Below are 280,921 nucleotides of genomic sequence, written 5' to 3' on the forward strand. Positions count from 1 at the left end.
ACAGATTGGATCGTGCAGGAATCATGTTTGTGGTGGATCTCCTTAGAGATGCAATTACTTCACCAACTCGACGCCACAACACTATTACACCGGAGACGAAAGTAATCACAACCCTGAGGTATTTGGCAACCGGGAAAATGCAACAATGCAGCAGTGATGACTTGGGTCTGCAATCACAGACATTGCTAAAAGCTGAGCCATGTTACCCTCGTTAAGACCACACTGGACTTGTAACGTTGTGATTTCTACTTCATTAAGGACAGCCTCTTGAGATAGGCCATCTTGTTTTCAACGGGGTCCATATGGGAGTGAAAGTACAAAATATGTCAGCTAGGATATTAATATGAGCAAATAAGACACAAATCATTATTTGAACAGGGTGTAATGAGTTTAAGTTTTCACATATTTTAGATTCTAATGTTAGGCTATAACCCCTACAGCTTACTATTCATTTTCCAGATATTTTCTTGAATGTGAAATATTATTTACAATTACAGTCAGCATAAGATTAGAGTGTATAATTATGTTTATTGATTTGAGGGTACATCCTTTGCTCATTATCACCAAAAGCTCATTTCCATCAAACTTGTAGGATCAACCAATCACGGCTTTTGAAATGATGACTCATACCTAGCAACGGGGTCAACCACACCTCCTCACTAAGATAGGATTTTCCATCCATTCCTTGCTCAGAGTTCACTGAAAATGTTCTGGAATCACTTCTAAGCTAAAACTCCTGGCAAGGAATTTTTAGGTTAAGTTAGGAGCTCTCTGAGAGGATTCTCAGAATCTTTAGGGATACGGGCCCTGATCTATAGTGACATAATAACATCACACAGTTGCTGAAAATTTGTCAGCTGCATATGCATGATGTGACTTTCTACCGCATATCAAAGGTGCTCAATAGAACTGAGCTCTGGTGAATTGGAGGCCATGTGCGTACACTGAACTCATTGATCCTCATTTAGAAATATGTGCGTGGAAGCATTGTTGTGCTGCACAAAAAAACATTCACATAGGCCATGACTGTGTATATGTCTTTAAATCAGAGTCATTCTAAATCAGTTGCCTCGTGCTCACAGTTTTGTCAGTGCATTTTAAATATTTGATAGTCCTCATATAACATAAAGCAAGCGTTTCATTATATCATGTACAACAATATTTTCATCTTGACAGGGGGATAAAGAAAATGTTTTGACTCACTGGAGGATGGACCCTCATCAAGCTAAGATGTGCTTTGCTCAGACCGTCGACAGGAGCTTAATTCCAGGTAAGTGCTCTTAGTTCCCAAGTTGTTTTGTTTTTTTTGGAAGTAGGGCTGCAACGATTCATTGAGTAACTAGAATAATTAGATTCTGCTTCAATGATTCATTTAGCACACGGCTCTGTAGGCTGCTGTTGTAATAAACGATGTAAACCTGAACATTTCACCCACATTTGTGACTAAAAACAGACCTGCAAATAGAAACTTATTTCGGAGCAGCGTGTGAATAAAAAGTGACAACATTAAGTTCACACAGTCCCTAGTTTGAAACAGAAACACTGATAACACAGCAGCAGTGATGACGGGCCACCACAGTTTAATGTGGCGCCGGAGTCTGTTTACGGTATACACCGTGAAGAGCAAAGAGGCAGAGCTGTTACCAAGGTGGTGACGCTCAGGTGGGGAGAAAGAAAACGTGTTTCTAGTATCCAAAACAGCAGCACTGTTCCCGTGAACACCATTAAAAACCTTTACTGGGAAAAAGCGAGCAGGAGTACTTCATCAACCTCATCAATAAACTCAGACGTGAAGAAAAGCAAACTTTGCTCCATCCACTGCCGTTTGTTTCACAGAGAGAAATCCATGGTTATATAAGCAAAATGTTGAATCTAATGCTGATTTAAGAAGTGATGATTTTAGGAGCTGTTTTTGTGTCTTTGCAGGTGTAAGGAAGATGGTGGTGGTGGATAACCTTTTGTACATCCTCGACACTGAGGTGAGATCCTGCTTTGTAAAACAGTTCGAACTTTTAGAGGAATCAGAATTTGAGTTTGAAATCTATCCTTGTGTCTCAGGATGTTCTGAGTCTTTGGGATCTGCACTTTCTTGTCATGATTCACTGTTGGCCAGAACTCGCCGTTCACGACTTTCAGCTCACTGCAGAATGTGGCTCTGCCTCCATGGTGGCGTACGTATCACTGTTTTACAACATACTGTAACTGTGAACATGTACTGTTTGTTAAAACAGTTTTGAAAATGTTCATTCACGTGTGTATTACAGCCAAGATAAAGGCAGCATGAAGATGATCATGCTGACAAAGCAAGACAACAGTCAGGTAGAAGTACAAATCAGTTTTAAGAAGCTTTAACGGATGATTTCCCAGAGATCTGCTCTGAACTCGTTATGTTGGGTTTGAATTTTTCAGATCAGCTCACTGCAAATACGATTCCTGCCCTCTATGACTGTTTGCTACTCTCTGGATGTTTCCTTTGTCTCCTGTCTCGTCCACACAAAAATAAACATGGTAAACAGTCAACACAAAGTAAAGCGTTACATTAATTTTGCTGCTGCAATTTCTGTCTGTTGAGATTTCTTCATGTTAAAGTTGGTTGCCTTTTTTTTCTGTAATTCCAGGATGCATTTTATTTAGTCGAGGGGATTTGTGAGAACCCAGAGAGGTAGGCTATGTCTGAGTGAGTTTTATTGTGATGATCGGCCTTTGCTTACCGTTCAAACATTAAACTTTTTTCTTGCTCTTCAAATAGTCGAAGCGAGCCAGTCGCTTCTGTGGTTGTTCGATCCTTCACAGAGGCTTTACCTGAAAACAGGTACCTAATTTAATTCAAGTTTATGACATTATAGTCTATATGATGTTGATGTAATTTGACTTAATGTGACTACTCTTCATTTCTAGGCTGAGCAGGCTTCTTCACAAACACATGTTTGAAGAGGCTGAAAAGTTTGCCATCACATTTGAGCTGGATTTAGAGGTAATTGAGTTTGTGTAACTACAAGCTTAGATTTGTGATTTATAGATCATTATGAATTAAAAACAGATGTAATATTTTATGATGAAGGTGGGAAGCGTTGCATGGCTCTGACAAATGATCTGACAGGTGCTCTTCAATGCAGACCCTGATTAAGACTGAGAGCCGATACACATAAGTCTGTTGTCTGTGTGCTGGAGTTTTTCGTGTTTGTTTGTTTTGCCAGTGTGTGCAGAGACTAAATTTAAACTACCACTTCAGCAGCAGGCATAATTGAAGATTGGCTTTGTCATTTTTAAGTGGTTATACTTGCACCACACAATATATTTAGCTGGATTTCTGAGGTTTTGGTTTTCAGTATCTATTGTTGTCGCTTTAGATGAGCGGTGCTTCTTATAGTATTTTGTCATCCTAATCAGTGCTGAATACAACAAGCACTCCTGTTTTTGTTCAGCTTGTCTATAAGGTGAAGCTTGACTTTGTGCTGGAGCAGCTGGCCTCTGCATCAGTGGGCGGTTATGGAGAGGATGTGTGGTCTGAACTGGTCGAAGAAGCCAAGACAAACCTGATGAAGATCACAGTGAGTATTATAACAGTACTGTCATCACCCTGCCAGGTGATTGGGCAAGTTGCGTGGACACCCAAGTTTGTGAATGCAAGATCCCCAGAATGAGGTGACGTAGGACTTTGAAAATGGAGGCTGAGGTGTAGCACTGGCAGCCGCCAGCATTTTATTTATTTATTCTTTTTAATCTGGTGTCAATTTACTGTTACAGAATATTCATATAACTACAGTGGGGGAAATAATTAGTATTTGATCCTAGTGCTGTTCGATATAACGATATATATCGGATGACGATATAAAAACGTCTATCGTTTCAATTTACGCTATCGTTTGTTTCGTGGTGTCGCAAAATAAATTGTTTACGGCAATATTTTTTTATCGTCTTGATGGTCACTGTAGTGGCTGTATTAATTTCTTAAAGTTCTCTCTTTCTCTTATATTTTATATAACCACACTACGGAAGGACAAGCGCCTGTTTTTATGCGTTGTGGTTAGCAACAACGACGGTAACACCATCGCATGTCCGCTTGTTTATGTTCCACATAAGCCTTTCACAATAAAGCTCAAGATCCTGTTGAGACTTTTCAAAATAAACTGAATCACGTGAAAGAGCAGATTATTTACGGATGAGAAGTAAAAAAGAGCCGCCAGGTGCTAAAAAATAAACCTTAGACTCAAACGTTAGAACAGGCTTTTCCCCGCAGCACGCCGTGTAATAAATACTCACAAAGAAAACTGCGGCCGTTACAACTTATGTCTAAAAATGTATAGTTTCATGCATCGGTTAAAACACTCGACTCCAGCTACATGACGAGCAGCTGGAAACACTTCCCGCAAGACGAGCTGCCCAAGATTCACAGAATTTACAGAAAATGTTACATTTTTATGATTTATATCGTTATCGGACGATAGAATTCTTATATCGGGATATGAGATTTTGGTCATATCGCCCTGTTTGATCCCCTGCTGAGTTTGTAAGTTTGAAAAAAAGACATTACATAAACATTATACATTGATTTTCATGTCATAGAGTGAAATAAGGATTTGATTCCCTACAGCCCAGCCAGAGTTCTGATTTCTTGTGTCAGTCAATTGATTTCAAAAACACTTGTTGTAAATGGAGAAAAAAATATAAAGCTGTATATAAGCTCCATGGAAGGTTTTATCTCATGATGTGAGGATAATCGCGAGAAAGGTGATCAGTCTGGCCAGAACTACATGGGAGCAGCAGGAAGTGGTGTAATCAGATGAAACCAAACTAAAGCTCTTGGGCATGAACTTGATCCACCTTGTTTGAACAGAAATGGTGAGTGTGACCCAAAGAATACCATCTCCACAGTCAAGCACAGAGGTGGAAACAAAACACACCACCATTGCAGCAATTGAGTGGCTAAAGAAGAAGCACATTAAGGTCATTCAGTGGCCTAGCTAAATCTGCTGAAACAAGAAACCTAAAGGATTTAGAGAGTTTCTGTAAAGAGGAGCCAAAATCCCTAATTTTTGTGTGGAAGGCCTGGTGACCAACAACAAGAAACATCTTAACTGCTGTGCTTCCTAACAAGGGCTTATTTCGGTTAGAGATTAAATACATATTTCACTCAGTAACATGCAAATTAAAGTAAATTTTTATGTAATGTGTTCATCCCGGATGTTTGGTTGATATTTGTCTCTATCTATTAAATGAAACTATGATAAAAATGAAAGAATGTTCATTTCTTGAGTAGTTATTGAGTAGCAACTGTTTATTTATATATATGTATTTTTTCACGTGGTCTAGGATGAGCAGTATGTGGTGGAATACTGCCTCAAGGCCCCATGGCCGACCTTTGAGACAGCAGAGAAGATGCTAAACCACGCTGCCACGCGATACTCCTCTTTACAGATCCAGGAGGCCTTGGCCAGACTGGCCACCTTCTGCAGCCTCCACAGTGTGGAAAAATTCAAGTAAAATCAATGTCTTAGTGTCCAATTCTGAATTATTTTGTTATACAGAGTTTGTTTGTTTGAGTACAATTTTGAGTGGTTTTAGTTGGTTACTTTACCATCCACAGTGGAATCGCCTGGATTGAGTTTCTGAACAGCACTGATGATCTCGGAGACATCCTGTGCCATCTAAGAGAAGGAGACATGAAGGGTGCACAGCTTCTTTGGCTCAGATATGAGGTCATTATTATATCACCACATTTATATGTGTAGAAACTTTTCGTACATCATTAAATCAAAAACAGTGGTTATTGTTTCGGCAATGGCGTTAAGGTGTGTTGCGATGTTTTGTGACAGGGCCAGATTGCAACCAAGTTCGGTGAGAGCAGCCTTGAAGCCATCCTCAGTGCCATCCCAGAGGACCTGCCCTCACAGGATCTCTGCCTGTGGTTCAAGACAGTTTTTGTTCCCTTTGTGAGGAGAGTGTTACCACAAGGACAGGTAGGATACAGTCCTGCATTCCTAAATACTATTGTCTCTAACGTATAGTGGTATGCTTAATAAAGACACTGCCGCCATATCCCTGCAGAGAATCCTGGCAAAGTGGCTCGAGCAGAAAGCAAGAAATCTGGAGCTAACAGAAAAGGTAAAGACAAAAGGATATTGATCTGAAATGATTAAATAAAACCAGGCTTCTGAAGTCATCCACAACTTTAGAGACCTCTAATTTAAATGAGTTCTTATATGGACTTATTTATATAAACTGGGAAACGTATTTCAGCTTTATCTTATTATGTTGTTAAGTGGACACAGATATTTCCCTGTCTCAGAATAGGCCTTTGAGAAGTCTTGCACTAAATGCACATTATTTGTTTTCAGCGTGCTTGGCCTCAGAATGGGTTGGACCTGGCTGTGCTTGGACTGCCCTCTTTATGGACATGGATGAAATCTGTAGGTTTTTGTTTTGTTTTTAGGCTCTACCGGTTTCAATAAAATGCAGCTTAATTAATATGATGTTGTGTTTAATTTCCTGATAATTTTTTGATTGATTGTTTTTTGTTTGTTTCTTTTGTTTTTTAAGGATAACAGTAATTGTGTAGAAGAGGTGGAAAACCTCAAATCCCTGGTGTCCAACCTACGTCAGCTGCTGGACCTACATCAGAAATACAACTGCTCACTTTCCCTTTCGGTCTTTGAAAAGGTTTGTCTTTTTTTAATATCTACCCTGCTGTAGGGGGTCGGTTGCTGTGTCTGGGTCAGCGGCAAGGAGTGGGGGCCCTGGTGGTCTGATCCCCAGCTTCTGAAGCTGGCTACTGCAGCATTATTTTTTGTAGAGGATGTGTTTTCTTGATGTTTACTGCGTTATCTTCTTTCACAATTTAAAAGAAGACTGTGTGGAGTGTGGCATTTTTCATGCTGGACAAAGTGCCGGCTCCGGAGCTAATCGCCGCCACAGTGGAAAACAGCATCAGGCCGTACACTGAAGAACACAAGATTCCTTTTGATGAGCTACTTCTGCAATACATCAAGGTAAAATTCCATTGCAACCTCATGCACATGAGGAACTAGTTTATCAAATACTCAATGGTGTTTGTGTTTCTCCCCCTAATCTTCACTAGGATTTGCTGGATCGCTGCAGTTCTCAGACCACGACACTTTTCACTGAATGGGAAGCTAAAGCAGTGGCCGTGCTCGGCTGCATGACTGACACTGATGTAGGTGACTGTTACTGTTACATGCTACACGACGAGACAATTAATGTGCACAAATATTTGAGTGAAAAATCAGCCTAGCAGCCAGTGGGAGCTGTAAAATCTCACATCATGGCGTTCTCTTCCAGCTGATGGTTGATGCTGTGCTGGAGATCATGCAGAAGGCTGTGGTACCGTGGAGTAATGTGGTGGAAAAACTGGTCCAGCAGTACCTAGAGATGGATGGACCAAAGTATGATTATATCATTGTCTCCTTCAAGTACCTTTAACCTCCTAAGACCTGAACTCTTTCATGGCATGCATTTTTAACTTTTCATTGCTGTTTGTGCTGATTAGGACCTGATGAATATAAAAACAAAGAATTATCTTTTTACCTGATTTTGCTCTACAAGGGCCTGATATCCACATATGAGGACATTGGTTTTAAATTTCAATACAACAGCGGCAGTATAATGTCCTCGTAAGTGGATATCTGGGCCTTGTAGAGCAAAATTTAGTATTGTGGTCTAGACAACCTAAAATGTGATGTCCACATATGTAGATACCAGGTCCTAGGAGGTTAATGTGAGACACTGAATAAAATCCCTTTTCTTTTTTTTAAAGACAGGAGCTGTTAAAGGAGAGCTACCGTCTGATGGAGATTAGGAAACTTCTCAGGGGATACGGCATCCGCAACTTCAACCTGTCTAACAGCACCCAAATTATGGTATGTACGGACTGCTCTATGTAATATGCAACTTATTATCTGTAAAATAACCTCAGTTTTTCCCCAGACGCTGATTAGATACATCCTCAAGCAAGACTTGCCAATGTCCTTGGAAGACTCGTTGACGTTAGCTGAGGCGTACAAACTGCCAACATCCCAGATAAATTACCTGTATGTCATCCACCTCATAGGCCAAAGCAAGGTATGTAAATCCTCACAGGAGTTTTTAACCGCATGTTACTGACTAATTTTGCTTTTCTGTGTTCCTGATATTTTTGTATGGGACTTTTTGTACTGTGTTTTTTTGCAGACTGAGGAAATCTTGACTCTCCTGAAGAAGCTGCCCTCTGCAGAGGCAGAGTGTGTGATTGAGCGTCTCACATCGTGGGCCAGGATGCAGCTGGAGGACAAAGAACACATATCTGATGAGGTACAGAAGGGAAGACGTCACCTTTGTGGAAGTGCATTTTATGCTTATTTATTTTTAAGGTTCAATTAAAGTGTTGCATTTTAAAAGAATTGAAGTCATTCTAGCTAAACTTTCCTTTGCAAACATTAAATTTCTTTTGCGTCTGCATAACCTTATAATCGAAAGCTTAAGATGGCAGCAGGAAACATTGGAGGTTGTTATGGTAACCATATGATCATTTGGTTTGAATTGAATTTCCTCTTTGATAGCACAAGAAACATCAGATGGTGATAGCTCAGGTGATGGTGGAGACTCTGAAATACCTGCATATAATCCAAAAACGTAAGTAATATTTATGACTCGTTCCTCCTGCTCTTTGGCTGACTGAAGGAAGTTTCAGAAAAGTCTCTGTGAGCTAAAATTGTTTAAAACGATGTGACACTGGTTTTCTATCCGAGGCTTTTTGAAAAGATACGCAATAAATGTGCACCTGATTATTCAAGAGTGAATCCGGGCCTCGTGTTTCATTGCAGATGATGCTCTAAAAAGCGTCGAGTGTGAGAACAACCTCATCATGTTCAAGGCGATCGCCCACCTGCAGGTGAGCTTCATTTAACAAATGTTTTTCAGCATTACTAAATCTGTTATTTGATTTTGTTTTAAACTCCAGACTTATTATCTTTCTCTTCTTAAGGAGGACTTTGATATTTTTTTCACTCCCTCCAACTATGAGGATCCAAACATTCGAAAACAGATCCAGGAACATCACATCACAGCGTACGAAAACACCCGTGGCCGCTGTTCATGTAAGGGGAAGGCCATGACAACTCCAGTTGTAGCAAACGATCCAGATGGCAAGACCAAGACGATCTCCACAGAAGCTGGTTTGCGCCGTCTGGGGAGGCAGCTGCAGCGCACCGAGCAGGAGCTGTGGTCCGACTTGGCCTTGAGAGCTCTGAAAGTTGGCAAAGTTGACAAGGCGCTCAAGATCCTGAGGTTTGCATGTAGAAACTGACAGAGCCAGCTTTTTTGTTTGGTTTTTAAAAAAACCTGGTGCATTATTTAAACATTTAAAACTTGCTTGTAGTCATATTTGCACTTTCTCTCTATGTTTTCAGTGAGCTGTATGAGCACCACTATAACAGCAGCACAGGGAAGGTTTTGTTTACTGCTGCCAAGATGTTATGCCATATGCTGGAGGCGGATGTCCCCATGGTGCTTCCTGATGACATGGATTTGCCAGCAGTGATTCATGATCTGGCCTGTCAGGCTATCACCGTGTGTCATTCAGGTAAAGAACACATGAAAGCATCACAAACGTTCAACAGTATTTCACACAGGTGAAAGTTGCACTAAAGTGACTCAGCCCTGGATCTATAGTTTTACTGTAAAATATATTTTGCTGTAAAAAGTGAATACATGCGTGATATCAAAGTTTGACAGGATTTTTTTTACCCTAACTATCTTAAAACAAATTTAAAAAAAAAATACAGTTATCACTTATCTTTGTCTGGTCTTTTTAAAGCAGCTGCCTTTCCTCAGCCCAACAGAGTGAAAATATAGTTGGTTGAGATGTTTTTGTTTTTTTACCCTCAGCCAACAAAGGCTGGTGGGGTTTTGTGGTTACTCTGCTAGATGAGTAGGTGAGCAAGTGACAAAGACACTTACATTTTTAAATGTGATAAACCAGAATGAAGCAAAGTAGCAGGTCCAACATGATATCATATGTGTATCTACTCGAGGCTGAGGGATACCACTACCAGTAGTCTTTTGTGTTTATGACTGGTACAGAGGTGGTGTTCATATTTAAAATCAAAGTGTTAAATTACGTGTGAATGCTCTTAAAGCCAAAACCTCAGGCTTCAGCCTGCTCTGAATGCTAAATGACTCTGTAGGACGTCATTGAGAGATGCACTTTTTAATATCTTCTGTTTGTGAGGGGCATCCAATCACAAAATCAACTTAAAGGGAGAGTCAAGATGTAAAAAAACATCTAGAAGAAGGAATTTTTTCAACTGGTCTAAGTGAGCATAACGTGTCTTATTCCCCTTACCTTTTCATATAATTTGCAAGTTTGCAAATTCTGAGGTTTATCTTGTATTAACTGTTACAGATCTTCTCCTGGATTGTTTGGAGCTTTGCAAATGCACACGGTTTGCTATGGATGTCTATCATCAGTGTCAGTTATCAGACAACTATGGCTTTATCGTCAAGGTCAGTATCTTCCTACCTCTCATCCAGTGTAAATCACATAAACCAGTAGAACAAAGAAAACATTTCAGATGTTTAAACTGAAACTTTTCACGACTTGATGAAAAACAATATTAGTTTGTTTTGAATTTGATGACAGCAACATGTCTCAAAAAGAGGAGGATGTAGCAAAAGGCTTAACAGCAACAGGCCAGTAACAAGATTTTCTGTAAAAAGAGTTTCAGAGATTGAGGTGCTATGGAATTGGCAGCTTGCATATCTGAAAAGGCACCATCAATGCTGGAAGGTATATACAGATTTTCAAATAACGTGCTCCCATATGTAAGCGGGACTTACATATTTCAGTGAAACAATGCTAAGCTGCATATTGGAGCTTTTACAACAGCATGGCTTGAAGGTGAAGTTGCAGGTGCAGAACTGGCTTCCCTGTAGTCCAGACATTTGAGCAGCTGAAAACATTTGGCATATCATGAAATAAAAAAATACAACAAACCAGACTGCTGAGCAGCTAGAATCCTATATGAGACAAGAATGGGACAACATTCCTCCACAAGAAGTCCAGCAGCTGGTCTCTTGAGATCGCCGATGCTTATAGACTGTTTGGGGTGCTACACTGTGGTAAACGTGGCCTTGTACCAAGTTGTTTTGTATTACTGCCATCAAATTCAAAACAAGCTCATATTTTCCATGAAATTGTACTTTTTCTCAGTTTAAATATTTCATATGTTTTCTATGTGATTTGAATGACATCTGGGTTCGTGAGATTTGAAGATCATTGCCTTTGGGTTTTACTTTTATTTTACACAAACTTTTTGGACATAGAATTGTATATTCTAGCCTCTTCATTTTTTTTAAATGATTTATTTGTTGGTAGACATCTAAATTATTATCATTACAAAATTCTAACTGTGAATCTCTTAAGCGGATGGTAAGAAATAATCCATGATTTTGATAAACGTGCATTTATTTAATGCTTCTCTCTCACAAAGCTGCGGAGTGAAGCAAATGTTTTCATACTTTTTAAACTGTGCACCGTTCCAGGATTTGACACCGGAGGCAGAAAAAGACCCGCAGTCTCAGTGGAGTTTTCAAGATGTCTTTAATGAAGATTGCATTGTTCTGGACCCAGTGTCAGTGCTGCCTGTCCAGTATGAGATTACCAACTGCTTGCTGCCTATTTCTCAAGGTAAGAAATTCTCAGATTTATTTTCTCTTAAATGTTTTTTTGTTTTTTGGGGTTTTTTTTTTTAAGCTTGGCAACTTTTAGTGGTCTATGCCATTGATTTTAACTACTGATATTTATTTAATTTTGCAAACTGATTTGATCGTATTACTTTTATGTTGCATATTTCTCATGCTGCCTGTCATATAATGTCTATAGCCCTTTGGCCACCTTTGACGTTATCAAAAAATGCTTAAATATACTTGACTTGTGTTATTTTTACCAGAAGTCTTATTATAACTTATGACCTTTTTTCCAGATACCAGATTGTACTCCCTGGACTGTTCCTGTCTGTCACACTGCTCATTTGAAGATGGTAGATTTGAAATTAAAAAACGTCCTCTGCTTTCTATGTTTTGTTTTTTTATCAAATTGCAGTTTTGTATGTTGACCTGATGTCTCATCATGCATGCAGGTTCAAACTACCTGCGGCCGCTCTTCGGTCCCCTGGCCAACATGCTACAGATGTTACAGGAGTGCAGTCAGCTGGAATTGGCCCTCAGAGTGCTGGTCAACGCGTACGGCAGCTGCCTGCAGCACGTCACCTCAAACGTCATGGATATAAAGCTGAGCCTACAGGTACAACTGCGATATTCACAGCGGTGCTTGTTGTGTTTCTCAAGACGTTATACTGAAAATGATTGTTATCTCCTCTCAGCTTTATGACGCACAAGAGCTTAAGAAGTACAACCTGTGCCTGAACGATCACAGGAAGACAACTACGTCTACTCTGAATGCTGTGGCTGTGCCACTGTTGAACAAGGTGAGTCAGCCAAGTCCACAAAACCACAAAAATTCTGTAGTAGATAAACAGCATTTTTGGTATATTTTAAATAGCCATCTATGTTTCTGTCTATTGGCTACAGGTGTTAAACTGGAGGGTGGTGGATTGTGATTTGGCTATTGGTCTCTGTACACTCCTCTCCAAAGCAGAAGTCTTCAAAATACTGTGGAAAGTTATTGACAACACCTGGCAAAACTATGACAAGATTTTGGTAAGCAATAAAATCTCTTCTTTTTAAAAAAAAATGTAATTAAAAAAAAATGTTTTATTGTTTTTAGTAAGTGAAATTTAAGAGAAACAAATGGGCAAAAACGGACTTTATTATTTCTGTGTATCAGTTAGTGAGTCCATAAATATCAGACTTTGTCATATCGTTTTGTTTTTTCCCTTTGACTACAGAAAAGATTCAGCTGAAGTTTGTCTAAAGAACCTGAGATTAAACACTTGGGAATCAGTTATATCAAGCAGTTATCAATTTTGTAGAAAAATCGATGTTATATTCCAGAAATCCCTTACGGTGTTTTATTCTTCCAGGCTGTGGCGAGGATTGGAGCAAATCTCTGTAGTTTATATAATGAGGCAGAAGAACAGAGGAGGTTTCTCTCTGTCATCACTGATGCTGAGTGGGGAATCAAGCTTGGCAAATTGGAGGTAATGAAGTATTTAAATCAGGTGGTCAAAGGTACTCTGGTCTGAATAAATGCAATGCTCACATTAAAGGAATACTTAGAAAACACATCAGGTCTCAATGGGAAAATCATGCTGATATCTACAGTGATATGGACTAGATAATGTGTTACATATGAATGGATGCCGCTATGTTTGATCAATATTAATTCAAAGACAGCCCCAAAATCAAAGTCCATTTTGCAAAAATGTCAGTGCAGCAACTCTGAGTTGCTGACTCAGCAGTTTGTATGGCCCCCACATGCTTGTGCCTCACCACATGAGGCTGAGCATTGTCATGCACCAGGAGGAACCCAGGACCCACTGCACCACGGGGACATGGATTTTATCCTGATACCTAATGACAATCAGGATACCACTGCCTAGCCTGTAGAGGTCTCTGCCTCCCTCCATTGATTTTCCTCCGCAGGCATATCACTGACTCACCACCAAACTGGTCATGCTGAACGATGTTACAGGCAGCTTAACGCTCTCCTTACCCTCTCCAGACCCTTTCACTTCTCTCACATGTTCTGAGGGTGAACCCGTCTTTCATTTGTGAAAAGTGGTGGACCTGAATTCTGGTATTCATAGCTAATACCAATCAGGCTCTATGGTGCCAGGCAGTGAGCACAGCGCCCAGTAGAGAACATTGTGCACTCAGGCGAATCAAAGTCATTCACACCAGTGGCCTACTGGATGTAATTTTATAGCTCTGGCAGTGCTCAAACCTGCTTTTGGGTTAAAGACCTTCTATGGTCCTGTCCAGCTCTACTAGAGTAACTGTCTGTCTCCTGGAATCTCCTCCATGCTACTAAAACTGTTCTTGGAGACAGCAAACCTTCTGGCACTGGCACATATGCATGCGCCATCCACGAGGAGTTGGACTACCTGTGCACCCTCTGCAGAGTGCAGGTATTACCTCATGTTACCAGCAGTGACACTGACGCTAGCCAAATGCAAAACTAGCAACAAAAGAAAAACAGTCAGAAAAGACGAGGAGAGGGAAAATGTGGGGGTTGTTGCCCTACTAGTGCACCTGCTGTTAATTTTAATAACACCAAAGCAGCTGAAACTACTTAACAACTCCCCCCCTACTAAACTGACCTAATGTACTCTGATTTAAAAGTGTTCCTTTAATTTTTTGAGCAGTGTAGGTCTATAAAGATTTGTTTAATTTTTTGTGTATTTCATTCTCTCTCCCTGTTTTGTGTCACTTCATATCTGTTATTGTGCGTCTCTCTCCCAGATATCAATCCAGCCAGTGTTCCGTCAGCGGTCTGAGATGAAGAGCACTCTGATCCCTGTTTTAGTGAAAAACAAGAGAATCACCCCAGACATTATCCTCCAGTACTGCAGGTCAGCTCCTCCTGTTGTCGCTTTTGACCATCTAACATGTTGGACAAATGTGTCTGGACTGTGTTTAAATGTCCACCCTGTCTTGGAGTGCATGTATGTGTCACGCTCAGCTATGCTAAAAGTTGTTTTTTTCCTTTCTGCAGCACCTACAATCTGGACCATGATAGTGTAATCAACCAGTACATTACCACCTTACTGCTGCTCCAGGAGGATGAGGAAGGTGCAGGTGATCCAGCTGTCGGTCAGGAGGAGGCGCAACCTCTGTCTCACACTGACACGCTGGATCGAGTCCTGCAGATCATCCCAATGTTACACAACACCAGCAAGCTCACAGACAACCTCTGTGCTGCCATATTCAAGGTCTTTGTATTTAAAATGTAGTATACGCTAAAATTATCTGTTTTTAAGACTTTTAAACATTAAAAAAATAAAATTCCAACCTACAAGAATCTGTTGAGCTGATCTGTAAAACGTTTCCTCTCATACAGCTCAGCCCATACAACTACGAGAGAATAGAAGTGGTGCTGAAGATCATACAGGCTGCAGATGAGAACGTGACCAGCCTCTCTGTGGGTCAGGTAAAAACCAAACACACTGGCATATTCAAGCCTATGTAGTTCACTGTGTTCAAAATGAAATGTTGGGACTTGAAACATTTGACTTTAAACCCACAGGCGATGGGTCTCCTGCAGCATCTGAAGTCCTACACGCGAGTCTCTCCTCCCACAGACGTGGAGAACACGCATCTTCTCGAAACCGGTCTGCTGCCAAACCCCCTTTCCAGCAGCAGACTTCCCTTCCACCTACTTATGCAGACCAAGCATTACTGGAAGATTATCTGTAAGTTAACCACTGTTACCTTTTCACACCTCAGTATTAATGCTCATAAACTTATCTTCATCACATCTGCAGTGGTAGAAAGTTGTTATAATGTAGGTGTTGTCTAAAAGGAAGTAATTTCAGCACTTCTCCTGAACTGTGAACATGTTTGCACACTGGCATCTATTACTTTTAAAATAATAATTATCATAGACCAGAAGCAAAAAGCTCCATTTGTGGTCAGTATTTACTTTTAAGGGTATTGTATTGTAAGTGGACATCAATAACTTAAGCTTATTATATAATATTACAATACAGTATATTTCTAACTAACTAGGTAGCTCATTCTCTTTAATCATAGTTTTAAAGACATTTTATTAAGGTTTGGCCTGTTCTTCCAGGTCAAATAAGGTCAGAGGTCAAAAGTGAAACACACCAAAAATTTAAGAATTATAGTTCAAAGGCTTTGGTTGACTTAAGCCAATTTTTAATGGATTGTTAACATGACCCCACTCTACACTCCAACAAAGTTTTTATCATTTTTCATTAAAAGCCTTTTGAGTTACAGACAGAAGTATACTGGTAGAGTTGATGAGATGGTTTAAAACTGATGAAGTTAAAATATTCTTCTTTGTTTAGGTCCTGAGCTCAGCGAGGAGACCTTCCCCACACTTCTGCTGATTAGCAAACTCATGAAGGTAAAGCCACGCTAATCTAAACCACGGCCTTAGTCTGTTTAATCACAGAAAATATTCTTTTATTCATAAAATGAGGTAATTTAGGCTGTTAAAACCATCCTGTTGCTCCACAGGTGAGCCTTGACAAGCTCTACATGTCAGCAGCAAACCATGTCTTTGAGAAGAAAATGAAGCCGTTAATCTTAGAGCAAAGGAAAATGGGTCAGGGGCATTGTCAAAACAAGGAGACTTTCAAGGTGGCGAAGACTATGATGAAGTACATCAAATGTATCCAAAGCCCGGAGTGGGCTGCTGCCACGGCCCACAAGATAACCCAGGAGCTTCCGCCAGGTTTGAGCTGCACGTTTGACTCTACGCTGGACTGTGAGGGGTGTTTGTATAGATGCACTTAGCTGTTTCCTCTTCTCTACAGGCTATGAGAAGACACAGTCACTCAGGTTCTGTTTGGCACTTGGAGACACTTGGTTAAAGGATCCACACCTTGATGTCAGTCTTTGAATTGTTCACATTCTGAAATGTCTCAAATGCCCATCTAAAAAGTTTTTTACACATTAGTTGATGATTTTTTTTTTTTCCTCTCCTTCTCCTCCTCTGACCTCACACAGGAGGTAGCACGGGCCAGAGGAGACACCTTTCTGTCCAAGCTGAAGCTACAGTTTCAGCGCTCAGCCACTGAGAATACTTTAATATCCAGTCAGCTGAACAGCCCAGAGCTGATGAAGCTGTCTGGGCTGCCAGGCAGGCTCATAATGGCCCTGTACGAGCACAGCAGTGTGGAACAGCGTTACAAAGAGTCAGGAGGTCAGACGTATCCAGGTGAGCACACTTATCAACGCAGTAGGTAAATGAATGCTCGCTTTTTCCCTAAATATATAACCAGGTCTCTCTATTTCTCAGATATACATGGTGCAGTTAAAGAAATAGCCACAGTCAATAATGTGGATCTTCTAAAAATCCGTACCATGTTGTTAGAAAAATGGATCTGCAAGACGGGCCCGGCTGTGGTCAAGGTTTGTCAGTCGTAGCTTTATCTTATCTCTCTGCCTTTTTATTGTTTTGTGTGTTATCAGATTTGCTGCTGTGTGTTTAGTGCAACTAAACTTTTTTCTTTCTTCTTATTTAATTAGGATATTGGGTATAGTGACTGTGTCAGCAACATTGAGGAGGACCCAGACTTGATGAGGTAGCGCAGTCACTTTTTCCATTCTTACTACTTTTCTTTTTTCTTAATTATAATTCGTTAAAACGGGATAGTTTACCTTTGAGTTACAAAGGATGTTAGCAGTGACACTGCAGTGTGTCTTCTGCTCAGCTGTCAACTCTGCCCTCATAGGCAACCACAGATCGAGACCTCAAAGCTCACATGTACGACAGAGCAGCCGCAGACATGCAAGTGCAACCCTAAGATATCAGTTACTGTTTACAGAGTGCTTTCTTTCTTTCTTTCTTTCTTTCTTACAAAAGCCTTTAGCAGCGCCCACAGATGTTGCATGCATCTGCAGTATGAATGAAATAAAGATTTCTTGGTTGCTCTAAATTCTCTCTGGCTCTGTGTTGAGAACCCACTGGCGTAGTCATTCTACTCACTGTGTTTTTAATGCTTACAGGGTGGTGTACATGCTGGAGTCCTGCTCGATGCAAGATGCCGTCCGTCATCTGAGCCCTATCTTAACTGCAGAAACTTGGGTGCGTTTAAAGGGAAAAAAACAAAACAAAAGCAATAATGGGGGGAAAATCCAACTAAATCTGTGTTTGATTTCCCTTCTCTAGCCGCTTAGCACATCTGGGCCTCGTCTGACCTTCTGCCATCGGACTCGAGCGCTACTCTGTCTCGTCCGCCTCGCTGATGCACCCATTCTGGAGGCTCAGCTGCAAATCCCCATCACCAAAATCCCGTAAGAATCCATTAAAAGTTAAACGGTACCTGTATGGCCTGTAGGTCTATAGTAACTAATGTTTCTCTGGTTTCTATTCATATGCAGATATTACCTGAAGTGTTACATCTTTGTCTCACAACTGGAAGCATTAAACATCCCGTACACAGTTCAGTCCTTCCTCAGTAGTCCCAAAGAGGGTTTAGTTAAAGGGCTTTGGAAGAACCACAGTCATGAGCCTCAGGTACTTTCTCACAGACAACATTCAAATTATCCCAGCTTGTTTCCTCACTTTTACTTCATTGGGTTAGAAATGTCAGACACAAAACCGGAAGCACCTTTTATCCTTTCAGGCTGTGCGGTTGGTGGCAGACCTGTGCCTGGAGTACCAGATTTACGACCCTCAGCTGTGGAACAACCTGCTTCAGAAGCTGCTCGGCTTCAACCTGGTGAGAACGTGCATCACGCTTTTATTCAAAGACCCAAAAAACAAGTAGCGTAAAATGAGAGGGGTTTTTTTCTCCAGTACTTGGAAATATTTTCAAGCTGAAGATCCATAAATACATTATTCCTAAATAGAAGCTGGGTTGTGTTTCGGAAGTAACACCTGAATGTAAATATTTCTCTTCCTCAGATCAGCCACCTCCAGAAGGTATTGGAGGCAATAGTGGCTGTTCCAGCTTTGTGGGAGGTAATTCATCACTTTTATTTCACGAATTGAAAAAAGGCATTTTTTTCACTTGTAAAACCATTTTCTCTAAAGTGTCATAAACCATAAATGCCTAATGTCTTTACAGTAATGCAGCACTGGAGTTGATGCTCAGACATTTGTGCAGAGCATCGGCTTTGGTTGTTTATGTGTGTGTTTATGTGTTTGTTGGAACGAAAGCAGTGGCATTGCATTTGGTAGAGCACGGTTTAACCACTGCACCACAGGATGTCCGGTGCCAGAAATAACTTTCCAGTTTGACAACGAGTAATTATTTTATTTGTGCTCCACAGATTTCAAGTTTCTCACGGACCTGGAGGAGCATGATACTGGCACCTTTTGTCTCAGGTACGACGCAAATGACTGAAATTTGCTTGTCTTGGTGCTCGTTGATGTTCAGATATCCACTTTCTTCATATTGGAAGCTTTAGCCCCAAACTTGTTCACCCTGCAGGCTTAAGACTTGTACAAACAAGTTACATGTGTCTTGTTCCTCTTTCATTGGCAAGTAAAAGATGAAAAATTACTTTATGTTGAAATGTTTTGGCAAGAGTGGTGCAACTTTAGGCTTTGTGTATAGTTACAGCAATGCAACCCAATAACAGAAAGGCATGTATGAGGTAGGACTGCCCATCATGAGCTGTGGTCAGTAAAAGACTGGGTTAATAACTCTACCTTATGAGCCACAGCTTCCCCTTGAAAAGTCAGAATAATGAGACTCGTGAGTAAGGGCTTTAATGCAGGTTCATAAAAATAAAAAAAACCGAAGAAGAAAAGTAGGAGCTGAAGTTTATTTTGCTGCTTTAAACGTTTTCGAGAAGTCTTTCTCTTAAGCCTTTCAGCATCAGAATTTCGAAACCACCCATAAGCAATTCCCCAAAACCAAGACAGGCTTGATCAGATCTAACAACAAATAATGCTGTGTACGCCACTTCATACAAGTGAGCTGTTTCTGAGGCAAAGCTGATAATGGGGTGTACTAAAATAAGTATAAGGGCAAAAGAAATTATATATGCAACAGTGATTTTTTTTTTTTTTTAAAGAAAGGAAAAAAAACTTGGATTAACTTAAAGAAGAGAAACATGTCAGCTCTCTAAGAGAGTAGTGCAAATTACATTGAGAAATAACAGGTTTAGGCAAATCTGAGAAACAGCTGCAAGAATAATACAGACTTATGTGAGTTAAATCTGACAGATGTGCTCATCTGTACAGTACTACTGTTTTATAGAGGATGGTAGGGATGATTACCTGAAGCAGGGTCAGTGCAGATCATTAATGTGGACATGACGGTATGCTGTCACTGAGTATAAGTTCCCTGATAGTAACTTCACTAGCTAACTGCTTCCTATGAAGCCTTTTAAAGTTGATGATGCATGTGTGCTCTTCTCTGTTCAGCTCTTCTTTTAAATGCAGTTGTTTGTTTGTTTGTTCTTATTTTTTGGCACCAGCTTCTGTTCCTCTGAGTCCAGATCAGCAGGCGATGCTCTACAGGACATTTGTTCTCCTCCTCAAGTATGCCTCACTCACATTCAGCTATAACCACCAAACTGATTCTTTCATGGACTTCTTGTGTTTGAATAGGGCAGCATACTGTGCGTACACTCTTTATTAATTTAAAAGCAAAAATAAATCTTGATACAACTTTTTCAATCAGGACTTGAAAACTCTGGCTGTGCTACAAAAACAAAAGAGGCCTTGCACGTAGATAAAGATGCAAATACTCGATAAGACTATATAAAGTGTTCACACTTAAAATATACTGGTCAGCAAGTGTTTTTAAATAGGCATTATACATCAACTATAATAGAAGCTCAAACAAGAGATCTAAAATGAGGTATGACCTCCTGTGGACACGATGCATGCTGTTGTGCATCTGTGCATTGATGGTACAAGTGTTGAAGAATTGCTCTTCCATACTGGTTGAGTACAGTCAATGAATAGTCACCGGTTGTGCCTGCCTTGAAAAAATTGTATGTTCAGTAGGTGGCATATTAGAAATAAGTAAGCTAGGGATATGTCAGGATATGCTCCTGATCCACAAAGACCTGTCCTGTGTGGACAGGTATTGTCTTGCTAAAACAGGATGTGGTGCTGCTGCAAGAATGGTACAAGTACTGGTTGGAGCACCTCATCCCGGTGCCTCAGTGCAGTCAGATTTCTTCTGAGAACGATCAGGAAATGCAAGGCTGCTGCAGCAGATGCATGCAGGCATCCAGGGTGCCAGTAACTCAGTCAGCTTCAGTCAGCTGTAGCACCAATGATCTTATACATGCTTAGGGTTTTGTTTGTTTGTTTGTTTTAGCTTTTTTGGTGTTCTGAGACAAGTGGCTTAAAAATGCAGTAAACTGAACCCGTGTGTAGTTCATTTGTGTTCAATAAATAGATTTCCAATGCCATCACTGACTAAAACCAGTCAGAACCAGGAATTGGGGCACATCTGTATGCTGTGTTTTCACATCAGCAGCCATGATTTGATTCAGAAGAACAACAGTTTCATGACACATGACATCATCACAGTGAATGAGTGTAAAAGGCTGTGTTTTGTTCTTAATGCAGTGATGTAGGTCTAAACTGCAATATCATGTACTTGTATATATGTTTTTCTCAGTTTAGATAAGATATTAATAATGAAAGTTGATATTGAATGTAGGTGGATTGTTTTGAGTCAGCAGTTAATGAGGTCACTGCCTGTTCTGCCCTTTGTGTGGTCTTTTGCCCTTTGAGGGCATCCACACACAATAACAACAGGTGCACTACAGGGTCCGACAATGAGACAGCCTCCAAAAGGGAATGGTTTTATAGGTGGAGTCCACTGACATTTTTCCCTTATTTTTTCTGACTGGTTTTTCATTTGGTGTCAGCGTCACTACTGGAAACATGAGGTGATACCTGGTCCTTGCAGAGAGAGTGCACAGGTAGTCCAACAACAGTCTCAAGAGCATGGAGATTCTAAGAGAGAGATAGTTAATCTAGAAGAGCTGGACAGAATACCAGAACTGGCAGGTCCACCACTAGTGCACTGTGCTTTTCAAAGATGAGACCAGCTTCACCCTGTGGACATGAGACGCATGTGAAAATGTCAGGAGCAGCGGTGGAGAACGTTATGCTGCGCATTATGATATTTTCAGGCATGCATTCAGGCTTGTGGGGGCCATACAAACTACTGAGTGCCATTCTGAGTTGCTGCAGTGAAATCTTTGAAAACTGGACTAACTTGCTGCATCTTTTTTTTATTGATTTTTTTTACTTTGATTTTCAGGGTCTCTTTGAATGTGGCATTCTGCCTATTCTAACATATTACCTAGTCCATTTCAGACAGATAGATGGATGGATGTCCAGCATAATTCCTTCCCCATTGTGTTTTCTAAGTGTTCGTTTAATATTTTGGACAGTTTATAAACACACTACTTCCGTCTGATTCATTTCTGAATTAGTATTAGACCTGAGTAATGCTTCATCTAATCTTCACCTTAACTCCTAATGTCTCGCCATTGCTTTTCCCTCCCGAGGTGCCCATTTCTGTTGAATCTGGATTTGATCGGAATTGCCAATCGCTTTGCACAGTTCAATCTGCCAGCCTTCGCCCTGGGAACGCTCCTTCTAATTCCCTGTGCTAGTAAGAAGGAGCAGCAGGTCCAGGTCAGTGCATCCATTTAAATACATGTGAGAAGTAAACGTGTAGTTTAGGCTCTGACTCTTTTTTTTGTTGTTGTTTGCAGGGTTTCCTGTCTGTCTGCAACCCGCTCGCCGTGCTGGAGCAGGTGGACGAGCTTATGAACACCGGGGAACTCGCTGGTATTCCTTCACAGGTTAGATGTGACGTCTTTCCACTGCTTACAGATTTAACTGCCTTTAACACTTGTTACCACATTTTACTTTCATTTAGAAATGTCCACTTCAGCTACATTGTCATTTCATTTAATCTTTCTTTGGTTCTAAATATATTTTAAAAATAGAATTCTTTTTATTTTTTAGACATTAATATTTCTGAGTATCAGCACACTCCTTAAAACTGTTAAACAGGAAGTCTGATCAGCTGATAAGATGGTGTGAAATTATGAAAGATATTTTTTTGTTTGTCGGAAAAACAGTGTTGCTAACCAAACACAGAAATAAACCCAATCTTCACGTGAGCAGATTTGCTGTTTTGTAACATCTGATGAAATGAAATTCATCTGCATTCTTCATTGTGATTCTCATATAAACAAAATTATAGAGTATATTATGTTATATATATTTAATGTCTTATACTACATGACTTAATTTTCTTAATGATCCATCAGGTCAGGGAGACTGTGTTAACTTTCATCAGCCAGAATGGACAGCATCAGAAACTGCTGAAGACGAAACACTTCAGCCATCTGAAGCAGCTCATAGTATCAAGTGGGCAGCCTAACCAAGTGAAAGATTTGGTGGACTATCTGATCAGCCAGAACTGGTGAGATTCACACCGCTCAACCTTTCATAGGAAAGCAACAAAAACTTTTCTATAGAGATGGTTTAAAAACATCAACAATAAACTGATGCATAGTGCTGTGATCTAAAAAGTCTAAAACCTGATGTAATCATCCATACAAGGATATAAAGAGCGGGTACCTGTCCTTCCAACCCTCATATAAATGGAAGGAGACTAACAATGATCTACATGTGCCTATGATATCTATGAGCTGTGATCTAAAGCTTTCATTATTATACACATAAAAATCCAGTCTATAACCACGCACTGAGACGCCTCCTCTGCATTGATCTGTAATGGCCAGATCCCCAATCTGCAATTTCACCATGGGCCTCAGACTTGCACAGGAAAAAAAACATCAGCTTTTTAAAACAGGAAGTTATTGGGATACAGTACCACACAGTCGTGTGAAAAACGAGCACACCACCTTCTTTCAAGTCTAAGAGTTTACGCATCAGTGCACAATTTTTAAATTATCTGGTCGTTCCCAGGTTCTAAAATTATTTAGATACAATGTTAGATGAACAACAACACAACATAATTACGCTAGTTCATCATTTATTGAGAAAAAAGAAAACACAGACGCTGCATGTGAAAACTAACTACACCCCGTGATTCTGTTTGCTTGTACCTTTATCCGAACATTGAGTTTGGTTTTAGATAAGAAGATAAGATAAGATAAAACTTTATTAATCCCTCGGGTGGGTTTCTCTGGGAAATTCGGTTTCCAAAAGCACAGCACCAACAGAAGTTAGAGTTACAGAATATTATATATATACACACACACACACACACACACACACACACACACACACACACACACACACACATATATATATATATATAAATACAGAGACATATAAATAAAATATACGAAGGGGATGAATAGAATAAATAGGAATAAAAATAAAAATACAAGTGAATTGCACATTTTTTAATTCAGTTTATTGAGGTTTGCAGATGTTCTGTCTTAAGATCTGACCACAGCATTTAAATCAGGATGAGGTCTGCTCTTTAACCGGATCAGTGCAAAATCTTGGTGTTTTTCTATTTCAACCATTCAGCATAGATTTGTTGCAGTGCTTGGGATCATTGGGCCTCATTTACTCATTCACAGTGCATATGCACAAATCTGTGATTTATCAATATTTTTGTATTTTAGGAACAAATTTAGTTTAGGTCAGTTCCTCTGACCAAACATACGTACAACAAACACCTGGCTGCCTTATGAATTTGAACACAAATCTGTAAAATGAGTAAGGCTGCTACTACTACTACTACTACTACTACTACTACTACTAACAATCATTAGCAATTATCATTGAATTTTGGTTTTTATTCATAGCTTTCTAAAACGCATTAAGCCACAAAATGCTCAGGACTACAAAAAAGGCACGTGAAGAAAACAAAATACTATCGCCAAGGGGAAGCACAGCCACCCTTTGGTGGAAGCTTATTTGTGCATCCGATTCTTTCAGTCACTACCCGAAGCTCGCGAGGTTCTCGTGTGGGGCTGATGGATCACATGGTTCCTCAGCCTCCACCTGTTTTAATCTTTTTATTCCTTGTGGTATTTTGTTTTTATGTCAACTTTGATTCCAAACTTTGGTGGGAATCTCTCAGGAGAAATTATATTCTGTTATTTCAGGCCTGCGTGCTTATTTTATTTATTATTTTTGAAACTTCTTTGGTCTCTTCTGGCTTCCTCTTTCAGCATCCAGACACTGTTATTTAATTTTATATGGTCAGACTTTCTTCTTGTTTCTTGCCTCAGAGGTGCAGGATTCTGTCTTATAACATCGTCACCACTTTCTCTTCACTTGGAGCTAAGTGTGTTCACTTATGTTGAGAAGCCATGGCGGGGAAGTGCGCAGATAATAGGCAAATTATATGGGGCTCCCACAAGGCTGCTGGTTTTGAACTATTCTGATTTACTAACATACCCACAGTGGTGAGAATAAAATAGGCCAGTTTGCAGGTTTCTGAATCTGACTGTAATTTTGCATGCAAACTAATTTGTTGCGCATGATAAAAACATTTCCACCCAAATATTAGTAAATGAGGCCCATTATTCTGGCTTCAGCTGTTGTGACTCTAGAATACTTTGATATACTAAGTTAATGGTGAATCCTGAATACTCCTGACCTGCAAACTGCCAAAACATCTGCTTTCATAGAGGTGCTGATATCTGCTGATGGTCATTTAATCAAATGCTTTTGATTAGCAGCACCTGGCTGCTACTTAGCCTCTCAATTGAAATGAAAGCAGGTTTTCACACACTGCATTTTGGCTCAGTTTGTTCATTTTTTTTATTTTTTTTTTTATTTTGTCTTCATATCTCAAACCTTTTAACTGGAAGAGGTTGTCATAGACTGGCTGTTATTTAAAAACGCTAGCTCTTACTGTTACTCTTACTTACTCTTAATGTTATCCTACAGTCTCAGGTTGTAGCTCGAAATTCAGATTTTTGCTTCCAGTTTAGTTTAAATGCTCGCACTTAGAACTGTGTTAGAAACAGATGTCTTAAACCGGTTAAAGTTGCATGACTTTAGTTGTCTGTGCTCTTCAATCTTCCCTGCAGCCATGATGATGCTGAATCACTCGCTCGTGAGTACATGAAACACAGAGAGCGTCAGCGAGGGAAAACCCTGACAAATGGCTCGTTGTCATCCAGCTGCCTGAAGGTAACTGAAGTCGATATCTTGGGCCGAGTTTAGTGGAACGTAAAGGCTACACATGTTTGATGTGAAGTAGAAGTTTCTTTTTATTAGCTAAAAGCACTTCACCTGTGTGCATTAATGATTTCATTTGTTTTTCAGGACTTTCTTAACATGCAACACGGAGTATTGAGATGAACCAGCACTGTTGCTTCAGCCGTGTTTATATAATCCTCCTTGGTCTGCTTTAGGCTGAGATGCAGTATTTGCACTTCACATTTATCTTTCAGCTGTAATATTTGAATAAACTATTCATTTATGAAAACTGTGGAGATGAGCTATTTAGAAGCAGCAGATCACATGTCAACTTTTATTTTCCACTGTAACTCCAAGTTTGTTTCCTAGGATGTGTATTGAGTTTAACTGTTGATTTTCATTGCACAGCCACACTTTGTACAATATTTTGAAGCTAAAGTACTGTCGCACATCGGTTCTAAAAGAAAGAGGAGCAGTAATCCTAATAAATGATGTACACTGTGTTGCCAAAAGTATCAGCTCATCTGCCGTCACACACATTAAGGAACAAACCAATCTTACTTCATGGAATTTTATACGATGTTGGCCGAACCTTTGCAGCTATAACTTCAACTCTTCTGAAAAGGCTTTGTAAAAGATTTAGAGGTGTTTATGGGATTTATGGGAGTCAAGTTCTTCCACACCAAACTCGGTCATCCAGCTCCCACAGGGCGAGAGGCAGGGTTCACCCTGAACAGGTCACCAATCTGACGCAGGGCTAAGACAACCATTTGCACCGATGGGCAGTTTAGAATCTAACCCCACTAACTGCATGTCTTTGGACTGTGGGAGGAAGCCGGAGTACTCAGAGAGAAAATATGAACTCCACCCAGAAAGGTCCCGACCAGATGGTGGTTTCGAACGCGGGACCTACTTGCTGTGCTCACATTTTCCTAAAGTTATTTCTGTTTTCTTTTTAAATACTTGTTACTTTCACATTTATATGAAACAGCTTCCTTATCTCAGTCGTACTTCTTTGGTTCATCAACTTTTTTTTTTTTAAACACTGGTCTTGTTTCTGATGGACTACTTCCCGTCACTCGCTGTTAGAAGTGACTGTGTGATATTTGAGAGGAAGTGTGCACTCACAGTGAGACCGATCCGAGCTGAACTTTATCCATTCTGAATTTTTCAAAAGATTTATACATTTTGGTCCTCCAGTTTTTTCTTCTCCTTTGCAGCTGTCACTCATTCAAGTGTGCAGAGATTATGTATCACGTTTGCCCATCAAGAACGCTCAGCAAGTTTACTTGTTAGTGGTTTAGCCACACATGGTGTGCCCTTAAATGGACTTATAAAGCTCATCTGTTCCCAGAGAGGAGCGCATTAAATTAACGTCACGAGACTTCCTTTTCAAACTCACTTGCCTCATGGGAAACGGAAGACTTTGTATTCTCTGCGTGGCTTTGTGTTAAAATGACGGTTTCATTTTCATCTAAAATGGCCATTATGTGAAACTGGTGTCCAGATTTAGTCCGGTCCTTGTTCAAGGAACCTAACTCAAGGTATGAATCAGTGTTGCCCTAGCATTATAGACAACTTGCCAAAGAACCATGTTTAAATTGTATCTTTTGGGACTTTGTTACTAGAAGCAAAAACTAAGAATTTGTTCCTATTTTTTCAGTTTAATCAAAGAAAGGTCAATATACTAACACAGTTTGACAGACTCCCTTGTCTAAGAAAGACCAGACTCTGCTTCAATAAATCGGTGGATGCATTTTTCTGCAAAAGATTTTTTTTAAATTGAGGGGTGGATCAAGACTTTTGCATAGTGTTCTACAGATTGTGTTCATGTATGCAAAAAGGTCTGAGAAATATGAGATTAAATATGTGTTTATACACTCAAACTGTTGCCCCTCAGAAAACATTATATAAAGATATATAAACCAATGCATGTTTTTAAATGCAATTTGTATCATTTATGTGTTTTCAATGATTCAAGGACTTGTTTAAGCTGCACAAGAACCATAATTTTAGCTGCGTGTGAATTAAATGAGAAGAAATGGCTTGTTTCTCAGAATGGACAGATCAAGTGTCATAAAGTTATATTTATAAACTCGATTCACAGAAACCAAAGTGTCTGAATCATCTTTGCTGAACTAGGCCATCAGATATTGTACTTCCCCAACTTTAGCTGCAGTTGTGAAACTGCAGTTGTGAGTTGGTTAAAATAGTTTCATGTAAGAAAAACAAGACCCAATAGAGTGCCGAATACCAGGAAAACAAATTAATGCACCAAACAGATTTGATAATATACATGTGAAAGATTTTTCTCTAAGGGTTGTGCTCATTGCTTAAAATCTCTTAAGGAACAATCAGGCTTTCATTAAATCCATTGTTTCCTAATTCAAGAGATGATACAGAACCTCAGTGTGTCTCTATCTGGGAGAGCGCATGGAGATTTAGAAAAACGGTGTAGGTGGAGCACACATCTGTCTTCTCCTTCGTATCAAGTATTTGTGTGATAGGTCTGGATTTTATATATCATCTGCCATATCTGCATGTCCTGAAAGATTATTCCTAAAGAAGTTATCATTACATCATACTGATATTGCTGTTGCAGCTGCACACTGATATGTTGTTTAGCACTGTTACCTGACGACAAGGAGGTCCTGGGTTCAAACCCACCACTTGCGTGGTGTTTGCATTTTCTCTCGGTATACACCATCTTTGTGCAACAGTCCAAACATCGTTTTTTGATTGATAAACTTACTTTAGTGGGTTTAGGTCAACTCTAAATTACAAAGGGGTGTCAATGTGAGTGTGAACAGCTGACTCTCTTTGTTAGCCCTGTGACAGACTGGCAAGCAGTCCAGGGTGTACCCTCCTTCTACCCCAGCCACCTAAAAGCAGCTATAAACTCCAGTGCCTGTTGTTTTACAGGGAGATATTTTTGAGCCATCTTAACCAGGAGGAGTGTGCTTCATATTGTACTGCTGCAATGCCAGCAGTTTCATTATGATTCCTTCATCGCCCACTTCTGAAAGATTCCAAGAAAACAGGCAACATCTCAGTGTTGACAATAAACTTATATTTATTATCATACGTTCATACAGCATTGGCAAAAGACAAAGAATACATATTCATACAGTTTTGTTGTTTTTATTCAAAGTTGCCTTAATATATATCCATATTTTTAACTCATGCATAAAAGCTTTTATACATTATGTATATATGCAGTATGTTTCTCATTATTATAGTTTTCACATGACAAAAGAAAGAAATCTTATTCAGATGAGGTTATAAATGTCCTTATTTCACATAATCTTTGTTTAATTCACACGTCTTAACGTGTACATGTTTTGGAAGACAAATACATTTAGAAAAGTGCAGTCAGCATTGGTGTGATAGCTTCTAAGCAAGTGATGTGCTGGGGGAAAAAAAAGAAAAAAGCTTTTCACTGATGAAAAGTTTAATCACTCAGTTCGGAGGATTTCTGTGCCAGTGTGTAGCTTATTATTTCAAAGTGTGAGTGAGACTGCTTTAGCTAGAAACGGCTCTATAGAAGACACAGCTGCATCGTTTTTTGACTTTTAGAGGTTTTTACTCCATAATTGCCATGTTTTGAAAATGCAATTAATAGTAAATATGAAATAGCTTTAGCACTTACAGCTTAATGATGGAATCGATAAACTTACTTTAAATTGAACCTTTAGCTATGAAGCTGCTTGTTATACCTCCTCAGTTTAGTGATCACAGCTGGCTGATCGACTGGGAGCCCGTTTCCCGGGTTTTCTTCTCTGTACTCTCAGCATTTTCTGTTTCAGGCAGATGAAGAGCCTTCCTGCAGATGCTCTTAAAGACGGGGCTGGAGAAGTAGTAGACCACAGGATCCAAAACGCTGTTGAGGTAGGTCAGGCTAATGGTGATGTAAAATACAATGGTAAGGTTTTCCATTTCAGAACACATGTTAGAGGAACCGGCTAATTTATAGGACTTGATCCAGATCACCAGCTGTGTGAAGTTGCTTGGGAGGAAGCAAATGATGAAGAGCACTACCACGACTATGATGAAGTACAAGGCCTTCTTGATCTTGGCATGCTGGGCCAACTGCCTCCCTTTCAGGTTGCGAACGATGCAGAATGTGCAGTAGAGGATGACCAGCAGAGGCATGTAGAAGGAAAACAGAAATGCAAACTTATGCCAGGAAAGATTACCCTTGGTCTTGGTGTCAATCATGAAGCTCTCACAGTACGTTGTGTTGATGTGTGACAAAGAGAAGACATGAGCAGTCATTGAAGTGGTGATCAACCACAGCCCGAGTGCTCCGATTATGGCTTTAGAGACGCTCAGAGAGTTGATGGGATGGTGGGGATGCACCACACGCATGTACCTGTCCACAGCGATGGCCATCAGGAAGAAGGTGCTTCCGCTGCGATTCAGGGCCAGCATGAAGAGGCAGATGTTACAGAGGGCGTTTCCAAACTTCCATTTGATCCCGGCGAAATAGTAGCTGGCACGGAGAGGTAAAACAATATTGAGCAGAAAATCAGCCATTGCCAGGTTAAAGAGCAACACTGTGCTGCTTTTCCAGGGCTTCAGGTGGAAGCAGAAGATCCACAGAGCCAAACCATTACCAAGAACTCCCAGGACAAACTCTGTCATCAGCAGAGGAGGGAGGACATTGATCAGCAGAGTGCCATTGAAGCTGCAACGCATCGTGAGCTACGTGCCTCTTTGATGTCTTCACAAAAAGAAACGACTCCTTTGGAGCTGCCCGTACTCTTTAAAGGGAAATGCAAATGCAAAAAAAGTGTGATTACGTGGTTCAGCCTTTACCCGGAAGCCTGATGCTTCTGCTTTTTTTTTTTTTTTTTTTTAGGTGTTAACAAGCAATTAGTTGTCTGTCTTGGTGGTGTTAAATTTCTGTAGAAATAAAGAAATAAAAATAAAGGTGATAACAAAAAAATCACTTTTACACATCTCTGCATGCAGAAATATTTTCAGCTGTTTATCCTTGGAGTTTTATAAACCTTATGTTGTCACACTGCATGGCTGCACAGTTAAAACTGTCCTACAAATCTCTGAGCACATAAGCAGGAACTCATGCCTGTGATGAAGCACTCCTCACATCTTTACCTCAGTCCACACAGGGCCTTTCATGGAGAACTGAAGAATCTCTCTTTCATAGATAACTATTTCACACTCCACTAAGAAGCTTTTCTCATGAATCACAAAGACTAGATAATGATCTGTGTTGGTTTTTATTGTGCACTCTCTATGTACAGGAAGTTTAGCATTTATTTTATTATCCTAATAATATAATAATAAGCAAGTTCTTATTCTGGGACAATCACCCACTGCTGTGCAGCTAGCGTGAGAAAGTTCAGCAATTATAAAAAGCCACATTGTACCGCATTGGTTTTATTTACCACGTGCCAAAAAAATTTTACACAAAGGCTTCACTTTGTTGCATGCATTGTGGAGAAGTGTTTAACCTGCATCTGCTGCATCACCTTTTTCATGAAGCTACCTAACACCAGGTAGTACGTGCCAAATAAGATTAGACCAGAAAAAAAAACAAAGGCGATCTGCAAAGTCAAATATGAGAAAAACTGTCTGCATCCAGCTGCGACGCATTAAACTGACCGCTAACAGCGTCCACCTGTACACGCAGAAAGATACTTGTTTTTAATTGGCTATCATCCATTCTCTGATGCTTTGTTGTAAATGAATTCAGTACTTACGTCTTGTACATATTGTATAATAATATTTAAGTCCTTAATGAAACAGAATCTGAGAAATGTCCGAAAGGTTTCAGATCTTTTTATTTTCACAGAGGTTCAGTACTGGAATGAGCCACGGTGGCGTAGTGAAGTACTGAAGCCCACGTTTATTGATTCATGAAGCGAAACTATATAAATATCATCTGAGGGGACAACGTGTCAGATGATGTTCTGCACATCCTGGACAGAGTTGGGGTTTTTTGTGTTTTTTTTTCAAAAGGCGGAGGTGTATCTGTCTCTTCCTCACTATGAATACTTAAACAAATTGTGTCATTTAGCACCTTTCAGATAAAACTTTACTGCTGGACACATTTTGCATAATGAAGCTGCATCACTGAGGAGGGTAACTGTGCAAAAGGTCACAGAGTGGAGCATTTTATTTCATATATAAGTTTTGAGCCGTGTCTCATGTCCTTTATAGTTTGCTCCGAAAACTGGAAAATGGGTCAGTGACTGGCTGAGACATGCCCACACATAGACGGAAATACAGCACATAAGTCAAAAATAGAGTTTGTTGGTTTGACCATTTTTATTCTTCAATAAAAAGAACTCTCTTAGGTAAGCTTTCTCGTCATTTCTTGAAATAGTCTTCAGGAATAGTTCTCCGGGCTCCGAGAAGTGGAAATACAAATATGGGAGAAACTGAGCTGTAACAACTTCCAGCTGTACACACAGAGAAAAAATGGCCTTTGTCTTCCGATCATTCATTTTCTGATGCTTTCTTGTCAGTGAATTATGAGCCATTTGTTTCTTTGTGTGCGTTTCTTTTTTACTCGCTACATGATTACACACCTCTCTACATTTAATCATTAGTTATTATTAATCTCTTGCTCTCTTCCACAGTGTGTCTTTATCCTGTCTTCCTCCCCTCATCCCAACCAGTCGCAGCAGATGGCCAAGAGACAGCAGGCGGTTTAACACCTGGAGGCGTCTTAAAAATGCATCCACCTTTGTGCTTAACGACAATAAATGTCCATTCCCCAAAAAGTGCTATAAAAACTTTATATATTCATATTTTTTTTCACTTTAAATTGGTCAGTCTTTTAAAACTATTTCTCCCTGAAATATTTATATAAAGTTTTAATTATATTTTCGTTGTTTTAACCCTTTAAATACCAGTTTCATTACATGAGCACCCTGTTTTTTTAGCCCCAAAAAACAAAAAAACTAAATATTTTCAAAAAAAACCATTTGAAGTAATATTTGATTGTTATTATAATTAGGCCTTCAGATGGACAAAAGATTGGCACCAAAATGAATTTTGACCTGCCATTATTTTTTTGCAGGAGCACATTAAAAAAATCCATGAAAAATGCAAATTCCCCAAAAGTGCAATAAAAATATTAAATATTAAATTTTTTTTTTCACTTTAAATTGGTCAGTCTTTTAAAACTACTTCTCCCTGAAATATTCATATAAAGTTTTAATTATATTTTCGTTGTTTTAACCCTTTAAATCCCAGTTGTATTACAAAAAAACTAAAAAAAAACCTAAAAAACTAAATATTTTCCAAAAAAAACATTTGAAGTAATATTTGATAGTTAATATAATTAGGCCTTTAGATGGTCCAAAGATCGGCACCAAAATTAATTTCGATCTACTTTAAAAAAAAATTTCCGGAACCGAAAATAGTCTCCAGGCGGTCAATGCTGGTCCTCTAGGCCGAAATTAGTGCCTCTTCCCGGGGTAAGTTGCGACGAAGAACCGGGGCATGTTGCGTGGGACTCCTTTCTCCAGCAGACACATCCATACCACGTGACAACAAATACGTCATTTCCTGTTGATTGAAAAAAAAAAATCCACCCTCTCACGTCGGTGAGAGGGTGGATTGGTCTCGCCCGATCAGCGGGCATAGCCGGTGATGCAAGCCGGAAATCAGACTTCCTTTCCCGCAGTTCAGTTCTGCAGCCCGCTGTTTTCGAGCAGAGGTCAAATGTGAAGCAAGGGCGCCACTCGGTGGACAAATAAAAAAATTACAACTCCAAGGTCTCTAGTTAAAAACAAAACCTAAGCCATTTCGTTCGCGAACGACCCATCACTACCAGCTACCACACTTTGGACAGGTCCCCAGTCTGTCGCAAAGCTAACACGCAAAGACCGACAACCCACATTTCCACCTATGGGTTCTTTAAAAAAAAAAAACAACTATATATATATATATATATATATATATATATGTGTGTGTGTGTGTGTGTGTGTGTGTGTGTGTGTGTGTGTATGAACAGCCATTGATACCAGACAACTATAAAATATATATGGCTTTGTAATTAAGAAAAATTTAGTAGACACAATTACCACAGCATCTGCAAAGCAGGTAGTGTAGATAAACACAGCTTAGCTTGCTATATCCATCTTGGCTATTAACTCTTGCAGCACTGGGTGTTCTGAATTTTGGTTCCAACGAATTGCTAAACCTTTTGAAGCCAATTGGCTCACATAGTTGTGTAGATATCCCAGTCCCAATAAACATATTCGTCAATGCTTCCTCTCGCTTGTGATGTTCCTGTGAATTGACCAACCAGTAGCCATGGGGTCGCCGCTGGAAGCACTGCATTAATGTTTTTTGTGGCGTTGTCTCGGGATGCATCACGCTGCCTTGCCTGGGGTTAGCTTCTGTTTCTGGGGATGAGGGTTGGGCGTGCTCCCTTACCTTCTCAAGGTGCAAGCTTTTCAAGTGCACTTTAAGGTTTGTGGGATTTTTTTCCCTTTAGAAATATCCCCCAGATTTTGTCTCTTTCCACTACAAGACACTTGCTTTTATCTAAAACACAGTCATATTCAAAGTAATCCCAAATTGGAGCAACGTACTTGCCACCTGCTGGCATAATGAGACACAGCAAGAAAAAACCTGGAAACTAAACTTCATTTTCACCCTAGACTATTTTCGTTATAAATTTAGTTAATTTTAGTTAGTTTTGTGAACATTCATTACGGTTTTAGTTAGTTTTCCTTTTTTCACAAAGTCTCCTTTTTATTTTTATTTCCGTTAATGAAAATGTTTTTTCACTTCTAGTTTTCGTTATTTCGTTAACGGTAATAACCTTGGTACCAGGCACGTGCAGAGGGGGGGCTAGAGGGGCTTGAGCACCCGCCCCTTTCCTGATGGGTGCCCAAAGTGCCCTTTTGTTGAGTGCCCCTCAACAATAATATTTAACTATTAATCACAGTTTTGCTAAATAAAAGGATCTGGCTTGCATCAGTCACATGATCACATTTAACCAATGATCGCCCTTGACGGCAGAACGCGCTGGTTACGAGCCGGGAACGAGCTCACAAAGAGCACGCGCATTTTTTGCGGTCCGGAGCTGTAGGAGAAACACAAGTTAACTCAGAGACACAGACTGATGCCACAAAACCAGTAAGTAGGTGTACAGCGTACACTGTAGTGTATAGCACCCAGGAGTATTAGCTTATTACGTACACGTTGGTAAGCTGTCTTGTTGCAACTGACGAACTGAAACAAACGAGCGTGCTGTGCAACAGCGCGACAAACATTACCTGTCCTTTTATTAACTGCACAAGTAGTGCTGGTCACAGCTGCTGGCTACCTGGCTGTCATGGGTCTGTAGCTCTGTCACCGTTTTAGGGAACATATTTAGTTTTAAAGTATTTAGAACATATTTAGTTTTAAAGTAAGTTTCCGGGCTTTTCCTGCCTTTCTGGAGGGATTATATTTCACTAAAAAACGATCTAATATGCATGTCCACATAATAATTATTATAATTATAATATATTAAAAAACACACGCTGTATTTTAAAGAACATACATTAAGAAGCAGATTATATTAGATTTATATTTTAAATAAGACAAAAGTTGGATTTTACAGCAGTAAAATGATTGTATCTCTACAGTTTAAAAATGTAATAAGCTTTGCCCCTGCACAGAGTGGATAGTGAAACAAATGGAATCATCATAATGACATTATTTCATATTTATTACTTCCCCCTCCTCATTGCTTTATTATTGTAGCTCTAGTAATAAATAATAATGTAAGGATTCTGGATCAGCACCATGATGCCCATAGTATATACAGTATTCTGAAGAAGGTCTAAAATGTCACTGTGTGTGCGTGCGTGTGTGTGTTTTATGTATATGGATTATTTTAAATTATTACTCATGATATAACATTGTCCAGACATGGCTGGTAAGGACATGAGGAGGAAACAGTAGGAGCTGTGTGAGGCTACTAAAGGCAGTGCTATAACATTTTTCTCTCATCATTTTATTATAGATTAAGTGCAAGAGTTGTTAGGTGTGGATAATTAAATTATAGTTTATTGCAATAGCAAGTTGTGCCTTGTTCTCAGATAGACAGCAAGTGGAGAGTGATATATGAAAAGATGGGATGGAAGGAAGAAGAGAAGCAAAGAGTGATTCACAGGCAGAGCCTAAGCGCTGTCACCAATCTTTGCATTTAGTTATTATCTCATGACACTTGTTTAATCAGCTACCATCTCTCCTATGGACTTTTTAATGTCTACAGTCTCAGATCAACACAGCCCTGCCCTCCAGCACTATCCACAGCAACCCCTCAACAGCAACATTGTACCCATCAGGTAAAACATCGGCTACGTTTGCTTTGCCTTGTTGCCCATATTAGATTCTTGATGAATGTGTGTTGTTGTTATTCAGCCTGGCTCAATGTGCCCCTTTTTAGCTTTAAGCACCCGCCCCTTTAAACCTCTCTGCACGGCCCTGCTTGGTACCGACAATGTAAATCTTCACCTGTAGAATAAGTCTTTAAACTTGTGTGTCATCTTTTAGGGTCTTCTGTCAGAGAAAATACAGGAGACAAGACCCCTTTATGAACCCTCACACACAGCAAAGTAAGGACCACTACTCAATTTTAACATTATTTAAAATGGAAGAAGAAGATTCTGTTATCAAACTGTAAACTCACCTGTGGTTCTCTCTTTGCAGACAAAACAAGATTTTTAAAGCACATCATCACTTTCTTGATGCTGCCTATTCTGACTTTTGGTGAGTGACTCAGAACCTTCTGATTCTATACTGTCAGACAGTCCTTTCTAACACACAAGTAAAACTGGCCCATTTGTACTCACATCCACCCCTAACCTCTCTACTTTGTGTCTCCCAGGAATTGTGAGCTACACAATTTTCACCAAAAGCAAACAATTAGTAACGTACGTCTCTGAGGCAACAGATGACAGAGGTTCATCCTGTGGCAGACACTCTGCCAAATTTCACCTCAGAATCTCAAGGTAAGGATCTTCATCTGTTTCATCATTTATACATGAATGTACACAAAGAACACAAATAATTTGTCTGTGATTTGTGTGAATTCAGGAGTCATGATCCTAAGCGACGTCTCCTCGTGGACATACTTGCCTAGAGAGAACTCTGCAAAGTGGTGGTTGTGCAAATTTATGCACTGGGTGGACCCCACCAGGGCCAAGAGGAGAGTAATCCAAGTAAGAATGACATAGTTTGCACAGCAAGATTTAAAGTGATATAACATGGAGAAAAAGTTTACATTTATGAACTGTATACACACATGGCCGCCACAGCCACCAGGTCCAACTCCAGGAGGATGTCCTGGAACAGGAGATTCACATCATGGATGTTCAGCCGACAAATCTGCAGGAGCTTTGTGTGATCAAAATCTCAGAGGAAGGTACCCAGCTCCTTGTTGAATCTGTGCCACAAAGATTAAGCTGGCTCTGGAGGCAACAGTAGGCCCAACCCAGTACTAGTAAGGTGTACTTAATAAAATGCCCGGTGAGTATAAAACTGCAGTATAGTATTAGTCAAGCTTTATTTATTTATTTATTTATTTTATTAAGCTGGTTTTTTTTTTATTTTGTGCATTTTTTTAAGATGCGGTCGGGAAAAAGTTGCGGGTGACAGGTGATGTGAAAAAATGACGAATTATAGCAACTCTGCTGACAGTGTTTACACGTGCTTCCATGGCAACTGCGTCAGACAGAATGTTATTGGATTTGAAAAAAAATAAATTTATTAGTAAACCTTCGTGTTTGCAGCATTCAGCATACTCAGCATACTCAGATACCTGTGATTGCAGCGAGAGAGAGAAAAAACGACAAGCATACACTGATCCACTAAAGATCAGCCAGAGACAGGTGAACACCTGATCCCTAAAGGTATGAGCTTGGTGCACATTGCTTTAAAGACTTATTGCAGCAGAGATGCAAAGATTTGTTTTACCTCCTAAGACCTGAACTCTTTCATGGCATGCCTTTTTAATTTCTCTTTGTTATTTGGGCTGTAAAAACAAAGAATTACTTTTTTTTGTTTGTTTCGACCTGATTTTTGTTTCTGAGAAAAATGAGATCCACATATGAGGACATTCACTTTAAATCTCAATGGCAGTATAATGTCCTCATAAGTGGATATCAGCCCCTTGTAGAGCAAAATTTTGCATTTTGGTCTAGACAACCCAAAATGTGTTGTGTGCACATATGTGGAGGCCAGGTCTTAGGATGTTAAATATATTGAATGATTCTAAGTAGAGAAAGTAAACAGCTTTTAATAATAAGTTTTGATTTTACATAGTGATGAATGCATCTTGTGTTTAAAGAGTGAATCACTGATCATTTTCTGTCTTTCTGCCATTTTACAGTGATGGCACGAAGAAGCCTCCGCCTGCAGGAGTCAGGCTATTATAGGGAAGACGGAGCTCCAAATATTTCATATAAAGAGACCTCATACAAGTATGTGTGTGGATGCTTTTGGGACTGCACGCTACATTCTGGATAAAACATCCTCAGGCGTACCGACGGTGTAAATCTTCACCTGTAGAATAAGTCTTTAAACTTGTGTGTCATCTTTTAGGGTCTTCCGTCGGAGAAAACATAGGAGACGAGGTCCCTTTATGAACCCTCGCATACAGCAAAGTAAGGACCACTACTCAATTTTAACATCATTTAGAATGAGAGAAGAAGATTCTGTTATCAGACTGTAAACTCCCCTGTGGTTCTCTCTTTGCAGACAAAACAAGACTTTTAAAGCACATCATCACTTTCTTGATGCTGCCCCTTCTGACTTTTGGTGAGTGAGTCAGAACTTTCTGTCAGACAATCCTTCCTAACACACAAGTAAAACCTGGACCATTTGTCCCCACATCCACCCCTAACCTCTCTACTTCGTGTCTCTTAGGAATTGTGAGCTGCACAATTTCCATAAACAGCAAGAAAGAAGCAGAAACAGCAGACACTCAGCCAATTTTTGAATCTCAAGGTAAAGATCGCCATCTTCATCTGTCTCATCATCATTTATACATGAATGTACACAAAGAAAACAAATAATTTGTCTGTGATTTGTGTGAATTCAGGAGCCATGATCCAAAGCGGGGTTTCCTCATGGACAGAGAACTCTGTGCGCAAATGTATGCAGTGGGTGGACCCCTCCAGGGCCAGTAGAAGAGTAATCCAAGTAAGAATGACATAGTTTGCACAGCAAGATTTAAAGTGATATAACATGGAGAAAAAGTTTACATTTATGAACTCTGGGCAGCGTAATAATTAATTTTCTTTCCTCAGGAATATTTACCTGGGCCTCCAGGGAACTGCTGGCCCCTGCAGGACAATTCCTGTAAATTGTCCTGCACAGAGATGAGTGGGGAGGAGTAAATGTGTTTCAAATGTTCTTTTGTACTTTTTAATGTGTTTCAAATAAATAAATTTTGTGTCTTAAAAAAGTTTTAGAACACGTCGCAGCATTTCCTTTTATGTGATATGGTTGGATCATAACGTGGTGGTGTAAAAATAATGTTTACACCACCAAGGTGATTCCCAAAGAACCTTTAGCCATGAACCTGGCATATCTCAGGATAGTGTGCATTGTATCAATAAAATAAATCAGAAGAAACTGGACAAGTGGAGGACCTAAAAACCCCAAAACTAGCCCACAGCAGATAAACAGTACCTGAAAATCAGTGACAACAGGTCTGATGGAGAGATGAATCCATATTTTACATTTTTGGTTCAAATCATCGTCACGATATACAGACAAGTTCAGAAGAGAGGTACAACTGTATCTTCTGCTACTGTGTGTAAAACATGGTGGAGGCTCTGTCATAGAGCTGCATTTCAGCCAGTGGTGCCAGAGATTTAATCAAAACTGATTGAACTGTGAACCCAGAAAAGTACAGTCAGATTTTGATCCACCAGTCAATACCACCTGGAAATATCTGATGGTCAGAGGTTTTATTTTTTTAGCATAACAGTGACCCCAAGCACACTGTCAATGCAGCAAAAACATACCTAGACAGTAAAAACACAATGAAACACCAATAAAGGTGGTCACAACCAGATACTGACTTTAAGCTTGTTTGGATCTCAGCCACTGTTCTTTCTATATTAGATAGTGTGTTTTGATCAATCTCCACCCATATCTCTTTTCCTAGCAAAAGTAAGAAATGAGAATCTGGAGATTTTTTCAGGGTACTGTGTAACAAATGTTTTTGCTAATACTGAACCTTACCCAACCTAAGAGGAGTCATATGTATAGTAATGTACACACACGCACAAAATAAACCTTTATTTGAATATAAAACGTTGTTCCATTGAAAAACAGGTCTTATGTTGACACTTTTACCTGCATATAAGACTGGAGTACAACACATGAGCTACGCCAGTGATGAGGTTGTGGTTGGCAAACTCGAGGATGAGGAGCAGGATTGGGTATTCGCTGCGTCTCTTTTCAAGGCTGAAGTCCTCACTTAAGCCCATCCAGTGAAGCAGCAGCGTCCGCATCGCTTCAGGGAACAGCTCTGTGGCTAGTTCCTCAGCAGGTGGCAGGTCGCTGATGCGCTCAATGTGCTGAAGTTTAAAGCCCTCCACCTTCTGGCTGATGCTGCTGTTGGCTGCATGAAACTGCTGGCCAAGCCAACGTCCTATACAAGTGAGCAGGCTGCTTGAATACACTGGGCCCCAGTCTTTGGCCTTTAGCAGAGCCAGCACAATCTCCGTCGCATCTTTTTCTTCAAGTCTCCCATTTATGTAGCGATCAATGTTCTCCAAAAGCAGCAAGACCGTCTCCAGCTGCTCTGAGCAGCTTCGAGGCTCCGAGGAGAACTGTTCATCCAAGCGGTGCAATTTTTGTCTCACTGTGGATATTACTACTTCTCTTTGCTCAGATTGTAAGCTCTGCTTGGGAAGAGAACAATAATCATGATCTGCTGATGTGTCAGCAGTGTCCATGCTACTAACATCTACCACGTCCTTGTCAGCCTGGAAATAAGGAGGCTGTGATATTACACCCTTTGATTGTGAGTCACGCTGGCTGAGCGACCCTGAAGGGTCCAGCTGCACGCTGAGGCTGTAACTCACTTCCAGAGGGCTGTCACTGATCTGTGCTTTCCAGACATCCTAGGGGACAGATGTGATTAAAACATGCATTGTGACAGAAAAATAAAATTATCACGTATACATGATGTTTACCTGGAAATTCTCCAGCACAGCAAGCTGATCTTGCTTACTGTACAACTCAAAGGCTACTCGAAAAAGTCCCTGAATGCTGTAGAACCACAGGCTGTTATTTGCAGAGGGTACCTTCAAGCCGTGAAACCTGAAAGCTTGAACACAATCAGGGGGATCAGTGTGACAATGTGTCTGTCCTGGTGGGTGACTTTTACCTAAAAATAAGGTGCATATCAATGCGATAGCATGAGCTTGTCTATGTTTATTTCCCCCTAGTCATATTTATTTCATTTGATTGTCTACACCCACCCCGTGGTTTTAGAGGCACAGGTGTAGTTAATGTTTAACTTCCACTGGTATGTCTGTATTTTACCTGAGGAAAAAGTTATTTTTGTTGCAAGGCCTTTCTTGGCAAACTTGGCATGGTGTCTTGGATGGTTTTCTGTACGCACATCAGTCTTTGAGAGGAGATCGGCTCCCAAATAGAGCGGAATCGTTGAACCCTGAAACAGAGAGGATGAATATAAGCCACCGCCGTATAAAGCCTGACAATAACGTACACTGCCTGACCATGTTAATGGTATACATGCTCAACTGCTCATTAATGTGAGTCTATAATAAGCCAATGACATGCCAGCACCCCAGTGCATTTGTGCATGTAGACATGACCAAGACAACCCGCTGAAGTTCAACGCGAGCATCAGAATGGAGAAAAAACATGATTTAAGTGACTTTGAATGTGACATGGTTGTTGGGACTTTAGCCACACAAACATGCTTTTACAGAGAATTTCTCTGGGTGAAAATGTCTTGATGCCAGAGGTCAAAGTAGTCTGGCCAGACTTTTGAGTTTTCAGCTGACAGGAAGGCAAGAACCACTCAAACAACCACTCATCCCACCTAAATTATGCAGAAGAGCATCTGCGAATGGACAACATGTTGAAGCTTTTAGCAGATGGACTACAGCAGAAGAAATCCACACTGGGTGTCACTCCTGTCAGCTAAGAAAAGAAACTGACGCTACATTTTGCGGGTTTGGGTGGAGCAAAGTTTAATTTGGGACTCTTAGTGCCAACTGAACAGAATTTCAACAGGCTACTTGAGTATTGTTGCTCACCATGTCCAGCTTTTATGACCACAGTGTACCCATCTTCTGCTTCCAGGAGGATAACATAGCATGTCACAAAGCTCAAATAATCTCAAACTGGCAGCGAAAATGAGTTCACTGTACACACATGGCCGCCACAGCCACCAGGTCCAACTCCAGGAGGATGTCCTGGAACAGGAGATTCACATCATGGATGTTCAGCCGACAAATCTGCAGGAGCTGTGTGTGATCAAAATCTCAGAGGAAGGTACCCAGCTCCTTGTTGAATCTGTGCCACAAAGATTTAAGCTGGCTCTGGAGGCAACAGTAGGCCCAACCCAGTACTAGTAAGGTGTACTTAATAAAATGCCCGGTGAGTGTAAAACTGCAGTATAGTATTAGTCAAGCTTTATTTATTTATTTATTTATTTTATTAAGCTGTTTTTTTTTATTTTGTGCATTTTTTTAAGATGCGGTCGGGAAAAAGTTGCGGGTGACAGGTGATGTGAAAAAATGACGAATTATAGCAACTCTGCTGACAGTGTTTACACGTGCTTCCATGGCAACTGCGTCAGACAGAATGTTATTGGATTTGAAAAAAAATAAATTTATTAGTAAACCTTCGTGTTTGCAGCATTCAGCATACTCAGCATACTCAGATACCTGTGATTGCAGCGAGAGAGAGAAAAAACGACAAGCATACACTGATCCACTAAAGATCAGCCAGAGACAGGTGAACACCTGATCCCTAAAGGTATGAGCTTGGTGCACATTGCTTTAAAGACTTATTGCAGCAGAGATGCAAAGATTTGTTTTACCTCCTAAGACCTGAACTCTTTCATGGCATGCCTTTTTAATTTCTCTTTGTTATTTGGGCTGTAAAAACAAAGAATTACTTTTTTTTGTTTGTTTCGACCTGATTTTTGTTTCTGAGAAAAATGAGATCCACATATGAGGACATTCACTTTAAATCTCAATGGCAGTATAATGTCCTCATAAGTGGATATCAGCCCCTTGTAGAGCAAAATTTTGCATTTTGGTCTAGACAACCCAAAATGTGTTGTGTGCACATATGTGGAGGCCAGGTCTTAGGATGTTAAATATATTGAATGATTCTAAGTAGAGAAAGTAAACAGCTTTTAATAATAAGTTTTGATTTTACATAGTGATGAATGCATCTTGTGTTTAAAGAGTGAATCACTGATCATTTTCTGTCTTTCTGCCATTTTACAGTGATGGCACGAAGAAGCCTCCGCCTGCAGGAGTCAGGCTATTATAGGGAAGACGGAGCTCCAAATATTTCATATAAAGAGACCTCATACAAGTATGTGTGTGGATGCTTTTGGGACTGCACGCTACATTCTGGATAAAACATCCTCAGGCGTACCGACGGTGTAAATCTTCACCTGTAGAATAAGTCTTTAAACTTGTGTGTCATCTTTTAGGGTCTTCCGTCGGAGAAAACATAGGAGACGAGGTCCCTTTATGAACCCTCGCATACAGCAAAGTAAGGACCACTACTCAATTTTAACATCATTTAGAATGAGAGAAGAAGATTCTGTTATCAGACTGTAAACTCCCCTGTGGTTCTCTCTTTGCAGACAAAACAAGACTTTTAAAGCACATCATCACTTTCTTGATGCTGCCCCTTCTGACTTTTGGTGAGTGAGTCAGAACTTTCTGTCAGACAATCCTTCCTAACACACAAGTAAAACCTGGACCATTTGTCCCCACATCCACCCCTAACCTCTCTACTTCGTGTCTCTTAGGAATTGTGAGCTGCACAATTTCCATAAACAGCAAAAAAGAAGCAGAAACAGCAGACACTCAGCCAATTTTTGAATCTCAAGGTAAAGATCGCCATCTTCATCTGTCTCATCATCATTTATACATGAATGTACACAAAGAAAACAAATAATTTGTCTGTGATTTGTGTGAATTCAGGAGCCATGATCCAAAGCGGGGTTTCCTCATGGACAGAGAACTCTGTGCGCAAATGTATGCAGTGGGTGGACCCCTCCAGGGCCAGTAGAAGAGTAATCCAAGTAAGAATGACATAGTTTGCACAGCAAGATTTAAAGTGATATAACATGGAGAAAAAGTTTACATTTATGAACTCTGGGCAGCGTAATAATTAATTTTCTTTCCTCAGGAATATTTACCTGGGCCTCCAGGGAACTGCTGGCCCCTGCAGGACAATTCCTGTAAATTGTCCTGCACAGAGATGAGTGGGGAGGAGTAAATGTGTTTCAAATGTTCTTTTGTACTTTTTAATGTGTTTCAAATAAATAAATTTTGTGTCTTAAAAAAGTTTTAGAACACGTCGCAGCATTTCCTTTTATGTGATATGGTTGGATCATAACGTGTTTCAAAAATAATGTTTACACCACCAAGGTGATTCCCAAAGAACCTTTAGCCATGAACCTGGCATATCTCAGGATAGTGTGCATTGTATCAATAAAATAAATCAGAAGAAACTGGACAAGTGGAGGACCTAAAAACCCAAAAACTAGCCCACAGCAGATAAACAGTACCTGAAAATCAGTGACAACGGGTCTGATGGAGAGATGAATCCATATTTTACATTTTTGGTTCAAATCATCGTCACGATATACAGACAAGTTCAGAAGAGAGGTACAACTGTATCTTCTGCTACTGTGTGTAAAACATGGTGGAGGCTCTGTCATAGAGCTGCATTTCAGCCAGTGGTGCCAGAGATTTAATCAAAACTGATTGAACTGTGAACCCAGAAAAGTACAGTCAGATTTTGATCCACCAGTCAATACCACCTGGAAATATCTGATGGTCAGAGGTTTTATTTTTTTAGCATAACAGTGACCCCAAGCACACTGTCAATGCAGCAAAAACATACCTAGACAGTAAAAACACAATGAAACACTAATAAAGGTGGTCACAACCAGATACTGACTTTAAGCTTGTTTGGATCTCAGCCACTGTTCTTTCTATATTAGATAGTGTGTTTTGATCAATCTCCACCCATATCTCTTTTCCTAGCAAAAGTAAGAAATGAGAATCTGGAGATTTTTTCAGGGTACTGTGTAACAAATGTTTTTGCTAATACTGAACCTTACCCAACCTAAGAGGAGTCATATGTATAGTAATGTACACACACGCACAAAATAAACCTTTATTTGAATATAAAACGTTGTTCCATTGAAAAACAGGTCTTATGTTGACACTTTTACCTGCATATAAGACTGGAGTACAACACATGAGCTACGCCAGTGATGAGGTTGTGGTTGGCAAACTCGAGGATGAGGAGCAGGATTGGGTATTCGCTGCGTCTCTTTTCAAGGCTGAAGTCCTCACTTAAGCCCATCCAGTGAAGCAGCAGCGTCCGCATCGCTTCAGGGAACAGCTCTGTGGCTAGTTCCTCAGCAGGTGGCAGGTCGCTGATGCGCTCAATGTGCTGAAGTTTAAAGCCCTCCACCTTCTGGCTGATGCTGCTGTTGGCTGCATGAAACTGCTGGCCAAGCCAACGTCCTATACAAGTGAGCAGGCTGCTTGAATACACTGGGCCCCAGTCTTTGGCCTTTAGCAGAGCCAGCACAATCTCCGTCGCATCTTTTTCTTCAAGTCTCCCATTTATGTAGCGATCAATGTTCTCCAAAAGCAGCAAGACCGTCTCCAGCTGCTCTGAGCAGCTTCGAGGCTCCGAGGAGAACTGTTCATCCAAGCGGTGCAATTTTTGTCTCACTGTGGATATTACTACTTCTCTTTGCTCAGATTGTAAGCTCTGCTTGGGAAGAGAACAATAATCATGATCTGCTGATGTGTCAGCAGTGTCCATGCTACTAACATCTACCACGTCCTTGTCAGCCTGGAAATAAGGAGGCTGTGATATTACACCCTTTGATTGTGAGTCACGCTGGCTGAGCGACCCTGAAGGGTCCAGCTGCACGCTGAGGCTGTAACTCACTTCCAGAGGGCTGTCACTGATCTGTGCTTTCCAGACATCCTAGGGGACAGATGTGATTAAAACATGCATTGTGACAGAAAAATAAAATTATCACGTATACATGATGTTTACCTGGAAATTCTCCAGCACAGCAAGCTGATCTTGCTTACTGTACAACTCAAAGGCTACTCGAAAAAGTCCCTGAATGCTGTAGAACCACAGGCTGTTATTTGCAGAGGGTACCTTCAAGCCGTGAAACCTGAAAGCTTGAACACAATCAGGGGGATCAGTGTGACAATGTGTCTGTCCTGGTGGGTGACTTTTACCTAAAAATAAGGTGCATATCAATGCGATAGCATGAGCTTGTCTATGTTTATTTCCCCCTAGTCATATTTATTTCATTTGATTGTCTACACCCACCCCGTGGTTTTAGAGGCACAGGTGTAGTTAATGTTTAACTTCCACTGGTATGTCTGTATTTTACCTGAGGAAAAAGTTATTTTTGTTGCAAGGCCTTTCTTGGCAAACTTGGCATGGTGTCTTGGATGGTTTTCTGTACGCACATCAGTCTTTGAGAGGAGATCGGCTCCCAAATAGAGCGGAATCGTTGAACCCTGAAACAGAGAGGATGAATATAAGCCACCGCCGTATAAAGCCTGACAATAACGTACACTGCCTGACCATGTTAATGGTATACATGCTCAACTGCTCATTAATGTGAGTCTATAATAAGCCAATGACATGCCAGCACCCCAGTGCATTTGTGCATGTAGACATGACCAAGACAACCCGCTGAAGTTCAACGCGAGCATCAGAATGGAGAAAAAACATGATTTAAGTGACTTTGAATGTGACATGGTTGTTGGGACTTTAGCCACACAAACATGCTTTTACAGAGAATTTCTCTGGGTGAAAATGTCTTGATGCCAGAGGTCAAAGTAGTCTGGCCAGACTTTTGAGTTTTCAGCTGACAGGAAGGCAAGAACCACTCAAACAACCACTCATCCCACCTAAATTATGCAGAAGAGCATCTGCGAATGGACAACATGTTGAAGCTTTTAGCAGATGGACTACAGCAGAAGAAATCCACACTGGGTGTCACTCCTGTCAGCTAAGAAAAGAAACTGACGCTACATTTTGCGGGTTTGGGTGGAGCAAAGTTTAATTTGGGACTCTTAGTGCCAACTGAACAGAATTTCAACAGGCTACTTGAGTATTGTTGCTCACCATGTCCAGCTTTTATGACCACAGTTTACCCATCTTCTGCTTCCAGGAGGATAACATAGCATGTCACAAAGCTCAAATAATCTCAAACTGGCAGCGAAAATGAGTTCACTGTACACACATGGCCGCCACAGCCACCAGGTCCAACTCCAGGAGGATGTCCTGGAACAGGAGATTCACATCATGGATGTTCAGCCGACAAATCTGCAGGAGCTGTGTGTGATCAAAATCTCAGAGGAAGGTACCCAGCTCCTTGTTGAATCTGTGCCAAAGATTTAAGCTGGCTCTGGAGGCAACAGTAGGCCCAACCCAGTACTAGTAAGGTGTACTTAATAAAATGCCCGATGAGTGTAAAACTGCAGTATAGTATTAGTCAAGCTTTATTTATTTATTTATTTATTTTACTAAGCTGTTTTTTGTTTTTAGTTAGCTACAGTACTTATTTGTTAAACATTACTTATCACTATCCAATTAGAAAGTCTGCGACCGTCCTGCAAGTAAGGAGATGTGTTTATTATGCTGGTGGTAATACATCACCCTCTTGGACTACCTGTGAACCATTAACTCACCTGTTTGGTGCTCTCTGTCAGTCTGAACGATGTCAGACCCACCAGGTGAATGAAACGAATCCTCCTCGCGCCCCCGTCCCGCTGCGGTAACGTCAGAGGGATAACCGAGCAACCTGACATTACTGGAAGTCTCAATTAAGTGCTGTCCCATAGAAATGTTCCTGCGGGAAGAGTCACTGCAAATCAAAGTAATAAAAAGATCAACACAAATGACTGCACACGAAACAGAAACAAAAACATTTGCTTTAAACCCTCAGCGATGACTCGCAGGGTAAGGTTTGCTTTACACATGCGCGAACTTTTACGTACTTCCTGTCATCGCTACAGATTAGAAAGAGCCGTTTCCTGGCTGGTGTCGCTTTTAACTTTATCTAATTCTTCTTTAAAATACTTTCCTGCAAAACAAATTGGAAAAATACACAGTACAACTGCATTAATGAGAAAAAATATATAAAAGAAAATGAATATGAATTCCACAAGAAGTCTTTTTTTTTTCTTTTGGCGACAGTGTTTTAAAATATAAACCACTATCTTTTTTCTTCTTTTCTTTTTTTAAAAGCAGAATAAAAGGGTGAGAATTTTATGTTTGATAAATAATCAACAAATGAATGCTGTACATTAATGGAGAAACTGGGACAGGTAAAAAAAAAACAACAATAACTTATGGTCTTTAGTTTTGGTTTTTTTTATGTTGTTAGGTCTAACTTTAAATTATTATAAGACAAATCCTTACATGGTTCTGTTCCAACCATATAAGGATTTGTCTTTGATGTTTGTGGCATAATTACTAATAACAGAGTTGGTAATATGTATTCATTGTTTAATAGCTAATAATCAAATGCAGAGAGATGTATAAACACATAGTGAGTGAGAAAGGTGACTGAAGAGGAAACACTCAATGCATCCCCTAGAAGCCAACACCTATTGCAGTGTAACTAAGGGAGGATTCAGGGTCACCGGATCCAGTCCTAAGTATACACTTTATTAAAGTTTTAAATCTAATCTTAACAGCAGAGACGGCGTCTGTGTCCTGAATCCAAACTGAGAGCTGGTTCTACAGAAGAGGGGTCTGAAAGCTGAAGAAGGCTGTGCCTCCCATTCTACTTTTAAATGCTCTATGAACCACAAGTAAAACAGCAGTCTGAGAATGAAGAGCTTGTCAGCGGTGATACAGTACAATAGGGTCATTAAGATGGGGAATGATTATTCAACACCTTGTATGTGAGGAACAGGATTTTAAATTTGATTACAGATTAAACAGAGAAAGGAGAGTGCAATATAGAAATATGCTCTCTCTTTCTAGTTCCTGTCAGTACTCTTGCTGCAGCATTTTCGATCAACTGAAGGCTCTTCAGAGAGTTTAGTCATCCAGGTCTTTATGTCTTTAAGACATTCCTGCAGTTTTAACTAGTTGGTGTGTTGAATGAAAAGACTGCATAAAAATGTGAGGAGCTAAAGCATTTTTAACACAATCCCTTAATTTCAGGGGATTCAAAGTAATTGACAAATTAAATAACAGAAAAATAAATGTCCATTTCTAATACTTGATTAAAAAAAACCCTTTACTTACAATGACAGCCTAGTTCTTGAACTCATGGACATCACCAGATGCTGGGCTTCCTCCTTTTTAATGCCCTGTCAGGCCTTTACTGCAGCGGCTTTCAGTTGCTGTTTGTTTGTGGGCCTTTCTGTTCAAAGTTTGTCTTCAACAAGTGAAATGTATGCTCAACTGGGATAAGATCAGGTGACTGACTTAGGCATTTAAGAATATTCCAATTCTGACAAATTGCAAACTCCCCTAACAGAGGCAAAGTAAAGGAAGGATCTGTGCAATGAAAGCTGGAAAGTCACCAGGAATAGATGGCCTCCCAGCAGAGTTTTATCACAAATTTAGAGATTTGCTACGTCCATTTTTAACTGAGTATTACATGAAGCCTTTGAATATGGACGGCCCCCTGCAAGTTTTAATCCGGCCATAATATCAGTAGTTCCAAAGGCGACAAAGATTTAACGGATCCAGGCAATTACAGACTGATAAATTTAATCAATGTGGATTACAAAATTCTATCCAAAGTACTAACAATGAGGCTGGAGGTTGTACTACCACAAATTATTCATAAAGATCAAGTAGGGTTTATCAAGAATAGACACAAATCCTGCACTGGCTCCATATTTAAATGCACAGAAGGACTTGATACGGTGGAGTGGAAATATCTGTTTAGGACCCTGGAAAAATTTGAATTAGGCGACAACTTTTGCAGATGGATTAGAACCATATATTTGAGGCCAGAAGAAGCTGTATTTACGAATGGGGTACTCTCTCCTTTTTTGAGTATTTCTAGATCAACACGTCAAGGATGTAATTTAGGTCCATTTCTATTTACCATCTTTTCAGAGCCATTAGCTATTCAGAGAAAATGCAGAGATTAAAGGTGTATTTGGGGGAGGTAGAGAACACAAATTGTTCCTGTACACAGATGATGTTCTGGTATTAAGCCAAGACCCTGCTAATTATATCACAACACTATTAGAGGTGACTGATAATTATTCACTGTTTTTGGAGTACAAAGTTAATTGGCATAAATCAGAGGCGATGCCAGTTTCCCAAACTTGTAGTCATAACCTAATATTGGGCTTTAACTTTAAGTGGGTGGACAAAGGAATGAAGTGTCTTGGAAATGAATTGAACCCAAATATTGAGGATATTATGGCTAACAGTGTGGGAAAATTAATAAGCAAAATCAATAAAAATTTGGATAAATTGAGTAAACTAGTTTGACATTGTGGGGAAAAGTAAACAGTAAAAATGGTTATATCAACAGTCATCAGCTATTATACAGGAATGTTGCCCATGTGTATCCCGCGACAGATGTTCCAAAGCTATAATAATATGATAAAAGATTTTCTTTGGAAGGGTTCGAACCCCTTATTAACATTAATCGACTTTCCCAACCAAAAAAAAGAAGAGGGAATAGACCTAGGCAATATAGAGTATTAAAGCATCTCTTTTAAAAATGGCTAGATTAGGCAAACATTGCGCAATGAAAACCGATATAGATTGGATTTTAATAGAACAAGAGCTTGCATCTCCATCCACACCAATTTATATTTTATCACAAAAAGTAAATAAAGAGGGTAAGATGCAAAATCCTATTTTGAAATTTCAAAAATGGTGTGGTTGGACGTGCATAAAAATATAAACTTGTGCCTTAAAAGTATGCCACCTTGTGGGATAATCTTAAAATAAAAATTGGTAAGCAGACTGTTTACTGGGCACAATGGCTAAGAAGAGGTATCAGAACTGTTGTGACTTATTTGAGGGAGATTTTTTCATGTCATATGAGAATATTACAAATAAGTTTTGTTTGGAGCGCTATTGTCATTTTTGGAAGTATTTACAAATAAGAAACTGTTTAAAAGGAAGAGTTACAATAACACACGAAAGTAACCCGATAGATAAGGAGGGATTTATGCAGCACAAAATTCTTAATATATATTATTATACTCCTTCAGCGCTGTATTGAATGGGTGTTGGTAGAGAGGACTTGTGTTGGAAATGTCGACAAGTAAAGGTACTGATACACGCCCTCTGGGAATGCCGGCTGTTTTTTCCAGTTTGGAACAGTGTATTGAATTATATGCAGGGATGGATACCTTGTAATTTGTCCAGATCACCTAAATCATGTCTACTGGGAGACAAAGGAGAGATGCCACAGTTAAATAAACACCAGTTTAGAGTGTTAAGCACTGCATTGGTAACGTGCATTTTTTTTAAGAGGGAAAAAGTTGCGGTGATGTGAAAAAATGACGAATTATAGCAACTCTGCTGACAGTGTTTACACGTGCTTCCATGGCAACTGTGTCAGACAGAATGTTTTTGGATTTGAAAAAAAATAAATTTATTAGTAAACCTTCGTGTTTGCAGCATTCAGCATACTCAGCATACTCAGATACCTGTGATTGCAGCGAGAGAGAGAAAAAACGACAAGCATACACTGATCCACTAAAGATCAGCCAGAGACAGGTGAACACCTGATCCCTAAAGGTATGAGCTTGGTGCACATTGCTTTAAAGACTTATTGCAGCAGAGATGCAAAGATTTGTTTTACCTCCTAAGACCTGAACTCTTTCATGGCATGCCTTTTTAATTTCTCTTTGTTATTTGGGCTGTAAAAACAAAGAATTACTTTTTTTTGTTTGTTTCGACCTGATTTTTGTTTCTGAGAAAAATGAGATCCACATATGAGGACATTCACTTTAAATCTCAATGGCAGTATAATGTCCTCATAAGTGGATATCAGCCCCTTGTAGAGCAAAATTTTGCATTTTGGTCTAGACAACCCAAAATGTGTTGTGTGCACATATGTGGAGGCCAGGTCTTAGGATGTTAAATATATTGAATGATTCTAAGTAGAGAAAGTAAACAGCTTTTAATAATAAGTTTTGATTTTACATAGTGATGAATGCATCTTGTGTTTAAAGAGTGAATCACTGATCATTTTCTGTCTTTCTGCCATTTTACAGTGATGGCACGAAGAAGCCTCCGCCTGCAGGAGTCAGGCTATTATAGGGAAGACGGAGCTCCAAATATTTCATATAAAGAGACCTCATACAAGTATGTGTGTGGATGCTTTTGGGACTGCACGCTACATTCTGGATAAAACATCCTCAGGCGTGCCGACGGTGTAAATCTTCACCTGTAGAATAAGTCTTTAAACTTGTGTGTCATCTTTTAGGGTCTTCCGTCGGAGAAAACATAGGAGACGAGGTCCCTTTATGAACCCTCGCATACAGCAAAGTAAGGACCACTACTCAATTTTAACATCATTTAGAATGAGAGAAGAAGATTCTGTTATCAGACTGTAAACTCCCCTGTGGTTCTCTCTTTGCAGACAAAACAAGACTTTTAAAGCACATCATCACTTTCTTGATGCTGCCCCTTCTGACTTTTGGTGAGTGAGTCAGAACTTTCTGTCAGACAATCCTTCCTAACACACAAGTAAAACCTGGACCATTTGTCCCCACATCCACCCCTAACCTCTCTACTTCGTGTCTCTTAGGAATTGTGAGCTGCACAATTTCCATAAACAGCAAAAAAGAAGCAGAAACAGCAGACACTCAGCCAATTTTTGAATCTCAAGGTAAAGATCGCCATCTTCATCTGTCTCATCATCATTTATACATGAATGTACACAAAGAAAACAAATAATTTGTCTGTGATTTGTGTGAATTCAGGAGCCATGATCCAAAGCGGGGTTTCCTCATGGACAGAGAACTCTGTGCGCAAATGTATGCAGTGGGTGGACCCCTCCAGGGCCAGTAGAAGAGTAATCCAAGTAAGAATGACATAGTTTGCACAGCAAGATTTAAAGTGATATAACATGGAGAAAAAGTTTACATTTATGAACTCTGGGCAGTGTAATAATTAATTTTCTTTCCTCAGGAATATTTACCTGGGCCTCCAGGGAACTGCTGGCCCCTGCAGGACAATTCCTGTAAATTGTCCTGCACAGAGATGAGTGGGGAGGAGTAAATGTGTTTCAAATGTTCTTTTGTACTTTTTAATGTGTTTCAAATAAATAAATTTTGTGTCTTAAAAAAGTTTTAGAACACGTCGCAGCATTTCCTTTTATGTGATATGGTTGGATCATAACGTGGTGGTGTAAAAATAATGTTTACACCACCAAGGTGATTCCCAAAGAACCTTTAGCCATGAACCTGGCATATCTCAGGATAGTGTGCATTGTATCAATAAAATAAATCAGAAGAAACTGGACAAGTGGAGGACCTAAAAACCCCAAAACTAGCCCACAGCAGATAAACAGTACCTGAAAATCAGTGACAACGGGTCTGATGGAGAGATGAATCCATATTTTACATTTTTGGTTCAAATCATCGTCACGATATACAGACAAGTTCAGAAGAGAGGTACAACTGTATCTTCTGCTACTGTGTGTAAAACATGGTGGAGGCTCTGTCATAGAGCTGCATTTCAGCCAGTGGTGCCAGAGATTTAATCAAAACTGATTGAACTGTGAACCCAGAAAAGTACAGTCAGATTTTGATCCACCAGTCAATACCACCTGGAAATATCTGATGGTCAGAGGTTTTATTTTTTTAGCATAACAGTGACCCCAAGCACACTGTCAATGCAGCAAAAACATACCTAGACAGTAAAAACACAATGAAACACTAATAAAGGTGGTCACAACCAGATACTGACTTTAAGCTTGTTTGGATCTCAGCCACTGTTCTTTCTATATTAGATAGTGTGTTTTGATCAATCTCCACCCATATCTCTTTTCCTAGCAAAAGTAAGAAATGAGAATCTGGAGATTTTTTCAGGGTACTGTGTAACAAATGTTTTTGCTAATACTGAACCTTACCCAACCTAAGAGGAGTCATATGTATAGTAATGTACACACACGCACAAAATAAACCTTTATTTGAATATAAAACGTTGTTCCATTGAAAAACAGGTCTTATGTTGACACTTTTACCTGCATATAAGACTGGAGTACAACACATGAGCTACGCCAGTGATGAGGTTGTGGTTGGCAAACTCGAGGATGAGGAGCAGGATTGGGTATTCGCTGCGTCTCTTTTCAAGGCTGAAGTCCTCACTTAAGCCCATCCAGTGAAGCAGCAGCGTCCGCATCGCTTCAGGGAACAGCTCTGTGGCTAGTTCCTCAGCAGGTGGCAGGTCGCTGATGCGCTCAATGTGCTGAAGTTTAAAGCCCTCCACCTTCTGGCTGATGCTGCTGTTGGCTGCATGAAACTGCTGGCCAAGCCAACGTCCTATACAAGTGAGCAGGCTGCTTGAATACACTGGGCCCCAGTCTTTGGCCTTTAGCAGAGCCAGCACAATCTCCGTCGCATCTTTTTCTTCAAGTCTCCCATTTATGTAGCGATCAATGTTCTCCAAAAGCAGCAAGACCGTCTCCAGCTGCTCTGAGCAGCTTCGAGGCTCCGAGGAGAACTGTTCATCCAAGCGGTGCAATTTTTGTCTCACTGTGGATATTACTACTTCTCTTTGCTCAGATTGTAAGCTCTGCTTGGGAAGAGAACAATAATCATGATCTGCTGATGTGTCAGCAGTGTCCATGCTACTAACATCTACCACGTCCTTGTCAGCCTGGAAATAAGGAGGCTGTGATATTACACCCTTTGATTGTGAGTCACGCTGGCTGAGCGACCCTGAAGGGTCCAGCTGCACGCTGAGGCTGTAACTCACTTCCAGAGGGCTGTCACTGATCTGTGCTTTCCAGACATCCTAGGGGACAGATGTGATTAAAACATGCATTGTGACAGAAAAATAAAATTATCACGTATACATGATGTTTACCTGGAAATTCTCCAGCACAGCAAGCTGATCTTGCTTACTGTACAACTCAAAGGCTACTCGAAAAAGTCCCTGAATGCTGTAGAACCACAGGCTGTTATTTGCAGAGGGTACCTTCAAGCCGTGAAACCTGAAAGCTTGAACACAATCAGGGGGATCAGTGTGACAATGTGTCTGTCCTGGTGGGTGACTTTTACCTAAAAATAAGGTGCATATCAATGCGATAGCATGAGCTTGTCTATGTTTATTTCCCCCTAGTCATATTTATTTCATTTGATTGTCTACACCCACCCCGTGGTTTTAGAGGCACAGGTGTAGTTAATGTTTAACTTCCACTGGTATGTCTGTATTTTACCTGAGGAAAAAGTTATTTTTGTTGCAAGGCCTTTCTTGGCAAACTTGGCATGGTGTCTTGGATGGTTTTCTGTACGCACATCAGTCTTTGAGAGGAGATCGGCTCCCAAATAGAGCGGAATCGTTGAACCCTGAAACAGAGAGGATGAATATAAGCCACCGCCGTATAAAGCCTGACAATAACGTACACTGCCTGACCATGTTAATGGTATACATGCTCAACTGCTCATTAATGTGAGTCTATAATAAGCCAATGACATGCCAGCACCCCAGTGCATTTGTGCATGTAGACATGACCAAGACAACCCGCTGAAGTTCAACGCGAGCATCAGAATGGAGAAAAAACATGATTTAAGTGACTTTGAATGTGACATGGTTGTTGGGACTTTAGCCACACAAACATGCTTTTACAGAGAATTTCTCTGGGTGAAAATGTCTTGATGCCAGAGGTCAAAGTAGTCTGGCCAGACTTTTGAGTTTTCAGCTGACAGGAAGGCAAGAACCACTCAAACAACCACTCATCCCACCTAAATTATGCAGAAGAGCATCTGCGAATGGACAACATGTTGAAGCTTTTAGCAGATGGACTACAGCAGAAGAAATCCACACTGGGTGTCACTCCTGTCAGCTAAGAAAAGAAACTGACGCTACATTTTGCGGGTTTGGGTGGAGCAAAGTTTAATTTGGGACTCTTAGTGCCAACTGAACAGAATTTCAACAGGCTACTTGAGTATTGTTGCTCACCATGTCCAGCTTTTATGACCACAGTTTACCCATCTTCTGCTTCCAGGAGGATAACATAGCATGTCACAAAGCTCAAATAATCTCAAACTGGCAGCGAAAATGAGTTCACTGTACACACATGGCCGCCACAGCCACCAGGTCCAACTCCAGGAGGATGTCCTGGAACAGGAGATTCACATCATGGATGTTCAGCCGACAAATCTGCAGGAGCTGTGTGTGATCAAAATCTCAGAGGAAGGTACCCAGCTCCTTGTTGAATCTGTGCCACAAAGATTTAAGCTGGCTCTGGAGGCAACAGTAGGCCCAACCCAGTACTAGTAAGGTGTACTTAATAAAATGCCCGATGAGTGTAAAACTGCAGTATAGTATTAGTCAAGCTTTATTTATTTATTTATTTATTTTACTAAGCTGTTTTTTGTTTTTAGTTAGCTACAGTACTTATTTGTTAAACATTACTTATCACTATCCAATTAGAAAGTCTGCGACCGTCCTGCAAGTAAGGAGATGTGTTTATTATGCTGGTGGTAATACATCACCCTCTTGGACTACCTGTGAAGCATTAACTCACCTGTTTGGTGCTCTCTGTCAGTCTGAACGATGTCAGACCCACCAGGTGAATGAAACGAATCCTCCTCGCGCCCCCGTCCCGCTGCGGTAACGTCAGAGGGATAACCGAGCAACCTGACATTACTGGAAGTCTCAATTAAGTGCTGTCCCATAGAAATGTTCCTGCGGGAAGAGTCACTGCAAATCAAAGTAATAAAAAGATCAACACAAATGACTGCACACGAAACAGAAACAAAAACATATGCTTTAAACCCTCAGCGATGACTCGCAGGGTAAGGTTTGCTTTACACATGCGCGAACTTTTACGTACTTCCTGTCATCGCTACAGATTAGAAAGAGCCGTTTCCTGGCTGGTGTCGCTTTTAACTTTATCTAATTCTTCTTTAAAATACTTTCCTGCAAAACAAATTGGAAAAATACACAGTACAACTGCATTAATGAGAAAAAAATATATAAAAGAAAATGAATATGAATTCCACAAGAAGTCTTTTTTTCTTTTGGCGACAGTGTTTTAAAATATAAACCACTATCTTTTTTCTTCTTTTCTTTTTTTAAAAGCAGAATAAAAGGGTGAGAATTTTATGTTTGATAAATAATCAACAAATGAATGCTGTACATTAATGGAGAAACTGGGACAGGTAAAAAAAAAAACAATAACTTATGGTCTTTAGTTTTGGTTTTTTTATGTTGTTAGGTCTAACTTTAAATTATTATAAGACAAATCCTTACATGGTTCTGTTCCAACCATATAAGGATTTGTCTTTGATGTTTGTGGCATAATTACTAATAACAGAGTTGGTAATATGTATTCATTGTTTAATAGCTAATAATCAAATGCAGAGAGATGTATAAACACATAGTGAGTGAGAAAGGTGACTGAAGAGGAAACACTCAATGCATCCCCTAGAAGCCAACACCTATTGCAGTGTAACTAAGGGAGGATTCAGGGTCACCGGATCCAGTCCTAAGTATACACTTTATTAAAGTTTTAAATCTAATCTTAACAGCAGAGACGGCGTCTGTGTCCTGAATCCAAACTGAGAGCTGGTTCTACAGAAGAGGGGTCTGAAAGCTGAAGAAGGCTGTGCCTCCCATTCTACTTTTAAATGCTATATGAACCACAAGTAAAACAGCAGTCTGAGAATGAAGAGCTTGTCAGCGGTGATACAGTACAATAGGGTCATTAAGATGGGGAATGATTATTCAACACCTTGTATGTGAGGAACAGGATTTTAAATTTGATTACAGATTAAACAGAGAAAGGAGAGTGCAATATAGAAATATGCTCTCTCTTTCTAGTTCCTGTCAGTACTCTTGCTGCAGCATTTTGGATCAACTGAAGGCTCTTCAGAGAGTTTAGTCATCCAGGTCTTTATGTCTTTAAGACATTCCTGCAGTTTTAACTAGTTGGTGTGTTGAATGAAAAGACTGCATAAAAATGTGAGGAGCTAAAGCATTTTTAACACAATCCCTTAATTTCAGGGGATTCAAAGTAATTGACAAATTAAATAACAGAAAAATAAATGTCCATTTCTAATACTTGATTAAAAAAAACCCTTTACTTACAATGACAGCCTAGTTCTTGAACTCATGGACATCACCAGATGCTGGGCTTCCTCCTTTTTAATGCCCTGTCAGGCCTTTACTGCAGCGGCTTTCAGTTGCTGTTTGTTTGTGGGCCTTTCTGTTCAAAGTTTGTCTTCAACAAGTGAAATGTATGCTCAACTGGGATAAGATCAGGTGACTGACTTAGGCATTTAAGAATATTCCAATTCTGACAAATTGCAAACTCCCCTAACAGAGGCAAAGTAAAGGAAGGATCTGTGCAATGAAAGCTGGAAAGTCACCAGGAATAGATGGCCTCCCAGCAGAGTTTTATCACAAATTTAGAGATTTGCTACGTCCATTTTTAATTAAGTATTACATGAAGCCTTTGAATATGGACGGCCCCCTGCAAGTTTTAATCTGGCCATAATATCAGTAGTTCCAAAGGCGACAAAGATTTAACGCATCCAGGCAATTACAGACTGATAAATTTAATCAATGTGGATTACAAAATTCTATCCAAAGTACTAACAATGAGGCTGGAGGTTGTACTACCACAAATTATTCATAAAGATCAAGTAGGGTTTATCAAGAATAGACACAAATCCTGCACTGGCTCCATATTTAAATGCACAGAAGGACTTGATACGGTGGAGTGGAAATATCTGTTTAGGACCCTGGAAAAATTTGAATTAGGCGACAACTTTTGCAGATGGATTAGAACCATATATTTGAGGCCAGAAGAAGCTGTATTTACGAATGGGGTACTCTCTCCTTTTTTGAGTATTTCTAGATCAACACGTCAAGGATGTAATTTAGGTCCACTTCTATTTACCATCTTTTCAGAGCCATTAGCTATTCAGAGAAAATGCAGAGATTAAAGGTGTATTTGGGGGAGGTAGAGAACACAAATTGTTCCTGTACACAGATGATGTTCTGGTATTAAGCCAAGACCCTGCTAATTATATCACAACACTATTAGAGGTGACTGATAATTATTCACTGTTTTTGGAGTACAAAGTTAATTGGCATAAATCAGAGGTGATGCCAGTTTCCCAAACTTGTAGTCATAACCTAATATTGGGCTTTAACTTTAAGTGGGTGGACAAAGGAATGAAGTGTGTTGTAATTGAATTGAACCCAAATATTGAGGATATTATGGCTAACAGTGTGGGAAAATTAATAAGCAAAATCAATAAAAATTTGGATAAATTGAGTAAACTAGTTTGACATTGTGGGGAAAAGTAAACAGTAAAAATGGTTATATCAACAGTCATCAGCTATTATACAGGAATGTTGCCCATGTGTATCCCGCGACAGATGTTCCAAAGCTATAATAATATGATAAAAGATTTTCTTTGGAAGGGTTCGAACCCCTTATTAACATTAATCGACTTTCCCAACCAAAAAAAAGAAGAGGGAATAGACCTAGGCAATATAGAGTATTAAAGCATCTCTTTTAAAAATGGCTAGATTAGGCAAACATTGCGCAATGAAAACCGATATAGATTGGATTTTAATAGAACAAGAGCTTGCATCTCCATCCACACCAATTTATATTTTATCACAAAAAGTAAATAAAGAGGGTAAGATGCAAAATCCTATTTTGAAATTTCAAAAATGGTGTGGTTGGACGTGCATAAAAATATAAACTTGTGCCTTAAAAGTATGCCACCTTGTGGGATAATCTTAAAATAAAAATTGGTAAGCAGACTGTTTACTGGGCACAATGGCTAAGAAGAGGTATCAGAACTGTTGTGACTTATTTGAGGGAGATTTTTTCATGTCATATGAGAATATTACAAATAAGTTTTGTTTGGAGCGCTATTGTCATTTTTGGAAGTATTTACAAATAAGAAACTGTTTAAAAGGAAGAGTTACAATAACACACGAAAGTAACCCGATAGATAAGGAGGGATTTATGCAGCACAAAATTCTTAATATATATTATTATACTCCTTCAGCGCTGTATTGAATGGGTGTTGGTAGAGAGGACTTGTGTTGGAAATGTCGACAAGTAAAGGTACTGATACACGCCCTCTGGGAATGCCGGCTGTTTTTTCCAGTTTGGAACAGTGTATTGAATTATATGCAGGGATGGATACCTTGTAATTTGTCCAGATCACCTAAATCATGTCTACTGGGAGACAAAGGAGAGATGCCACAGTTAAATAAACACCAGTTTAGAGTGTTAAGCACTGCATTGGTAACGTGCATTTTTTTTAAGAGGGAAAAAGTTGCGGTGATGTGAAAAAATGACGAATTATAGCAACTCTGCTGACAGTGTTTACACGTGCTTCCATGGCAACTGCGTCAGACAGAATGTTATTGGATTTGAAAAAAAATAAATTTATTAGTAAACCTTCGTGTTTGCAGCATTCAGCATACTCAGCATACTCAGATACCTGTGATTGCAGCGAGAGAGAGAAAAAACGACAAGCATACACTGATCCACTAAAGATCAGCCAGAGACAGGTGAACACCTGATCCCTAAAGGTATGAGCTTGGTGCACATTGCTTTAAAGACTTATTGCAGCAGAGATGCAAAGCTTTGTTTTACCTCCTAAGACCTGAACTCTTTCATGGCATGCCTTTTTAATTTCTCTTTGTTATTTGGGCTGTAAAAACAAAGAATTACTTTTTTTTGTTTGTTTCGACCTGATTTTTGTTTCTGAGAAAAATGAGATCCACATATGAGGACATTCACTTTAAATCTCAATGGCAGTATAATGTCCTCATAAGTGGATATCAGCCCCTTGTAGAGCAAAATTTTGCATTTTGGTCTAGACAACCCAAAATGTGTTGTGTGCACATATGTGGAGGCCAGGTCTTAGGATGTTAAATATATTGAATGATTCTAAGTAGAGAAAGTAAACAGCTTTTAATAATAAGTTTTGATTTTACATAGTGATGAATGCATCTTGTGTTTAAAGAGTGAATCACTGATCATTTTCTGTCTTTCTGCCATTTTACAGTGATGGCACGAAGAAGCCTCCGCCTGCAGGAGTCAGGCTATTATAGGGAAGACGGAGCTCCAAATATTTCATATAAAGAGACCTCATACAAGTATGTGTGTGGATGCTTTTGGGACTGCACGCTACATTCTGGATAAAACATCCTCAGGCGTGCCGACGGTGTAAATCTTCACCTGTAGAATAAGTCTTTAAACTTGTGTGTCATCTTTTAGGGTCTTCCGTCGGAGAAAACATAGGAGACGAGGTCCCTTTATGAACCCTCGCATACAGCAAAGTAAGGACCACTACTCAATTTTAACATCATTTAGAATGAGAGAAGAAGATTCTGTTATCAGACTGTAAACTCCCCTGTGGTTCTCTCTTTGCAGACAAAACAAGACTTTTAAAGCACATCATCACTTTCTTGATGCTGCCCCTTCTGACTTTTGGTGAGTGAGTCAGAACTTTCTGTCAGACAATCCTTCCTAACACACAAGTAAAACCTGGACCATTTGTCCCCACATCCACCCCTAACCTCTCTACTTCGTGTCTCTTAGGAATTGTGAGCTGCACAATTTCCATAAACAGCAAAAAAGAAGCAGAAACAGCAGACACTCAGCCAATTTTTGAATCTCAAGGTAAAGATCGCCATCTTCATCTGTCTCATCATCATTTATACATGAATGTACACAAAGAAAACAAATAATTTGTCTGTGATTTGTGTGAATTCAGGAGCCATGATCCAAAGCGGGGTTTCCTCATGGACAGAGAACTCTGTGCGCAAATGTATGCAGTGGGTGGACCCCTCCAGGGCCAGTAGAAGAGTAATCCAAGTAAGAATGACATAGTTTGCACAGCAAGATTCAAAGTGATATAACATGGAGAAAAAGTTTACATTTATGAACTCTGGGCAGCGTAATAATTAATTTTCTTTCCTCAGGAATATTTGCCTGTGCCTCCAGGGAACTGCTGGCCCCTGGCAGGTCAGAGTGTAATCATCTCACTGTTCCACCCAGTCTCCATCACTGCCCTGACACTGGGACATCTCCGAAAACACCAGTCGCCCGATGGAACCAAAAAAAGCGCCCCAAGAGTGTTTTCTGCCTATGTGAGTGACATGATTTTGTTGATAGTCTAAAGATTTCACGTTTTTTTGTATTATAATTCTCACCAAAACCTCTCTTCTTCTTCAAGGGAATGTTGACCATAGGGGCAGAAGGGACCTTTTTGGGAACTTTCCTATATGACAGCCAAGGAAGAGAATTTCAGACCTTCAACCTACCAGTGAGTACAACACAAAAACATATTAGAGCTCTTTCAGTCATGCTGTTTTTAATGGGCTCAATTTGTAACCAAATAAGAAAAAACTGATGACAAAATTTACTGGGATGCACTGACAGCTGGTCTGGGAGGGGCTACTACCGCACAATGTTATATAGCATTTACTTTTCAACCTGGTTGGTTCTTTTCATTACCACCTCTCTCTCATTTGTCAACAGTATACAAACAACAGCATCTTCAGATATGTGAAGCTTAGGATTGAGTGGAACTCTGGAGATCAAGACTTCCCCTGCCTGTATAATTTTAGGGTCCATGGCAAACTCTTTACCTAATAAATGATTTGAATGACTGTGTTACCTGGGTAGTAAGTGAGTGACCAATTCTTGGGCTCTGGGGGCTCACAGCTGCCCAGGTACAGGCAGGGGTCTGAGGAGACCTGCAGGAGGAGTGGGGACCATCTTATTTTGAGTGATGGTGCAGGATCCAATATATTCCCCAACATATTTTTTCAGATTAGATCACCGAAATTTCCTTTGCTATGAACTTATAAGCAGTTAATTTAACTACTGAGTTAAATTTTGCTGTGTGTTCTCAATGCAATACCTTAGACTGAGCTGAAGTAGGAACATACAGATAGTTGGGCAGACCTCCAGGATCAGATCCATTCAGTAGACTGACTTTTACACAATGAGCCTATAATCCAGGTGTCTGTGGAGAATTTGCCAGACGTGGCTCTGTTGCTCATTGAGGGTTCTAGAAAAAAATCAAGATGTCGTCAAGGCAGACAATAACAAGAAAAATAAAATAAAATTCCTGAGGACATCATTAACAAGAGCTAGGAAAAAAGCTGGGACATTTGTGAGGACGAACAGCATCGCCAGGCACCTTAAATACCCAAGGTGGGTGTTGAAGGCTGTTTTCCATTTGTTGCCCTCACGAATCCTAACCAGATGGTAAGCATTTCCAGTTTGGAAAAGATGGACGTACCCTGCAGGAGTTCAAAGGTGGAAAAAAGGAAGAGGTAGTGGAACTTGTTTTTAACTGTAATCTGGTTAAGGGTGCAGTAGTCAATACGGGGATGGAGTGTTTTGTCTCTTTTCTCAATAAAGAAAAAAACAGCAGCTAAGAGTGAAAAAGATGGGCAAATGATACCTGCTCCTGTGTTAATCTCCCAAACATGAACAGAACAGTCTAAACAGATTTAATTCCCAGTAATTTGTACAGTTCCTTTAATGTGTGAGACATGAATAATGTGCCCTGGTTAGTCATTGTCTCTTTCGGGATGCTGACTCATGAGATGATCTGAAACTGGGCCTGCACCACACTCTTTGCCAAAATGGTGCACAGCGGCAGTGCTTCGGGATATCATGTTGCATAATCCACCAGATTACACATCCGCCACTAATACAAAGCGTTGAAATGGCTCGATGAGATCCATGCCAATCCACTCAAACAAGACCTGCAGTGGCACTATGGGATGTCGCCATTCACAAACCTAACCTCCACCCTCTCTGCCTCCAGAAAAGCCACAGGTCAAACCAGGGTTTGGTTGGACCAGGGTCTGCCGTGCTGCCAAGTGATCCTCAGCAAGCGTCACAGCCAGCTCGAGGTTCACTGGCCGATAACAGCAGACCCTCTCTGCTTTTCCTGTTGGGAGCCCCTCCATCAACTGCTGCAGTGTCAGCATGTTCAGCAGCTTAACTTCCCCCTCCATTGGGCTGGGTTGCAGCCACTTGGCTGCAGCATTGTGGAGCCTCCTGATGTAGGCAAATGGACGATCCCTCAGATGAGAAGGATACAAGACACTACATCCTTCAACCAAAGACACCCAGTGAGAGCTTTGAGCCCAGTCACACCATGACAGCAAGTGTGCGTCAAGACACAAAGACTTCAGGCAAGGTGATGTTCCCTCATTTCACCCCACATTCATATTTCCTAGATAGTCCTTCAGGCACCATCAGGAGGGACAGAGAACATCTCCTTCTACTATCTGATCCCACACAGAGACAGTCAGCTCAGTCACTCAACTCACTTATTAACAGATGTATTACTCATTCACAGATTAAGCAGGAACTCCTTGGCTGGACCTGTAAAAGAGTAATACATTTAATAGATAAACTGAGAAAAGATGCAAATGTTATTTTGTTTTGTTTTTCATCTTGATCACAGTGTTGTTGTCTAGGCAAAAAATAAAAAAATTGCAGTGAGTTTGCTCAGTCAAACTAGGTCTGCTAATCAGCATCTGCTTCAGTGCTGAATCCATAACACACAATACAACAACACAAGAACTGCTCTAAAATCAGTGCCAACATGTCCAACCAGGAAAGAGGTACATATGTGCCTACCTCTCTAAAACACAAACATCCGTAAAACACGTGTAAATTCTGAGACACTGTCATGGCTTGGAGCTCTAGGTGATTTCTAAATAAAAATACTGACATACATACTGACAAATACTGACATCTCAGCCAGTTCTATTGGGAGTCTTGTCAAAACTGACATCAGAAAGGTTTATAACAATGGGATAATCCTTTCCCAAAGGTCGAGCAACTGGTCTCCTCAGTTCAAAAAATGACATCCATTTAAATCATAGGTGTCAAACTCTGGCCCGTGGGCCAAATTTGAAGCTATATATATATATATTAGCTACAGCTAATATATATATATATTGTTTAGTATTAAGCTTTGCTTGTTCCATATTCAGTTTTTCAGCAAAACTTATTTGAGTCCATAAGAAAAGAAAAGAAAAACTTTTTAATTCAAATTTATTCCTGGAGTTTTTTTTCATTTGTATTTATCTTCAGAGATATGTAGTAATCCAATTTATTTATATTTTTATTTAGGGTTACTTTACGCTGTGAATGCAAGTTAAAAACAAATAAAATTAGTGGTTTTACGTACATCAGTTACGTGACGGTTCAGTAGTTTTATTGTGAAAGTATCAGGAGCAATCACATTTTGCGCATGCGCACGATATGTCGTGTTTCCGCATACGGATCGGGTAGCGCCAGGTATGGCTGAAGTTGATTTTGGGGACAGTGAGCTCTTTCAGCAGCTCGATGAGCCTGCTCCCCCGGTCACGACGCACATTCGGTTCACAGATGATGATGAAGAGCAGGACGAGAGGAGCGAGCTCCGGAGCAGGCTGGAGGAGTGCGACGATTACATCCAGAGACTCACTGAGGAGAATATCCTTGTGGCAGTTTGTTAGCACTAGCTTAAATTTGCTAGCATAGGATGCAACCAAAACACAGCCAAGAAATGACTTCTAACGGTCCTTTTTCTGCAGAATTTGTCATTTTTCTTTAATTCCCAGACCACATAAAATATTACGAAGGAAAATGAGCCTCCTGACGCGACCAAGGTAACTAGTAGACACCCAATAATGATCATTTCAAATGAAACGAAACTGTTCGCCAACCGTGATCCTGCGATGTTTTCCCTCCTCCAACACTACAGCGGCGTCACTGTTGAAGATGTTAACACCGACGGGCCTCTTCTTCAGGTCCTTTATACAAACAACATCATATCAAAGTAAGTCAGAATTCTTTATATTTTAAGTAAGTTTTTATGTATGAACGTATTTGTTGGTGAAATTATTACATCTATGGTAATGTTTAGTTTAGATCCATTCACAACATATGAATGACAATTTTTAATCACCCTGCTAGGACGTGTCGCCAGGAAATTGAAGACTGCATCTGCAGTGTGATTTTGAGGCACCATAAACCAGACGTTGAAAAGAGGTCCTCCTTTAACATCAAACCTCAGGTGTGTACCTAGAATATACAGAGCCGTGAAGAAGTTTTTTTTGTGTCTATTTGTTAGAGGTGAAAATCACCAGACTCAACATGATAGAATATTACCACAATACCTCACTCAAAATATGACATTGTTCAGATTTTTTAACATTACAATAGCACATATTGTAATTTATCACTTTTTAACATAAAAGCTGTAAAAGGCTGATGGGGTAATATTGTAAAAAAAAAAAAAAAAAACCCCAACAAAAAACATTTTGTTGCTGGTATGCTAACCCTGTCATTACAACCTACCATTAATGTTGCCATAAGACTAAGTTGGTATGCTGTCAGTCTGTCATTAAATGGGGTCAAGCTGGCAATAACATCCAGTCTGTTACTGATAATACGGCAAATACCTGTAATAAATCATTGAAAATTAAATACATGTGTCTGTCTACAAAGACAGAAAGGCACGATTAATTTTACATTTGCAAGGGGTGAGGGCGTTTTAGTTTTCTACACAGGTAAGTTTAGAAATTCTTTTTGACTTCATTATCAGAAACATAACTTTAACAATAGCATTTTGCATTTACTCAGGTTTTCATTGTCTTATAAAGTCGTTCATGATCTGAAACATGTAAATGTGACAGACAAATCTGCAAAAAAAAAAAAAAAAAAACAAGTCACGAAGGGAGAAAATTCTTTTTCACAGCACTGTATATTACTATTGTAAATATTTTCAATATCACAATTAAGTTTCTGTTTAAAAATACATATTTCTCCCTCTATAAAGAATTCCGCTTTTGCTTTGGACGAAGATCCACAGATGATGTCTTCCAGTAGTGTGAGAACAACAACAGAAGCCTTTAAAGTGAGCACATGCTGTTATTTCTCATTCAAACACACTGAAAACGAGATGTGTAGGCTCACAAGTAGTAACTTATTGTGTTATGTTTTTGTTTTAGGTTGTTGGGAGTGTCTTATATTTCACTACTTTCAGTGTTGATAAACTTGGACAGCCTCTGGTAAATGAAAACCCCCAGCTGACCGATGGATGGGATGTCCCAACGTATCTTTAACTTGAATAAATTAAACATTTATTGCCTATGAAGTGCTGTAGTCAGATTTATTAAGGTTTAAAAATTCACAGCTGTGTAGACAAATGCATTATAGCTTCCTGAATTGCTGCAAAGTTATCAGCAAGTCTTCAACCAAGTCATTGGAACTGATGGCCAGGAAATAGAAATGAAAGACAAAAGGTAAGACTACAAAAATTCCATAGCTTTTCCTGTTTACAACTCTTCTTTGTTTGTGTGCTGGGTGGAATTTATAATGTATAATGATTCTGTTTCTGCTCTGTTCACTGTAGACCCAAGTCTATGTGTTTCAACTGTGGTTCAAGCAGTCACCAGCTGAGAGATTGTCCCAAGGTACCATTAATGATCTGTTAATCCAGGATGAACACAAGGACAGAACATAATTTAATATAGTAATGTATTTTTTTTCTCCTAGCCTAAAGACATGGCTGCAATTAATGAGAGAAGAAAGGAGTTCAATCAGAGCAACAACCAAGCCATGCAGAGTAACCAGAGATACCATGCTGATGAAGTGGAGGAGCGGTTTGCCAAATACAAGCCTGGAGTCATGAGGCAGGACTTTTTTTTTTTTACTCTCCACACATCTTTATTTACTCAAAATTTTAATTTAATTACATAATGTTGCAAAAGTGCATATTTTACAGGGTTATATATAGGGATGGGTATTGATAAGATTTTAACGATTCCGATTCCATTTTCGATTCTGTTTAACGATTCGATTCCTTATCGATTCTCTTATCGATTCTTTTTTTTTTAAAAAGGAGAACACTAAAGTCGATTAGCTTAGAACTGTGTTTTATATCTTCTCTTTGAACAAGATAGAAATTTAGGAGTAACATGGCCTTACAAACCCAACAGTGAGATCTTAAGAGATCCACAGCCTACGGCTCTTCAATGGGGTGTCACAGGGTCCCCAGGAAAAAAAATGTATATGTAAAATAATAAAATAAATATTCTCCTGTAGCAATAACAAAGTTTAACATAAATTATTCTGTAGCAATTACACAAGAATATCCAGTAATGTCCCTGCCTACAATTAAACACATTCACTTACCAAAGTGAAATCGGGGGCATCTGCTGTGGCAAATGGGTGCAAGCCTTTGACCACAAACTTAGACACTGCTGGGTGACATTCGTCTATCCTGGCCTGAAAGGAGACGCTACCGGTAGACTGCAGCGAGAACTGCCAGCATCTGAGCCAGCCTCTGTCTCTCTCATCATGGTTATCTAAATGCAACGCACAGTAATAGCAGGTTTTGTAATAAGGTAAATCGCGCTAACATAATATGCAATGCTAATTGATTAGTTACCTGCAGTATTAACGGGAGAGGACGTGGAAACGCTACCGCTGCTGCTGGGTTGAGCTTCGCTAGTCCGGAGCGGATCAAAAACACGACATTCGTTGAAAGCAATCGCGTGTTTTTTGAGCAAAATGCTTTTACATGTTCGTAGTGTTTCCTCCCTTTGATGAAATCTCTACTTTGCAAGTATTGCACGTTGCCCTGTTGTCATCCTTTCTCATAAAGTGTAACCAAACTTTTGAGCGTTTGTGCCGCTCAGGCGCCGTGTTTCCTACTGGGTAAAAGACGCTACTCAACGTGATGACGTCATTCGGGTCGACTGGAATCGATAAGGGAATCGTTTTTAAAAGTGGCAAACGATTCCAAGGAATTGAAACAGTGGGAACCGGTTCTCAACAAGAACCGGTTTTCGATACCCATCCCTAGTTATATATACGTACCTCATTTCATAAAATGAAAAAAAAAGTGTTATCTGGGGACTCAATTTAAAATAAATAAAGGCTCAAAATTTGGGAATCATTAATGGGAAAAAAAATCATAAAAATGAAAAATGGTGAAGGCACAGTCTCCCTGCAAACTGACAACTGTGGGAGAGAGAAACAAAATAAGATATAAGAGGGGAAAGAATGACCCCTGTTACATTTTATTATGATTATGAATTCCCTTGGAAATGACCACTAAGTGATCTTTTTTCATCATATGGGTGAAAATTGCCCAACGTTATTGTCCTAAGGTTTATGTTTGCAACAGTACCTTTTTCAGTACTCATGTTGAAATAAGTCTGTACTTCTCAATTGAATTTTAAAAATGTATTGTATTTACAACATTTTACAACCACAGCAGCTTCCAGGTTCTTTGTCTGACAGTGTAATATTTGTTCTGTTTACATCTGTTTTTCTACCAAATTAATTACATGAAGAAGAAGCTGTCAGTGTCTCACTCAGAGTTTCTAAATCATAATCCTTGGCTTCAGCTTCTTTCATGCTGGTGGTAGACTTGCTGCAGTTAGCTGCATGTCCTTTAATACATTTGGGTTTCTGAAAGCGTAACCACACCCAAGACTGCTTTTGGCTCGCTGCTACTGCCGCCCTGTGAGCCTGTTGTTCTTGAGAGGTTGCAGTTTCAGCAACATTGGCAGTAAATGGACTTTTTCTTTTAAAGCGCTTTTCTACACTCTCTGAGCACTGAAAGCGCAACTTGCTTTATTCACCCATTCACACAAGTACTTTTTTCTAAGCTTTTCCTCGGTAAGTGCTTTCTATCTCACATTCGTACTCCAAAGGCTTCATCCGTTAGTTAGTTTATACCAAAGATATTTGGCATGTAGATCACATGGTTTTGGTCTCTATGTCACCTTAGACAAGTGTAATTTTTAGTCTTTTAATTTTTCATTTGATTTATTTACTGTGTTGTGCTGTTAAACAGTGAGGAGCTGCTGACAGCTCTGGGCATTGATGAGAACACCCTACCTCCTCTGATCTATCGCATGAGGCAGCTAGGTTACCCACCAGGTTGGCTCAAAGAGGCAGAGATGGAAAACTCTGGCTTATCACTGTATGACGGAAATGGTAAGTTTGAAAAAGAACTAAACAGCTTCACAATTTGTTTTCTTTGTTGAACAGAGTAAGTAGAAAAATAAAAGCTTCTGCAGTCTGCACAGATTATAGAGGATGTTGTTTTTTTCTCTCTTACAGCATCAAGTGATGGCACTGTAACTGACAACACTAATTCACAAAACCTCTCTTATGATGTTTCCAAACTGGTGGATTTCCCAGGTTTCAATGTAGCCGCACCACACAAAATGAAAGATGTAAGTGTTGCAGTCTGCCTTTTCAAATGTTTGACCTCCAGTACCGCCTGGTATCCAGTAAAAAGTAAATATGTGATGTACTGTTTCAAAACCATCAACATTAAATGTTGATTTGATGTCATAAAAATAAGAAAGGGGCAATGAAAGACTAGAAATATCTTGTTGAATAATTTCAACACAACACATTTTTAGGTAAATTGCAACAGATCAGTACTTGTGAAGCTAAATTTACATTCTCTAGTCTGGTTAAATCAAACTCTGCTTTGTTTCCCCCTTTGTTGCGATTTGTTTGTGTAGCCAGACATGCTTTGCATTCTGGCACACAGCAGAGTACACAAACATTTTTGATTTGATTGGGGTTTTCACTGTGTGAATATAAACCAAAACATGGGAAAAATAATAATAAATGTAAGGTTCTTTCTCAGTGTGAAATTGGAAGGAATTTGAGGTGTTTGTCATCTAAAAAAGATGATTTCAAAAAATAATTTGGTGAATCTAGAAAAAAATCGCTGCACATAGATATATGACTGAGATCCTCAGGCCAACAGACGGTTCTGCAATATCCACAGCTTTATAGTGGAGATCACTGACTGACTGAAAATGTAAACAGGACACAGAAATGACACGACTGCCACCTGTCATGTCATCTGACAACTAAAAAGGTTAAATTCTGATGAGGAGAGGGACCATCTGAGTAGTTATCAGAAAAAAAACAGCGTCCATGTTTGTATGGGTGTCAGCCCTGTGAATGCTGAAACACACACACAGGGTCAGGAGCAACATTTTTCAGCCATCTAGACAGTTGTGGAGTAAATAAAAGTCCAGGTACTAAATTGCGTTAAAACACAACTAAAAAGACCCTGAGCTGAAAGAATGGGAAAATATTTTATTTCCTCATGAATTTGTACAGTGTTTTTTTTTTTTTTTGTTTGTTTTTTAATTTTTAAAAAGAGCTAATTTATATTGGGGTGTATATGAGCTTCTTATGACTTTTTGACAAATGTTGCTGGCATCAACAATGATTACATATTTTTAGTTTCCAAACTTGCTATGTTGTCTTTGTGTTATTTTCAATTAAATGTGGAGTTTAAATGGTTTACAACCCATTAAAGTATGCTGGGACCTTTTTTTTGCTGTCTTTTTTATTAAGTTAAATAACACTTTTTCTTTATTTCTGTTGTATCTTCAGGAGTTCCTGCATTATGGTTCAATTCCAATGCAGAGCAGCCACATGAAGCAAAACTATGCAGCCTACCTGTCCAGCTTCTTTCCCACGGTCTGTATCCCAGCTCCCTACTGACTTCTTGCAACGGCAGCTTCTCAACTTCAACCAAATTTTTATCGGCCATCACCTTGAGCAAAATTTAGCAGATTAGTGCTCATTCTTAGAAATAAGATATAGATTAGATATTTAAGCCATTACTGTTCTCATCGAGGACAAAATCTACTGTCTTGAGGTTACTTTGCTCTGTGCAACAGTTTATGGTGTTCACATGACCCATCCTTTAAAATCTCCTTTACGCATTTTACAGCATGAATCAACACTGATCCAACTGCACAGACCTCCATTTAATCCACAGGATTTCAATATTTCTACTTAAATATGTTGCTAATGTAACCCGTTCATGCGTTACGCCTGTTGTTCTGCGTTGTGTTCTGGCGTGAAAGTAAGAGGCAGGAGACAGTACTGAGTCTTTGGCTCTTTACTGCACATCTGCAACACAGAAATATGCGTTCGATCTGTGTGTGTCATGCGACTGCCAGTACACCTCTCCTCCGGCCATGCTGAAAGGAGCTGTGACCGGGGCACACATGCACGCGCCTACGTCACCACGCAGCGCACACATGCACATGAACGCACACAGACTCGGATCACACAGGTAGGAGAGTGAGATGCAAAAATGACATATTTAATCCAAAAAAAGAAAGTGTTTTGGGTGAAATTCACAAGTATTTAACACATATGTACACTAAGAAAGGAAAAACAAAAGTCGTGCTTTTTGGTCTTATTGCATGTTGCTCTTGCCAACAGCCTGGTGCCGCCTCCAGCAAGAGAAGACATGAATTTGACTCATCTCCACAGTTGAGGAAGAGGAGTAAATTTAGCCCGGACCGGACCCCAGACAGGAGCTCGGACATGGATATTGAATCAGGTAACCGTACATCTGGGTGTCACAGCCTGCATTCATGTTCTCCTTGAATGGTTAGATTTCCAGAGTTGGGATCCCATCCATCCAACTTCACTTTGTGTTTTTAAGTTGGAATGTAAAAACTATGGATCTTCTAAAGATGAGTAGTTCTCATTTTACTGTTGTTGAACCAACATGTTGACCTGGCTGCTGCCAGTATATCAATGCTCTATGTAAATTGTTACCAGGATTATTGCTAATTAATAACTTTTTTAACAAGAGTAGATCACGCTGAGTTCACAGAAACAATGTTTTGGTTTGGTATTTGTAGCTCAGTTGCACAAAAATACACAGTCAGCACTCTGTGGATGATTTTATTTTATTTCTTCTCATAGATCCAGGAACACCTCATCAAATTCACAGCTCTGATGATTTCCAGTTCCAGCCACCACTGCCTCCTGGCTCTCCTTGCTTTAGTTCTCCTCCGCCTTTACCACAGGGCACTCCTCCTGCTACACCCACCCCCCCACCTCTCCCTAAAGGTACACCTCCACTTACTCCCACCAACGGCTCTCCAGCTGTGCGAGGGCGTGACTGGGTGGTGGTTGATGAGACTGGGGAGGGAACAGAGGATGACCTGACACTGGAGGAACTGGAGGAGCAGCAGAGACTGATCTGGGCAGCTCTAGAAAATGCTGACATGGCCTCTAACAGTGACTGTGAGACACCTGCCGCACAAACTCCTGTACCAAGTTCACCAAGTGTATCCACATCTGCACACGCGGACACAGAAACTGAAGACACGGATGAAGGAATGGACTCAATAAAACCTGAAGAACCTTCCCTAAGCAAAGAAAATCAACCGGAAGTTCAAGAGGGTTTGTCATTAAGCCCGGGACCAGTCAAAGTTAAGGACGATAGCCCTCAGAGTCCCGAACCAGCCGAAATCCAGGAAAGCACCCCTCAGAGTCCCGAGCCAGTGAAAACCCAAGACAGCATCCCTCAGAGTCCCGAGCCAGTTAAAACTCAGGACAGCACCCCTCAGAGTCCCGAGCCAGTGAAAACCCAAGACAGCATCCCTCAGAGTCCCGAGCCAGTTAAAACTCAGGACAGCACCCCTCAGAGTCCCATTTCACTGTTAGTCGAGGACGGCACATTTCAGAGTCCTGAGCCAGTGAAAGCCGAAGTAGACAACCCACAGAGCCCTGAGTCAGATTTGCCTCATCCGGTGAGTGGAGACTGTACGACTCCAGGGCATCTCGACAAGATAACTGCTGTTCCGCATCGTAGCAAGTTTGCAGCTGGCATCGTTCCATTTGAAGATACACCAGAGTTCACTGAAGTTGCTGAAGCCACAGGAACATACCTTAGGATCAGAGACTTGCTTAAAAGTTCCCCACGAAGTCTGGCGAAGAAGAAGTGACAGTTTATTGCCTTGATTCAAAACACAGTATATTTTAATGGAAAGTCTTCATTTCATCTCCATTCAGCATGGTTTTTTCTATTCTGTGTAAATGCAGTCGATATGTAAAATTCAGTTAGGGAAAGCCTTTTAAAGATGCTTCAACAACTGATTTTGACCAACTAGTCTGAGATTCTTTTTCAGCACAAGTGAACTGTTTACTTCACTGTAAAATGTGTACAATGGTAATCTCTTGACCTGCATTATTTTTCATCTTGTGGTGTTTTTGTGTTATTTGTTCCACTCGAATTTCTCTAAAGTAATGGAGTAAACAATATTGTTTCTGCTCAAGTTGCTATGTCTGATTGCAGATTTCACCCCCATGGCCAAATGAAATATGCAAATTAGCCCTTTTATTGACCAAGATTTATGGACATACTTTGTCATTTTTGCTGTAAAATTGAAGAAAAAAAGTTATTCTCATGTTTCAGGAATCATTTTAATGTGCTCTTAAGCCCCAAATGTTGGAGGAATACGGTAACGTGACGCACACATGGTAACGAATAGGAGCTGATTTTCTTTTTCTGTCCATATTCAGAAAGCAGTACCTTATAAATGCCATATGCTACCATGTTACACCAAATATCCCCGTAAAGCTTGCCTTCTCTTCTCTCCCAAACTATTTGAATTTGGTCTCTAGCAAAAACGGTAATGCAGTTTCAGGAATTTAAATAGTTCTTGTAATATATGCCTGCCGGCAGCCCCATGATAGACAATGATTATATTCTTCAATGTCTGTGAAGGTTCTCAGTCGTCCTGGTCTTCAGTTCTGAAGAAGCCTTTTGGATGAGAAGTGAAATGTCTTCAAGCAGCTTAAAGAAGTCGTGATGCTCTTCTTTCAAAGCTCCTTAGACTATATTCTTCAATATTAGCCATTTTAGCAGCGCTCAGTGAAGATTCCTGTGGCACTCTGAATAGCTGATCTAATCATGTCTTTGAACCACCTTGAAAGTGAAATTTCAGCAAGTTGAAATTCAGTTAAAGTAAAATTTACTTTACCGCAAAATATGTGGCGATGCATCAGGAGTATAACAGACTGTAAACACAGTAACCAACAGGTTAGCTGTGATCCAACTCTCCCTGACACCTTGAACAGTTTCTTTGCACTCTTTGACTCATCCAGCAGCAGAGAGACTGTATCTCCCTCAGCTGGAGGAGCAGAATTATCCTCTCATCCACAGTGGTGCTTAGATAACAACCTTATCCTGAACACCAGCAAGATTAAGGAGTTCATTATGGACTGCAGGATATCCAGGAAGACAGAACAAACGCCTCTCCTTGTATACGGGGAGGGAGTAGAGCGTGTGGACAACGTCAAGTTCCTGGGTCTTCACTTAACGTGACCTGATCTGGTAGCTGAACACATCACACCTGGTGATTAAAGTCCAACTAAGGGTCTTCTTCCTCTTGAAGCTAAAATGGACCGGACTCTCTTCTTGCTGCTTGTGAACATCTACAGAGCCACAATAGAAGGCATCTGCTGTCTTAGCATGACAGTGTGGTACAACAGCTGCCCAGCACAAGATGGAAAAACTTGACCCGGGTGAAAACACTCCGCGTCCACACTAGCGTTTTCAGAGTTGTGCGTCCACATTGAAATGGCCCAAAACGCTTACGTTCCAGTCCTGCGCATACGCAAAAGCGAGTGAGAATTAAAGAATTTGAAGAAAAGCTATCTGGAGCATGTACAAACTGATATCGATCTTTTTTAGGGCTGTGGAAATTGAGAGCAATCAAAACAACTGCTGTATAATGCACTCCGCTGTCTTTGTTTAATTGGTCACATGACTACAATGCAGCATCGTTTTAGAAAGTCTGTGTTTTCGAGTGTCCACACTGCGACAGGACAGCTCAGTTTTGAAATGTATGCGTTTTCGAGAGCGTTTCCAAAACGCTGCGTTTTTCCTTGGGGAAAACGCCGTCTTAGTGTGGACCGAAGGCCAAAACGGAGAGAAGACGATGCGCTTTCAAACGAAAACGCATTAGTGTGAACGTAGCCTTAATTGTTTTATAGTGTTGGTTGTGTGTGTATGTATGTAAATGAATGCATAAGGTGTGAGTTAAGTCCCTCTTCTAATGAAATTTAATTAGGTGTGAACACATAATTACAAGCAATGAAAGTGTTGCACATAACTACATTTACACAGATTCAACAAGGAGCTAGAAACATTCCTCAGAAATTTTGACTCATGTTGACATCATAGCGTCACACAGTTACTGCAGATTTGTTGCACATCCGTGATGTGAATCTGCTGTTCCATCACATTCCAAAGGTGCTGTATTCGATTGAGATCTGGTGACAGTGAAGGTCATTTGAGTATAGTAAACTCAGTTTTATGTTCAAGAAAACAGTTTAAGATGATCTGAGCTTTTTCACACAGTCTGTCAACCTGCTGGAAGCAGCCATCAGAAAATGGGGACAATTTAATTACAGAGGGTTGGATATTGTCAGCAACAATACTCAGGTAGTCTTTGGATTTTAAATTAGTATTAATATCTACGACACCACAAGCAGTCTGAATCACTGATACAAGGTAAGATGACTTATAGTAGCCTCGTTGTTTTGTTGCTCACAGGAATGGCATCCAGTGTGGTCTTCTGCCACTGTTCTTCTGCTTCTACTTTCACAAACACTACTGGTCAAAAGTTTTAGAACACCCCAATTTTTCAATTTTTTAAATTGAAAAATATGCAGTTCAATGTCTCATTGCACTCTGAAATGAAAGCAGAGTACAAATAAGCAATTGGAGTTAAAAAGAAATAATCATGGAATCAATTTGTACACAATAATGTATTCTAAAATTATGAGTCGTCAAAGTAGCCAGATTTGGCAAATATAACAGCTGAACACACCCGAGGCTTTCTTTTTACAATAGAAATCAAATATTCTTCAGAAAGTTCTTCCAATATCTGTTGTAGAGGTTCCCATGAATGTGTGTGGCACCAGCTAAATGGGGTTTAAGTCTGGAGACTGCACAAGATAAAAGTCCATTCGGGAAAGAAGGATTATGACTTGGAAAACGTATTTTAAATTCACTGAGACTTATGCAGTCAGGAAAATGTTTAAACTACAATTCTAAATAGTCACAAATCAAAAGTTAAATCATATTAAAACATGACTGACACTGCAATATTAACACAACTCAAAAACATAAGAACCCTGGGTCACCAGACCCAGTATCATGACAGTTTGTCTACTAGGAAGCTGAAGGGTAGCTCTGTATTTTTGAAGAATTACAAACAAGACTTAGTTGATGCTTAAAGCTGGTTTATTTAATTAATTTGTATCCAATTTATCAGTGTTAACATTGTGTTTGAGGTCTGATTGAAGGATTGATGTGATGGTAAGGTGTCCGCTGCTCCACTTTGAATATTGGTATGAACTTGAAACAGTGATTACTTAATGGATTTTCACCAAAATTGTGCCCACGTTCAAGACCATATTTGCTGGTTGTTGTTATTGTTTTTAAGGATTTTTCTTTTAAATTTTCACAAGAATTGCTAGTTCCCCTAGAGCAAGAGTCTCTATAACTCCAGTCCTCGAGAGCTACTCTAACATACAGACTCCTGCCCTACAGTATTTGGCCACTCCAACAATCAGAGGACTCCCTGTGAGCAAGCATTTAGCGACAGTGGGGAGAAAAAACTCCCTTCAATAGGAAGAAATCTCCGGCAGAACCAGGCTCAGGAAGGGACAGCCATCTGCCGCGACTGGTTGGGGTGGGGGGAGTGAAAAAAAAAAAAAAGCCAAAGTGATAAATATTGGAGCAACTTAATTATTTTTTTGTTAAAATCTTAAGCTGTTGTTATCAGTTTTAAAGGAGTATTGGGTTTGAATTGTAGATAAGCATTTGCAGTGGATTTCTGCTGTGGATTGCCTTTTCCAACCCCTGCTTGTGGTTTTGTCACTTTTGTCTGGGGTCAAAGAAGCAATGCTGGAGACTTTTGTCTCCCTCTGCTTCTCATTTTAATGCAGGGGGAACTCTCAGGCCAGGGTCAAAAAAGGGATGCTTGAGAACCTCCGAGGGTTTGATGCGCTGGTCTGCATCCAAGGCCAACATCCGTTTACTAAAAAACTAGCTAAAATACTATGACCACCATTTTTAACGAGTTACCAATATGCGAGATGAATCAGTGAAGTCTAATTTTATTTCCTCCCCAGTTTATTGTTATCTATGGAAACTTGGAACAAAGAAGAAAAACTTTTTGGGGATTCCTAAGTCAAAATTCCAATTAATTATTTTAAAGTGTCTACTTAAAAACTAAAAAATTTAAGTTATCTTATTATTTTTTAAACAATTCCATAGTACGTCACTTTTTTACACATGGATGGCAAAAAAGACTATTTTCAGTGCTTCTTTAATCTATCGTTCAGTCTTCGAAGCAATGGAGTGCTCCATCTTTCTGCACATATCATCTTTGGTCAGCTCCCGCCCCTGACGTTTCCCTCAGCCGTTGGACAGACTGCACGCACGCTGGGCTGTGCCTGCCTCCCCGTGTGTGAGTCGAACGTAGTTCTAAAAGTCATCGAGGTTCTGTACTTAGCTTGCTAGCTGTGTTATTTTTTTCCCCTCGGACGACGAAGTCTGTACATAAACACATCAGGTCAGTACTTCCTCATCCCGTTTCCGCATATTTTCTGGTCCAACAGCGGCTGATAAACACGCGTGAAAGTTGTTCAGGTGTTGTTCAGACGTTACTTGAGGTGAGGTGTTAGTTTAGCTCACTAGCTAACCAGCCCATATTGCTTGTGGTCTTAACCACCGGCTCGCTGAACCGCTTTGGGCCTCGCTGCTAGCGTTACTTAGCAACTGATCACATCCCCCCCCCCGACCGGGATCCATTTAAGCCGAAGAGGTGACCAGGCACCTGAGCGCCACAACACTATACGAACATTCATTCGATACAGATGATTTTAGCTAACAATTACGTGTGCTGAGTGAATTTGTAGCAGCAGTGTGCCCTGCTGGAGCGCCGGTGACATTGCGGAGACTTTTGGACTTGTGGAATTTGCCTTTCAGTTTCTTAGCTTATGACACCTTTTTCTTTTGGGGGGCTATGTGGGAGGTTTGGACGTGGACGTGATGAACCTGTGTAGCGCTAATGTCTCCCATTCTTAGCGGAGAAGAGCTACCATTCAGCTAGCTGGTAAGGTGAGTTAGCTGACAGGACATTTTTAGAGCAGCGTTACCAGATGTGCCACCTCATCGACAGCTCCTCGGTCCGCTAGCCACTGGTAGGCAGAGGTGACAAGTCGAGTGTCCCTTACAGGCAAATTCGCTGACCTGACACAAAGATAACTGGGTTTACAGCTCAGCCACAGTGTGCAGTGTGTCAGTGAAGCTGCATTGAGAGGCAAGGGGCTCGTGAATGCTATCTTTTTAACTGTAATGTTTGCAGTGCTGTAAGAACACATTAAAGAGGTAGGAAGTCTGTTTTTGGTCATTCCAGGCCTTATTTATGTCTATTCACATTGGTATGAGCCAGAATCTTTGTAGGACAGGGGTGTGTCTGTAAAATGGCAGCAAGGTGAGGGTTGTTAAATTCAAAACAAGTGAAGTTCGAGGACACAGGATGCTTTTGGCTCTTATTCTGTACCTTTGAGGCTTTTTTTGCCTACGTTTGTCAGTGCTAACAGGGGCCTGAATAATCCTCCCTGCAGATGTTTCCTCAAATAGGAAGAGCCAGAGCTTGACTTGGCCTTGAGATGACCAAAGCAGGAGAGAGAATGTGCAAGTCATGTCAGATAATGCACACATCTGAAGATGTAAAGGTGTTAGTTTATTGCTTATGGATGCAACGAAATGCACCCTACTTGGTCTTTGTTTGGGGCAGGAGTTTAAAAGGATACCTTGGCAGCTCAAATAGTGGAAATGGGCCTGATTTAGTAGTGAAGTCTCTGGCTAATATTAATCTTGTGGAAGACCATGTGGACTTGTGTAACCATTAACTCCTTCCAACTAGTAGTGAATATACTGAAGAATTTTAAGAACTTCTGTCTGGACGTTAATTTGTTTTCATCCTGTTTTGTGTGGTGGGGGACAGTTAAATCATTTGTCAGAGCCATAACACTCATATCCAATACTTTAATGGACACTGAGCATGCAAATGTATGCAGTTGTGAAAATGGAAGTCATCTATGTTAATGGAGGTCTCTGAGAAGTCTCACTTCTGCTTTACAAGCTACTGTCTACCTGTTTCTGTTTGTTTATTTACACCAGGGGAGAGAAAATCATACTACATGTGATATAATGTGAATCTAGTTAAGAATTATACTTTTTTTTGCATGCATCAGTGTATTAAATCTCTTTAACTTTTGCAAAGCTTGAGTATTTGGTGTTTTCCCCAAGCTACAGATTAGACTGAGTCAGTGGCAAAAGATTAACATTACTGCTGTGGGAAATTCTTCACCGTGAGAGGATCATGTTCAGCTCACAGCCTCAGCTCACCAATCAGAGCTGTAACATCCTCTGGTCAAGCTCATGTGATATTTGTACTAGAGCTTTGTGGTTTTTCTGATAGAACTAACCTTTTGCTTTTAAAACTCTCTGCACAATGAATGTAACCTCTGCGTATTGTACCACGCGTTCATGGGTCAATCAGACTAGAAAGTGCAGTCTTGCATAGACGTCTTCAGCTATAATGGCTATGGCTTCCCTGTTTTGCCTATTTTTGACCTGAGGGCTTGAGTCAGTCGTCACTCAAAGACACAGCGGGATAAAACTGGAGCACTGCTTTCAAACTGGGTCATGTCTGCTGATGGCCACCTTTCACTCTCTGCTGAGAAATATCTTGGAGGCTGCGTGAGAGCTTCCTTTCTTAAGTTGTTTAGGTAAACCTGTGTAGTGCAGCTCTTAGGCCCTTTCAGGAATGAAAGTAATGTTTGTGTGCTGCTGTTGAACATTTAATTTCTTTACTTTGAAGACGAGCGTCTTGCCTGACTCAGAAGAGATTCACGTCATAGTTTGTTTTGAAGTGAAAAACCTTTAACGCTCTCAGGAATTCGATACATGCACAGCTTGTTTCATTGTCCTGGGACGTTTCAGACGTTTGCAGTCAATGATTACAGGAATAGCTACATATAATAAAATCATTTTCTTGACATTGTTCAAGTCCTTGAGCTCCTTGTTTTCACTCATAACGTGACAAGGTAAAGCCCAAGTACAGAATTAAGTGTCAGTACACTAAATGAAAACCCTTGTTTGTATACTGGTAGAATTTCATTATAAGCACATTTCTTTGCAGATTACATACAAAAATTGTTGTGATAATTCCATACTTGTACAAACAGTGTCTCGGCTTGATGGGGACATATGCAGGGTCTTTCCCTGCCTAAGTGCATGTTAAAGGTCAGCAGATGTATAAAACATTATGATTATGATTCCACAGTCTTTGCTTCAAGTAAGTGACAGACAATTTCTGTTAAAATGGAGCGTTCAACCATTCGGCTTGTGTGCTTAGGTAATCTGACAAACAGGATAATCTGCTGCCTGTGGTCGTGTTTCTGCAGTAATCCAGTTTTATAAAAAGCTGCCAGCCAAGCCTTACATGTTGTTTGATGTCAGAATGATAGATTGAGAGAGACCCTCTGTGACACAGTCTGTGCTCTGTGGTCAAGGTCACACATTATCAGACGTTCAGATGGCACTACCACAGACTGCACGTTGGTCAGGCTGTGAAGGGGTATTTTTAGATCTGTGATGTCGTGTATGCCGAGGAACTTGTTGTCATAACAAAATACCTCCATTAACACAGCACTAAAAACAAAGTCTACAGATCATGGCTTGCAACAGGTGCACTGTTGTTTATTAGTTTAGTTAAATAAATTAAATCAATTATTTAAATAAATTATTTTTGTCAAAGACAATAAGAGTTAAAGGCAGAGGATATTGGCAGAAGGGTTATTGACCAATGAGTAAAAATACTTTAGTAAAGGTTCACAAAATCAAGTAATGTTACTTGTTTTGTTTTTCCCTCTCTCTATCAACAGGGTCCTTTTTGCAAGAAGCGCTTTTTCTCCCTTCTCCCTTTTCCTCATTTTTTTTTCTTTTTTTTTTCCTTTTTTTGTTTATTAAATTTTGGTGCGGAGAGAGAAAAAGCATTGCAATCACAGAGCAGCAGGCAGTGGTTTTGATGGTCTGGGGTCAGTCTGTATCCAGGGACGAACACAAGCCTTGTGGTTCAGATCACAGGAGGAAACATGAGCACAGCCAAGCCCAGTGGCATAAAAGTGCCTAGCAAGATAGCTCGGCCACCTGGAACAGGAGCCCCCAAGACCAACCCCAGCACAGGTAGGAATACATGTCGAAACTCATCAGCTGAGTAGCATTTGAATGCAGGTATAGCCTTATTTAAAACAATGTACATGTTTGGTGTTTTGTTTTTTTTGTGTGTGTGTGTGTGTTTTGTTTTTAAACTTACAATAAACATGAAAATTGATTCTTGAATAAATAATTAGTATATTCTTAATGCAAGATTTCCCTTTGATACCCCGTTAAGCAGCAAGACTTAAACAGATGACAGTACATTTATAGTGTTATATAAATATAAAAATTTGTTAACGCCATAACCGCATGAACGCAGCAATCTCTGTTAGCGAGTTAACGCGGATTGCGGAGCTGCAAGACTTCAACGCCGTTAGCGCAGGTAGCTTGTTAATGCGTGCAGCCCCATGCATGAGGCGATCCGCGCTAACTCGCTAACGGAGATTTGCTGCGTTAATGCGGTTATGGCGTTAACGTCATTTTAACGAGACTAACGCTGACAGCACTAATAAAAAAAAAAATATATATATATATATACAAGGGGTGTGCTGTGTTTGCTCTGCATTTGTGACGTGGCTCTGTGATTCAAATTAATAACTTACTACTCTCCCTCTCACCAAAATGCAGCTAAAACTGCTGTTGCAGACAAATCGGCTGCAAGTGCCAGCTCTGGAGAGTCAGGGAATGTGGAGGAGAGCTTCCAGATTGGGGATCGAGTTTGGGTGAATGGAAATAAGCCGGGCTACATACAGTTTTTGGGAGAAACGCAGTTTGCCCCAGGACAGTGGGCGGGAATTGTTCTAGATGAGCCAATTGGGAAGAACGATGGGTCAGTAGCAGGCGTTCGATACTTTCAGTGTGAAGCCCTGCGAGGGATTTTTACCCGCCCCTCCAAGTTGTCTCGCACAGAAGAAGAGGCTAATGGAACTCAGACGGCACCGACGTCCCGCGCAGCATCACCCACTCCCTCAGTCGGAAGCGTAGCCACAAAAACAGCACTGCCTTCAAGTACCGCGACAGCCAAGAAGGCCTCAACGGCAACAACACCAGCTACCCCATCTTCCAACCTTGCAAGGACAAACAGTGAATCTGTCTCCAACCTCTCAGAGACTGGATCGGTCAAGAAGGGGGAACGGGAACTGAAGATTGGTGACCGTGTGTTGGTAAAGTTTCTATAAGTAGAAAAAAAAAGTTGCCTACAGTTTTCTTCCCTGAACATTTCAGCAAAGCTACAAATATCTGAAGGTTCTCCCTTTTGTGTTTTAGCAATGTCAGCAGGGCCTTGAGAATCACATGACTCACGAAGCCCTCCTCCAGTTTTTAGGAAGCTAACAAATGAAATATGGTTGTTTTCACTTGTACTTTGAACCATTCACTTCTGAGTCAGTGAAGTAGTTTTAGTAACGTAGTACAGTCACTCAGGTCTGCTTATAGATGTTGAGTGCATTGCTTCCTCCTTATGAATTCCTTTTTCCCCCGCACAATCACGAGGATGTGTAGCACATTAAGTAAAGAGGAAGTGTTACTCATGCCTGTTGGGCAGCAGAGGAAATATGCTCACCATTACCACATTTAGTAAACTTCCAAACTATGCTTTTAAAATAATTTAGAAATTATTTTATAAATAATTTATTATTATTAAACATTATTTTATAAATGATAAAAAATAAAATGTAATAAACACACACATACCCCACAATTCTGGCATGTTTGCATCTGTGGCTTTTATGGAATTATTTCCCTTGGGATTTATTACCAGGCAAAGCTGATTACTTTTTAGTCCCCTCTCATCTGTTAAGAGAATTAAATGTTGGCTAATCTTTGGTGTATTTCCTCTTAGGTTGGTGGTACAAAGGCAGGAGTGGTACGCTTCCTTGGAGAAACAGACTTTGCCAAAGGCGAGTGGTGTGGCGTGGAATTGGACGAGCCCCTAGGAAAGAATGATGGGGCAGTGGCAGGCACAAGGTACAGAAGCCACAAGATCTATAAACAAGTTGTGTGTAAACTCAACCACACTCCTCCTTTTATTGAACACTTTTATTATTGTGGTTGTATTCAGATATTTTCAGTGCCAACCCAAGTATGGCTTATTTGCTCCAGTGCACAAAGTCACACGCATTGGCTTTCCTTCCACTACGCCTGCCAAAGCAAAAACAACCGTTCGGAAAGTGGTGGCCACACCGGCAGGGCTGAAGAGGAGCCCCAGTGCCTCATCCATCAGTACCATGAGCTCTGTGGCATCTTCTGTTAGTGCTAAGCCGAGCCGCACAGGCCTGGTGAGACACACTTATAAAAAAAACAAAGAACAACAACAGTGTATTACCTGTGGCATTATGGTGAGAGACACACAGCAGTATGAACATGGTACCTGTCTCTCTTTCTACAGCTGACAGAGACATCCTCAAGGTATAATCGAAAGATTTCAGGCACCACAGCCCTGCAAGAGGCACTGAAGGAAAAGCAACAGCATATTGAGCAGCTCATGGCTGAGAGGGACATGGAGAGGGCAGAAGTTGCCAAGGCCACAAGCCATGTTGGAGAAATGGAGCAAGAAATTACCCTGCTAAGGGATGAGCATGAGCAGGTCAGCTCAGTCACTGAGCCTGAACCACAGTTAGTTTAGTATGTATTAATTTTATCTCTTTTAAATGTTTGTCTGTGATTTTGACAGATGGAGGCAAAGATGGATCAGTTGCGTGCCTTGGTAGAAGCTGCAGACAAAGACAAGGTGGAGCTGCTGAATCAGCTTGAGGAGGAGCGTAGGTGAGTGTGGGACTAGTTAAAGATGCTCATGAGAGTAAATTAGGTCCTCTAGTTTCAATGTTGTGAGACACTGAAAGTGGGGTGAGAGCTTTGCTCCCAGTACTGTTGTTTTACAGTCATAAGGTAATAAATTTGTTGTTGGCATCGCTCTTGATCACTGCAGTTTAGAGGTGGCTTGTGCCTCAGAGGAGTAAATATGTTTCTGTTAAATAGGAAGGTGGAGGATCTTCAGTTTCGTGTTGAGGAAGTTTCCATTACCAAAGGAGACCTGGAGGTAAATACACAGCACGGATACACACCGCTGACTTCATATCTAAATTTACACTTCAGACGCAGTGGGCTGCCCCATTCACCGTGCCCGAAATTCCAGTTTACATAAACCCACATAATAAAGGGATTTAAAATGTTGGTAAAGCTAGCAAAATTGGAGTAGCTACTCCAAGGTCCAGTTTGGTAAATTTTGAATTTCAAATAAAACAAATCTTCTCAACTAGAGTCCTATAATAGAATATGGAGCATAATATATCTACTTTAATCTTACATGAGATTCACACAAGTACAGTCAAGTCAATACAATGTTTGCATTTAAACCTGCCCCCATTTCCATTAAATCACCAAATCTGACATCTCGATTTTGAAAGTGTTAGTTTTATGTAACCCCCATTTTAATGCAGACAGATAAATTATGTCATGATCTGTTTACCATTTGTTACTGGGTTGTTGTTTTTTTTTTTTTAGCAACTTGCATCCCAAGTTGCAATATTGAGAGTGCAGTAGCTCAGTAGTATGTGTTTCTTTTCTAATTAAAGAATTTATTTATTCCACAGTGTTGCACAGGAAACCACCTCTGTTACTCTGAAGGCATCCTAGCTCAAAATAGATGTTTTAAACTGTGGGCTACAGGGTTAGAAACTCAATTTTCCTTCTCTTTAAATGTGTGTACTAACAGTTAAAGCAGCAGATATTCATAAATAATTTTGTGTAGTTAAAAAAAAAATATGACCACCAAACTAAAAAATAATGTGTTAACTTCAAGCTGTTGAAGGTGTACTAATGTTGAGCTGTAACCCTCAGTAACCCTCCTTGTTCAGTGACGCGGTCTTATTGCTTCTTCTTCCTTCCCATGTTCGTCTTTCATGTTGGTCCAGTGCTCAGCATGGAACCACTGGAAATTCCCCCTTGTCTTTTCACTACCCAGTCACAGTCCTAATTTCTGAGCCTGCCCACTGCAACCAGGGAGGAATAACACCTATGATAAGAGTTAAAATGTAATTTAATATATGTGTTTTCAGTTTTCTAATAAAACCGGTCCAACATCCATACCACTGACTGGATATGGTGTATCAGATTGTTAAATATTAGTTTATTTTATCCATTGTATTCAATGAAGACCTGGGATAAACCATGGTCTACATACATTTAAAACTGGTGCTATTCCAATTTTCCAAACAGACCCTGTTTTTAACTTTTATTGTGTTTACATAAGATTAGAAGCAGAGCGTTTTTCTAAGTAATGCTTTATTAAGCTTCCATAAAAATCTGTACTTGTAGCACCAAAATACAGAGAAAGCCAGTGAGATCCTTTCTATTTCTTGAGCCTAAAATGTTTCTGTTACTGATTGATATCTGTTAAGTTGGTCACAAGTCTTGCACACGGTGGTCTGATAACGGCTGGTTTCTCACAACACTAAATATTTAAAGTGTGGACAGTGGCCTCATCACCAAAGAGAGAAAGCAGTGTAGGTATTGACAACACTAATTGCTGTATATAGAAAACCACAATAATAAATGTCTTTATATTGACTTCGTCTGGTAAAATCTGACATCTTCTGTATATTAACATGCACCAACTTTGTGTTAGTGACACACAGGGATCAGGAAACTCCCAGTACTGCCTTCTCTCCACACCGTGGTGAAGTCATGTTAACTTGATTTTACTTGCTGGCTTGGCACACAGTATCAAATTTTCTGTGTATCATAACAGTCTGTGTGATTTGTTTACCAGGTGACTTTTTTTTTTTGCATGGTTACTTCTAAACTGCTTCCATCAACATACTCATCCTGCACATCCATACTACATGCCCCCGTCGTCCGCTGCTTGTTGTTTTTTTTTTCTTTTCCCCCCACTGTTTCTTTGAAAAAAATCCCTATTTGCAGCTGTTTATGGCACAGCCTGAAAGTTCTGCATGGGGGTGTTTTCTCATTTCCACTCATCCATCACTATCCACACCCACCCAGTGTCCTTGCCTCAACCCTTCAAATACTCACTTGCACACACACACACACACACACACACACACACACACACACACACACACACACACACACACACACTTTCACTGTCATCCCTATCCAACCCCTCCTTCCTTTCTCCTGTCTCCCTCCCTCTCTGTCTGCGTTGGGCTGGCATGTGATGGTGGCACTGGTGTGTTTTCTTCCTCTCCCCCTTGTTTACTAACAGACGCAGACCAGACTGGAGCATGCCCACATTAAGGAGCTTGAACAGAGCCTGCTCTTTGAAAAGACCAAAGCTGAGAAACTCCAAAGAGAGTTAGAAGACACTAGGGTAATGAATTCTGCTCTGCAGCGTGTTGCGTTGGGAAAAAGGCCCGTAGCCAAAAAATGTGCAGCAGTAACTGGACTCTTGCTGTATATGGGCTTGTGGTAAATGTACCCTACAGATGCATTTTTTCAGCTTTACATAAAACTAATAACCCTGATCTTAAAAACCAGATTAAATCATATACTAAAATATTAAACATCTTTGGTATGTTTAAAATCCTAAATTAGTCTGCCCTGCTTACAGTTTGCAAATTAAATGTCAAAAGTATTAGTTTCTTTTGTCACACTTTATCAGATATTAAATTATCTCAAATTCACACTGGTCCACTCAAAATCTTTTTATATTGAAAATATGGAGGTTTTGACCTCCAAAACAATAACCATGTGGATCTGACAGAGAGACACATGTTTACCTATATTTCCAGCAGATGGTTTTGTGATATCACTGCTTAACCAGACAGACAAACTCCTCCCCAGCTTGTACCAAGCTAATCATTTTCCCAGTTATCCTATACTCTCCTTTCCCGGTCCTTCCTGACATCCATTTGTCCCGCTTATTTGGTGTCCCTGCGTTTTGCTAGTTTAAAACCGTATCCACCTCCCAGACCAGTCCACCTACAGTGTTACAGTCACAGTAAATGTATAGTTTTGAGGAGGATTAGGCCTGTAGGTTTAAAACTGCACTATGTTAACACAAAAAAAAAAAAAAAAATTTGTACCAGAGCTTGAATGGTGTAAAAGCACTATAAAATATCAGGACTACCTGAGATGTTTTTAGTTTGTGTGTCTGATAAATCACGACGTCAGTGAGGACACTTTCTAGTCTAATACTTGGTGGAAAATCTCTTGCACACTGCTGTAGCTCCATACATGCTTTCAGTGTTCACTTCCATTATTTGGATCATACCGTTTATAACCACAAGAGGTCAGTATAATGATTTATTTTCAACATCAAATGTTTTGTATCCTTCTCATTTTAAAAAAAAGCAAATTGAGGAAAAAATCTCACCCAGTAATCACTTTAAATTTCTTTAACAATTAGTTTTTCATATATTTAGCAAAAGTTAGTTATTAAATAATCTTATTAATCCTTTGTTTGTTTTTTTTAAATGTACTAAGATATTTAGTAGGCTAGTTTGAGATACATTTTTAAATAAAGATTTCCCGCTTTTAAAGGTTGCTACTGTGTCAGAAAGATCCCGTATTATGGAACTTGAGAGGGACCTTGCACTTCGAACAAGAGAGGTGGCTGACCTGCAGCTGCGTCTTGGGGTCCAGCAGGGCTCTGAGGACTCAAACTCCACTCTTTCTCCCCTCCTGGAAGAAATAAACTCTCTGAGGGATCAGTTGGCTTCTCAGGAAACTAGTCATCAAGAAGAGCTAGGTAAATACAAGGAGAAGCTAGAAGCTCAAGAAAAAATCCACAGTGATGCAGTTGCTCAGCTTCAGGCTACATCTGTGAGGCTCTCTTGTGACAAAGAGCAGCTGCAGATGCGCTTAAGTCAGGCAGAGAAGGAGAATGCTGACGCTGTTGAACTGTGGCGTTCAAAGTTGGAGGCTGCCGTTGCCTCTCACCAGCAAGCCATGGAAGAGCTGAAGGTGTCCTTCAGCAAAGGTGCAGGTGCTCAGACAGAAGAACTTGTAGAAACCAAAAGTGCACTTGAGAAGCTGAAGTTGGAGCACAAGTCAGCTCTGGAGGAGGCCGACGCCAAACACAAAGCTGAAGCCACGGCATGGACTCAGGAGTTGAAGGCGCTGAAGGCACAGGTGCTGTCTCTGACTGAGGACAAAGAGCGACTGGAGGAGTCACTTCGGTCCAGTGTTGAAAAAACAGAAGAACAGCACCTGGTGGAGATGGAAGATGTTCTTGGAAAGCTTCATGCTGCTGAACTTAGGGTAAAGGAGCTTGAGGAGAAGGAAGTGACGCTAGCACAACAGGCTCAAGACAAGGATGGAGAAACCAAAGAACAGATGGCGGAAATGGTGGCTCTGCGGAGCAAAGTAGCACAAAGTAACCAGGAGCTTGTAGCTCTGAAAGCTCAGCTAGAGGAGGTACAGAGCCAAGGAGACAAGCAGGGTGCCAAGGTGGGTTCTTGGTAACTTCATGATCAATAAATGCTCCCTTTTTGTTATGTGCCATATTTTTCTCCTGGTGATGTGATTATCCTTGACTTGGTGTACCATTTTCATAAAATCATTGCTTTTTGTTTGTTATGCATTTCATTGCATTTTATATGTTAAAGGTTGCTGAATTAAACTCTCAGTTGGAGGGCAAACAGCAGGAAGTCCTTTCTTTACAGCAGAGTCTGAATACTGTAAAGCAGGAGAAGGATACCCTGGAACAAGAACTTGGAGGCCTGGTGAGAACTGTGACTTAATTTTTGGGTTTGGAGATATTCTCCCCAAATTGTACCTCCCTTTTCCCCACAGTTTACCTTTATCTTATTTCTCTGCTGGAGTTTTTTTTTTTTTTTTTTTATATATTTATTATTGTCACACAACAAATCTGCATATATATCTGCAGTAAGCTAGTGTCAGCTAATATTTACTGATCCAGTGGGTTGATCTCAGTATTGAACGCAGTTAAAACATTACATATTGGCAGTTTGTCTACCGTAGAAGTGTCATATAAAAAAACGTTTCCTAAACTTTGCTGACAGAAACAAAAGGTGGCTGAAAGCACAGAGGAGCAGACTACATCATCAAAAACTATGCAAGGTAATCTGAGTCACTCTGTGTTGAGTTACCGAAATGTTTTCACATCCCATTTTCCTGTCATCTGCTGTCATTCTACGTTTTTAATGTGCAAAATCTTCTAGTATCAGTATAATTCTTTTGTTTGCATGATTTTTGTTTTGTTTTTGTAGAAACACTTGAGAAACTGAGTAAGAAAGAAGAGGAGTACACATCCTTGGCCCAAGAATCAGAGTCATTAAAAAGTCAGCTTGCTGGTAAGATCATTATCATTTCATTGATCGGTCTTTAAATATTGTGTGTGTGTGTGTGTGTGTGTGTGTGTGTGTGTGTGTGTGTGTGTGTGTACATTTTTTGTTTTAACAAAGTCATCTTTTTTTTATGTTTTTACAGGGCTGGAGAGGAAGTTAAAGGCTTCAGATGAAAAGAACGAGCAGCTTTCAAAAGACAAAAACAAGCTGGAAAATGATATCTCTGATATGATGAAGGCATCAGGTGATAGTTCTGTACAGCTGACCAAAATGAATGAAGAACTCATACAGAAAGAAAGGTACCACACTTTAATTTTCCATCATTAAATATGACCTGATTACAATGTTTACTCAGAAAGAGTCGGATACTTGTTTTTCTTTTGTTTTAGTCCATGTAATTTGTAATTTATCCGACTGCTCACTACACATCCTCCTTTTCTTTTGTCATCACACAGGAGGCTAGAGGAGTTACAAAATCATCTAGCAGAGGAGAAGGAGAAGGTGGCACGCTTAAATGAACAACTCCAACAAGAAGCGTCCCACAAAGAGCACGAGCTCAAAGAGACTAGAGAGGCACATCAGACTGAAATAAATACCCTTCAGGAGAACATCACTACTTTGGTTAGTCACAAAAAATATGTTTTGATGTATATTTTGAGTACATATGTTGAGCTAGCATTTTCAATGCACACATCTATTTTTAGAAATGCTCACAGCATCTTTATTTCACTAACCACAAAACACTTCATTTAACGTCAGAGCGGTTAACTTATGGCAGGAATTAATCAGCCTGTTCACTGGTGAACTCCTAACTGCAAAAAAATCTTGCTCTACAAACCTTTTTCTTTTCTTTTCTTTTTTTTTTAAACTGACCCTGAGCCTTTGGTTAACTTGAATCCTTTTATAAAGTAACATACTACTTATTACTCGATGTAAATTATTCCGTTAAAAACATATTCTTTTGACATGAGCTGCATCAAAACAAGGCAACAAAAATTTTATTGTTGTGTCCCTTTCTTGTTCCCTGTTCTTTAGGAGAAGACTGTTAAACAGGGTGAGACCTTGGTTGAGGAGCTCAAGGCCTCACAGAAGAAATCCCTCTCTCAGGTGTCTGAGCTCCATGCAAAGGAATTTGAAACACTGCAGAGTCAGGTTGATAAGTTTAAGCAGGAACTCTCCTCCTCCAAGGACAAAACCCAAGAGCTAGAGAAGATGGTGTCTGAACTGCAGCCATACAAAGAGCAGGCCCAGGTAAGTGCAAACACCTATTGGTGCATTTTTATTTTTGGCAATTTGGTAGCCTCAAACATTAAAATGGTTGAAACGGAAACGATGAGGAAGATGTATTTAACTGTTTTGGGTTTTTCGTTGTTGTTGTTTATTTACGTTTTGCCATACACATTATTTGTTTTGAGTTGCTAATTTTCCCCTCACATTACAGTTAATAACAAGCCCTACAATCAAAGGCACCATGGGTTGCATGCTTGCAGGGGTAGAGCTTATAAAATTCTGTCTGTATTTATAGATGGTTTATACTTATTAGTGGAAAAACATTCACATAAAGAGAAACGATTAGTTTTAAATGCTGTGCACATGGATCGCATGTTCACCTTCAGATGAATCTGGATTGCCATGGATTTAGAAAAGTTTTAAGAACTTCAGATCAGGATGACATGGATACAATTACAGACATAAACCCAAAATGACGAAGTTATTGTCTAAATTTATGAAGTCATAGTAAAAATCTGCTTGTTTTTTTCTTTTTTTTAAAAATTTGAACATTTCCACTTTTCAAAAAATTGATTTGTTTGTGTCAGTGCTCACTTAAAAAGTTTATTTTACATTAATTAGTCGTGAGATGGATGGTTACAATTTTTTTTGTTTATTTCTTTTGAGTTGCAATTTAAACTTAGTGTACGCACAAATAAGGCAATCAAGATGTGATTCAAGACTTTGAAATCCAACAGTTGAACCAAAGTTAAGTATTCATGTGTTCTAACATGTGTTTGTGAATTCTTCAGTTATGTTGCAAGTCAAGTTACTATATATCATTCTACACTCAGTAAAAGGTTAATAAATTTAAATTTTAAGGATAATTTTTGATACTTTGATACAAATACAACCACACGCTTCAGAATCAAGTCGGCAGTAGAGCAGGGCGATATGGCCAAAAATATTTATCACGATATGTATTTGAAAATTTGCGATAACGATATAACTGACGATATAATTGATGCAAGACAAAATACAACTCCACAACATTACTAGCGCAAAAATAAAAACCCCATCCATTTATTTTCAATTAAACAAGCAGCTGTTTTTTTTATATGCATTAAAGCTATATAAACATTTAACAGTGCAAATGCAAATTCCTTGCTGAAAGTTTAACCAAAAGGCATTTCCAGTAGAAATGGGCTGACATATCCTGAGCATAACCATGTATAATATCCACTGAAGTTAAAAAGAGGTGCTTTGCAACATTAAACTGCAGTGTGCCAAATAAAAAAGTCAAATATGTATTTTTCGGACCATAAGGTGCACGGGATTATAAGGCACATTAAGCGAAACAAAGCAGTCAGATAAATCAAACTTTATTCAACTCATTCTTCTTGCTTCCTCCACTTCTGTACCATTGATTCATTAATGCTGTATTCTATCACAGCTGCTCTACCATGTTGTTGCAGTATATTAATGACTAACCTCGTATTGTGGGAGGATTATCTCAGTTGTTCTCCTGACTGAAGTTTGGCCTGTTTACAGCATCCTGCCATGCGATTGCATTTGTCCCTAACCACCAGGAACCCTCACGTTAACTTTTATCGAGGGGAAAAGTGTTAGCGTTCTGTTTATGTTACGCTAACATAGCTGTGTCACTAGTGATCACGTAGCACATCATTATATACCAGCTAGCCCAACTTCAGTAACCCTACAAACGTCACTGCTGTTTAGTTTCCTGTCTTCATTTATGTTGGAAGTGATAGCAGAGCAGTACGTTTGATTATTTTTCAGAAATCTCTCAGTCAGAACATGCTATATCATGCTTAGGTAACTAGCGAGCTAACTTCTGCTAGCTTCCTGGTAACTTCTAACTCCGTTAAATGTAATAAATTCTGTGTCATCAATCATATCTTGATTGCTTCATCTTAGATGCACTGTTCAAGTCGTATTCAAAGAAAGCAGAAGTGAAAATGTTCTGCCTCTTATTTATATATGCATATCTTTTGAAAATCATTGTGGTGTAAGCTCTGGTTTGATCTTTTGCCATTTTTGATGCTTCTGCAGCTTAACCTTTCCATTTGCACATGACTGATATCCATATCTGCTTGGTTTATTTTGTATTCATTCATTCCTTGCTTTGGGTATTCCCCTCCCTTTTTTTCTGTCATCTTTTGTTTTCCCAGTGTTTTTCTGCTGAGCTTGACTCCTACAAGCATGACGTTGAACAGTTGTCGAAAAAACTGGAAAAGCAAAACCTAGATCTGGAAAATATGTATAAGGAAAGTGAGGATTTTAAGGCTGAGAAAGGCAAACTGGAGAAGCAGCTTTCAGATGTTCAGGCTAAGCTTTCTGCCCTTGAGATTATTCACCAGGAACTTTCAGTCCAAAATAAAGAACTACTTACAACCAGAGAAAAGCTAACAAAACGCCAAGAGGAACTGCTCGCCACTAAGAAGCATTCAGATGTTTCAATGAATGAGGAACTCGACAAGCTCAAAAGTCGTCTTCTAGAAGCACAGACTGAAATCAAAGATCTGAAGCAAAGTAAAAGTGAATATCTGGCTCAAATTGAGGAGCTTCAAAGACAAAATGCAGAGAAGAATGATTCTATCCGAAAGCATCAACAGGACATTGAGCAAATACAAGCGAAAAAGAAGCAGCTACTTGAGGATTATGAAAAAGTCTGCAAGGAGAGAAACCGGCTTGAAGAGGACCTTAATGAAAGCAAGTCAAGGCTGACGTGTGAGAAGGACAATCTGATTTTGGAGAGAGATTCTGCTAGAAATGCTAAAAAGTCTCTTGATGCTAAGAATGCTGAGTTGCAGGCAAAACTGAAATCCTTGAACTTAGAAAAAGAAGGTCTCACAATCAAGAACACCCAGCTCCAAGCCCTAGCAGAAACGCTGACAAAAGAGAAGGCAGAGATGTCCTCTGAAATCAGCGCAGTTGTGGAGGACAAAAAGAGCCTTCAGACTGTGAAGGAGGAGCTCCAGAATAAGCTTAGTATTACAAAGAAAAACATGGAGAGCTATATCCGTGAATGTGAAGAACTTAAAATCTCAAAAATGAGCTTGGCCCAGATGCTTGAAGAATTCAAGACAAGCAGTCAAGTGACTGATTCTGAAAGGATTCACTTGCTACAGGAGAAGGAAGACCTTCTTGCAATCCAAAGACAAACCTCTAACAAGAAAGAAGAGCTTCTCAGAGAGATACAAGAATTAAAGGAAAAGCTTCAAGTATCAACAGAACAGCTGACCCAGACCAGAGAGAAATTTGAAGAAACGTTAGCATCTGTTGAGCAAGAGAAGCAAGCGCTTCGTCTTCAGAATTCTGAAACGGAGATGGCTCTCCATGCTTTACGAAAAGAGAAGATGAGCCTGGATTCAGCGCTGGAGCAGCAGAACATGGACTATGAGCGTTTGGCTGGGGAGAAGGAAGAGTTAGAAGAGAAGCACACAAAGGCCGTATCTGACAAAAGTGCTCTTTCTCTCGAACGTGATAAGCTAGCTAATGATATCCGAACAATCAGTGACCAACTGGATAGTTGCTCCAGAACTAATGTTAACCTTATTCAGGAGAAGAATCACTTATCAACAGTGCTGGAGGAAACCGAACTGCAAAAAAAAGAGTTTGAAGCCAAGTTGACTTCTTTGAAACTGGAAAAGACTAACCTGCAAAATGAACTGAAGAAAAAGTCCTCTGATAATGAAATGCTTAAAAAGAGCAAAGCTGAACTCAGTGAAGAGCACAGTAAACTAAAACTGAATTTTGAGAAGGCTAACTCTGAGCTTGTTAATCAGGTAGAGAAACTGACAGAAGAACACAAACATCTTCAGTCCTTACAGACTGAAGCAGAGAGAAAAGTGCTGTCCTTGCAGAAGGAGAACCAGGAGCTAGTTCAGGAGATCCAGGAGTTGAAAAGTCAGATTAATTCAGTCTCCGATGCCAAGCGCGTACTTGAGACCCAGCTGCAGACTGAATCTAATGAGCGCAGTAAAACGGTGTCTGACCACGATCTTCTTTCCAAGCAAATTGAAGAACTACAGAGAGCTTTGTCCAAAGTTGCTCAGGAAAAAGAAGAGCTTTCATACAACTTCAGCAATGCTGAGGAGCAAAAGAAGGCCTTCATGGTGGATGTGGAGGCTTTGAAGGCACAACTGAAGCGCCAAGAGCAAGAAAATTCACAGTTAACAGAAGATAAAGACCAGTTACTATCGAAGCTGGAGGAGCTGGGCAGACAGATGATCTCACTGACCACAGAGAAGGATGAGCTGTTAGCCAGCCAGTGTAAACTAGAGCAGGGGATTTCTTCCCTCCAGACGGACCAGGAGAACTGGCTTGCAGAGCAATCAAAACTTCTTGAAGAGTTGAAGTGTTTGCAGGTTAGTCAGGAAAAACTACAGGTTGATGTTAAGGTCCTACAGACAGACAAAGAAACTTTGGAAAAGCAATATCAAGATGCTGTAGCCGAGGTATCTGCTTCCACTGCTGTAAAAGAAAAAATTTCCTCCAGCATCGCACATTTAACAGCTCAGAAGGATGCCCTCCAGGTGGAGAGGGATGAAGCCACCCAGCAAGTCAGGAAACTGGAATCACAGCTAAAAAATGCCATTTCTAAGCAACTTGAGGTATTTGTCCTCCTGTAGAAATCACTGATTAACACATGTTAGAACGGCTGGGGCTATGTCACCCTCTCACTGCATGCCTGCTGGTTTGTCGCACTGTCCCTCTGCTCTTTATGTCTTAACACTTTCCATTTACTAACCAGTGTTTACCTCTTTTAGCTCCCAGCCTTAGCCTGTGGGTTTATAACGTGATCTGATGTTGGGCAAAAATTCCTGTTGATCATATGGTTATGTAGGTGTCAGGTGATCTGGGTCCTGCTCAATGATAAGTGAGAAATGCCATAATTTAAATAGTTGACTGTCTCTTCCACAAGACAATCAGCTGTCAGTGTCCGTTCTGAGGCCACAGGATTTAAGTCTTTATGTAGTAATTATGTTTCCTCATTGTGAAATCTTCATGTTGTTCATTTTTAGGCACAGTTGGATTGCAAAAACCTGAGGTCTGATAATTGTCGAGCTATTTGAGGAAATAAATTTAACATGTAGTTAATTACATTTTTTTTAAAAATTGCTGTCAAAACAAATCATGCATTACAAGTAGTTAAATCTGATCTGCACATTTCTAATTCTATTGTTTTGGTTGAAGTAATTTGGTGTCCTAACCAACAATGTGCTGCTTTTAATTTCAATCTGCGCTGATCATTTGCCATTTAGGCTGCAGAGGCCTCTGGCAAGACAGCCGAGGCTCTCGAACAGCTGACAAAACAGAAGGCCGTGTTGATGCAGCAGAAGAATGAAGTCCAGTCTTTGCTGGACGAGCTGCAGACGTCCAAGCAGGAGTTGGAAACACAGGTAAAAGATGGGATTTTGAAGAGAAACTTCTAATAATGTGGCTTTTTGTATAAAGTGATGGTGTGAAGTAAAAAATCTTCTGATTGTATTTATCTCCACCTTTTGTTGTTTGTTTTTTTAAAGCTGGAAAGGCTGAAGAAAGAGAACTCCAAGTATCAAGAGGACCTTAATGTATCCAAAGAACAGCTTTGCACTGAAACTCAGAGGAGCAAAGGTTTATGCCAGGAAATGTGAGTACATCCTCATCCTCAACTGTTTTCTGTTACAGAAACATATCATATTCATATTTTCAATCAACTAAATAGCATATTATTGTAAAGATATGAAAAGCCAGTGTATGGTCTGTTTGAGTTGAAAAATTACTTGGATGAGTTGAACAACAATATTTTTCTCCAGTGAGGAGCTTAAAGAAGCGATCTCTGTGAAGTCGCAGTCCCTGCAGACGCTCCAAGATGAGAAAAACAGACTGACTGAGGAGCTCGATGATAAACACAGAGACCAGAGTGATGTTGTGAAGGTTTAAACTTTATTCTTTGGATACAGAGACCCACATGATTCTGATTTTTAAATTCAACTGACAGTGACTGAATATTAACTGTTTTGTGTGTTTTTTTTTTCCCCCTTTGCCAGCTTAAGGATGAGCACTCAAAGCTCAAAAAACAGTTGGAAGAATTGAAGCAAAGGTAAAATTATTCACACCTGCATTACGTGATTCACGCAAAGTGGACCTCATATGTTTTTTATAATCAGACCACTTACAAATATGTAGTAAACATCACTTGATGATTCTTGCTTTTGCAGGAAAAGTTTAAAAAAATCTTCTACTTAATTTGATATTTCTTTACACTTCCCTCATATACACCTTTTACCAGAAATGTATATAGACTCTGGTTTGTACAGCTTGTGATTGACTAAATCCGCACTAATATTAATAATAGTATCATTTGAATATTCAGAGAAACAACATTGCTATAATCTTGCTGCATAACCTTTTAATATCCACCCTCATACTACTGATATGACAGATGCATTTGAGAGGTGGCGCCCAGCCACCAGGTTCAAAACAAGCCTAGATGCAGCCAGTGACAGAAAGTAAAATATTAAAATTCAAAAAGTAGCCAAATTAGCTTCTTTTTTTTTTTCTTTTTTTTTTGTCAGACAGACAACTGAGGAAATCTATTGTTTCACAGTGGCAGATAATGATTGATCATTTGAAGTGTTGGTCATTGAAAGCTCCTTTAGTAGAGTGCAAGATAAAAATGTCGTGCTGGGAATGAGGAGGTCCACTTTAAAGCCTTTTATAAACAGCATAAGCACGAATGACTTCAGCTACTAAACATCTGAACTGATGAATAAGTGAATATGCTCTTCCTTTCCTTTAAAGCCTGCCAAATAATGCCTTCAGGTACTTAATGCTTTTTAATATTACTCCATGTCAGTCATGTCACAGCGTAAATATACATTCACTGGCCAATTCATTAGTTACAAACTGAGCATCAGAATGAGGAAGAAAGGTGTTTTAAGTGACTTTGAACATGGTATGGTTGTTGGTCTGAGTATTTAAAAAAACAAAAAAAACCTGCTGTTCTGCTGTGATTTTCTCACCCAGCCATCTCTATAAGATTGATTGATTGATTTATTTTTTTTAAACAAAAAGGGAAAATATCCAATTAGCAGCAATTCTCCGATGAAAATTCCTTGTTTCTTCCAGAGGAGAAAGACCACACAGCTTTAAGATGATGGAAGGGTAACAGTAATTCAAATAACTATTTGCTACAAGCAAGGTATGCAGAAGAGTGCCTCTGAACACGTCGAACCTTGAAGCTGATGGTCTACAGCAGCACAATAATAATAATGGATTGCATTTATATAGCGCTTTTCGGGACCCCTCAAAGCGCTTTACAATACCACTATTCAGTCACTTTCACATTCATACACTGGTGAAGGCAAACTACAGTTGTAGCCACAGCTGCCCTGGGGCAGACTGACAGAAGCGAGGCTGCCATATTGCGCCCCTCTGGCCATCACCAGTAGGCGATAGGTGAAGTGTCTTGCCCAAGGACACAACGACCAAAACTGTCCGAGCCGGGGCTCGAACCGGCAACCTTCCGATTACAAGTGAATGACACTAGGTGTCACTCTGGTCAGCTAAGAACGGGAAACTGAGAAAACTTGCACGGACTCAACAAAATTAGACAATAGAACAGGGGTGTCAAACTCAAATACACAGTGGGCCAAAATTCAAAACTGGAACAAAGTCGCGGGCTAGCATTAATATTTATTAAAAAAAAAATCTTCCTCCAGATATAGGAATGAATCTTTTCTTATGGACTCAAATAAGTTTTGCTGGAAAACTGAATATGGAACAAGCAAAGCTTAATATTAAACAATATATATATTAGCTATATAATACCAGTAGGCCAGCTCTAATAGTAATTTGGCCCGCGGGCCAGAGTTTGACACATATGCAATAGAAGGTGGGAAAAACACTGCTTGGTCTGAGTCTGAATTTCTGCTGGAAAAATTCAGAATGTAGGATCAGAATTTGGTGCAAAAATCATAAAAACATGGATCCATCCTGCCTTGCATCAGCAGTTCAGTTTGGTGACTGTGGCGTAATGGTGTGGAGGATATTTTCTCGGCACACTTTGGGCCCCTTGCTACCAAGTGGGCATCGTTTAAACACCACAGCCTGTCTGAGTGTTGTTGCTGACCATGTGCATCACTTTATGACCACAGTGTACCAGTTTACTGATGGCTGCTTTCAGTGTGACAGCACCATGTCACAATACTCAAATAATCTCCAACTGCTTTCTTGAACATGACAGTGAGCTGCTTTTGGATGTGGTGGGAAAGAGATTAGCATCATAGATGTGCAGCCACACATATTCCAGCCACATTTTGAATATGTACCACTAAGAATTAACACAGCTTTGAAGACCCAAGGGAGTCCAACCTGGTACTAGCAAGGTGTGCCTAATGAACTGGCTTGTGAGTGTATATTGACCACATTTCTATAAACCTGTACAAGACACTAATGCTTGTAATTTATCCTACAGCTCCATCCCACCTGCATGACATGTTGTTTGTACTGGATCTCAGTTTTAGCGTTGTCTTCAGTACATTTGCTGTCTTACAATTTGAAAATTTTGTCCATAGAAATAAACTTTTTCCATTTGTCTCCTGAAATAGTGAGAGCGCCTTGAAGGAACAGCTGGATAAGGAGAAGGCTGCCCTCCAACAGTCCATCCATAAAAACGGTGCCTTAATCTCAGAAAAGGACCAGCAGGTGGAAAACCTCAAGAGCGAGGTAATTTATTTTAAGTTGTTATAGCAAATCACAGCCAGGGGAAGGATGTTGTTACATAATTCTGAAGCACAAACTTTTTCATCTGATTGTTGCTGCAATTCCAAGTGTTTGCTCCAAGGAACATTTTTATGTCAGCTGGCTGTTAAATGCCATGTGTGGGTTTCAGTGTCATTGTCACAGTTGGTATAGCTTTTAATTGGAGGTTCGAGGCACATTTCTTCAAATTCAGAGGCTAGAAACAAGAAGTTACTTCTAGGTCATAAAGTGTGGCCACGCTTTCTGCTTAAAAATGAAACTTGAAAGTGCATCTGTGAAATGCAAGAAACATCTGGAGGTGGTAACACATTTCTGTTATGCTTTCGTCTTCTTATTTTGAATATACTCTCAAATCTTGGCTTGAAGATTGGCTGAGATTGTATTTGTACAATGTTTGTTTATTGTGTACTATAATGCTGAAAAGAAACGTTTCAGTAATTTAATATCACGGGTTGTTTTGTTTTGTGTTTTTCATCATAGCTGGCTGTAGTACGCGGGGAAAGTGCCTCAGTTAAGACACTGCAGGGTACAATTCAATCCTTGGAGCAGGACAAAGCTACTCTACAGGCGCGTGTGCAGAGACTCGAGAAGGATCTGACCGTGGGGCCCGTTGGTAAGTCCTCGGGCACAACAGTGCACAGTTTCAACATAGCCAGACTTTCTTTGTGTCACCTGGCTCAGATAATTGAAATCAGAATGGTTTTCTTTTGGCCTCTGCTTCGGGCTATGTGTGTTTGTATGTATTTATTTATTTATTTATTTATTTATTTATTTAAAAAGGGGGGGGGGGGGCATTTGATGTGTAATTTCCTACAATGATGCACCGCGTGCAGCACCACTTTCTTCTGCCATGTTAGTCATTTACTGTTCAGCAGATTAAATGTATAAAATGTATTCCTTCAGCAAAGAGTCTGTATAGCATGTTGAGGAAACAGAGTAAAAGGTCAATGGAAAATATGCAATAAAGGTTGATTTTAATCCAAAACTGCACAAACATGCTTACGTTATGTAGACTGTAATTGCTGTGGCGGTCTAGCCAGGTCCACATACTTCATTAATCCTTTAATCTGTACTGCAGCCATTCGATAGCAGCAGAATTAATGAAACTTGACAGTGCGTCCATCCAAAGGTAAACTAATTTCTGTTTTCCAGGTGATGCAGTGTTGGACCAAATGAGGGAGGATAAGGAGACTGCAGAGAGTCAGGTGTGTACTGCGGCACTCCCGATTGACACCGGTGAACAGACTGAGAGTTTTGCTTTGTCTATTTTATTCTTTTAACACATTCAGTGTAACAATGCTTTCCTACCCTGCCCGTTTGGGGCAGCTGTATGGAAACAGACTTCCTGAATGCTGTTTGTGAATGACTGGGCCGTTTGCCAATGCAGTACTACTAAATGACACTATGTTTTTGTTTGTAGCAACAGGCTATATAGTGGATTTTATAGTTCTGTTGACTCATTTAATTCTTACAGTATAATGTTTTGTGGAGGTGAATTTAGTGGAGTTTAATTTCACTGAAAGGATTTGAAGCTTCCGTCATCCCAAGCTCTACAAGGATGACTGATAAAGCCAAACAAATTGGTAACACACTTCCATCGGGTCACCTCTGTGAGCGTGTTTTCAGCTTCACGAGTTTCCCTCCCATGTTTATTCTAAAAATGTTATACTGTAATACGTGTCTGTGATGACTTGAGCGTGTTGTCGAGCAGAAGTCCTAATTTGAATTTCACTTTCTTTTCTTTTTTTTTCTCCTTCTCTTTCTTTATTCCAACTCTTCTCCTCTGCCCTGTCTCTGATGTTGGCAATGCTGCACCACCATCAGGCAGCGGTTTGTTATTGTTTTCATCAGCTTCACTTGTGCATGTTTGTCCATCACTGTGGCTCTTATGTTTCATGTGGTCGAGTCACATTATTTGGTGTGAAAACTACAAATGTCCTCCAAAGATGAATCGAGCTTGATTTAAGCGTTCAGTGAGCGCTCTGTTAAGATTCAGAGGTTTTAATTGGCAGTCATCATAAGCGAGCTTTCTTTGTGGCTCATTTCAAGCTTTGATTCTTCTTTGATGACTCTCAGTAGCCACTCAGCACCTTCTTTTTTTTTTCTTTCTGTTTTTTTGGTTTATTTGTTTTATAAGGGGGATTTGATTTTTGGGAATATTTAGTGACACGTAGTTACTGTTGTCGTAACATCACCATAGTTACTGTCCACATTGTTGTAGCAATCAAAGCCTTTGAACAGTACAATAATTCTAACCCCCATTGTTTAAAATTATTAATATGTTAGAAAATGTTGTGCTCATTGTTCTCCGGGGGCAGCCTTGATGCTAATGTTGTGTGTTTCCTTTACAGATTGATTTCCTGAATTCAGTCATTGTGGACCTCCAGAAGAAGAATCAGGAGCTCAAGGACAAACTGGAAAAAATGGCAGCTGCTGCCCTTAATGGGAATAATCCAAGCGAGCTGGATAACTATGACGGGTTAGTCCGATTCACAAAAGAGCTTCTCGGGTGTTTAAAATGATGTTCGCTGCGTGGCAATGACTCTTAACAATTTCTCCTTCTCCTTTCCTCCTTTTCTTCTGCTGCTTCTCCATTGTTTTTGTTCATGATTTTCTCCTTTTGTTCCTCCTTTTGCTTCTTTCTTCTTGTCTTCTCCTTTTTTCTACCTTTTCTCTCCTCTTTTTTTCTTCCTTCTTTTGCTTCTTCTTTGTCATTTTATCCTTCTTCTTCTACTTTTTCTCCTGCTCCACAGCCACGACAAGCAGCCTGCAAAGAAGAAACCTCCTCCGAGGCTCTTCTGCGACATCTGCGACTGCTTTGACCTCCACGACACTGAGGACTGTCCTACGCAAACGCAAATGCCAGACTCCCCTCCACACACCACCTACCATGGCAATAAGGGTGAGGAGCGGCCCTACTGTGACATCTGTGAGGTCTTTGGGCACTGGACTGACTCCTGTAACGATGACCAGACCTTTTAAAGCCTTTTTGCTTTGTTTTTTCTTTTTTCTTTTTCAAACCCTCATTCGCACAATCACTATATTTGCACACCATTTTGGATTACGCTGTGCTTCTGGGGTCCTAATTGTGCGTGTGTGTATACATTTTGTATGCTTTTTTTTCTTTCTTTCTTCCAAGCATCTTTGTTGTCCACACCACCCCTTAAGCGCTCTTAGGGGAGAAAGGTTTGGCAGAATCTCTCCATTCATTCAAATAAACTGCTACACATGAAATAAACGTTTCATTTGCAATTGTAAATGAGTTTGAAGGAAAAAAAAATGTTTGCTATCTTGGGTTTGTGTGAGTGAGGGGCTAATGTAAGTGGATGTACAGTGGGGCAAAAAAGTATTTAGTCAGCCACCGATTGTGCAAGTTCCCCCACCTAAAATGATGACAGAGGTCAGTAATTTGCACCAGAGGTACACTTCAACTGTGAGAGACAGAATGTGAAAAAAAAAAATCCATGAATCCACATGGTAGGATTTGTAAAGAATTTATTCGTAAATCAGGGTGGAAAATAAGTATTTGGTCAATAACAAAAATACAACTCAATACTTTGTAACATAACCTTTGTTGGCAATAACAGAGGTCAAACGTTTACTATAGGTCTTTACCAGGTTTGCACACACAGTAGCTGGTATTTTGGCCCATTCCTCCATGCAGATCTTCTCGAGAGCAGTGATGTTTTGGGGCCGTCGCCGAGCAACACGGACTTTCAACTCCCGCCACAGATTTTCTATGGGGTTGAGGTCTGGAGACTGGCTAGGCCACTCCAGGACTTTCAAATGCTTCTTACGGAGCCACTCCTTTGTTGCCCGGGCGGTGTGTTTTGGATCATTGTCATGTTGGAAGACCCAGCCTCGTTTCATCTTCAAAGTTCTCACTGATGGAAGGAGGTTTTGGCTCAAAATCTCACGATACATGGCCCCATTCATTCTGTCCTTAACACGGATCAGTCGTCCTGTCCCCTTGGCAGAAAAACAGCCCCATAGCATGATGTTTCCACCCCCATGCTTCACAGTAGGTATGGTGTTCTTGGGATGCAACTCAGTATTCTTCTTCCTCCAAACACGACGAGTTGAGTTTATACCAAAAAAAGTTCTACTTTGGTTTCATCTGACCACATGACATTCTCCCAATCCTCTGCTGTATCATCCATGTGCTCTCTGGCAAACTTCAGACGGGCCTGGACGTGCACTGGCTTCAGCAGCGGAACACGTCTGGCACTGCGGGATTTGATTCCCTGCCGTTGTAGTGTGTTACTGATGGTGACCTTTGTTACTGTGGTCCCAGCTCTCTGCAGGTCATTCACCAGGTCCCCCCGTGTGGTTCTGGGATCTTTGCTCACCGTTCTCATGATCATTTTGACCCCACGGGATGAGATCTTGCGTGGAGCCCCAGATCGAGGGAGATTATCAGTGGTCTTGAATGTCTTCCATTTTCTGATGATTGCTCCCACAGTTGATTTTTTCACACCAAGCTGCTTGCCTATTGTAGATTCACTCTTCCCAGTCTGGTGCAGGTCTACAATACTTTTCCTGGTGTCCTTCGAAAGCTCTTTGGTCTTGGCCATGGCGGCGTTTGGAGTCTGACTGTTTGAGGCTGTGGACAGGTGTCTTTTATACAGATGATGAGTTCAAACAGGTGCCATTCATACAGGTAACGAGTGGGGGACAGAAAAGCTTCTTACAGAAGACGTTACAGGTCTGTGAGAGCCAGAGATTTTCCTTGTTTGAGGTGACCAAATACTTATTTTCCACCCTGATTTACGAATAAATTCTTTACAAATCCTACCATGTGACTTCATGGATTTTTTTTTCCACATTCTGTCTCTCACAGTTGAAGTGTACCTCTGGTGCAAATTACTGACCTCTGTCATCATTTTAAGTGGGGGAACTTGCACAATCGGTGGCTGACTAAATACTTTTTTGCCCCACTGTATCATTCTGGGAGAAGCAGCAGTCTTCTTCAAATCATTTAATTTATCGGTATGTTAACACCGTTTGCACAGCTTGTAAGGGGGTTACAGAGATAATATAATATCATAAAAGTTGTTTATTTGAAGCTGTAAATGACTTGATTGAAAAACAAATGTCCGTTTGCGCAAAGTCTGGGAGCTATAGTTTATTTTTTATGCCTGGAAATGCTATGTACTTAAAGATTTGATAGTATGAGTGTAAATTTGTAACAGGGAGAGGTTTCCTTGCTCTGATATGGAGTTGGAGCAAAAAGCAATGCTGTTTGGCTTTAATAGGGAACTTTTTTTATGGACTTTGAAAAGGACTACAGGAAGATTGATAAGAATAAAAGAAACTGTTAATTAATGGACTTGATGCTTATAAGTTCTGTTCCTGTAATGGCCTTTCCAAAAAAAGTTTCTTAGAAGATCATTTCTGTATGAAACGGTGAAACACTTTGGCATTTCTCGCAACATGTTTTCAATATTGGTGTATTAAAAAATAAAACGTTTATGGGTAAATGAAGCATCTTTGTGCACAATTCCTTCATAATAATATCTGTGTGTCACACCTGAATCCTTCCACCTTGTTGTACACTACAGTACACTAAATATGCAAACCTTTATTTTATACATTTCAAAACCAGAGTACTAAACCAGGGGGAATTGTTTAATAGACTGCAAACGTGTTCATAGAGGCACACTTAGAAAGCTCCAGCAGCCAAATCTGGAGCACTTGCCTGGCGGGCTTATTTTATTTAATATATTTTAACACCTAGTTATATTATCAATCCCCTTTAATAAGGACTTCATATTTGCTGTAAGACTCTTTTATAAGTGCTATGATCTGTGATATACTCCTCTGTCACACCAACCTCCTGCATGTCCTCCTTCATTACATCCATGAACCTCTACTGTAGTCTTCCTCCTTTCCTCTGGCCCGACGGTTCCACCTTCAGCATCCTTTGTCCATTGTAACCACTAATCTTCAAACCAACTCAGTCCAAACCAACTCAGCATTGCCTCTAATTTTGTCTCCAAACCACTCAGCCTAATGTGTCCATCCTGGTCTCATCATTCCATTTTGTCAGGGCTGTCATGTCCAAACCATAGATCACAGCAGGTCTCACTACCATCTTATAAACAGTCCTTTTCACTGTTGCTGCTATTCTTCTGTCAGAACTCACCCCTGACACTCATCTCCACCCACTCAACCCTAATTGAAAAAAAATATTCATACTTTTAATGTCAGTATTTCTGCTAAGTACCAATCAGAACCAACCACAGCACAGAAACGGCTCTTACTGAAGTCACTGATGACCTGAAGGTCAACAGTGATGTATTATGATTCTTTCACAGAGACATTTCAAGGATCACAATTTAACTTGTTTAACGGGTCAGATTCTTGATTAATTTTCTAGAAACTTTTCAGAAGTGAAAGAGATAAGATGGAAATATTTGTTGTTACTCCAAAAAGTCAAAGACATAAAATAATTTATCATCCTTTCTCTGAAACACAGTGAACAAGTTATGAAGCTTGGCATTATTTTTTCGACAGTGATCTAAGCTTTGATAATCACTTTAATAATTTAATAAAGTTACCACAACTGCTTTTTGTCACTTGAAAAAATATAAAAAGTTAGGCTCTAATGGGGTTCAGTGCTGACATTCTCCATCACTGAACCCACCCTACTGGAGTGGCTGGGTCCAACGGGCCCAGGGCGCTCTCACTTGACCACCCTCCTCAGGACTGGCTCCAGGGCAGGGGCCCTGGTAACCCCATCTTGGGCACAGTAATTCGTTCTCTTGATTTCTTTACTTCTACAGAGGTCCTCTGAATCACTCTTTGTCTGGCCCTTCATACAGGACTAATTTGCTTTGGGGCAAAAACCCCTCAGCAACATAGCCCCTGGGCTCACTGAGACACACAAACCCCTCCACCACCACAAGATGGTGATTCACTGAGTGGATTTAAGTTAAAAAAAAAAAAATAGCTTCCATGTAGTTAAAAGGAATCTGTCAGTCTGGGTGGTTTTTCCATGTCACATGAACACAAAGTTGGGTATGATATTTAATTTGAGGTTCTGAATAAGCCCTAAGTACGGACATTTTCCAGTCCACTTAAATGCACACAGAACATGCACATAGGATGCAAATACAGCAGCCTGGTAACGCGGTACTTTGCAGAGGCAAGAAATTTATTATGCAGTTAAATCAACGGTACGGTCACAGTTAACAGTCATGAGGAAGGAAGGACAAACGGACCCCGGGGAGAGCAGTCTGCCTTAGGAGGTTTGTGGCAGGAGGAAGTGGTGAGCTTCAGATGCAGTCTGCCATTTCTTCAGCTCCACAATCAGCTCCACAATCACCGGTTCCTGTTGGCTGGTTATTGAGTCGTGCACCTCAAGTGACTTCTTCTCTTTATCTGCCGAAATCACGCAGGATTACAGAGACGGAAAAAGAAAAGCTCACTGACTAATGATGCAATTTCATTCTTTGCCTTCTTTCTTAATATCCTCTCCTAGACACAGACCACAGCATCTACAGCTGCTCTGACTCTCAAAGTGGTCTAGTGCTTTTATCCTGTCTTATGTATGTCAAAGCCATTTTGTCATGAAGCAGTCTTCTCGCTAACCTTTTGACGATGCTGCATTGTGCTGTCTCCCTTTTGTTTCCTTGTCCTCCTTCTTGTCGTCTTTGATTTTCCTTCCCAAATCCTAAAGATGTACGAAAAAAATAGCCCGGACATGTCAATTTGTTTTTTGTGTCCTTTCCTACAATGCTACTCTTTTGGATGGATTTTCCTATTTTAACCTTTGTCCCATGTAACTCATCCAGAAAACAGCAATAATATCTCAGCAAAACATAAACTCATATGTGCAAACTTGCCTTTTGATGTGTTTGTGTTGCTTCCACCTCAGAGTCTGTGTGCAGCATGCCAAAGTCACAGAGGACTTTAACCTGCTGGCCTCCTCTGACCAGGCTTTGCAGGGGGATGTGCACGGAGCCAAGGATTCGTCTGATCGGGGCATCTTGGACCAGCTCAGATACAGATTTTTTATTTTTGTCTTTAGACTTGGTGAAATCAGATTTAACTGGAGACTAGAAAGAAGAGACCATTGACATTAAATAACTTTCTGTTTATATACAGTCCCATTGAGGCTTTCCAAGCAGTTATTATGTTTCGGTTGATTACAACCCCATTTCTAAAAAAAATTAAAATAAATAAAATAAAACCAGAATCCATAAACCCAAATTTTATCCACCACAGGACACAGAAAGTGTTTAAAGTGAGTGAGTTAATATTTTTATTGGCAGCAACACATCTTTAAAAAGTTGGCACGGGAGCAACAAAAACCTGAAAAAGTAAGTGACTATTACAACTAGGTTTACTGGCAACTGGTCAGTAACATGATTGGATATAATCTTATAGAGGGAAAGTTACACAGAACTTAAATGGGCAGAGGTTCACCAACCTGCAAAAAACTGCATCTATAAATGATTTCAGAATAATCAAATCAACAGATTCAGATAATCTGGAGGAATCTCCTTACACAAGAGATCGTTGGATCGTCAGGCAGCACTGCATTAAAAACATGTCACAGAAATCCCTCCATGGACTCAGGAACACCTCCAGAAATATTCATCTGAGATCACAGTTCCCTGTACCATCAAGTGCATGTTAAAGGTCTGTTATGCAAAAAAGAAGGTGCCACATATAAACATGAACCTTTTAGTTGTTTTTTAGATTTACTGCTATTTCCCTGACACTTATCTCCACCCACTCCACCGTAACAGAAAAAATGTGCATACCTTTAATCTCTCAGTATTTATGATAAGCACCAAACAGAAACAGCTCTTGGGATTCCCCAAGGGTCACTTTTTGGTCCATTTTGAACTTTTGAACCTTTATATGCTTTCGCCTAGTGTTGCACAAATCACCCCTGACACTCGTCAAAAGCCTGCATCTCTGAAGTAAAGGCACCATCAGCGTTGAAAGGAATATACAGTATGCAATAAAGCATAGCTTCCGACACTGAACCCAGACGTAAAAATCAGAGTATCTGTCCACATCACAAAGTTTCTTCCACGTTCCACAACGGTGCAAGATTTCCCTGAAAATAAGTTCATTATTGTGTCTGCAGTCGGTGAGTTAGGTGATGGCTGTACCTACAGTTCAATGGTATTACATGATACACTCACTTCTTTCTCCCTCCTGCCTTTCTTCTCTTTTCCAGTTTGGTTGGCTTTGGTCAGCGGGACTTCTTCAGAAGCTGCAGGCCATGACAGGACCTAAAACCACAAACTATGAGTTTCGATTCATTTTGCGGCTCACAGTGGCCAACAAATCTTCAGCTCATTGTCTGCTTCAGAAATAAAATTGAATATTTCTGGTGTTCTATGTGCTAAATCTGATAAGGTGCCTTCCTCCCTTATTGCATCTGCGTGTTTGATTTGCTACCAAATGACCCATTTCTCAGGAGGGCTGAGACCCTGAGTACGAGTACACATGCTCGTGACCTGCTCATTGTCTCCTGCTTCTAATATATTTATTTTTAGGTTTAACCAAATAATTTTGGTCAACATGATAAACTGTGACTGTTGTGGAGAGCCTCATCAATAAGCTTACAGAGACAACATTAGTACTGAACAGGCCCAAGGTTATCATCAACTGGAACTCTTTTTAATCAGAGTGCAGCATCAAGTCGATTAAACTCCTGGGATATTGATCAGGTCAGTTTAGTATCAGAGGGGTTTTTTTTTTAAACAGTTTCAGATGCTTTGGTGTTAATGAAATTAACAACAGGTGCACTACAGTGAGAACAATAAGACAACCCCATAACACGAATGGTTTTACAGGTGGAGGTTGCTGGCAGTAGGATCTGTGTCACTGCTGGTGGTAGGAGGTAACACCTGGACCAGGACTGTCTCAATAGCATGGACGAGATTCCAGGAGACAGACACTTACTCTAGTAGAGCGGGACAGGGCCGTAGAAGGTCCTTAAGCCATCAACAGTACCGTTATCTACCCTAGTGCGCACAGAGGAACAAGATAAGCTCTGCCACAGCTACAAAATGACCTCAGACTTCAACAGACTTCATGAGGGTGGCCTGAGGACAATGTCATTTAGTAGGCGCTGTGCTCACTGTCTGGCTCTTAGCTACAGAATACCAGAACTGGCAGGTCCACCACTTTTCACAAATGAGAGCCGGTTCACCCTGAGCACATGTGACAGACATGAAAGGGTCAGGAGAGGCTGAGGTGAACCTTAAGCTGCCTGTAACATCCTTCAGCATGACCGGTTTGGTGGTGACCCAGTGATTGTCTGGGGAGGTATACCCATGGAGGGGTAGTCCATCTAACCAGGTTGCACCTCAGACTGTCCAAGAGTGATACCCTGGTCCAGATCTGGGATTAGATCCGCAGGACCTCATCCATCGTCACATTACGTGCATACTAGGGGTGCAACGATACACAAAATTCACGGTTCGGTTCGATACTTTGGTGTCACGGTTCAATATTTTTTCGATACAAAAAAAAATGTTCATGCCTTTTTAATTTGTCATTTATTAAAATTATAAATATATATTTTAACTCAAAAGTACAGTTTTTAAATTTAACCCTAACCCTTGTGCGTGTTTTTTATTTTGACAGCGAATGTATGGAAGCCCGTTTCCGCCACTAAAAAAAAAAAAAAAAGGATCCATAACTCAAAATTTCGAGTTATTTTCTCGAAATTTCGAGTTATTTTCTCGAAATTTCGAGTTATTATCTCGAAATTTCGACATATTAACTCGAAATTTTGAGAAAAGCAACTCGAAATTTCGAGTTAGCGCTGCCAATCAGTAATCTACGTGAATGACGTCATTTCCATGTTACCCGGAAGCTGAAGCCCTCAGCTACAAATGCTACAGCTAAGCTACCGGTATTACATCCAGTCGTGAATGCACAGATTGCTGAGTGTTTTCAGCCTGGCTTCACAAATGATGAAATCCCTGTGTTATTAGCTGAATCACATGGTGTTACTATCAGCAAACATACTTTAATTTGTTGGGATCCGTTTTTGAGTGCGCGGTCCTGCGCCATATGCTTCCGTGTAACAAGAAAGCGACCTCATTCACGTATATTTTTGATTGGCAGAGCTAACTCGAAATTTTGAGAAAAGTAACTCGAAATTTCAAGTTATATTTCTCGAAATTTCGAGAAAATAACTCGAAATTTCGAGTTATGGATACTAGCTTTTTTTTTTTTTTTAGTGGCGGAAACGGGCTTCCATACGAATGCGCACCTGCGGACCACTTATGTGCAGCCCTGGTTATTTAGCTCGTCATATCGCAGCCACAGAAATTATTTTGTCCATGAAACCATAAAGCTGCACTTTCTTTTTGCCTTATAGTCTGATTTGTCATAACTTCTCCGTTTTGTGGTAAGCTTTTCTTTGGCTGTCACTTCTTCACCCTGACCTGTCTTATTTGGCTCAGCAGAACTAAAATATATATATCCTGCTGCTTTTACACACGCACTCACATAAGCTCAGCGATTCTCTGCGCGATCAACCTCTCACATGTTTAAGCTGCGGGAGATTTCACTTGTCATGTTTGCATAGTAAGCTAACGATTAATAAGACGATGTCAGAGGAATTGGTGCACAAATTATCATCACTCACAGATCAGTGCTGTCACTCTCTATACACAGTTTGCACGATTGCAAAGTGAAAGCAAAAAAACAAGCGCAAATTCAAACGCGATTTCAATATGTCACATATTGACAGTGGCTCACCGATGCCAATGACATAATTACCCAGCTACATTTCTGAAAGAATGCAAAAGCATTGACATATATTTTTCCTTCCTACAATAGCCCGACGGGCAGGGAAGAGATAGATTTTGGTAGCCCGACTGAAAAAATCGCTAGCCCCAGGACATCGGGCTAGCGATTTTGCGAGCCCTGTATCTGATTGAGGAATCACTCATCCTTGGAAAAGAGAGTTTATTACAGAGAAATGTCTCTTTCCAAAATAAAAGCTATACTATCCGCTTCTTCTGGGCTATATTCTCAGCAGCATAAGGAGAATCATGTGCTAACAGCTGTCTAAATGACTCGGCTAAAGTTAGTAGCATGCTTGTTGTTTTTGTCTTTGCACTAGGATGATGTCGGCGTAAATGTGCAGTCATATTCGTTGTGTTCCCACTAGTGCTTTCAGGTTAATCTCGTTGAAATGACCTTAACCCCACAACACGGCAAATCTCCGTTAACGAGCTACCGCCGATCGCTCCGTGCATGGGGCTAGACGGCAAACATGTTAACGAGCTAACTGCGCTAACACACTAGTTCCCACCCATGTAATTAAGCATTGCATGGCACATCCAACATACTGTTTTACTTTAGTCCATGACTCGCTTACCTTCAGGGTCATACGTCACATGAAAACCAAAATAATTCCAAACGCCAGATCTGAATGAGAGTGGGGGAGGTCCATGTTGCAAGGAGAGCTTAACTTCTGTCTTGCTAGCTTGCCCTGCGCTCTTCCTTCTGACTATGCTGTCTGTGTTGAGCGCTCAGTGGATCTGCGCTGGACAGTGCAGCCTAGGCGGAGTAGTCGAACACAGATTCACTGAGCGCTCAACACAGACAGCATAGTCAGAAGGAAAGTTGATAAAATAAATTACAAATGTTGTATTGTTCGATACATATGCGTACGGAACCGAAAGCACTGTATCGAACGGTTCAATATCGATACGAATATCGTTGCACCCCTAGTGCATACTACCACATGGGGTCATACAGACCATTCTGAGTTGCTGCATTGAAAGTTTGGCAAAACGGACGAGCCTGCAGCATCATTTTTTCCATCCGTCCATTTTCTTCCGCTTATCCGGGGCCGGGTCGCAGGGGCAGCAGCCCAAGCAGAGAAGCCCAGACCTCCCTCTCCCCAGCCACCTCATCCATCTTATCCGGGGGAACACCAAGGCGTTCCCAGGCCAGCCGAGATATATAATCTACCCAGTGTGTCCTGCCCCAGGGCCTCCTCCCGGTGGGACATCCCTGGAAGACCTCGCCCAGGAGGCCTCGCCCAGGAGGCCTCGCCCAGGAGGCCTCGCCCAGGAGGCATCCTTGTCAGATGCCCGAACCACCTCAGCTGGTTCCGTTCAATGTTGAGGAGCAGCGGCTCAACTCTGAGCCCCTCCCAAATGGCCGAACTTCTCACCCTATCTCTAAGGGAGAGGCCAGCCACCCTTCGGAGGAAGCTCATTTCTGCCGCTTGTATCCACGATCTCGTTCTTTCAGTCACTACCCACAGCTCCTGACCATAGGTGAGGGTAGGGGCGTACATCAACCGGTAAATTGAGAGCTTTGCTTTCACACTCAGCTCTCTCTTCACCACAACAGCCCAGTACAGCGTCCGCATCACTGCAGCCGCTGCACCAATCCGTCTGTCGATCTCTCGCTCCCTTCTCCCATCACTTGTGAACAAGACCCCGAGATACTTAAACTCAGGGTCTCGTCCCTGACCCGGAGTGGGCACTCCACCCTTTTCCAGAAAGTGATCATTTTTTCACTTTGATTTTTGTGTGTCTTTGAATTCAAGATGACCCCAATGAAGCACTTTAACTTCTTCAAAGTGCCTTTGAGTCATTTCAGGTTTCAGTGAATCAGAAAAATTTGGCTGCAGGCCTGAGCAATCACACACCCTATCAAACCTGACTTTCTGTACCTTTTCTTCCTCTAAGCATAAACGCAGTCCCCGATTGAGGAATTTCTTTAAATCTCCCAGAGCGCTCACAGTGTGGGTTTGCGTGTCACCGAAGTCCATGCTCTCTGACCACGACAGCTTGGACGTGCTGTGCCTTAACACTTCTAAGGAGTAAATAAGAAAAACATACAAAAAAGTCCAGCTTTTGAATTGTTATGACTACACACTGCAGTAAAAGAAAACACACAAGTAAACCAGATATAAACTGGCTGCTCATCAGTGCCTTTGACACCTGATGAAGGCGATAAAAGATCAGGTTCGTCATTTGGTTTCAAGTTATGTAGGCATACAGCTCTTCATCGGCTGATCTGACTGTAGTTTCCTTTAAAGCACTTGTGTAAATTCCACAAACTTTATAAGAGAAAAATTCTCTCATTTGAACAGGACACATCACCAAGTTTAAGAAATCAAAGTGTCTGTACAAAAAGCTGTCACAGTGTCTGCTGTGCTTCATCTGCAGTCAGACGTTTACGTCAAAGACACACAGGTCAGATGAGATAAGTGTTATTACCACATGTGTTGCCACAACTGGGTTTCTCTGAGTTCAGAATGCCGCCATCTTGTTTGGACGTCTGTTTTTCGCCGTTCTCGTTTGATCGTTGGCCTTCAGTCACAGATCTTGTGTCAGATTTTGTCTCAGTGTCAAGTTTCTGTAAAAAAAAAGAAAATCAATTTCAATTTGGAGTAATGGGATAATTTTACTTCTGTGGTACTCTGAGTCCTTTTTCCTCCCAGTTGTGTGCTTAAATTTAGGAAATGATGTGCTCGTTTTCCTTTTTGACTGAAGTGTGTGGCTTGTGTATTGTGTTTTTGTGACGTTAAAGACTTGTTGCTGTCTACAACATAGAAAGTGGAGTTACAATCTCTCCAGCGATTAGAGCATTGTCTGTATGAGATGGTTGTGTGTTAGAATCCTAGTAGATCAGCAGTGTGTGAAATAGTTATTCCCCGTTCTGGTGCTCAGTGTCAACGTCAGCGGGTTGTTTTGAGTTGCTGCTGTGTGACTGGCTAATTAGATTTTTGCATTAACATACAGCTATACCTAATAAAGTGGCTACTGAGTCAATCAGTCAATGGCCACAAAGTCATCAGATCTGACAGATGTGTAGTAGAAAAACAAGCAGTTGCCATTTTAGAAGAATAAATACATTTACATATTAAAGAAGTATAAAAAAAGAAAACTATTAATGCTCCCAAACCTTGTCAGTAAATGCAACATTTTTTTTAAACATTACTGCACTGTAAATGTGTCCTATGGCACGTGTGTACTCATGTACTTACCCATGCCGCTTACCCTTACCCTAACCATCAAAAACGAATGCCTAACCCTTACCCTTACCCTAACCATAACCTAATTGTAACCCTGACACTAAAACCACATTTTAAGTCTGAAAAATGCCTTCAAACTTGTGGGGACCAGGATTTTTGGTCCCCACAAAGATGTCTAAACAGGTACACACTCACACACATATGTATATATACTGTATTATAATAACATAAAAATATTACTCATGCCATGTAAAATTAATACTAACAATATTTCTCCTTCACTCTCACTGAACTGTACAAAAAATCTTGTTGCATTTTACTGCATGTAATAGCCGTTACACGATTTTTCTTATTAATTTTTTCTATTTTTAGTTTTCTAATATATAATATCTCAATTTCACATTTGTGCTGCTGTAATAAGTGAATTTCCCCAATGTGGGATTAAATATTATGTCTATGTTTCACCATGACTCGTTCACCTTTTTCTGTAAATGCAAGCAAAACTTTGTTGGCCTGTTAAAGTTAAACAGGGTTTATAACTGTATCTAATGTAATACATTAGATACAGTTGCATTAAAAGATATTTAGAAATTTAAAGCAAATCTTAAGATTGCCGGTAAATTGCTAGATAGAGATTTTAGAAGGATTTTGTTGCTGCTTGTTGCTCTTAATTTAGTTACAGCAGTGAAGTAAATACATTAATCACGTGCAACAAAAGAAAGGTGAGGTTAAAAAACCCCACAATAGAATAGGATAGAATAGAATTCAACTTTATTGTCATTGCACATGCACAGGTACAGGGCAACGAAATGCAGTTTGCATCCATCCAGAAGTGCTTTAGTGATATAGATATATTACAATATATATTAGCAATAATATAGATATGTGAGTATATTACAGAAATGGGTCTATTATGGTATGTTATAATGTACACGGTATGAAGTATGTTGTGAATATTCTATAACTATAAGTATGTACAGGCTGTAGTGAGTACAAGCTATGTACAGGATATGAACAGGATATAAATATGAAAAAACTATACAGAATATGAAATAAATAACTTTACAGAATCTGGGATATACAGCTATACAGAAATGGGAACTATGCAAGTTGTAAACAGTTGTAGGATTAAAGATTATCGAATGTACAGAATGATTATTTACAGAGCTATACAGTAGTGCAGTTAAGATAAGTGAGATATGTGGATAATTTCTACAGAGGCTGTATAAAGTGCTATGGCGTCATGTCTGCTTTTGGTTCAAACCTCAATTTGTAGTAAAATTTTAATAAAGAAGAAGAAGAAAGATGTGAAGATGTAGTGTGTAGTAGAGAGATTGCGTAACCAAGGTGGAAACAACAAATGACGAACTTATCAGCGTGTGGGTAGCTTTATCTTTTAACACAGGAAGGAAATATGTTGTTTGACTAAATTGCACTCTTTATTCTGACAATTGTACGTCCAAAGCTTAAATGCTTAAAACCATATTAGAATGAGGCCCAAAACATTTAAAAACATTTAAACTTGTAGCTATGCTAAAAATGTGTGGGAAGGATACGTCACAGTGTGAGCAGGTGTCTGATGCCTCAGGAACTCGTAGGTGATAAAATAGTGGTAGCTGACCACAGGGAAAACGGGAGCTTTGTCATCCACAGTCATCCGAGGATCTGGAATTCCCATCATCCTGCCCACGCTCACTGTGGGTGACGCTATGCCTACTGCCAGGCCTGTGCAAAGTAAAAAGTATTCTGATGTTATGACCTGTAAGCACATGCTCAGTGTGCATTAAAATTATATAGAAATCTGGGGCCCTCGCTCACAGGGCTCATAGGGCAGCTTACACACTCACCACTCATCTTGGCCAAGCCCCTAAAGCGAATCCTCTCCTCCGGGGAAATCCATGAGGTGTCCAGACAGGAAAGCTGTGGGAGGCTGTCCACAGTCAGTCCTGGGTATGAAGATGCAAGCGTGAAAGGATTTCCCTCCAGCAGCAGGGTCCTGAGGCAAGGCAGGGTGCTCAAGCCATTTAGCAGAGCTGGCTGGTCCTGAAACCCACAGTTGCTGAGGTCCAGACACACCAGCTGTGGCCTGAGGACAGACAGAGGTGCTGGCTTTACAGGACAGATGTGTATGAGACAACTTCTGATCCAAATAGATGTTAAAGAAGATGACAGATATCTTATTTCATTCATGCAGCTATTAACTGTGTTTTAACACATCTTCCATCCATCTTCATGGGATGGATAATACTCAGATAGGTTATGATATTTAAACGATGCTCAGTTCGTACTAAGAGGGCCAAAGTGTGCCAATAAAATACCTCACACCACACACACACACACACACACACACACACACACACACACACACACACACACACACACACACTGTTTCACTTTAACAGTCAGCCTGAACTGTTGATATGAGGCAGGATGGATCATGTTTTTCACCATGTTTTCATGTTGAATCTGTGTGAATTGTAGCCCCAGTTTCCTGTTCTTAGCTAACAGGTGTGGGACACACTGCGGCCTTTGGCTGCTGTAGCTTATCTCCCTCTCTCAGCTGACAAGCAGCTTTTCGTTTTTCACCCCAATTGAATGTCAGCAGGTTGTTTTGGGTGTGACATAAAAGTCATAAAGAAAAATATAATAATATATAAACACACACACACACACACACACACACACACACACACACACACACTGGATACTTTCTCTATTTCAACCTGTTCTCTATAACTCATAGAGATGGTTCTGGGAAATCCCTGAAGATCAACAGCTGTCATCCAAACTCACTTAAATCATCCTTCTTCCTCATTCTGATACTCAGTTTCATACATGCCTAAACACACTGTATTGCTACATCGTGAATGGCTAATTAGATATTTGCGCTCATGAGCAGCTGAAATGGTGTGCCTAATAAAGTGGCCAGGGAATGTATATACATAGTGAAACTGAGGAGCACAAAATAGTTTTTCACAGAAACGCAGGAGCCATTACTCCTCATCCCTGAGTGTAATTTCCACCCAGGGTCGCACTGACACGAATCCGTCCGTGTCTAAAATAGTTACAGTTTCTCTAGACCAGGGGTGTCAAACATAAAAAAAGATCAAAAAATTGATCTTTTTTTTTTACACTGGGCTCACAGTAAATATAAATACAGGCTGAGTTTCACCAATTCGACCCACTTAATTAAGTTCAAAATGTATGTGGCCCACACTATAAAAGGAGTTTGACATCCCTGATCTAAACACGTCAGTCATATTCAAAATATGCTTTATTTAGTCATGAATTTCAAAGAAATTTATCTGGGAAATCAAAATCAAGTCAACTGCGAACGGCTATGACACAGCATCCTTGTAGGCTGTTATCACAGTTATCGCTAAATGTCAGCTACAGTGTGTGTGCCAGTCATTTAAGATCCAGATGTAATAATCTCATTCTGCATCCACAATGCAAATCTCCTCCCGCGACATCCCAGATTCACTTAAATCGCCTTTAAAATCTCTTTTAAAATTTTGATTTTCTTTTCTTTCTTTTTTCTTTTTTTAAACCTGTTTTTTCCTCCGTCTATGATGTCATGCCTGTTTTTGTTTCCTTCCTTTTTGCTGTTCTGGTTGTTAATGCTGAGGTTTCAGTTGGGATGCAACCAATGACAGTTTCATTGTATGGCACACAAATGACTGATGAGCACTTGTAAAAACCCTTTTGACTAGTTTAAGCCAGTTACTTAAAGTTTCCCGGGCTTGACTGATGTAGCTGCGTTTCCTTCTAATTTTTTCTTATGTGGTGTTTATCAGTTGTGAGCTGCAATCTTTGGGTGTAGCGTAGGCAGCAAAGGGCGGTGTCAGGTTAACCTGCAGGAAACCCATGATGACAGCCAAGACAAGTCCAACTTTTACTGATAAAGTTCACTGCGTAACAGAAACATTGCGTCTGTCTCTCTCACAGAGTTGAGTTTCAAAAATGAACGCCATTCGAAATGTGGGACACCGTCTCAGTGAATGGACCAAGGGGGCCACAGAAGGCACCTGATCAACGTAACTCCCAAAAAGAAATAAAATCAAAGCTGTATGTTTGGTCCTCTAGTGTTTCAAACTATAAACATCAATGCAACTGTGTCTTTTTGAGACAATCTCAGGCTCTAAAATACCCTCAGTCAGTGGTCACACTTGGAAAGTTACCCTTAAAATCACAAACTGTGTGTGCATGTGTACCAACGGGGATCCAGCCGCCCACCAATGGAGATAAAATTCACTGCAAATCATGACGATGCTGTTCTGACTGATCATTTTTGCATTACGATGGTAAATTTCTGCTGGGATTTTCCTGATATGGAGCCGGTCATTCATAGGCCGTGATATCATTCGAATGCTGTGGCCTTCACAGCTATCAGGTTGAAGGGGGTTGATCTTGATCTTGAAAAAACTAAAGGTGCACAGAAGCAGCTCACCCGACACTCTATCAAGACACTTCATGAATTTCCATGGTTCACTCAACGTTCAAATCACATTTTTGTAGATTTGTAAAATACTGTGTAAAAGTCTTCTCTATATTTTTGCTTCCAAGGAGCCAAGCTATTTTTTTAATTGGTGTTGAGCATTCGTTTTCCAGGCTTTCTAAAGTGTTTTGTTTGTTTTTCACTCGTTTTCAGTCCACTTCTTGTCATTGTCCATTTTCAAAGTAAAGTTTTTGTTGTGTTTTTTGTTTTTGGGGGTTTTTTTGCTTGTTTTTTTGTTTGACCTATGAATAAAATAAAAACACACCACTTGTTCCCATTTTATTAACTGAATTGGTGAAAATGACATAGACTACACCCAACATATAACATAGTTTGGTAGGCATAAAATAGTATTTTTGCACCAATGAGACGATTTCCAACGAGCTACAAGCCAAAAACATGACATTTATGGGCACTGTGTGCAGTGTGTCCTTAAAAAATCTTGAGGGAACTGGACAAGTGGAGGACAAAAGAAGTCCATCCAAAAGCTGCTCAACAAGGCTCCTCTCTCCCCTGTACGAGCCATTATACTCCTGTTTTCACAAGATGTTTAACACTTCCTGTTCTGAAAAATCCTGACGGGTTTGTAGATGTCTGCAGTTCTGGTTAAGTGATGATTAAGAGCAGAAGCCTCAGAGCTCTAACATGAAGCTGTAATACTTCCTTTTGATTGCAACAGACACAGACATCATCAGACCTGTATTCCCCTCCGGTATTATAATTCTGTAAACTGTGAAAGCTCTGTTTTTTCCTCACAGTTTTGTGGGTGAGATGAAAAGATTTTACTCCCAACAGGGTGTGTTTTAGTCTCTGGTGGCCACTTTAGCAGCAAACCAGCTGATATTGCTTCAGTTTGATCAGTGCAAGTATGACACACAGGTGTGAAAGAGAAGTAAATCCACATAAAAGCAACCTGCAATGAAGTAATGTCACCTGCTGACTGATTAGAAAGTACACAATTGCACTTGAAAGCTTGATTTGACCTGGTTTGGTTTTCTTAAAATGCCAGAAAGCTTCCGGTTTGTGTGTATGTGTGTGTGTCTGTGCATGTGTGGTGTGTATTATGAACTAACCACTGTCTTCCAGTAAGATGAGTGACATCATTGTGGGAACCCAGAGTGTTTGAGCCGAGGCCGAGGTACTGCAGGTGGGGAGGAGGAGCACCGCTGGTGAGGCTGTCTAAAGACGACAGCCGGTTTGCACGTAGCTCCAAAATCTTTGAAAGAAACATGGTCAAAATGTGTCACTCACTCATCTCCATGCAGCATCAGCTACACTATGTTCTCTGAACTTTCAGATAAAAGCCTGCTGGGCGTCATCATCATAGATCTGAAAATGAAAAAGAAACAAACAAAATAAACACCAAGGACTGATTGACTTGAGCTGCTGAGCTATAAGTCTGATTGTGCATTAAAGCCCAAAACTTTAAAGCTTCACAGTCCTTGGCATGTATGCGTTATTGTGTGCACGCTGAACGAAAGAGACAAAGAGAGATAAAAGAGTGAAAGAGAGAGGGAACAAAGAGCGAGAACGCGAAAGCAAAAGAGCAAGTGTGACAATGCACACTGGTTGCAGCACTTGTCATCGTCACCTTCTCGTGTTATCTAGGCTGTGGTTGTCAAGAGCATCAGATTCCTCGGTCTTCGCCTGGTGCAGAACTTGAACATCTCAATAGCCAGGATGTCTACTTTCTGCAAAAACTGAGGAAAGCCTACATCCCACCTCCCATCCTCACCACATTCCTACTGAGGGACTATCAAGACCATCCAGAGCAGCTGCATCGGTATATGATAGTGAAACTGCACAAAATCAGATTGAGAGACTGTGTGGCAGAGAGTGAGAACAGCTGAGAAGCTCTTTCCTCCATCACAGAATCTGAATCTGATTCTCACTGCATCTGCAAAGCCAGCAGTGTGGCTGGATTTGCAGATGACTCTACACACCCCTCGTTCAGGCCGCCACTGCCAGACTGTGCTGGGCTAAGCTCTCAGTGCATCAACACGTTAAAACCACTTTCCCACAGACGCTTGTGTTCAGAATTTACACACAGTCATCATGGGTTTAGTGCTAATTTGAACTGTTATTTTTCCGTGGTTTAAAGTTTTTACAGCACACATGTCTTTAATGACTTTAAAAAACAAGAATTGAGTGCAGAAGTTTGAATTTATTTTGGATTTCGTCTTCACACAGGGTAAACATGTACACAGAGGCTCAGACTTTTACACACACCCCCACTAATATTTGGTTAAACGCCCCTTAGCAAGTTGCACCTGGATGAGACACTATTGGTAGCCTGGCTGGATATTTGACCACTCTTCTTGGCAGAATTGTTCGAGTTCAAACTGGTTGATTTTGCTGGCACAGACCCAACTTTTAACCAGACTTTGGGAAGGTCATTAAGGGAAGTTTAATGTTAGCCTACTGTGTCCATTCCAAAACCAGTTTGTTTGGGATTATTGTCCTGCTGGGACTGCCAAATGTGTCCAACTTTCAACCATGTAGCTGTTGATTTGAGGTGAAGTTGAAAGATTTAGAGGTAGTCCTCCTCCTCCATTATTCTATCCACTTGCATGTGTTGCAATGTGACAATATAAATGGCAGCAAAACAGAGCATGATGCAACCGCCGCCATGCTTGATAGCTGGTACAGTGTTCTCAGATTTGAAAGCTCACCTTGATTCTTCCAAACTCAATAGCTCAGTCTTTGTCTCATCTAACCATAAAACTTTTCTCCAGAGGGCTTTGCAAACTTCATTCAACTGAGCTTAAAGGCTTCAACTAAGGCAGGGGCTTCTTTCTTGGTCAGCACCCTCTCAGTTCATAGAGATATAAGACTGGCTTCACTGTTGGAGAGTAACACTGTCCAACAGCTCATGGCAGGCTTGAGCCTCGGAGCTTCATGAACATCCCAAGCAATCTCTTCTGATGGTGATCATATGGGTCTTCCTCCACACCTTGGAAAAGTGGTGACACAGTTTGAACTAATGCTGTTGAAACCTGAAGTTGTTGAGAAATGTCTGAGAGAGACTTTCCCAACTTGTGTAATTTTGCATTCTCATTCTTTCACTGAGTTCCATGAATGTTTTTCATTGTTCCAAAGTATTGGTCAATCCAGTGAGTGCTGGCAAACAAATACTTTTATGCTGCAAAGAGGAACTACTGGTTGTGCGTCATGTTCATATTGTATATTTGTATGATTCTGGCCCTGTGTGGATCAGAGAAAATCAAAAAAAATTCAAACCTGTGCATTTAATTTCTTTTTTGTTGTTGTTTTTGTTAAATCATTAGAGGTATGCTGTACAATCATTGTACTCTGGAAAAAATACAGTTAAAAGAAATCATTTAAAGTCCAAAATTACCATGACATTTATGGCAATGATGAGAGTATTTAAACGTCTGATCTCATGGGTAAATCCGAAAGCAAGGGTGTCGTCTTTGATGATGCAGAAAGGGACAGCTATAGTGTTTTTTGGTGAATCATGAATCACATTTAAATGATAACAATGCTGTCTACACTTAATCTGTTAAGAGCTGCAAATTCAAGCTGAAGCAGGACTGGGACTTGCCTTTAAAGTGCGGGGAAGGTGTACTGTGGGTACTTCTGAGATTTTGTTAGCACTCAGCACCAGCTCCTCCAGCTTTGAGAACTTCAACAGGCCATCGTCAATGGCTGTTACCTGAACACGCAGACAGACAGAAGATAAACCTTTACAAATGTGTAAAAGCATCAAACATTAAATAAATCCGTGCTATGATAAATAGTGGGGTGAGGAGTCATCCGAGGCAAACTGGTAGCTTTGAGCTAATCTGTGGCGAAGAAACATTAGACAAACTGACAGCAGTTTAACATTGGGACAAATATAAAATTCACCCCCAATAACCCTTCATATCACAGTCAGTGAAGATACTCATATGGTTCCTTCTCAATCTGGGGTACAAAATGTTTTATTCTGAATGACTGTGGATCATAGACTGATCAATGACTGTTGCCAAAGGCTATCAGTGAACACAGGTGCACTCCTAATGAGAGGACTACTCACGTCTCTGTCAACAATACGAAGTGAAGTGAAGTAGTTGTAAATGAAGGGGGCGTGGAGGCGTTCAGGTGTGAGCACAGCCAGCTGTCTGAGAGGCAAAGCTTGAGGGCTCCACATTGCATCATGGCACCATGGAGAATGAGGGCAGCTCAGCAGATCCAGGAGAGCATCCGTGGACTCCATCTCTGCTCGCTCCGCACTCCCTTTGGTGTTTCTCTGCAGATTGAATCCATGTTTTTAATGTCTTAGACTCTAAAGTATTTATAGACAAGTCAGTGTTTTAGATACTTACCCATGTGCCATTTCCACCGGGAAAGTCATTCAGACATAGGCTGCGAATCAGCTTCTCTATCACAGCAGACAGTGTGCTTGAGCTCATGGCTGACTTAGTCCCTGTGTAACTTCATCACATTTAGGCGGATTTACACCACGGTCCCACTGTAGCTAGTGTAGTTCGTGCATTCATGGTCAGTCTTTGGTCTGTCTGTCAGAAGAAAAGGACTTCTGCTCTTTGTTTACAAATGCCTGTAGGGTTGCCTGGCAACACCTGGGGCTCCATGCAGCTACCCTGTGAAACATTAGGAGGGAGTTCGGCATGAATGGCTCTGAAGTCCTCTGTTTTACTAACCATTAAAAATCAAACACATTAACTGAATAAAATGACGGCTGTTCTTCTCTGATGAAGCTTGGTGATTCTTTGTTGTGAGTGATTCTTTGGCCTTACCTGTTGTCTCTGTGGTGAGATGACCTTTGCCTTAGTAGAAAGGATTTGTGTTTGGAAGTGGACAGAAAAGCCAACTGAAGGTCATTCACCTGACGACTTTGCCATACTTCCTAAATCATCACTATTCATCTGTTTTTAATCAATAAATTTTAACTTTTATTCTTTGCCTGTCTTGATTCTTCTTTATTCTTCCTGACTATAGTTTTCCATCATCCCCTGCATGCATGTTGTGGGTTTTTATCTTATTTACACCCAACTACTATTCTGTCTTTCTTTTTTGCTCTCAATAACTGAACTGACTTTCTCCTACAAATTATGGCTCTGCTGCACTAAATGTGGTTGGCTACAACATCTACAGAAGAGAGTGGAGTTGCAAAAGGTGAAGGGATTATGGTTTTTATGGACTAGGGTATTCGCAGTAATGTAATCCAGTGGACAAACTGTATTGAATTAGAACGTATTGGCCTTAATATAGTGTTATTTCCACAAAGGACTTTTACTTTGATAGTTATTTACAGGCCACCCTCATCAAATAATGATTGTATGATAACTTTCTAGCTTTGTTAAATGAATGTAATGCTTTAATAAAGAGGTTATTATAATGGGTATGACTATAACATGACTACTGGACTGAGTGATCATTACCTCACTGGCAAATTAAAGATGTTACTTTTATAGAAAACAAAAGTTATTTGGACTCCTGAAAAAAAAGGAAAAGAACACTTCATAAAAAAACAATAAGTGAATTATTTGGGGTCATTCGCTACTAGGAGTCGATTTAAAGGAAGATAGTCAGATTTTCTCTAAAATGCTGCTAAATACAACTGACACCATACTAAGTTACGAGAAGAAACAAGGTTAGCAGGAAACCACAAAAGGAAGGCTGAATCATTCTCGTCTTTGGTTAAAAGTTTCTAAAACAGCATGTGTGTTTTTCACCAAATCAGGACAGTCTAGAAAGTAATATTTACATATTGCAGAAAAACTGCTGTGATGAATATTTGGGAAATTGAATGACTCTAAACTCTCTTTTAAATCCTAAATTTAAAAAAGTAGTCACATTGAAAAATGTCATCTTCAAATAAATAGTTAATAAAGCGTCTGTTCGTGCAGCTAAAATGTTTTCTCAGATTTTTTTTCCCAAAATAATTTACTGTATTATAACACAGTCGCAGTCTAATGCTTTAACAGTGCAGCTTACTTAGCTTTGAAAAAAATCTGGTCACATGGACACGTGAAAATTTGTCTTACATTTATGTCAAACGTTTTTACCATCAGGATAAACAGACGTAGATGTGACTCTGCAAAGGCTGTGCAAAAGTGTCCCCATCAGCATCAGACAGCAGCATACATACAATGTTTTAAACATTAGCTAAAAAGATGGTTGACTGATAATCAGTTCTAAGTTTTATTCTTTCACTGCCATCTTGCTTTCCTTTCAGTATTTCTTCTTTTTCTTTGTTCAAGTTTTACTTAACCAGGCCCCAAAGCTAGCCAAATGCACACCTCAAGCCACACCTTGTTAATGTAAACAATTAGCAATTAACCCTTGGCAGCTCCCAGACATTTGCAGGAAGGAGATACAGAGGTGAATAATAATGACACAATAATTCCTGACAGGTACAAACATAACTTTATTATTAATTAAATCTGTGTTTTTCCTTGAATGGAAGAGTAAATGTGTGCATTTCAATCGTTTTCATCTCAGATTTACTGATTAACACCAGTCATCTGACAAAGACAAAGGCTTGATGTAGCAGCTCCATGCAGCTGTATATTTAAGCACAAAGGTGCTTTGGGGTAAAGAGCCCGATAGGAATGTCTTTACATTTTCAGGTATTTAGTTTAACACTAAATATCGATTTTAAATTTGCTCTTGTGGAGGCTTTTCTTATAGGATGACAATGAATTTGGGTGACCACACATTTTCACCGTGGGGGACGTGCAGGTGAGCCTACAGAAAGTTAATGTTAAATGGCATGTGTTGCACTGATTATTGATCGATTTACATGATAAGACTTGTGGAAGCATTAAAGATACTGACTCGTATTCATAATACATTTTATTTAGTGATGGATTTTAAAGAAAATAATGAGGAAGTGTAAAATAAAGTCAGTGTTTTTCACAATTACTGTGAACAAAAAGATGAACTGGATTTTAGTTGCAAATATTTACTCAGACTTTTTACACTCCACTGATTTAATAGGTGCATTTTATGTTTTGTTGCCAGTGGGGGATTCTGGCGAAATATATTGCTTTACTTCCTCGTCTTGCTTCCTGTCATTTCTGCAAAATGTGCCCAAACCTGTTGATGCCACCTGTGTTTCGCTCAGAGCACTTACTAAGCGCAGTGGCTTTTTAAAATATATATTTAGCAACCAAAGCAAGGAAGTGCTCACAGGGGGAAAGAGGGAAGAGAGCAGGATGAGTAAACCACAAGGATTTTGGAATTGAGCAGTGCTGTCAGTTACTTTGCTGAACACAAGGTCCAAAAGATGACGTTCTGATGGGTGAGTTGTTTGAGTTTTTGTAAAAGTTTGAAAATATAAGGATGTTGTTTGTGTGCTTGTCCACTGGAAATGACTGTTCAATGAGGAAATATATGAATGAGTGTGTTTGTTATACGGGTTTGTCTCTTTTACCCCATGCTTGAACAGACATTAGTGGCCTTTATGCGGCTGCAGTGAGGCCTGGGATTGAGTTGGAAACTGAGTTGGATTCACATTCTGGGAAGTGTGAACATCTGGCAAAAATTTATGGCAGCTTATTAATTATTGTTGAGTTAGGTGTGCACAAATGTTTTGTGGAATTCTCCAGTAATCGAGTGACAGAGTTCCCCGTAAACCACAAGGAGAATGGAATTAGTAAACTGAGATCTCAGATAACTGACACAGACTGCAGGTGACATTCAGTGATAACGTTTTCAGATAAAAACCTTTTACACAGACTACAAGGTGATAAGATCCTGTGTTGTGTCTGAGAATGGAAAAACTCTGACTTCTTTTTCTTAGATTAATTTCTATGAAATTTGTGTACCAATAAAGTAGATTTTGAATATGACTCAGTATCTTCAATGCTTGTGTGAGTCTACTGGAACTGGAACCATTGTAGACATGTCTGTGAAACCCTGAGTGGAAATTACTCTCAGGTATGAGGAGTTATGGCTCCCCTTATTTCCACGAACAGTTTTGTTCTCCACTTCAAATATACACCAGCTACGTTATTAGGTGCTACTACTACTAACTACTGAACCACACTTGAATAGTTGTTGAATAATAAATAAGTGAAAAAGTGTATGTGAGTGAAGCTCTTTGCATTTTGCTCAAACTAAGTTTATTCATTAGGTACACCTGCCCAACTGATTAATGCAAATCTAAGCCAATCACATGGCAGCGGCACACTGTATTTAGGAGTAAATGTGTTGTAGTTCAACACAGCCTTTCAAAAGGTCAGACTGAGATGCTGCAAGGCTGCTTTAAGTAAACGTGGTCAAGCCGGCCTGCTGAAGACGAACCTGAGCATCAGAATGAGGAAGAAAGTTGATCTAAGTCACTTTGAATGTGGGTTGGTTGTTAGTGCCAGACCAGCTGGTTTGAATATTTTGGAAACTGCTAATCTGGGATTTTCCCACACAACCATCTCTATTGTTTACAGAGATTGGTGCGAAAAAGAGCAAATATCCTCGAGCGGAAGTTCTCTGGGTAAAAATACCTTTTTAATGCCAGAGGTTTGAAGGGAATGACCGGACTGCTTCTACTTAGGAAGGCAACAGTAACTCAAATAATAATAAATTTATTTGTATAGCAAATATAAAGAGCATCTCTAAACACACAACATGTGTGACTGTGAAGAAGATGGGTTAAAGCAGCAGAAACCACACCGAGTGCCATCCCTGTCAACTAAGAGCAGGCCTCAGTTCACACATCAAAAACCTTTTGGCCTTTTTCAGCTTTATTTAATAGACACAGTGAAGGTCGGACAGGAAAGCGGGGGAGAGACACGCAGCAAAGGGGCATGGGTCGGACTCAAACCCGGGACGGACTCAAACCCGGGTGGGACGCTCTCAGCCGAATGGCATGTGGTTGCCCGCTCAGCGCACTGAGCCAAACCGGTGCCCACGAACGTCAAAAATTTAATTGGAAAAATATTGACTGGTCAGATGAATCTTAAGTTGTTGTGTAAACAACATGAAAATTTGAATCCGTCCTGCCCTGCGTGGTTCAGGGCCTCTTACGCAGTCTATAAGTCGGTAACGTCATTTGGCTGATTACATTTTGCCACAAGTACACAGAAACTGAACATGTGCTGATAACATGAAGGAGATGGATCATCTCGGTGTTTGTGACACTACCTGCAGCAGCGACCCCTTGTGATTGAATCCAAAGGTGGCGGGCCTTGGCCCTCTGGAGCCCCGCAGTTAAAGTTAATCTGGCTTTTTGGACCTTATTTAGAAATATCTGGTCAACAAAAGTGGAAAGCAATGTGATTCAGAAACAGAAAGAACAAAAAGCGATCAGTCTTTCTGGGTTTCCTGTACTGCCACAAGCAGTTAACTATGGGGTCAGTGGGAGACACAGTCAAATCATTACCTGCAGTTCACCACTTTTTGTCTTTAATCAACAGACATCAGATCTTTGAGATGCCTCTGTGGTAGTTTGCTTCATCTACCCACAGTAAGTTCATGTGGTGAACGACCTACAATTGCAAAATAGAAACATTTAGAAAGATTCTCTGGACGATAGTGCCACAAACGTCATCTCCTGAAACAAAAAAAATCCCACATTTTGGTATATAAGCACATTGTGTGCCAGTTTAGGATCATTAGCAGCAAACAGAAACAGGCAACACCATGGGTCTTATTAAAGGTAAGCTCCTTTTGATTTCTAGTTGAACAGTATAGGAGGATCATTTGTTCCTGCAAAGCGTAGATCAGACACAGATCTTTGTGTAGAGCTGCTGTTTATCTTCACGTTGTGGTGTGTTTTGAAGTGAGGCTTTTTAGAACTGCTCGAAGCGTGGAGTCATTGTCATTTAACGGTCACATTAAACAAATTTGTATGGCTGCCATCTTTCATCTGCATACTATAATGTCAATAACTGCCTCAGAGTTACCCTAAAAAACTTGTTGAGGTATTTGTTACCTCTATGCTGGACTATTCTGTACTTCTTTATTATGATTTTGCTCTAAAAGCTTAAAGAAAAAAGCCTTCAGTCCAATCCACTGCAGTGAGAGTGCTAACAGGGACTAGAAGAAGAGATCCTATTTCTACTCACATACAAAGTACTGATTGATCAGGGCCCTTACAGACCTGTAGTCCTGATGGAGAATGCAGGCTAAACATGGTTCCTAGAGTTTCTTAAAGTAGAATGGGAGGCAGGGGCTTGAGCCTCGGCTGTGGAACCACCTCCCAGTTTGGATTCAGGAGACAGACATCCTCTGTAGTTTTAAGATTATGCTTCAGCTTTTGTTATTGTTTTTTGGTTGTTGTTTTTTTTTGGTTTTGTTTAATAAAGCTTTTACTTAGAGCTGAATCAAGTGACTGAAACCATCTCTCAGTTATGCTGCTATAGCCTCAGAGTGCTAGGGAATTTCCCATGATGCACTGAGCACTTCTTTTCCACTCAGCTCTTTTCACTAGTGCATATCATCAACTTTTGTCTTCCCCTCTCATAGTTTGCATTTTGTCTGTGTGTCTCCACGCTCTCCTCCTCTCCCCTCTCCAATCTTGGTTTCGATGCAGGTTTCTTCCTGTTAAAAGGGAGTTCTTTCTCCCTGCTGTTGCGACATGCTTAATCTTCTTTCTCTAAGATTGTAGGGTTTTTACTTTGTAGTGAAGTAACCAGTGTTTTGAAATGGCACTATATACATAAAAATATACACTGAAGTAAATGATCCTTCTGCTACTTTACCGCCTTTTATGGTGTAAGTCTGCTTTGAGGTATGAGGGTGTGCTTACCATCTGAAATAACTGTTTAAGTGTCAGTCTCTCAAGTCTAGCTTTCTTTTTTAGTATGATCAGGTGATCTGCCAGCAGTGTTGATTTCAGCTTTTTTTGACATCAGCTTTTTTTTTGCATAACTGCTTGCAGAGCTCCCTCATCTGTCGCTCATCGTGATGATATGTATTCCCATTATGGCTTCCAACCCAGTGCCAAAGAACCCTATACAAGAGCTTAAAGAGGAAATGAAGAAGAACTTGGAAGCATCTCTCTGCGAACTACAAAGGGCAACAAATAATTATGTAAGTACAATAAAATAAAATGTGCCGGTAAATATAAATCTAAAGATTTGCATTCAACTGTCAAAGCCACTTTATGTGTCACGATAAACACGATCTGTTGTAAAGGAACCCTTTGAAACTCTGATTTTTATCATGGAAGTATAGCTAACATCCTCAGAGCGCTGTGCTGCATCATTGCCTTTGCGCTAACTGCTCTCACTTCTTTTGCAGTGCAAATACGCAGGTCTGCCACTCAACTCAACCGACACAGGGAAACTTAAGGGACAAACTTGGGGAATGGGAAACGAAACCGAGATCAGGAATTCCATCTGTGCCATTGTGGGCTGCCTCGAAAGCCTGCCAGCATTCGTCAAGGATGTAATTGGGGACCGAAATTTGGGGGCTGAAAAAGTCACCAAGAACACAAATGTGTTCCTTAAACGGTTCAACTTGACTGTTGCGCAGACAGATTTCGCTGGTGCCCCCCGGCAACATTGCAGCATAGATTTAAAGGCTTTAGACACTTACAATAAGAAAACCACTATCTTCGGTATTTTAAAAAACAGCATGATATGGGTGAAAAATTTCACACAGATGGAGCCGTCTTGTTAATGTTTTCACTAACCTGTTAGACAAAATGTAAGAGTTTTTAAAAATATTTATTTTCCTACCTATTTATTTATTTATTTTTGTATTTATTAATTAATTATTATTTTTTGCTTGTATTTATTTTATTTATATCGAATGATGTGTAATGTTTTATGGCTGGTCCATTCTGACTGGATAACGTAACCTACCACATGTGCAGTTTAAAAACGTTACCTGGCATAATAAAATGTTCAGCTCAGACCATGAAGCCCTTTGACCTTTCCTTGTTTCTCTGCTTGCCACACAAACGACATAATGTTTTGTTTTTTTACATTTTACCTTAGCCATCAAAATGTTGTAGCCATCGCAGCACTAACCTAAAAGCAAACCTACGGCCAAACCTTCACACGGTGAAGTTCAGAGGACGCTCTTGCCAAAGGCGGACCACACAAACAGAGTTGTCTCGATGACTTCGCAGAACATCCTGCTGACTAACACTTAGTGTAAGCACAGATACTAACCCGCCTAACCATCACTTAACCATAAACACGACTGCATCTTCATGTTATGAGAACCAACTTTTTGTCCCACATAAAGAAGAAAAGAGTTAATAACAGGACTGTAAACATCTTTAGCAGCGTCTACTAATCGGAATGTCAGTGGTTCGATCGCTGACATCCACAACTCTGAAAGACATTGAACCCCAACGTAATCCATCAGATGCTCCCAACCATCACATATGTGAATGTAGAAAAAATGACTTGTGTTGGTGTGAGTGAGACTCTTGTAGTAAGAAAGCACTATGAGTCTTTAAAAAGAGCAATTTAGTATCTCTATGCCTATTCAGCCAATCACATGTAGTGTATTTAGGTGACGATGATAATAATGAAGTTTAAATTGAATATCAGAAGGGAAAAGAAACATAATTTGAGTGACTCTGGTTGTTGGTGCCAGATTTCACAAACTGCTGATCAGACATATCCATCTCTGGGGTTTATACAGGATGGCCCAACATAGAGAAAACATCCTGTCAGGATCAGTTCTCTGGGTGAAAATCGCTTGTTGATGTCAGAGATCAGAGGAAAATAGACTGCATTGAGCTCATAGGTAGGCAACTCAAATAACAATGTGTTACCAGCAAGGGATGTAAAGGAGCATCTCTTGAAGCAGATGACCAGAGCAGCAGAAGACAACACTGTGTGCCACAGAAACATAAAAACATATTCCCTGATCTGATGACTCTGATTTCTGCTGTGACGTTTGGATCACAGGGTCGGAATTTGGATGGAGAATCCATCCGGCAATGGTTCAAGCTCTTGATGGTGTGATGTTATGGGGGATATTTTCTCACCTTGAGCCCCTTAGTAATATATTACCATTATATGCTGGTCTTAATGGAGACCTGCAAAGGTCAATAATGATTAAGCTCAAGAAAAAACCTAAAACAGTGATGACACATTTACATTTTCAGGACAAAGCTTGATTGATTACGTTCACTGACTCATTTTCTTGTTTAATATTAGGCTAATAGAAACACACACACACACACACACACACATATATATATATATATAGAAAGCTGTGCAAGTCATTCATGTAATTTAAATGAGTAATCACCTGAGATCTGTTACGGGATGTGTAGTTTTTTTAAACCAGGGATTCCTTTGAGGAAACCCCCAGAAGAGAAAAAAACCTGAATCCTAAAGTTTTCTTATTCTCAAAGCTGCACGCAGAGGAAAATATTAAAAGCCTGATCTTTATCTCAGGAGTTCTAATAAAAGTGATCCTTGAAAGATGGACCACAGCATCTCATCAGAGCCTGCAGTCAACCAACGCCTCCTGCTGTCATGGATTTCCGTGCTGGTAAGCATCTTGAAGTGACGCTGTGTGAAAGCAGGCTGCAGCTCGACTCGAGTTTTTTGGTCGGCAAACTTGTGCAATGTTGAAACTCTCCAGTGGTTACTGCAGCTCACCCCCCCCCTCTCTCTCTCTCTCTCTGTGTGTACATGTGAGTGTATTCAAATCTAATTAATCTCCTCTGTGTTCCCTCTCATGCTGCTGCTGCTGCCGCTGCAGTTTTTATCTTCTTCTGCCTGTTCTCTGTGCAAGCAAACTGCGGGACTGTTAGGAACAAAGCCTTGAACACCACCATCCAGGAGATTAGAGTGGAGATACGGAGCGTGCTGGAGCACTTGGTAAGACTTCTGATGCTTACAAAGATCATTAGATCATAAAGAAGGGAGACTGTGTGAAGAATTTGGTGTTTTTTAACTCAGTACTGTCTCAGGTAAAAGTTTCCACAGTTTACATGTGTTTTAAAGCAGCTTGAATGATAGTTTGTAAAAATTGACTCATCTTAATGGAAGCAGCTTCGGTAAAGCGCTGTGCTGTGTTTGAGCACACAGCCCAGTCAGATGTCAGAATCGACTGAGATTATGCTAAAAATATTAAAATGAAAATTTTAGATAATTTAACAAACACAATAAATAACAATAATTCTCATTTTTATTTTAGGTTTGTTCTTAGTTTGTGCACTGAAAGGCCCTAATAGAGATTAACAGGGACTAGGTGACATATCAGTAAATCAGTGAGCTGAAATTATTTGCCGACTTACCGACAGTGATGCGTAATCAGCATCTACAACTGCTTTTAAAATTAAGCAGAAATCTAAAAGTACATTTCTCAGCTTCCTTTTCTAAAGTAAACTGAAAGTTTTGGGGGGCTTTGGCAGCTGGTTTGGAAAAAATAAGGTGAAAATGTAAATTTGCACTTTAGGGAACAATGACAGCCTTTCAACCTTTCTGGCACTGAAGGTGATAAATTGACGGCTGTATTTGAACCGCCTGCAGCTTGTAACTCACTGATTTTCCTGCAGGATGTTCCCGGGGTGCTTCCCAACATCTCCTGCCACACCCTGAACTTTTCGGAGCTGGTCAGGCCAGAGCAGCAGCACCTCACCGCTCACCAGCTCTCGTCCTTCCACAGCCGCATAGCAGATGTGTTAACACTCACCCCAGAGCTGTCATCGCAGCTAAAGGCCATCCGCCAGTCCATGCAGGATGCCGAAAAGCTCTGGACCGGCATGACGGTCTCCCAGACCTACAGTCCACTCTCCTTCAAGGACTTGGATGCCTATGTGTACACCAAGTGCTTGCTGGAGCTTGTGGACAAATGGCTCGGCAAAGCGAAGTTTTGATTTCACTGATTTGTCGGCTGCTAATGTTCTAATTTATTTAAAATATTTATTGAAATCTGATATCCTGGTTGTATTTATTTATTAATAACCAAATTATTTTTTATTAAAGATAAAGGGAAAAGAACTCCAAGTTTTCATTTTTGTTGTATTTATTGTGATTCTGAATACTCTACATCAACCAAAAACAGCAAACAAATGTTGGATAAAAACTTTGCTTCATATTTTTTTTAAAAAACCCACGCACATTCTTGTGACTTTAAATCTTTAAAACCAATTGAAATTTAAATACAAGTTATAACGCACATTGATCCAAATACTGTCCCCTGTATCTCAGGGTCTTGTTCATGAGTGAGGGGAGCAAGAGCACAGTAGACGTATTGGTGCTGCGGCTGCAGTGATGTGGACACTGTACCAGTCTGCCGTAGTACCTAGAGAGAGCTGACCGTGAAAAAGCTCTCAATTTACCAGTTGATCTATGTCACCACCCTCACAAGCTGTGGGTACTGATCAAAAGAATGAGATCGCTGATACAAGTAGCAGAAATGACCTTTCTCTGAAGGGTGGATGGCCTCTCCCCTATAGATAGAACGAGGAATATAATCATTAAGAAGGGCTCAGAGCCACTACTCCTCCACAATGAAAGGAGCCAGGTGAGGAGGTTCGGGCATATGAAAAGGATGCTGCCTGGGTGAGGTATTCCGGGCATGTCCCACCGGCAGGAGGCCCCAGGGAGACCCAGGTCACCCTGGAGAGATTATATCTCTCTGCTGGCCTGAAAACATCTTGGCGTTTCCCTGGAAAATCTAGAGGAGGAAGATGGGAAGAGGGAAGTCTGGGCTTCTCTGCTTAGGCTGCTGCCTCTGTAACCCGGTCCCGGATAAGAAAGTGAATTGATGGATGATTAAAAATAATAAAAATAGTTATTACACTCTTTAAGAACTGAGGGGAAATTCCATTGACAAAGTACACTACACAGGTACCTGAATACAGCAAAATAAAAACAAAAGCCCAGTCCACAGAGTTACAGCACAGTCCAGTCCTTGTAACTGTCCAGCAGGCTGTTTCCTGATCTCTTCTCATTCTCAAACAGCAGCCAGACCCACAGGAAATGAGCTGTCCTTCTTCTGCACAGTTCCCGTCTGATATCACTTCCTATGAGCTCCACAAGACTCCAGCATCTGCCCAGTGTATTGTGCAGATGTAATCAGCTGTCAGCCTGTAGTTCCACATTACAGCCACCAAGTGGCCCTAAGCCACCAGCTTCCAGCTGCAGGCTGACTTATCCAGTCATCATTACTCAGTTTGGTCAGTTAACCACTCTTTTAGTCCAGCAAACAAGTCTGGCAGCACATTAGAAATGTACACAACACACTAAAAATCTTTATATTAAGACTAAAAGATCTAAAACAACCAAAGTCAAAGTTTTATATAAATACTTTTAGAAAGCACAGGTAGTTAAATATATTAAATGAAGTTAAATATTCTTCTGCCAGACAAATAAACAATAAGGATCAGCTTTCGATGTAATGATAGTTACTTTTATCTAAATATGATATTTTTTAAAAAGTAATTTTGCTTTTTCTTCTGCCAAGAGAGAGCAGTGCAACTTAGCCAAAGGACACAGACTGGAGCACGAATGATTAAAAATTAAATCTATTTTTAATTCACCCCTCAACAATACAGGGACTAACTACACATGGCTAACACTTAGATGGTGTCAGGATCTCATCTCTACTTTTGATATCTGATATGGTTCTGTTGGCTTCATCAGGTGGTGGCCTCCAGCTCGCTCTGGAGCAGTCACAGCCGAGTGAGAAACGGTGTGAATGAGAATTAGCACCTCCAAGTCTGAGGCCACGGTCCTCAGCCAGAAAAGGGTGGACTGCCCACTCCAAGTCAGGGACGAGTAACTGCCCCAAGTGGAGGAGTTTAAGTATCTCAGGGTCTTGTTCACGAGTGTGGGGATGTCAAATGCTTGAACCACCTCAACTGGTTCCTTTCGATGTAGAGGAGTAGTGGCTTTACTCTGAGCCCCTGCCAGATGGCCAAACTCCTCACCCTATATATATCTATAAGGGAAGGGCTAGCCACCCTTGGGACCCAACTTATTGCTGGCTATGCAGACCAAGCTCTTGCAACAATTGTATAGGGATCGAATGGCCCGTAGCAATGGGTCAGAGACCCCATACATGCCTTCTCCAAGTCCACAAAACACATGCAGACTGGTTGGGCAAACTCACATGCACCCTTAAGTATCCTCAAGAGGTTAAAAAGTTTATCCAGTGTTCCACAACCAGGACAAAAACCGCATTGTTCCTCCTGAATCGGCTGCCTCCGAAGTCCCACAGGCTAACCCAGCCCGATAGGACTTGAGTGGTGAAGTCTCCCAATAAGACGACAGGTGGAGTCGTCAGGTGGAGCACCCACTACTCTGAACTGTCATTCAGCGCATGGGTCCAGGGAACAAATCCTTGCGTCCACCAGGAAAAACTCCAATGTAAGGGAGCAAGCTGAGGGGACACTAAGATAAGACACCCACCCCAGCCTGCCACCTGTCACCAAGGGCAACTCCAGGCTGAGACAGAGATCAGCCCCTCTCCAGGAGACTGGTTCCGGAGCCCAAACCGTGTATTGAGGTGAGCCCAACTATATTTAGCCAGTACCTCTCAACCTCACACATTAGCTCAGGCTCCTTCCCTTCCCTTTGAAGCAGATGGCCTACATAAGCAGAAGACTGTACTGTGTGCCAGTCCTGTCAGCTGCGAACAGGAAACTTAGGCAACAATTCATACAGGCTCACCAAAACTGGACAATAGGAGACTGGAAAAAACGCTGGTCTGATGAGTCTTGAGTTGCAGGATCCAGATGGTAGGGTCAGGATTTGGTGGATTCATCCTGCTTTGTATCTGGCTTTTGGTGATGTGATGATGTGGGGATAGGTTCTTGCCACAATTTGGGCCTCTTAGTAGCAGCTGAGAATCATACGCTGGCCTTAAAGGACAATGGTAAAGGTCAAAGATAGAAAAAAAATTGCATTCTAGCTAACCCTGAAACAGTTTTGGCATTTTTTTAAAGAGTTACTTATTTGATTTTACATGAGAGATCACAGGAAATAAGATTAAACGAGGGTAAAGCACAAAGGTACCCACCTTTAATTCTTGTTTGTACACTTTTCTTGTTTTGTCCAGTTATTACAGATTTAATCTGTTTTGGTTGACTACCTGTTACGGGAAGTGTCGATGTTTTGTGTTTTCTTTTGAAGAAATTTCTTTACAAAGGAAAGCCCCAGCAGAAAAACACTGACTCCTAAAATTCTTGCTCTGAAAGCCACACCCAAAGGAAAAGAATGATCTTTCTCTGAAAAGCCTCAATAAAAGTGGTCCTTGGAATGTCAGTGGTTCGATCGCTGACATCCACAACTCTGAAAGACATTGAACCCCAACGTAATCCATCAGATGCTCCCAACCATCACATATGTGAATGTAGAAAAAATGACTTGTGTTGGTGTGAGTGAGACTCTTGTAGTAAGAAAGCACTATGAGTCTTTAAAAAGAGCAATTTAGTATCTCTATGCCTATTCAGCCAATCACATGTAGTGTATTTAGGTGACGATGATAATAATGAAGTTTAAATTGAATATCAGAAGGGAAAAGAAACATAATTTGAGTGACTCTGGTTGTTGGTGCCAGATTTCACAAACTGCTGATCAGACATATCCATCTCTGGGGTTTATACAGGATGGCCCAACATAGAGAAAACATCCTGTCAGGATCAGTTCTCTGGGTGAAAATCGCTTGTTGATGTCAGAGATCAGAGGAAAATAGACTGCATTGAGCTCATAGGTAGGCAACTCAAATAACAATGTGTTACCAGCAAGGGATGTAAAGGAGCATCTCTTGAAGCAGATGACCAGAGCAGCAGAAGACAACACTGTGTGCCACAGAAACATAAAAACATATTCCCTGATCTGATGACTCTGATTTCTGCTGTGACGTTTGGATCACAGGGTCGGAATTTGGATGGAGAATCCATCCGGCAATGGTTCAAGCTCTTGGTGGTGTGATGTTATGGGGGATATTTTCTCACCTTGAGCCCCTTAGTAATATATTACCATTATATGCTGGTCTTAATGGAGACCTGCAAAGGTCAATAATGATTAAGCTCAAGAAAAAACCTAAAACAGTGATGACACATTTACATTTTCAGGACAAAGCTTGATTGATTACGTTCACTGACTCATTTTCTTGTTTAATATTAGGCTAATAGAAACACACACACACACACACACACACACACACACACACACACACACACACACACATATATATATATATAGAAAGCTGTGCAAGTCATTCATGTAATTTAAATGAGTAATCACATGAGATCTGTTACGGGATGTGTAGTTTTTTTAAACCAGGGATTCCTTTGAGGAAACCCCCAGAAGAGAAAAAAACCTGAATCCTAAAGTTTTCTTATTCTCAAAGCTGCACGCAGAGGAAAATATTAAAAGCCTGATCTTTATCTCAGGAGTTCTAATAAAAGTGATCCTTGAAAGATGGACCACAGCATCTCATCAGAGCCTGCAGTCAACCAAAGCCTCCTGCTGTCATGAATTTCCGTGCTGGTAAGCATCCTGAAGTGAGGCTGTGTCATTTGAAAGCAGGCTGCAGCTCGACTCGAGTTTTTGGTCGGCAAACTTGCTCAGTGTAATCAATCTAATTAATCTCCACTGTGTTCCCTTTCATGCTGCTGCTGCAGTCCTTATCTTCTTCTGCCTGCTGGCTGTGAAAGCAAACTGTGAGGCTGTTGGAAACAGGGCAGCCGAGCGTGCCTTGAATGCCAGCATCCGGATGATTAGGGTGAAGATACGTAGCGCGCTGGAGCACTTGGTAAGGCTTCTGATGCTTACAAAGATCATTAGTATTACATAATGAGGGAAGAATTTAGACTTTATAAAAGAAACTGATGTTTTTAACTTGATTCTGTCTCTGCTGAAACTAAACTGAGCTGGTAAACGGTGTTATAGGTAGTCCACCACTGGTTTAGTAAATTAAAGCTTTTATAGTCATATCAGGTTATTTGAGGTGCATACACTGGTATTAGGATGTTACAAGCAATACCAGTTGTAGGCTGTGCTCCCTTGATTATATGGACATGAGGAGCTGGTGACACCACAGACCATGAGTGTATGTTGATGCTTTAAAGGCATTATCAAGACTTTTGCTCTATTTTTAGCAGCTGGTTTTAAAAAAAATGTAAACATAACTTTACATTAGAAAACAAAGAAAGGCATAATAAACTCTTCCTGGGACTGAAAGTGATGAATTAAGAGCTGTATTTGAACCGTCTGTCAGTTTCAAATTCTTCTGTGGATCATTTGCATGCGTTTGTGTTACAAAAATAACAACACATCATCATCAGTTTCACACAAACAGCGATGAGTAGTTACTGAGTTGTATGTTCATGGATTCTCCTGCAGGATGCTTTTGGACTGCTTCCCAACATCACCTGCTTCACCCTGAACATTTCAGAGCTGATCAAGCCGGAGCAGCGGCACCTCACCGCTCACCAGCTAAGCTCCTTCGAGTGCTACATGGCAAAGGTGTCAAAGTTCACCCCGGAGCTGTCGTCACAGCTGCACTACATCTGCCAGATCATACGTGATGTGGTGCATCTCTGGACCGGCAATACGGTCTCCCACACATGCAGACTACCCTCCTTCAAGCAGGACTTGGACAGCTATGTGTACACCAAGTGCTTGCTGGAGCTTGTGGACGAATGGCTCGGCAAAGCTACGTTTAGAATTCACTGATTGGTCGGCTACTAATGTTCTCTTTTATTGAAAATATTTAGTTAAATCTGATACCTGGTCATGGATTCTATTGAGCAAATGTTTTGTATTGAAATTAAAGTGATGAGAAGACAAAGTTTTCAGTTTTGTTGTATTTATTGTGATTCTGAATCATTTAAGGCATTTTCCATCATGTTACATGTAGACATTTGGGAAGAGCACAAAGAAACAGTCGTATCCAGCATAAGAAAATATCTTTTCTTCATAAAACCAACAATACAATACTAAATGTTGGGAGTCGAACATAAGCAGATCCAATCTGCGTCATCCTGTACATCATCCAAAACAAATCCACACAAAGAAACACAAAAGTAAAGATCACTAGAGAGAGAGAAGGAAAGAAAACGGTGTAATACAGGAGAGAAACGGCACAGAGACATCATCAAAAGAGGAGAAACAACTACAAAACTATTTAAAGAGAAAGCCTAGCTGCATTCAGAGGTGCATCTTCATCATCAAATAGTAGTAAATCATATCTGAACTCTATATATTTGACTCGCAACACCAAACTGTTCATTTAAGTGTTCATCACTGCATTCTCCATTTTTTGTGAACTGAGCAGCCTACAGAGGAACACAAGAGCACAACTTCCCCTATAAAAGACTCGTGCAATCCAATCATAAATAAAAAAAAGAAAAGAACTGCACACACAAAAAGCTGCACATTCATCTATTAAACATGGTGCGTTGTGCTACTGTAAACTCAGTTGTTCTGCACAATAAAAGAAAAAAAAAAACAAACTCACAACATCTGCCTGAGGAGTGCTGAACCACAAAAGAAGATAGAGACGAATCCGCTGGCAAAGATCACATGCAGGCACACTTTGACCTCAAGGCTGCCAGCTGCACTCACAGTGTCTAACCCTCAAGCTCTCCACAAAGCAGAGTACTCCATAAAAACATTATGCCAGTAACACAACAGACTGAGAATACTCTTGGATATGGCTTTGGGTGTGTTTCTTTGCGCTTCCTCCAATGCATTGCTTTTTATCTGTGTTTGCTTTGAACACGTGTACCCGTGAGAAGGAAAGAAACAGCATATAAGTGAAACCTGTACCCTTACAGACAGTACGTGTTCCTGCTGAGAAGGATCCTGGCTCGACTTGTTCTTAGATGATTAGCGTAGCCCTGAGTGATCAGTAAAGAACCAGAAAGACCCCTACTGCACACTGAAGATCCTGTAACACTGTAGATGCAGGAATATACAGTAGTGTATGCAAAATCTGTACTGCTAGTTCAGTTACGCGTCTTGTGGGCGCTGACAGTAATGTTGCGGCATCGTGCTGCGGCCTGCAACGTTCATCCTTGTGTTGTTTGCAGGTGAGCTCAGTAGAAATGGGCAGAGCAGGGACGGAAAAAAACTGCTATGAACAAGATAACATTCACCTGAGTAAACAAGGGACGGTGAACAGAACAGGACAGGCAAATTCCAACATATAAGTATTCAACTTTAATATATTTCAATCTCCTCAATGGGAGGCGTTTGAACCTCCAAATAAAATAAATTGTACTTCTAGCTAGATTAAAAAAACCAAAACAAAACAAAAAACATCTGATAATCTTGTGAAAGGAAAGAAATGATGTCCTTATACTGCATAAGAGAACAAACTTCCCATTCAGCATTTCCCTTTTTGAAACACAATCTTGCGACTTAACATTTTTTAAATGTAACTTAAATTTAAATACAAGTTGTTGCTTTCAAGACATAAAAACGACATGGGCCAGCTTCTAATACACTAAAAGAGGAAAATCATCTGAAAGTTAAAGATAGTCATAGTTACTTCTATTTAAATATGATTAAAAAGTCATTTTTGCACTCATTTTGTTTGGTGCACCATGTGTCTCGTTCCCAAAAGTCAAACATAGTCTCTTTTCTGGGATTTGTGGAAGACTGAGCTTGCTGAAAGGCTACAAGGCAAACCAGTGATATGTTATGATGGTTAAAAAAAAAAAGTTCAGGTGGCTTCTGGGTCACTTCCAGGAGGAATCTAAGAGTTTGTTTGTGTTACGGCCTGGATGGCTTCTTCAGGGAGCACGGATGGATCGCTGAGAATGGACGTGGTAGTGCACAGCTGGCGAAGAGTACTTAGGACCACTGAAAAACAAGCCCAAATGAATTGCATTAAAACAAATGGTTGATATTTGCACAAACAGATGCCCGTGTGCTTTCCATTTAGAGCCGCATGTAGTTTGCTCTGATTTAATCTGAGTTTTGGTTGACTGCATGACCTGGTCAAATTCAAATCAAGCATCAGCATAAAGAAGGTGATTTTAAGTCACTTTGAATGTGACATGGTCATTGGTGCCACACTAACTGGTGTTAATATCACAAAAACCGCTGGGATTTGCCTCTAACCAACCATCTCATACAGAGAACAAACTATAAAATACTACAGAGAGTGAGCGGCTTGTTGATGCCAGAGGTCAGAAGAGAATGACCAATCTGCTGTGAGCTGATTGAAAAGCAAAAGTAATTTATACAGCCACTGGTTATAGCCGATGTATGCAGCACTTTTGAAGCAGATGAACTCCAGCAGCAGAAGATCATATGTAGTGCCACTTCTGTCAGCTAACAGGAAACTGAGGCTACAGTTCACAAAGACTCTCACAAAAACTGGAGAAAAATGTTGCCTGGCGTGATGCATCTTGATTTCTGCTGCAGTATTTTTACAGTAGGGTCAGAATTTGGTACAAACAACAAGAAAACCAGCTTCATGTCCTGCCTTGCTCCAATGGATCAGTTGTGGTCTAATGATGGGGATGTTGTAGACATATTCTTGGCACACTTTGGGCCCCTTACTACCATTTGAGCATCATTTAAACTTCTCAGCCTCCATTAGTATCGTTGCTGACTATGTCTACCTGTAGGGGATGTTTCTCATGGCATGTAGACTCTGAAATGATATATACTGGTATACACTATATACTTGTACTACAGTGCTTTATATTTTAGGGAGTGCCCATGTTAAGCAGTCGAAACATACACAAATTATTTGTGACCAGTATACTTAGGTCAGGTTTGTGACATATTGGTAGATTATAGCTTTGACAGCCCAAACTGAAGTCTGAAGTTACCATAAATTAGTGAAATTGATAACTTTGGCATTACAACTCCTTTAAAGCCATAAAAATATCAAGGAGGATTAATTGCATTTTGCTGCAAAGCTGGCATAACAACCATGATCCTGACGCTTTAACCTGACCTTGGCCATAAAGCTGTCAAAATGAGCTATAAAGATGATGGACGATGAGGTCTGGGAAAGTTGTGTAAACTGACACATTGATCAAAGTAAGACATGAATAAATACATCTAATGTGTAACTGTTTTTAAAGAGAATGATTTCACACAAATTGGGAAAAATTTAATCAAAGTGGAAATTAAAGTCAAATTTTGGGAGCTTACATAACAAAAAGAGGAGAAGCCGTAGATGCCTCTCAATATAAAGGAGCCTCAGCCCTGACAAGTGTGGGTATGTTTGTCTTCATCTTTCATCTGTCTGTCTGCTGTTGGCACTTAAGGCGCTACACCCCGGGGATTGCTTTGCGTTGTCTTGCTGTTCTGTGTGTTGTGATGCTGTCATGCTGTTTATAAGACTGTTGTGACCTCTGTGTACCCATCTTCTTAAGACTGCTTCCAACAGCATAACACGCCATGTCACAAATCTCAAAAAGTTGCCTCTGTTCATCAGGACGTAGCATTTTTAGTGGAAGAAAATGCTATGTAATAATCAGATGCACTCATTGTAATTACAACAAAGTTACTGTGATTACCCCTCAAGTGAGTTATCATATCGTTCAAAAACTGTGCTACAATGTTGAATTTCCTGTTGTGTCATGGTTGTGTGATTTCTGATTAAAAGGCAGGAATATACAGAGATGGTGAAAGATAGTCAAAGCTGTGCAGATGGAAGAAAGTCCCTTTGGGGTCAAAAATCATCCAAAAGTGCTGATCCACTTCTCTTGCAAACAGTAGGTGGAATGAAGACGTAAAGGACTTTCCCCCCCCACTTGTATGTCAGAGCATGTCGGTTATTTTACTTACTGGGTCTGAGTGCTGGAAGCGAGCAGTGACGATCCAGCCATTGCAGCGTGGTCTGACAAAGCTCTGCTCTGCTTGCTGTTGACACCATCCCATTGAAAGAATCAAAAAGAGGCTTGATAATGATGCTGAACTGAATGTATGACAGTCAAGGAGGAACTTTAAATCTGATTACACAACTTATCAAAATAGGCTTTAAATGTAAAAGGCCAAGAGGTATTAAAAATGCAGTGTGTGGTTTTGATACAGTTGAAGTCTTATTATCAACCCTACTACATTATTGACCTGGAGAGCAAAGGTAAATAAATACCTGAAGGTTTCCCTACTAGGATGCTAGGTTCTCTCTCACACACATATATACATAATACAGGGTTATTAAGATATATACTGAGACAAACAAGCTGATCTACACTACAGCAGCAGTGATCAATGAGATGCTTGGCTACAAGTTGAACATCCACAAGGAGCAGTACCCTCCATTGGAGAAGGAGAGTGGTTAGCCAACTATCAGAACTGCAAGGAGGTACTTAAGAAGTACAGCGAGCTGTCCATACCTAACACTTTGGAAACTGCCAAGAAAAGACTCACAACTTTGGCCAGCTGCTTGAAGAGGTAAACCAGAGAGATAGAAGGCAGAGAATAAAGTAGCTGTTCTCCACAGAACCAGCCAAGGTGTACTTTCAGTGGCAAGGGAACAATATGAGAGCAGCACCACCAAGGCTGGAGACGGAACAATACTGGAAGAGCATATGGGTAGCAAAGCTCATTGGCTAATGAATTTAAGAGAAGACTAGAAGAATAGATTACAAGAAGGCCGATGACTCAATGTCCCACACTTGGATCCTGGAATGCCTAGAACTATACAAGATCAACAGGACCCTAAGAGCCTTCATCAGGAACTCAATGGGGATGCATCTGCATCGGCCTGAACCCCCTCAGTGAGATCATTGACAAGACTGGCTACTAGGGTTGGGTGATTGGACGAATATATCAACTATCGGTGATCGTTTTCACAAGGGCGATTTATTCATTTATTTGCCCATGAGCAAGTTTGCTAATGATGATGGAGCTAATAGAAGCAGTCAACAAAAAAAAAATAAAAATAAATAATAGCGCTGTTTTAACAGCACCCTCTTTTATTCGTGAGCAAATGCACCTTCCTCAGAGTGCGCCCAAATGCTTGTTGATGGAGATGGGTTTAGCGCGTTAAAATTTTTAATCATGTTAATTGTGATGACCGCATTAATGCTGCGCCAACGCTGACAGCCCCAATTTTTCTGGGGAAATTAGTTCATCCATGTTTGGACTTCTTCTGTATTATAAACATGAAATCAGTCTGTGCATGATTACACGGAGGATATGTGCATGCGCGAATATATCGCCCATCATCGATTATTGGACTGACAATTGTCGGCTGGAAAATTTTTATATATCGCCCAAACCTACAGGCTACAAATACTGACTGTGGAATGGAGCAGTTTTCAGCCACCTCCTGTATGGATGACATCAAGCTGTATGCCGAGAGTGAACAAGACATCAATTCACTGATCCACACCACCAGGATATACAGCAGTGACATCGGAATGTTGTCCGGCCTGGAGAAAAGTAGTTTGATGATAACATAGAGAGGGAAGGTAGTAAGAACTGAGGGGGTAATAACACCTATGCCCTGCCTGTGATCAGACCCTGCTGGGATAATAAGCTGGCCAGAGGAGGAGATAGAAGCCACTGATATCAAGAAAAGGAAGCTCCTTACCATGCATGCATGCATGCAGGGTTTCACCTCATGTCCAGCATCCCGAGGCTGTATGCCAAGCAGAAGGAAGGAGGCTGGGGACTGGTGAGTGTCAGCACCACAGTCCAGGATGAGGCAACTAACATCCATGGCAAACAGAAGGAGACAGCTTATAATGACAGATGTAGCAGTTCCGAATGACAGCAACATCAGGAACACAAGAAACTTAAGAAATTCCAAGGGCTCAGAGAAGGGCGGGAAGATGTGGAGGGTGAAGGTTACAGTGGCCCAGCAGTTATGGGAGACCTAACATCCGAAATAGAAAAAGTAAATAGACCTCCCCTTTTCTGTTTCACATCCTGACTGAACAGTCTCCACTGGTTTTAAAAATAATAAACATCCTAACAGCTGAACAGTTTTAGTGGCTCGCTTTCTTTCCCATGTTTTGGCTCAGAACTGTAGTTTGTCCTGGACTGGAGTCAGAGCCATTCATACACATGTGGAGGTGGTCATTTGTGAGCCTGGAGCAATATGTAGTTTGATTATATTCACTTTGTAGAAAACCTTGCATTTGTGTGTCAAGTCAAATACAGTGGAATAGTCACTTTTTACAAACTGCTCCTTCAGGATCACATTTGTTAGGAGATCGCCTGATTGGATGTGTAGAAGTCCAGCATTCAGCCATTTAATCCTCTATTTTCACTGTCCAATGTTTTTGTTTTTTGCACCAGCACCATTTGTTACTTATTTTTCTCTCCGTTTTCTTTGTCTCGGCCTTCGCCAGCACAGTCGTCTGTATCACTCCCTGTCTTTTTTCTATATTTGTCACTTTCTTTTCACTGTCTTTTCAGCTGTTGGCACTGCAGAGTCCCCGTGTGTATCCCCCGGAATGCACAGAGTTGATTGGCTAAACGATATCATGTGAGATAGCTAACTCACATCCGATTGTTCTGCGCGTTTCTTCAGCCACTGAACCACTGCTGTAAAGACCAGAAAACCTGCACCAGTTAAAACAGAAGCATCCCATCAGGTTTTAAATCTGTTTTGGATATAGGTCCGGGTCCGAATGGGCCTGAAAAGCAGCCCGCATGCTAGTAACCTGCACTACAGCAACAGGGCTAAAACACAAGAAACTTTATCTGGGATAATTACTGCTCCTAAAAACAAACTCCCTGCTTCAGAGTCACTGGTGATAAATTAGAAGAAACCAGACAAATGCAAGGAATTTATTTTCTTTGGGTCTTTTCTTAATAATTGAGAAATTTTTAAGGGGAGAGGAGGTGCAACTGTAGAATATTAAACTGAATAAATAAATAAAGATTCCCCTTCACATAATACAAAGTCAATACAGATCTATAAACTCTTCTGGTCTTGTGTGAGGGGAGGCTAATTGGACTCTGGTAGATAACAAACAAACCAATCCCTCTGCTATCTGATACAACACAGTACCTATTTATTTTAGGTTATTTATATATGAATACTTTTAATATTTCATGGACTGAAAACTTTGAAATTTAAAAGCTGTATGAGGCACCAGTTTTATCTAAACCCTTCTTAAGAAAATAACTTACGCCTAACTTCTCCTGTCGGAAGCCTGCTTCTGCCTCTGCTGTGTATTTCCTGCAACTTATCATTCCGATCTCAGTGAGGTGCCTCTCTTTCTAGTTTCAAGTGGGAGACACAAAAGCCTCCCTCAAAAAATAAAAACTGTTACATCAGCTAGCTTGTAGAAGGATACAATCCAGAACTTCCAGTTCTGAAGTGTGCGGTTCTTCACATATTCATTAAACTTCTCTTGCATGTGGTCGAGGCGATGTCGTCTCATCGGTACGCCCGTCACAGGAAGCTGCTCCTGACACAAGCTGCAGTGAGGAAAGATTTCAGAGTTAATACATCAGATCGCTGTGCATGTTTAGTACTGTACTGTGCATAAGTCTCGAGCCACTCTTTACTTCCTTACATTTTGGTCGGTGCAGCAATGTACTGAAACCTGTGCAAACATACCGTATTTTTCGGACCATAAGGCGCACCGGATTATAAGGTGCATTAAGTGAAACAAAACAGTCAGATAAATCAAATTTTACTCAACTCATTCTTCTTGCTTCCTCCACTTCTGTACCATTGATTAATTAATATTGAATTCTCTCACAGCTGCTCTATTCCCATGTCGGTGCAGTATATTAATGACTAACTTCTAGTGGTGTGTGGATCGATACTGAAATATTGATTCCTCCGATACCACTTATTTATGTTCCAGAATCGATTCTCATATTAAAATATCAATATTTTACTAATTTGGGGTAAATTTTTAGTTTATCATTAACAGGAACACAGTGGAAAGAAACTATATCATTTGGATCGTCTAACTTGGAAGGAACTACTTCCTCTTCTGCCTTTCATGGTCATATGCGAAATACGGTTGTATAAATGTGTCGCAGCCCCTTGGCGTGCACACTCACAACAACGGCTGAGCGTAAACAGTGTCATGTGTGGACGTATTTTACCTTCACAAACAGCCAAGACGTGGTTTGCGATACATGTGGCAAGACAGTGAGGTGTTGTGGCAACACCACTAACCTCGTCAAACACCTCAGAGTAAATCATATCACAGAATATGAGAAACTTATGTTGAGGTGAACTGGAGAGGAGTGGGACAGGTCCCGCTAGGGCGAGACAGACATCTCTTGCGGAGTCCTATAGTGCTGCAGGCAGGCAACGTGTTCAAATACACAACCTCAGGTTTTTTATGTCTGTATGATAATTCTGCATTATTAAGCAATAAGAACAAGTAGTCTGATGTCCTGTGACCATTATGAAGCCATAATTTAAAATATAGTGGTCCCTCGTTTATCGCAGGAGTTACGTTCCAAAAATAACCTGTCATAGGTGAAATCCACTGCGTTATAGCGAGGGACCACTGTACGATAAAACATTACGTTTTTGTATAAAGTATCAGATCAGTATCGTGGATACCACCCTGAAATTTTCTTGGTATCGGATCTGAAAGGAAAACAGTACATCACTACTAATCTCATATTGTGGATGGATTATCTCAGTTGTTCTACTGACTGAAGTTTGGTCCGTTTACAGAATCCTACCATGTGATTGCATTTGTCCCTAAACATCAGGAACCCTCACGCTAGCTTTTATAGAGTGGAAAAAAGTTAGCGTTTATCCTCCAGCTTCACTGTGTTTATGTTATGCTAACGTAGCTGTGTCGCCAGCGATTACGTAGCACATCATTTAGACGGTGATGCCACAGTGTTCGTTTGACTTTGGGACCTGAAACAGACGGAGTTTTGGACCCAGATTACTCCACGAGACTCCTGACTACGGTAGTCATAATGCTCCGGCAATCCACCAAGCTGCATCGGCACATTCAGCAGTGTGTTTGGGATCACTGTTATGATGAAAAAGCTGTTGCTAATTAGATACAGTGGTGTGAAAAAGTGTTTACCCCCTTCCTGATTTTCTCTTTTTTGTGTTTGCCACACTTAAAGGTTTCAAATGTAAATTTTAGACAAAGACTACATAAGTAAACCCAAAATGCATTTTCTAAATGAAGATGTTTATTATTAAGGGGGGGGGGACCTACACATGGCCCTGTGTGAAAAAGTGATTGCTAAACAACTTTTTCATTTTTTAATGATATGACTTGGTTAGACTGTATTATCTAAGTCATAACAAACAAAAAAGGGGATCAAATAATTTATTTTTAGTGACAAAGTGCCTAAAGACACAATTTAAAACTGATTATTTTTAAAGTTGTAGGCGCTTGATTCAGGTACCTTTGTATCCTTGAATGATTCATAGTTCAGCGTTAAGTAGCTTAAACAAATAAAACATGGCTCTGAAAATGGTCATGTGCAAGAACTGGACTGAAAAAAATGTGAAAAAGCAGCCAATGTCCAAAGATAAACTTTGAAAAAACATCAAAAATCCAGGAGAACTATTACTCAAGACCACTGTAAAAACTCTGGCTCCTTAGAAGAAAAATTGAAATAAAAAAAGACTTGTGCACAGTGCTCAATGTTTAAGACATGATACAAAATGTTTAAACATACCTAATGGAGGTGTTGAGCTCCTCAATCTCCTCTCGTAGTCTCTTAACTTCGTCCTGCATTTGTTGCCTTTCCTGCTGGAGCTTCATAATGTGCTCCACTGTCTTCTGTAACGTCACTGCATTACTGATCTAAAAGCACAAAGTTAATAAATATGTTTTTAATTAACAAATCAGGCATTAGAGGCAAACATGGTTCTGGACATTTCATGATAACATACAGGTACGCCTGCTTACATTTGATTGGGACTTTAGAGCAGGAACCAGGTTGCAGAGTGTCTTAAAGCCAATATTTATGTTTGATCGCCTCTTTTGCTCAGCAGATATGTGTGTGGTCCTCCGGATCTGTCATACAACAGCACAAAGGATTAGACAGTATTATGGAGATTGTATGCAATGTTAAAAAGAAACATCGGAAATGCCCCATGACGGTGTAATCCGTGCATTAAGGTCAATCTCAGTTAATTAAGATGTTTTACATGTAAAGTTGGATTTCAGTCCTATTCAAACATGATCAAACTTATTTAAGTTTGAGTTTTATGTTTGAAAACACACGAATACAAACCTGAGGTTGCTCGTTCTTCACCAAAACTGGACTGGTACTGCTGATTAATGACTGTGGGCTGGGTAACGACTGTGGGCTAGGAACCTGATCTAACCCGCAGGGCGACCTTTGTCCAGATTGTGGCTGATTAGGAACTGAAAAGAAAAGGAACAAAAAACAAAACAGGGTTTAACACGTTGTGGAGGTGAAGTTTAAAGTAACTTTCTGAATTAATTCTCACCAACACTGCAGGAACCCTTCTGATTTTTGCGGCTAGAGGAAAATGATTTTTCTTTGGGAACAATCGTCTGAGACTTCTGAGGCTGAGGCACGACGTGAAATCCAGATGCCTGAGATACATGAAAATATCCAAAAAATAAATATAAAAACATGAAAGAAACTTTGCAATAAATATCAATCCTCTTTACTTAAAGAAAAAATAAAAAATAAAAATAAAAAAGACGGCCTTCGAACAAATTTCACAAATATACAGGTGCCAGACCAGTTAAGGATTTAAAAACGTGGCAATTAGTGTGGCAAGAGATGTGTGCGTAAACAAATACCTGCAAACACTATAAAGAAGAGTGTAAATTAATCCACAAAGATATGAGACACTGAAGATGGCACAGAAAATGTACTTTAGGTTATTGCTGCTAAATGTGATTCTGCAAGCTATAGAATCACATTTCTCACACTGCTTCTGCATTTTGGTTACATTTTTCCAAAATAAATTATCAAACAACATGATTTCTCATGTCTTGTTGTTCATCTGAGGTTGTACTTACCTAATTTTTAAGACATGGTAAAAATTTGATTTGTTTTGTTATAATATGATATAAAACCTTACAATTTATAAGGGGCACATTTATTTATTTATTTATTCATTTAACAAAACTGTAGGAAATAAATTCAAACAATAAGCTGCAAACATACCGGTCCAAGAGCAGGAGAAGTGATGACCACACCTGTGTTAGGGACCAAATCTGCTTTCAGTGGTGTGGGTGTAACAATCACAGCATTGGCATGACCTGGGAAAGGGCCTGAGAGGATTTACACACACATACACAAATGTTACAGAGTGATCTGAAAGCTCTGTGGGAAATCTAATCATAGGATGTATATAAAATATGGTTGTAGCCACATTAACCTCGCTCATTGGTTTGTGGACAGGAGCTCTTGAGGCTTTTTGAAACCAAATGTGACAAACTGTGGATGTGACCTAGAAACTAGGGTACAGTTTTTGCTTATCTATTATCTTCTTTTCAATCAAAAGACAACCTCACTCTACTGCCTAAACCCAGATCTTTACTCTTTTTGACTCTAACGGAGACCCAAGTTTAGTGTAGTTTAACTTTTTATCGTCATTGTACTTTGCACAATAGTACTGTGGTGGATTTTTGTATGATAACTATGTAACTATATACACTATATATCTATGTGCACTGAACATATATATTTTAACTTTCATGTAGAGTCTTAAGCACAAGACATTTTGCTTCACCATGGTATATTAAGGTGGTACAGTAACAGGGCAGTTAATGTAAGGGGAGAGTTGTCCTGAATAATTTACTCTCCGGTAACTAACCTTCCCTAATACACACTCAACGTCTTTCATGCAGCACAACCAAAACAGTAACATTGTAACAGAGATCCTGAACACATCACGATAAAATACACACACACACACACACACGCACACACACACAGAGAAGTGTTTTAAGAACCTATGTAATTATAAAATAAGATTGTGAAGATTTAATAATTAGGGTTAATGTGTGATGTTTGACCGTGTCATGACCTATTGTGATAAGCCAAATCGAAAGGGTAGTCAGAGTCCTGACTGGCCTTTGGCCTAGACCTTGGCCGCTACCTGACCCCTGCAGCTGTGTTTGGCTGGAAGGCGGGTGGGAAAGTTACCCAGCAGCAGGGGGCGGGGATACGGGTCCCTATATATTAGGGGACCAGTGGACACCCCCAGTACTTTTTTCCCCTCTGCTGTTTCTCCTTGTCCGTCTCAGAGTTGCTCTACTGTCTGTGCTCAAGGCTGTACACCTCGGGGTTTTGCTTTGCTTGCTTTCTGCTATGTAATTCTCTTGCTAGATTTCTGTATGTATTTTTCCTGCTGTTCATATGATTCAGTGTATTAAACTCTGTTCCAAGAATTCTACTCTTTTCCAGAGCATCTCTTGATTTTAATTGGATCTAAAGAGGTTGGATCTCCACATCGTTGGTGGGAGAAGGTTATCAGGATGGCTTCAAAATCTGCGACCACAGTACAATGAAACTGTAGCTCTGTAGTTTACAAAATGAAGCGACTGATATGATGAGCTCATCAGAAACATTTTGCTAAGCTCAAAGATCAAATAAGTCTTGGTTTTCTACAAAAGGGTGATTCGCCTCCTCCTGGCTTAGGCTACTTCCACACTGGCATTTCAGACCAGCACACTACATCTGTCTTTTAATGTCATCGATGAGTATAACCTCCTTTTCAGCAGCTTTTCCTGATACATCTTACAAAGATTGTCATATTTAAAATGAAAACATCTATACTTGAAATAACTACCTCAGTGTACTTTTTTCCTTAAAACTCTAACACAAGTGAAGCTACAGTAACTCAAATATGTGTGTTACAACATTAAGTCATTACATTAGACATACTGTAGCGCTACCTTGTGGTGAAAATGATCATTTTACATTTCTATTTTACAGATATAAAATACTGATCTTGATTTTAGAAACCACAGACCTGTGAGGATGATCTGAGACGAGGGAAGGGTGTTAGCAGGAGCGATCCTTGGCATGGGCCGACTTTTGTTGGCACTGGGTGGCTGTAAAGGTCGAGGCAGAGCAAAAGTCTGAGTTTGCTGTACAGAAGTGGCAGCCAGAGGAGCCACGGTTTGGAGATGGGATGGGTGACCTGGCGCTTGTGCAGATAAGGTGCTATAATCCGAGCTGTGGCTGAAGGTGGTGGCAGAGTCACTCGGCGTGACAGAGGAGGCTGTGTGCGTAATCACAGATGCCGCTACAGTCTCATCCAAGACTGAGGTGTTGTTCAAGGGTGAGGTAACCATGGGTGCTGCTGAGGCCATGTCCTGACCTGGAAGGCACTGTACCAGAGGATCATGTGATAACGGCTGAGCGACAGAGGGAACCTGACCACTGGGCGCCACCTGCCCAGGGAACAAGGACATGTAGTTGTGCGCATAGACAACATCGCTACTACCGCCTGATTGACTGGCCATGGGAGAGGGGACAGACATGGGGCTAGAAGGGGAGATGGGGTTGGTTGTCAGCTGCATGGAGGACATTAACTGGGCCTGGCAAGGGATGAAAAGGAAACAAGCACACTTAGTAAAATATGACACAGAGCAGACACACTTCTGTGGTTTATGACAGTAAACAGACTGTCTGATGACACATCTGTTATACCTGCTCTTTAACTAACGGTAGTAAAAGTTTCAGGAGTGGATCCATGATTTATAATACTAAATATTCTGAATAATTAATAACTGACCTCACTGCTAACTGATCCTGTACCTTAATTTTCATTTGAAGTTTCTACTTTATTGAAATTTTTATTTTAAAAATATTTTCACCTTATTTAGATTTTTGATTTGCTTCATACTGAAGTTTATTTTTGAGCCACACTATTTTATTCATTTCACAGGTCATAGTTTTAACAGAATTATTAAGTGCTGTACCAAAGGATTATTTATGGAGTATTTAAAGTGTAGTACGTGTCCTGTCTTCAAATACTGGTTTTCTAAAGTCAGTTACAGTGAAGTACAGTGACAGGACTATGACAGTGTGCATATATAATTGTCAAACAAGCTTCTTGTTTTTTTAAACAAGTTCACTGGACACTTTATTAAGTACAACTATTTCAGAATGAGGAGGAAAAGTGATTTAAGTAATTTTGAACGTGGCATCGATGTTGATTGCTCTGAGTTTTTTTAAAAACTGCTGACCTGCTTGGATTTTCCCACAAAAACATCTGTAGGGTTTACAGAGAATGATTAAAAAGGTAAAATATCCAGTTAGCAGGAGTTCCTCTGGGTGAAAATGTCTTTATTGACGTCAGAGAAAAATGGCCAGATTGCTTTAAGCTCATAGAAAAGCAACAGTGACGCAATACCCCAAGGTATACAAAAGAGCATTTCTTAGAGCAGCTGGTCTGCAGCAGAAGACCATCATATAGACTCACCAATATGAGACAACAGAAAAAAAACATGTTGCCTAAGCTTTGATTCCTGCTGCAACATTCGAGTGGTTGGGTCCAGATTTGAGGTAAGTAACATAAAAGCAATGATCTATTGTCTATCAGTGGTTCAGGCTGGTGGTGGTGGTGGTGTACACTTTGTACTGACTGAGCACCGTTTAAATATCACAGCCACCAGATCTCCATAGCACTGGTGGTTGAACAGGAGTTTCACATTATGGATGTGCAGCAACTCTGTGACACCTTCATGTCACTTTTGAAAGTGTCTGCTGGTTCAACCAGGTTCAGGTTTCACGAACGCTGCATATCTTTTTCATGGCTATGATGAGCCTTTATACTGTCTGAGTTGCTAAAATTCATACAGGGACCCAGAAACAATTAACCGTGGACCCAAAAGATACACATTTTTTTCACTAAAGCCAAGTCATGGCTGATTAAAAAACTTTTGAGAAACTTCAAGGAGGAAGGTATGAAAAAAAAAGCCAAATATTCAGAGCTATTTAGAGTACACAATTTTATTGAAAATTTTATGAATTAAATGTTAATCAGTTTGAGCAAGTCATGTATGAAAGTGCTGTGTAAACAGTTTAGTAATATTATTATGTTACTTCATTGTTTTTGTCTAACTACAGTAAGGCAGAAAGTTGGTGGCAGACGTGGGAGAAATACAAAGAAATTTTAAATCTAAGACAATAAAAAAAAAAAACTCTCCTTGAACAGACTGTTTTTATGGTGGTGTGTGTTAGGGACTGAGCCTTGGATCTGTGTTTACCTGTGACTGAGAGCTGCTGCTGGGTAGAGGGGTGACAGATGATGCAGTGGGGGAAACAGAGGGGAAGGCGGGCTGACGGAGGCTGTGAAATAAGTCTGGAACAAGAGTCTCTATGTTAGCTAGAGGTTAGTAAAACCACACTACTTTTTGCGTTAGGCTAGGTCAACTGCTGTAGCAGAGTTACTAGAATATGTGTGCTTGATTTCTGTACAGTGTGCACTATTAGTCTGTGTCAAGTCCTAATGCAGCTGTGGGTAGTGCTTTACTGTTACCTTGCAGTGGATCAAATGAGTCCATGAAGTCCAAGTTAGGCTGTAACGGGATGAGTCCTGGTTGGATCATGTCAGCATTCCCTGCATGAGCTTTGGACAGGAGAGGCAGAGTTATGGGGAGTAAGGGCCACGGCATGGCTGTGTTTATGCAAATATAAGAGATCCAGTTCCACAAGCATATCTTTTCTTGATTTTCTTACCAATCTCCCTCGGATTAGGGAAGGGTATGGGCTGGTGTGAGGCCAGCGTAGAGAACAATGTGTCTGTAAACTCAGACATCAAAACGTCCATATCGAAAAGGTTGTCCATCTCCATGGGGGCAGGCGCTTCAGTAATCATACGACGAGTCACACAGCGTGCAGCGGCCTCTTCATCCTGATAAAAGGAGACACGGAGCATGTCTGGAGAGACTTCCCCAAACAGGGATAACTGCTCCTCCGGCCCCTTTGAGCGTTCAAAATGCAGTAACCACACCAGTTAGCAACACACAAGCATGCAGCATCACGTAGTATTGTGAACTCCTCATTTACATGAACTGTGCAAAAGTTTGATGGGAAATTTCATTTTATGCATTTTAGATGTTTGGTTTTTTTAAACGATACAAGCTACAATTCAGTCTTTTAAGTGAAGCCTAAAAGATTAACCTCGATCTACATTCAAGCAGGCTGCTAATTTATTTATTTATTGTTTACATTTACTTTTCCATGCTGTCAAACTCAAGACTGACATCATTACTCTAGTCCAATCATTTTCTTCTATGACCCAATCAGCTTGCTTCCTGCATGCTTCAGATCTCAGTGCTCTTCTGTCATTGTAATGTCAGACTCGCATTCATGCACTTCCACCTCCCCCCCGGTGTCTCAGAGCCCCATCAAAGCTTCCATTTCCCTCTTCACCACCATCAGTCTCTAGATCTTAGAGGATCCTGTCCAAACTCCTGTCACTGCTGGGTCACTGCTCCGCTGTTCCACAGCCTAATCACTAAATAGCTTTTATTCAAATTCTGTATCTCGTAAATCATTTGAACTTGTCCGAATGATCTCTCCATACTGAATACTTTTTCAACACATAAAAAGCAGCTCAAAACATCCATCCGTCCATTTTCTTCTGCTTATCCGGGGCCGGGTTGCGGGGGTAGCAGCCCAAACAGAAAAGCCCAGACCTCCCTCTCCCCACCCACCTCCTCCAGCTTGTCCGGGGGAACACCAAGGCGTTCCCAGGCCAGCCGAGATATATAATCTATCCAGTGTCCCCTGCCCCAGGGCCTCCTCCCGGTGGGACATGCCTGGAAGACCTCGCCCAGGAGGCATCCTTGTCAGATGCCCGAACCACCTCAACTGGCTCCTTTCGATGTGGAGGAGCAGCGGCTCTACTCTGAGCCCCTCCCAAATGGTCGAACTTCTCACCCTATCTCTAAGGGAGAGGCCAGCCACCCTTTGGAGGAAGCCCATTTCCGCCGCTTGTATCCGCGATCTCGTTCTTTCGGTCACTACCCACAGCTCGTGACCACAGGTGAGGGTAGGGACATAGATCGACCAGTAAATTGAGAGCTTCGCTTTTACTCTCAGCTCTCTCTTCACCACAACAGACCGTCTGTCGAGCTCTCACTCCCTTCTCCTGTCACTCGTGAACAAGACCCCAAGGTACTTAAACTCCTCCACTTGGGGCAGGAACTCGTCCTCGACTCAGAGTGGGCACTCCTCTGTCCTCTGTGAACATTGTTCCCTCGCTGATATAGCCTGCATTATTTTGGCTTCATCTTTGAAACGGAAAACACATTCCCATCCCATTCCTTCTTTTCTCAGCAACAGGCATGCAATGGCCAGCCCCCAAAATAAGTCACCACCTGGATGTAACTACACAAAAAGCCAAGAGTCTTCCAATAATTGGATAATTACTGCAGTGATTACTATGTTTCAGCTTGCAACATGTTATTTGACTGTAAATGATGCAGCGATTAGCTTCTCATTTCTTAAACAGCCACGTTGAAAAATCTATCCCATACTCATGGAAATTGTGTTACTCCATTTCAGCCAAATTATTGTCCTAGATCAAGCAAAGAAAAAAACTGAAAAGGGTAAAACTGAGTTAAATACTGTCTAATATACTATTAAATCAAAAGAAATGCTGAACAATCATGTCTGGAAAAACATTTGGAGAAATTAAATCTTAAAAAAGTAAATAAATAAACATTAGAAGTCATTGATATGTTGATAACAGTAAAAGTAACAGCATTTCCACACATGATGAGAAGAGAACTAAAGGGACTGAAATTAAACAGCTGTGCAGCTTCGAGAAAACCACTAATTAGTGAGACTAACTGGGAAAAAAAAAAGACTTCATTTCGCTATGGAGCACAAACATCGGACTCATACCAATACTAGATGAAGCAGGGTAAGAAGAGAAATGGCTGAAGTAATGCATCCATGATCCCTAGTGGAGGTGGTGTTGTGATCTGGGGTTGCTCCGGTTGTTCAGGCCTATTTAAGCAATGTTTTAGGTCAGCTGACTACCTGAATATACTGAAATGCCATGCTCACTGAACCAGAGAGTGATACGGCTGTAAGTCATACCACCTTTAAGCTCAGGGTAATAAAGCTTATTGCTGTATGAATGTGTGTGTGAGTTGAGCACTCTGCGTCATTAGGAATGTGCTATACAAATACGAGTCCACTTACACATATGAGCAGACATTCACAGCACTATAAGCTGCCACTCGAATCGCATCAACACAAAACCTTTGTTGGTGAAAAATTCATGCAACTGTTGATAGAAATAAATGCCCTGAGATTATTTACTGAAAAGAGAAAACGGCTTATTAAAATGTCACCATGGCAAATGTGTGCCGTCATTAAAGCTACAGGTAGTCAAATAAAATATCAGTTTGTATGACTTTTGACTGGACACTGTACGTCTTCACGGAGGAAGTACTGAGGACAGATGAGTGGGGTTTTATATCCATATTCACTCACATCAAAACAAAAATAAAATGTTTTAGGCTCCACAAAGAGCTCAAATTTTATCATGAACTGCGTCTGGGATTGCATGAAGGAACAGAAGCTGACATAAACCCCCAGAAAAACAGTTGCTGTTTTAAAGTGAATGATCACTAACACCAAATACAGATTTTATTTTGGGCTGAAGTCTTTAAAGCTCCACTTTAAATTTAACACCTCAAACTTTTGCACAGTGCTAAATGGGTGAGGATGCCACCATACCCGGCATGTTGGTCCTTTCACATGGTTGTGTGATGACATCACACAACCACATCCATTTATAGTCAGCATTACAGCACAGGTAGCTGCTCCAGTATTCTCCTGAACCATAGGTTTGACACTCACACCTCGACATCAGCGCTCATGTCTAAACTCCACAGTTTGTTAAAGTGCCCTGACACTGTTAAGCAGTGGCTGGCAGGTGGATGGTTTTCTTCAGTTAAATTAAGACAAAACTAAAAAAAATTATCTTTGCACAAGAATAATGCATGTCTGGGATAAATGAGACACCTGGACCTCTTGGTTATTTGGCAAAATTCTCTGTTAGGAACCTTGGCATAACGTTTGATTCTGGTTTTACTCAGAATGTGAGTTTATGTGACCAGTTGTTTGTCTGCTTTGCTAATCCAGCCAGAGGTCCTGCTCTGCCTAAACAGTGGCTTTCCCACTGGATTATAGAAGCCATCTCACTGGTGTACAGCACCAAGAGTCTTGCTTTGCCCCAGGGTGTGAGAGTTCATTCCACCATGGGAATGGAAACATCATGGGCTCTTTTTGAAAGGGCCATGATATTTATGCTGCAGCTAGTTGGGCATTACTTTTGTTCAGTTCTATCATTTGGATGTCACAGCCCCTTTGGTGGCTCATGATGTCCTTTCTGCTGGGTCTACCACACGCTAAAGCGCTGGCGGTCTGATTCTAGTTCGGTGGCTGCTCTGTGGGGCGTGTAGAAATGTTCCATACCTGTGTGCTGTACCTAGTGAATCAACTGAATCGAATGAAAGGGAATGAACGGTTATATCTATAACTTCTGTTCCCTGAAGGAGAGGAACAAGGTACCGCCACGCAGCTTGGCTCGTTGAAGAGCGGATATCAAACTGAGGGATGGCTGTGATGACTGGGGGTATGTGTGCAGGTGTCGCGACACACATTTTGTCGTGCACATCGAGAAGTGCACGACTGGCGGAAATGATGGGAGAGGTGACAATATTCCACATGCCGGGTATAATGGGACCCTGAATGAGTGAGTGAGTGAGTACATAGTTTTACAAGCTAAATTAGATGCACACAATCATAAGTGCCTTGTATGCATAGTCACAGATGATCTTCTAAGTACAAATAATTTCAAGTTGACTGGGTTAGTGTGGTTTCATTTCATCAGTATCAATATCTGGCTGAACAGATGTTAGATGTTGACACTAATGATTATGTTAATATTAACGTCTTGTTAGTGACCTAAGCATGTTGCAATGCTGCATACCTTAAGTAAGCTCGAGAGGTCGTCATCCTTGTGTTTCTGTAGCTATAAAAGAGTTCACAAGTTCAACATTAAATAAATATTTATGCTTTATGGCCAAACAACATGTCTACTAAAATTTCTCAGCATCTTTGTAACAGAAACAATGTTTCAGTAAAACTATACTGCACCCTTTTCTTAAAGTATGTTCTCCATTTGTGGTATTCTCTTATGACAATTTCAATTCTTCTTTTCCAGCATTTCCCCTCTGCAGCGATGGCCTGGAAAAGAGAGAAGGCAAGAGATAGGAACTAAAACGAAGCCTATGAGAAGCATATGGCACAAAGAAAGGAAGCAGGAAAGGAAAACAAACATCAATTTCAAGAAAGTGGTTTGAGTGTCTGGACAACTGGATGATTTCAGTGAAAAGAAAAAACAAGTCTCTGTGCATCTCACAATGATCACAACTTCTTCATCTTTACCTCAGGACGAGGGATGTCCAGGTCCATACTTCCATCAAGTGGTGTCACAAAGTGACAAACAGGATTCGATCTTTTCTCCACATCTGGGGTTTGAAAAATAACTCAAGTTTAAAATAGAGAGGTGGATTTTTCCATCTTAGAAAAAGATATTTGCAGAATATGAAAAAAAACAAGCAACATAACAGGTATGTACAGTTAGGGTTCCCATACATTCATCATGCACACGAATGTCAAGGTTATTTTGGTCCCCTAATGACTTCTTCAAACTGCTATTTTTCCAGGGTGGAATGATTGTACTGCATACATCTCTGGTGATTTAAAAACAGAAAACAAAACAAACTAGAATACGCTCATTTCTAAACGACTGCGTCTATATATTTACCCTTTTCTTTTTCCACCGTAGAAAAAGAAGAGTTCAACGAATTGACCAAAGGCCCAAAATTGCTTCAACATTTATACCCACGATGAGTGGATGTAACATTTTGACTACAACTGCAAATGAAAGCTTCATTGTTAAAATAAATAGCTCTATTTGTTTAGTTATAACTCACCCAGCTCAGAAACACTTGACCCAGATTTAGTTTACTTAGTGATGTAAATGAAAGTTACTATTAGTCACTTCCACAAATCAGGCGTCACCTGTGGTGACCTTAGATTCACATCAAAGTGTATTTAAGACATGCAGTTTTCAGTTTTAAGTCAGCTATCGCCAGGCTGGTATAACTTTGAAATATATTAGCCAAAACATAGTGGCTCAGCTTGCAAAACATGGATTATAAGTGTAGTCCGTGTGCTTCTCTGTTTACTTTTCATTTTTTTCTAGAATTAGGTTTACTGCATGTCTGGAAAAGTGGCTAAGCCTCTGCTGTAGTAATGACTTTCAAGAAACATCTTCACATGTGATAAAGTATTATATCAGAAGGACCACAAGTAGCTATTTATAAACACAAATAGAAGCTTGAACTATAATTTCAGTGAGAAAAGCATGCTGACATGTCCTAACCATGATACTAATAGTCCATTCCAACAAAGCGTTTTTAAAAGCAGTATTCAGGTCAGTACATGTCCCACAAAATGTGTAAAAGATTTCAACAGTGATAATAAGAGAGGTTGATTACAGGTTTCTCCAAACCCCTTCACTCTGCTCTCACATTGCTGGATCAGCCTGTGTATGAAAGGATACTGGAGACAGAAGATCAGAAACTGTCTCTAAGATCTATTATGGTGGAAGTAAGACCGGCATGACATCCTTTCCATTCCCTTTAGTATCATTATTAAGTGCATATCTCATCCTATCCTGTATTTCTTTGTTGTTTGTAAATGGCTTCTAATTTATCTGGTATAGCAAGAGATTTTTATGAAGCCCATCAAACACATACTGCTGATTCCACACTTCCTGTGCTCTGACCTGATTTCCCCCCAGGATCTAAAGTCACATGAAAAACAAAGTTTTCACAGGCTCTATGCAGTCCTGTGAATAACTATACCCTTACTGCTTAGATAGCTTTAAGAAAGGAAGGCACTGGAAATCAAATGCACTTGATTAATTAACTGATCATCTGCAAAGCTCACCTGGAGCATTCAGGTGTATATTAACATAATCCCACAATCCAAAGGGGAGATGTCCCAGAAAAAAGTCAAACAATAAAAATAAATAAATAAATATATATATTTTTTTTAAAACACAAAAAAAACCTCAAGCCTACATCTCAGACTCTGCAGGCTTCAGTTAGCATGTTAAATGTTACATTTAGATCACTTCAAAAGCACTGAACAAGCACAGCTTGTTTGGAACGGTTGCCAGGAGAACTCCTCTTCTCTCTAAAGGAACATGTCAGCACAGCTTGCAAAGTTTGCAAAATAAACCAAACACAGACACCTCACACTAACTGTCAGAGTGCATTCTTGATACAAATGTGAAGCCATCTGTTCAATAGCTAAAGCTCAGCTCAAACTTGGAATTGAGGTTTTCCAATGGCCCAGTCAAAGTCCAGACATCAACCTGACTGAAATGATGTGCCAGGACCTTAAGAGAACTGTGCATAAATGAACGCCCGCAAAACTGACCTGAAACAACATTGTGAAAAAAAAAGAAGAAAAAAAAAAAAGAGCGGGCCAAATTTCTTCACAATAATGTGAGAGGCAGATAAATTCACATGTAAAACAAGTACTTCAACATAGAGCTGCTAAAGGTGGTTCTACGAGGCACTAAATTATGGGTGTAGTTAGTTTTTCAAAGCCTTTCATGTTCCTCCCCTTCTTATGCATATTGTTTTAGATCTTTATGCAGTTTTTGTAGTGATTAAAACTAGTGTCTCATTAGAAATTACACATTGGAACAATAATTAATAAAATTTTATAATAGGGGGGGGGGGGGGGGGGGGGGGGAAACCTGACAGAAAAAAATAAGTTGATAAGTTCAGTGCTATGAGTAGACACAACACTGCTTAATCCCTGGAGTTATATGCCTTTTTTATGCTTTAGTGTCATATATAGCAGCATTAAGTCGCTTAATAAAATTATCTCTTTGAAAAGGGTGAGGTAGAATTAACGGACTGAAAAAAAAGCAGCTGCTGTCCACAGAAAAACTTTGAAAGACTTTTAAGCCTGGAGAACTACTGCTTAAGACCACTTTAAAAAAATTACACAAAGGTCCAGAAGCAAAACTTAAAGAAATGAGGAGTGCCTCTAGACTTCCACAGTACTGTATTAGGCTTCTTAGTCAATCATTTTGTGTTGAATTCTTTTTCTTTTAAACATACATTTATTTCCACTTTAATTAGCTGAAAACCAATTAAATAGGAGTGAAACTAAACATACCTGGTGCAAAATTCATTTGGGAAGAAAAGAGCTATGCAGTTAGAGAAACTAAGAGCAGCACATCAAAAGAAACCGCAAAACAGTAATCACTTCTAAAAATAACTGGATTCTATGATTGATTCAAATTGTGTTACACTGAAGGCAATGTTTAATTAAATATTAACCAAAAACAGTCACTTTCACATTTTGTGTATGAAATGAAAAGCACTGTGGAACTCTTACATTGGATGTACCAGGCTCGCCATATGGCGTTGTTCAGGCGAATCTTGTCTCTCCAAAGCAGTTTTAGCCCTTTGAAGTTCTTCCACTTTGGAGACACCAACTTACCACTGAAAAGGAAAGAAAAACATCAGTGAAATAACTGTAAGACCAAACCAAAACCTTTAAAATACTGTAAGAATAACCTGCATTAGCAAATCACAAACAGTTTTTTTCTTTGATTAATTGATCATGCACACGTTAATCACGTATCTTTTTCAGGTGAAATGATCACAGGTTTTTTTAAAGCCTAATAGTGATACTTAGAGGCTATACTGATCCAACACCCATCAATTAGTAAAAAAGTAAGGGAGCACCATCCTCTGACAGGAGTTATGTGTCTGACGAAAGAGTTTCACCAACTGTGCGGCCTAAATTTGGCTAATTATATTTGAACAGAGGTGGGCCGCAGGACAAAGTGTAAATAAATAAAAATGTATAATCACATTAAAAAAGGTGTGAAAATAAACCACATGTGTTGTTCGCCTGCTCAACCCGTGACTTATGTCTAACCACAAGAGCGGGAAAGCAAAGGCAGACAAGAAAAAGGAAGCCTGTTTAAAGTCATGCTTGAGTTACAAGTTATACAACAAGATGATGGCACTGCTCCTGCTGCTTACGCAAACAGTAACATCACTAATACACAGACACACACACACGTCGGTAATGTTGAGACAAGTGAGCACTGGAGGAACTCATCTGTATGTGCAGGTATGTGTACAGCATGTGCGCTTAATGATTACATCACAGTAACGATTCTGTCTGTTCAGTGTCACATAAAAACAAGATGGGAGAGTCAAACAATCAATGATAAAAATCACTGACGCTTCGTGGACTTAAGGGGTGCAGGTGTACCATTCTGATATCCGAGTGCTAAATTGTAAAAAGACTGACCATTAAATTAAAAAACAACAACAAAAAAATTTCCAAAGCGCCTTAACGAGGAAATGTTTACTACGATCCAAAGGGGTTGGCTCACAGTTTCCCGTCTTTCCATTCTTCCTGTCAAATTTTACAGTCTGTCTCTCTTGACCAATTCTTTTCCTTTCCATCATTTGTTTGTTTATTTACTGTACTGAGTATTATTTACTGTACTGCACACTGTGTGAGTCTTTTGGAGCATATACAACCGTTTCAATGGTAAATGCCCTTTTGCTGAAATAAACCCTCATCACTTACAACAAAAACAACAGAACAGTAACTGTATCTTTAAATAATCAGGGCAAAGGAAATCCTCTGAGCAACTGGCACCTCAAACATAGCTGTAAACAGAAAACTATGAGTACGGCCACTATTACTATAATGTACCATTATAGGGACCATCTTTAAACCTTCTTCTTTAAATCTTCACAAAAGCACTGCTTTTATGCAAACATACAATCAATAATCCTATTTATTGATTGTAAGTTTGCAAATTCTACCTTTTCAGAATAACAAGGTGCTTTATTTATCTGATTTAAGTATTGCATGGAGGCATTACCTTGTAATAAGAGCTGCATGGAACAACTGGCAATTGAGTTATAGTGATTGTCAATTAATTTTATAAATCCCTGCTCAGGCATAACTGCTCAACATTGTCTGGATCTGTAATTGAACTGGAAACTTGAGATGCACAGTTTACACGAATAATTGACATATTTTTGGCTTTAAAATGAATCAACTATTGATGAGAAATAAATATTTTTAATTCTGAAGCACTTATGTGCTACACATATGATGATGGCACAGAAATCAGATTTTAAACTAAGGCAAATTTTGATGTACAGGCCTGAGCCAGGGTCATGGTGGGGGTGTCCTGTTCTTTTAATCTGATATGTCACCAAGTCATATAAAGTCATTTTATAAAACCACCAGTCTGCTGGCTATGAAGGAGAATGCTAGTTTTAAGAGCCTTCTGCATTGACTTCATACCAAGTAGAAATGTCTTTAAAACACAGTCCATACCTCTACTACAACCACAGAAGCATGTGCAGCTTTGTTTACAGTTCAACTCAGAGTGCTGACATGATCAGTATGTTTGATTCATCCCACTAGCGCACAGGAAAAATTGCCATGCTAACTTCATGTCTAATCAGCGAAGAAACAATAACAAGTACAGTCATGTGAAAAGGAACGCTTTTACAGGACTCTGCCCACAGACTAATTACGCCCTATGATTCAACGGCTTGTAGATCAACCTTTTTGTAGCATTAACTCCAAGTAATTGTTTGCTGCAGGATTTTATCAGTCACTCATACCATTGTGGAGAAGTTTTCACCCACTCTTCATTACAATGTTGCATCAGTTATATAAACTTTGCAGGTATTTGTTTATGCACAAGTTTTTTCTAAGTCCTGCCACAGCATTTTAATCGGGTTGAGGTCTGAACATTGACTGGGCCATTTGCAAAACCTCGATCCTTTCCTTTTTCAGACATTCTGTTGTTGATTTGCTGCTGTGTTTTCCCATCCTGTTATCAATGAGAGAAGAGACTTTTTCCAAACAGGCCGTCCAAACAAGCTATACTTGTTCAGTCTTTTTCTATTTCTGTCATTAACTTTAACATTTGACATTTCAACTGAGACCTTTAGAGTCTGAGACATAGCTCTTTGTGGTTTTTGCTGGTTTTACGAGCACTGGTTAATCTGAGGTGAATTTTCTGGGATGTCCATACCAGCAAACTGGCAAAACTTCTGCTTTCATAAAGGTGCTCACATTTACTGATGATCTATAAAACCTGGCTGCTACTTTCCTTCATTGTGGCAGCAGTAAGGGTGCTTTTAGGTTTTAACAGGATTGCACAGAGTCCTGTGAAAACTTCCTCTTTCACATGACTGTAGATAAGCCTGCCACAAAACAAATTAAACTTTTATAAACATCCACTGTGCACAAGGGCCAGCATAACAACATATCTAGTTGATTCCTGCATCCAGATTTTTTGGTTCTAGGGTTCCTGGATGAGAAAACTGCAAAACTCAATGGGGTTAGTAAGAAGGGATGAGGTACAACTTAATTTAAGTAGGAACAATTTAATTACCAGAGCCCTGAAATATTCTCTAACGACTATAATGCTAAACATTAATGTGTGGTCACACAGATAGGACAATGTGGCTTGACTCAGCAATGGTCAATATGGCTCTCTCTCTCTCTCTCACACACACACACACACACACACACACACACACACACACACACACACACACACACACACACACACACACACAGTAACGGTTCTGTCTGTTCAGTGTGAGATAACAACAAGATGGGAGAGTCAAACAATCAATGATAAAAATCACTGACGCTTTGTGGACTTAAGGGATGCAGGTGTACCATTCTGATATCTGAGTGCTGAATTGTAAAAAGACAGACCATTAAATTAAAAAACAAACAAAAAAAAAATTCCAAAGTGCCTTAAGGGGAAATGTTTATTACGATCCAAAGGGGTTGGTTCAGTTTCCCGTCTTTCCATTCTTCCTGTCAAATTTTACAGCCTGTCCCTCTTGACCAATTCTTTTCCGTTGCATCATTTTTGCATGTATTTACTGTACTGAGTATTATTTACTGTACTGCACACTGTGTGAGTCTTTTGGACAATGCGGCTTGGCCAGAGTAGAACTAGAGCAGAACAGAGTAGAACTGTCTCAAGTGGTAGAGTGGATGTGTGTGTTTTAGTTAAGTCACTGTATGTGTGTGTGGTTGAGTGAATGCGAGTTGCAGTAGTTAGTGCTAACTAACTTTTTTAAGAAGCACCCAATCAAAAGAAAGTAGTCTTACTGAAAGGTGGCCTACATTTCTACAAAATAAAAAATACTGCAAATTCACAACCCGGTGATGTCATGTAGTATAATATGAGTTGCAGAGGATATTTTTTAGCAATTTACACAATTCAACCTAAATCCCTACATAATTAGATGCAGGGCTTGTTTTTTCTCCGTGTCTAGTTCCTTGATCTAAGTAAGGCTTCTACAACTATCTCCAGGACCACACTCCCTACAAAATCATGATCATCGAGCAGGAAGTTAAAGGAAGACTCGTGACCGCATGCAGTCGCCCCATGCCTGACTCTGCACATAGAGGAAAGCTCAGCGTGGAGGAGTGGGTGAGGAGGAGCTAAAGTGAAAATGAATAGTCCCCATGTGTTTACATAGTTCGCCATAACTTACCTATACGCCAGAGTCATGCACTCAAAGAGCTTCGTCAGTGAGGCGTCTATGGAGAAGTGCGACGAGCTCGCTTTTCCAAAATGATAGGTCTGACACGTTTGTTTGTTGACAGTGTCGAAGTCGTAGCCTTTCTTCGGCGGATGCTCGGTGTGGGGCGAGGACACCATGAAGTGTCCGCTATGGATGATCTGAGACTCCAGTCCTTCTGCCTTCCTCAGCCCTAGGTGAGTCTCCTCCGTGTCCGAGTCGTCATCCTGCTCCTGCTTTATGCTCGCGGAAGGGCAACGATATTTGTGCCGCAGGGACACCTCGCTCATAGCCATGTCGATAACTCACCAGACAAATGGCTAAAGTTAGCCAGCAAGCTAGAACAATAAAACTCTCCCTTTCATGAGTCTCTCCGGAGAACACGCCGACCGTTAAACTTCACCAGCTTCACGCCGCGGAGTCGAGGCCCTCGGTTCACTCATCGCTAAGCTCGCTGTCGGTCATTAAACTCCCAACTTAACTTGTTGTCTTGAGTTGACGTAGCTACGAGTCTCAACCACCAGCTGACGAGAAGCTGCTCACTGGACCCTCTGCCCAGAGCAGGAAGTTCCTGTCGAAAAGCGCCTCTGATTGGGCCGCCGCAGAGCCCCGCCCACTAATCAGACCCTGCAGCCACAGGCACGTTTCTGCAGCGAGGAAAGACGAATGATCACGCTTGTGAATTGTGAAAATATCTTTAATTTAAGGATCGGGTTTAGTGGTTTAGAGACAAGGTTAGAGAAACAAGTCTGAGATGGTTTGGCGAGGATAGGTGATATATCAGAAAAAGGGCTTTAGAATATTGAGCTGCAAGGTAGAAAGAAAAGAGGAAGACCTCAGAGAAGATCCGTGGGTGTGGTGAAGGAGGACATTGTAACAGCCACTATGGTGTGGTGTCCCTTTAAGACACCCAAGTCGAGGGTTGATGGTGTCATCAGTGTGTGCCACTGGTCTCTCTGCTCTCTCTCTCTGTGATGGTGTGGACATGTGCTTGCACGCTAGTACATGAGGAGGGACGGATTTTATGTTTTACCTCTCCAGACACCTTTGTTTGCAACGTTATGGGTTGTACGAACACTGTGCGCTATGTTTGTTAAGCTGCAGCCGTTCAACCGGGCTTATATGGTTGATGAAGAGAAGGTATATTAAAGAACACACTGTGGAATCCCCAACGCCAGCGTGAGTGTGTATTCTTTTGGCTACCCTGCTAGGTGTTTTGCCGCCTCCTCTCAACCACACAACACAACCCAACGTTACAAAATGGCGCCCGAACATCTTCTCTTGGACCTCAGTATGCAGTATCTTCGAGCAGCGGATGATTGATACACTGAAAGGTACATAGCGGCAAAGTAGAGCTAGTAGTAGCCTGCCATACTTCGCGGAGACAGACCAGGCTGGCCTCGACGCGGACGTCCGATTCGCCGGATCACGGAAGTGTGTTTCTACGGCAACGAGTGGAGCCGCCGCAGCGCTGTTTTCGGGATGTATTATCGTCATCTGCCGAACGCCTTTACTGCGACATTTTTGGATTAACGTGGATTCACGCTACTTGGACGCGAGATGGATGCCGTTTCTTCATAGTTTCTGAAGTACACGTAAGCGGAGTAAAGCGCACCGGATTTTTTTTCTTCCTCGCCAGCTGAGCTCACGCTGCAGACTTTGCTTCGTTCGTATGGTCTCTGCAAGTGGGAACTTTTCCACGGGACAAACCTCTATACCGCGTCAGGACTGGACAAGTTTGGTGTCCTCTGGAAAATCGCCGAACTGATGTAGTGAGTGTATTTAAAAAAGAAAAAAAAAAGAAAAAAAAAAAGACCGCTGTCTATATTTCAAACTGATTTGCTATTGATTCTCACTGGCTTATCTGTCCTTATTGAAATGCTGTTTTAAGTGCATCTGACTTGAAAAGGTGTTGCTCATACTCAGTTACTCGTAAGTTTGGATCTATTTTACACCTAAATGCTTTTGATCCAGGGTGTTTGCTCCTTCCACCTCCACGTTTCAAAGTCAGATAAGACATGTGTAGCTAAACTTCAGAATTCACATGTTTCATATACTTTTGTGTGACCAGAACTGAAGTTGATTTCTGCTTAACTGCTACCTTGTATAGATTTGGGTCTTTGATAAGTGTGTATTATGGCTACTCATCCTGACTTGAATGACATGTGTGATGATATAGACTTTATGTTACACCCCAACCGACTTACTGCCAGACATAGTACTGCTGACCTTGGGCATAAAGTGCAAAGTCTGCAAGCAGAGGTTGATATGCTTCAGCAGTGTCTTCATGACTCTTTGGACCTCCAGAGGAATATTCTGGAGCAGTGGACTCAACAAAAACGACCAGTCCCAAAAGTGCCAGCTGCCCAGATTACTCACCCTTTTCCTCAGGCCTCCTCTACCCCATATGTGCCAGGCCTGCCAACCAGGGAAACGCAGCAATCTATCTCAACACCTGGCCCCACGCAGCCCGCCAGAGCCTTGTCACAATCTCACTCAGATTCACTGGAGCTAATTAATACAACCAGAGTCCTTGCTGCGGCATTGCACCAAGCTAAATTGGAGCCCAAGGTGTTCGCTAATGACGGCAGCCTTCACCCGGAAGAATGGCTGCAGTCTGTTGCTGCTTATAAAACCTCCTTAGACCTAACAGATGCCCAAATCCTCAGAGAGCTGCCACACTTCCTAGCTAAGGAACCAAGAAAGTGGTCTAATGTGCTCATTCCTCACGTATCTACATGGGCTAAGTTTTGTGAACTTTTCAGAACCGTCTTCTTGCCTGCTGACAACCAGGAGCAGATTTTGAGAGGCATCCTGGACTGTTTCCAGCACCCCGAAGAACCTCTGCCAACGTTTGTTGCCCACATGCTCAGTGAATTTAGGAGACTGAGGAACCCACCATCTGAACTGGAGCAAATTGAGCTCATCTGTAAACACGCAGTGGAGAAGTACAGAGTAGCGCTGTACGGAACGCCTGTAAAGTCAGTAATTGATCTAGTGCTGCGTGCCCACGAGCTGCATTCTGTTCTTGGCACTAACCTTTCACGGCCCTCCCGAGCTCAGCCGAAAAACAGAGCTGAGGGAGGACCCCGCTGTTTCAAATGTGCCATGCCTGGTGTTACCTCTCGTTCGTGCCCTAACTGTTCCACTGATTTTCAGGGAGCTCGACACTCTCCCAGGATGGCTCCGGAGCTTCCCCAAACGCTGTCTCCTGACCAACATCCAGTAACTCAGCCTGCCGATCCAGATGAAACTGGCGGGGTCAGGGAGACGAGAGCAACGGGCAGGAGGCCGGGAAACTTCAGGGGGGGGAGAGTGTTTCACAGGGGCAACCCTCCCCCCAACCAATAACTCAGCCCTCATCGCCTTTGTCAAATCAAAGTGTGCCACCAGTGCTCAATCACGTTGAAGATGGAACTTCGCAAGCATCGTGGAACACCCCTCTCAGAGTTAAAGTGAACTTTAATGGGGCGGCTCTGGATGCCACACTAGATACAGGAGCATCTCTTTCAGCAGTAAATGCAGACCTGTTATCTAAGAGACACCGAAACCAGTCATTAGAGAATCCGTGGGATTCTCCCCCAATAAGACTGGCCAATGGCACCAACTGCAGTCCATTAGGAATAACCTGGCTGACCATTGGATTTATGGGCAAGCGAGTCTATCAGCGGTTTGTGATAGTGCAGGACCTGTCATCCCCCTTTGTTCTTGGGATGGACTTCATGACTCGCACTTCACTGACAATACATGTCCCAACAAGAACTGTAATTATGGATGATAATCCCCCATGTCTTGATGAACTCTGTGAAAATGGCTTTGTGGAAGCTGATCTTGAGTGTGGAACTATGACCCTGCAGAACACCCCGCAACTCCATGATAAGGCTGGAGAAGCTAACTTGGATTCTGAGGAACGGGAAGAACTGTTGGAGTTGTTAAATAGTTTTGGTGACCTGTTTGATGGCCACCTTGGTCGCACTTCTCTGGCAGAACATGTCATTGTAACTGGGGATGCAAAGCCTGTTAACTTGCCACCATACCGCACCTCACCAGCTAAAAAGCAGATCATAGAAGAGCAAGTGGAAAAAATGCTACAGGATAACATCATCGAACCTGCATCAGGACCATGGGCAGCCCCCGTGGTCATTGTGAACAAACCCCCCCGCGAACCACGGTTCTGTGTTGACTTCCGTGGTCTGAATCAGCTGACCGTGAAGGATTCTTACCCACTCCCGCGAGTGGATGAATCACTGGACTTTCTGTCGAGAGGGAAGTTTCTCACAACACTAGACCTCGCTCGAGGTTACTGGCAGATCCCCATTGCTGAAGAAGCTAAACCAAAGACTGCTTTTATCACGCACTGTGGCCTGTTTCAGTTCAGAGTCCTTCCTTTCGGCCTGTGTAACGCCCCTGCGACTTTTCAGCGGCTTATGAACAATGTTCTAGCTGGCCTGATTTATAAGTCCTGCGCGGTGTATCTAGATGACATTGTTGTCGCATCACCGACCTTTGAGCAACACCTGCTTGACTTAAAAGAGGTCCTTGGTAGGCTTCAGTCCGCTGGCCTCTCTTTAAAGCTGAGCAAATGCCAATTCTGCCTTTCAGAACTCACCTTCCTTGGTTATCGGGTTACGCCGGCTGGCATTCATCCTGACCCTGACAAGGTGAGAGCTGTGACTGACTTCAGAGTGCCGACCACAACAAAGCAGGTGCGACAGTTCCTTGGCCTGACTGGCTACTATCGCCGCTTTGTGCAGGACTATGCCCGCCATGCAGAGCCACTCTTCGCCCTCACTAAAAAGGACGTACAGTTTCACTGGGATGACAAGTGCCAGGCAGCTGTGGACTTTCTGAAACATTCAATAACCTCAGCGCCGGTCCTCAGGTTCCCAGATTTTTCGCGTCCATTCTTCATTCACACTGATGCATGCGATGCTGGTCTTGGGGCAGCATTAATGCAAAAAGATGAGGATGACAAAGACGTTGCTGTAGCTTTTGCTAGCCGGGCTATGCACAAATCGGAAAAGCCCTACTCAACTCCAGAGAAGGAGTGTCTGGCCGTGATCTGGGCCTTGGAACATTTCCGACCCTATGTCGAAGGCTTGCACGTCACCATTTACACCGACCACAGCAGCCTCAAGTGGTTGATGTCTCGACCGAATCCCTCTGGCAGGCTTGCTCGGTGGTCTCTGCGCCTTCAAGACTTTGACTTCAGCATCATCCACAAACCTGGAGAACGTAATAAGGTGCCCGATGCCCTTTCCCGTAATCCTCTACCAGATGTGGATGCCCCCATTGATCTTCTCCCTCCCTATGCCGTGATTGGGAGCATGGACCTTCGTGCTCTACCTTCTGTGATTGTTTCGGACCGCCTGCATGTTCGTCAGCTGCAGCTTGAGGACCCAGTCACAGGCCCGTTGCTCAATCAACTGGAAACTGACCAACAAACGGGGGAGAATAATCAAGATCTGGAACAGTACGTTGTCCATGACAGTCTCCTCTATTTCCTCGACCCAAAGACAAAGTGTGGTCTCCACCCACTCAAGCAGCTTAAACTGTTTGCTCCTACTGCCCTCCGTGGTTATCTGCTCAAATATTACCACGATCATCCCACAGCTGGACACCTGGGCATTGCAAAAACGCTGGCACGCTTGCGTCTCAGATTCTTCTGGCCACACATGAACTCTGACGTGAAAAAGTATGTGGTCTCATGTTGTTTGTGTCAAACCACTAAGCCGAGTCAAAGAAAAACAGCAGGCCTTATGGTCCCTATCCAGCCACAAAGACCATGGGAGTACGCAGGGGTGGACTATGTTGGCCCACTGCCCCGCACACAAAGGGGGAATGCTTATATCCTTGTTTTTGTGGACTATTTCTCAAAATGGGTCGAGGTGAGTGCTGTGAGAGAAGCCACTGCTCAAGTTGCTGCGAACAATTTCATTACTGACATTTTTGCCCGACATGGTTCTCCCTCACACCTTATTTCTGATAGGGGAACGCCTTTCGTCAGTGAACTCTTTGAGCATGTTTTGTTGACTCTTGGGACTGAACACAGACTAACAACTGCATACCATCCTCAAACGAATGCAACTGAGCGTGTAAATCGCACTTTGAAAACGGCCATTCGAGCCTATGTTGGGGATAAACACACCTCTTGGGACAAGTATCTTCCCCAGATCTGTTTTGCACTGCGCACTGCGCCTCACGAGAGCACAGGCCTGAGTCCGTCCATGATGCTGTATGGGCGAGAGTTGGACACGCCCTTGGACCTTGTCACTCAACCCTCCTGGGAGGGACTGAGCGACCCGGAAACATCCCACTCAGATAACCTGAGAGCTTCGCTTCGGGATGCTCACGAACATGCTCGCTTGGTGCTCGGAGAGAGTCATGAAAGGCAAAAGCGCTACTATGATCTGAGACGTCGCACGGTTTCTTATGAAGTTGGGGACCTCGTCAGGGTAAAGTCACACCCAAAATCAGATGCATCGTCCAACTTCTCTGCTAAGTTGGCCCCGCTTTACACGGGTCCCTACCGCATCTCCAAGAGGATGTCGGATGTGAATTACTCTCTCACCACAGTGGACACTGGGGAGAGAGTGGGAGTTTTTCATGTTGCGAACATGCAACCATTCCATACCTGGGACTCAGCTTTGTCTAGCCAGCGTGCGAAGCTAAATGCTACAGCAGCTTTGGATCTCAGTGTCCCGGACAGCAGTTTGCCTCCTGCTCTTTCAGTCCCGGGCCGCATTGACTGTGACGCGGTTGACGCAACTCCCGCGGTCTTTAGCAACGCCCCTGCTGAGACTGACTTTGACTGTGCTGACGCTGCCCCGCTTGTCATGGACCAGAACTCTTTCCAAGAGACTGCTGATGTTGCTCTGGAGACAGAGGTTAACAGTTCACCTCCTGCTGCCGATGGGTGTGCTGTTAGAGGTTCTTATGACCTCAGACCAAGGCGAGTTCCTAGGGTCACCGCTGACTGGTCGGTCAATAGGTGGACCAACCCTTTTCATACTGACAGATTTGACATAAAGTGACCTTGTTTGCTTTCTGATGTGTTTCATGTGGTCTACTGTTGTCACAGGACCGTTGTTTGAGTTTTCTACGATTCATGTTGGCACTGTTTTCATGTTGTGGTGATATGTTCATGCTTACTGTTGCAATTTTTGGGGAAACGGTGGAAACGCAATGTAACAATAAGAGGGAATTTCATTCTGTCATTGTCCTGGCTATCCTAAGCTTATTTTCTTTCTTTGACATTTATTTGAATGGGCATTCACCATGTGGGACACTGTCATGTATGCCAGGTTGTCAATTTTGGACTGTACATTCCCCTATTTTGGTTTTAACGTCTTATCCTGCTGACCATGTATGGAGGCTGGTTAAGTTTGAACTGTACCTTTGCTGTGTTCGGCTGGGGACAGCCTTTGTTTAACCGGGGGGGAATATGTAACAGCCACTATGGTGTGGTGTCCCTTTAAGACACCCAAGTCGAGGGTTGATGGTGTCATCAGTGTGTGCCACTGGTCTCTCTGCTCTCTCTCTCTGTGATGGTGTGGACATGTGCTTGCACGCTAGTACATGAGGAGGGACGGATTTTATGTTTTACCTCTCCAGACACCTTTGTTTGCAACGTTATGGGTTGTACGAACACTGTGCGCTATGTTTGTTAAGCTGCAGCCGTTCAACCGGGCTTATATGGTTGATGAAGAGAAGGTATATTAAAGAACACACTGTGGAATCCCCAACGCCAGCGTGAGTGTGTATTCTTTTGGCTACCCTGCTAGGTGTTTTGCCGCCTCCTCTCAACCACACAACACAACCCAACGTTACAACATGCAGCAGGATGATTTGACAGAAGATCCTAGGAAGCCAGATGATCCGCTGTGGCGACCTATGAAGGGAGCGGCTGATAAAAGAGAACAAGACTTGTTTTAAATCTTCCTTTATTAGAATGCATTTTCTACATTTAACATGTGGAAGCGATTGTCATCAGAAACACTCAAATATCAACAGAAAAAAACTCTCTACTGCTTAACTGACTTTTTGTATTAGTATAAGATATAATGTTTTATATTTTAAGCTAAACACAGATTACACTCTACCTTCTGTTAATAACATGTTACAGTAATACTGCTGGTCTTTAAACAGACCAGCAGAGCTAAAACCTCGTCATAAACACAGATTCTCAGGCAGACGTTTTTGGTTCATCACTCTGGAGGGGAAGACTTGCTGCTCTGCTCTGCTGAGGACGTGAAGCCCAGGATCTGACCTGTGAATGTCTCCACAGATATCTCACTTGGGATCACAGAGTCCAGTGTATACTCTGAATGTCCACCTGAGTACATGCACAGAAAAAAATATTTTATTCTCAGCATTTATGTGAATTTTTTGGTAATGACTTGGAAGCATGTGTTGTTGCATTACACACTTTTAGGTTCAGATAGTCCCCCTCCTTCTTCCTCCTCCTCCTCCTCCTCCACATCATCGAGGCCTAAAAGAGCAGTGAAACACTCCACCACCTCTTCCTCTGTCATGTGTTCTCCTGGGTTTAATATCAAAATAACAAACGTGTTGGATGAGCTAATAAAAACTGACAATAAAACATGGACCATAGGATTAAGATTTATAACCAGTAAGATGCTGACCAATCATTCTCGTTACCTCGAACCTGTAGAAGTTCTATCAGCTCTTGTCTCTGTAGGACGGGCTGTCCTGTGCTGTCAACCTTCCCAAGGGCCCAAAAAGCTCTAACCAGATCACTGCTAGAGATGCTGAAGGCCGGCCGGTGGTTGACATACAGCTTGATAAATTCCTCCAGGTCAACGTCATTTACATATTTTCCTGTTTCGGCATACTTACTGAACTTAACTTCATTTTGCATGTCTTCTATCTGGTGAAGAAAATATGTTTAACTGTTATTAAAGGGTTGAGATTAAGTAGCGGTTTTAGTTTCACTGAATTTACCTCTTGTTCAGTAGGATAGTACCCCAAAGCTCTCATGAGAGAGGAAACCTCTGACAAGGGGATTTTGCAAGACACTTGTCGTTTCTCCATCGAGTCCACGCCTTGATGATGGACTTGGCAGTAATAAAAAAAGTCCTCCATCTCCTAAAGACAGAAGAACTCCCATTACTGATTAAAATGTCACAGTAAACAACAGTTTTAAAACTTGTACTAGGGCGAGGACTTATCTTATTTTCTTGTACTATTTAGAAATACATTTTATGCGTGGCCATGTGCATTGGTCTTCAGTTCCGAATGTCCAAAATAGTTGCCATATTTTTTTAAAATATATTTCTCTGTAAACTCATTTTGTATAGCCATGCATAAAAAAGTGTAGGCTCATATTTTTTAAAGAAAATTTCAATTAAATAAGCGAAATTCATGCACATATGCCTTTCTCTCTGAGAACCAACAGAATTAAAAGCACAATGAATCCGTTAGATTAAATAAACTTTTTTGGGGAAAGTTGGGAAATTGGGAGGGGGAGGGGGCAACAGGGGGTCCAGTACTGTATCCTTTTTTGCTCATTTTTATTTCCTGAACTGAAAACCCTCTTTTTTCATTCATTAGGGCTTTCAGGTCAATGGTGATCCAGGGTTTGTTCTTAGGTAAACATCGGGCATGCTGTTTAGGACAATGGTATCCTTGCAGAAATTTATATAACTTGTGATACAATCCACGATTCTGATGATGTCATCCCCATGTGGCTTGTCCGACTCTGCATTGTCGAAGGGGAGTATGGAGCAGAACTTCGCAAGCTTCCTGAATCCACCTCATCACAGACTTCATGGCAACATGGAGTCTTTGAAGAGCAGGGACATATTGAGATCTTAACAGGACCAGGTTGTTGTCTGAAATACCTACTGGGTGCAGGGCGGGGGCTTTGTATGCATTCCTGCTGTCTGCATATAGATGGTCAAGAGTTTTATTATCCCATGTTTTATAGTCCACATACTGCTGAATAGATGGCAGAGTGGAGTCGGTTGGTGCTCAGCTGAGCATCATCTGCCTGAGACTCATTAGACATCAGATGTTTTTTCTTCCCTGTCCAATTTTGGTGAGCTTGTGTGAATTGTGGCTTCAATTTCCTGTTCTTAGCAGACAGAAGTGGCACCCGGTGTGGTTTTTAGCTGCTGTAAGATAAGAGAGATAAGATAAGATAAAACTTTATTAATCCCTCAGGTGGGTTCCTCTGGGAAATTCGGTTTCCAAATAGCACAGCACTGACAGAAGTTACAGAATGTGAGCAGAATACCATATATACACATATATAAATACAGAGACATATATAAATAAAGCATATACAAAAGGGATAAATAGAATAAATAGGAATAAGAATATAAGGGAATTGCACATTTCAAGTATTGAAGTCTATTGCACCGTTGGTTATTAACAAAAAGTATTGCACAGTGAAGAGGCACTACAGCTTAGTTGTTCCCCCCTCCTTTGTCCTCCTGTTTCCCCTCCAGAGAGGAGTTAAACAGTTTGATGGCGTGTGGGACAAAGGAGGGTTTTTTTTTAAAAGTCTGTTGGTTCTTGTCTTTGGGAGAAGCAACCTGTCACTGAACAGACTCCTCTGGTTGTTTATGGAAGTGTGCAGCAGTTTCTTTAATGTCCTTTTCTCTGCCACTGTCACCAGAGTGTCCAGCTTCATGCCGACCACAGAGCCAGCCTTCCTGATCAGTTTTTCCAGCCTGGATGAGTCCTCCTTTGCTGTGCTGCTCCCCCAAAAGTACTCCAGCAACCACTGACTGGTAAAACATCCTCAGGAGCTTCCTGCAGATGTTAAAAGACCTCAGCCTCCTGAGGAAGTACAGTCGGCTTTGGGCTTTTTTATACAGGTGCTCTGTGTTGGATGACCAGTCCAGTTTGTTGTCCACCCACAGCCCGAGGTACTTGTACTTGTTGACCACCTCCACCTCCTCTCCCTCTATCTGAACCGGCAGTGGACCTGTTCTGGACCTCCCGAAGTCCACAACCAGTTCCTTGGTCTTTGAGATGTTGAGTTGCAGGTGGTTTGTGTGACTCCATGTGACGAAGTTCCTCACCAGACTTCTGTACTCCTCTTCCTGATCATCCCAGATATACCCCACGATGGCTGTGTCGTCTGCAAACTTCTGAATGTGGCATAATTCAGAGTTGTAGCAGAAGTTAGAGGTGTACAGGGTGAAGAGAAGAGGGGACAGCACAGTTCCCTGTGGTGCTCCTGTGCTGCTGACCACAGTGTCAGACATGATGTCCTTCAGCCTGACGTACTGTGGTCTGTCGGTGAGGTAGTCGGAGATCCAAGTGACCAGGCAGGGGTCCACCTCCATCCTGTTCAGTTTTTCCTGAAGCATACAGGGCCGGATGGTATTAAAGGCACTGCAAAAGTCAAGAAACAGGATCCTGACCGTGCCTTTTCCCCCATCCAGGTGTGAGTGGGCTCTATGCAGGAGGTACAGGATGGCATCCTCCACTCCGACATCCGCCTTGTATGCGAACTGTAGTGGGTCCTGGGCATGTTGTACCTGTGGTTGGAGGAGGTTGAGGAAGAGCCGCTCTAGAGTCTTCATAAGATGTGACGTCAGTGCCACCGGTCGGAAGTCATTCAGCTCATTGGGTCGGTTCCTTTTGAGGACTGGGACGATGCAGGATGTCTTCCATAGGGCAGGCACTCTCCCCAGTCGCAGACTGAGATTGAAGACTCGTTGTACCGGCTCCCCAAGTTCAGCAGCACACGCCTTTAGCATCCTCGGACACACCTTGTCTGGGCCTGCTGCCTTCCTGGGGCAAAGCTTCCTCAGTTGTCTCCTGACCTGATCCACTGTGACACTGGGAGATGATTGGGGGGATGATTGGGATGTCCTGCTGTAGCCCATCTGCTTCAAAGAGTTAATCTTCTGCATACGTTCGTTGCAAGAAGTGGTCATTTAAGTTACTGTTGCCTTTCTGTCAGGTCAAAGCAGTATTGATATTCTCCTCTGACTCAGGAAATCAGCAACACATTTTTTCCCCAGAGAACTGCCGCTCACTGGGTATTTAGTCTCTGTGAACCATAGAATTGGTTGTGTGGGAAAATACTCGCAGAGCAGCAGTTTTTGAAAAACTCAGATGAGCCCATCTGGCACTAACAACCATGCCATGTTCAAAGTTACTTAAATCACCTTTTTCCCCATTCTGATGCTCAGTTTGGCCTTCAGCAGGGTGCCTTGACCATCATCTTGACCATGTCTACATACACTGCTGCCCTATCCAAGCTGATATATTTGCATTAACAAGCACTTGAGTAAGTGTGCCTCTAACATGTTTCAGTCTAAAAAAATCTGAATAATGCTATGCTTGTTTACTTAAAGTTCAGCAGAAAAAGGAAAAATTTTACTCACTCTGTAGAACTTGCCATCTCGTCCTCCCTCTAAGAGATTGTAAAAAGGTACCATGTCCTTTCCGCCCAAAGCGGCTGCTGCCTCAAGCACACTACATTCATCACAGGAAAGGAGACAGATTTCAGGAAACATCATTATACTGCTCTTTCATTTCGACTGATTACAAGGTTGCTATTTAGAAAAAAAACATACTTCAAGTTTATTTCCCATGAGAGGACTGTGCAGTCTGCTCCTCCTGCAGTGAAAATGAATCTGCCATCATAGGAGCAGGCAAACGCAGACACTCCTGCTGAATGGCAGATCAAAGCATTTGACTTGTAGGGGTTCCCATCCAGTGGCAGAATCTGGAGACCCAACTAAAGAAAATACAAAATACTCTTCATGACAGTATCACTGTCAATGTGATGACAATTTGATCAGAGAAAAGAAAGACACAAAAAACGTCTGCATTCAGTCGACTGCAGGAATTTAAACAAGACACACCATTTGGTGGAAGTGAAAGTCAAACATTTGTCAGTAAAATACTGCAAACACTGACCTTTTCCATTGTGATGAACGCCAGGTAATATGAGTTTGTATCAGCTTTTTCAGACTTGGGAAGAACAACTATCTTTTTAATTGGAGAGCCATATGTTGGGCCTTGAAGGGTCTTTCTGTTTTTGTAAAACATGTAATAGAGATGCGTGAGTATTTTGCTGTGACACAACATCTGACTGATCTTGTTACAGTATTTTGCAGACCTGCACATCTTTGTTGTGCTGTTGAAAAGCCTCATCTTATATTGATCTGTGATGATGAGGAGAAACTGCTCTGCCGTTAGGGGAGGATACCAAGTCATGCACATTGGCACGCCGCTTTGCTCAATGCGCTCCGAGCTTAAGATGACAAGCCGGTCCATGCTGCTGTTCTCCAGGTCGTACTCCACCTTTTATTCAGTTCCACACAAGCACAGAGATTTGCGTGTACCATTATCGTGTCAAAAACAAAACAGTGAAGTAGACAAGAGTGCTGCAACTTAGACCAGGTAGACTAACCAGTTGGCAGTCCATTCCCAGAGAGAGTAGTCTGGGTTGGGTGCTGTCCAGGTGAACCCCAAAAAGAAGATCTTTGATGGGCTTGTAGTGAGAGTGGATCCTACCCAAATGCATCCACTGAGGTAAAGAGCCTTCTTTGGTGATCAAGTGAAACACTGACACTGCTTTTCCAGCATCCTGACAGACGCGCAAATCATAAATCATCTCACAACAACAACAACAACAAAAAATGTTTCTGTAGCAATGACAGCTCTAACAAAACTCAATACATTATAACAAATTCCAATCCACACAGTTCTCTCACTCACCGCAGTGGCGAGATATTTTGAGTCTGAGGAGAAGGTGATGAGTTGGATGCTGTCTTTGGTGTAATGTAAAGCTTCCTCTTGTTCACTCTCTAAGGTTCTGGCATTCAGTATGTGAACAGCTCCACTTGCAAAACCAACAGCCAGATATAATCCTGTTTAGAAATGAAATGTGACAAACAAAATCTAACAGCAGCTTTTACACACTGAGGATATGGAAGCACTTTTCTTTTTAAACATAGTCTGACCTTACCTTTAGGGTCAAATGTGACACACTGAATCTGCTTCTCTGTGTTAAAGACCTTTCTACCACTGCGTACTTTGCTGCTATAGTCCCACATTTCTAAAATGCCTCCGTGGTTGCCAGTGACCACAGCTGACTGACTGGGGTGGCATGTCAGTGCATGTATAGGCTCATAATCCTCGTCCAGCACAATTCGAGTGATGAGGCTCTCTGCGTTCACATGCACAACTCTGTGACTGACAGTGGTCACAGTGAAGTTCCTGCAGAAAAAGACAGGTCAGCTTGCCTAAAAATGTATAATGTGTATTTTCATTATGCTGTGTAAAACAGTTCAGCGTGAAGATATAGTATCGGGTTCAACATAGCAAGTGTCCTGATGGCTTTGAGCCAGTAAAAAAGTGTGTGGCCTATGTTCATTGGCCAGCACAGATCAATTCCTCTGTGAACATGAATGGATGCTCACTATTATTTTCTTTTAATCTCTTTAAACTACCTCTGCACATAAATTAAAAGAAGAAAAGTGAACTTTTTGTAAGTAAAGTTAGTAAGTAAAATTTATTTACATAGCACTTTTAAAGCCAGGAATCTGTTACAAAGTACTTTGCAGGGAATGTAAAAATACATCAGACAAAAAAAAACAAACATATTAAACAAAAACATTACCCAAACGCCTGTCTAAACTGATGAATTTTTCAGCTGTTTTTTAAAATAAGCCACAGTTTTGTCTGCTCCTGTCCACCACAAGTTTGTTAAACATAGCAGTACCACAAACTCATATAAGGAGAAGTAGGTAAAATAGAAGCTGTCTGTCTATCTTGTATTTTTGCTGAGTGCTGACAGAAATAAATCCATCTCTCTCTAGCAATGGTACCTGCAACGTACAGGGCTGAATCTAAAAAGGGAAGCAGTGGTTACTACAGTGCATCAAGCTTTAGATTTATAATATAAAATATAAATCTACCAATAATATTTGCTATGTACTTGAGTATAGAAAGTAATCAGACTGGTGTCTCTTTTATGGCCAGTAAAAGTCTGATCTACTGGTTCAGTGGCTCTTTAGGCTGAACACTGTAGTAGAGTAAATTTGTATACCTGGTAATTAAGGGTTTGAAATCCAGTCTGTACTCCTGCTGCCTCCTTATCCACTCTTTGGAAAATGAAATAGAAACAATGGCATCCAGATTTAATTCAGTGTACCGAGCGAGCAGGGTGAATTTGCCATTGTAAAAGCAGATGTGGCTTTCAGTATTGCACGTTACGATGCAGCTGTGCAAGCATACAGACAAAGATAGATTAGGAACCGGTAAATGCAGGTCACAACTCACATGCAACAACAGACAATATTTCTTGCTGTGCCCACCTGTCGGTGACGGCCAGAACAGTGATTTGCTGTTGCTGGAGGTTGATTCGATTGGCCGTGTCTTCTTTCACAAGCCACTCAACAACACCACCTCCAGAGGCTATTAAGATCTTAGGCTCTTCCCAGTGAAACACAGACCGACTGAGAGACATATTTGCCACACCAAAATTTTCAGAACGGTCCAAAGTAAATTCAGCAGCACCACTGGTTTCCTTATTGAACTGTAATGGCAAAACACACCAGAACACAAATCAATATATTCAGTTACATAATGAGACAGACAGTTTAATAACAACTTCAAATTTAGAAGATTATCTTCACCTTCTTGAACTTCAGGTCAGTGTACTGCAGACTTCCACTTGCCTGAAAAAGGATGAGTCTATCACTATCACAATAAATACATAACAGTTGTACTACGCTTTAAAAAAAAAAAATACTGAACAGCTGAACTCACGCTGCTGTAGAATAACACATGACTTTCACTGCTGCTGAGCAGCTGAGAGCTATTCTTCAGCCTAAACATGATGTAATCCTGAAAAACAGCTTAACACTTCAACATCTGTTCACCACAGTGCCGTTTCCATAAAGCAAAGGTGCTATTCACATACTGAGAAAGCATATTTACCTGAAAACCATATTTAGGATTGAGCTCGGTAAACCACAAAGGCTGTTCTGATTCATTGGTCCAGTCCCAAATGCACACACGCTGAAAAGATCGCCATATAATTTAAGCAGATTGTCAGTTCATGAAAAGTTTGCTTTTACCATACAGGCACTGTTTGTCCTATTGTGTTTGTATGTAAGTGTTTCTAAGACCAGGAAGTGTTGCTTAATATAAAATTTCCCTTTTCGTGAAGAGCATGTTTCATAATCTCAGCAGTAACTTCTTTTCTTTTTAGGTGTATCTAAACTGTGGGTGTCAGTGTAACTCTTATATGTAAAATAAAATGTGATAATAGTATAAATAACTATGTAATTGTAATTTTGTATACGTTTGGACAATTCTGGTTAAATAACTGACTTACACCATTTTGAGTGAAAAGGACAGCATACAATGTGTAAAGTTTTCAATTGCTCCCTCTCACAAAACATCCTCAGAATCAGCTTTTTTTGTGTAATAGCTGCAGTATATTTAAATAAGCCATACAAAATGTTACCTTCCACATCAGCAGCATTCTCTGAGCTACACGCCTCATGATTGCATAGGAGGGGGTCAAAAATCGCACTATTTGGTTCACTTTTTCACTAAAATTGTTTCATCATTGCGATATGGCCAAACTGTCAACATTTCACAGTCTATACTTACAAATGTTGAAATTTGACTATATTAGACATTTCTTTTGACCAGGAAATAACAGGGCTAGAAGATTAGTCTGGTAAAATGCAACTAAAAGGGAGACCTTGCATGCGCTATAACTTTTTTTGACCAGCTGCAGTCATGTGAAAAACAAAGTGCACACTTACTGCTTTAGCAGCCAGGTGATGATAGAGATATTATGTAAATATAGACAGATAAATGTAGAAATATAGATATAATATGAAATGTAAATCTAATCTAATAATCTTTGCTGTAAACTATATGCTTATCCTCATCAAGTGTGAGCACCTCTGTAACAGGAGAGGTTTTGGCAGTTTGCTGGTCTGGAACTTTCAGGTTAGGTTTGTATTAATACAGTCTCACAGTCTTTCCAGCAATGGATGTCTCAGCAAATCCACCCCTGCTCAGAGAAACTGCAAAAAAACTCAAGAGCTACATCGGAGACTCTAAAGTCCTTGGTTTGCATGATAAATGCTATATTTAGAAAATTAGAAAAAGACTGATCAAGTATGGCTGGTCTAGAAGGGCTGTCGTGATAAAGCCTCTTCTCTTCTAACAAGAACATGGCAAAACAGGTTAGTTTTGCAAAGTTGCATCCGAACAAATCACAAGACTTATGTAACAATGTTCTTTGGACAGATGAGACCTAAGTGGAGATTTTAGGTCATAATGTAAAAGTTTGGTCAAAGTTTTTAGTCAGAGTCCAGACCTCAACCTGATTAAAATGCTGTGCTGGGACCTTAAGAGAGTGGTGAATAAATGAATACCCACAAACCGCAATGTCAAAAGTTTTCCACAATAATGCAAGAGACTGATAAAGTCATACAGAAAATGGTTATTGCTACTAAAGGTGGTTCTAAAAGCCACCGATTCATGGGGTGTACTTATTTTTTCACAGAAACCGTCCTGCAAAACCTTCTTTTCCATATGACTGCCAATCCCACATGGTGATATGACTCTTAAAAAATGACCTAAAATGACTAAAATGCAGTTTCATTGAAATATTAGAAAAACAAATTTAAAAAAGAGCGATTAATTTATATACATTTTACTGATGCTGCTATCATTTTTTATTTTCCATACACATATTATGATTACAGTGATTTATTTTTTATTTGTATTTTTTGCCAGCACAATAGCTCGGTGGAAATTTGATATTGTGACAGCCCTGAGCTGCCATACTTACTTGAAATTCTTCTGTCCCAAGTGTTGCCAGATGTTTTGTGTCGCTTGAAAACGCTATTGCTATGACACCGGCGTCAGGGTGACAGTCAAACAACGTGTTCACAGGAATACTGTAACATTTATCATATAGGTGGTTACCATTGAGAGCAAGGTTAATGCAGTGAAAATGCCTCAATGTGTGAAGAATGAAGAGATACCCAGAGTAGGAGTCCCATATGATCACCATGCCATTTGGTCCCCGGTCTGCTGTTGCAATCCAGCGTCTGTCTTCACTCACACACATAGATGAAATGGAGTGGGAGTGCCCCTGAAGACATTAAGGAGAATATATAAATCTGCACACCTGTTATGAAAAGATATATACTGTGAACATTTAACATGAAAACCCAGGCTAACATGATCTGATTTCTCAGACTGTTTATTGCAACTTAAAGCAATGACTTACTCTTACATTGTTCAAAAAGCTGAAGTGATTTTTACCTTAAGCATGTGCCGGGACTTTGAGGTGTGATTGTAAATAATTCCAACATGAGCCGCAGCATAGAGCAAAACCAGCTCATCCTGGTCTTGCAGAGTGAAAACGGGAAGAGCAGGGCTCATGCCACAGATGAAATCTAGTGACTGGATGAAGGACAGGTTTAGGGTATTGCCAAGAATATGTGAAGTAAAACAGACAAATACTTTCAAATTACACTCAAATATAAACACTGATTGGGACATACTTACCAGTACATGTGCTTCAGCATCAGTTGTCTTCTTTGAGAAAAGTGTGTCTCTAGTTGCAGTGTAGACTTGAGACTGCCCAGTCCTCCTCGGTATGTCAGAGTTTTCCTTTTCTTTATCCTTACCTGCTTCTCCCCTGTCCTGTTCTTGTCCCACTACTGGGTGCTTTTCAGCTTCATAGCTTGTGGGTGGCTCCATTATGATTAACCTTACCTTTTGGTACTTATATAAGCCTTCTCCTTATTATCCTTGCCCTAAATTAACTGTAGGCCAAATAGTAACAGAAAAACAACACATTTAAGCTCTATTCGATATTTGCTCTTTCTAATTTTATTCCTACCAAAAGTTTTTGTCTGTTCTGTCTGGCTGCTACTTGGAGGGAAGCGTTTCGTTGCCTAGTTACAGAAGATCAACGGATGAGCCTTTTCAAATTAAAAGCATGATAGTCACAAAAGCACTCGAAAGCATTAAAGGTGGGGGGAAATGCTTTCCTTTCGATATGAAAACACCAGGAGGATCTTTCTGGTCATTTAATATGTTTATTTATTGTAATTGTTACATTACTTATAGGATAATTACTGTCAAAAAAATAAACATTGTACTTTCTTTGGTGCTCATAGTAAGCCAGGAATGTCCTAAATAAGTTTAGTATAGACATTCCAATGAAAACAATTGTCAACAAAAAAAAATTCAATTGCCTTTAAAAATTATGAAATAAAAATTATTATAGTTGCTCCAGTTCTAATTGATGTATCACAGGTTCTGAACAGTGCTCCATGCAAGAAACCCAATAAAAACTGAGTGGTCAAAGCTGTCATATATGCCCTTATGGGATAGATTTGGTTTGGAAAGCTCTGTGGGTGATCTACTAACCGCTGCTTGTTTTATACAAACACAAACCAGTTCACTTAGCCCTGCCCCCTGACATTTATGATCTGTGAGGTTGACAGATAAAATAAACTCACGATGCACTGTATCATATTTAATCAAATAGTGACATGATTAAATATGTTTTTAAATAAAATAATTATGTATTTAAATATTTTTGTAATTTTGATTAGTTGACAATTATTCCATTATTTGATTATGTATTTTTTTTTTAAGATAAAAGCCACGATAGACAAGATTATGTGGTTATTAACTATAATAATACGAGATCGCATTAACCAAAAATATGTTTTATTTTGAAATCTACAGATGCTCGGTATATATAAAGCTTTTACTTTGAAGGGTCGACACGGTGTCCAAATACCTGTACTTTCACGGTTTCCTTCTGGATGGTTTTTCCGGTTGCACGGCTTTAGAAGCGGCGGACTTTCTGGTTCTGTTTCGTGCCACTGGGCGTTATTAATGTTTGCTACCTGTTCTTAGCCTTTTGTTTTTTCTTACTAAATGTCTTCAACTGAGGTCTGAAAGGTTCTCGTTATCAGTATGAAGCGTTTATGACTGTGACGACTCCAGAAAGTAAAGGAGCGCTTTGATAAGATAACAGCTGGGGCTGGTAATGGTTTTATCAGCTAACAGGTGAGACTGACGGTTGTGTTTAAAACGAGGTTTTGGTGACTGATTTAATGATTGACTGGTCACTCGCTTTTAGTTGGTACTAGCATTAGCATTAGCCAGCGGTTCTTGTCGCCAATCCCCCTCAGCTGACAGTCAACCGCTCCAGCTTGAGATGCTAACGGCTAACACCCAACTCTTATACACTCGGGGATTAGACATTATGCCTTCATTGAAAAGTTTTGAATAAAATGTTACCACGAGGCTATAGCTTTTTGCAATAGTACTCGATACTGCCGAAAAAGTTAGTTAACTCTCAGCGCCATAGAAATGTATAAGACGTCTTAGGATACTAGGATATTTTAGGATATTTTTCACTCACTGGACACTTTAAGTAGAGCTTGCTAGTGTCGGCTTGGATTCTCTTTTGCAATCAGATTGGCCTTAATGCTTCACGCTATAGATTCAGCATTGAACCGGAAGCATTACGCAGAGATTTTTGTCCATATTGACATGACAGCATCACACTGTTGCTGCAGATTTGTCTGCTGCACATCTATGATGTGAATCTCCCGTTCCATCACATCCCAAAGGTGCTTTATTAGATTGAGATCTGGTGACTGTGGAGCTCACTCAAGTACAGTGAACGCATTGTCGTGTTCAGTAAACCAGTTTGTGATGATTTGAGCTTTGCGAAATGGTGTGTTGTCTGTCCCATCAGAAGATAGGAACACTGTGGTCATAGAGGGATGGAAGTGGTGAGCAACAATACTCCGTTATGCTGTGGTGTTTAAGCAATGCTTAGTCGGCACTAAGGTTCAAAGTTTGCACAGCACCACCAGCCTGAACAATTGATACAAGGCAAGATGGATCCATGCATTAATGTTTTCTGACCCTGTGCCAAAATGGAATTTGGACATTTTTCCAATCTTATATTTATCAGTTTTAGTTGTTCAGTTTAATGTTCTTTGCGTCACTGCAATTCTGACATTATGTGGTCATCCAGAATCATAAAATGAGACTTGGTTGAGTTTTTGTTTTTTGTTTTTTTTATTTTCACAGGGTGTTGGGCTATGGTACGCATAACCAGGCTATAGTTTCAAACACACAACTGAGCTTTCTTTAAAATTACTGACGTTTTTTATAAGACAAATATTGAGTAGTTAAGTATAATAATTATGATGATAAGTATAGTGGAACTTTACTTTTTTTGTGCTCTAAAGCTGAATTGTATGTCTAGCAGGTAGCATATAAAAGACATGTTGATGGATAAACAGAGAGGAATCAGAGTTTCTCAGGAGGAGCTGCTCTGTAAGAACGCATGTGGTTACTATGGAAACCCAGCATGGCAGGGTTTGTGCTCCAAGTGCTGGAGAGAGAGGGCACGGGCCGCTGGAACCCCGAGAGAAGAAATTAGGTAAACTTTATTCACGCTGTTACGTTTGCTCATTATGTTAAAGTATATTGAAAATGTATGTGAGAATACTGCCCTTTAATATGACATCTGGATATGTGAGGGTATAACGCATCAGTCTAAATGCAGATAGAGAGACCTTCCATTTGTTTTCTGTCTCTCAGCTCGGGACAGAGATGTCTAATCCTTTCATTCCTCATAGACCGCGCAGTGATGGAACGCTCCCCACATTCTCCAAATTTGAGGAGAAGAAAAACATTGAGAAAGGTCGTCGAATTAACACAGTGAGAAGACTGTTCTGGGGCAGCCCATCGCCTCCAAAACCTCAAGGTAAAACTTTAGTTTTGTGGTTGTCTTAAAGTCATTATTAGGTCAACAGCCAGTTACAGCAGCTAGCCCCATTTGAGGTTGCCACAGCAGATCAGCTGCCTCCATTTCACCTTGTCCAAGCATCCTCCTCTGTCACACCAACCAAGGTGGCCCTTTTTACTTTTTTTCTGCAATCCTGTCTCTCTGAAATACTCAAAAAGAAGAATAACTTAATACTACCCAGCACCTCTGAATAGAAAGCCAGAATTCTTCCTCTAAACATTGTCATTAAGTCCATGAAGGTAAAAGTTTTAACCTTCACTCAGTATTTTTGCTGTCTGTAAGAACCCCCCCCCCCCCCCAGCAAAATGCAGAGAATAAGGCAACAGACTTTACTAATAATCACTGTACATAAACATCCACCATACCTTCTGCTGAACCAGAATGCACTATATATACTGTTTTGGTCTTTTGTACACATCCAAATTATACATACCTATATACTATATATAGTATTACCAGGCCTCTGGAGAACCTCAAGACATGTTAAGGATGTAATTTACCCATATTATATAGCTGTGTTGGATCAAGGACACATCTAAAACCTGCAGGACACTGGCGCTTGAGGCCTAGAGTTCCCTCACCCCTGGATTAGATTATCTGGCTATCTGTTTGGATTTTGCTGCCTCTTCACCTTTTGACTATTTGTCCCTCCAGAGTCTTCTGAAAGCCGTGCAAATGTGTTAAAAGCCTACGAAAACCTTGAGCCTGGAGACTTCACTGGTTTCCTAAAGATACTTCGGAGTCCTCCTTCCCAGCGCTTGCAGTCCCGCTGTACAGCTTTTCTCAACACAATGGAGGCATACCATGTAAGCAGTTTAAGCATCTAACACGACAATTATGTCACGAGCTAGAGGCATCCTGATCATCGAGTCACGTCATCTTTGCAGGATCTGCCGGTGCAGAAGCAGTCAGACCTCGTGCAGGATTTTTATCAGTCTTTTGCTGAATATTTTAGCAGTGAGTACAGATCTGTTCCAAACTGTGTATGATGCAATATTTGTATTTAAAGTGGCTTTTAAATCGCTGTTTATGTTTTCAGGTTTTCCTGAAGCTCAGGTCACTCAGATAATGGAGCATGTAGAGAAGTTAATAATGACACGGCTGCACAAATGGGTTTTCTGCCATGACAGCTGTGATGATGAACAGAAGGACCTGGCTCTCCAGAGAAGGATCCGGTACATCAGCTGTGTTTTGTTTTGGTTTTACCCATCTTGGAAAAAAAACCCCAAACTTCTAATCCTGAGTTAAAAGTCAGGATTAGAAGTTTTGTGTTTTTGTTTTTTATAACTAATGTCTCTTATTTGCAGTTCTTTGAACTGGGTTACGCCGCAGATGCTAGGCGTACCTTTTCCTGATGAAAAGGTCTCTGTCACAGGCGACCCCTTTCTGCCTGCTATAACTGGTGATTTAAAATCTCAATACTTAAATGAGCAGTTTGATATGGTGGGAAATGCATTTGTTTGCTTTCTTATCTAAAAATTGCATCAAAAGATTCATGTCATGAGCAGCTTTAATGCTGGTAACATATTACCTGTGTACGGGTCCAGGCTTGCCAACTGCAGCCTCGTATTTAACTCCCTGACATAAGAAAAGAAAAAGTGCATTTCCTAAAATGAAAAACTGTTACTTTAATGATAAAGGGAGGCATATTTTGTCAATGTCATAACATTTGAAATGAGTTCCAGCCTTTATTTTTCCCACAGCCATAATCGAAATGGATGCCAAACGAGCACCTCAAGACAAACTCGCGTGCGTTTCCAAATGCAGCCAGCATGTCTTCGAAGCCCTTTCCCGCTCAAACAGTGAGCCTGCTAATGCTGATGACTTCTTGTCAAGCCTGGTTTACGTGGTGCTGAAGGCCAATCCGCCTCGCCTCCACTCCAACATGCAATACGTGATTCGTTTTGGGCTCCCTCACAGTCTGATGGCAGGAGAGAGCGGCTACTATTTCACAAATTTGGTGAGTTGACTGAAAAGTTCCTCACCCATCATACACCACAGGGTGTTGTTAGACCTGTTAATAACTCATACGGGTGTCCGCATCTCTTTATTTAGTCCTGTGCTGTGGCCTTCATTGAAAAGCTGGATGGGCCGGCACTCAGCCTCAGTCCAGAAGAGTTTGAAGGCTACATGCTGGGTCAGCGTACTCCCTGTGCATTAAACAGGAGGCAGCAGGTGATCAGTGACACACAGAACCTGCTAGAAGACCTCAAAGGCAGGCAGGAGAAGCTGGACCAAGGTATGGATGCTCTCAATGCGCAGCTACAAAAGTGGGTGCAAGAAGTTCATTCACAGCTGGACGAGACCAGAAGCCAATTTGTCCTGGCTCAGAAGGAGATAACTGCTCAGAAGGAGGTTTTGTTGTCCACTCAGGATAATAAGGAGGAGTCAGTGCTGGTGCTTGAGGATCAAGACGGAGGTTTGAGGGAAACAGGCTGTTAGGCATTTCTATTAATAGAGCTAATCTGGCACTTGACTTTATTTAATCGTCAGCACTAACATTTGTAGGCTGCAGGACAAATGAAGCGTACTTTCCAGTGCCACATTTGCACATGCTCCCAATGCAGGAGTAGGGCATTTGTAAGCCAGCTGAAGATGAAGGAAACTTTATGCATGCAGTAACACAACGTTCACAGAGGTTTTAATGACTAGTCCAAATTATTTGCCCATCTGTCCAATTTAAGCATTGAGCCAATAAATCACATTCCATTTTCCAATAAGAGATCTCATATGTACTATCTAAGCACTCAGGGTACACAGCACTTACAGATGTAGAACAAACACTTTACAATACTTATTCACTATGATAATTTTGAATAGTTTTATACCATTGTGCCTTTATGTATGCTGCTCTGAAATTCCAAAGTAGGCTACAGGACAAGTTGGTGTGACTGTTCTTGACTAAAAGTCAGGGGTGTATTTGTGAAAGCTGTGTATTTGTTCTCAGCACGTGGGTGCAAAAAATCTTTAGCATGCACAAGCTGCACGTTGTTTACAGCTCTAGAAAGATTTCTGAAAAAAATCCAAGGGCTTCATCTAAAGATCTGTGATGGTATGCATCTAATATATTAAAGGTGACACATGATTGAATGTAATGTGTTTGGGTGTTTTCCTTCACTAAAGCCGATGATTATTTGCCATATTGCCAACAGAGAAGTTTTAGAAACTTGGCTTTTTGGAAAGTCAGACAGGTGTCAGATGTTGAAATGACTCAGTCCAATGACTGATAGTCCAAACCTGGTCCTCCTTTACTAATTTCCATTAAAAGCTTTAACTTTTTTTTAATTAAAAAAACAAAACTTTATCATATAAATGGAAAACTGAAAGGTTTCAAATTCATGCTGAGATTCTAGTAGCAATAACTGTCTGCATCTTATATGATTAGAAAAAACTGTTGGTAGCTCTTTTGGAAAATAAATAAATTGGTATACAGGAAAAATAAAGTACTCAAAAAAGCCTCGCACTAATATTTTGTTTAGTTTTGGTGAGGGCAAAAATAGTGATAATCTCTTGCAACTTCAAAATTGTTATTTACAACCAGCATTACTGCATCATCAGGAGGGGGGCGGGGTCCTAGTCATTCAGGATACACAGGCAATAAGTTGACCTAATTTTTTTTTTTTTTTTTTTTTTTTTTTTTTGTGAATATTGTTGCCTAATCTAGATCTTCAGTCGAGTGGAAAAGAGTCTCGGCATAATAACTAAGAGTAAAGTCGCATATAAACATATAAACAATGAGCTATATCAAAAAGGAGAGTTTTGAACCTAATCTTAAAAATAGAGAGGGTGTTTCTCTCCCAAACCAAACGAGCTTGTTCAACAGAAGAGGGCCCCGAGAGCTTACAGCTCTGCTTCTCAGATGGAAGCAGGTAGAGGACAAAAACATCTGAGCTGAGAGATGCACAAAAGGAAGAATCATTGATCACTGTTGTGTATGAGATGTCGGAAGTTTTTTATTTGGGCTTTGTACTGATGGAACCCAGTGGTGAACGTGTTTTCCACTGGAGTATAAAAAATATGAGCCAAAGTTTAAATGTTCCAGTTTAGGTATTTTTTTAGAAATTCTATATGTGTCATTTAAATTATTAGTTATTTCATTCTAATTCTGCGCTTTTCGGCTGTAGTTGTTTTGGACACCATAACAATGACCAACAGTAATTTCATTATTATTTGTGCTGTTGGCAGTAATACCAGTTTAAAGATCGTCTAAAATGTTTTCGTACAACGAGCAAATCATTGAGGGGCAGCGGAGCGCTTTACTGCCAAATAAAGACAAGCGAAGAAGAAACAGGCGTTACACCGGAAGCACTAGTTGGAGCAGCCATGAAGATGACAGATGAAAACATTCCTGGAAACTCCGAAATAACAATGGATGATGTTAAAAACCTCATCAAGAAGAAAGATGAAATTGAAGAGCAGATAAAGGCGTATTACGATGTCCTACAAGACGTAAGTCGGCGACCATATTATTAGCAAAACGTAGCACAAAGCTAAGTCACAGTAAGGTTTTTTTAATCGCCTTTGTTTACTTTTATTTACAGCAGGGGGTCGGAGTTGAAGACTCTTTGGTGGATGCGGAGGGTTACCCACGAGCAGATGTTAATCTGTACCAGATTAGGACGGCTAGGCACAACATTTCATGTGAGCAGCAGTTTGTTTGCTTTCAGTGGTTTCCCTGACAGCTGGAGACACGCATGTCGTGTTTGACTGTGTGGCAGACAGTGTTGGTCAAGTTACTTGAAAAAAGTAATCAGTAACTAATTACTGATTACTTCCCCAAAAGTAATCCCGTTACTTTACTGATTACTTATTTTCAAAAGTAATTAATTACTTAGTTACTTTTTAAAAACACGATTTACAACCTGAATAGGTGATAAAGCGATAGATCTTTCAGCCCAATTCTACTTTTTCTGCATAATCCATCATACAAAATGTAATCAAATGGAAAAGTCCCTTTTTAAAACTTGTTTTATTAGTTTTAATCTTTTAACTTTATGCATCAAGCAAAAATTAAATTATATGCAACATTCTCTGACTGGAAGAAATTTGTTTAATATTTAAACCTATTTTCTGCACATTCCAGCACATAATTTTTTCTTTTTGTGTGTGTGTTTACACTCACTCTTTCAAATAGATGCAAGTAAAACACAGCAGAAAATAAATAAAATCAAAGACTAGCGCTCCTTTTGCTCTATTTTCACCTGTAAAGCAGGAGTCGGGTAGGCGGAGGTTTACCCTGGTGCAGGTGTGCTGCGGCGGTCAGTGGAAGAATCCGCGAGTTTCTCTGTGAGTTTCCCATTACGTCGTTGCGCACTCGGTGCTTGCTTGGAGGTTTAGGGGTTTTTTTCGCTGTAAAAAGAAGTTTTCTTCCCACGCACAACAGACGCTAATGTTTTTGTCACTTTTTATGGAATCAAACTCAAAGTAAGGTCAGTACTCGATATATTATCCACTGTTGATCTGCATACAGCTGTTGTCACAAACGTCGCACTTGCTTACGTCACTGTCATGAGACATTCTTGCAAAAAACCCACGGTTTTAGTAACGCAGTAACGCAGCGTTCCTACGGGAAAGTAACGGTAATCTAATTACCATTTTTTGCAATAGTAATCCCTTTACTCGTTACTTGAAAAAAGTAATCGGATTACAGTAACGTGTTACAAGTAACGCGCTACTGCCCATCTCTGGTGGCAGATAATGTCTCTTTATGTTGTGTGGCAGAAAAACTGATGTATGCTATCAAAGCACAAACTGATATCTCATAATTTACGCACACACCACGTGTGCGGTGCGTTTTTAAAAGTTAAAGTAGTATTTCAGATAACTTATCTACGTTCCCAAGGCATGATGAAACAAAACTACATGTTAATGGTCACTAAAATATTTTAAAGATGACACCAACAGATAATTCTATTTGGTTTTAAATACATGTAGTAAGCATTTTAAATGCCATTTATTTTTCTAAGATGTAATACACTTGCCAGAGTGTACACCAGACTGCACCCACCTTTGCCTTCAGAGCTGCATTAATGCTTCAATGCATAGATTCAACAAGGTGCTAAAAATGGGATGAACGTGTTCAGCAACAATACTCTGGTAGGGTGGGAAGTTTAAATGATGCTCACTCAGTACTAAGGACCCAGAGTGGACCAAGAAAATATCCCCAACACCATTACACCACCATAATCTACTTGAACTGCTGATGCAGTGGATTCGTGCTTTTGTTGCAGCAGAAATGAAAAACTCATCAGACCAGGAAACATTTTTCCAATCTTCTGTTGTTTGATTTTGATGAGCCCCTCCCGATTGTAGCTGTAGTTTCTTGTTCTTAGTTGACAGGTGTAGCGCCTTGTGTGGTCTTCTGTTGCTGTAGCTCATATGTTTCAATGTTCCAGATGTTGTGAGTTCAGAGATACTCCAGCATAGCTTAAACGAGTGGTTATTTGAGTTACTGTTGCCTTCCTATTAGCTCGAAGCCATTCTCATCTGACCTCTGACATCAGCAAAGTATTTTCACCCGGAGAACTGCCACTTACTGGACATTTTCTGTTTTTCTGACCAGTCTCTGTAAACCCTAGAGATGGTTGGTTGAGAAAATCTCAGCAGATTCTAAAAGACTCAGACCAGCCTCCCTGCTACATTTAGTGTAGCTGCTGCCATGTTATTGGCTGATTAGGTATTTGCATTGACAAGCAGTTGAACAGATGTCTTCAACAAAGTGGCTATTGGGTGTATATTATATATTTTTGTTTACTTAATATGTTATTTAATGTTTTAATGTATACTTATTATTTATTATATTTCTTTGATTTCAGATTGGTTTTAACCCTATTAAGATATTTATTCTATACTCAGGTTTACAGAACGATCACAAGACCATCATGGCGGAGATAGAAGAAGCCCTACACAAGTTGCATGCTCGAGAGAAAGCCAAGCGGGAACAGGATGAGGCAGAAGCCCAGGAGGAGGCAATGGAACATCAGGTTACGCTGCCTCCACCTTTTGCTCAGCTTGATGCTGTGACAGAAGGATCACCTGCCTGTGGAGCTGTGAGTGATGTGAACTTTTGTAGCTAGCAGCTGTTTTCAGTTTGTACTGCAAAACATTGTTGGGGGGGTTCTCCTATAATTTTAGTGATTGTTTCTTTTAAAAGGGGCTCAGAGTCGGTGATCAGCTGATCGAGTTTGGTTCTGTGAACTCAGGGAACTTTCAGAACCTCCAGAATATTGCTTCTGTGGTGCAACACAGTGAAGGGGTAAGAACCACAGAAAACTCAATGGGCAATTAATCAAACTTCATTTCTTAATATTCCATTACAGTTTATTTTTGTTGATGCATGAAGCTTGTGATGCATAAGAAGTCATACTTTGCATATAATTTCATTTGTATTTAACTTTGTCATAATGAGAGAATGCAATGTTTTGATTTTTTGTTTTTGTTTCTTAAAAGCATCTCCCTTGTTGTTATTTGAGTCTGCAAACTGTAATTTGACATTCCTCTGCAGAAACCATTGCACGTCTCGGTGATCCGGGCTGGCCAGAAAGTTCAGATGAGCCTGACTCCACAGCGGTGGTCAGGCAGAGGTTTGCTGGGGTGAGTGCACGACTGTGGTAAAATGACATGTTTGATATAGACTCAAGCTCTCCCCCAGCTCAGGGGATGCATCCTTTAAAGGCTGATCATGTTGCAGCACTGTAGCAAAGTCTCTCCCATTTCTATGCTGCCAACGAAGTTTGTGTCCTATCACATCATCTGGGAAAACGCCATTCTAAATTTTTACTGGATATAAAATCCAACATCTGCTCGGGGCTGTGAGAAGTTTTCAAATTTAAAAATGAATGAATAATTAATTTTCTTGCATCATCTGAAATACTGTGGTTTATTCTCTCACCCTCATATCCCTCAAAAATATACTACTCTACCTCTGCTGCTGTCACAGTTGCAGCTCAGTGTGGGCTTTGTGTCCTATGTAGTGCACACCTTCAGAGGATGCAGCTCCTGAGTTGTACGAGTTTGGAGATTAATAGATATTTGGAAACAAAAACAAGTGATGCCCTCAATGCCAAGAAAATGCTGAAAAATTGTTTCTTGGCATATTATTTCTACAATTTGCCATGTAGTGACACTAGTAAAACACTTTTTAGTACACATACTTAAAATTCATCATATCATGTCCATAAGAAGTAAAAAGTTATTCTTGATTTTTGTATTTTTCAGATGTAACATCGTTCCAGTTCAGCGATGATCACCCTAACACTTAAAGTTTGAAAACTCTCTCTGGCTTTTTCACTACTTTATGGGAACTTGGAACAATATCCCTTATTCCAGTTTTCAGAACAGGATGTATGAAAATAAAGCACCTCTGTTCAAGAAGTCATGCTGAGTTTACTGAGTGTGGAGCTGAACCTTGATTAGATTTCTGTGTGTTTAAAAAGCAGCTTTATGGTGTTCAGTGTTTGATTTCCTGTTGGGAGCACAGCTGGACACTTATTTATCTGAAGTGATGATGAGCTGACTGTGAGCACATGCGTGATTTGCAGTCCTCTGTTAATAAAGGCTTATTTTGAACTCTGTGGAGAAAAAACACCCAAACCTTTCTGAGATCACGATGGAGACAGCACTATTACGATTATTGTAAAAATGAAACAAAAACATACGTTTATTACGGTGTCTTTTTAATGTAAAAATAATGAAATCATAACAAAACGGTGTCTGTTTTAATTTTGGGTGAGTGATTTTTACCCAAGACGAAGAAAACGAGACTTATTTTCAGTCATGTCTGAATTATGTTTTTACAAACATGAGTACCAGCCTCGGTGAACATGAAGACAATCGGTGTTACTCCACATGTCCATAAGGCTATACTGCCTCACAAGTATATTTAAATTCACTGTATTAGTATGAGAAAACAAACAAAAAAATCCCCCATCACATTGGTTGTTTCAGTTTCTTCTTTTTGGGCTTGACTATCTGTGGTAGCTGGATTTTGAAGGCAGTCCTAAAAAGAAAAAAACAATACATGATTTAAATGGAAGTTGAAGTTCAGACTTTAAGCTTTAAGGTGTTTAAATAAAATTTTGCACTGTTTAATTATTATAGACTTCTTTATACACAGCCCTTCACTTTCAGGTGCCTAAAATGAACTGATCAAACTAACAACATCACATAAGGTTAGTTTCAATAGTTGAATAAAGGTCCTTTGCAGTCAGTGGATCAAATGCTCCTTTTGCTCTTGTTAGATGCTCTGCTAGGCCTTCACCCAGGCTTGTTTGTGGGTCTCTGGTTTTAGTAGCTAAAAGCATATTGTATCGAGTTGAGGTGATTCAGCCATTTAAGAATATCCTATTTGGTTGCTTGTGCAGTATGCTTTGGGTCATTATCCATTTGCGTTGTGAAACTCAGCATTTGGCTGAGCAGAGAGTATAGACCTGCACGCTTCACAGTTCATCCTGCTACGGTTATCAGCATTCACAGCATCAACACTATTGGCTTGCCTCCACTGGGAGCCATACATGTCCATGCCATAACACTGCCTCCAATATTTTTAACAGATAAATGGTATGCTCCAGATCATGATCTGTTTCACTCCTCCATACTTTTCACTTCCCATAATTCTTGGACAAGTTAACCGTGGTTTCATCTATCCAAAGAAAGTTCTCCTTAATTTGTCAAGAAATAACAGGGAAACAGGCATCACCTTGTCATAATGGTGGACTGTATATAAACAGGGCTGTATTTGCTGAACAGTTAATGTAATATTTTTTGGACCCCTTGAATTAAAACAGTCTGCACTTCAGACCTGATACAAATCCACTGTGCTGTTGTACAGAGGCAAAAAATATTTTTGAAAAAGCCAATGTTCAAAGACATATGGAATAGGGTTGCCACGATTAGTCGACTATCAAAATCGTCGACGACCAATTTAATAGTCGACGCGTCGTTTGAAGCTTTGTAAGATCCCAAAAGACGCAGGAATAAGTAGAAGGGTTCAAGAGTGTAATAACGGACTGAGACAGAAGATGGCAGCGCTGCATGAAGAAGGATGCCAGCTGCCGTTAAACCCCGAAGAAGAAGAAGAAGAAGCAGCTGTGTCCCAGAATTCATAGCGCGGCCCTGCTCAGTTTCCAACAATGGCGGCAGCTAGTTAGTTTTAATATTACTCTTATTATTCTTTCTGGGGCACAAAATAAACGTTTAACATTTTTCAGGCGAGGATGTAGCTGTGTAAACCTCAAATATCTTCTCAGTTTATGAAGACACCACATATTTTCAAAAGCGCTCCGACGTTTTCGGAGACGTCTGTTACCCACCAGCTCGATAGCGAGCCGGGGTTCAAGGCTCACTAGAGCAACCTTTTTGAAACCCCCCACTGTCTTTCGCTACTAAGGCTAAACATGATATACAAGTCAATTAGATCACTTACAAATGTTATTATTTGGCCTTTTTCAGTATTTTATTTGTTCCTGAGTAAATCGGTTTGGCTGAGATTAAAGTTATAGTTTTTACACAGCTGAATAAACGTCAAGCAGACAGCTGATTATCAGAAGAGCGAGATGCTGGAGAATATACTAAGGTGTCCTGTTATATTTTAGATAGCAAGGAGCAGACGGCTGCGTTTATTAAACTCCAATGATAGCTAATGATAGTTAAATAAGAGCAGATGCTGCTGGTGCAATAAGCTGTACTTTGTACGTCCAATGGACGCGTGATCTGATTAGTCGACTAATCGCAAAAATAATCGGTGACTAGTCAACTATCAAAATAATCGCTTGTGGCAGCCCTAATATGGAAATAAGTGTACAGAATGTACACATGTAGATGTATTAGCACTACTCCACAAACACTGACACTTACTCGCATGTCGTACAAATGGGGCTGAAGTTGCAGAATACTAAAAACAAAAGAAACAGACTGATTAAAAAAAACATACTGCAGCTCTTTCCAGTAATAAAGACTTAAGCAATTCAAACTCACTGGACAGACAAACTGAGCACACATAACCGATTTCAATGAGGTTACGGTGGCAGAAACACGCAGCTCGATAGTCCACGTGTGCAGGCGGCGGCAGCACCAGCTGTGACCGCTGCTCAGAGTCAGGCAGGAACACCCACTGCTCAGAAGACAACAAAAACAGCTGTCGTTAGATGCAAATGAAACCAACCCCATTCTTCTTAATGCGTGTGAAACTGTACTGCACTCTCACCAACAGATACTGTGCAAGGGCGACTTTCTGTGGTATCTTCATGTACAATCCTCCAGTTATATCACAAGCCTGAAATGAGTATATAACGGTTACGATAGCATGGTAGAGGGCACACATCACATCACATGATAATCACCACACTACCTCGCACTAAAGATGTTAATACACTGAAAAATATTTGTGTTAAGACAAAGTACTTTTCTTAAATACTTGGAAAACTGCAAAGTGGTGATTGTCCTTACAGAGCTATAAGAATTTACCTGCTGAAGGAGACCAGAGTCTGAATCCAACACACAGGCATCTATCAGGATGTTCTGTTTAAAACACAAAAACGTTTTTAAATTTAGCGTTTCATTTTTACCTTTCTATTTCTACCTAAATAAAGATTACGCTGACTCACTGAACCATTTTATATTACAAACTGGTATTACAGGACAAGTACAACCTGGGCTTAGTTTAACTTCAGTTGATATCATAAATAGTATAATAGGTGAAGAAGGCTCCCAGGTTTGAAAAGTCAAGTGCCTTAAACCTGGATTCTTTCTAATGGCCACCAGGTGGCGACTGCTCTGGCTGCAAAAACACTTCCATTCTTATAGAAGTCAATGGGAAAACGGCTCCTCAAGCTTTACCTCTGTAAAGACGGTCTTGTTGAATTTATGGACTCAGCTGGTTAGTTTGGGTCATAATGAATAAAACATTTAACTCTATTTTGTAAATTTTGGCTTCTATGTGTAATAAAGAAGGATTAGTGGTTGATATTTCTTAAAAACAGCATGAAAATGACTTGGATGTTAAGTGATAGCAGATGTTTTTATATATAGTGTCAACAGCTTTACTTATTTCTGGGAGTTTTAAACTATTTTATTTCAACACAGCATTTCATTATAAGCATCTTTAGGTCCAACTTTTCATCTACAGCAGTTGCTGTAGTAAGTAAAGGGTAATTAAGTGTTAATACAGGACAATGATCTATTAATATTCTACCTGCTTCTGAGCAGCAAAAATCACATTCATGAAGTTCATGTACTGGAGAGCACAGTCCTCAGCCGCTTTTACCACCTATACAGTGCAAAGCGTCAAAGAGGGGTCAAAGTCAGGTGGGGAAAAAAACTAAACAAAAGCATTCATAATATTTGAACATTTGGGCATTACCAGTATTCTTGATTTAATCTCTTGTCCAACTAAAAAAAGAGAGAGAAAATATATATATACACATTAAAGCAGGGTAAATGGAAAACTTCATTCAATAACTGGCATTAAGCATGTATAAAGATTAAATCACCTTCCAGCTCTTTCGTGAGCCGGTGAATATCTATATATTAAAGGATTAAGGTGAAAAAGTAAATAATATTGGTGGAAAATAAATAATCTATAGATATTTAACTTTAGAGCAAAACATCACATACGTTCTGCAACACAAACAAATTCTCTGGGCGACGATGGCATATAAATTAAAATTGCAAAAAAGAAAGATTAAATAAGTGATAGCATTCTATTTCTCTTCAAAATAGACACTAAATGTCCTCTAAAGTCAAGATTAACAATATTTTTCCTGCACTACCTACATATATGTAGGCCCATTTGACATTAATTACAGTAATTTTGTAAAAAAGCTATAAATATAAATATCTGCTTACAGTTTCCAGCACCTGTCTTACACTTCCTGGCTGATTCTGTGGAGTCGTGCACTGAATGCACTGTTTATTATTGCACAGTATGTCATAAATGATAAAACAGTCTGCACGAAAAGGATACAGCAGAGAGCTTTGGCGAGGGATCCGGCCAACAAAGTATCTGTTGAATTTCCCGTCACTTCAACTGAAATCATGTGAGATACACTGAATTTTAGGGAGCATTGTACAACATCTTTAAATACCTAAGAGTTTATCCTCGTAAATACACGCTTACTTTTTGACATTATGTTCCTGATCTCTTCGACAATAAGGTTATTGGCAGCAGACAGGAGTTCATATTTTCCATCTCCGCTTGAGGATACATCATTGCCACCACCGTCTTCTCCACTCCAGCTCTTACTGGGATACAGGAAGTGACTGAAAAAGTGAGTGGGAGAAAAGCGCGTATGAGCAGCGACAGCAGCAAAACATTAAACAGACAATACTTTATTCCTGGAAACTGAAACTAGTGGAAGAAATACTCAGACCAGCATATTGGATTCCACACCCACCAGCTAAACTGATAATCTGTTTGCACTGCAAACAGATGAACAGTTTTTGTTCATCTGATATTGTATTTCCTTGATTTTAAGACGACTGCTGTTTTTTATGTCCTAATATTTAAGTCCAAGAACTGACAGATAATATACTTTTCCACATGATGGTGATTCTCCTCTTAATATGGTTTACAAGCCTGTGTGTGGACCTCAGAAATTCCTCTGTGCAGTAAAACCCAGTGAAACTATGGTATGAAATTACCTGCCCTGGCAGTGGCTAGCAATGACAGCCAGCTTGTTTGTCCTAGCCATGGCCATGTGAGCGTTGCCCATCACCATGACTGCATCCATACACTTGGACAGGGTGAACTGGGCGGACACAGGGGTACATGGAGCGTTGTTTGGCATCAGAGACATTCAGAAAAACTTTAATGAGTCAGAGTAACCACAGACATCACAGCTAATACCTGTGGATCCCGCTGAGCCTGCTGCCCCCACCATATGGGGTTTACATCCACGACGATCACCAGGAGGTTGATTTCGTCCTCTAGGCAACATTTTTGAAAGAGATTCATCAAAAAGCACCTGAGTGTACAAAACAAATACTGCAAAGACTCATTATGAGCCAGGCTACATACCTGATGCCATCACGGCGGATTATTGTCTTGAAAAAGAGATGGCTTCTATTCTGCTGCTCTATCTTCTCTTAGTGCTCATACTTTATCGTAAACTTCAAACAATCTGCAGACAGCTAGGAGCGTATTAAGGTCCAGATAGTTTAGGAAAAACAATTATATGCAGGGATACGCACATTATTTCTCATCACTTACACCGCTGGCGTCTCCAGGAAACGATTTCTTTCTTCTTCTGTGGTTTTTCATAGCAGACTACAGACGCCCGGCACACTGCTGCCACCTAGCGCCCATTTGCTGTAGCGTAAATTCTTAGGTCTATACATTCTCTACATTCATGGTCATATAAACCAACCCTTTTTTCGTTCTTAAATCTCTCCATCTATCCCTTATCTTCTGCTCATCCAATTTAGAGGCCCCCTTGAACCCTTCCCAGCTGCCATAGGGCGGGAGGCAGGGCGGTCTGTAAAATACATTTATGGATGGAAATTCCATCTATAAATTAATTCTAATATTTCTTTGCAAGCTTCAGATCATCATCCTGTTCATGTGCTAGAAAAAAACAACACATTAAGTTTTTAAATCTTTTACAGAAAATTATATATTATATATATAAAATTCAGCAGTATCACGACAGGGGGTTATCAGTTTAATTGAACTAACTGATTACCTGAGAAGCTGCTGCTGTAGATTTCACAATATAAGCAGTTACAGTCTTGAATCATTTTAAAATTGTGTTATTTATTGCATAACAGATAAGATTAGACGATGCATGTTTTATTTTTCATCATACTTTGAGTTAAATAGTTAATGTTTCAATGATTTTCAAAATCATTACATTCTGCTTTTTTTGCACACTGTCCCATTTTTTCTGGAAAAATTGATCCCCATTAAGGTAGTTTAATAACAAGAAAAAAATAAATACAATAAAAACACAATGATAATAATAACAACAATTATAAAAATTCACATATAAAGTTATAATGAAACACAATGATTATTTTTGTTTAAAAATAACAGTAATTTAGAAAATATAACTAAAAACAAACTGTGTATTGGTCAGCTGTTTGTATCAGCTTCAAAATAGAGATGTTCCTGAGGAGTCACCATGCCAGACATTTACTGATTGTATGCACGTCTGCAGAACACCATGTTTTCTATATTATTACAAGATCAGAGAGTCAGATGGAAGACGAGCAAAGCTCCTTAAATTGTCCCTGAAGCATTAAAGGTTATGTCTTGGGTTTGGCTTTCGGCTTGGCTTTGAGTGAAGCGCGCCTGTATTTCTCAGTCTGGTAGACGTCTGACTCGATGGCTTCGCCGGAGTCATTGAGCGTCACGTACACATCCCCGTTGACCTCAGTGACCTTATGAACCTGCTGTTTGACACCCTTGGAGCGCCAGTAAGTCCTCAGCGGTTTGGCTGTAGGGTCGTCCACAGCTTGGTAAAGCGATTCCCCCTCTGCGAGGGTGATCTTGTACTTGTGCCAAGGACACACGATGCACAGCCGTCCATTGAACTCCTAAAGGTAACACAGATCAAAAGATTTTTTAGATATTACAGAAAAGGTTGAGTGTCAGACTTATGCACAGCTGTTTACAGTAAACGAGTCAAAAGGTGACTGATTTTCTTAATATACACCAGTAATCAGAATAAACAGCAGAAAACTCACCTCAATGTCTCCATACTGTAAAGCACCACCTGAATCTGTCCGTGAAAAAAAACGTGGCATTATGGACATCAACGACGAGCCGTAGAAGAACATATACTCTGCAATGTACTATGGATTATCTCAGCAGAAGCAGTACTTACGGTAGCAGTGCACGTCCATTGCATAAAGCTGCCCCTGGTGATGCACGACCAGCACATCTCTGCATCCGTTCACCAGCTTTGTCACACGGCCAGCTTTGACAATGTCCTCCTTCTTTCCAATGAAGTGGGAGGTAGACAAGTTTGAGGAGGAGGAAGAGGCAGAAGAAGTCTGAGACATCTCGTCCTCAGAGGACATGTTGATCTCTTCTTATAGCTGATATTCTGAATAAAATGAAAAAGATTACGCTTATGAAAAGAACAAAAAGATCACTTTAATTTCTTATTTTATGTGGATTGCTTATTACACTCCAGTTACAAAACACACAAAAAAACAGTGTTTGTCTGTCTCTTTTTATAACTACACATAGAACCCCTCGGATGTCTTCATACAAGTAAAGTCACTTAATTGTCTACCTACTACTTTCTTCAGAGTAGTATGAATTATCCAAAGGAAAAGCTGTAAAACCTATGAAAATACAGTTAAAAGTCCTCTGGCCACCGGGCCTCAGGGCCCCACCCCCGGAAGGGGCACAGCTGAGCCACAGGCACCAGGCCCCGCCAATCAGCCACCAGGAGTGAGCCGGTACATACATGAGCGCCCAGCCCCAGACACCAAGAACCACCAATACACCAACGTCTGAGGGCATCAGCCACTGGCAGGGAGTGTGGTGAGGGGAGATAAGTCTCCATACCTCGGAGAGCCTGAGATGTTCCCAGAGAGGTGGAGTCTAAGACCCAAGCTGACATATAGACACAGACGAACAGGCGCATGCAGACACAACCATGCATTCCCACCCCCATATACACAAACAAATACTCAGCACTCACCTGACGTGGAGACAGACACAAATAGACACTGTACACACATTCACACTCTCCAAACATACTCTATATCCCAGGTCTGGGTACCCCTGCCCCAGAGGGGCAAACCATACACAGACCCAGGAGATGTAACCCTTCTCTCAGGGGTGGAGGAAAGCAGACCGCCTCCTTATCTGCAGTAGCAGGGAGGCCCCGCATTCCAGACCCCAATCCGACGGCCAGCACCTCCTCCCAAATCAAAATAATAAGTGTAAATCTGGTTTCATGTTGCCCACAGACAATTTCAATATAACTGCCATGAAGAGTTTTTGGTTATTCTGGTATATTTGAGATATAGACTGATGTCATTGCTGAAGTCACTTGGATGAACACTGTAAACAACCTAATGTTCTTTTTGTACAGTTATAGTTAGACATGATGATGATAATAATAATAATAATAATAATAATAATAATAATAATAATAATAATAATAATAAGAAGAAGAAGAAGAAGAAGAAGAAGAAGAAGAAGAAACTGTTTTCCTTTCCAAAGTTCATATACTAACTTAAAAACAAACAAACATTGTAAATCCTTTCGTAAGCGATAATCTGTCACTTTGACTGGCTTTGTACAGATTATGTAAAAAGTCTGAATTTTGTCCAGGGATACTCTCCTGTCACCTGTTTTCATCTATCAAACCTGACGGAGGAAACCAGCGTTGTGTGACTAAAACACACAGAAATATGCTAGCTAATAAGGTTCACATTTACACATATGAAACACATAACGAGTAACGCGTTCTATTCTATTCTATTCAGCTCTATTTCTCTACGCCAACTCCATAAAGCGTTTAATTACCTTTTCTGTAATTTCACCGTGAAGTCAATGAGCGGCTGTCATGCTCGGTCTCTTTCGTTGCTGCTGAAGAGCGCTTCGATCACGTGTCAGCACGTTATCTTTCTAAAACAGGCCTCCTGAGAAAACTGGACATGTGTGAAATTACAAAACGTAAACTAAACGTCGAAGTTTCAAGAAATCTACGAGTGTTTGAGGTTTGAACAGGAAGCGCCAATGTTGTGTGTTACATCGAAATACGTCCCCGGTGAAACTCTACAGAATGCAACAAAAGCAAAAAGAAAAAAAACTTTCAGAGAACATTTCACTTCGTGGCAAATCTGTCCGAAGTAGTTCACTGTTGCGTAATTAGTGTGTATATTTGCGTGGTGAGATATTTTCTTTATTCATGCGAGGTAGACAAAACAAAATAGGGGAATAACAGAAAATTAAAAAAAATGTGGAAAATGATACAGCAGTGCAGTCTGCACACACTGAAATAGCACAACAAGTGCATATTGAATTGAGAAAAAAAAAGCTTCACACAAAAAGGAGCAATAATTATGTTAATAAGGACAAATACAATAAAAAGCAAGTACCAAGATGAAGAAGTCTATTATCACCCATTTGTGTATGTCTTGAGCATTTCTTTATATTTTGATTCCAAGGAGCCAGACTTTATTGTGATTTTTAAGTGCTCTTAGGCAGTCGTTCGGCCGGTCTTCAGGAGATTCTTTTTTCTTTTCTTTTTTTTAAGGAAATTTGCTCCTTTTTTACTCATTTCCAGTCCAGTCTTTGCACTGGACCGTTTTCAGAGGAATTTCATTTTGTTTGTTAATCTACTTAACACTGACTTATAAATCACTCATAAATGCATCTAACGAAAGTGTTTTCTCTACACAGACAACTTAACAATGAACCTATGTTAAACTGTATGTTTAGGCACTTTGTTACTAGCAGCTTGTTGGAAAGCATATAAACTTTCCCATTTCTTTAGTTTAATATACAAAATAAATAAATAAAAATAAATGCCAAAGGTAAGATACCAGCAAGGTGATTCCCAAAGAGCTTTTTTCTTCTTTTTTTTTTACATATTCTTTGCTAAATATAACGAAATGAGGATTGCATCACGGGTTTTGCACTGACCTGTATATTTAATTTATAGACAGTGCAACTTTATTGGAGTGTATCAGAGTGTAAACATTTTGTCTGCCTATACGGGTGTCAAACTCATTTAAGTTAATGGGCCACATATATCCCATTTTGATCTAAACTGGACTATGCTAGAAAAACTATAATGTATAAACTAGCAAAGAATAATAACCTTGAGAGAACCATGCAAAATAAATCCAATTTTAATACATGTAAGTCTTTACATTCATTACATTCATTGTCATTAAATGCATCGATGACACATGACAGATCATATTGGATGAAGAAATAAGGATATTTCAGGATAAAAACTTGTATCCTGACTCACTGTAAGTGCAACAGGATTTTATGCATTTATGCTTTAAAATGTTTACTTTCCATTCATTTTTACTTCTCTGTAGCAACACTGGCCTGCATTAGCCGCACATTTTTATTACTTATAGACCTCATTGTAATCTGACCAATGAGCATATAATAAATAATTTATACAGTCATTGTCCTCGAACAGCTATCCAGTGGGCTGAATTGGACGCTCTGATCCCTGGACTGCATCCCCCGGAACTGTGCGGCAGATATATTTGTGTCATTGTCTTTGAGGATATATGTATACAAGATTTATCTAGACTGAGTAAAACAAGCCCCCCCCCCCCCCCCCCCAAAAAAAAAAAAAGAAAACAACAACAAAACAACAAAAAAACAAAACAGTTTGAAAACTCTATATTATATAAACGCAGAAAATATACTGTAGCTCGTAGTACTGCCATCTCTCAGTATGCTGTAATGCCTGTAAGAAGGCTTTCTGTCTTAGTGGGTTTGTTGGTGGGCATTAAGCCGTCCTAAGGATTATCATCCCTCTGTCATGCTGAACCGACCGGCTGTCCTTCGGAAATATGTTAACATTAACATTTCCTCTTTTCCGTGAGGACGAGCAGCGGGAAAACAAAGCGCTCTTCTTCCTCAACCGTTTCCGTCGTCATGGAGACCCTCTCTGTGTACGGAAATAGTGGTCCTGCTGAAGCTAGCAACTTTGTGAAAAATCAAATTATCTATTCAGTTGGCTCTGCGTTTGCGGCTATCTGTTGCTCTTTGCGTGGTCTGGACTTGATCTGGTAAGCTTTGTAGTGATTTTCGCATTTTAGAAAAAGAAAACTTATTTGTGTCAAAATTAGCATAATCACTTCTTAAACTAAACCAAGCACAAGCATGTAAGTGGGATCCATTCAGGGGCGAATCCAGGATTTTTAAACCGTGGTGGCACAGGCAGTAACAACCAGACAGGGGAGTCCAGGAAAATTGTAAAAGATGATATCTACCAGCTATAACTAGAATCATAATTACATAATTAATATGTAATGTCAATGTCTGTTTTGTTATGTAGAGAACCATGGGATTTAAAAATTTCCAAGTTTGTTTCTGAATCTATACACAGTTGTAATTGACTTCAGGTCAGCAGGCAGGTTGTTCCACAGAATTGAAAGTTTCCTCAACAGATTTAGATTCAGTTCTGGATAATAGACCCGAACCACTGAGAGCTTGACTAATAAAAATATTTTAAAGGCAATTCTGTGTTAAACTGTCCTTACATATGTAATACGTAAGGACAGTTTAGAGAGTCCTTACGTATGTTATACGTAAGGACTCTCGCTTCTGCATTCTGAATTAGTTGAAGTCATCCGACTGGGATAATCCTTCAAATAGAACATTACCATAGAATAACCTGGTTTATATTAATGCATGACACATTTTTCTCAGATTCAGTTTCAAATAAAATATATTAAAAATTAGAAAATGCTTAAATTACACAAAATTTTAATAGGTAGAAAGCTGTTTAGTGACATTATTAATATGATTGCCAAAAGTAAGATTACTGTCCAAAATGATTCCAAGGTTCCTGACTTGCTCGCAGTGTTTCAGAGGACAGATGATGAATATGAACAAATCTTCTGTCTCTGATTTGTTTAAGTAATTTCTATTTAGTGTAATGTATAATGGTATACCGATTTATTTTTAGGTTTAAATTTTTATTATAATAATAACCTATGACTGCAAAATAAATACTAGCTGAAGCTGAAGCAGTACAAAGAGCAATAAGTGCCTCCAATACAGTGGTAATAGAAAGCAACATAGCATAAGTGCTTCAGTCTAGAACTTGAGTAGCTCTACTTACTTTCCAGCACTGGTCCCATCCATGCTGTCATGACCAGCTGTGACCCAAAACAGACACTGCATGCAGGCTTCACGTTCATTCATTTTGTTGATAAAGACTGAGGTGTTTGATATTTGAACTTAACTGGATTCTTACTTGAATCCAGGCAAACAGGCAGGCAGTTTAGTATTTCGGTGAGTAAGTCCACAGTTTCTTTTTGCAGGAACAGACCAGCTCAGAATATCAGGTAACTACTATCCACAGGGAGAGAGCTCTTCAGCTGACAAACGGATCTACTTAGAGAAACAGGTGACTTTAGCGCAGGCAACGTACTCAGAAAACATCAAAAAGCCTTATTACCACAACCATAGATAACAATCTGGCAGAGAACAGTAGCTCGAGTTTGTTCTTAAGTGCTGATAAGTAATGATTAGATTAGAAATTAGTGCACTGGCTGAAGAGCAGAAAACCAGGTGGCTCTGCTAGGGAGTGGTACATGCCCACCTCAACCTGTGGGAAAAAGAAAGTCACGGCAAAAGAGAAAGAGAGTAAAACGGGGGGAAAACCCTTAACAGCTGTAAAACAATGACACGTGATCAGTCCAGAAGCACTGGATGTTTTCACAGTGACAGTACAGATGACAGTGACACACAGATACACAGTGACAGATCTGCCCAATGGCAGATCAGTCACATTTCAGGTGATAGGAATTGGGATTTCCTCAGCATTTACTTTATGCTCTGCAGACATGAATATACATGAAACCCCATTCAGTAAGTTATATAGCACAATTTGAAGTTTTGCAGTTACTAAGGCAGGGCATGAAATCCCAGTATGGACTCACCAAAGTGACTGTGGCTTATGTATGAAGGAGAAGAGGCTGTCTCTCATGCCTTACTGCAGAGCTGTTGCAGCAACTGGTCAGTCCTGTGTAGAAGCCAGCAGCTGTTTACATGTGTTTGCTATATTTATTGTATTTGCTACTGTACAGAAATGTGTGACGACTGCAGCACACTCCCCTTTCTCCTTGCTGGCCTAGTGTCAGATTTCGACCTGCTACCAGTATCCTCTGCTTTGCTTACCAACAACAGAGCAGTGTGGTAGTAATGACACAATGACCGGCTATTGGCTGTAAGACGAAAATACTGAGGGATGTCTCTGCCACTTCCAGGGCAGGTGGAGCGAAGTAAAGGAAAAAGGGAAAGAAGAGGAAGAGAAGGAAATGACACTTTGTCTGTATGAGTGTCTGAGAGCGGTCGGGCTACAGCATCACTATGCCAGGTAAGAGCAACCACAAGCCATTCAAATTGGCACTATTCTGCTATAAAACAATTTGCCTCCCCCTTTCCTGTGCTTCAGGTTTACCTCAGTGGGTGTTTGTCGTACAGCCCACATCTCAGTGCTCACCATGGAGGACTACCCCCTGCTGGGGATACACACAATGGAGGACAGGACTCGGTTATTTCAACTTGTCCAATTTGTCAAAACTCTTGATCTGGAGGGCCTTGGATATGATGATGATGATGATTATCACTATAGTGGTGGTGGACGCGTCGAAGGCAGCACTATAGTGAATAGCAGCTTTTATCATGAAAGTGACAGCATTTTTGATGATGAAGATGGTAATGGAGCTGCTGTCAATAATATAATTGCCAGCACTTTTGCCAGACCATCACATGTTCGCAGGCGACTTGATTTCAGTAATGAGACCAGTGATCATCATCAGCGGTTGTCTCATCCTGTTGTTCACGTTAACATGAGGTATGCCAGATATGAGGAGTCCATTAGGAAAAAAGGATCTGCTACCTCTGTGCAACATCAATATAGGCCAAAACCCAAGCCTGCAAATGTGACATCAAACACATTTAATCACAAACCTTTGGGTCACAAAGACAGAAAAAGAACCACAAGGAAGAAAACTCTTTATACAGAAATGGACACTGATGGATGCATGTGTAAGCCAACACCTGTTTATGAAGCAAAGAGAACAGCTGGATATAACTATGGACTACCAATGAGTACTCCTCCTGCTCAGTGCAAACAGTGAGTGTGGTCTATACTGTCCTCTACTTAGACTGAATGTCATTGATGACAGCAGGATACATAAATGACAGTTAGAAAAAAGCAAATGTAAACACACTGATGAGACAACATTTTTGATGACTGTCATTGTCTTTATGACAGTGTCTCTTTATAATATTGAGTTTTTCTACTGTGATTGAAATTCTAACTCTAATTTGAGAGCCAGGCAAGCAGAAGAGCAGCGGATTAAGGTGTGTGTGAGGAAAAGACCACTGACATGCACCGAGAGCCGACAAAGAGAGGCAGATGTTGTGACAACTCCAGGTGGAGAGTGTGTGATTGTCCATGAAGTCAAGGAAGCCGTGGATCTCTCACAATACATACTGCAGGTGAATGTGCAGAGAGGAGACAGTGTACTCTAACCAATGTCACGGTATTTGAATTACTACTTTAAGGCCTTTTCAAACCTTTCCTGTTGCTTTTTTTTTGTCCACACAGCACAAGTTCTACTTTGACCAAGTTTTTGGGGAGAAAAGCTCCAACGAAGAGGTTTATCACCAAACAGCATATCCTCTGGTGCAGCACATGCTCAAAGGGTAGGGTTGCATTCATGGACATCTTGCTAGAGTTGTACTAACTTGATTGAGTGTGCAGTAAACAGTATATCATTACACCAAAAAAAGCAGTCCCAATGCTTTAGTTAAATGGACTTTGTGCAACTTTAATTTAACAAATTTTAAAGTATAATAAACTAAATAATAAAAATTGTTAAATGAAAGGTTGTTAAATGAAATAAACATGCACAACAGTACATCTCAGTATGGGCAGAAAGTACAAAAATGCCCAATTTAAAAAAGTGAATTAGGTTAAAGGTATTCATTTGCACCACATTAAGGACATTGTTTGTATCAGTGTATCCTAATCGTCTATACTTCTTTGTGTGTGTGAGCACAGAGGCAAAGTCACCTGCTTTGCATACGGTCAAACAGGTGCAGGGAAGACTCACACCATGCTGGGTTCACCTGCCATTCCAGGACTATATGCTCTGGCAGTTCAGGACATCTTTGCTCACCTGTCAGCCACACACTCATACCAGCTGGTGTTTGTCAGCTTCTTCGAGATCTACTGTGGTCAGCTGTATGACCTCCTGGACCACAGAAAAAGGTCTGTGTTTAAGTTTTTTTTGGGGGGGGGGGGTTGTGTTAAAAGTGCATGCAGATTTTTGAGCTGGACGCTGCACTGGGGGAATTCATATAATCTCTATCTCACTGGGGTCATTTAGGTCTCAATTTTATGATAACATTATCATAAAATTGAGATGCCTGGATCTAGGATGTCCTCACTTCTTTATTTAGTATTTTGCTCAAAGCCTCAAAGTCTTTCTTCTGTATTTGTATCTCTTAATCTTTCTCTTTCTTTCTTCTGCAGGTTATTTGCTAGGGAGGATGGACAGAAAGTGGTTCACATTTCAGGGCTGCGAGATGTCAGAGTGAACTCAGTCAGCTCTCTGCTGGAGGTTTGCCTGATTTTCTTTACAATAAGTTATATTATTTAAAAAAATCAGTGACATATTAGTGTTTCTGGCTTATGATCCATCACAATTCACTGGTTACTTTAGTGTGTGAACTACAGAAAGAAAAGTGGTTCATTTTAATGTGTGTGGCTGTATTTCAAAAACAATGAGAAATAAAATTTACTGATAGGTCAAGCAGGGCCGCAAGACAAATTCATCTACTTCAACACCAAATAAAGTGTTTGAGGTTTGGAGCGTTATGACTCAGGTCAGTAGTAAAGCATAAGTATATGTGAGTGTATCAACAAATTATAGCATTGACCAGATTACTGAAAATAGTATGTAATGCTAATGTGAAGGCCCCAACAATGATCATGACCAATAACATAATAAAATTATTTCTTCATCACTTTGTGCATGCAAATCAACATAGATAATCTCACAGTAATGACTCTGTTAAATGCTTTGAAGTTAATATTGTTCAGTCCATCAGGAATGATAATTTGGTGAAATTGTATGCAGTGTGTATGATGATTATGCTTTGAAAATGGAAAAGGGTCCTTAAAATGCAGAATATGACCTCAACTTTGAATACAATTTGGGTGAAGATCTGTTAGGTCATTATTTTTTGTAAGTTTGACTCAATCTGACCAATACTGTGGGAGGCGAAGCAATTCCTGTGAATTCTGGACAGACAGACAATGGCGTGACCTCATTGCTTCTTGGGAACAGATGAGCTAATGCACAGAAAGATTCCAAGATCTTTTCTCCCTGGAAATAATAAGAAACAGGTCCCCAGCTATAACTGAACTGAGTGTAGCAGTTGTTCTTGCACTTCACTTTTATATTATGGTCTCACAGGTGTACCAGTGTTATCTTAGGTCGGGGTGAGTCACAATATCAATATGATTTGATACTGAAATTTTTATTAAAATATGTAAGCACTCTAAACAGACTCCCCCAGCAGTTTGACTTACCAGAGTCATTTTGATAGTGTTGCTGTCTCATGGACATTTTTTTTTCTGTGATCCCCACCTCTGTCTTTAATAACCTTAAATACGTGAAACATTACCTAACAGTAAGTATGATTTCTGCAATCTCCTCAACCTAGTAAGAGTAGTTTCCATCTCTCCCCTCTTACTCAGGTGATTTCTCAGGGTACAGCCGAGCGGACACAGGGGATGAGTGGCGTGAATCCACTCTCTTCTCGATCCCATGCCTTGCTTCAGATTCAGCTTAGAGATTCAAACCAGCAGATAGCTGGCAGGTGAGTGACAGGTAACGCACTTCATGATGTTACTTTTTTCTTTCTCTGAAACCATACTTGAATTATTGATTATTGATTAGTAGATCAAACAAGACAACAGTGTCGGTGTAAAATGACTGTAAAATGTGTGTGTATGTGTCTGCGTAGAATGTGGTTTGTGGATCTGGCAGGAAGCGAAAGAGCATCCGATGCCAAAGAACCTGACAGGCAGAGCCGCATGGAGGGAGCTGAGATCAACCAGAGTCTGTTGGCTGTAAGCTATACAGATACGTGCTCTCACACTAAGAGGCCCAACATAAAGTCAAGGATGTTCATTGACATTGTTGATTTTTATTTCCCTCAGCTTAAAGAATGTATCCGGTCACTTGATCAGGAACAATCGCATACACCTTTTAGGCAGAGCAAACTGACTCAGGTAGTAAAAGCTGACGGAAATAGTGACACGAGTATGCATCATATGGCTGATTTTCTGGTTTCTCCACTGATCCTCTATGTTTTGATACTGAATTCTTTTTCTAGGTTTTGAAAGATTCATTTGTCGGTGACTCAATGACATGCATGATTGCCAACATTTCACCTGGTCACACAGCAACGGAGCACACACTTAATACACTGAGATATGCAGACCGGTAAGTGTGCACATGTCCAGGTATAATGAGGGGAATTTAATATACTGTATTAGTTTCTTAAAATATTTATTGATATCTTTATTGTGTAAAGCCATGCCGGGTTTCAGTCCTCTGATTTTATATTGTATGAAAGGGAAAATTCTATTAAATTCAGTCTTTACAATCAAGGTTTCTTTAATATTTTCAGGGTAAAAGAGTTGAAAAGACAAGGAGGGCTGAGAGGAAGAAGAAGAAACAGAGGCAAGACAGCAGCCTCACCCAATCAAAACCTGTTCAGCAGCACCACTGGTAGCACTGTTAGCAGTAGAGGGAAAAGTCCTCCAAAGAAGCCAAAGTTAACAAGACAAAGCGATTCTTTCGGTCCCACAACTCCTACCACAAGGTCACCTGTGAGGAGTGCATTTCTCTGCTCCACACCCAAGAACACCAAATGTGGAGAGGAAGCAAATGCGAGACGGAGGGGAGAGATCAGACTTGAACATATTTCTCCAGTTAGAGGTTGGCTGAGAATAGGTGACAAAAGGCATCGGAGAAATGAAGCAGATGAATTAGGAGGGGGGAGAACAGGAAATGACAGTTTAAAAACTATGGAGAGACAGTCTGTTAGTCAGCAAAGCCCCAGGGCAGTGCTGGAGTCGGGACACCAGCAAAGCCCCAGGGCAGTGCTGGTGTCGGGACAACCAAAAGACAAGCGTGTATGGAAGGTGCAAAAGGAGGGAGAAGCTCATGAGAATGATTCATTTTTTACTGAAAGTAAATCTGACTCCTGTTTCAGAGGAGAAGAACATGAGCAACATGCTATGAAAGGTGGAATAAAAAAAGGTGGAGAGAATGGAGATGCAAATAGTAAAGGGGAAGGGATAATACAAAGGGGGTTACCAAAGGCCAATGAAAGGGATAAGGAAAGAGAGAGGCATCTGAGATGGTATCACAAGCAGCTGCAGCAGTTTATGCCCTCTTCTGCTTCTTTATCCAGCCAACTCTCCTCACCCTCTATATATCCATCTCCCTCTTCCTCTACTCAGCCTTCTGTCTCTCACCTCTCCATTTCTTCCCGTGCGAATCATGGTTTGGAACTGGTTTTAGATGGATGCACAACCAGATCTGAAGATAGAGTTAATGGTAACAGAGGACAGGTGTTTTCTCCCAGCGCTGAGATTCTGTTACAAACTGAAACCTCTTCGATCTCTAATAACATTAGTGAAGAGGATGCTAATGGAGACACTGGTGGTGTTGGGGAAAACTCGAGGGCATCTTTGGAAGGAACATGGACAGGATTTGAACAAGAAATGAGTAGAAACGAGAAGAGGAGGTCACTTGAGGCAGCAAGTGAAGAAAGGCAAAGAAGGAAAGAGAGGAGGCCAGCTGGAGTGGAGAGGGGAGAAGGGAGGTGGGTGTGGATGTCAAATGGGACAGCAGGTGCTGTCTGCTTTGACACAAGTGAGACACAATTGTGTCACAGCTCTGATTCACAAGACAGACTGGAAGTGGGTGTGGCAGGACTGAATACCTCAGATGACCCAGCTGATGGAGTGTGGAATGCTGGGAAGGGGGGAGCAGCTCAAAAAGGGTGTTTATTGTCTGCTCACATGAACAATGAGGGCAACAGCCTCATTAGCTACCCCCCTGCAGAGCAGCCCCTCTCCCCGGACTGTGAACATACCAGCACACTCCTGACCCCAGTTATGCTTAGTGCTGCCTCTTTTGAATCAAAGTGTACGAGAGTCATCCCAGAGGCAGTACAATCAAACACACAGAGAGAGAAAGAACTATGGTTTCTTGCTAATCCCGGTAAATTGCCAGCTACATTACCTTCCACTACTTCCATCACACCTACTGAACCCCTTAACAAACCACCAGAAAATCCAGCTCACACTCAGCTACATAACCATTCAGAAGTCAAAAAGTTGGTTTTACCTCAAAATGAGACTCAGGTGGATTCTTTTAGCTCCATCATGGAGCCCCTCAGCATCTCCCAGCTTCAAGTGGATCAACAGGCTGCTACAATCTCTTTCCTGCGAGGGGACAACAAAAACACCTCGCTCAGTCCTCTTAATGACAATAGAGAATACAACAAGTGGGAAGAGATGGAGGAAGTTGTAGAGGATGAGAATACGGGTTTGCAACTGTCTTTCGTGGAACTGCCACAGGCAAAGACGCACTACCCTCCCTTATCTGACACTACGACAGCTACGAATCACACAGAGGGAAAACAAGACGTACATCTCAGTAATTGTTACACAGGTATAAGTATAAATTCTGATGGTCGTGTGTGTGTGTGTGTGTGTGTGTGTGTGTGTGTGTGTGTGTGTGTGTGTGTGTGTGTGTGTGTGTGTGTGTGTGTGTGTGTGTGTGTGTGTGTTTAAACAGGTCTGTCCACAACCTTGTTTTGTTTTCCTGTGCAGGTATTCCTGAAGATATTTTGGACTCCTCACAGGATCAAGATAGCAATCAGAAGCAAACACCACCAGCTACATTCAACAAACCTCCTGCATCACCACTTAAAAAATCTACATGCACTTCTGTGCAAGGGTTACCCAGTTTACAGGATTTAAACACTAATCACCACGTTAGACCCACGATCCAGCTGTTTAAGCTGGACGACTTAGACCACGCAAAGTAGGTCCAGAATTCTCACTATTTTTGTTAGTGTAATCATCCAAAAAACATTAAAATAACACAAACATATTCTTGTGTATTTGATAATATTAGAATGATGCACAAAAAGGGGTTATTTTAATAAAACATTAATGCATATTTTTTGTACCCATTCTAACTTTAGGTGGTGTATATTCAAGGCCCACTGGGAGCAGCTAAAAGAGATGGAAGCTTTATGTCGTAAAGAGGGGAAGCTTCTGTGCCAGCAGCCTGATATGGTGAGAAATAAAGCAACAAAAGCAACTCTTTACATTTTTTTAATGTACATACTCTTTTTCTGTTAGGCATTTGGAGAATATGTCCAGCAGCTGGAGGAAATCATGGAGAAAAAGGCTTGGTGTGTACACAGCATGAGAGCTCAGCTACAGCCATATCTGAAGCCCATCACCTCAATCCACCCACAGGGAGCAGACGATCACAGATCAACTAGTTGAATTTGAGTTAATAATACTTATGTTTTTGTGCAATGTTTTCAGTGACAACAATAACTGCAGCTTGCTACATATCGTACATATATGGTCATCCTATATGCTTTGTTATGTTTAAGTAAATTGAGCTTGATGAGTTCTTGGACAGCTGTCACTTGATGTGTTTGATGTCAAAATGCATGATGCACTAAGGGTTTTACTGGTGAAACGTACAATCATATGTTTTTCTTTCATGGTGACAGTAATATATATGGAATTCTGATTCTGCCACTAAAGATAGTTCTTTCTATCTATTTTTTCTTAGCCTCTGTCCATGAAAACTGCTGATTTTGTAATTTTTCATTAAAGAAAATCTTTGGTTTTAATCTTAATGCATGTTTTATTCACAGCACCACTATCTGGACAAAGCTAAATCTGTGTCTCTGGGTTGACAACTCATAGAACCACGCATTTGTTTGAGCTTGAGCTCAGATTGTAATAGAAATGCTTGCTTAGCAGACTGTTTTCTAGTGTTAAATTTTTTAAGATTTCAAGATTGCTGATATCTGTTATGTTGTGATCTCTGAATTTGAAATCTTCCTCTTTAAATGTCAGTGTTTAACTTTGGGTAATGTGTGCACATTTTTCCACAGAGGGCAACTGAAAATCAATAAAATAAGGACTAAAAAAAGTATACCCAAGCACTTCTTTGTATTAAAATTATAGCACATCCTTCTACATTTTTATCCAAGCTCAATTTGACATTGAGTTTTGTGCTGAGTCTTCTGATAAATAATATGAAAGCAGCATGCATGAGGAGAACAAAAAAGTGGTGGAAGTGACGAGGTGGAAGTGGGATTACATCAGGGATTGACTCTGAGCCCCTTGTTGTTTGCAGTGTGATGGGCAGGCTGGCAAATGATGTCAGGCACGGGTTTCTGTGGACTATGATGTTTGCAGATGACGTTATGAACTGTAGTGAGAGTAGGGAGCAGCTGGAAGAAAGATGAGAGGTGGAGGTACGCTCTGCAGAAAAGAGGAATGAAAATCAGTAAAAGAAAGACATAAAAGATAGGCAGACGGGTTAACAGTGGCGATGCAAGGAGTTGAAGTAGTGAAGATGGATGAGTTTTAATACCTGGGATCAGACATCGAAACCAATAGATGCACAAGAGAGGTGAAGAACAGAGTGCAGGTAGTGTGGAGGGGGCGGAGATGAGTGTCAGAGGTGGTTTGTGACAGAAGGATAGAAGCAAGAGTAAAAGGGAAGGTTGAGAAGTTGGTACCGGTAGTAATAGGATATACAGTTTGGAGATGGTGGCACTGACAAAAAGACAGGGCAGAGAGGAAATTGTTAAGATTTTCATCACCAAGATGGAGAAGATTATAAAGGGACAGCTCAGGTAGAGATGTTTTGGACATGTGCAGAGGAGGTATGGAAGATATTGAATATGGAGCTGCCAGCCAGAAGGAAAAAACAGACCACAGAGAAAATTCATGAACGTAATAAAGGAGGACATGGAGAAGGTAGTGTGACAGGGAAGGATACTAAGGATAGGGTGAGATGGAGGTAGACGATCTGTTTCCACATAGAAATGGTAAAAACAAACAAACAAACAAACAAACAAACAAAAAACATTAAAATTGAGTCGATGGAACTACCACCTGTTGTAAGTAGTGATGTGCGGATCGATCCTGAAATATCGATTCCTCCGATACCAATCATTTATGTTCTAGAATCGATTCTCATATTAAAATATCGATATTTTAGTACTTTGGGGTAAATTTGTAGTTTTTCATTAACAGGAACAGAGTGGAAAGAAAATATATCATTCGGATCGTCTAAATTGGAAGAAACTATTTCCTCTTATGCCTTTCATATATCTTATGCTAAATACGGCTGTATAAATGTGTCGCAGCCCCTGGCCGGTGTTGCCAACTCCTCAGTAAGGAAAATTGCTATTGGCTATGCTAAAAGTCTCTAGAAGTCAAACAACGTCATCGCCTAATTTGCATAATTGGTCATGCTAATATCATTGTAACCCACGGTGTAGGAGAGAAAAAAAGAAGAGACATAAAGTGAGTAAAAAAAACGTCCTAAATGCATTTAGAATTTATTTAGAATTACAACTTAATTTTTTTTTAGCGATTATTGTTTTGTTTGTTTTTATGTCACAATTCCAACCTTATTCCTTTATCTGCGCTTGGACCGGTAAAAGTGACCCGAAATAGGCACTCTAGTGGAGTTACTTTGTGTGTGTGTGTGTGTGTGTGTGTGTGTGTGTGTGTGTGTGTGTGTGTGTGTGTGTGTTTAAGTAGTTTTAAACCTTGTGATCCACAAAACAACATAACAGTAAAAGAAGAACTGATTGCGTTACAGTCAGTGCGGGAGCAGAGGCTTCACTCATACGCGATTAATTTGCAGTTTGGACGCATAGGTGGGAACATCTCCTGCCCTGATAGCAGCTGGGGGAGGACTATCCTCTGCCCGTGAGCGCTTTGGCACGGGCAAGGTGCCCACAGCAGCACCCACTGCTTGTTGAGAAGAGCGATACACGCTTGTCATAAATAAGTCTCCAATAACACCAGAAAAAGTCACCAGATTTGTCACTAGTCGTTTTTTAGAATAAAAGTTGCTAAGGGGCTCTGAAAACTCGCTAAATATAGTGATAAAGTCACTAAGTTGGCAACACTGCACCTGGCGTGCGCACTCACAATAATGGCTGAGCGTAAACAGTCATGTTTGGACATATTTTACCTCCACAAACAGACGCGGTTTGCGATACATGTGGCAAGACAGTGAGGTGTTGTGGCAACACCACTAACCTCGTCAAACACCTCAGAGTAAATCCTATCACAGAATATGATGGGCTTATGTTGAGGCGAACTGAAGAGGAAGAGAGGACAGGGACAGGTGCGGCTAAGGCAAGACAGACGTCTCTCACAGAGTCCTTTGGTGCTGCAGGCAGGCAACATGCTCAAATAGCGCACAACTTCAGGTTTTTTATTTCTATATGATTATTCTGCATCATTAAGCAATGAGAACAAGTAGTCTGATGTCCTATAATCATTGTGAAGCTATATTATTATATTATTATTACAATTACAAAATGCAATTCTATATTGTATTATGAAAGACAATGAAACATTAAGTTTTTGTACAGAGTATCGGTATCGCATAAGGCTGAAGCGCGCTCACACACAGGAACGAGTACGTAAGGGCGTGGTGCTTGGCCATCTGACCTGCATGGCGGGTTTTGATTGGCTGTGCCGGTTTCACAACGCCGAGTGTCGGCGGGGTAGGTCACGTGACAGCATCTGCTGCTGGCTGAGCGAAGCGTGTTAGCAGGTAAACGAAAGCTTCAGATTTGTTATGTTTGAATATTTTTTTTTATTATTAAGTCGTTTTGAGAGTTCAGGTATGTTATTGTGTATTTTTTGTTTATTTTAACGAACTCGATGGGCCTGTTCAAAAACATTATTCGTCTTATTCGGCTATTAGTCGTCTAACTAACTGCGTTGTATCCGTGCTGAGCGGTGCTGCTTTGTATGCGGACGGGCCGTTCGCACGCCGGGCAGTCGGCATGCCGCCTGTCTCTGGCTCCTGATTACTGCCCAAACAAATCTTAATAACTTTTCTCCCTGAATTGTGTGCCTATAAATATATTAAGGGACACGGACAATTAGAAATGTCAACGAACCACGCAGCTCGTTTTAGTTTCAGTTGTTAGCTTGTTGCTAACGTTAGCCACATCTCCCATGAAGTGACTAATGTTAGCTCGTTGGGCTACACAAAGGGGAGCATGGCAACGCTTGTCACGGTTGTTTATTTTTTGGTTGCTACCCCAGACGGACTGTACATAGAATAGACATATTGGCAGACAGGTTAGGATACTGATACTCTACACACGGCTTGTGGTAGTTTAACGAAGAAATTTGCGTGTTACTCGCACACAGAACAAAGACTAGCAGTTAGCCGGGCTGCTGCTATCGTGAGCTAGTTTGACCTAACATAAACGTTAGCCTCTGTGGTTCATGCTTCTGTCGAGTTTATCACACAAATAAGAGTGACTCTGATATTTAATACGTATAATTAAGGCAAAAATAAACACTGCTATCTGTATATGTACGACGCACGCAAATGCTTTGCCAGATAACCCTTTCCCGTGGATTTTATTTAAGAACCCACGCTGCCTGACAAATTGTCACTTGGTTGTATTATTAGCTACAGCCAGTTGCTTTGTTCGATACTACTCAGGCAGTGTTTGTGCTTTTGTTTTTCGCCTTTTTAAAAAGCCTGTATTTCTGTTGTTGTTGCCTATCTTTTATTCACATTTTTGATATATATAAAAGATGTTAATACCAGTATTAAAATATAGCGGTGCACTGAGTGTTTTTGTGTGGGAGAATAAGGCAGGGCTGTAAGCTGACACCCAACAGGCCCCTCTGGGCTGGCTAAATTTAAACGGGGATGTAGGGAGCGACAGATGGGGGTTATAGTCTTACATGGTATACTAGTGAGTCGGTCTGTTTATATTAAGTGTACAGTATCAGCACTGTAAGTAAGGAAAGTTTACTTACATTGCGATTTTCAAGAGCAAAAAGTGACAACGTGCTTTATATTACAAAATAAAATACAACAGTTAAAGCAAAAGCAAGTAAAGCAAACGTAACACCCAGGTATTTGAAAGCTGGGAGAACTGAAGATGTCCAAGAGTTTCACTTACCTTAGGACCAAAGGGGCACGAATAAGAACTTCAGTTTTTTGTGTATTAATAGACGGATAATCGGCTGCCATCCTGTTCTTCATAATATGGATGTAGTCCAAGTTTAACTAGGATCTGTCCAAGTGGCAGCATATACAAGGGAAACAAGTTGGGCCCTAGGATGGCAGAAAAGGACCAAAAATTAGCAAAAGCATCTGAAAAGGTCCAGAGCAAGAAAGAGATGCCCACCCAAGTTCTAAGTCTCTCATTCAGGATACCATAATCAGCTGTGTTGCGGGCAATAGAGACATCCAATAGTGCAAGAACCAAATATTCATGTGCATCATTGACTTTGAGTTTCAAATTATATATACTGCACATTTATTTATTATTGTTTTCTTACTAAGGGGTAATGATGCCGTACCATCTGGCTTTCGTTTCACCTTTGCTTCTGTGTCCTTTGTCTTTCAGATTTTTCTATTTTGTACATACATTGTTTTGTATATACTGTATATGATGACTTCACTGGTCAGCAATCAAGCCCGGGGTACTCGGGACAAAACGCTGCCCACCACCACACAAACAACACAGCAACAGAAGCAGATACAGGTGGGTGGTTGTCATTGTAAATACAGAGTTATTAAGCAAAATAGTCTTTTAACTTCAATAAAATATTGCATCTCTTAGTCTTAAACGTAATTTTTCACTTTTAAATGATTTTATCCCACTTTTCATTAAAATATATAAAGGATCCAAATGCTTTTAAAAACATTTAAATTTACTATTCAGATGGTGATAGTTCTTGATTCTCATTAAGCTCTGTTTGTTTGCCAGGCCACAGCAGAACAGATTCGTTTAGCCCAAGTGATTTATGACAAAAACGATGCTGATTTTGAAGACAAAGTCAAACAGGTAATGTTTGTTCATATTTTGTGCGTAAAGAAATTTTCTGGGTCACCAGGATATATTTTCCTGGATTTAAAACTTAACTGTGTTTGTTTTCTTCTTCTTCTTTTTTTTCCTATGCTGTGACTTTCACAGCTGATTGAGGTCACTGGAAAGACTCAAGATGAGTGTATGGTAGCCCTTCATGACTGCAATGAAGATGTAAACAGAGCCATCAATTTCCTGCTGGAGAGCACCTCTGACACAGTAAGTATGCTCCATTCCCAAAACATGTGTTGTGCTTGCTTTTTACATATGATTTCGTTATTGCTGTTTTGGGAGAGACTAAATCATGATGCAAAAGTAGAAGTACAAATGCATTTTGTAGCACCATCATGATGTTCTGTTCAACTCTCAGACCTCTTGGGAGACTGTAGGAAAGAAGCGCAGCCTTGGGAAAGAAGGAGGACCTTCAGAGTTAAAGGAGAGCAGGGAGAAGAAGGGAGAGAGGGATGCCAGTCGTGGGCGTGGAGGGTCCACCAGAAGGGGCAGAGGCATCAGCCGAGGACGTGAGGGTAAGAAAAAGACACGTCGTATGCCTTATATAAATAAGATAAAAACGTAATCTTTCACATCGAGGACAATGGCATTATTTTGGCTCAGTGTTAATTATGACTTTTCCATCATCTCACTTTCCTCATCTTTTTTTTTTTTTTTTTTTTTGTTGAATTTCAGGTCGGTCAGAGGAGAATGGATTTGATGTGGCTCCTGGTGAGAGAGGAGGAGACCGTGGACGCAGGGGACGCGGTAGAGGTAAGCATTGGAGAGTAACACATGTCAGATTTATTAAACATATCCAAATGCAGAGTTGGATTATAAGAATGCTAACTGTAGTTACCAGGTTCATGTTCCCTGATGTGACCAGCATCGTATTTGTCTGTTGCTTCAAAATTTAAGTCCACCAATTCCATGTGCTTGCTTGAATGGGTGTTTGATGCATACAGTCACTAAAATGCAAAAATGGAACAGGGCCAAAGATGCACAGCGAGGAGTTTATTTCCTCCTCCAGCAACAATAAAGCGAAAGAGAAAGTACTACACCAGCAACAGAGCCTCATTTACGTGCCATAAATGATTTAGCCTACAGGAAATGGTGACTGTAAGTGGATGGTTATCAGCTGATTTAAGAGCATTAAGTCAAAACATTTCCTCATGCTTTTTAGTAGTTCTGCTACAGCCTTGATTAGAGCAGGGCGATATGGCCAAAAATATTTATCACGATATATATTTGAAAATTTGCGATAACGATATAACTGACGATATAATTGATGCAAGACAAAATACAACTCCACAACATTACTAGCGCAAAAAGACAACCTTCCATTTATTTTCACTTAAACAAGAAGCTGGTTTTTATGTACATTAAAGCTTTATAAAAATGTAACAGTGCAAATGCAAATTCCTTGCTGAAAGTTTAACCAAAAGGCATTTCCAGTAGAAATGGGCTGACATATCCTGAGCATAACCATGTATAATATCCACTGAAGTTAAAAAGAGGTGCTTTGCAACATTAAACTGCAGTGTGCAGTACGTATTTTTCGGACCATAAGGTGCACGGGATTATAAGGCACATTAAGCGAAACAAAGCAGTCAGATAAATCAAACTTTATTAAACTCATTCTTCTTGCTTCCTCCACTTCTGTACCATTGATTCATTAATGTTGAATTCTCTGGCAGCTGCTCTATTCCCATGTTGTTGCAGTATATTAATGACTAACCTTGTATTGTGGATGGATTATCTCAGTTGTTCTCCTGACTGAAGTTTGGTCCGTTTACAGCATCCTGCCATGCGATTGCATTTGTCCCTAACTATCAGGCACGTTAACTTTTATAAGTGGAAAAGTGTTAGTGTTCGTCCTCCAGCTTCACTGTTTATGTTATGCTAACATAGCTGTGTCGCTAGCGATCACGTAGCACATCATTATATACCAGCTAGCCCAACTTCAGTAACCCTACAAACGCCACTGCTGTTTAGTTTCCTGTCTTCATTTATGTTGGAAGTGATAGCAGAGCTGTACGTTTGAATTTTTTCAGAAATCTCTCAGTCAGAACATGCAATATCATGCTTGGGTAACTAGCGAAACTAGCGAGCTAACTTCCGCTAGCTTCCTGCTAACTTCTAACTCCGTTAAATGTAATAAATTTTGTTTTCATGGATGCCTGGAAGTTAAACTTCATAGTTACACCTGGTAAAGCAGCAATGCTGATCGTTTTATTAAAGAATTTAGACAGTTTTTAACTCTCAGTGATGCTGCAGTGTTCGTTTGACCTGAAGGTACGGAGTTTAGGACCCAGATTACTCCCAGATTTAAGAGCATCTTAGTCCGACAAATACAATGGCCGCTTGCATGTTCTGCAAAAAAATGTGCCTTGTCGTGTATCTGACGGACAAACACCAAACCAGTTCCACATCACTGAAGTTGCACCATTTTTACAAACCAATTCTGGTTCATTTGTTTCACTCAACAATCGGCCATGTGCGTATGAAAACAAAGGCACTGCGCATGCGCGTTTTACTCATATTCTATCGCGATATTTCATTTTCCTATCGTTGCCTAACATTATACCGGTATTACCGTGAACGGTATAATATGGCCCAGCCCTAGCCTTGATGATACTTTCTGTATCTGCAACTCCACCGGGGTTTGTTCAGAGTCGAGTGATGTAAATTTCATAATGAGTGAGTGTGAGGGTCTGCATGTTTGTTGTGACCGCACAGACTCATCTGAGGAGAATTTACTTTACAATGCAACTATGCATGCCCAATAGGCAGTTGATTTAAAAGAGCCACCTGTCTTCAGCTGTCCATGTCTGCAATTCAATATCTTATTAAAAAGTGTATAAAATGGCTGACAACTCTTACTCCTGTCTTCTTAAATTCAGATACAAATTTTAATGAAGCTACAATCTTAAAATGAAGTCAACAGACAGAAACACCACAACCTGTTTTGAGTTGATGATGGATCACTGTAACCACTCCCCACACAAATTGTTTTTAGATTGCAGAGGTGTGCACATGCCCTGACATGAAAATTTAGTGAATCTATTGCTAATCATATTTTTTTTTCCAATGCACTAATGGGAAACTTAGCTGAGAAGTCACTGACAATCATTTGTCCCAAGGCTTGATATTCTTAAAAATGCTTAATGAGGAATTTAGACTTAAGTGACTTGGTTGTGTTGTTCATATGGTTGTTTTGCTGCATTTTCAGTTGCAGGGGTTCGTGGCAGAGGAAGAGCAGCTGTTGGTAACAGGTTCTCTTCGCAGGGAATGGGGTAAGAATATGCATCATGTAAAAGTTTTACAAAAGGAGGTGATGATGTTGATTACAAGCACATATCTTAAAAACAAGTGTGTGTGGAAAAATATGTTTCTGAATCTCCTTGATTGAAAATTTGTTCTGCCTACCGTTATCAGTAAAAGCAGATGTCTTTCAATTCGCTCAGTTTTTGTTTTTTTGGTTTGTTTTGCTTTTTCACACTGCTGCTTTTTTTTTCCTCCAGAACCTTCAATCCTGCTGACTACTCTGCTAACGCTGGAGCTCGCCAGGAGGCATGGGAAGGAGATGGCAACGAAGCTGCTGAGGAAGCTGGTAAAGAAAATAGTCAGGCATACACTGATTTTTCTTGCAATATATACTTTTTAGTGTCCACTTTCTACATTTGAGCAAATGTCTCGTTTTCGACTATTTCAGGATTGCCACAAGAAATTACAAAAACACTAATTTGGCTATGCTTCTGTTTTAAATAGGGACATGGGGAGGCAACCCAGAAGACTGGAGTTCAGAAGACTGGAATGAAGATGTAAGGCACTGCTTTTCAGTGAAAGTGTATTGCAGCGTTTTAAATGTGCGCGTTTATGCTTAAAGTCTAGTGTTGCTGTCTAATGATGTTAGCTAACTAAGTCCTGTTGTTAAAGGGTGACTTGATGTGGCTCTGGGAGGTTTTGGAATGCTGTACTAATATCTTCATCTTTCACACAGTTATCTGAGACCAAAGTATTCACTGCCTCTTCTGCCCCAACAAATCACATCACACCTGGAAACAAGTAAGCCCTTCATAAGTCATTGGCACCTTGAAAGAACACGTAGAAATTGTTTAATTTTGGAGAATGGCATTTTATTTAATCAACACTGTTATTCCTTCTTTCCTCCTTCCAAACCTTTCTACTTTCACTCTTCACTCCACTTTCTGTGTGCTCTCCTGTTTCCTGCTTGTTCCCAGTGTGGACCTGGCTGGCATACTTCCTAAGGCTGGAGTGGGTGTAGGGAGTTCTGTGGACTCCGATTTGGGGGCGATAGTCGATGGCCCCTCAGCTGAGGATTTAGGCCAAAGCCTGGTGTTTACCAATTCACATCACAATGGACGCACTGCAACACACAGCTACGCACATGCCACAGCCAACAGCTATGCCCATGCAGCTTCTGGCAGTACCACCTACGCACATGCTGCACTGGTATTCATAACTATACTCTATAGATTTATAGACCTTAATACAATATACATTTAGATGTATCCTCATCGCCTTTTTCTTCTGTCTCCCTGTCAGTCCTCAGTCCTAGGTTCTGGTTTTGGGTCACTGAATGCACCCAAGCAGGCACCTGCCCCTGACATCCGGACATCAGAGCAGCTGAATGGGCCTCGGCTTGGTCAAAGAACCAGTCAGATGTTGGCCACCACCAGCAATAGCAGCATTTCCAAAGACCAAGGGCAGTCTCCAATGCAAGCTCCTGCCCCCTCTCCCTCTGCAGACAACAAGGCTCAAAGACTGGAGAATGGCTCTATTACTGCCCAACACTGTAAGTTTATCTCAGAGTAGTTAGGAATCCAAAACAAAGATGTTATTAGGTTTGGAAGCATTTTTTAAAGAATGGAGTAAAACCCAGAGGTATGGTGAATATCAGTATTGTAGTCATGGTAATGAATGTATATTTGTCTCCCTTTGTCTTCAGCGGAGATTAAGCTTCAGCCAGAGCCATCAGTGGTGCTCAGCCAGCTGGCTCAACGGCAACAGCAGTCCACAATCCTTCCCACCACAGAGCCTTTGGGCCCTGTCCAGGCACATGCTCCACAGGCCCCCACACCGCCAGGTAGGCCTGCAAAATAGAACTATCCTGTACCACTAAAAGTGTGATTGTAGGCTGTTGCTACCTATAGAGTAGAGAGACAGTAAAATATGTAGTGCCCCTACAAAAAAGATACATAACAGGAAGTCGAGTTAGTCAGTTGCTTTATTGCTATACCGTGCTATTGTTGTTGTGACTATAATGACATGGTGAATGGTCATGGTGCTTTTATTCTCATTCAGGTCATGAGTCCTCTGTCCCTCCTGTAAGAGACAGCGCTTCTCCAGGAGTGAAGCTGCCAGGCATGGAGCCTTTGACCACAGAGCCTCCTCAGCGCCAAATAAAGACACAGAGACGCAGAGCGCCTCCTCCCTCAAAAGTAAGCCTCTTTGAACCTTTTTATCTGGCAGAAAATGTAAACGAGAAATGACAAAAGAGCTGTATTCATTCTAAGAGGAGATAGAAACCGAAAATCAGTAATTTATCTCCTCTTAAGGGGTTTACAAGGCAGGTCTGCTAGTTAACCAGTTATATGAGCAGACTTAATGAGGTAGTTTCCACAGCCTTATGCTCCCCTTACTACACACACAGGTATGCAAACTTTTTTTTAAAGAATAGACTGCTTGTACTTGACTCCTCCCGGTGCTTGTTTATCTGCTAGTCTTGAAGTAGCAGTAGACCAGAATATTCAGCTATTTATGTTCTTTTGTTGGCTTTGTTTTCAACTCGGTGTCTTTGTTGTTACAAATAATGACTTTTCACACCTCTCTGGTTACTGTTTGGACAGTAGCCACCGCTAAGCTGCAAGCATGAGGTCGTGTTCACCTTTTACTACATCTGCTCTTGAGTGAGCAGCAGCTGGTGCTTATGCTCAAATCAGCATCACATTTTGTCCTGACCTTCAGTTACTTTTTTTTTTTTTTTTTTTTTTTTAATGGGACTGTTTTAACTCTGATTGAACACTCACAAAATGTTGGTAAAATGTTTTCACAATCAATTTTTTTGTAATAAAGAACAGAAACCTACCCCAAATCCAAAAATTAGATCAGTTCTGATTACTCGTCCTTCTGTCGTCTTTAGATTCCATCGTCAGCAGTGGAGATGCCGGGATCGGCAGATGTGTCTGGTCTTAATGTTCAGTTTGGAGCTCTAGACTTTGGGTCTGAGGCTAGCAGTGGAACATCAGATATGGTACCAACTGAGTTGGCCAGGGAACACACGCCTGTTCAGGCCCCACCAGCCATGCCAGTTCCTACTGCTATTCCCACACAGCCGCCTCAGAATAGCCTGTTCTCTAAGCCAGGAGCCGTGAGGTATGTGTTTGTCATGCAAGCATGTTGGTGTATGTGAGGTATTTGTTATGTGTGGTGGGTTTTTTATGTTTTGTTTTGTTTTTTTGCTTTTTTTAATTCCCCATTTAGTGGATATAATACTGGCAAACCGGGTGATTCGCAACACTTTAAATTCCAGAGACTAAAATGACCACAACTCTTTTTGTTTTGCAGTGTAGCCCAGAGCCCTAAAAACATTCAGGAAACTTGGTTTTAAAAAAATGTTAAACCTCAGATTCAGAAAAGTCTCATTGTCCAAAGAAAGTTCTTGATGTTGAATTGAACCAGTTTTTTGTTGTTGTTTTTTTAAATTGAGCTTTTTCATGACTCCATCAGGAACCCTTTGCAACTTTGCTTACATTTATTTAATGTTATTTATTTATTTTTGGAGACCCTATACTACTTTATATCTCCCCCAACACAAAATCTCTATTTGTCCTTTAAACAGTGAACACATGAGCAGCTTATCTTCTGTAACGGACCCCAACTTCCCTTCACCCTCTTTGGGCTTACCTAGTGCTACGCCCACACCCTCCCTTGGTCTCCCCAGTGCTGCTGCGCCACCCTCCTCTTCAGCCCCAACCACAGTCAGCCGGGTGGAGAGCAGCATCCCGAGGTCCCTACCCCCTCATCTTGGGTTCCCACAGAGCAAAGATATCCCATCGGCTCCTGGTGGGCCTCTGACGGTGAGTATAAACCTTTTTTCTCAGGTCTCAAACAGAATAAAGATTTTGGCAACTACTTAAATGTTATTTGCCTGAAAGCTGAATGATGAAACCAAGTCTTGAAACGTTTTCTCTCTTAGAATGGCTACACTGGTATGAAGACACAGAGCACACAAGACGGTAAGTACTATTGTCAGTAATGTAAAAATGCACTCACATGGCCAATAAAGTCTGGTATAATGAACATTGATTGCTTAATGCTGAGGAGGAAATGGAAAGATGCATCTTAGCGCAAGTTGTGGTTTGCTAAATGCCGTTTTTATAGCCACCCCATCTCATTTTCTTTTTCACCCTGATTCTGTTCAATTCTTTTCCTTCTCATATAGTAACGTAAAAAAAACAGACAAATAGACCAAATTTTGCCCCAGATTAATCTTTCTAATTTTAAACCAGGCACAGCATCATCTAGGACAGTGACAACTGAGTCTCCCATTATGACAAGTGACAGCAGCCCTGGCCACCACATCCCTTCTCCTGCAGTTACAGCTTCCCACTCAACATCCATCTCATCGTTCAGCAGGTAAGGAATTTTTAAGGGAAAGGAAAGACTTAATATGGATCCTAAAGATAGATTAATTGGGTGTCCTCTTTAAAAAATAAATAAATGCACTTTGATGTTTTTGCCTGGAGATGATGATGCTTACAAGCACATATCTAAATCATTTAATGTGGACATATTTTTCACTGAATCTCCCTGCTTCCTGATCACACATCCAATTTGAAGTGCTTTTGCAGATTTATCAGATTTCAGCAGGCTGACAGACTCTCTTTATTCTCTTTGTAGTCACACAAGCAGTACGCACTCATCTGGGTCGACCCTCTCTACGACTTCCTCCCTTACGGTAAACAGATGCTTAGTATGTTTGGATTTTATAATTTTATTTTAATCCAAAATTTTAACTAAGCTCCAGAGTTTACAAACAAACAAACAAAAAGAAAATGCGTTCTCTGCTTTTATTCTTTCAGACGAGTAACGAGGAGAGTAGCAGCGGAAACATCCATGCCTTTACTTCGCCATCATCCAGCCAGGTTGTTAATCCCAATCCTTCAGCTCCCCCCGTTGTCAGTAGTTCTGCCACCAATGGTCTGCATCCATCTGGAGCACCTGGACTAATTCCAAATGGCACAAACGCCACACTCTCAGCTGCCGGCAGCCGCACAGCACCCCTGCTCACCACCACCTCCGGTATGATCTTTACTACCATAACACCACGATGGACGTTAAAACTAAAATATTTTGAAATATCATACTCAATTCTTTTTTTCTTTTTCTTTTTTTTTACTATGAATTATGATTTTAATCCGGCTGTTTTGGACACTTAACTGAGACTGTACTTATCTATAAATAGTTATGTTCATTCAGTGCATAACATGTCCTTTGTGGTGTCTGCTCCAGGTAAAGCTCCTCCCAACTTGGCCCAAGGAGTGCCACCTCTCCTGGCCAACCAGTACATCATGGGCCCTGGTGGATTGCTCCCTGCATATCCGGTAGCTATTTAACTGTATCATATAATTACTTGTTTGTGTTACTCTTGATCCCATGAATTTTTAAGGGAAAGGAAAGACTTAATATGGATCCTAAAGATAGATTAATTGGGTGTCCTCTTTAAAAAATAAATAAATGCAGGTTTTTCTAGAAGTGCAGAAACTGAACAGAGGGATTGAATTTTCTCTTTATTCTATAGAGGTTTTTAGTCATTTGGGAAGATTTTGATCATGTACTGAATACACTCATTAGCAGCTAGTAAAGATAAAAGGCTTTGTAGGCATAAGCGATGTTTATTAGAGACTCCAACATCTGCTAAATAACCATTGTCCTAATTTCAACAGCAGATATATGGATATGAGGACTTGCAAATGCTGCAATCGCGTCTTCCTTTGGTGAGTCTGTTGCTTAACTTAACCTTTAATAATGCCTTAATGTTAGTTGCTTTTTAACATGAGAAATATCTGAGTATCTGATCTAGACAATCCAAAATGTGATGTCCACATATGTGGACGCCAGGTCCTAGGAGGTTAATGCTGTTTGTCTTTTTAATTATTAATTATTTTCCTCTATCTGGACAGGACTACTATGGTGTAACATTCCCTGGTGCTACAACTGCTATGCCTGGTAGAGATGGACTTGCTAATAACCCATATTCAGGTAGATCAAATTTTATTCTCCCTTGCACTTCATCATTTTGACTTGATGACTTTGGTTAAGCACTTTTTTTTTTTTTTTATAGATTATGTTGAACTGAAATTTTCTGTTGCCTGTAGGTGATTTTTATTATTATTATTATTATTATTTTTAAGGGGGGTGAGCATCTTAGTTTTTTTCTAAGCTGTGTTTTTAATCTTTGCTATGGCTTGAAGCAAATGAAGGACATTTCCTAAGAACACCAGCCCAACAATATCCTTAAAGCCTCGTGTATTTGTTGCCTAAAGGGTGGTCATCTAAGAACTCTGTTTTTACTGATGGGGAATTGTGTTCGGTGGAAAGCTGGAGTACCTGTTATAAGAGTAGAAATGAGGCTTTAGGGTTCATTTCCACTTTTGTCTTACCTTTCTTCTGTCTCTCCTGATTCTGCTCAGGTGAAGCAACAAAGTTTGGCAGGAATGACTCTTCATCTCCAGCTCCTCCAACCACCCTGTCTACAGCTGGGGTGCAGTCACAGCCCCAGCAGACACAGCAGACAGGCACACAAGGGCAGGGTCAGAGCCAGGGTCAGCAGACACAGAACCAGGCCTTCCTCAACCCCCCTCTCCCTCCTGGCTATGGATACACTGGTAAGGGAAAAACAAAATCATGTTTAATCACATCGACGTCAGTCATTTTAAGGTTTTACACTATTAACCATTTGCACATCCTCCATCATTTCACAGGTCTGCCATATTATGCTGGTATGCCTGGAGTTCCCTCAGCTTTCCAGTATGCCCCCACTGTCTTTGTGCCTCCTGCCTCAGCCAAGCAGCCAGCAATGGGCCTGGCCAACCCCTCCAATCAGTACCACCAACAGCATCAGCCAAGTTATGGACAGCACGCATATGGCACAGGTAAGACCTGGACTAAACAGGGTTTTGTCTGGTTTGTTAGAATTCTATTATTATTATTGTAATAGTAGTTGTAATACATTAGTAAACTAAACTGATATCTCAGCAACACAAAATGTAGTTATGAAGCTTAATTAGCTTAAAAGCTGGCATTATTGTGGGCTTCCTGGAAAGTTATTTTTGTGTATTTTGAGACTCAAGTGTAAAAATAGACGTCAGACTAAATCAAGGTGTCTCTAGTGGGAGGGGAAAGTGAACTGAATTTCCAAACCTTTACACATGTACACCACATGCTGCATGTGCGTGTAGAGTTGGGCCTGTTTTGTTTTTGTTTGTTTTTTCTGCTTGTGCTGCATGCATAGCTCAAACCCCCTGCTAAAGTTGGACACAGCTCAGTATAGACAGCTGCCATTTCAGTCAGGTTACCTTACTGCCTCTCTCTCTCTCCTGCCCCCTCCCCCCTCTTTTTCCTTCCCATCCTCCTCCTTCACAAAATCTGCTCCTCATCCTCTCTCCCTCCCCCCTCTGCTTTGCTCTGCCTCCTCTGTTCTTCTATACTCTTCCTCCTCCCCCTTCAGCCTTTGATGACCTGTCTCAAGCCCATGGTGGGGAATACAGTAAGGCAGGGTATGGAAGCACTGCCCAGTCACAGGCCAAGTCAGCAGGCAGCGGTCCAGGGAAAGGTACATGCACGACACATGGTGCACACTCTAACAACACACAAACACACACATAGTTAGTGGGCGTTTTTCAAGGAGGAAAAACGGGTGTACTCACAATTGCAGATGATTCTACAGTCGAGAGTGTCCTGGAGAAAGGTGTGTATATGCAAGCATGTGATTTTACTTTCATGTGCAAATGGCTGGGTACATGCTAAAGGGCGGCACGGAAGTGAGAAACATGCCCCTGCTCCTCCTCACTTACTATGCTTCTTCCTCCTGGCTGGCCTGTGTCCTACTAACAGTGGAAACTGGCATTTAGTTTAGAAGATAAGCTTATCAGCATTGAAGTGACACAGCTGGTGTTTTTTGTTTTTTTGTTTTTTTGTTTTTTTTTTGTTTTGTTTTTATGCATTCCCACTGATTTGTTGTTGCTTTTTCTGTTTTTGTCCTCCTTTCCCTCTGAAATCCCAACATTGTCTTTTCCTCTTTTTCCTTCTCCCCCTCTTTCATTTCTTTCCAGCACCAGGATTGTCAGGTTCAGGTACTAGTGGTGGAGTACCTGACATGGGAGGTTCAATCTACAGCAAAACACAGGTGTGTGTGTGTGGTCCACATGTCTAAGCATGATCTGTTTGTATATATTTAAAACAATGTGTTTTGTATGACGTTTTTTAAGAGGTTTAATCATTTAAATGTGTGGTGCAAAGTTAACTGGTAAAAATACCAGTTCATCCACTCTCCACCCTATTTTAAAGCCCACTACATGACTGTTTTTATCCTTTGCTCATACCGAGGCTGCTGGCTTGTGGTTGGCTCAGAGTTCTGCATAGCTTTCACTTTGTTAACTCCATTGGCTTGGTGAAATTGATTAAAATGTCTCGTTAGGTTTGTTGTTTTGAACTCTTTGATACGGTTCCCCTGTAGTGTTCTTTAGCTTCCTCACTCATTGAAGAACTCACTAACAGCCACATGCTAACAACGTGTGACTGCTCATAGCTTATGTTTGTGAGTTTGCATGCGACTTTACATACAGAGCAGCTTGAACTCTCAACTTTTGACTTAGTTGATGCCTTAGTCCATATACGCATCTGGTTAGTACAAACTTTGGCTACATATATTACCATAATCAAGCTCAGTTAGATCCTCTTTAAATGATTCTGCTTGTCAAATGAAAATGTAGAAATGTGAGCATTTCAGTTTGAATGTCAAATTTTTTAAAATAAAGCTCGGATGAAGAACTGTTTAATTTCAGAAGAATATTAAATGGAAAGATTATGGATTAGATTGTTTTTGCCAGACATAAATGAATCTTTTGTCCTCGTTTTTTGTTTTTGTTTTTGTTCTTTTTTTTTTTTTTTTTTTTTTGTGGTAGTCATTTGACAAGCAGGGCTTCCACACAGGGACACCACCTCCCTTCAGCCTGCCTTCAGCACTAGGAGGAACGGGGCCCCTGAACCCTGGTGGTGCGCCTGGCTACGCCCCTGCACCTTTCCTGCACATTCTGCCTCCTCACCAACAGCCCCACTCCCAGCTGCTGCACCATCACCTCACACAGGACGGACAGGTAACCCTCCACAACCAGTGGGAAAAAAATATTTTCATACATTAAACTTCGAGGTTTTAGTATAGTTTAGTTTTGCTTTTGGTTTATTGTCTATTAAAAAGGCTGCTGTACCCTTACTAAATATTTTTTGTGCTAATCAAATAAGAAAAGTACTCAATGTGTACATCTGATTAAATTCTGCACCTGTGTTACTGCAGTTTGTTGTTGTTGTTGTTTTTTTAAACTCAGTTTTTATTATAATTTACAACATTGCAATGTTCACGAGTAAGACAGTTACTGGAACCGCAGTGCAGAAATACAGATTACAATAAGAACTGCAATTGGGAAACACAACACAAAACTGGGAAGCAAACCCCCCCCAAAAAAAACAAAAACAAATATGTGACAATCTTAATAGCCATAAATGAACGAAACGAAACAGACCTATGCTAAATTATTGAAACAGTAAAGCATGTATGGGTCGCCAACGCTCAGTAAACAATTCTCTCTGAATCCGCAGAGCATAGGTTATTTCCTCCATCTGGTAAATTTCTCTTTATCAATCCACATATTATATGAAGGTGGGTCAAGATTCAGCCATTTAATAGTAATACACTTTAGTGATGCTGTAAGCAAGATTCTTAAGAGATACTTTTTATTGTTTCCTGCAAAACCATTTGGTAATACTCCTAAAATGGCTAACTGTTGGTCTTTGTTAGTGGTTGTTGGAAAACTGTATTGAGAACTCTAAATATGTCATTCCAAAATGAGCAGATTTTTGGGCATCTGTGATATAGGTTCCAAAATGAGTACCACAATTTCGCCAGCAGGTATCAGGATTTGTAGGCTTCATTTTGGCCATTATCTCTGGGGTTCTAAAATATCTCATGACCACCTTCCATTTGAATTCTCTCCACAGCCCAGAGTTAGTCACGAGATGGGCTTCACCGAACACCTCTTCCCAGGCGTCCTCTGAGATTTGAGTGCCAGTCTCAGCTTCCCACCTTGCCTTAATATCCAAAGTTGCACTTGTACTGAAACTCATAAATGCGTTATAGAAATTGCTGATTAATTTTGCGGAGGAATTACTTTGAAATATTTTTAGAAATATTTCCTCAGTGGGTGAGGGCTCCAAAACTTGCCTCCATTCTTTATGTTTTGTCAAAAAACTTCTTAGCTGCAGAAATCTGAAAAAGTCAGAAGAAGGAAGCCGAAACTGACCTCAATTGTTCAAATGAGCTCAAGTTTACGAAGCCCGTTATGTGACCATGCTCTGAAGCCAGTCTTCCACAATAGGAGAAAAACCCTGCAGGGAGGAGAGGCTTGATAAAATTGAAATTTCTTTTGGAAGACCGAATGATTGTTTGATTCTACGCCAAATCTTTAGTGACCCTCGTCCATTCCCCCATATGCACATTTTTAATTGAAATGTTAGAAAAAAAACAGGGATTTCAATGGTCTTTCGCATATTGTCTTCTCAATGTTTAGCCACTGAGTTTCAGACAGATCCCGCACCCATACAGTCAGGGGTCTCATCTGAGCTGCCCAGAAATAATATTTCAGATTTGGAACAGCCAGTCCCCCCTGCAGTTTTGACAGTTTTAATGTTTGGAACTTGATCCTTGAGCGTTTGCCTTGCCATATAAATTTGGAAAAAAGTTTATCTAAATTATCAAATGTAGAGTTGGGAATGTTTATAGGCAGCATTTGAAAAAGGTATAGAAGTCTTGGCAATACATTCATACGTATACTCTCGATCCGACCCAAGAAAGACAGAGACAGGACATAATTTACATAATTTACTTTTAAACAAGTCTGATAATAAGTGAGGAATTTGAATTCCTAAATACTTGATACCTTCCTTTGGCCATTTAAAGCCAGATGAAATGTTTCCTCCTATATCTATTGCCAATGTTTTGTCAATATTAACTTTGTAACCAGAGAGGTAACCGTATGTACTAATAATTTCTTTTAAATGAGGTACACTGACTGCAGGATTTGAAATGTATAAAAGTACGTCGTCTGCATAGATGGACAATTTATGCTGTTCTCCAGTAATTGTAAGGCCCTGAATTTCATGTTCATCTCTAATCAGCTGCGCCAGAGGCTCAATACTTATATCGAACAGCAGGGGCGACAGTGGGCAACCTTGTCTACACCCACGTTCCAGTGGAAATCTGGCTGATATTGTTCCATTTACCCGTACAGCCGCCATTGGGTTGGAGTAAAGAATCTGTATCCACTTAATTAAGTTTGGCCCAAATTTGACTCTTTCAAGTGTATGGGCCAAGTATTGCCAGGAAACCCTGTCGAATGCTTTGTGCGCATCGAGAGACAGAATCGTTCCTGCAGTTTTAAGGATTTTATTTGGCCTGTCACTATCCATCATCACTGAAAAGTTCTCCTTGATAATTCCTGGTTTTCTCCACTGTTGTTGTATATTTAGAATCTACACCCTCTTGTGTGATAAGTTCAGTAGAATAGGGCTGACTAAAATGAATAATATAAGCACTTTGAAATGACACAAATTAAACACATCCACTGAATGGACTTCTTTTTCTTCATAGGGCGGCCCTGGTCAGCGCAGTCAGTCCAGCAGCATGCAGCAGAAAACCCAAGGCAGCAAGTCCAGCTATAGCAGCTCTGCATACTGGACAAACTGAGGAATGCTTCCATATGTTTTTTGTTTTTTTTGTTTTGTTTTTTCTCCTCGTCTCCCTGAAAGGCTGCGTGTGTAAAGCTAAAACAGAAAAACAAACACACTACCCTCACAATGAGCAACCATGGGTTTCGTTGCCCTGCTCCCCCCACCTCCAAGTCCTCTTAAGTCTTTTGGGTTCTCTCTTCCCCCCCCTTTTCAAAATTGGTTGTACATGTAAGATATTTATGTATTTATATATAAATATATATATATATACTGTATATGTAATAGTAGAACATGAAATGTGGTTGCTGCATTTTATTTTTGAAGGACTTTTTGTTTACTTTTTTCAAAACTGCAGGAAAAGATGTTACATTGAGACAAAATGAGATGTTAGTGAGAGAGTGAGTGAAGAAGAAAAACGACCCAAAACTTCCTGGAAGAAACCAGAAAAAGGAAAAGGAGAGAGCTATAGCACTGATTGCATTTGAGGACACTTCAGATGGGGGTGGGGTTTATAATAACTAACTGCATCTGTCTCCTCTTTTTTTCTTTTTATACATGACTTCCTGAATGGCTGGGCTCGTCCCTCTGAGCTTCATTTTGTAGCTTCCTGTCTTTTCCCTCTTTCTTCTCTCCCTCTCCTCTGGAGAGCTGCCTACTCTCCCGGGGTCACTTTCTTTAAAGAAAGACCTGCCCATCTAAATTTTATATTTTTATTTAATTTTAACCCTCATTTTCTCGAAATAAAGTTCTGAGCAGTTGGTAACTGACTCCTTGTTTTATATGTATGTACATTTACACAAGTTAATCAAGTGGGTTTTCCTTGACTGACCCATGTCTTCAGACTCATTTTCAGTGTTTTAACATATTTACTTGTATTTACTGGGATTTATTTGTTTCGGATGAATGTCTATTTCACTACATAAATCATGAACAAATGTGTAGGCAAACGGCTAAATATTTTTTTAACGTGAGAGTACAAAAAGGCCTTAAAACACAAAAGTTACTAGTGATAAACTGGTCATTTTTGGCAGCACAGTGGTGTGCACTGTTGCCTCACAGTGAGAAGCTCCAGGGTGTCAATCCCCCTGCAGACTGGAGGCTTTCTATGTGGAGAATGCATATTTTCCCCAGCTGGGCATATTTGATCACTATTGTTAAATAATCTGCTCTTGTTCTTTGTGCCACCCACTGACAGTGAATGACTGTTAATGAAGATGGCTCCATGGTGTAGTAATTAGACTCTGATTCAAGACTAAGACAGAAACTCTCAGGCTGTCCCAAGCTCAGATAAATTAGATTCCATTAAGAAGGCATGAGGTGTAAAATCCGGGCCAAATTGAACCTCCAGAGCCATCTGCTGTGGTTCAGTTCTAAGTACCAGAACTACTGCTGTCCTATTTTGATCTAATTTATACTTGTATGCTACAATGTTAAATGATAAAAGCATCCTCAGTTCAAGTTCGAGAAAAAATATTTTCTTTCCATTTCTAAACTCGCATGAGATTCAGAGCAGAGTAGGTCCCTGACACGCAGGTTTAGCATTTTCTGTAATCTAGTCAGTGTAACTGTTCTCTGCAATAGTCTTTTAAGCCAGTTGGCCATATGGTGGCCCAGCTTGAGCAAGACACAGGTGGCTCTGATCACAGTGAATCCATCATAGCACTCTTTTTTTTTTTTTCCTTTTCCCATAAAATACCAAGTTTGTGATGTTAATGAAAGCTAAACTGATGCACGTTTAAAAGTGTATTAATCTCATCCTTGTTCTATGACAGGGCCTTTTATTTCAAGTGGCTGAATTTGTGCGGCACGGTGCATTGATGCACGGTGACTTTGTTAGTCTTGTGCACGTTCAGCACAGTACCATCACGTAAAGAGAACGAGATATTTTTAAAGGTGAGCTATGATGTCACTTGAGGCCCTCATAGTTTTATGAGACATTTCATTTTCAAACTGATAAATCAAGGTTAGTCCCAGCAACGGTTCTGAACCTTTTTTTGAGTGATGTTTGAAATGTATAGCATATGAAAAAAATCAAAGTGAGGAAGTTTAATTCTGTTTGTGTAGAGGCGAAGGCATGGTTAGAAATGGTGATGAGTTCAACTGCAATTGTGTGTAACTTATCAGTCACCACCTGGTGGCAGTATATAACTGCCCTATGTGGGTATTAATTCCATGCCATACACAGACTTTTGACCCAGGAGCCCAGACTGAGTGGATCACTGTTACAGGAACATATCAAATAAATCCTCTTATAAAAATCAAAATATTCAGACTGAGTGTGCTGGTGAAAACCACTGACAAGGGTCACATTGACCGTTTTGTTACAATGCATTATTTTACTGGCAGACACTCGGTCTTTATCAGTATATCAACCTGACATGCTTCACATGGCAGCGGCATGCTGTTCCTCAAAAGTTCAAAGTGCCCTGTGACACTGAAAAAACAGCTCGGCTTGTGTAACGTGACAAAGTATCAAGGTGATGAAAGGGCCCCTAAATGTCCCTGATCCCAGTCTGTGGGATATACTGGAACAAGCCTAATTCACGGAAGCTCTTCTGCCAGCTTTCTGCTTCCAGAGGTCCTACATCCATATACAGCTGGTTCAGGCCTGTTTGAGCAGCACAGAGAGTGGGGCCTTCATGAAGCTGGTTTTAATACTGAGGCAGATCAATGTACACAGTTCATACGTGTGATGCTACACGAGTGTGTCTAAATGTGAGGTGATCAAACCTAAAAAAAACAAACACTTTTTTGTTTTTGCAGATTATTTGAGTCATTTTTGCCTGATAAGTACACAGAAAACTGGTGGTGACAACATTCACAGATGGACCTTCAAAGTTTTAGCTATACTGCTCTCTGTCTCCACCCTACATTCATTGTCTCAAGTGAATGTAGAGAGTGTGTGTGAACACCCAGAGGAGCCTATATAACCCTGGAATGTGTTGGACAAAGGAAAGGGTGAAGAGATGAGGAGAATGATGGTTATATGGGAGGATAAAATTCAGGACAGCGAGGAGAGAAAGTTGGTGAATGGCAGGTGCTATTGTGGCCTAAGTGCAGGAGCCTAAAACGACAAGGTCAAAGGTCAAAGTGAAGTTGCCTCAGCTCCCTGGATGTCCGCCCAGAGAGATACCAATACGTAATAGGCCAAGGAGCCATGGGAAATAACCAAAGGGACATAAAGGTACGTGAAGGAAAGTAAAGAGCAAAAAACAGAACATTTGGAGAGAAAAGGAAAGCAAACCAATGACAGAATGTGGAGACATTAGAAAGCAATTTGGATGCATTTACATGACTAGCTCACATCTGATAACATGCCTGTGCTGATGGAAGAAAAATCATGTGGGATGTTTCCCTGTAGAAGTGATGGGCTCAATGCTGAATGAACAAATTAGCTGTGTCCTTGTTGAATGAAGCTTGTTGGCTGCGGTTTCCTGTTGAGGCCTTCTATTGTACTGTATCGTGGAGTCCCCCCCCCCCCGAAGTTGTGTTTGGCTTCAAACACGCGATTCACCCTGTTATTCCACTGAAGAGGCACAGGAATGCACACAGGAATGCCCCTCGGAGTGTTTGTTGACACTCGTGTGACCGCTCCGCTCTCAGATGTCGACAAAGACGTTTTGTTGGGATTCACTCGGTTCTCTCCCTGGAGAAGACTCTGGGAGCTGTGAAGCTGTCACGCAGGATATCGCGACAGCTAAGACCTGAATGGAAACCAGGGGGCCCCATTGCTCAAGGCTGTCTCGTGACCTGGGTGCTCAATTTTGATGCCCAGATCAATTTCTGCTGTATCTTGTCTCCTCTTCTTTTCTCACCCTGCTGAATGGAGTGCGATCAGTGGATCTGCCTTTTTAACTCGCTTTCGTCTCTATCTGAGCGTGCCGTGAGATGGTCTTGTCCTCCCGCTTGTTGTAAGACGTGGCAGCGGGGTCCATTCAGCAATAAAATTGGCTGTAATTAGTGCAATTATGCTGATTTTTACTTGTGTACCACTCAGAACAGAGTTTTCAGTGCGAACAGAGACGTCGCCAGGAAACTGCTGCAAAACAAAAACCCATCAATCAACAAGGACCTTGAATGAAAGGCTCAATTCTGAACACATTCCACAATGACAGCGTTCACTCGGCTTTGACCTGGGCTGTGATCTGGGGGGCCATGACATCTAGAGCTTCACTGATATAGAAGAAAATGTGCATTAAACCAGTATTGGAGGAAGGCACATAATCCCGACATACAGCAAAGCGGCAGTCGAGCATCCAAAGATGTAGCCGAAGGCAAACCCAACTCAAGCGAACTAACCTAAGATATTTTCGAAACAATCCGCACGGCAAATCATTAATCGTGACGTAAAGAATCATCAAACTGACAAAACTAAAAGAGGGATTAGGTGTCTTCTGTAAATAAGAAGAATATTTTCTTTCTGGATAAATAATATTTACACATCTGTGGTTGTTTCTCATTGGATGATGGCTGAGGTGAAGGTCATAGTTTGCTCAACTTTACGTTGGCATGTCTGTGTCAATATTGGCCAGAGAGACTGACAAAGCATGCATTCAAAAGCAGATTTCAAGGTGCGGGAAAAACGAGCTGCATCCAAAGTATAATGAGCCATCTTGTTAGCTGGTGAACTTTTCAGGGTGAAAAGTAAGGGAAAAACACCACAGCTTTTGAAATGTGATACGCGGGCAAACATATAAAAATCTGTCAGTCAGGGAAAGCTTGCGAAACGGTCGATCGTTAGAAAACAGCACTCCCATCGGAGTCACCAGATGTAAAGTGCACACTCCTGTGTGTTTTTTATAAATTAATTTGCAGAATATCAAAAGTGTAGATTGTCATATCAGGTCCAGTGAAGAATCTCAACATGTTTCTTTCTACCTTTAAAAGTTTGTCTGTGTTTTTTGGGGGGATTAACAACCACATGAATCCCAAAATCAAGAAAACAGACATAACAGGTAATCTGCTGATAATACTAATCACTTTTGGGGTCAGTTCTGTATCATTATCATCCCCAGCACTGTCACAGGGACTCCAGAAACTCAAATGTTTCAAGTTCAAATGTATTTATTTGAACAGATTTAAAAGAGGATCTGACCTGCTTTCAAACAGTCAGTCATAGCCATTCATCCACTACTCTTATAAAATATAAATAAATATATAGATATCAAGAAATGAGGTGCGGCTCAAGACATTTGCAAAGTACTGTACACATATATATTCAAACTATTAGCTTTAAATTCCTATACTTGCAAAAAGTGTATATTATTCATACTCTAAGTGAGCAATTTTAGCCATTTCCCATATCTCCAATATTGATATTTTAAAATATTGGATCCAGTTATGTTGGCTGCCTATTTAAACTGTTCTTTAGCAAATACATTTAAACCTATGCCTACTTTAAGCAGCACACTTCCTAATTACTTAGAAAATATATCCATATAGGTCTATATTTATATATTATATTAACAGTATATACATCAAAAACATTTTGTAAGATACTTGTTTTTTGATAAAATATTTAACAATTAATAATATTTTAAATAATGGATCCATATTTTTTTTGCCTTTCTGCCCCTAAAACATTCGTTTTAGATAACTGTTACCTTTTCTGCTCAAAGCTGCTCAGGCTACCTTAGTTAAATAAGGTTCTTTTGGGTTTTTTAACTACTAATTTGTCTACTTAACCCCCAGGCTACTGCAGTAATACCCCCCGGGGTACTTGCTCCACCAGTTAGGAAAATGGAAAATTACCCTAAGGTACACATCAGCGGATATGTTCACTCTTTGCAGTCACAGTGTCTTTTGTCAGTCAATTGATGAAAAAATCAAAAGTAATTAAAAATAAAGTTCGATTTCTATAATTTCCACTCGACTTTGAGATAATTAATTCTTAATTTTGAGAGGGTATTGAGTAAGGGTGAGGGGGCTCTTGGAGGAATCCCTTGGAGCCCCCGGTTTGACCCCTCCCTGCGGCTGATCTGCGTCTGGCAGACAGGCGGGCAGCGGCGGCGGATCCAAGCCGAGTGTCTTTAAGACCCAGCGGAGCTCGGCAGGGAAACCCCGCGGCTTGAGTTGTTTCTACTCTCCAGAGTGTCAGCTAGTTATTTGTGGGGAGGCGCTGTAGCCATTTCGCCACATGAAAGCCCGATGAGCTGAACGAGCAACATCCGAGTTGTTCGTGGAGAAGCAGAAATCAGCTTTGAGGAGCTCTGCGCGCACACACGTACGCGAACTTTGCGCGCAGAAGACGCACAGCGCTCACACACTCACACTTCCTCTCTATCCACCGTGGAAAAAGAGAGAGAGAGAAAGAGAGAGAGGGGGGGAATAGAGAGAAGACGCACGAAACTTCCAACTCTCCCATGTGAAAAAGAGAGGTTTGAAGATAAGGTGTATTTTTCCCCCTCGGACCTCCTTTCCTTCCCCATTCCTCTCTCTCTCTTTCTCTCTCTCTCAGTTCTTTTGCCGGGATATTTGTGTTTCTATGAGAGCCTCTCTCGGCGAGAAGAGAAGTTTGGTTGTTTGCCTGGTCGGCTGAGGAGGAGGAGGAGGAGAAGAGTCTGTTTAAAAGATGGTCCACAACGCCGCTTGGAGAAGAGGCTTGCTATGCGTCCTGGCGCTCTACCTCGGCTTTGCGTCCCCGCCGTGCAAAGCTCGGATTTACACCAACCATTGGGCAGTCAGGATAGCCGGGGGACCCGAGGTGGCTGACCGGATAGCGGAAAAATACGGCTATAGAAACATGGGACAGGTATGTGTCTTACTGCTTATTGATCCGGTCAAAGTTGCCTCTAATTTGTGTCTCTCTGTGTTTTCGTCAACTCTTAAAATTGGGCTTAATATGCCTCTTCCAAGGCGGCAAAGTTGCGCGATTAAACCTCAAAGTCTGAAGTCCAAACCTGAGCCAACTCGGGTTCTTTTAACTCTGAAACAGACCAGGGAAGGAGAAGCTTTAAGGAACAAAGAAAGTAGACCAGCTGCAGGATGGCACAACAGGTGCCTCTTCACGGTGTTTCCACTGAAGTCTCATGTGCTTGGTCGTTTTGCCACCCCAGTGACGGCTAGCGGTGCTGTTTGGTTTATGAGCTTGGAAGTGACTTCTCTCTCTCTCTCTCTCTCTCTCTCTCTCTCTCTCTCTCTCTCTCTCTCTCTCTCTCTCTCTCTGTGTAAGATTTCACTCAAAAGTCCTTGGTGTGTGAGCCAAACACCATTTTATATAGTAGTAAACGGGGCTGCTCAAGCTGTTTTTGTTTTGTCTTTTTCTCTTTAATTCCCCATACTGTACATAATTCCACTGTTCAAGGCCCTCCAGTATCGATTAGATCAGCCGCATCAGGCCAAAAGCAGGTGCCATTGCTTAACATGGTGTAAACTAACTCCTGGATCCATCTGGTGAAGAACATACACGCACAGACACTGGCTTCAGATGTGCCTCCTTTCTTTTTATGTTTTGTCATTTTATTGGTAAACACCAGATGAGGAATTTATCTGTTAACTTGGTCCAAATGTGGTTTTAGGAAATGTTTTAAAATTATTATTTTTTTTTAGCATAGTACTTGTTTTGTTTTAACAAAAGAGAGAAGACACACAAATGTGGACCTCACACATACGACTGAACTACGTGGGCAGTTCAAGCCTGCATTTGTCAGCGGTCGACATGAAGACAGCATGGAACAGAGGGGGCATTCTGACAGGTTGTTGTGGGGTAGTCCAGTCAACAGCTATTGAACCTCCACCCCTCCACCTTATCCAGCCTGCCCACCCACTATACACCCTAGAGAGTAGGCCTTAATGGCCTCGTTTATCCCCTCTCTTTGACGGGAACTAATGTGTGGACCCCCCTCTTTCTATACCACCCCCATAGGAATTTTCCTGTGGAGTGGAGTGGTGGAGTGTTGCTTCCAACCCCCACCATTCGCCCTAATTTCCATCTCAATACAGGAAGGCTCACTGGACTTTGACACCTCATAGACAAGTTTTTACTTCACTTCCTGGTTTGGGGGTCAGCCGAAAGCCGCTCCCATGGGAGCGATAGCAACACACTTTTGGTTGCCTAATGTGAACTCTGACACCCACCCAGTCCTCCTGATATCAGTGCAGCACTCATGTATGTGCACGAAGAACTTAAGCTGCCAAGCGTTTGTAAATCAAAAAAAAACTTGCTGGGGCTAGTAATGAAATAATTCTGGGAATAGCCACTAAATGAGATGGAGTTTAAATTTGTGAGGGGGGGGGGAAAAAAGATGAATGGATAGAAAACAGTGTGGCGGACAATATGGTCTTCTTCACAGGGATGGAAAGAAGAGCACAGACAAAGATAACCACACACTGGGAGATGGGAGAAGGAGGGAGTGAAAGAAAGGACGATAGATGGACGGATGGATGAAAAGAGTTGGCATGGAGAGAGGGAGCACCTCGTTGGGGAATTCTGGGTAATCCTCTTAACTATGGAGCCCCCTTCCCAGACTAAGACACTGGCTAAATCAGCTGACAAGGCCTCAGACGTGGATCTCTGTTAAAATTGGTGTTTTTGTTTTTTTTTGAGGAGATGAGAGAGCCCGTGAAAGCCACTGGTCGTAATCTAGAGACACACATGTGCAGGAAGTGTGTGCATCATGACATCAACGACATGTTACATATTTTGTGCAGTTTGTAGTATTTGTTAAAGGCATCAGGCCAATCAGCATTGTTACTCTAGAGGTAACTAAACAAGTGCAATGTCTAGAGTAACACCTTTGTTTTTGACAACGCTAATAATCCAAACACATGAAACGATCAGTTTTCCATTGAAAAAATGATTCATTTGATTATTGAGCATTGTCCTCGATTTGTTTGAGAGGCCGTGATAAAGCTGCAGTGTTTGCACCGTGAAGCAAGAAGGTGTCAAAGTACCGCAGTGTCTCAGCCTGTGTGTTTTGTCCTGAAGTCTTTGTCCTGTTATGAGACATTAGTCTTACAGGTATGAAACATTAAGGTCCAAAGGGAAAACGCGCATCACCTTTTGGCATTTCTTGGTACTATTGGTCATGAAATATAGATGATATGGAGATTTATTGCTTCTAGTGAAAAAGGTCTGGAGAAGTAAGACATCATGAATCACTGATGAAGTGTTTTTTCTGCAGGACTGAGATGTGTAATTCCCAACAGTTAAGTAGAAGTTGTGATTCACTCTTGAATTATTCCGATAAAATTTCAGTCTACCGTAATGTGCCTGCCCATATGATCACACAGTCATATCTTGAGCAACAAGCCATATTTGTAGGCTTAGCTGTTTTTCAAGTTAAGATTGAAAACGCACGCTGAAGGTTAGATGTTATACTGAAAGTCATGGATTTATTGGCACTTTCTTGCCTCTCATTTTATCCATCTCTACTTTGGAGTGTGTGTCGGTACATGAGCCGAAAGCTGATCTGATGGGCTCTGTGGCAGTGGAAGGATCAGTGACATAGCACAGGACCCTTGGTAGCCATGACAGTTTGATCATCTGAGGGACTGTTTGGTCTTTATCAATTATTAAAACTAATCACCGACCAGCAGCTTTCCGTCTAACATTGTCTGTCTGTGGATCCTCTGTCACTCAAAATCTTTGTGTGTGTGTCTATCTGTACATTTGTCTGGCCTCTCTGTGTTTGTCTGTTTTCACTTTACTTGTCTGCCCCTCGCTGTCCCTCCTTTTTTTCTTTTTCTTTTTAAAGTTCACAGCCTTTTGTCCTTTATCTGATTGATTTAAGAGCCTAAATGTGGTTTCTGTATAATATCTGGGAAAAAACAAATATTAAGAGAGAAAAATGTCATTATAATTCAAAAACATGACCTTTTTTAGAAAAATGTTTTGAAATACTTAAAGCTATGGTGGTTCTCAGCCTTTTTAATGATGACAGGCCCATATTCTTTCTGCAGCACTGCAACAATCGTGCAGCCATAAAGAGTTATAAAGATCTATTTTAAACAACAATGATTAAGAGCCCTGAAATAATGACGGTGGCTCACTGATACATCCTTTCCACAAGTTCCACTTGTTTTAGAAAACAAACAAAAACGAAACTAACTGTTAGCGGTGCCGCAAAGCGCTGGGTCCAAAGCTTGAACCTCTCATGTCAGTAGCTATAAGAACAGCTACGACAAGAAGTTCACAGATGACTTGCAGATACTATCCAACTTGGTTTTCCTCTTGTAGACATAACTCCCAACTTCTGTTACTTCCGCCGCTGCTAACGTTCAAACCAACCATTGTGCGCTGGTTCTCTGACAATATAGTCTTGCTCTCAGCAGGGAATAAATCAGCAGTGAGAAGATGGCGAGACCTGCGCCTTGACTTTAGAAAACTGTGAGCAGCATTAAAAATGAAGCTCACTTTTTAGGAGACTATAGCAGAGAAAGGCATAGTGGTGATGAATAGTCTGTTTGTGTGTTTTGCAGATTGGGGATCTCAGAGACCACTATCACTTCTTCCATAGTCGGACTATTAAGAGGTCGACTTTGTCCAGCCGTGGTCGCCATAGTTTCATTTCCATGGAGCCTAAGGTAAGTCTGTTGTGCTGTTTATGAAAGATTGAGCATCAATGTTTCTTTTGTGCTGAAATGATACTGTAGGTAGTTTTTATATGATCTTAATTCAAGTTCCTTTTCCTGGATAACGTGTGGTGTTCAAATCTGTACAAAGTTCACTCACTTGTGATGGAGATGACTGATTATCATCAGGTGACTCAACTGAACAAACTCCATCCGCTGATGAAGATCATGAGGTTCTGTTTGCAGTTCTGGAAAAAGCAAGTGGACCTTGAGTTAAGATGTTTTTAACTGATAAGTTAAATATTAACTTTTAGCATACACTGAGGACCTTTTGCCAGAATTGAACATGTTTTCAGTAGATTTTTCATACACCTCTTACAAGGGCTGTCATCTTACTCTGCAGTGGTTCATCCTGCGAACAGCCAAGTGAATAATGATGAAATCTGCCTACTACTGCTTTTAGTTTGAATTTGATGAGGTTAAAGGAGATAAAAGAAGATTAAAAATATAATTTTCCTTGAAATAAACTTGTCAACAGTGTTGACAATGGTTGATTCACCGTACTCCAGTACTGGGCTGGACCCCCTGTTTCCTTCAGAATTACCTTAATTGTTCATGGCACAGTTTCAATGAGGTGCTGGAACCATTCTTCACAGATTTCGGTCCATGTGAACATGATAGCACGGTTGGTGTAGATCGGTCTACTGCACATCCATGATGTGAATCTCCTGTTCTACCACATCCCAAAGGTTCTCCACTAAACTGAGATCCGGTAGATTACTCAAGAAAGTAGTTTGAGATGATCAGAGATTTGTGACATTGTGAGCAAGAGTGGTAGGATGTGGAGTACTTATGTGGAACAATCATAGTTGAACCGAGGAAGGGGCCGTAAGAGTACATCTTTCACCATTTTACGATGGTGTGATTGTACTTCTCTGTGAATAGTGCTCATAGCCTTTGAATATCAACGATTATAAAACTGAGTTCACATCTCACTGTTAGGCAGTCGTGTTGGGGGAAGCCTGCAGTGAGCTGAAGAAGTTACTTGTATAAGCGATGAAACATTTCTTCCACTGAAAACTCGGCTTCCAGATGAACAAAAGCAACTTTCTGGGATTTCCTAACCTGGATTATTGAGCATGCCTCAACATATTCAGCAGGTCACCTAAATTGTAACTGGATGCAGTGAGTTGTGAGTTAAGGTGTATCTAATAAAGTGTCCAGTGTGTGTGTGTGTGTGTGTGTGTGTGTGTGTGTGTGTGTGTGTGTGTGTGTGTGTGTGTACATATAGCCACCTACTTGTCAGAGACCAGGGCCCTATTTCAGGAAGCCGGTTTAGTGCAAACTCTGAGTAAGTATACCCTGAGTTAACGAAAACTCTGGGTTTTCGGTTTCACAAAGCGAGTTTAGATTAATTCTGAGTGAGTTACTATGACGACACACTCCGTGAAGCTAACCTGCCCCCTAGCAGGTTTACTTCAACTAACCCTGACCTTCTCCGCCTCTTTGTCAGAAACCTGACTGTAGGAAGTGTCAGACATGGCGTGCTCCTTCCTTGAAGAGCCAGTAGATGTTGAAGCCCAAATTCTCCGCAGAGCTCTCCGCCGGGAGAGAGTGATTAGAGCGCGTTTGGACATTTTATCATTTCCTGATGATTTCCTGTGTGAACGTTACCGTTTTTCAGCACAATCTATAATTCATTTGAATAACATCCTCAGGCCTAATATTGCTCATGTGACACATCGCGGACATCCTCTCAGTTCTGTACATATTATTTGTATTGCACTTCGGTTTTTTGCAAACGGGAGCCTTCTGTATAATATTGGTGACGCTGAGCACGTTTCCAAGGCTACCGTCTGTCGGGCAGTCAGGAATGTTACAGTTGCACTGAAACGTCTCCTGTACTCGTTTGTGGTGTTCCCCGGTCATAGACCCACAAGATTTATCAAAGAGGGATGCCACAAAATTGCAGGTATCAGGATGAACAAAACTTAATTTATGATGTGGTGATACTTGAACTACTACTTAAATTTTACATTTATTTTCACGGTTCCCAGGCGTGATTGGCTGTATAGATGGCACTCACATTCCAATCATTGCTCCTTCAGTAAATGAAGGAGACTATGTGAACAGGAAGTCTTTCCACAGCATTAATGTACAGGTACATAGCTCCCTGTAGCATTTCAAACTAACAAATTATTTCATTATAGTAATGGATGCTAATTTGTGTTCTCTGCACTGTGAAGATCATATGTGATGCTGCCAACATTATCACAAATGTGGAAGCCAACTGCTCAGCCTCTGTGAGTGGTGGTGGTGGTGGAGGACCCCCACCTGTTTTTCGGGCCTCCGCTTTTTTTTCTGTTGGCTATAACGGGTCACATTTGAGCATACAGAGTAAGCAAATATGTACTTGTAATGTGCTCAGATAATTTCAATAAGTGCTTACAGAGGGGAAATTAATGTAGCCTCTAACTGCAATTGATTTACATCGGACAAACAGACCAAGCACTATGGCTCATAATACAATTACACCTTACCTGTTTGGACTATATTTTTATATTTCATTTTTACTTGCTGCCAGGAACGTTTGGGGCCTGTTGGGTTGCACCTGCGCTCACATCACATCACAAAATAAAATGTATAAAATAAAAAATGAAATATAATAAAATAACGTGTTAAATGGGTGGAAATCCCTAGATCAATGTTTAAATTAACACTCACGCATTGACTCTGTCAGCTATGTTTTGCCATGCATGCTCCCTTTGTTTTGCAGCTGAGGCTGTGTTACTTTTTTTCCGCGGAATTTGCATGTTATCGGCATATGCTGCCATCAGAATTTCGGCCTCAAGCGCTGTAAAATACATTGACCGCGCCTTCTTTCCCTCCGTCTCCATGGTGACTCGCTTAATCTGTGCTCCACTAATCAGGGCTTTATGTATCCTCGTGCGCGCGCTTAACTTGGGGTTAAAGCAACTCCGCGTTGATTGAATTAATTGTTATCAGCCTTTCTGAAACCGAATATTCCGAGTTGGACAGTTCGGGGTTACTCAACCCTGAGTATTGTTTTTCACTCTGAGTTTTCTAAACCGGCTTCCTGAAATAGGGCCCAGGGGTCAGAGTGGAGCCCTAGTAAATCCAAATTCAGAGAAATTCTAAACTTTTCCGTCCAAGCGTTGAGATCCCAGTGAAGCCACAGCTGCTCTGTGTTTTCCTGATGATAAACCGACAGTTTATCTTGATCTCAGCCAGAGGAACCTGGTTGTGGCAGATCAGATGGCACAACTCTCCTACAGAATCCGTCACGGACAAAACAAAATTTTTCCATGATGGTTGTGGATCACCATAACACAACGTGACATAATCATAAATCAGAATATTTGATCTTTATTATGAGGTTTGTTTTTTGGTTTCACATCACTGTGGGCAGGATTTCTTTTGTAACTCTAAAATACAGCCTTAGTAAAGTAAATAACATGCTTTTGTTGTTGTTGTCGTCAGCTGAGAAAAAACTTTCCGTTTGAACAAGAGTTTGATCTAAACCGCTGTCAGTGCTCTTCTCGTCACTTCATCGGGTCAACAAACCCGGACCGAATTACACACGAGGCCTCCACATCACAACACTGAGCTTTATCAAAACACGGGGGACAAATCACTAAATCAAACCTGTTGGTTGTTCACACGATTGTACAATTGTCTGCTCCTCTGATGTCTTGTTTATGTTTACAGTAGATTTAAAAAGCCTTTGAAGTAAAAGACCGTTTGACTCGTCCAAGACATGTGAAACCTCCTTATCTCACATTTTGCATATTTTTGTCATCTTAGTACCTGACTCAGACTTGTTGATGTCTGCCTGTTTGATGAAGCGGGTCACTTTCTTGAACAGGCTGGGACTTGATCCTGAGGAAACAGGGCAGCGATGCCTCTTACAGCGTTTACATACAGCAGCGGCGATGTTGCATGCAGATTCTGAACGGCGAATAAATCTGTGTCGGACTCATAAATGCACGGCGACTGCTGAAGAATGATGGTGATGGATCAGTGTGATTACTGGAAGACGGGATGAAACGGGAAGAGGAGGAAAAGAAAGAAAAGGAGCCGTCTGTCACCTTCTTTACCCGCTTATCTGTTATCCTGTTTCATTGTTTCTCTTCAGTTTCCTTTCTCTGTATTTTTGGGCCACTCAGCTGTTTTTTGTTTTTTCTGTTCACCTGCTGTCATCACCTGTCAAGAGCTCCCTCTTTTCTCACTGTTGCTTTCTGTGCACTCGTCCCCCTCCCTCTGTCTTTGGTTCTCTTGCCCTCTTGGGCCTGACACTGTGCCACACTGGAGGAAGGTCTGTGTCCGGATGCCAGCTGGCTGGGAAACTGAGAGATTTAAAAAAAGAAAAGAAAAAAAGACTAGATTAGAGAGAAGAGGTTAAATGACAGAAAACAGAAGATTGCCTATTAGAATGCACGGAAGAAGGAGAAAGATGCATCGGAGACACAGAATAAATGAAAAGTGGAGCGAAATAGAGCTGTCGGTGTTTCCCTTGCTGACTGGCTGTCCTTTTTGCGGACCTGTCTACGAGGTTTGGGATCAACATGACAGCCAGTTTGGCAGCAGCGAGGTCTGGCATTCTGCTAATGATGTTTTGCAATCAGGTTTTGTAATAATGACAGCCGTGTGTGTTTTGTGTGTGGGTGAGTCAGAGGGGTGTAGCGATGCCGTGAAAGGCGCACCCTACCATCCACAGTAGACTCTGGCACACATGTTACCATGGAGATGAGGCACAGCACAGATTACCACTTTATGGCACCCGCCTAACTGCAGTGTCACTTGCCTCTCAGGTCAAAGACCGCTTATTTTTCCAGGCTGTGAGAGGGCACGTGGCGTCACCTTGACCCTTAAACAAGGACAAACAGGGTTCATGAAACAGTATTGTATTGTATAGTATTGTATTGATGAATCCCATTTGAACAGCTTTTGACTGCATGGAGGTGAACAAGGAAAAAAGGGAACACTGAAATGCAATCTTGAAGCTGTTGGCCCCTGATGCCACGTAGCTTTTGAAAATCGATTGACAGTCGTAAACAATGACAAGTGGACTTAAGAGGAAGTATTGTCCCAGATATCTGCTGGCTACAAAGGAAGCCCTGAAATATTGGCTCTGTCTACAGAGGCTAAAGCATCAGAGGGTTGTCGATGGGATCCTAGATTGAGTTTAGTTCAGCTTGGCACATTTCCTATAAACGTGGATGTTGTGGCTGTAGCTGCTGTAGTCATTTTGGACTCCCAGGATGCAGAAATCTGGGAAAACCTGCAGAAAGTATTTCAGGACAAGCTATTTGGAAACATTTTAAAAGCTTCTTGATCAAACATAATTTGTTAAAGGTTTTGCATCCTCTGATTTCTGTCTGGAGTGCGACACAGTTTACATGCACGAGAACGTAGACGACTGTCAGTGCTGTCGCAGGGGAGAGCCTGCGCCGTGCTGTATCTGTGAAAATATGCATGACTGCATTGTTGTTTTTGAACGTTACTTTTGGCTTATTTATTAACCTTTTCTTCTTTTTTTTTTTTTGCTCCTTCTAAGCTGTCATTGTAATTTCACATCAAAGTAGGTCAAAGAAAACTTTTCATCATATGCTGTTTTGGTGCTGGTGGCAGATGCGATGCATGCCGTAAGTTCTTTGTCTTACCGCATAGAGAGGTCATAATCTTTACTCTGTTTCATGCCCCTAAATATCAACTAGGAGAAAAAATGTTGACACGAGAGCCACAAGTGTAATTGTTGTAGTTGCACAGCTGGAATCTGTTAGTCGTGTGTGGACATATCTATTTTTCAAACCTGGCCTTAACAGGCTCTCTGCAGCAGAAGTTTTCTTCCACAGTTGGTTGTGGAGCGTCTGAAGTTTAGTACAGGTCAGTACACCCTCTTTCCGAGTAGATATTTACCCTTCTCTACCTTTTGCCTCTAAGTGGCCTCTTCTCCAATCCCTGTACTTCAATTCAAATGAGCAAAGTTGGGAACAAAAGTAAAAATAACTTCAACTTTGGAAAAGAAAATATCCCAACATCACCAACAACAACTTGAACTGTTGATGCCAAGCAGCATGGATACATGCTTTCATGTTGTTTATGCCAAATTCTGTCCCCTAACATCTGAATATCACAGCAGAACTGGAGACTCGTCAGATCAGGCAACATTTTTTTAAAATCTTCTGTTGTGGAATCCGATATCCTCTTTTTAGCTGTTCTGACCTGACAGGAGTGGCACCCAGTGTCTTCTGCTGCTGTAGCCCACCTTTCTTCTTGGTTTGACCTTCAGCAGGTGGTCTCGACCATGTCTATATCCCTAAATGCACTGAGGTGCCATGCCACGAGCAGCTTAACAAGTGTACCTAATTAAGTGGCTATCTATACGAACTTGTCTTTTTGTATTAAGCAGTATTCGGCATGCACCTTGCTCAGTTCTGCTGACGCATGCTCGTGAGTCATTCATGCTGGGAGTTCCAAGAGAGTTTGGACAGCCGCAGTCTTTTCTCTTTTTTTGTTCAAGTACACTTAGTCTGCTTTGCCTGAAATCTATTTCCAGACATTTCAAGTTTACTGTAAACAACAATTACAGCACGACAGTGGTTGTTTTCTCCTTTTGTAGTGTCCTTTTGATGTGTGTGCAGAGATTAGTAGGGAGAAACAACTGCCGAACGCCTTCTAGCTGAAGGAGCACGGTGCTTCCAGCCGGTTTCACTTAGAAAGGCTCTTGTTTACTTGAAGTCATCTATTCAGACATGTTCATGAAAACTGAGAGCCAGGTGTGGTTTGCAGCTGAATCCTCACTGGGATAGACTAAAATGCAAAATAGCCGTGACAACAAAATTAAATTTGAATGTTTTATTGCTCCGCCACATCAGGACAGCGGTTTACCACGTAGTAAAACTACCAAAATGAGCTCATATCTACGTATTACACTGTTAAACAATTAAAATATGCCCAGTGTTTTTTCTCTTTTGGCTCACAGAATTTTTTTGTTCACCGCACAGATGCCTTGCTGTATTCATAGATATGCAGAAGACGAGGACGCTCATTGCATTACGGAGACGACATAGTTAGTGTCTGGACCTCAGGGATAATGTGCATACCCTTAGATTTTATCAGACTCATCTTAGTCCCAAGTACAAATTTCCATTAGGCCGAGAATCCTGAATTTTTAGTTTGAATTTGTTTAACAAATGAACCATTAAAATAGTCTAAGCTTTGAGACGAGCCCCCACAGCTGGCCGTGACGGCCCACGCTGTTTGTGATGGCCGAGTTAGGGCCGAGTCTCTGAAATACCCCAGAGAGAGGACAAGAACTGGTTTCTCATGTTACTGCAAGGGTTTCACTGGGTGTTCTGCTCACTATCCATTAGCTTTTTTTTGCCTGGAGCTCTAACATCGTCACACAAACAGCAGTAAAAGTGGATCAATTTGTTCCCATTTGTTCTATTGAAGTGAACTCTTCCCCAGTTTCCCCTGGTTACTGACCCAGCCAGCTAGAGCCACCTGCAAACCCTTATACAGAGTGAATGAGAGTGAGAGCGAGGGAGGGAGGGAGGTTGGAAGGGGGTTGGAGTGGGAATGAGAGAGAGAGACAGAGACAGGCCATCTGAGAGAGAAATGGGCACCTGCAGAGAAGAAGACTGAAAAATGCAGCGAAGGAGAGGGGGGGGGGGGCTGACGAGGAAAGGGATTTAAAAAGGGGGAAAAAAAGGAAGTGAGATAGGAGCGGGAGTCAGACTGGGAGTAAAGGCAGGGTGACAGAGGTACAGGTTCTACCAGATCATTCCTCTGCTACACCACACTGCAGTTAAATGAATGGAGGAGGTCGTTATGCCCCAGAGCCAGCCAGTGAGTTGGCACTGACACAATGGTAGTGATACATGGGGAAGTTTTAGAGGCAATAATACGGGCGATATTGGCTTTGTTTGGATAGGGCCTCGCATTCATGGCACAATTGATGCGGATAACTGCAGGCTGTTATCAGTGAGTGATTTTTAGCAGACACAATAAAGGATGGCATTATTCTCAACGACTTCAGAAAAAGTGTTACATAGGCCGTTATCTGCCTCTGGTAATCCAGGAAGGGAGAGGATAAACATGTATTTTTAATAAAAAAATAAAATAAAATCCCAGTAAAGAAATCCAACATCAACTGTAGCAACAGCAGTGGAAAGTTTAAAAAATTTTCATGAAATAGGTTGTGGAAGAGTTAAACACGCACAATATACAGCGCAGTTTGTGAAATGGTCTCGACCTACTCTGTCAAGTCTTGTTTCTGGACATGAAAACATGAAAACCCAAATCTTTTGTCTCTGAGCCCCATTTTTCATCTGAATGATCATAAATCTTTGTGTCCATGTACATGAAATGAATATTTTCCATTTTTAATAGGCGGCTGGAGGCGTTCATGGTGCACTTGGTCATTTTACCGCTCACAAGACCCAAGTTAAAGCTGTAACACCTCACAGATTTTTAAACATTGTAGGGTCTATGCTTACTTATAGACTATACTTTCATATTATTTACTTGGTTAAGTTTAGCTGTTTAAGAACAATTTGATTTTGGTTAGGAATTAAAGTACCATCACTTTTTATTAGTATTATTATTAGTATTATTATTATTCTTTTAAATTGCAATGGTGACGCATCTCCGTTTTGTCTGGGCTAGATTCATGCCGGAGACACAAAATACACTCCCTGTTGAAATGCATTACTCACAAATTTGCACTTACTGTTCCAAAAAAATGTCAGTTCTTATCCGTGTACACAAACAAATGATTAATTTTTCATGGATTCATGTTTTTCTTGAAGACCAGGCTTTTTTTGTTGCTCCTTAAGAATAGAAGTAAATGATATAAATGACTATGGATGGATGGGTGCCATCAGTCTTGAAATTATGATGCCAGTGTTGGCATTTCCACCTCTAGACCTTTAAGCTGAGCCTTCTTCCTTGGGATGTAAAGAATTTGTATACAAATGTCTGCGATCTCATGTTGACATATAGCACCCCCACAGCCAGCACGCTGCCACCCACTGAGCTCTTATTGTGTTAATAATGCAGGCATAGATATGACACACAGATACTGAAAGTAAGGCATATGATTTATGTTACAGACCCTGCGTAATGCTGCAGGGACGCTACTATGTTAGCAAAGCTGTGGTGAAATACACGCTTCATCTGAGCAGCTTTTTTCGTAACCAGTTTTTAAATTAAGGGCAAGTTTTTGTGTCGGCGTGAGCAGCACAGTGTAATTGGAAGATGGTGTAAGGATGTGCTCATGGTGTTTGTGCTGTTTGATGGAAGCTGTAATATTTAAAGCTCACCTCAGGTAACCTTTTAAAACTGGGGATGCACTGGGATAACAGAGTTTACCTCTTTTCACAATCTAGTCATGATCAAGGGATCTACAAGGTTGCAGCTGCCTTGACGTTGTTGGTCAAAGTTGGCTTAAATAATTTTTTGCTTTCAGAAATATTTTTGAATCATCGTAGCCTTCATAAAGAGGAAAAAAAGAGCCCCTTTGTCAATAGAATATGTGAAATTGGCAAACACCAGTCTACAAAGATGCCTCATCTAGAGTAATCTCCAAAGATGTAGTATGGTTTGTGCTTCAGCTGAGCCTTTCTCATTCACAACACTAAGCTTTTAGGTAGCAAACAATACTAAATCCCAGGAGGTGGCAGGTTCAGTGTCTTGCTCAAAGGCGCTTCAGTAGGGTGTACACTTGCTGGCATGCAGAAGCATTTTAAAATTCCAGCTCTGTGGTTGTTGACCTTGTTCATTAAAGCCACTTTAAACTCTTTTAGATTCCTCTGAACGTGTGTTTCTTGCCCCGCGACATCTGAGACAAACTTCAGCAAAAAATGAATTTATTGTTTTTGGGGTTTTTTGTCGTTTCTTGAAGCGTTTGCGTCGCCCCTGATGGCGATGAAGGAGGATTTACGGGTATACACGGGGCAGATATCCATGCAATTTGCCAAGTTACGAACAAGAGCAGTTAAGAGTTACACTGCTGATCAAAGATTGTGGTTGATGGTATGCTAATGTATGCAAATTGTAATGATACACCAGTGGTTTTGCGCAGACACACTCACGCACAATTCTTGATGACAGTGTTGTTTTGAGGCTAATGGTCTGTGTAAACGGTTGCTTTGAAGCTGATGGTCCTGATAGAAGTTGGAGTGAAATGAGCTGAGACCTTGGCAGACGGGAGAAGCATCATGCTAAAGTAAAATTTCTCACTGGGTTTTTTAAAAAATTGTTTCGTTTCTACACTTTATCTTTCTCTCTGCGCTGGTTTGCCATTTCCTTTTCCTTTCCCATCTTTTTTTCTTCCTTATAGGAGGTGATTTATTGAATTACATCATTTGCACTTTATTCCTTTCCCTCCCTCACAATTTCTAAAGAGGTACATACTCAAGTTATTAAATCAGTTATTTATAAACTCAATTATCCTCCCTTCACTTGCTGTCATTTGGTCTCTCTTGCTATTTGTTTTCCTTTCCCTTCCAGCTCTCTCTCTTCTTTCTTTTTTTATATTATTGACTCTCCCAGGACTCGTTCTCTTCAGCTCTTTATCGCCTCTCCTCTCGTCTTATCTTGTCTTGTTGCCTCGCTCTCAAACTCTCCGGAGAGAGCCTGGCAGATTGTTTCAGTGCATGAGACCAGATAATCACTCTGCAGTCATTATGTCAGCTATTCTCTTCTTCTCTCTCTCTCTACTCCTCCTCTTCCTCCTGTCTGCTGGAGCTCTATTGATGTGGAGAAACGCTTTGTCTTTTACAGTCGGACATAGCTCAATAAAACCTCAGATTTCTGGGACTATCGGGGCTGAGCGGCAAAACAAAAACACTTGCGGTGTGAAAATTATTCTGTCTATACAGCTAGAAACAGAAGCTGGTGTGGCGGACATCTCAGAAGAATTACACACTTTTGTAAACTCTGTATAAAGAAGAACTACCTTGACATTTCGTGCCAATGTGCACCGTTCCCCCGTCCCCATAAACTGTTGCACAATCATGTTTGGGTGCAAACTCGGTGCCGGAGAATCCCTGGATCATTTATCACACAAATGTTTACGTCTCAGAAAGAACTGCTCTGTGTTGTGCCAGTCGCATACCTGCTAATATTTCAGATTCTGTGTTAACATCGCTGGGTCCGCGTAAACTTCTGATCGGGCCTTCTCAGACAGATGAAGTCTTCTAGACTAAACACAAGGTTTGCAGGTTTTTAAGAGGAGCTGACTGGGGCGGCGCGAGTGGGTCCAGCCGTCTCGTTCGGATCCAGGCAGCACGGATTTTGACATTGGAAAATTCCGCCTCAAAGTCTGAACGAGGCTCCTGCCAAGGAATGCCTCTGCGCCTCGAAGCGAGCCCATAACATTTGAGAGATTGATGTTACCTGTGAGGCCTTACAGCCTTTAGTGCGTATGTGTGCATCAAATGTCTTAACATTTTTATTTTTTTTTAAATTTTCCGTAAAGGAGAAGCGAACTGATGAGCCCACAGTAACACTGACATGGTTAAAATATCTCTTTAAAAATAAATCATGACTTTGCGAGTCTTCCACATCTATAGTTTGCTTTTTTTTTTTTTTTTTTTTTTTGGGCTTGTAGTGGCTTGTTTTACTTCAGCAGTCTTCATTTGTTCACCTTTTACCACGTTTAAAAGAGGAGACAGCACATAAAACCTTATTACGCTTATTTATAGGCAGTCCATTGGGATAAAAACGACTTTAAGGCTGAGCACCAAAAGAAAAACACCCCCTTAAGACTCAGTAGATTCGTTTCTGTCTTGCTCGGTTGCGTACAACAGTATAATGTAGTTTAGTCTCTGTAGGTGGTTTCTTTGTTTTCCCTCTGCGTGTTCATCACATAAGGCAAATAAGAGCAAACATAGACAATGTCTTTGCACTTTTTCTTTTTTAAATCCTCCTAAAATGTTGCCTCACCTTCAGTATTCAGTTCATTGGAACTTCACCTGTATACTGGTTGTGTCATCTCCGAAGTGATTCTGCTCCCCTGTTATTATTGTAAGCCTCCTCAGTTTCTTCTATCGCCTGTCTCTGTTTGTGTGTTTCAGGTGGAGTGGATACAGCAGCAGGTGGTGAAAAGGAGGATCAAGAGGGATTTCAAACAGGCCCCGCTCCTTTCGCTGTCAAGCCCCGCCCACAGCAGCCCAGCCCAAAACAACATATTCTATAATGACGCCAAGTGGAACAGTATGTGGTATATTGTAAGTCCAGTGTATACTTATTCCAGGCTTCCTCTCTGTTTACACCAGACAGAAGAATATAACAAGGGCCCATGAACTCAGTGTATGCAGCATCTAGTCTGCTCGGAGGATTGCATGCTGTTCTTTGCCCACATTTATCCAGTTTGTGGGTCAAAGGTCAGGTTAGGTCACGGCATTGTCCTGATTACTGCAGTTGAGCTGAGGGATTTGTGTGTGCGTGTGTCTTTGTTTGTGTCTTATAAGAATGAAGAGTTGATATAGGATTTTTTTCCCCTATAGAGAAATGCTTATGCATCCCCACAAAGATGTTTCAGAAAAATGAGCAGAGTTATAATGGGTATTTCTTTAAATTTTTTAAAAAGGGATTGCTTTTGCAAAAATATAATGGGGCTTTGATGACAACTATTAGGGAACGATTGCTCTCAAATAAACATTGTACATTTTGGCTTCTGCTTCACCATTCCAACCTGTGCCTTGAAAATCCCGGCATTAATGAGGAAATTTAGCTTTTATCTGAACTCTAATTGGAACAAGGAAATTGAGGTTCTTTGTTTATTTGTAAGCATTTGTCACAGGAATGCCCACACAGAGGCGTGTACGTGTCTCTGTGGTGGGGGGGGAGATACTTGTTTTTGCTGGCTTATCACTCCTGTTTGCATACACCTTGAGATCATTGCTCCTTAGTTATATGTTTGTGTGTGCGGTCGAGTGTTCCCAGCTCAGTCAATTGTTAACTCAGTGTAGATAACTGCCGATACTTTGACCCGAGGTTTTATATATTTTTCAGACTTTCAGAACTTCATGTGTGTTTTGAACCTGGAATGGAAAACAAGCTTCCTCTGGTCAATCCCATCAAAGTGACCTTACACAGCCTGATAGTTCTGTCCAGTTGTATAGTTTGTATTTAATCTAAGTGCAGTGCAATATTACACCATTAATTGTTTGAAATAACTAGAATTTTATTGAGCTGTGTGAGAGGCATAGCAAAGTGCTTCTAATCGATGAATAAAGTGTGTGAAGGAGCAATTTAGGGTTAAACATTACACATCTAAATGTCACTTTAACCTTTAGAAAATAAACTATAGCTCGTGACACACGCCTCTGAATAAGATTTGCTGTGAACAATATTGAAATGCCAGGGTTACACTCGGCGACAGTGACCATGTAGCTGTTTTCAATGAAGACGGTGCGGGAGACGGGACTAAAAAAATCCCGCCCGTGCTAGATGAAACGATATCTGACGCCTGCCTCCTGATTTGTCGCGCTCCAGTGGAAGCAGAGTGTGAGAAAGCAGAGGCACATCTGCTCATGTTATCGATCTGCCGCTGTCAGTTTGGGAGAGATTGGTGAATATTTGTGAACTAGGTGGTGTTGTCTTTATTTGCAGACGGCACGCAGCTTTCGGTGGTGTAGCTCTGATTGCGTTCTACAATCCACAGATGATGCACGTTAGCTTAATTGGTGATTTTAAATTGGCTGCAGGTGTAGATGTGAGTTATTGTCTGTCTCTGTGTTAGCCCTTTAATGGGCTAGGGACCTGTGCTCCCGTTTAGCCCCGTGTCGTGCCTGCAGTCTTGAACTGGATAAAGGTTTAAGAAATTGGTTGGATAGATGTCTTTGGTTGCTGGAATTCCAAATTATCTGCCAGTCACACATCGTGATCCAGGATAATAGTTTAGGATTGGCAATCGAAGTCCCTCAAGATTTAAAGTGTAAAGTGTCTTTGTTAAATTAGAGACTTAATGTAGGACAATAACTGTGTTATTGTGGGGAAAAACTGACACGTTCTCTCTCTCTCTCTCTATCTCTCTATCTATCTATCTATCTATCTATCTCTATCTATATCTATCTATCTCTATCTATATATATATATATATATATATATACACACACATACACTGAACAAAAATATAAACGCAACACTTTTGTTTTTGCTCCCATTCCCCATGGGATGGACGTAGAGACCTAAAATTCATTCCAGATACACAATATAACCATCCCTCCCAAACAGTGGTCACAAATCAGTCCAAATGTGTGGTAGTGGGCACATCTGCTATATTGAGATAATCCATCCCACCTCACAGGTGTGCCACATCAGGATGCTGATCTGACATCATGAGTAGTGCACAGGTGTACCTCAGACTGCCCACAACAAAAGGCCACCCTGGAATGTGCAGTTTTTTGCGCTATTGGGGGTCTGGGGACCCAGAACCGGTCAGTATCTGGTGTGACCACCATTTGCCTCATGCAGTGCAACACATCGTCGCATGGAGTCTATCAGATTGTCAATTGTGGCCTGTGGAATGTTGGTCCACTCCACTTCAATGGCTGTGCGAGGTTGTTGGATATTCGTGGGAACTGGTACACGCTGTCGTATACGCCGGTCAAGCACATCCCGAACATGCTCAATGGGTGACATGTCCGGTGAGTATGCTGGCCATGCAAGAACTGGGACATTCTCAGCTGCCATCTGCCCTGAACAATGTGAACCATGATTCATCCGTGAAGCGCACACCTCTCCAACGTGCCAGACGCCATCGAATGTGAGCATTTGCCCACACAAGTCTGTTACGGCGACGAGCTGGAGTCAGGTCAAGACCCCGATGAGGACGACGGGCATGCAGTTGAGCGTCCCTGAGACGGTTTCTGACAGTTTGTGCAGAAATTGTTTGGTTGTGCAAACCAATTGTTCCAGCAGCTGTCTGGGTGGCTGGTCTCAGACGATCTTGGAGGTGAACCTGCTGGATGTGGAGGTCCTGGGCTGGTGTGGTTACACGAGGTCTGCGGTTGTGAGGCCGGTTGGATGTGCTGCCATATTCTCTGAAACGCCTGTGGAGACGGCTTATGGTTGAGAAATGAACATTCAATGCACGGGCGACAGATCTGGTTGACATTCCTGCTGTCAGCATGCCAATTGCACGCTCCCTCATTGCTTGTGGCATCTGTGGCATTTTGCTGTGAGACAAAACTGCACATTCCTGGGTGGCCTTTTGTTGTGGGCAGTCTGAGGTACACCTGTGCACTACTCATGATGTCAGATCAGCATCCTGATGTGGCACACCTGTGAGGTGGGATGGATTATCTCAATATAGCAGATGTGCCCACTACCACACATTTGGACTGATTTGTGACCACTGTTTGGGAGGGATGGTTATATTGTGTATCTGGATTGAATTTTAGGTCTCTACGTCCATCCCATGGGGAATGGGAGCAAAAACAAAAGTGTTGCGTTTATATTTTTGTTCAGTGTGTATATGTATGTGTATATATATATATATATATATATATATATATATATATATATATATATATATATATATATATATATATATATATATATATATATATATATATATATATATATATATATATATATATATATATATATATATGACAGTGCAGCCTAGGCGGAGTAGTCGAACGCAGATTCACTGAGCGCTCAACACAGACAGCATCGTCAGAAGAAAAGTTGATAAAATAAATTACAAATTTTGTATTGTTCGATACATATGCGTACCGAACCGAAAGCACTGTATCGAACGGTTCAATATCGATACGAATATCGTTGCACCCCTAATAGATAGAGATATAGATAGATAGATCTATCTCTCTCTCGATAGAGAGAATGTTTGAATTATGTTTTTGCTCTAGTTTTGTGCAGAGAAGTAATGCCAGGTTTTGGGATATTACCTCCTTAGTGGGCTTGCTTAAAGAGCAAGGATGCAGCTGACATCATAGCTAACAAAAGGACTAACGTCTTACCTTTGACCGGTTTTCTCCGGGTGGGGAAAAAATAGGCCCACACAGGTATTCGCCATGAGCAAAACTGTTTATCTTTGAGTTTAAACACAGTTTTGAAACGGAACAAAAAAAGACTCAACTTTCAGGTGTGCAGAAGCTCCTCTCTGTCATGAAGTTGACGTCATTGTTTTTTTTTCTTTTCCACTGTCAGAGAGCATGCCAGCATTGACAAAGGGAATTAGTAAGCCTGGAGGCAGATGATTCCGGTGATTTGGACAATTTGGAAAAGGTTCTCAGTTGGAACTGGTTCTGGATTCCCATCCCTATTCTTGGCACCCTATTCCCAATGACATCATGCAGGTCTTGAATGGCAGCAAGTAATGACTGGTTGGTGATCAGTGTGTAGTTGCAGTTGGAGTCTGTTTCTAATGGTTGAAACGCACTGTGTGAGGTATTTTTCAAAAACGCTGGGCTTTAACTCGATTGGAGTTGTTGAAGTGAAATCGTTCCCCTCTAAGTAAAATCAGAACTCTCCTGCTTGCTCCAAGTTGAAAGAAGGTGACATGAGTACGCTCATAACTTGTAACTCCTAGCTGAACATCTGCAATAACATGACGGAGTTCCTAAACTCCCACCTCATATGTTTATCCCCACCTGCTCTCTTCTCACCATCTGCTTCCATCTCTGCAGCACTGCAACGATGACGTCCATAATTGCCAGTCGGATATGAACATCATGGGAGCGTGGAAGAGGGGCTACACGGGTAAAGATGTGGTGGTGACCATATTAGATGACGGGATCGAGAGGAACCACCCAGACCTCTATCAGAACTACGTGAGTGTGTATGTATGCGCGTGTAGGGCGGCTATGAGTGGCAGTGTGTGCGCATATTGGCTTTGAGTCGGTGTGTGACAAGTGAGGAAGTGTATGAGTTCAAATGTAAATGCCCCTGCATGTGTTTGCATGAATGGCTATGAGTCTGCCTCATTCAGGATTAACAAGCCACATATACAACACAGTGCACTGATTAATACATAGCAATGCAGTGCCACACTATTGTGATCCTGTTTCTCTTTATTCTTTATCCTTTATTATTCTAGTTGCTCCGTTTCCGCTTAACTACTCCCTCAGTTTTCATCCAATTTTCACCATTCAAATTTTAACCTGTTCTGCTCTTTCTGCTAATGACTGCTATATCTTTTGGTGCTCAGAACTTTTATACTTTTTGAAATATTAAGCTTTTTATGCCATATTTTGTCCCATTGAGATGACTGGGACCACATGACCAGTGTGGTCACTGATATTGCTTGCCGGGGTCACCTGTGTTTTGGCTCAGTGAGATGAGCAGCCATTCTCAGAGCGGGAGGTCTGGGTTCGAATCCCCCTTATGGCAATAATTTTTCAGTTAAAAGTTCAACCTTTTTAACTCTTTTCAACACAAATTTCAGCTTCTTCACCCCTTTTCAGCAGAATTTTCAGTTTTTTCACCTCTTTTCAGCACAAATTCCAGATTCTTCAGCTGTTTTCAGAAGAAACTACAGCTTCTTCACCTCTTTTCAGCTTTTTTCAGCAGAAAGTTTAGATTTTCCACTCTTTTCAGCACAATTCAGCTTCTTCTGCACAGTGTACATTTTGCCTCTCATCATATCTTTCTTTGTGACCAGAACTGGCTTGGCTCAGTGGGATGAGCAGCTGCCGTGGTTCGAATCCTACCTGTGGCGGTTGCCGCACATCTTCCCCGCTTGCATGTACGCTTTATTGACACTGTTCAGTGTACCCTTTCAAATACAGCAGTTTTCAGCAAAGAGTTGAGCTTCTACACAGTGTTTTCAGCAGATGGTTCTCCTTCTTCTGCTGTTTTTAGATTTCACTTCACAGCATTCACACTGCATTTTTGCAGGAAATGCAACTTTTTCTAGTTATGTAAATGTGGAGAAAAATAAAAATAAAAATCTGACAATTATAATTGTGATTTTAATAATACAAATTCTGCTTTGTAATCACACTGTTTCTCTTTACCATGTAACCAAGTCGTGTTCCAGAAGACAGCAGTCATGTGATGACCTAGGTAGTGATATTTGCTGCCATTTGGATCATCAGCCCATCATGTGTCTGCAATTAAATTCCAGAGAAAAACTTCCTTAAACTTGCAGATGTGCAGTTATGCTGTGTGTACATGTTTATCTCTCTGTGGGCTCATACTTTAGTGTGTGTGCGTGCTGAGGTATGTCTACCTACGACCGAGAACTGATAGTTGAACTAACTTGTTGGCCTGAGGCAGCAGGTAAAGCCATCAATCAGCTGCGCAGATGAAATGATTCACACCCTCTTTGCGCTGCTGTTATTAGCTACTCTTAATGCTTAGATTTGTTTATGCCGAAGGGCCAGTGGTGCCGCAGATTGGGTTAGCTCTGATTGCATTCGATTTACAAAACTGTTGTGAGTCGTGTTGATGTGAACTCTTCGATTGGGTTAGAGAAGCTACTCTACTAATGAATTCACTTGTTTTCTTGATATTGTGTGTGTGTGTGTGTGTGTGTGTGTGTGTGTGTGTGTGTGTGTGTGTGTGTGTGTGTGTGTGTGTGTGTGTGTGATGATGTTTTGTTATACTTGTGTTGACCTCCATGTCTCCTCCAGGACCCTCAGGCAAGCTATGATGTCAACAGCAACGATGTGGATCCCATGCCTCGATATGATGCGACCAACGAGAACAAGTAAGGAAATCTACCCCATAACAGAGAGAGCAAGAAATTAAATTTTAACTGTAACAGGGTTTTTAGAAAATAAGCATGTGGCTTCACTGTTTTGTTTTTGCCAAAAGCTCTTCAGGATAATTTTTTTTCCCTTCATTGATTTCTAAAACAAGCTCTGTGCTTCAATATGTTTGTATTTGCTGAGTCCTGACTCTGTTGTGGTGCAGTGAGTTATATTAGCATATTTGTCTTGATGCATGCTCAATCAGTCAGGTAAGGAAATCCCAAAGAGTTGATTCTGTTCATCTGGACGTTGCTTTTTCAGTGGGAGAAACGTCGCTCATCCAAGTGACTTCTTCAGTCTCAGCTGACTGCAGTTTCCTCTTAGTCTTATAAAAGGTACATTAGCATAATGACTAAAACTAGCACCACTGACAAACAATGGGCTGTGAAGTCAGTTTCTGCGTCATTAATATGCAAGTTGTCATGACCGTTGATCAACAACCACTGATTGCATTAAGTTCACCAGGGAGGATGTGATTTATGACAGTTTAGCCTTCTTAGCTGTGAGATTTCCATCAGTAATGGGGGACATTTAAATGTTGCTGTGTACTGTAAACCTACGCATATGGATCAGTATTTAAGGTTCGACTCTCATCACTGGAGCACAAACTGGGTGTCCTCAGGACGGTACAATACAGAGCGAACACCAGCCCTACAGATACAGCGGCCAGCAAAGCAGAAGAACATCACATCAAGAAGGCCCTGAGTAAATGTTGTTATCCCAGCTGGACATTTGTCAAAGCTGGGAAGGCACCTGAAGAAAGCTTTCTTTCTTCTCTCCAGCCGATCCAGGAGAGAAGAAGGACAACTGTTGCCTCGGCAAAAATGGTGATCCCATATGTTTCAGGAGTATCGGGACTGTCGAGAAACATTTTCTCTAAACAATGCATATCTTTGGCTTTCAAACACCAAAACACGCTGTTTTAAAAATTTGTCCGCATCAAGGATCTGGTCCCCCGACACAAACAGAGTAGTGTGGTGTATCGGGGAAACCAAACAACCTCTGATGAAGCAGATGGCTCAATACAGAAGAGCTAACTCATCAGGCCAGGACTCGGCAGTCTATTAACACCTACAGGCCAGTGGACACTTTCAATGATAAGGATGTACACATCTTGAACAGGGAGGAAGGCTGGTTTGAGCGGGGAGTCAAAGAGTCCATTTACAAAGAAGAGGGAAAGACCATCTCTGAATCGAGGAGGGGGCCTAAGGGTACATCTTTCGCCCTATTACAATGCTGTGATTGCAGCCATTCCCCAACTCTCTGTGAACGGTACTCATGGTCACTGATCAATGATCAATGAGCTTTGATCAGTGGTTGTTGGTCAATGGTCATGACAGTTTACATATTAATGATTCAGAAACTTACCTCAGAGCCCATTGTTCATTCAGTGGTGCTAGTTTCAGTCATTATGCAAATGTACTGTCTATAAGGTCGGGGGAAACCTGCAGTCAGCTGAGAATGAAGAAGTAATTTGGAACTCGCTTGCCTGTGCACTTGTCTTGTGCCAGTTTGGCTCAGTGAGTGATTTTTGGGTGTGTGTGTATGTGTATTTGGCACAGCAGCTCAAGTGCCGTGGCAATGGCTCAGTCCCTGCTGGTAATACGTTGTCTTAAAGAGACATGAGGGCCACGATGCAGCTTAACGAGCTGGTTTCTGTTTGGGTTTGGATTTATATTTGACTGTGAAGCATGTGGAACAGAAATCTGGTTTATTTTTGTTTTTTGAGTTTATCATTCTCTATATGATGATTTTCTGCAGATAATTTTATCTGAATACATGAGGCACGTAATCTGTTAGCTATGTAAAGGGATAAGCTAAATTTAACTACATCTGGGATCAAAATGCAGATTATTGTCAGCAGTTACATAATGCTTGTGGATTTATGATGTCTATGTGTATAAGCAGCAAGCAGGAGGGGATAAACAACTGCATTATCACTATATTAGTCTCCTTCTTCCTCTCTGAAGTATTGTCTTTGGATCATTTATTTATTTAACAGTGAAAGTGCATATTACCAACAGTTTATTGAAATATAATTTGACAAAAATGGGGGAAAAAATATCAAAATCGCATCAGCCTAGATGCTCTTAAAGGTACAGTCTGTAATTTTTTGATTAGTTAGTGTGAAATTACAAACTGATGCATTCTCATAATCTTAGAATTAATCCATGAAAAATATATAGGAATGGGCGTCAGTTTGTGGAAGCCACCATGTTGCCCCTTCATCTTGAATACAGTGGCTGAGAATGCCAAATTGGGAGGAGAAGAGAAACTGTAGGTGCACGTGGGGCTTCCCAGCAAAACTTAATTAGTGTCTGACCTTCAGACTCGAGATATAAAGGGTCATTCACATATTTTATCATCTGAGAAAGGGTCCACCTCTCCAAAAAAGCTAAAGCGCAAAGAGACAATCCAATAATAAAATTTTATCCTCTCCATTATCTTCAAGCCTCACCTATTGTACTAAAGTCGGAGCTCTATGATACACAACAACCTGCATTAAAAATGCTCATTTTTTTCCAGATATTGTTGCAATTATTTGTTGTCAGTACATTAGACATGCATCCCTCACAATCTCAAGATGGCTCACAAAAGCCACTAATTAATAACAACAGCTGGTTATAAGCCAACGTAACTCCAGCTAAGTGTCTGTGAGTCTAGCAATGTTGGGTTAACAGCTAACAGCGGCTAACGGCAGCAAAAACAGCTGCATGTACCGACAAAAAGTTTGGAAATCGACAACAACTCACCTTAGCATTGCTGTCATCAGACGGAAGAAGGATTCACGGATTTATCGAGTTATTTCAGACTAATTTCACAAATTAACTTTGGAGGCTTTTTGAGTAATTGAACATGAGCACATATTGATGGCTATTCTGCCCTCCCTGTACGTTGATGCCCAGTTTGGCAGATAGATAAACAGTTCTTCAAAAGGAGAGGCAAAGGCTTCCAGTTCTCATTGCAGGGTTTATTTGTCTCCCTAATGAAGGCACTGTAAAACTACAAACATAAGAAAAGCATATTAAAACATACATCTGGAACATAATATATTTCTCACATTACAAAGTACAGACTGAAGACTTAGCAACTTGAACTATAGCTGGTATAACCAAGAAAAATAAATGAAAACATGTTAACTCCAAATCCCTCTAGCTTGATGCTAACACACAATGGAATTTCCTATTGACATGCTAACACAATTAGCATCGGCAATGCAGCTAACATGCCGGCTTCAAATATGAGAGTCAACAACCCATTTTACATCACATGCTTAACATGAACACAGAATATAATCGTACTTACAAGCATATATTTCTCATGCTCCAGTACAGCCAACTTCAGAGCTAATATTTTGTGTGCTGGTATCAACTTGGCCAGACTCCATGAACTTTTCCTATATTTACTAGAGAAACTTGAGTACACAAACCCGCTTCCTCCCCCTAGTGGGGTGGTGGAGCTACTGCACCCAGCAGTGGCAGCACACTCCCCGCCTGGTATAATGAATTATACCACTACCCATTCCCTGGATGTAGTAGTAAAACAACCTCCGACACTGGCCGCAAATACACTTTAGGAGTGCCACTCTTGACTACCTTCACTTCCACCTTACGTACTCTATGATCTTGGCTAGGAAAGGCTTTAATCACAAGTCCAACAGGCCACTCAGTCCTTTTTACTTGCGAATCCTTCATCAGTACAACATCTCCCACTTGAAGGTTTGGCTTCTCTGTTGTCCACTTTCTCTGTGTTTGAAGCGTGGTCAGATACTCCGTTTTCCACCTCTTCCAAAATGCATCAGCAAGTGCTTGGACCCTTTTCCAGTGTTTGTTGGACAGATCATTAACATCAAAATCCCCAGAGGGAGCAGTCAACGTATCTCGTTTCTGTGTCAACAACATTGATGGGGTGAGAACTGCCGGTGCTTCTGGGTCAGAAGACACTGAGACCAATGGTCTTGAATTTATAATGGCGGTAACCTCTGCCATCAGGGTGACAAGTGTCTCATGTGTGAGGTACGATGGATTCAGCCTCAGAAGAAGAGCATCTAAGATTCGCCGAGCGATACCAATCATCCTCTCCCACACCCCACCCATGTGGGAAGAGTGGGGAGGATTGAATATCCAAGTACACTTGTTGCTTTTAAGGTAATTCCTCACCTCAGAATCTGATGTGTCAAGTCTGAGTTCTTTACAGGCTCCAGTGAAATTTGTTCCCCGGTCTGATCTGATTGTTTTGATCGGCCCTCTTATGGCACTGAAACGTCTGAGCCCATTGATGAAGCTTGTAGTGGTCATAGTCTCTATAACCTCAATGTGCACAGCTCTGGTAGTCAAACAAGTGAACATTACTGCCCATCGTTTACTTTCCGCATGCCCTCCTCTTGTTCTTCGGGCAGTCACCATCCAAGGTCCAAAAACATCCAACCCTACATGAGTAAATGATGGATCTGGTGAAAGTCTTTCAGATGGTAAGTCTGACATCTTCTGGTCCTCCATTTTACCTCTCAGCCTTTTGCAAGTTACACATTTGTGTATCACACTAGATACAAGCCTTTTCCCCCCAATCAGCCAAAGTCCTGCCAACCTAATAGCTCCCTCCGTGAAATGGCGTCCTTGGTGCGCAGCCTGTTCGTGATATCTTCTGACCAATAATGTAGCAATGTGCGTCTTGGGAATGACCAGAGGATGTTTATCATCAAAAGACATAACGGCTGAGGACATACGGCCGCCAACTCTTAATAGCCCATCTTTGTCCAGAAATGGTGTCAGCTTTCGCAGTGGACTTTGTTTTGGGATTCGGTCCCCTTTGGCTAGACACTGCAACACCCTTGCAAAGGCATCTTGTTGTGCAGTTTTAATGATCACTTTTACTGCTTGTTCTTCTTCATCCCCAGTGTTGCCACCATGTGTATCCGCAACACTCCTTGCCTTTTTGATTAGTGTGGAGACTGCACGAGTCAAAGCTCTCCAAGTGGAAAATGTAAGAAACCTTTGAGCTCCAAGCGAGCTTTCTTTAACCATTGAGCTGAAGGTCGTTACTTCAGAGCGAACTTCTGGATCCACCTCCGGATGTATCAGCTCAAAGTCATCACTCTGGGGAAGGAGTCGTTTTGAAGGGCCCAATAGAAATGATGGTCCAGTGAACCAATTGGTGCCTTTGAGAGCTGCAGCAGTTGTTGGCCGAGTTCCATGGTCTGCTGGGTTTTCTTCAGTGGTGATGTAATGCCACTGATCTGGACGAGACGACTTTCTGATCTGTGCTATCCTGTTTGACACATAGACATAAAACCTGCGTGAGGTGTTATATATGTAGCCCAGTACTATCTTGCTGTCAGTATAGTACTTCACAGAATGAATGTCAATATCCATTTCATCTTGGATGAAGACTGCCATTTCAGTTGCCAAAACCGCAGCACAAAGCTCAAGACGGGGCACGGTGTGCGCTGGGTGTGGGGCCAGCTTTGCCTTTGCCATAACAAATCCCACGTGGATATCTCCTGTTGCAGAAATTGTTTTCAAGTAAGCCACAGCAGCTATAGCCATGACTGATGCATCTGAAAACACGCACAACTCTCTGTGCTGAGTCTGTGTAGACAAAGACACTGGAACATATAGTCTTGGGATCTGGAGCTGATCTAAGTCTTTCATAGAGTCTTTCCAGAGTTTCCAGTGTTCTTGTTTTGAAGCTGGCAATGGTGTGTCCCAGTCATACTGTTCAATGGAGAGGTTTCTCACTAAATGTCTTCCTCCCACTGTGACTGGCACTACAAATCCCAAAGGGTCAAATAAACTGTTCACTGCAGACAAAATCCCTCTTTTTGTCAAGGGTTTCTCCTCCTTCGACACACAGAAGGTGAAGTTGTCTGTTTCCAGATTCCAAATTAGACCTAGACTCCTCTGAAGAGGTAGTGACTCCACTCCTAAGTCTAGATCTTTCAAATCCTTGGCCAAGTCTTCTGGTGGGAATGCTTGCATAACACTGCTGCTGTTCGATGCAATCTTGTGTAGCTTAATGTTTGATTTAGCTAGCATCGCTTGGGCAGTGCGCAGGACACCAGTGGCTTCTGCTTCATTAGGAAAAGATGCAAGTCCATCATCCACATAAAAATTGCGTGTGATGAACTCCCTTGCACTGGTAGTGGAGTCATCTGCTTGCTTAGCAGCTCGTCTGAGGCAGTAAATGGCAACTGCTGGTGATGGACTGTTGCCAAATACATGTACTGTCATTCGAAACTCTTTCACTGCTTTCTGGAGATCATTGTTTTCATACCATAAGAACCTCAGAAAGTTGCGATGTTCCTTGCACACCTTGAAGCAGTAGAACATCTGCTGCACATCCGCTGTAACTGCTATAGGTTCTCTGCGGAAGCGGATCAGAACCCCAAGGAGAGTGTTGTTCAAGTCGGGTCCACTCAGGAGCACATCATTGAGGGAAACCCCTTCATGTTTGGCACTTGAATCGAACACTACCCTTATCTGGTCAGGTTTTTGTGGGTGGTAAACCCCAAATATTGGTAGATACCACCTTTCCTCACCTTCTTTTAATGGAGGGGCCGGCTCTGCTTGCTTTTCAACAAACATTCTTTGCATGAAATCGATGAAGTGTTTCCTCATTTGTGGTTTTTTCTCCAGAGTTCTCCGAAGAGATGCAAGACGCTTTAAAGCTTGAGGTCTGTTATTGGGAAGGTGGTTTCGTGGTGACCGAAAGGGTAATGGGGAAACCCAAGTATTGTAACTGTCTTTATAGACTTGTTCATCTAATGTCTTCAAGAAACTCTCGTCATCGATTGACATTGCCGGGACGTCATCATGTTGTGTCCTTTGAAACACCTGACTGGCAAACTCACTTTCCTTACTTTTCAAGTGTTGTGCAGAGCTTTGAAGACTTAGGTTCGAGGTGTGACAACCAAGCTTTTCTTTGACTAGCATATTGTTTGGACATGCACTCAAGAGTGAAGCTCGTCCATTTGGTAGAATGTTGGTCTTGTATACACAGATGTTGGATGTCTTATGCACTTCTCCCAGACACACTTCCCCTACGATCACCCAACCAAGGTCGAGTCGTTGAGCATATGGTTCATTATGGAGACCATTATGTTGTTCTCTGACTTTGTGCACACGCAGAATGTCTCTGCCAAGGAGAAGGAGGATGTCAGCTTCTGGATCAATTTCTGGGATTTTTCCCTTGATTGCCTTCAGATGTGGGTAGAAATGAGTGACTTCTGGGGATGGGATTTCCGTCCTATCATCAGGTATCATATCACACTCAATAAGAGTAGGCAGGGGAAGCTGTGTGGTGCCATCAAGGGACTCCAAAATGAAGTCACGGGCTCGTCTCCCTGCTATCTCCACAACACCTGAGCATGTTTTCAGTGTATACGGCTCAAGCTGTCCTTCAATGTTGAAGATGTCAAAAAAGTATGTTTTAGCCAAGGAGCGATTGCTTTGTTCGTCTAGAACAGCATACATCTTGACAGCTTTCTCTGGTTGTCCAGCAGGATACACTCTGACCAAACATATCTTAGAGCATGACCTTGAACCAACTGAGTCTCCGCATACTTCTGTGCTTTTTGATGTCACGTCAGCCACACTTGCTTCTCCTTCTCTTTCTTCCCCGCCATACCCTTCACTAGCCACCAGGCTCTCTGCATTTTGAGGACGAGGATTGGGGTGTAGTGCGGTGATATGTCTTTCACTACCACAATCTGTGCACTGCACTGATTTAGGACAATCTTTGGCCATGTGCTGCACAGAAGAACAACACTTGAAACAAATGTTCTTGTCCTTTAAGTATGCCTTTCTTTCTTCCAGGGTCTTACTTTTGAAAAGACGGCATTTTCTGAGAGGGTGAGGCTTGCAGTGTAATGGACACTGTTTATCGGGGTCCAAGTTGTTCTTGCCTGTAGGAACGTTTGGGCTGGCTGCCAGATTACTTGCTATCTCCGTCCTCTTAGCAGAGACATGTGAACGATACTTCTGTTGTGTCATTGTCTCGATTCTAGGATTGTTGGCGTTGGCACCGGTTACACACGAAAAACTCGGGTCATTACGAATTTTAGCTTCTTCGTTCACAAGTTTCACAAAAAAGGAAAATGGAGGATAAGACACTGCATTCTCTCTCTTGAACCTCGAGGCAGCTGCAACCCACTTCTCCTGAAGGTTGTATGGGAGTTTTTCCAGAATCGGATTCACCCCGTGGGCTGTATCGATGTGTGAAAGGCCTGGGAGATGACCGCTTGTCTTTGCAGCATGAAGTTCTAGCAGAAGATCCCCCAACTCTCTCAAACGCTGGTTGTCTCTGTTCGTCAGCTTCGGTAAATCCTGGATTTTCTTTAAAAGTGCATGTTCAATGACTTCTGGTGCGCCAAAACACTCTTCTAGTCTCTGCCACACCATCTGAAGACCTGCAGTGGGATTGTTTATGTACGCAGCCCTGACTCGCTTGGCTTGTGCTGCTGATTGTGGCCCGAGCCATTTGGATAGCAGGTCTAGCTCTTCTTGAGGTGTTACACCCAGATCTTGAATTGAACTTAGAAAGGAAGCCTTCCAAGCCCAGTAATTTTCTGGTCGATCATCAAACCTCAGCAGGCCTGAGCTGATCATCTCTTTCCGTATCAGGTATCTCGTTAGATCAGACGTGTCAGCATGACTACTCCTTACAGGTGTGGGTGTCCATACCTTAGACTGAGGATGGTGATATCGATCATAGTTTGCTGGCTCGCCTCCATAGCTCCAGTTGCAAGATTCTCTCTTTGGGCTCAAAGCACGGAAGACTGGCAAAGGTGTGAATTCTTGGTTGTTGCTCCTACTGGGCTGATGGATACTTGGTTCCTTGTGAGCTTTTGGTGTTGCATCGATGGCCGTGGCTGGCTGTGGCACCAGAGAAGATAGGAGTTCTGGATGATTAACTTGTGGAGTCTGCAGATCGTCACCGAGTTCTGACTGTTGCTGCACATACTCTTGGACTCGTTCTAATGGGCTGATTTGCTGCATGCCGTCCAGCTGGGGCTGTTGTGGGTGCTCACTCTCTTGCGCAGATGCTTCCCAAGCTTGAGCCTCAGCTAGGGCTGCTGCAGCTGCCTTCTGCGATTTGAGTACGTGTAGCTCTGCATCCAGATCTGCTTTCTTTTTAAGCTGCTCGGCCTGTTGTTTTAGGATGCTGGCTTCCTGCTTAGCAAAGGAGAGCTGAGCACGGGCAGCTTCTGCTTTTGCTCGTGCTCTGGCAGCAGCAGTAGATGATGATGTAAGCTGGCTGGAACGTAAAGAACTGGACACTTTTGACCTTGTTTCCAGCGTCTCATCCATCCTTTCTTTTAGAGAACTATCTGGCTGATGAGAATGATGCTTTTTTACTATTCTGCCCTCCCTGTACGTTGATGCCCAGTTTGGCAGATAGATAAACAGTTCTTCAAAAGGAGAGGCAAAGGCTTCCAGTTCTCATTGCAGGGTTTATTTGTCTCCCTAATGAAGGCACTGTAAAACTACAAACATAAGAAAAGCATATTAAAACATACATCTGGAACATAATATATTTCTCACATTACAAAGTACAGACTGAAGACTTAGCAACTTGAACTATAGCTGGTATAACCAAGAAAAATAAATGAAAACATGTTAACTCCAAATCCCTCTAGCTTGATGCTAACACACAATGGAATTTCCTATTGACATGCTAACACAATTAGCATCGGCAATGCAGCTAACATGCCGGCTTCAAATATGAGAGTCAACAACCCATTTTACATCACATGCTTAACATGAACACAGAATATAATCGTACTTACAAGCATATATTTCTCATGCTCCAGTACAGCCAACTTCAGAGCTAATATTTTGTGTGCTGGTATCAACTTGGCCAGACTCCATGAACTTTTCCTATATTTACTAGAGAAACTTGAGTACACAAACCCGCTTCCTCCCCCTAGTGGGGTGGTGGAGCTACTGCACCCAGCAGTGGCAGCACAATGGCTGAGGTAAAAAGCAGACTGACAGCTTACACTCACTACAGATGGTGGCCGGAGTTGTTTGTCCTACTGTGGTCCCACCATAGGTAGGATTACACACTGGAATTGGGAGGGGTAAGAAAACAGTTCTAAGTTGATTACAATCTATGAGTGTATTGACATCGAGTGGTTTTACACACTGTGGATTAGGTTAAGGAGGTAAAATTTTATAGGACAATATTTTTCTTTCTGTTTAACCTATTCATTAACCTACAATTAGGATCATAGGTTTTTAGGATCCCCATTTGCTGGGTTTGATGTTACCACTATTTATACAACAGTACGACTCTGTTTGACAAAGTGACTTGAAAATGTAAGATTTAGTAATAATATTCAGATGGATTGGGGTGAAACAATCCCAAGAAATATAAAAAACAAAAAAATTAGAGATTATATCGAGCCTAATTCATAAAGAACCAACAAGAATACTTTGCACTGAGGCCAAAAGCAACAAAAACAAAATCTGATGGCTTTACCCTTTTAAAATTTTTTTACAAAGTTAAAAAGTTAAAACTCTGTCTTCTTTTGAAACAGCCCCATTTAGAGTCATTCATTGCACAAATACATAGTTCTAAGTGAACTAAGAGACCCCGAGTGGCTGTGACACAGATGTGCAAAAAATGGAAAATACAGGCAAACAAAGACTGGAGAGACGGCCACACAGACGATTTTATGGATTACTGGAGTGAAGTGAACTGAGTGGGCTGGGACTGTTGAAGCATTTTGAAAGAAGGAGCCAGCAGCTTGGCTCATTAACTTTGATAAAGAGGCCTATCACTGATGTGCAGCTATTTGATGTGTTATACTTTAACCCTCACAGCTGCATTTGTGTTAACTTCACTGTGTCATGGACACAGAATCTGAAGGTTACCAGACCTTTACATATGGCATATGCATTTAGAATAGAATAGAATAGAATAGAATTCAACTTTATTGTCATTGCACATGCACAGGTACAGGGCAACGAAATGCAGTTTGCATCCATCCAGAAGTGCTTTAGTGATATAGATATATTACAATATATATTAGCAATAATATAGATATGTGAGTATATTACAGAAATGGGTCTATTATGGTATGTTATAATGTACACGGTATGAAGTATGTTGTGAATATTCTATAACTATAAGTATGTACAGGCTGTAGTGAGTACAAGCTATGTACAGGATATGAACAGGATATAAATATGAAAAACTATACAGAATATGAAATAAATAACTTTACAGAATCTGGGATATACAGCTATACAGAAATGGGAACTATGCAAGTTGTAAACAGTTGTAGGATTAAAGATTATCGAATGTACAGAATGATTATTTACACAGAGCTATACAGTAGTGCAGTTAAGATAAGTGAGGGTGTAGATAGTTTCTACAGAGGCTATATAAAGTGCTAGTGGTTGTGAGT

General features: G+C 40.8%; 19 protein-coding genes and 2 long non-coding RNA genes across 41 annotated transcripts in view; 10 read left to right on the forward strand and 11 right to left on the reverse strand.

Moving 5' to 3' along the window:
- The window catches only part of kntc1 (kinetochore associated 1), a 28,971-nt gene extending 2,682 nt beyond the window's left edge, over nucleotides 1-26,289 (forward strand). The window contains exons 9-62 of one of the 3 annotated variants that reach the window (XM_085475496.1): nucleotides 1,177-1,270; nucleotides 1,927-1,979; nucleotides 2,059-2,171; nucleotides 2,265-2,319; nucleotides 2,410-2,508; nucleotides 2,619-2,662; nucleotides 2,750-2,812; nucleotides 2,899-2,974; nucleotides 3,426-3,551; nucleotides 5,314-5,480; nucleotides 5,588-5,699; nucleotides 5,817-5,960; nucleotides 6,049-6,105; nucleotides 6,339-6,410; nucleotides 6,541-6,660; nucleotides 6,849-6,989; nucleotides 7,079-7,174; nucleotides 7,300-7,403; nucleotides 7,775-7,877; nucleotides 7,945-8,079; nucleotides 8,188-8,307; nucleotides 8,556-8,628; nucleotides 8,820-8,887; nucleotides 8,981-9,282; nucleotides 9,405-9,577; nucleotides 10,400-10,500; nucleotides 11,539-11,683; nucleotides 11,979-12,035; nucleotides 12,135-12,298; nucleotides 12,378-12,482; nucleotides 12,586-12,714; nucleotides 13,038-13,154; nucleotides 14,419-14,528; nucleotides 14,672-14,888; nucleotides 15,017-15,106; nucleotides 15,203-15,368; nucleotides 15,987-16,045; nucleotides 16,159-16,375; nucleotides 16,458-16,531; nucleotides 16,651-16,861; nucleotides 16,943-17,055; nucleotides 17,173-17,228; nucleotides 17,653-17,731; nucleotides 17,816-17,940; nucleotides 18,028-18,163; nucleotides 18,273-18,368; nucleotides 18,554-18,610; nucleotides 18,922-18,976; nucleotides 20,077-20,140; nucleotides 22,138-22,267; nucleotides 22,348-22,437; nucleotides 22,912-23,066; nucleotides 25,666-25,768; nucleotides 25,904-26,289. In XM_085475496.1, coding sequence (XP_085331622.1) covers nucleotides 1,177-1,270; nucleotides 1,927-1,979; nucleotides 2,059-2,171; nucleotides 2,265-2,319; nucleotides 2,410-2,508; nucleotides 2,619-2,662; nucleotides 2,750-2,812; nucleotides 2,899-2,974; nucleotides 3,426-3,551; nucleotides 5,314-5,480; nucleotides 5,588-5,699; nucleotides 5,817-5,960; nucleotides 6,049-6,105; nucleotides 6,339-6,410; nucleotides 6,541-6,660; nucleotides 6,849-6,989; nucleotides 7,079-7,174; nucleotides 7,300-7,403; nucleotides 7,775-7,877; nucleotides 7,945-8,079; nucleotides 8,188-8,307; nucleotides 8,556-8,628; nucleotides 8,820-8,887; nucleotides 8,981-9,282; nucleotides 9,405-9,577; nucleotides 10,400-10,500; nucleotides 11,539-11,683; nucleotides 11,979-12,035; nucleotides 12,135-12,298; nucleotides 12,378-12,482; nucleotides 12,586-12,714; nucleotides 13,038-13,154; nucleotides 14,419-14,528; nucleotides 14,672-14,888; nucleotides 15,017-15,106; nucleotides 15,203-15,368; nucleotides 15,987-16,045; nucleotides 16,159-16,375; nucleotides 16,458-16,531; nucleotides 16,651-16,861; nucleotides 16,943-17,055; nucleotides 17,173-17,228; nucleotides 17,653-17,731; nucleotides 17,816-17,940; nucleotides 18,028-18,163; nucleotides 18,273-18,368; nucleotides 18,554-18,610; nucleotides 18,922-18,976; nucleotides 20,077-20,140; nucleotides 22,138-22,267; nucleotides 22,348-22,437; nucleotides 22,912-23,066; nucleotides 25,666-25,768; nucleotides 25,904-25,939 — 5,967 coding nt within the window. In that variant the 3' untranslated portion in view covers nucleotides 25,940-26,289. The other 2 variants (XM_085475495.1, XM_085475497.1) reach the window with 2 other exon arrangements.
- A 2,537-nt stretch (nucleotides 26,290-28,826) lies between these two features.
- On the reverse strand, nucleotides 28,827-30,492 carry LOC146697048 (hydroxycarboxylic acid receptor 2-like). The gene has a single exon (XM_085474165.1). It carries the CDS (start codon nucleotides 30,473-30,475, stop codon nucleotides 29,510-29,512), a length of 966 nt encoding a protein of 321 aa, XP_085330291.1. The 5' UTR covers nucleotides 30,476-30,492; the 3' UTR covers nucleotides 28,827-29,509.
- Nucleotides 30,493-40,048: 9,556 nt separating this feature from the next.
- On the reverse strand, nucleotides 40,049-42,199 carry LOC146697049 (uncharacterized). The gene is made up of 4 exons (XM_085475502.1): nucleotides 42,061-42,199; nucleotides 41,318-41,447; nucleotides 40,966-41,099; nucleotides 40,049-40,893 (listed from the first exon to the last, which is right to left on the reverse strand). Exons 1-4 carry the CDS (start codon nucleotides 42,061-42,063, stop codon nucleotides 40,117-40,119), a joined length of 1,044 nt encoding a protein of 347 aa, XP_085331628.1. The 5' UTR covers nucleotides 42,064-42,199; the 3' UTR covers nucleotides 40,049-40,116.
- A 2,965-nt stretch (nucleotides 42,200-45,164) lies between these two features.
- Nucleotides 45,165-47,974, reverse strand: LOC146697050 (uncharacterized). 2 transcript variants are annotated; one of them, XM_085475501.1, is made up of 5 exons: nucleotides 47,743-47,802; nucleotides 47,177-47,335; nucleotides 46,434-46,563; nucleotides 46,082-46,215; nucleotides 45,165-46,009 (listed from the first exon to the last, which is right to left on the reverse strand). In XM_085475501.1, the coding sequence occupies exons 2-5, from the start codon at nucleotides 47,177-47,179 to the stop codon at nucleotides 45,233-45,235; spliced, it is 1,044 nt and encodes a 347-aa protein (XP_085331627.1). In that variant the 5' UTR covers nucleotides 47,180-47,335; nucleotides 47,743-47,802; the 3' UTR covers nucleotides 45,165-45,232. The 2 variants fall into 2 exon arrangements, with proteins under 2 accessions (XP_085331627.1, XP_085331626.1); XM_085475500.1 differs by lacking the exon at nucleotides 47,177-47,335 and having other exon boundaries at nucleotides 47,743-47,974.
- A 3,579-nt stretch (nucleotides 47,975-51,553) lies between these two features.
- On the forward strand, nucleotides 51,554-62,883 carry LOC146697051 (uncharacterized). The gene is made up of 16 exons (XM_085474232.1): nucleotides 51,554-51,787; nucleotides 52,267-52,357; nucleotides 52,479-52,540; nucleotides 52,635-52,694; nucleotides 52,803-52,883; nucleotides 52,978-53,078; nucleotides 53,186-53,271; nucleotides 54,439-54,548; nucleotides 61,270-61,360; nucleotides 61,482-61,543; nucleotides 61,638-61,697; nucleotides 61,806-61,886; nucleotides 61,981-62,081; nucleotides 62,189-62,356; nucleotides 62,443-62,532; nucleotides 62,748-62,883. Exons 2-16 carry the CDS (start codon nucleotides 52,269-52,271, stop codon nucleotides 62,859-62,861), a joined length of 1,356 nt encoding a protein of 451 aa, XP_085330358.1. The 5' UTR covers nucleotides 51,554-51,787; nucleotides 52,267-52,268; the 3' UTR covers nucleotides 62,862-62,883.
- On the reverse strand, nucleotides 54,171-57,048 carry LOC146697052 (uncharacterized). 2 transcript variants are annotated; one of them, XM_085475499.1, is made up of 5 exons: nucleotides 56,751-56,810; nucleotides 56,183-56,341; nucleotides 55,440-55,569; nucleotides 55,088-55,221; nucleotides 54,171-55,015 (listed from the first exon to the last, which is right to left on the reverse strand). In XM_085475499.1, the coding sequence occupies exons 2-5, from the start codon at nucleotides 56,183-56,185 to the stop codon at nucleotides 54,239-54,241; spliced, it is 1,044 nt and encodes a 347-aa protein (XP_085331625.1). In that variant the 5' UTR covers nucleotides 56,186-56,341; nucleotides 56,751-56,810; the 3' UTR covers nucleotides 54,171-54,238. The 2 variants fall into 2 exon arrangements, with proteins under 2 accessions (XP_085331625.1, XP_085331624.1); XM_085475498.1 differs by lacking the exon at nucleotides 56,183-56,341 and having other exon boundaries at nucleotides 56,751-57,048.
- Nucleotides 62,884-65,481: 2,598 nt separating the features above from the next.
- zcchc8 (zinc finger, CCHC domain containing 8) lies at nucleotides 65,482-74,362 on the forward strand. The gene is made up of 14 exons (XM_085475503.1): nucleotides 65,482-65,717; nucleotides 65,851-65,893; nucleotides 65,989-66,063; nucleotides 66,201-66,300; nucleotides 67,066-67,143; nucleotides 67,238-67,341; nucleotides 67,466-67,531; nucleotides 67,642-67,702; nucleotides 67,785-67,921; nucleotides 70,096-70,238; nucleotides 70,365-70,480; nucleotides 71,670-71,756; nucleotides 72,513-72,633; nucleotides 73,005-74,362. The coding sequence occupies exons 1-14, from the start codon at nucleotides 65,543-65,545 to the stop codon at nucleotides 74,030-74,032; spliced, it is 2,334 nt and encodes a 777-aa protein (XP_085331629.1). The 5' UTR covers nucleotides 65,482-65,542; the 3' UTR covers nucleotides 74,033-74,362.
- Nucleotides 74,363-78,394: 4,032 nt separating this feature from the next.
- clip1a (CAP-GLY domain containing linker protein 1a) lies at nucleotides 78,395-103,951 on the forward strand. Of its 5 annotated transcripts, none has more exons than XM_085475506.1 (27): nucleotides 78,395-79,224; nucleotides 82,062-82,362; nucleotides 82,963-83,498; nucleotides 84,176-84,300; nucleotides 84,395-84,611; nucleotides 84,722-84,919; nucleotides 85,007-85,098; nucleotides 85,312-85,372; nucleotides 87,560-87,664; nucleotides 88,837-89,745; nucleotides 89,904-90,020; nucleotides 90,321-90,378; nucleotides 90,528-90,611; nucleotides 90,748-90,904; nucleotides 91,061-91,226; nucleotides 91,641-91,856; nucleotides 94,007-96,451; nucleotides 97,103-97,240; nucleotides 97,364-97,470; nucleotides 97,637-97,757; nucleotides 97,871-97,923; nucleotides 98,625-98,645; nucleotides 100,433-100,550; nucleotides 101,067-101,199; nucleotides 101,739-101,791; nucleotides 102,938-103,065; nucleotides 103,340-103,951. In XM_085475506.1, the coding sequence occupies exons 2-27, from the start codon at nucleotides 82,272-82,274 to the stop codon at nucleotides 103,566-103,568; spliced, it is 6,678 nt and encodes a 2,225-aa protein (XP_085331632.1). In that variant the 5' UTR covers nucleotides 78,395-79,224; nucleotides 82,062-82,271; the 3' UTR covers nucleotides 103,569-103,951. The 5 variants fall into 5 exon arrangements, with proteins under 5 accessions (XP_085331632.1, XP_085331631.1, XP_085331633.1 ...); XM_085475505.1 differs by having other exon boundaries at nucleotides 78,395-78,676; XM_085475507.1 differs by lacking the exon at nucleotides 98,625-98,645 and having other exon boundaries at nucleotides 78,395-78,676.
- Nucleotides 103,952-107,724: 3,773 nt separating this feature from the next.
- Nucleotides 107,725-124,645, reverse strand: LOC146697055 (leucine-rich repeat-containing protein 43-like). The gene is made up of 12 exons (XM_085475510.1): nucleotides 124,396-124,645; nucleotides 124,107-124,319; nucleotides 123,633-123,743; nucleotides 121,141-121,283; nucleotides 117,417-117,655; nucleotides 117,131-117,294; nucleotides 114,812-114,950; nucleotides 114,262-114,404; nucleotides 109,748-109,837; nucleotides 108,434-108,646; nucleotides 108,180-108,261; nucleotides 107,725-107,969 (listed from the first exon to the last, which is right to left on the reverse strand). Exons 1-12 carry the CDS (start codon nucleotides 124,480-124,482, stop codon nucleotides 107,830-107,832), a joined length of 1,764 nt encoding a protein of 587 aa, XP_085331636.1. The 5' UTR covers nucleotides 124,483-124,645; the 3' UTR covers nucleotides 107,725-107,829.
- Nucleotides 124,646-127,227: 2,582 nt separating this feature from the next.
- LOC146697056 (uncharacterized) lies at nucleotides 127,228-131,896 on the forward strand. 2 transcript variants are annotated; one of them, XR_014923128.1, is made up of 3 exons: nucleotides 127,228-127,337; nucleotides 130,917-131,068; nucleotides 131,279-131,896. It is a non-coding gene; the product is annotated as an uncharacterized LOC146697056 (long non-coding RNA). The 2 variants fall into 2 exon arrangements; XR_014923127.1 differs by lacking the exon at nucleotides 127,228-127,337 and adding an exon at nucleotides 129,656-129,692.
- An 8,869-nt stretch (nucleotides 131,897-140,765) lies between these two features.
- Nucleotides 140,766-169,082, reverse strand: mlxip (MLX interacting protein). 2 transcript variants are annotated; one of them, XM_085475512.1, is made up of 17 exons: nucleotides 168,477-169,082; nucleotides 164,299-164,405; nucleotides 161,257-161,339; nucleotides 160,966-161,055; nucleotides 160,799-160,840; nucleotides 156,523-156,697; nucleotides 156,323-156,412; nucleotides 156,051-156,145; nucleotides 153,806-154,376; nucleotides 151,993-152,099; nucleotides 151,301-151,409; nucleotides 151,081-151,214; nucleotides 150,753-150,860; nucleotides 150,520-150,647; nucleotides 148,194-148,317; nucleotides 144,724-144,853; nucleotides 140,766-142,776 (listed from the first exon to the last, which is right to left on the reverse strand). In XM_085475512.1, the coding sequence occupies exons 1-17, from the start codon at nucleotides 168,797-168,799 to the stop codon at nucleotides 142,670-142,672; spliced, it is 2,523 nt and encodes an 840-aa protein (XP_085331638.1). In that variant the 5' UTR covers nucleotides 168,800-169,082; the 3' UTR covers nucleotides 140,766-142,669. The 2 variants fall into 2 exon arrangements, with proteins under 2 accessions (XP_085331638.1, XP_085331637.1); XM_085475511.1 differs by having other exon boundaries at nucleotides 156,523-156,766.
- A 7,347-nt stretch (nucleotides 169,083-176,429) lies between these two features.
- On the reverse strand, nucleotides 176,430-187,458 carry cfap251 (cilia and flagella associated protein 251). Of its 2 annotated transcripts, XM_085475513.1 has the most exons (20): nucleotides 187,044-187,458; nucleotides 186,798-186,938; nucleotides 186,515-186,624; nucleotides 186,319-186,427; nucleotides 184,440-184,520; nucleotides 184,269-184,346; nucleotides 184,136-184,177; nucleotides 183,815-184,035; nucleotides 183,547-183,720; nucleotides 182,464-182,714; nucleotides 182,214-182,365; nucleotides 181,906-182,082; nucleotides 181,612-181,796; nucleotides 181,410-181,524; nucleotides 181,064-181,227; nucleotides 180,872-180,962; nucleotides 177,468-177,611; nucleotides 177,165-177,393; nucleotides 176,932-177,045; nucleotides 176,430-176,838 (listed from the first exon to the last, which is right to left on the reverse strand). In XM_085475513.1, the coding sequence occupies exons 1-20, from the start codon at nucleotides 187,236-187,238 to the stop codon at nucleotides 176,711-176,713; spliced, it is 2,901 nt and encodes a 966-aa protein (XP_085331639.1). In that variant the 5' UTR covers nucleotides 187,239-187,458; the 3' UTR covers nucleotides 176,430-176,710. The 2 variants fall into 2 exon arrangements, with proteins under 2 accessions (XP_085331639.1, XP_085331640.1); XM_085475514.1 differs by lacking the exons at nucleotides 176,430-176,838; nucleotides 176,932-177,045; nucleotides 177,165-177,393; nucleotides 177,468-177,611 and adding an exon at nucleotides 178,541-178,639.
- Nucleotides 187,459-188,280: 822 nt separating this feature from the next.
- LOC146697059 (rab5 GDP/GTP exchange factor-like) lies at nucleotides 188,281-193,416 on the forward strand. Of its 2 annotated transcripts, none has more exons than XM_085475516.1 (9): nucleotides 188,281-188,564; nucleotides 189,781-189,957; nucleotides 190,157-190,284; nucleotides 190,981-191,132; nucleotides 191,214-191,283; nucleotides 191,366-191,501; nucleotides 191,634-191,728; nucleotides 192,030-192,286; nucleotides 192,382-193,416. In XM_085475516.1, the coding sequence occupies exons 2-9, from the start codon at nucleotides 189,800-189,802 to the stop codon at nucleotides 192,766-192,768; spliced, it is 1,383 nt and encodes a 460-aa protein (XP_085331642.1). In that variant the 5' UTR covers nucleotides 188,281-188,564; nucleotides 189,781-189,799; the 3' UTR covers nucleotides 192,769-193,416. The 2 variants fall into 2 exon arrangements, with proteins under 2 accessions (XP_085331642.1, XP_085331641.1); XM_085475515.1 differs by having other exon boundaries at nucleotides 189,784-189,957.
- Nucleotides 193,417-194,579: 1,163 nt separating this feature from the next.
- Nucleotides 194,580-198,899, forward strand: psmd9 (proteasome 26S subunit, non-ATPase 9). Its single transcript, XM_085475520.1, has 6 exons — nucleotides 194,580-194,775; nucleotides 194,868-194,967; nucleotides 197,182-197,375; nucleotides 197,480-197,581; nucleotides 197,831-197,919; nucleotides 198,544-198,899. Exons 1-6 carry the CDS (start codon nucleotides 194,650-194,652, stop codon nucleotides 198,569-198,571), a joined length of 639 nt encoding a protein of 212 aa, XP_085331646.1. The 5' UTR covers nucleotides 194,580-194,649; the 3' UTR covers nucleotides 198,572-198,899.
- Nucleotides 198,900-198,980: 81 nt separating this feature from the next.
- Nucleotides 198,981-204,594, reverse strand: gtf2h3 (general transcription factor IIH, polypeptide 3). 2 transcript variants are annotated; one of them, XM_085475519.1, is made up of 14 exons: nucleotides 204,533-204,594; nucleotides 204,341-204,443; nucleotides 204,170-204,249; nucleotides 203,965-204,071; nucleotides 203,441-203,583; nucleotides 203,288-203,350; nucleotides 202,815-202,844; nucleotides 202,685-202,713; nucleotides 202,517-202,591; nucleotides 201,790-201,843; nucleotides 201,530-201,598; nucleotides 201,301-201,436; nucleotides 201,181-201,217; nucleotides 198,981-199,324 (listed from the first exon to the last, which is right to left on the reverse strand). In XM_085475519.1, exons 2-14 carry the CDS (start codon nucleotides 204,348-204,350, stop codon nucleotides 199,255-199,257), a joined length of 903 nt encoding a protein of 300 aa, XP_085331645.1. In that variant the 5' UTR covers nucleotides 204,351-204,443; nucleotides 204,533-204,594; the 3' UTR covers nucleotides 198,981-199,254. The 2 variants fall into 2 exon arrangements, with proteins under 2 accessions (XP_085331645.1, XP_085331644.1); XM_085475518.1 differs by having other exon boundaries at nucleotides 204,341-204,453; nucleotides 204,533-204,581.
- Nucleotides 204,595-205,055: 461 nt separating this feature from the next.
- On the reverse strand, nucleotides 205,056-208,074 carry LOC146697062 (Rieske domain-containing protein-like). The gene is made up of 4 exons (XM_085474166.1): nucleotides 207,809-208,074; nucleotides 206,148-206,369; nucleotides 206,008-206,042; nucleotides 205,056-205,857 (listed from the first exon to the last, which is right to left on the reverse strand). The coding sequence occupies exons 2-4, from the start codon at nucleotides 206,341-206,343 to the stop codon at nucleotides 205,567-205,569; spliced, it is 522 nt and encodes a 173-aa protein (XP_085330292.1). The 5' UTR covers nucleotides 206,344-206,369; nucleotides 207,809-208,074; the 3' UTR covers nucleotides 205,056-205,566.
- A 1,916-nt stretch (nucleotides 208,075-209,990) lies between these two features.
- On the forward strand, nucleotides 209,991-219,964 carry LOC146697063 (uncharacterized). 3 transcript variants are annotated; one of them, XM_085475521.1, is made up of 16 exons: nucleotides 209,991-210,045; nucleotides 212,254-212,363; nucleotides 212,442-213,125; nucleotides 213,325-213,493; nucleotides 213,603-213,700; nucleotides 214,059-214,268; nucleotides 214,533-214,620; nucleotides 214,808-214,885; nucleotides 215,763-215,884; nucleotides 216,032-216,137; nucleotides 216,228-216,299; nucleotides 216,404-216,513; nucleotides 216,701-218,757; nucleotides 218,919-219,132; nucleotides 219,296-219,389; nucleotides 219,456-219,964. In XM_085475521.1, exons 2-16 carry the CDS (start codon nucleotides 212,305-212,307, stop codon nucleotides 219,603-219,605), a joined length of 4,311 nt encoding a protein of 1,436 aa, XP_085331647.1. In that variant the 5' UTR covers nucleotides 209,991-210,045; nucleotides 212,254-212,304; the 3' UTR covers nucleotides 219,606-219,964. The 3 variants fall into 3 exon arrangements, with proteins under 3 accessions (XP_085331647.1, XP_085331648.1, XP_085331649.1); XM_085475523.1 differs by lacking the exon at nucleotides 209,991-210,045 and adding an exon at nucleotides 211,308-211,391; XM_085475522.1 differs by lacking the exon at nucleotides 214,808-214,885.
- A 2,891-nt stretch (nucleotides 219,965-222,855) lies between these two features.
- LOC146697064 (ubiquitin-associated protein 2-like) lies at nucleotides 222,856-240,996 on the forward strand. Of its 5 annotated transcripts, none has more exons than XM_085475524.1 (30): nucleotides 222,856-222,927; nucleotides 224,756-224,893; nucleotides 225,119-225,196; nucleotides 225,326-225,436; nucleotides 225,588-225,744; nucleotides 225,905-225,982; nucleotides 228,441-228,504; nucleotides 228,733-228,821; nucleotides 228,980-229,032; nucleotides 229,212-229,276; nucleotides 229,453-229,684; nucleotides 229,778-230,027; nucleotides 230,181-230,318; nucleotides 230,537-230,673; nucleotides 231,375-231,607; nucleotides 232,074-232,311; nucleotides 232,431-232,470; nucleotides 232,744-232,870; nucleotides 233,135-233,207; nucleotides 233,317-233,536; nucleotides 233,747-233,838; nucleotides 234,181-234,231; nucleotides 234,418-234,496; nucleotides 234,928-235,122; nucleotides 235,219-235,389; nucleotides 235,965-236,069; nucleotides 236,172-236,204; nucleotides 236,569-236,642; nucleotides 237,421-237,612; nucleotides 240,159-240,996. In XM_085475524.1, exons 2-30 carry the CDS (start codon nucleotides 224,798-224,800, stop codon nucleotides 240,252-240,254), a joined length of 3,567 nt encoding a protein of 1,188 aa, XP_085331650.1. In that variant the 5' UTR covers nucleotides 222,856-222,927; nucleotides 224,756-224,797; the 3' UTR covers nucleotides 240,255-240,996. The 5 variants fall into 5 exon arrangements, with proteins under 5 accessions (XP_085331650.1, XP_085331651.1, XP_085331652.1 ...); XM_085475525.1 differs by having other exon boundaries at nucleotides 233,135-233,192; XM_085475526.1 differs by lacking the exon at nucleotides 236,172-236,204.
- Nucleotides 240,997-246,344: 5,348 nt separating this feature from the next.
- The window catches only part of pcsk5b (proprotein convertase subtilisin/kexin type 5b), a 94,746-nt gene continuing 60,169 nt past the window's right edge, over nucleotides 246,345-280,921 (forward strand). For both annotated transcript variants that reach the window (XM_085475530.1, XM_085475529.1), the window contains exons 1-5: nucleotides 246,345-246,989; nucleotides 250,658-250,762; nucleotides 262,858-263,010; nucleotides 267,442-267,585; nucleotides 269,389-269,465. In XM_085475530.1, coding sequence (XP_085331656.1) covers nucleotides 246,810-246,989; nucleotides 250,658-250,762; nucleotides 262,858-263,010; nucleotides 267,442-267,585; nucleotides 269,389-269,465 — 659 coding nt within the window. In that variant the 5' untranslated portion in view covers nucleotides 246,345-246,809. The remainder of the gene's footprint in view (nucleotides 246,990-250,657; nucleotides 250,763-262,857; nucleotides 263,011-267,441; nucleotides 267,586-269,388; nucleotides 269,466-280,921) is intronic.
- LOC146697066 (uncharacterized) lies at nucleotides 272,465-278,816 on the reverse strand. The gene is made up of 2 exons (XM_085474035.1): nucleotides 272,815-278,816; nucleotides 272,465-272,511 (listed from the first exon to the last, which is right to left on the reverse strand). Exon 1 carries the CDS (start codon nucleotides 278,814-278,816, stop codon nucleotides 273,024-273,026), a length of 5,793 nt encoding a protein of 1,930 aa, XP_085330161.1. The 3' UTR covers nucleotides 272,465-272,511; nucleotides 272,815-273,023.
- LOC146697067 (uncharacterized) lies at nucleotides 278,946-279,468 on the reverse strand. Its single transcript, XR_014923364.1, has 2 exons — nucleotides 279,296-279,468; nucleotides 278,946-278,992 (listed from the first exon to the last, which is right to left on the reverse strand). It is a non-coding gene; the product is annotated as an uncharacterized LOC146697067 (long non-coding RNA).

Source organism: Copadichromis virginalis, linkage group LG12, assembly GCF_057382275.1.
Source record: "Copadichromis virginalis isolate Kocher_CV1m ecotype Utaka linkage group LG12, C_Virginalis_male_GT1.1, whole genome shotgun sequence".
Taxonomy (NCBI): Eukaryota; Metazoa; Chordata; class Actinopteri; order Cichliformes; family Cichlidae; genus Copadichromis; species Copadichromis virginalis.

Excerpts from the sequence above, each read along its gene's own strand:
- LOC146697050 (XM_085475500.1), bottom strand. The coding sequence starts at position 47,862 with ATGTCAGGTTGCTCGGTTATCCCTCTGACGTTACCGCAGCGGGACGGG. Across the intron at positions 46,564-47,742 it reads TGACAGAGAGCACCAAACAG|GGTTCAACGATTCCGCTCTA; the intron begins GTGAGTTAATGG and ends TCTCTGTTTCAG. Across the intron at positions 46,010-46,081 it reads CTGTGCTGGAGAATTTCCAG|GATGTCTGGAAAGCACAGAT; the intron begins GTAAACATCATG and ends TCTGTCCCCTAG.
- psmd9 (XM_085475520.1), top strand. The coding sequence starts at position 194,650 with ATGAAGATGACAGATGAAAACATTCCTGGAAACTCCGAAATAACAATG. Across the intron at positions 197,376-197,479 it reads GATCACCTGCCTGTGGAGCT|GGGCTCAGAGTCGGTGATCA; the intron begins GTGAGTGATGTG and ends TTCTTTTAAAAG. Across the intron at positions 197,920-198,543 it reads TCAGGCAGAGGTTTGCTGGG|ATGTAACATCGTTCCAGTTC; the intron begins GTGAGTGCACGA and ends TGTATTTTTCAG.
- LOC146697063 (XM_085475521.1), top strand. The coding sequence starts at position 212,305 with ATGACACTTTGTCTGTATGAGTGTCTGAGAGCGGTCGGGCTACAGCAT. Across the intron at positions 213,701-214,058 it reads GTGCAGCACATGCTCAAAGG|AGGCAAAGTCACCTGCTTTG; the intron begins GTAGGGTTGCAT and ends GTGTGAGCACAG. Across the intron at positions 216,514-216,700 it reads ACACTGAGATATGCAGACCG|GGTAAAAGAGTTGAAAAGAC; the intron begins GTAAGTGTGCAC and ends TAATATTTTCAG.
- LOC146697066 (XM_085474035.1), bottom strand. The coding sequence starts at position 278,816 with ATGGATGAGACGCTGGAAACAAGGTCAAAAGTGTCCAGTTCTTTACGT.
- cfap251 (XM_085475513.1), bottom strand. The coding sequence starts at position 187,238 with ATGGAGCCACCCACAAGCTATGAAGCTGAAAAGCACCCAGTAGTGGGA. Across the intron at positions 186,428-186,514 it reads ATATGGGACTCCTACTCTGG|TATTCCTGTGAACACGTTGT; the intron begins GTATCTCTTCAT and ends TAAATGTTACAG. Across the intron at positions 177,394-177,467 it reads ACTATCCTACTGAACAAGAG|ATAGAAGACATGCAAAATGA; the intron begins GTAAATTCAGTG and ends TTTCTTCACCAG.
- zcchc8 (XM_085475503.1), top strand. The coding sequence starts at position 65,543 with ATGGCTGAAGTTGATTTTGGGGACAGTGAGCTCTTTCAGCAGCTCGAT. Across the intron at positions 65,894-65,988 it reads AGCCTCCTGACGCGACCAAG|CGGCGTCACTGTTGAAGATG; the intron begins GTAACTAGTAGA and ends CCAACACTACAG. Across the intron at positions 66,064-66,200 it reads ACAAACAACATCATATCAAA|GACGTGTCGCCAGGAAATTG; the intron begins GTAAGTCAGAAT and ends TCACCCTGCTAG.
- mlxip (XM_085475511.1), bottom strand. The coding sequence starts at position 168,799 with ATGGCTATGAGCGAGGTGTCCCTGCGGCACAAATATCGTTGCCCTTCC. Across the intron at positions 150,861-151,080 it reads TGAAGAACGAGCAACCTCAG|ATCCGGAGGACCACACACAT; the intron begins GTTTGTATTCGT and ends GTTGTATGACAG. Across the intron at positions 150,648-150,752 it reads CTCTAAAGTCCCAATCAAAT|ATCAGTAATGCAGTGACGTT; the intron begins GTAAGCAGGCGT and ends TTGTGCTTTTAG.
- LOC146697055 (XM_085475510.1), bottom strand. The coding sequence starts at position 124,482 with ATGAGCTCAAGCACACTGTCTGCTGTGATAGAGAAGCTGATTCGCAGC. Across the intron at positions 124,320-124,395 it reads CCGGTGGAAATGGCACATGG|AGAAACACCAAAGGGAGTGC; the intron begins GTAAGTATCTAA and ends TTCAATCTGCAG. Across the intron at positions 108,262-108,433 it reads CAACACAAACACATCAAAAG|GATTTGGGAAGGAAAATCAA; the intron begins GCAAGTTTGCAC and ends GTACATCTTTAG.
- LOC146697051 (XM_085474232.1), top strand. The coding sequence starts at position 52,269 with ATGGCACGAAGAAGCCTCCGCCTGCAGGAGTCAGGCTATTATAGGGAA. Across the intron at positions 52,884-52,977 it reads GCCAATTTTTGAATCTCAAG|GAGCCATGATCCAAAGCGGG; the intron begins GTAAAGATCGCC and ends GTGTGAATTCAG. Across the intron at positions 61,361-61,481 it reads TATAAAGAGACCTCATACAA|GGTCTTCCGTCGGAGAAAAC; the intron begins GTATGTGTGTGG and ends GTCATCTTTTAG.
- LOC146697052 (XM_085475498.1), bottom strand. The coding sequence starts at position 56,870 with ATGTCAGGTTGCTCGGTTATCCCTCTGACGTTACCGCAGCGGGACGGG. Across the intron at positions 55,570-56,750 it reads TGACAGAGAGCACCAAACAG|GGTTCAACGATTCCGCTCTA; the intron begins GTGAGTTAATGC and ends TCTCTGTTTCAG. Across the intron at positions 55,016-55,087 it reads CTGTGCTGGAGAATTTCCAG|GATGTCTGGAAAGCACAGAT; the intron begins GTAAACATCATG and ends TCTGTCCCCTAG.
- LOC146697062 (XM_085474166.1), bottom strand. The coding sequence starts at position 206,343 with ATGTCCTCTGAGGACGAGATGTCTCAGACTTCTTCTGCCTCTTCCTCC. Across the intron at positions 206,043-206,147 it reads AATGGACGTGCACTGCTACC|ATTCAGGTGGTGCTTTACAG; the intron begins GTAAGTACTGCT and ends TTTCACGGACAG. Across the intron at positions 205,858-206,007 it reads TACAGTATGGAGACATTGAG|GAGTTCAATGGACGGCTGTG; the intron begins GTGAGTTTTCTG and ends TGTTACCTTTAG.
- LOC146697059 (XM_085475516.1), top strand. The coding sequence starts at position 189,800 with ATGTTGATGGATAAACAGAGAGGAATCAGAGTTTCTCAGGAGGAGCTG. Across the intron at positions 191,284-191,365 it reads TTTTGCTGAATATTTTAGCA|GTTTTCCTGAAGCTCAGGTC; the intron begins GTGAGTACAGAT and ends TTATGTTTTCAG. Across the intron at positions 191,729-192,029 it reads CTTTCTGCCTGCTATAACTG|CCATAATCGAAATGGATGCC; the intron begins GTGATTTAAAAT and ends TTTTTCCCACAG.
- LOC146697064 (XM_085475524.1), top strand. The coding sequence starts at position 224,798 with ATGATGACTTCACTGGTCAGCAATCAAGCCCGGGGTACTCGGGACAAA. Across the intron at positions 225,197-225,325 it reads TTGAAGACAAAGTCAAACAG|CTGATTGAGGTCACTGGAAA; the intron begins GTAATGTTTGTT and ends TGACTTTCACAG. Across the intron at positions 230,674-231,374 it reads GAGCGCCTCCTCCCTCAAAA|ATTCCATCGTCAGCAGTGGA; the intron begins GTAAGCCTCTTT and ends TGTCGTCTTTAG.
- LOC146697049 (XM_085475502.1), bottom strand. Across the intron at positions 41,100-41,317 it reads AAAAATAACTTTTTCCTCAG|CTTTCAGGTTTCACGGCTTG; the intron begins GTAAAATACAGA and ends ATTGTGTTCAAG. Across the intron at positions 40,894-40,965 it reads CTGTGCTGGAGAATTTCCAG|GATGTCTGGAAAGCACAGAT; the intron begins GTAAACATCATG and ends TCTGTCCCCTAG.
- clip1a (XM_085475506.1), top strand. The coding sequence starts at position 82,272 with ATGAGCACAGCCAAGCCCAGTGGCATAAAAGTGCCTAGCAAGATAGCT. Across the intron at positions 98,646-100,432 it reads CTGCCAAATAATGCCTTCAG|TGAGAGCGCCTTGAAGGAAC; the intron begins GTACTTAATGCT and ends CTCCTGAAATAG. Across the intron at positions 101,792-102,937 it reads AGGAGACTGCAGAGAGTCAG|ATTGATTTCCTGAATTCAGT; the intron begins GTGTGTACTGCG and ends TTTCCTTTACAG.
- LOC146697048 (XM_085474165.1), bottom strand. The coding sequence starts at position 30,475 with ATGCGTTGCAGCTTCAATGGCACTCTGCTGATCAATGTCCTCCCTCCT.
- gtf2h3 (XM_085475519.1), bottom strand. Across the intron at positions 203,351-203,440 it reads CAGGAACATAATGTCAAAAA|TTGAAGTGACGGGAAATTCA; the intron begins GTAAGCGTGTAT and ends ACATGATTTCAG. Across the intron at positions 202,845-203,287 it reads CCTCGCCAAAGCTCTCTGCT|ATATTCACCGGCTCACGAAA; the intron begins GTATCCTTTTCG and ends TTTAATATATAG.